This window comes from Dendropsophus ebraccatus, chromosome 6 (genome assembly GCF_027789765.1).
Source record: "Dendropsophus ebraccatus isolate aDenEbr1 chromosome 6, aDenEbr1.pat, whole genome shotgun sequence".
In the NCBI taxonomy this organism is placed as follows: Eukaryota; Metazoa; Chordata; class Amphibia; order Anura; family Hylidae; genus Dendropsophus; species Dendropsophus ebraccatus.
In genome coordinates, this window is record NC_091459.1 from 58,382,067 (window position 1) to 58,614,755 (window position 232,689).

The 232,689-nt window shown below is 44.0% G+C and overlaps 1 protein-coding gene across 3 annotated transcripts; it reads right to left on the reverse strand.

Moving 5' to 3' along the window:
• Positions 1-35,375: 35,375 nt before the first annotated feature.
• Positions 35,376-165,715, reverse strand: PHACTR2 (phosphatase and actin regulator 2). 3 transcript variants are annotated; one of them, XM_069973764.1, is made up of 14 exons: positions 165,645-165,715; positions 66,785-66,952; positions 66,402-66,482; positions 65,576-65,725; positions 58,994-59,203; positions 58,622-58,819; positions 55,666-56,152; positions 54,084-54,277; positions 51,664-51,820; positions 49,988-50,043; positions 42,265-42,326; positions 40,190-40,327; positions 37,033-37,109; positions 35,376-36,878 (listed from the first exon to the last, which is right to left on the reverse strand). In XM_069973764.1, exons 1-14 carry the CDS (start codon positions 165,655-165,657, stop codon positions 36,863-36,865), a joined length of 2,007 nt encoding a protein of 668 aa, XP_069829865.1. In that variant the 5' UTR covers positions 165,658-165,715; the 3' UTR covers positions 35,376-36,862. The 3 variants fall into 3 exon arrangements, with proteins under 3 accessions (XP_069829865.1, XP_069829864.1, XP_069829866.1); XM_069973763.1 differs by lacking the exon at positions 165,645-165,715 and adding an exon at positions 97,520-97,779; XM_069973765.1 differs by lacking the exons at positions 58,994-59,203; positions 165,645-165,715 and adding an exon at positions 97,520-97,779.
• Positions 165,716-232,689: the final 66,974 nt, after the last annotated feature.

A 232,689-nucleotide genomic window follows, 5' to 3' on the forward strand; every position in this document is an offset into this window, starting at 1 on the left:
GGCTGAGGGATCAGGGGAGATGCTGGGGGGCAGGGGAGAGTCTGGGGGGGCAGGGGAGAGTCTGGGGGGGGGCAGGGGAGAGTCTGGGGGGGGGAGGGGAGAGGCTGGGGGGGGGGCAGGGGAGAGGCTGGGGGGGGGCAGGGGAGAGGCTGAGGGGAGGCTGGGGGGGGCAGGGGAGAGGCTGGGGGGGGGCAGGGGAGAGGCTGGGGGGGGGCAGGGGAGAGGCTGGGGGGGGGCAGGGGAGAGGCTGGGGGGGGGCAGGGGAGAGGCTGAGGGGAGGCTGGGGGGGGGCAGGGGAGAGGCTGGGGGGGCAGGGGAGAGGCTGCCCCCCAGCAGGGGAGCAGCTGAGGATGCAGGGGGGCCGGGGCGGGCAGAGGGGAGAGGCTGGGGGTGACGGGGCGGGCAGCCGGGAGAAGGATGGGCAGGCAGGCTGGTTCCCTCCCCCCATGCAGCGCCGGGGTCCGGGGCAGGTGTTGAGCTTCCGGCACACACAGTGTGACAGAGGCCGGAAGCTCCCAGCTGCAGCCCCGCGTTCCCAGATCTTCTCTCCTGCTCGGCGATGACGTCACATCACGTGAGCGCCGCCGAGCAGGAGACAAGATCCGGGACCGCGGGGCTGCAGCTGGGAGCTTCCGGCCTCTGTCACACTGTGTGTGCCGGAAGCTCAACACCTGCCCCGGACCCCGGCGCTGCATGGGGGGAGGGAACCAGCCTGCCTGCCCATCCTTCTCCCGGCCGCTCCGTCACCCCCCCTCCCCCCCCCCCCCTCCCGGCGCGGACTAGGCACCCGTGGGCCGGTGCCTACGGACTAGGCACCGGACCACGGGTGCCTAGTGGCAAATACGGCCCTGGATGTGTATATACAGTATGTACTGTATTCAGTAGAGCTGTATATACAGAAGAGATGTGTATATAATATGTATGCAGCAGAGCTGTATATACAGAAGAGATGTGTATATAATCTGTATGCAGCAGAGCTGTATATACAGAAGAGATGTGTATATAATCTGTATGCAGCAGAGCTGTATATACAGAAGAGATGTGTATATAATCTGTATGCAGCAGGGCTGTATATACAGAGGAGATGTGTATATAATCTGTATGCAGCAGAGCTGTATATACAGAAGAGATGTGTATATAATATATATGCAGCAGAACTGTATATACAGAAGAGATGTGTATATAATCTGTATGCAGCAGAGCTGTATATACAGAAGAGATGTCTATATAATATATATGCAGCAGAACTGTATATACAGAAGAGATGTGTATATAATCTGTATGCAGCAGAGCTGTATATACAGAAGAGATGTGTATATAATATGTATGCAGCAGAGCTGTGTATACAGAAGAGATGTGTAAAATATATATGCAGCAGAGTTGTATATACAGAAGAGATGTGTAATATATATGTAGCAGAGCTATATATATATATATATATATATATATATATATATATATATATATATATATATAGAAGATACTGTATGTGTATATAATATGTATGCCGCAGAGTTTGATGGAAAAACCAGCCATTACTACTGCCTTTACCGACCTGATTGATCCTGCCTGCTAAACAGTGACTTCTTTGACTTAAAGCATATTGAAAGAAAATTAGCAGGCCCTTGAAGTAAGTGAGGCATCCAACATTGCCATTCGATTCAATTTAATTAAAAAAAAAAAAAAAAAAGGAGTAAATGACAGATTGAATTGTATTCGAGTTAATTTGAAATCGAAGATTAAAAAAAACAGCCAATAAAAGGGCCTTTACCGAGCTGCTGGTTTCTGCCTTTGAAACAGCTACAAAATGAAAGGAAGACAGAGGACATCCCCAGCAATTTTTTTATCCACAGATTAATGGTTTGAAATGGTCAACATAAGGATCTTACTAAAATAGCAAGATTCTGATTGAAATTTGAAATGCCAAGTTTTTGCCCTAACAAGGGCTTTTGGGGGTTTCTCCTGCCTAAAATCACTTAATAACTAACTCACTCTGCTACACTGTCTCCCTCTCTGGGTACAAGTAGCATCTGATAACGAATCTCAAATCCACTATTCTATGCATGGCATTGAGATGAGCCCTCTAACAATTAGCTTAGGTCCCTTGAGGTGAGCCCTCAGAAAAATTGTATAGATGGCCTTTGAAATGACCCCTCTAAAAAATTCTATGGAGGCCCTTAAAAGAGCCCCTGAAAAAATTAGGTGCATAGCCCTCTTAAAAATTATATGGAGACCCTTGAAAGAGCCTCCGAAAAAATTATGAGCATAGCCCTTCAGGTGAGCCTTAAAGCGTAACTGTCATTTCAGGGTCATTTTTTTGAAAACCTTAAATATCAACAGTTCAAGTGATTTTAAGAAACTCTGTAATAGGTTTTATAAACCAAAAGAGTTTCCTTCTGGACTGAAAAAGCTATCTCCCAGCCTCCCCCCTCACATCAAATGAAGCAGGATTTCTGTCTCCATTATGTGGCTATGGAGAGGGGAGGGGCTGTTAGGAGTGACTGAGTACGGAGGATTTCTGCAAAGCACAACACCCTGCAATCTTCTCTCAGTAAGTTCATAGATAAGCACTGACCTTTCTGACCCCAGAATCCTGCGGTTTAGGTGCCCAGAGAGTCTACAAACAGCTGACCTTCATGTCACCTCTTCCTGCTCCCTCAGCCCCTCCCCCCTTCATAGGCTTACAATGGAGAGAGCAGAACCCGTCTTCACTGGCTTCTCTGTAATGAAGACGTGTTTGCCTGATAATGCACAGATAAGAAGTCAGGGGGGGAGGCTGGGAGATTGCTTCTTGAGTACAGAAGGAGGCTTTTTTGGCTGATGAAACCTATTACAGAGTTTCTTAAAATCGCTTATACTACTGATTTCTGCAATAAAAAAAAATATGACAGTTACGCTTTAACCCCTAGACGACCCAGGGCGTATAGTTACGCCATGGAAGTCTGTCCCCAGACGACTTAGGGCGTAACTGTACGCCCTGGGTGTTTCTCCCGCTATGAAGCGTGCTCCGGAGCGGAGCGCGCTTCACAGCAGGTGGGGGCCGGCTGCAATCAGCAGCCGGGACCTCACCGGCAATGACACGCTGCAGCGATCGCGCTGCCGCGTGTCATTAACTCCTTAAACGCCGCGATCGCGATTTAAGTGTAAGTGACAGGGGGAGTCCCCTGTCACTTACCGATCGGGACCCCCGCAGTGTGATTGCGGGGGTCCCGATCGCTGTATCGGTCCGCCGGAGGTCTCTCACCTGCCTCCATGCGGTCCGATCGGCGATCTGCTACACTAAGCCTGCACAGGCAGGCTCAATGAGCAGATCGTCGATAACACTGATCAATGCTATGCCTATGCCATAGCATTCATCAGTGTAGAAATCAAACTAATCTATGTAAAAGTCCCCCAAAGGGACTTCAAATGTGTAAAAAAAAAAAAGTTAAAAACACTAACACACTACCCCAAAACCCCTCCCCCAATAAAAGTTGAAATCACCCCCCTTTCCCATTATATAAATAAAACATATAAAAATAAATAAACAAATAAACATATAATATACCGTAGCATGCGTAATTGTCCGATCTATTAAAATATAACAAGCGTCATTGCGAACGGTAAACGGCGTACACGAAAAGATGGAAAAAAGTGCGCAGATTACTGATTTTATGTTACATTATATATAAAAAAAAATTAATAAAAAGTGATCAGAACGTCCGATCTTCACAAATATGGTATTAATAAAAACTAGAGATCATGGCGGAAAAAATGACACCCCATACAGCCCCGTAGGTGAAAAAATAAAACCGTTATAAGCGTCACAATAGTCCCATTTTATTTATAATTAATTGCCAAAAAAAAGGATTTCATTAAAAAAAAATATATAACATTAGAGAATCTGCGTAAACCTGCATATGGTTGTGTTCGGCCTGACCTATAGAATAATTGTATCATGTCGCTGTTACCATATAGTGCATTACGTAGACACAGGAACCCCCCAAACGTTACCATATTGCATTCTTTTTTGCGATTTCACCAATTTATATCTTCATAAATAATATATTTGGAATTCCATCATACATGTTATGGTAAAATGAATGACGCCATTACACAGTACAACTATTCCTGTAACAAATAAGTCCTTACATGGCCTTGTAGATAAAAAACTGAAAGTGCTAGAGCTCTTAGAAGGGGAGGAGGGAAAAACGGAAACACTAAGATCAAAATTTGCGCGGTCCACTGGGTCATTTTGGGCCGTGTCCTCAAAGGGTTAATGCTGCTCTTTCCCACTCAGCCCAGTGCTTGGCTTCCAAGTGACACCGTATGCCTGAGGTCGTTATGTTGCTTTTCTCGGAGCCCCTACTACTTTGAGTGGCAGAGTGTGCAAACTGCGCCTAAAAATGGCTTTTGTGGGTCTTTCCTGCCTAATATGACCTATAACCTGACTGTCCCTGCTACACACTGTCTCCCTGTCTAGCTCCAAGTCTCATATCTGTAAAGGTTACATGGTTTAGCCAGCCAATGAATGCAGATGCTTTTTTTCCACTGCCTGTGTGCTCCCAGTGCCTGTACCACACCCCCTGCATAGTTATTGGTTAAAAAAAAAAACACAAATGAAGGTGGGAGGCGATTCAAATTTTTACTGCGATTTTGGTTGAATAGTCAATCGAAATCGAGTATATCGAATACCTATTTGATCATCTCTAGTCTTCGGGTTGTTAAGGAGTAGGTAGTCGATCGAATAGTACACTATTCAAAATACTCCTATTTCGATTGAGTATTAATTATAATAATAATAATAATAATAAATTTATTTGTATAGCGCCAACAGATTCCGCAGCGCTTTTTTTCTATGCATACAGTACAGAGGTACATAATACACAGTTAAATTGGAATAAATAAGAACATAAATAAAAACAAAAATACAAAGTATAAACGAGACCTGCTCGTTGGAGCTTACAGACTATAAATTTTCAATCAAAATTGCAGTAAAAATTTGATTCCCCTCCCAACTTCCCTGGTGTTTTTTCTTTACCAATAACTATGTAGGGGGGGGGGGGCAGGCACTAGGAGCACGCAGGCAGTAAAAAAAAAAAGCATCTGCATTCACTGGCTGGCTAAACTATGTGAACTTAACAGTTATAGAATAGTGTTTTTGAGATTTGGATTCAGATGAGACTTGGAGCTAGACAGAGAGAGAGAGAGAGAGTGTAGCAGGGACAGTATGGTATTAGGTCATATTATGCAGAAAAGACCCACAAAAGCCCTTTTTAGGGCTAAAATTATAGAAAAAAACATATTAACTCAAAGATACACAGCTATTAAACCGGCTAGCAGCACAAGCACTTAGGTGTGTTCAGACAGAGGCAGCTGGAGTGCAGTGTAAGGATTCCTCACTGAGAAATAGGCTGCAGTGTATCTGTATAGGGTATATGGCTGTATACTCCTTGTGTGCCAACTTAAAAACTCTTAGCGTGTTGCTACTGTTCTGGGTGCTGTGCGCCACATTAAAAAGTCAAGCGCCTGTTGCCTGCTTTAGGGCATTCTTGCATTATATTTGTCAGGGTATACGGCTGTATACTCCTTGTGTGCAAACTTAAAAAATCTAAGCATGGTGCCACTGTACTGTAACAATGCGTAAGGCTAGTGTGAGGGGACGGGGGCATAGAAATGCCAGTGGGGGCACAAGGCACGGGAGTGGAGATGCAATGTGTGCTGCTGAGGGACAGCCAGTATTACATTCATTCAGCATTCCTGGGTTTATTGGACAATTAAGCAGGGGCCAGGGTACACCGCTGCTGAGGCCCGAGCAGCGTGAATAGGTGGTAAAGTTGATAGTGGATAATGCTTCCACTCACTTGTCCAGCACCCAATCATCTACCCAGTCCACTCCTTCCTCTTAACCTGCCCAATCTCACAAACTAAGTCATGACACCCTTGCCGCCATGATTAAGATTGCGGTTCGCAATTGAAACGCGTTGGAATCTTCTTTGGAGGGGGTTGCCGCAGTGTGTGTACGGTGCTGGGGTGAAAATAAAAGCTCCATTCATGTATTCCTGGCCGGGAGCTGGACTCATCTTTTCCAGTTTACCCTTGCCCACTCCCAGGAGCTCTTTTCGGGTACTTTTCCCGAATTGGACTCCATTAAATTACTTGAACAATCCCAGGAGCTACTTAAGGATTTTCTGTGTAGTGTTGCCCAAACACTGGAGCATCCGCCATCTCCTGATGACTTTGGTGTTGTGTACCGGCAACCTGCACATCAAATCGTCATTGATGATGATGAGACACAGTCGCCATCGGGGGATGCTGTTGGTATGGTGGGCAGGAGGAGGAGCAGAGTGTGGAAGAGGAGGTGCAGGGAAAGCAGCGGAGATGAGGAGTGCTGTGCAGCTCCGCAAAAGACAGCTAAAGGCAGAGTACGATCCACTAAGAGGAAGCAGGGCAGAGGCAGCAGGGCTTCAGCTGTTTTCCGTAGCATCCATTTGCGAAAAACTCCCCCATCGAGGACACCTTCTTTGGTGTGGAGATTTTTTGATGTGTGCGTGGATGATAAACTCAGCGCAGTTTGCACACTCTGACATTCAAAGCTGAGTAGGGGCTCCGAAAAGAGCAATATAACGACCTCAGGTATGCGGCGTCACTTGGAAGCCAAGCACTGGGCTGAGTGGGAAAGAGCAGCATTGAGGCTCACCTGAAGGGCTATGCTCATAATTTTTTGGGGGGCTCTCTTAGGGGCCTCCATATAATTTTTAAGAGGACTATGCACCGAATTTTTTTAGCGGCTCTTTCAAGGGCCTCCATATAATTTATAAGAGGGCTATGCTCATAATTTTTTCAGGGGCTCTTTCAAGGGCCTCAATAGAATTTTTTCGGAGGCTCTTTCAAGGGCTTCCATAGAATTTTTTAGAGGGCTCATTTCAAGGGCCATCCATACAATTTTTCTGAGGGCTCACCTCAAGGGCCATGCATAGAATAGTGGATTTGAGAATTTTTATCAGATGCTACTTGTAGCTAGAGAAGGAGACAGTGTGTAGCCGAGTGAGTTAGTTATTAAGTGATTTTAGGCAGGAGAGACCCCCAAAAGCCCTTGTTAGGGCAAAAACTTAGTAAGATTCTTGTGTTGTCCATTTCAAACTATTTTATCTGTGGATCAAAACTTGCTGGGGGTGTCCTCTACCTTCCTTTCATTTTGTAGCTGTTTCAAAGGCAGAAGCCAGCAGCTCGGAAAAAGGGTACTTTATCGTCAGTTTTTTTTTTAAATTAACTCGAATTCAATTCAATCTTTTACCTTTTTTTTTTTTTTTATAAAATCAAATCGAATGGCAATGTTGGGGGCCTCAGCACAAAATCAATTTTTGAAGGACTTACTTTAAGGGCCTGCTAATTTTCTTTCAATATGTTTTGGTAAAAGAAGTCACTGCTTAGCAGGCAGGATCAATCAGGTCGGTAGAGGCAGTAGTAATGTGTGGTTTTTCCATAATATTTGATTTAAATTTGCCTTCTTTTAGATACTCTTTAAAGAATTTAAAGTGTGAACATTCAAAGTACAGGGTCTCTTAAGAAGACTGTATTGTTATCAGTTCTTCTGTAACTCTGGATTTTTGGAGGGCTCCCCTCCCCCTGACGGGCCTCAGTTTAAGTTTTCACGTGGTTCCTATGAGAACCACACCACTTTATATGTAGAACATGTCTGACCACATCATTCACACACAATGACAGTTAGGGTAGGGTACTGTTTGATTTCCCCTTTGCGTATGCCATCTGTAGTTGTCATAGGCATAGTGCATGAAAATGTTTCTTTTGCTTAAAATTTGGCTTTCTGTCCATGATAATGTGGAGGAAAGAAGGTTTCCTGGTGTTTTTTCAACTTTACATAAAGGTTATATTGTGTTTGGAATTTATTGTTGAGAGAATTTTTCTCTCATAGACTTCAATGGGATTCGATATTCAATCGAATAGTCAAGAAACGGGGTCTACTCGATACTTGATTATTCGAATATTTCACTACTCACTCATCTCTATTAGGGAGGTTACGCTGTTTGGAAATAACAGCTGATCACCCATGCATCTGTGAAAGACTAAATTTGTATCGAAAGAATATCCTTAGGCGCCGTGCACACAGAGCAATAGCATCGGAATGCCGCCAGCCTTCCTGTCATAATGACACTCTATGGGAGGCTCGCACGCTGCATCTCTCTGTGGTGAAGAATAAACATGTTCATTCTATAGCGCGGAGAGAGGAGCCACGCACGCCTCCCATAGAGTGTCATTATGACACAGAGGCTGGAGGCATTCTGCGGCAGACAATTCCGACACCCTTGTTCTGTGTGCACTGGGCCTTTCTCTAATAGTACCACCTATCATTGACTTTTTGAACAAAAACATTTTATTTAGTAAACAGCAGCAAACAGCAACATAGGGAAAGCAGGCTTACCTGAACATTTCTCTATGCTAATTTGTTGCAATTAGTGGCGGTCTGAGAACCGAGATCCCAAGTGATCCCTTTGTGACACTATAAACCTATGAACCTATCACCTCCACAATGTTATCTAATCTATCGCTATCATGTTATACAGCAGGAACAGCTGAGCAGATAGATATATATTTGTGGGAAAAGATTTTGTATAACTTATAATTTATTGATTGAAACCCCTGATCATTCTGTGTAATGCTATGTTTACACGAGGCGATTATTGGCCCGATCGTACGATTAACTATTTTTAAGTAACGATTTTTTTTATAACGATCAGCGTTTAGACGGTACGATATATCGTACGGAAAAATCGTTTTGCAATCGTACGCCCCCCCCCGCTCAACCGCAGCCCCCTGCGCCGCCCTGATCGCCCCCCGCCGCCGCTCCGATCGCCCCCCCATCCCCCGCCGCGGCCAAGAACATACGTTACCTGCTCCGCGCAGCAGGTCTTCGGACATCCCCGGCTCCCCTCTTCAGCGCACTGATTGGCTGAAGAGATGAGCCGGGAATTTCAAACGGCTCCTCTTCAGCCAATCAGTGCTCCTCTTCAGCACTGATTGGCTGAAGGGGAGCCTTTTAAAATTCCCGGCTCCCCTCTTTAGCCAATCAATGCACGGCAGCACTGATTGGCTGAAGGGGAGCCGTTTGAAATTCCCGGCTTCCCTCTTCAGCCAATCAGTGCTGCCGTGCATTGATTGGCTGAAGAGGGGACCCGGGAATTTCAAACGGTTCCACTTAAGCCAATCAGTGCTGCCTTGCATTGATTGGCTGAAGAGATGAGCCGGGAATTTCAAACGGCTCCCCTTCAGCCAATCAGTGCTGCCTTGCATTGATTGGCTGAAGAGATGAGTCGGGAATTTCAAATGGCTCCCCTTCAGCCAATCAGTGCTGAAGAGAAGCACTGAGTGACTGAAGAGGAGCCGTCTGAAATTCCTGGCTCATCTCTTCAGCCAATCAGTGCGCTGAAGAGGGGAGCCGGGGATGTCCGAAGCAGGTATGGAGATGTCCGAAGCGTGGAGCAGGTAACATATGTTCTTGGCCGCGGCGGTGGGGGCGATCGGAGCGGCGGGGGGGGGGATCGGGGGGGTGGGGGTGACGATCGGCGCGGCGGTGGATGGGGGTGGCGATCGGAGCGGCGGCGGGGGTGGCGATTGGAGCGGTGGCGCGGGTGGCGATCGGAGCGGTGGCGGGGGAGGCGATCGGGGCGGCGGGGATGTCGACACGGAACAATCGGTGAATTTTTTGCGATCGGCGAACGACCATTTATGAACCTGTTAAAAGATCAAAATGACCGATTTTTCGATCGTTCGCCGCGTTTACACGTACGATTATCGTTCGAATTTGATCGTTATTTTTTTTCATTTTATGTGATCAGCCTGGGACTTTAAAAAAAATTGTCCACTATTTTACCAGAGCCGGTCCTGCTGTACTGCGCTTGCTGAACTACCTACGAATAAAATTTTGTTCGTATGTAGTTGATTTAATCTTTTGAGCTGACCTCAAAATCATTGTTATTTGTTCTCAAGTCCTTCAGTGTAAACATCGTTCACAGAATATAGATACAAACACAGCTACGATCATTCACAGTATATATATTTATATATATATATATATATATATATATACACACAAATGCTATTACGCTCATATTTACAATTTAATTACGGTCATATTGGCGACTTTTCGTAGCGATTTATCTTCTCATCGTTTAAAAGCAAAAAAATCATTGCTTTTCATTCACAAACAAATTATTACTTCAAAAACGTCAAATAATTGGATGAATTATCACTCCATGTAAAAGGACCATAAAGGACTTGGCGATTAATCATATTAATTAGATTAACATGCCCTTAATTTGAAAATTTATGTGATTTAAAAAAAAAAAAAAAAAAGTGGAGCTCAGGGCCCAGACAGTACGGTTATCAGCAGCCTCCAGCTTGAATATGGAGTCTGACCAGTCCCGGAGCTGCAGCTGCTTCTCCGGCAGGTCAGAGCGCCACCTGCTGGATCCAGCGCTGACACGTTTGAACACTTTAGACCCCCGCCACTACACACAAGAGATTCTGCAGGAGCAGCAGCAGCCGGTCACTGAAGAGCGCCCTGGGGTCAAAGGAAGATTGGCAGGACAGACATAGGGGGAGATTTATCAAACAGGTGTAAAGCAGATTTGTCTTAGTTGCCCCTAGCAACCAATCACATTACACTTTTTATTCCTCACAGACTCTTTAAAAAATGAAAGGTGGAATCTGATTGGTTGGTAGGGGCAGCTAAGACAATTCCACTTTGCACCTGTTTGATAAATCTCTCCCATAGAGCGCTATCACTGGAGAACAGAGCCCCACCACACCTAACAAGTAACTACAACTACTACTCCAAGAACAAGAAAATTGTACAACAGCACAAACCCAATATGGTAGAAGTGGGTGCCCGTCTCTCCACCCTGGCCCAGGGTGGTGAAAAATCCAGCAATGAAGTAGGAGACAGCACGTCCAAGGATAAAGTTGAAAAAACGTGTTTAATGACACACCAGTGCGCGACGTTTCGGCTGATTAAGCCTTTCTCAAGCAGTGATACAATACAATGCAAGCTAGGTAGTATTTATACACAAGTGAGGTGAATGACAATCAAGTAATCAGTGTCTAATAATCATAGCAAATGTACAAATTTAATACAATCGTGAATATATAATTCATAAAAACACACTCCACTGAGCAAAGTGAACATACATATATGTGAAACATAAAGTTGATCATGGCACAACTAAGGATCAACCGGTGTACCATATACACACAGTGTTAATTGGCACAAAAAACCACAAGTGTACAGAGTACCTCAAATAATTAATAAACAAAAAGGAGGAGCAAATAACCATCAACATACCAGGTAGCGGGGTTCCGGACCAGAGCGCCGAATGAGGAAGTCGCCCCGACATGGCGTCACAGCAGCGCGACTCGAGCCGAATCACGTGACCAAGCCTGCATCACGTGACCCAGGTGACGGGTCAGCGAAAAACATCACGTGACCTGAGCCTACATCACATGATCGGAATCGCCATACCCGCGAGTGCGCATGCGTGTGAGCCCGTCAGAGCCAGATCCACATCCTGCAGCATTATAGCCCAAAATAGCCATATTGGAAATGGGCAAAAAAACGCCCAAAAAGGGAAAATGTACATGAAATGATCAAGAAAATAAAAACTAAAAAATAAAATATAAAACTGGACTGGAGCTATCAAAGTCAAATAAGATAAAATAAATAATCTAATGACTAAGGAAGGGAAAAGATATGAATCAAAATGATCAAACTTATAAATAATAAATAATAAATAAATTATAGGGTAATACCCTGGGCTGGGATGGGCTGGAGGAGACTATGCATGGGTCATATATATGTGATGACCGTGGGCTATATCTAGGGGGTATATAAGGACCCGAGTCCAACACCCAGTACTAGGACAGACCAATCTGTCATAGACAATATGGTCGCCCCTAACTGGGGTACCCAACCCCAAACGCCCAAAACAGTGCTATCCAGGGAGGGTAAAATGGTCTCCAGGATCCACCCCTCAGTCCACGTGGTTTGTCAACACTAACCCGCTCCCCCTCTAAAGTGACCCTTATCCCTGGCAATCAAAAAACAAATACATAAATAGTGAAGAATTTTATTAATCAAGATAAAATGTTGATCAATTCATGTAGTAGTCCCCAGTCTAGTGTACAAAAAAGTGTAAATAAACCACACTAGTTAAATAAATGGCAAAAAAGACAAAAAGTAAATAAGTAAATAAATAATGCCCGACATTAAAAATCCCGGCATGTGATGTTTTCATCCTCCAAGGAAAGACTGCTGGATCTGAAAAAGGCAAAACAGACGTTTTAGATTATCAGAAAAAAATTTTTTACATAGTAAATAAAAAATATAAAATTATATCCAATAATGTCAGAAATGTAATAAATAAAACGATCAAATATATACAAGCTGTGTATTGTATCATCCTCTTACAGAGTGTCCGAGGTGGGGGATATCAGGGGTAGGAAGAGCAAAGAGAAGGGGGGGGGGGGGGGGGGGTGGGGGAAAGGAGGGGGAAGAAGGGAAAAGGGGAACAAAGAAAAAAGGAAAAGAGGAAAAGAAAAGAAAGACGGGTCAGGTGCCCCTAGATGGACCAATTTTAAAGTCAATGTTCAGGCCATGTGGAACCAGCGTGTTCAATTTATAAATCCATTCCAGCTCACAACGTTTGAGTCTAGCGATACGGTCACCCCCTCTCCTGTGTCTGGGTATCATATCAATTACCGTAAACCTCAGGTCACTGACTGAATGATGTTTGTCCGAGAAATGTTTTGGCACAGGGAGCTCACATTTGCCTGTCCTTATAGTTGATTTGTGCTGATTAATGCGTAGTCGACATTGACCAGTAGTTTCCCCAACATAGAGGAGCTTGCAAGGACATTGTAATACATAGACCACAAAATCAGACCGACATGTTAAATGTTTCCTGATTCTGTAGCTCTGCCCTGTCCCTGGATGTACAAACTCCTCACCTTTTACCATCTGGTTGCAATTTCCGCAGCTCAGGCAAGGGAAACTGCCGGTACGTATATTTCTTTGGGAATATACGTACCGGCAGTTTCCCTTGCCTGAGCTGCGGAAATTGCAACCAGATGGTAAAAGGTGAGGAGTTTGTACATCCAGGGACAGGGCAGAGCTACAGAATCAGGAAACATTTAACATGTCGGTCTGATTTTGTGGTCTATGTATTACAATGTCCTTGCAAGCTCCTCTATGTTGGGGAAACTACTGGTCAATGTCGACTACGCATTAATCAGCACAAATCAACTATAAGGACAGGCAAATGTGAGCTCCCTGTGCCAAAACATTTCTCGGACAAACATCATTCAGTCAGTGACCTGAGGTTTACGGTAATTGATATGATACCCAGACACAGGAGAGGGGGTGACCGTATCGCTAGACTCAAACGTTGTGAGCTGGAATGGATTTATAAATTGAACACGCTGGTTCCACATGGCCTGAACATTGACTTTAAAATTGGTCCATCTAGGGGCACCTGACCCGTCTTTCTTTTCTTTTCCTCTTTTCCTTTTTTCTTTGTTCCCCTTTTCCCTTCTTCCCCCTCCTTTCCCCCCCCCCCCCCCCCCCCCCCCCCCCCCCCCCCCCCCCCCTTCTCTTTGCTCTTCCTACCCCTGATATCCCCCACCTCGGACACTCTGTAAGAGGATGATACAATACACAGCTTGTATATATTTGATCGTTTTATTTATTACATTTCTGACATTATTGGATATAATTTTATATTTTTATTTACTATGTAAAAAATTTTTTTCTGATAATCTAAAACGTCTGTTTTGCCTTTTTCAGATCCAGCAGTCTTTCCTTGGAGGATGAAAACATCACATGCCGGGATTTTTAATGTCGGGCATTATTTATTTACTTATTTACTTTTTGTCTTTTTTGCCATTTATTTAACTAGTGTGGTTTATTTACACTTTTTTGTACACTAGACTGGGGACTACTACATGAATTGATCAACATTTTATCTTGATTAATAAAATTCTTCACTATTTATGTATTTGTTTTTTGATTGCCAGGGATAAGGGTCACTTTAGAGGGGGAGCGGGTTAGTGTTGACAAACCACGTGGACTGAGGGGTGGATCCTGGAGACCATTTTACCCTCCCTGGATAGCACTGTTTTGGGCGTTTGGGGTTGGGTACCCCAGTTAGGGGCGACCATATTGTCTATGACAGATTGGTCTGTCCTAGTACTGGGTGTTGGACTCGGGTCCTTATATACCCCCTAGATATAGCCCACGGTCATCACATATATATGACCCATGCATAGTCTCCTCCAGCCCATCCCAGCCCAGGGTATTACCCTATAATTTATTTATTATTTATTATTTATAAGTTTGATCATTTTGATTCATATCTTTTCCCTTCCTTAGTCATTAGATTATTTATTTTATCTTATTTGACTTTGATAGCTCCAGTCCAGTTTTATATTTTATTTTTTAGTTTTTATTTTCTTGATCATTTCATGTACATTTTCCCTTTTTGGGCGTTTTTTTGCCCATTTCCAATATGGCTATTTTGGGCTATAATGCTGCAGGATGTGGATCTGGCTCTGACGGGCTCACACGCATGCGCACTCGCGGGTATGGCGATTCCGATCATGTGATGTAGGCTCAGGTCACGTGATGTTTTTCGCTGACCCGTCACCTGGGTCACGTGATGCAGGCTTGGTCACGTGATTCGGCTCGAGTCGCGCTGCTGTGACGCCATGTCGGGGCGACTTCCTCATTCGGCGCTCTGGTCCGGAACCCCGCTACCTGGTATGTTGATGGTTATTTGCTCCTCCTTTTTGTTTATTAATTATTTGAGGTACTCTGTACACTTGTGGTTTTTTGTGCCAATTAACACTGTGTGTATATGGTACACCGGTTGATCCTTAGTTGTGCCATGATCAACTTTATGTTTCACATATATGTATGTTCACTTTGCTCAGTGGAGTGTGTTTTTATGAATTATATATTCACGATTGTATTAAATTTGTACATTTGCTATGATTATTAGACACTGATTACTTGATTGTCATTCACCTCACTTGTGTATAAATACTACCTAGCTTGCATTGTATTGTATCACTGCTTGAGAAAGGCTTAATCAGCCGAAACGTCGCGCACTGGTGTGTCATTAAACACGTTTTTTCAACTTTATCCTTGGACGTGCTGTCTCCTACTTCACAACTACTACTCCCATACAGCAATCATCTCCTGCCTTGTTCACCATTTTCTATACTGTACTGCTACTACTACTCTCACTACTGTTGTTACTGCTCTTGGCAGCTCCCCTGCAACAAGAAATGCAGCATTGTGTCCCCACATATTACAAACAAGCACAGTCTGCATCCCCAATACGCAGCAGGACTATATGATCATTAAAGGGAACCAATCACCTCAAAAACACATATATAGCTTTTTAAATGTGCTGTTAGAGCACACAGCACACTTTCCATACATGTTTCTATATACTCCCTGCCTCCCGGTGTAATCCATAAAGTAACTTTATAAAACTGGTGCCCGGTATGCAAATTACATCAGGTAGTCACCGGTGCGGTGTTCGGCTAGATGGTAGTCATGGTCAGTCCGGGTCCCCTGGGTGTTCTTCGGCGGTAGTCACACCCCTCTGGGCGTGATTCAAATCACCCAGTAGCTCTGACATCACTCGGGAGCGCGCCGTGCACGACGTTGGGGCGCCTACGTTCTTACCCAGCTGCGCATGCGCAGTACAGCCGCTCCCATTCTGGCTGTACTGCGCCTGTGCAGAATAGCCTCGAACTCCGGCTCACACTGAGTTCGAGGCTATTCTGCACAGGCGCAGTACAGCCTGAATGGAAGCGGCTGTACTGTGCATGCGCGGCGGCGTAAAAACGTAGGTGCGCAGACGTCGTGCACGGCGCGCTCCCGAGTGACGTTGGAGCTACTGGGTGATTTGAATCACGCCCAGAGGGGTCTGATTACTGACGAAGAACGACAAGGGGACCCGGACTGACCATGATTACCATCTAGCCGAACACCGCCCAGGTGACTACCTGATGTAATTTGCATACCGGGCGCCAATTTTATAAAGTTACTTTATGGATTACACGGGGGAGGCAGGGAGTATATAGAAACATGTATGGAAAGTGTGCTGTGTGCTCTAAGAGTACATTTAAAAAGCTATATATGCGTTTTTTAAGGTGATTGGTTCCCTTTAATGCTTTCTCATGTACATCCTCTAATGTACATAATGCTCCACAGGAATTTACATTCGGGAAACAAAACAAAAATTGCAGACTAAAATGAATTTACATAGACACACTATAAGGGTACAAACACACACACCGTATATGCAGCGTATTTACTGCTGCGATACGCAGCAGATACGCAAAAGATTAGATCTAAATAACTGAACACCGCATCAAATCTGCTGCAGATCTGCTGCGTATACGGTGTGTGTGTGTTTGTACCCTAAAAAGAAGTCTCAACACCCCTGGATCATAGGACCAGATCATAGAATGGCAGACCTAAAGGTTGTGGTACTCAAAGGTTTCTTCTAGAATTCTTCTAGAGAGAGGAAAGTATGGGAATTCAAATTGCTAAAAACATTCCCGACATTCCGGGTGTATTCACACGTACAGAATCCACAGCAGATTTGATGCCGTGTATTAAATCTGCTGCAGATCTGCATCATCAAAAGCAGAGCAGCAGCAAATCCCTATAGAAAACCTTTCTTGCTCAATACAGTTTCAGAGCAAATGTCAGCAAAGAGTATGTCAGGGGGAAAAAAACAACATTTCCTACAGGACATACAGCAGCTAAAAGGTATTGGAAGACTTGAGATTATATAATAGAATTTTTGCTGATAACCACTTTAACACATGGACTAAACTTAGCACCTGGATTTAGGACATGCTCTACATGCATGCTCTCCACAGATAAAACCAAGAGAACCAAGATTTCTAAATAACCTTTACTTTACAATAGGTCCTTTTTATTGCACTGGCTTATGTGAAGTATCGACCCCTAACCCCACTTATTCTTTTTTTTTTTTTCTAATTTTTTTTTTCCTGTTTGTGAATTGAGAGGAATGAGTTAATCCATCCAAAGTTTGAAGGAAGAAAAATAAATTCTTTTTCATGAACTCTTTTCTCACGAACTGAATCCTGTTCAAGGACATACAGTTGGTCCACCGTCTGTTCCCAGCAGATAATAAATGTTATTCTAGAATTCACATGCAGATAACAAATGTTTTTGTATTAGCATCCTTATGTATGTATCAACATCCTTATGTAAACAATTTTAATTGAACATTTAATCTTATTGTATCAAAATATATCCGTAGTTACGTGCATAGTGTATGACTTTGCATTTTACATTCATATCCATTGGTTTTTTTCTGTATAAATAAAGGTGGGTTCTCAGAGATGGGAACAAACACACCAGACTTGTTTGCAAGATACGTAGTCTGTGTCCTCATTCTAAGTGCATGGTGTGGGAGAGGGGATCCGGACCCATTCTCCAACTCAATTAGGAAACAGCCAACAACAGTAGGCCTTCTTTGGGAAGGCACCTCGACATTATTGGCGCCCGATAGCAGGGACACGCCCATTACATCGGGAGATCGGATGACCTACACTGCTGTACCAGGAGAGAGAGGGGTGAACAGGGAGACCACAAAACCTGGCCAGGTAAGAGTAAAAAATTTGTTTGCTCTTTTCTGTGCTCTCCTCCTTCACATCTTTCTTACCTACCTCTGCAGAGTAAGTTATCAAAAGTGAACTCACGATAGGCGTGTCAATTTGAACTTTGTTCTCCTCTTGTTGGCTGTTCTATGTTTGTTTGTCCTAACCTGTGAGGGATAGTATATAGTAGGCGAAGAATTGCTCATTCAGGCTAAAACTGTTACCCAGAGCCCGGCCGTGGTTGTCACAGGTCCTCATAGACACGGAGCGTTGTGCGGTGGGAACAGTGCCAGTGCTAAAACCACTTTGGAATGAGCCTAGTAGCCTAACTATACAAGGACGCTGGACAGTAGTCTGGTTGTTTCCAAGGGAAAGATCTGTAATATGCTAACTACTGTCCTCTGTATACTTGGGGTAACTTGTTTTGCAATCTACATAGCAGCAAGAGTGTATTTCAACATAAGAGAAGGAAGCCCTGAACCGTGGAATATTCTAAGTCCCAGCTTTTGGTAGTGATCCGTGGTCATAAGTGTACAGGACACAAGAAAGAAAATCATCAGTTGATCATTCTGGGTGCCTCCTGTTATACGATCACAAAGTAATATAAAATGGGACAAACAGAATCAAAAGGGGTTTCTGCAACCCACATAGTGACCTGCCGATATGGCAAAGAACAAGCAAAAAGGGCAAAAGCAATGTTGAAATATTTTAACATCCAACACGATGCTGTTTTTAACCCCAATACTTGGACTAAAGTCCAAGAAACAAGGGGAGGATTAATAATTGATAATGGATGGGAAATCACAGTTACCCATATGAAAGATCTATCTCAACAGGCAAAAGACCAACAATGGTGGCGTATAGACCCTTTGTTCTGCAGGAATCTTCCCCTTGGTCAGCTGTTGAAGTAGTTACTTTGATTTAAAGTGCCCCTGACCTGATTGTAAGACCAATGCCTTTTTGAAGTGGGCAGCCTAAATTCAAATAGTGTATAGTGCCATGTAAGTGTCTAAGTACAATGCCACGTACTCAGACAAGGAGAACAGTCCAGCTCATTGCTAGATACAGTACTGAGAGAGCTGAAAAGGGGTTAATGAAGGCTGCGTAGTGAAGCAGCATACAATTATTTGGCACATAATGTGTGTTATTTGTTATGTTTTGTACAAGGCCATCAACCAGCTCTGAGGGCTGCAGATCACATGCAAGCAGCATTAGGAAAAAAAAAAAAGAATCAGAGCTGTTAGTGTAATGTAATGTACGCTCCTACATTATATACTATATTTCAGCCAGTTTTACTAAGCTGGTGTTCCCCTTTAGAAGTATGTTACATGTTACAAAATGTTGATCATTTTCTGTTGTCCCGACCGTGGAACATTTGCTTATTTGTGTACGCCATTTTTCTGTAATCAGCCCTCAAAGATGGCGACTGAAAGCCAACCACTCCCCATATCATCCACGTCTGTATTATAATTGTGACGTCTCAAAACCATGCCCTAAGCCAACACCCCTATATCCGGTTAGCTAGTCCGGTGGCCATTTTAACTCCTGGCATTTCTGTCCTCCGCCCATACTGCTTAGTGTCACTGAGGGGGCAGGCACAGGACTCTCCGATAGAGTCTAACAACTATTTTGCACATTTATTAAGAAATGTTATTACCTGAGGGTGAGGAAAGTTAGACAAAGGTTTGTTGAAAGGAAAAGTATAGAGACTGTTTGAAGAAGTCCGGTTTAGTAGACCTATAAGATTGTTATACGGAAGTGTCAGTAAGAGGAGTCAGAGGGAAAAAGCACGTTTATTAGGAATGTCAAGAGAAAGTGATAATTGGTAAAGATCAAACGCAGACGTTTGTGCACTTATTGGGAAGAAGTAGTTTACTACTGTAATATATATATATATGTGTATATATGTGTACACAACTATCCTAATAAGTTCTACGCAAATAATTTTTTTATTCTACTAAGTTATAAGTATGTGTGTCACTGTCCAAGGTTACAGTCTGGTCTATAGGAGCACATCTGATATCTTCTGTAACGTCAAGGATGTTTAGGAAAAAAACTTCCAAGAAGTTTTAACTCTTGTATCTATGATTTTACTGCTCACTGCTCAAGGTTAGAAGTGAGGTACAGAGCGTTCTGCTTACTGATAAGAGACGCTTACTAGAGGAATGGATTCATTTCAGCTAATGATGGTACAAATTAAGCTGAAGGTTCTGACAAAAAGAATTATTCTATATACCGTATGTTTTACATTTCATCTTTAAGGTGTGTTTTATTTAATTTTTTTATCAAAAGAAGGTTAATATGGGACGAGTGTACAATGTTTAATTATTTTTATTTGTTATTTTTAGGGGTAACAGTTTTGTGATGATTATAGCAAACTAGCTCATGACTTTATATATTGTCTTATCCCTATAAAGCCACAGCCATATCCATGGCTCCAGTCTGCACTCCTTATGCCCCCCCAATATATATATATATATATATATATATATATATATATATATATATATATATATATCTTGTGCTAAGTGCATTGAATCCAGCATCTCTGTTGACTCTTGATGTAGATTCAAATGGGGGAGGGGATAGAGGTGAATGGAAATGGGAGCAGCCCATTCCGATGGAGTAGCCAATTTTAATGTTTTAAAAAAAAAAATTTTTTTAAACCCTGTACAATCTTTATATTTTTGAATAAGGATGTTTTTATTACTTATTGTGTTTGATATTTTAAATTGGGAAAGATGAAGATGTAATTGAAAGCCCAAATATTAATGAAAGTTTAAAAGTTTTCATTGTAGATTATCCCAGACTTTTCAAAGATGGATGACACAAGACGCAAGGATATATGGTGACCGCCATGCAGCGTGACGTTCCACTGCAGAAACCGCTCCTGCCATAAGCTGGAGGTGAGGACAATCACTGAGACATGTAGGATGGTTGGAGGTAACTGTGCAGATGTCTATATGAAGCCCACCATTATGGGTTAATTGGCAAATTAGAGATTTGTTTGGTCCCTGGGCTTACCAAAAAAACTTGTACGAAAAAAAAAACTGTTCAAAGAAGAAGAAAAGCTGCCATAGAGCGGCTGACGCAACGTTCACGCAGACAAACCCTGAAGCCAAAAGGGTGATGGATGATGGATGAAGCTGGTGATACTGTGGTTTCTGTGCTCTTCCCAAGGTAACAGCGTACAAAGCGTACAAGGGAATGAAGAGATGTTTCCAGTCTCTTCCTGAGGTAACCGTACATAGTGTACAGGTGGAGGGGAGATGTGGATCTGTTTGTTTTTAAGTCTTTTCCAGAGACAATCAGCAACAAGCTGTGAGACCAGCGGATGGAGAAGAGGTACAGGGTAAAGATGGCATCCAATAACTATTTGCCGACAGCCTTGTATCCCACTGTAAGTTATCTGACAAAACCAGCAGAAGGAAGCCATGTGTAATGTGATGTAGTATCCTCACATTGGGCGGCCCAGGGGTCAACAAATATAGCAGAGAGGGTTGTGTACGGCTGTATTATCTACACCTGTCATAACCTACTGTAAGTAACACCGTAAAGTGCCTGTCTGCATAGTCTGTCATCTTCCTGCCTGTTTCAGGGAATGTAAGTGGACGTCATCCACCTGCCACAGGTGGCCTATATAGGTATGTCCTTGTCTGTACTGGTGTCTTCTTTACAGGTCAGCCAAAGCTATGGGAGACAACAAAGCCAATGTCTGAGGTTATACTAGTGGCCTTAAAAGAAGCGATATAACTGAGGCCAAGAGTCCAAGTGTCTGTAAAGAGGCCTGTCAGTCAAAAGATGGGTTTAAGGATAAAGGATCCATACCAATGCTACTATTACAAAAAGGATCATAGGATATATATTATTCTCATAAAAAGGCTTTGAAACCTTAGGTGATGTATGGTTTACACTTTGCTTTTATTTCTATTGTGGTTATTTTATGTGTAATATGTGATGATCTCAGTGAAGACAAGAGATAATTCAGTAGGATCCAAATATTATATCGGTAATAATCGCCCAGTCACTTCATATTATTGGTGTATGTATTATACTATATGATTATGTACAGGAAGGGATGTGACCATGTGACCAGTCATTAGACCTGTGTGATCTAATCATAAAGATGTTTTCTAGGTACAAATTGAAGTAAAAAGACTAAAAAGAAGTGGAAATTTTGAGAATCCCTTACTGAAGATTGTGAATTCACTAATTGGTTATTATAAGTGAATCTAATGGTTACATAGTAGGTCACATTGTGGAGATTTTATTGCATTTACCTGTTATGCTGTTTTTGGTTTATGTATCAATCAACTTTTCATTTTGCTTTTGCCATGAGATAAGATTTGCTCACATCAAAACTTTTTATTTTCAAAAACTTTTTTAAAGTTAGTTGTTGTGATTTTCCAAACCCCACATGATGCCGAAGTGGTAGAGTCCTTGTGATAGAGTCACGTCTGTTATATACAGTAATAAGACAATAAGGTTTGGTTATTTTGGATATTAAAAAAAAAAAAAAAAAATCCAGAGAGGTATTTGTCATATATACATATATTAGTTTGGGTCTTTCAGTTATTGCAAATCAACCTACCTCATCTGCTGTAAGTTTGTTCCGCCATCTATAACTTTCAATAAAATGTATGATACTATTATTTCTGTATCCTATGGTGATGCAAACTTGGGACAAATTAGTTGAAGCCACAGACTATTTAGATGATCAGATATTTGACATACTGGATATACTTAACACCTCAGTAGCAGTGCAGAGGCAACTTATGGTAGTTACTAACCAGCACACTGTGGTGCTTGATTTTCTGACTGCTGCTCAAGGGGGGATGTGTCAGGTAGTTGGCCCTACATGTTGTCATTATGTAAATGATCAAGGAATAGTGCAAATCACAGCAGGACTGGATAAAATTGCACAACTAAGGAAAAAACATGATGAGATGATTTCGGCAGACCAGGATAAACGGTGGTCAGGGGCATTAGCTAGCTTAAATCCTGCAAATTGGTTCAATGGTATGGGAGGATGGTTCATGGGAATACTACAAACAGTTTTTCAGATCATGTTGTTTCTTTTATTGGTCTATTGTGTAATCAAAGGATTATGCTGTTGTTGTCAACAAGTTACAAAGACTAAATCTTATACTCTATAAGTAATGATGTTTGTTTCTTTTCCTTCTAGATTGGCGTAATGATGAGAAAATCTCTTGGAGGAGGATATGCCCATGTGGCTCTAGGTGATGGTGTTGGACCCAGAAGCATCCGCACCCTGACAACCCGCAGCGGTCAGAGAGTGTTTAGGGTACATATTGGGATTTAATCCTGTCCAGGACCCAGATTTCTTCATCATCGCCAAAAAGGGGGGACTGAGAGGAATGAGTTAATCCATCCAAAGTTTGAAGGAAGAAAAATAAATTCTTTTCTCATGAACTCTTTTCTCACGAACTGAATCCTGTTCAAGGACATACAGTTGGTCCACCGTCTGTTCCCAGCAGATAATAAATGTTATTCTAGAATTCACATGCAGATAAGAAATGTTTTTGTATTAGCATCCTTATGTATGTATCAACATCCTTATGTAAACAATTTTAATTGAACATTTAATCTTATTGTATCAAAATATATCCGTAGTTACGTGCATAGTGTATGACTTTGCATTTTACATTCATATCCATTGGTTTTTTTCTGTATAAATAAAGGTGGGTTCTCAGAGATGGGAACAAACACACCAGACTTGTTTGCAAGATACGTAGTCTGTGTCCTCATTCTAAGTGCATGGTGTGGGAGAGGGATCCGGACCCATTCTCCAACTCAATTAGGAAACAGCCAACAACAGTAGGCCTTCTTTGGGAAGGCACCTCGACAGAATGTTGTGCTAGTATTTACCACCACATATGGTTAAAACCAACATTCTGTGCTGAAAATTACCCCTGATTTTACACATCAGACAGTTAGTTCTTATTTGCTATAACATTTTGTAGACACATACTTAACTTGTTTTGGGGATGATTATCAAAGCTGTTGCTTAATAGCTTTCTGTTTGCATAACTTTAGGCATTTTAATAGCTGGTTACTGCCCTTGTTAACCTAAAAGTGAACTTTTCAAACTATTTTTATTACCTGAACACATTAATGGAATGTAATAAATCCTTACTAGTAACTATATTGACTTTATCCAGTCCCGTTGCATTCCTTTTATAATTTTCTTAGCAGCTGCTATCCAGTCAGGAACTGGTGGTCTAATCTGGCCATGCTTTTAAACTTATAAACAATTTCTGTCTAAAAAAAAAAAAAAGGACAAAGTAAATAGAAAGTAAGCTGATTATTTAAAATGCTTAGGGTGTTCTTCTAGTTTCTGCCCACTCCCTGCAGCTGCCACTGGAACTTCTGAGGCCCCCTTCACACGTCCGGATAAACCATCCGGATTTCCGGACCCATAGACTTTAATTAGTCACAGACACCCTTCCGGATCTTTCCGGAAGGGTGTACGTTCCGGGAAATAGATCCGGATAAAATAGGACATGTCCTATTTTTATCCGGAACTCCGGCCTAGACGCCCCCATAGAAGTGTATGGGAGCGCCGGAATCACCGGATTCCGGATGATTGAGAACCCACCAGCCCCCGCAACCACTGGCACCCCTGCCCCCCCCCCCCCCCCCCCCCCCCCGGACCGGACATCAGCTGCCCGCCGCCCAGACAACCCCCCCCCGGACCGGACATCAGCCGATCAAACCCCCCCGCCCCCGGAACTCACCACTCATCTCTGCCCCCCGGACCGGACAGCAGCCGCCCGATCACCCAACTTGCCACTCTTCTCTGCACCCCCGCCAGCCCAGGACTCACCACCAGCTGCCGCCGCCGACAGGTGAGATCAAACATCCTGCCCCCCCCCCCCCAAAACTGAAACTCCCATCACGCAGGCCATGATGGGAGTTGTAGTTCTGGAGCCTGTGGCTACCAAGGTTGCAGAAGTACAACTCCAATCATTCCTTGCTGACAGGTCATGATGGGAGTTGTACTTCTGCAGCCTGTGGCCATCCAGGTTGCTGAAGTACAACTCCCATCATGCCCTACTGACAGGTCATGATGGGAGTTGTAGTTCTGCAGCCTGTGGCCATCCAGGTACACTAGGGGCTGTGTGGGTACCTGTGATTTATGTTGGCATACTAGACCAAAAAAATGTTTTCTCATCAGGAAATTCTTTTTGGATCCTACTTGGAATGATGAAACACCCACATGACTACCTTCCTGGAATTTGCATACGGCGGGGACAAGATCAAAGTATGATTTTGGGGTGTTTTGGGCAGGGGCAGCTGCTATGGATACATGTGTGGAAAGTGTTTTAGAGGAGGTATAAGCACATATTATTGCCTTCATATAGATTTTTTTGATGATTGTTCCCTTTAAAAAAAAAAAACGCATAGGGGCCCCCCTATTTTCTTAAGTAGCAATGTTTAAAAAACAGCCTAGTCATAGCCTAGTCAGGGTGGAAAGGGCCATTTTTTTGGCCCTCCTCAGCCTAAAACCAGCGTGCCACTGCCCAGTCCAGGAGCGCCGATTTTGACACTCCGGGACTATTGGTACCCAGCTCTTCTCAGTACCCCTGGTGAGGTGGGTACTGAAGTAATGGGGAGGTGGTAAGCCATTTTATACCGGCTAACACTGGGCCCCCGACTAAGTAGTGGAAGCTGTAATCAGTGGATCAAGACATCTGATAGGCGGCTGATAAGCCTGTAATTAAGAAAAAAATAAATAACACAATAAAGGAAAGTATTTTTTTTAAATAGAATAACACCCCTTGTTGACCATTTTATTATTATTATAAAAAAAAAAAAAAACAACGCTGGTCATTGACATAGTCCACCAAATCCGATGCAATCTGTATACCAATTTTTGTAAAACAAAAAAAGGGGGAAAAAACCCCACAAATAACTCCCCTCAGGGAGTTATTTGAGGGTGTATGCTATCCTCACTTAAAGAAGACCTGTCACCCCCCGTGCCGGGGTGACAGGCTCCCGACCCCCCGTTACAGCCCCCTATACTCACCTTATCGCGCCAGGTCCCGCTTCCTGATCCGATCGGGTCACGGAGATATCAGCTCCCAAAGCCCGGCGCGCGCGCTGACAGGAGAGTCCGACGCTTATAGAGAATGAATGGGGAGTCCGATGCTCCGTCATTCTCTATGGGCATCGGACTCTCCTGTCGGGAGCTTCGGGAGCTGATATCTCCGTGACCTGACCGGATCAGGAGGCAGGACCCGGCGGGATCAGGTGAGTATAGGGGGCTGTAACGGGGGGTCGGGAGCCTGTCACCCCGGCACGGGGGGTGACAGGTCCTCTTTAACACCATGGGGGCCTCATTGATCTTACACTGTACCCATTCCAGAAAAGAAGGGGATTAAGTGCCCCCCCTTTCATGATGGGTTGGGTGCAGTGCTAGGGGGATAATGGGGGCCCCATTTATACTTACAACAGACGTCTTCATTTTTCACCAGAGCTAAAAGTGTGCCGGGCTCTGACTCTTCAAATATCAAGACAGCAAATCAGCAGCTGCAGCCAGGGCATCACTGCATCCGCAGAATGACTGAGGTGACAAGACATAAGTGTCATCTCAGCCAATCAGTGACTGAAGCAGTGTCCCAGCTCAGCCGCTGATTGCAAGAAAGGGGGGGGGGGGGGGTAAATTAACTATCCACTGCAGCACCTTCTCTCGGGATAGCACACACTCTGGCCCACAGGGGGTTAATTTAACCCCCTGAAGACCAGACTGTGGGTCATCAAGAAATAATGCTCCTGGTCTTGGGGCAAGTATTAGATAAATGGCCCTTCTCACCCTGGTGTTACTAGACTGCAGCTGTTTTTTTATCTGGTTGGTTATGAAAAATACAAATTATTTATTAAAAAAGTGTGTAGGGCCCTCTTTCTTTGGTCAATTTGATGTCATTATTTAAAACGCTAAGTAGCAAAAACCTAACACTTTCCATCATTCCGAGAGCGCTATTCCTTGGTGCACCATGGTGGTGGCAGCAATATCCATTAAGGACACCGTTTTCGTTTTTCAAATGGTAATTTGCTTCACTGAAGCAGAATTAGATCATAAAGGATGATTTTTTTTTCTAGGCAACTAATATAATTATACAGTATGCTTATAAAATATGGGAGTGATATAAAAATTGTACCATGTGTGCTGCAGTTACCCTCTCTACTCTGTACTGGAGCTATCCTTACTGCACTATTTACCGCTCTTACTTGGCAAGCTGTGAGGACAAATGACCTCATTTCCTGTACATGCCCAAAGAGTTGAACTGAAGATAAGGTGAGCAGAGGAATGGGGCTCATTGCTGCCAAAGCAAGAGATAAAAAAAAAAAATTAAAGGAGTTATCCAGAGAGCAGAAAAGGTCCCACATCCTATGCTCTCTAGCGCTCCACCTCCCTCTGCCTGTCTGTGCTGAAAACTTCTCTGATGAGAAGTGGGAAGTAACATGTTGTAGGTGAATCTACACCTGCACACAATGTCAACTAGCTGCCCGATGTCCTGAAACATTGGTAACATCTGGCAGATATTGGTCATTTCTCGCAACATGCCTCCGTGCAGACAGGCTGAGAGAGGAAGTAGAGCACCAGAAAGCAGAAGAGGTACAGCCTTTCCTGCTCTCCGCATATCCCCATTAACTGTCAGTTTAGATTTGAATACCTCTTTAGGCCGGGTTCACTACATAAAAAACACGGCCATATTTCATAACAGTCGTATTTGTGCAAACAACGGCCGTTATTTGCAAAATAACGGCAGTTGTTTGCGCAAATACGAGCGTGGTTATGAAATACGGCCGTGTTTTTTTACGTAGTGTGAACAGAGCCTTAAGAGCCAAAAAAAGACATCAATGTTGTATGACATATAGGACACCATGACACATCCATCTGTAACAAACTCAATCAGAACAAGTCTTTTTTAAAAGTTTTTTTTTTTTTATTGAGGTAACAATTGTATTTCATTATATAATAAGATCTACACATTGTTCTAAGGCACTTGAAAATGTGCACATCATTAAACTCTACAATATAATAAGACTGGATACTGAACTGAATCTTGATTGTTATGAAGTATATAACACAAAATAAACGTTGAATAATAATACATGATATAAAAAAGATAATACATTGTTGTTTCAGATTACACCAGTGGAAAATATATATTATAATACATATATGCAAGTTGTGTTACAGTACAGATAAAGAACAAGGAATATCTTTTGCTATTTAACCAGTGTACATTTCCAGTTATTTACAATGACAGAAAATACTATGTGCATCCTACATACAGCAATGGGTCACTAGTCACTAGAAATCAAAATATATCTTCATCCACATATTACAGCTGCCACGTCCACAAATAAACCACAATTTATACCCCTGTATATAATTATTAAGGCAAATATTGCAATGTCATTAATGAAACATCAGATGGACGTATCCAATGTGGTCATTTTTTTTATAGCTTTTACATATACATATATATATATATATATATATATATATATATATATATTTAGTCCATGCTTTACAACTCATTATTACCAGCTATGCAAAAATATAGAAATGGTCTACAAAGCAACAAAAAGCCTGACCGGATAGCTGAGCAGTATTTACTAGGTACAATGCATAAGATCAATACAGCGTAAACTTATCTGCACTATAGCCTCCTGCCTCCACCTGTATGAGACAACACATGCTTGTGAAGAAGCAATAGGAAGCCAAGTAAAACTGCTGAATTACTGTAAACCTTACAGGGCAAAGAACCAGGCACAGAAAATATTAGAGGTTGTCTAGCCTTAAGGCCCTATTACACGGCCCGACATTTAGGGTAAATTCACACGGGCGGATTAGTCGGGAGTCTTACGCACGAAATCCGCAGCTAATGCGCAATACACATATTATTCTTCTTATTATTAATACGTGTATTGCAGATTTCGTGCGTAAGACTCCCGGCGGATCCGCCCGTGTGAATTTACCCTAAGGAGCAAGCAAGTGCTGACCTGTCAGGACAGCACTTGCTTGCTCCTTGTTTCCCGCTCGCTGCATGTGCTTGTACGAGCACAGACATTTAGTGGGGAGCTGCATGAGGGGCTGCCCAGACAATCCTTAGGTAATCCGGGTGGCCCATAGAAGATAGTGGTTACCGTTGTAGTTTTAATAGAACATGTTTTAAGACAACAATCAGCCGACATTGTGCATTGTTGGTTTTTAACATGACCTATTATACCAAACGATTATCGGCTGCAAATTGGCCAAGTACGGCTGATAATTGGTGTAATAAAGCCCTTATGCAAGTCTAAAGATTTTTCAATACAATGTTTTTTAATTCTTTCCTATAATGTGAAGCTCTGTACAGGATCGTATACAATCTTCCAAGGAAGCACTAGTGTTTACATTCAGTTTGTTACAATGTTTCCAACCATCAGGCGTGTGGGCAGCAAATATCTCTACCACTGGTTTCCTGGCTACTTAGTGCACAGATGATTGTCTTGAAATAGGTTTTAGACATATTGTGGAATATTTGCACACAATGGACTTGTTGCGCAAATTTATTTTCATATGACTAGACAACCCCCTTACTCAAGGCTAGCCAAATACAATCCCAAAAGACATACAAGAGGCAACTATTTATTAATCAGTGGACATTACTGTCATTCCTTTTTATAATAAGTATATCAAGACAAGAGATGGGCTTAACTGCATTTGATTAGCAGTGTCTGAATGCAAGTTGGACGCAGCAGTAGGAAGTCCTAGTGGATACAGCTGTACCCATGTTTTCTAGCCAGCCTTAGGGTGGCATCCAACTTATTCAGCCACTGGAAATTAAATGCTGCATGATCGGACGAAGCATGCTCCAGTTACGCCCATCAAGATCCCTTGAGCAACAGACAATCTCATATCTGTCTAGTGAAAGTGTTCACAGAACAAACTCATCTTAAAGTGGCATAATGATCATCTAAAATAAGGCATTAGAGATGAGCAAACTCGAGCGTGGGGCATTGATTACCGGTGGCTGAAGAAGTTGGATGCAGCCCTAGGGAGTCCTGCTGGAATCAGCCTATGGCTGTATCCATGTTTTCCAGGCAGCCTTAGGACCACATCTAACTTCTGCAGCCACCGGTAATCAAATGCTGCACGCTCAGGTTTGCTCTTCTCTATAAGGCACCAATTCTGGATTCACAAGGGAAAGGAAAATGACTGTGTGTGCCATGCAGGTCAGATTGTTGCGATAATAACAATGGCATTGTTGCTTCTTTATAGCAATTATAACGTCCATTACTTCAGTCTTATCACATCCACATAAATAAAAGCTTTGGCAGCAGGACTAGAGTCTTTGAATGCCTTTATAAGATAAGTGCAGAGCATTAAACGCATTCCCTCACATAGAGGCTGCCCATAACTCTCATTTGTTGAAGGTAGTTCGGGACTGGATGTTTCCAGCATTTGCATTGTTTGTCTATGTCATGTTTATTTTTTTCAGATCATGTAACCCAGGCTACTTGCATAAAAATGTCATGTTTGACCGTAGGAATATATTGAAATAGAAATGTTTTTTACTTAAAGGGGTTGTCCAGGAAAATTTCATACTTAGTTTTGTATACTTACCTGCCCTGCTCCCCCGCTGCCAGTTCCCCGGCCACCTGCTTTGTGATGCTGTCAGCATTTTGAAAACATCCAATAATGTGCCACTCCCACTCACGCTCAGCATAGACTTCATGCTGACCAACCATTTTCTTTGGGAACAGGACGTCATCGGATGTTATGAAAACAATCACAGCGAAGCAGAACAGACGGCACGAGAACAGGACAAGTATACAATACTGACATATACTTCGTAGCAGGGCTATGAATTTTTCCCGGACAAGCCCATTAATAGGGTTTTATTGAAACACTTGAAGTTTGTGTAGGGGCACATCTTTAAAAAGAATGCCATTAATAAGATGGGTACAGAGTATGTAGAAAGAGTGTCTCTACCTGTAAGAGCCACATGTCTATGTATTACATATAGCCGACCAATTTTAATGGGCATTATATATATATATATCTTGCTTCATATCCCCTGCAATTAGAGATGAGCGAATATCGAGCATGCTCGAGTCCACCCAAACCCGATCGTTTGGCATTTGATTAGCTGGGGCTGTTGAAGTTGGATAAAGCCCTAAGGTTGTCTGGAAAACATGGATACAGCCAATGACTATATCCATGTTTTTCAGATAGCCTTAGGGTTTAATCCAACTTCAGCAGCCACCGCTAATCAAATGACGAACGATCGGGTTCGGACGAACTAGAGCATGCTTGATATTCGCTCATTTCTACCTGCAATGCAAAGGCCAATACATGTCGATGCCACTTTGAAAGGATCTTGCATCTCTGGATAGGTGCACTTTTAAGGGAACTAAACAGAACTGTTCAACAAGGCATGTAACAAATAAAAACAGGCACAGAAACCATGGTTTTCTAGAAGGTCATATTAAAAGGATGTCCCCATCTTAGCCATTCTTTTCTAGCTTATGCCATAAATACCTGTTAGATGCATTCCAAAATGGTGTCAAGGATTTTTGAAGGAATCTACAAAAAAGTTTCTAAAGGAATATGATCAAAGCTTAAAGTGGTTTCAGGATTAGAAAAAGTATGGTTACTTTCTTTCCAAAACAGCCCCACCATTGTCCCGAGGCTGTGTGCAGTATTACAATTCAGCTCCATTCACTTCAGTGACACTGAGCTGCAAAGCACCACACCCAAACTGCGAACAGGACAGATGTTATTTCTGGAGGAAAGCAGCCATGTTTTTCTAAGCCTGGATAACCCCTTTAAAATGAGAATATCTCTTTAAAATGAATCTGTCAGGTCCGTACCAGGTACAGAGCTGCAGACACAGGCATTGTGGGGAGATAAAACACAGCTGTGCCACAGCTATCTGCTGCTCTACCTGGTAGAGACCTGACAGATTCCTTTTAATTACATAAGTCAAACTTAAAACATGCCAAAATGCAATATACACACTAAAGCTTCATACTGCCCTCAGATTTGTACAGGCCTCGATTCATATAATACATTTTACCACTGACTAATAACTTCACAAAATTTCCTTAAAATACAAAGCGGCCACCAAATCATTTACAAGCAAGCTGTCAAGTTTGGACAAAGAATGTTTAGAAGGAAACTAATGGCAGGTTAGAGGAATGTAACCTGCTGGTATGTTCCTATAGGATCGGTGAGGCCTGTAGCCTCACCCCCCAGTGCACTAAACTGACTAATTAACATTTGAATAAAATGCAGTATTTTAGGGAAACGGTGCGGAGGATGAAGGTAAAAAAAACTACCTTATTCCTCAGCATCCCCTGCCCTATGGGAATGTATCGACAGGTTATATTCTTCTAATTGCTGTTACTTTCCCTTTAAATACTGTGCCTCTTAAAAAGGTTCAAAAGCCGACAGCCACATATGAGGGCGCTCTCTGATCTATAACCTCAGCATGCTTGTGAGTATAATATAAAGGCTAGTAACAGGGGTTGTTTTCTTTAAGCTCCTACACACCTAGAAAGAAACGGGTCATGTCATTCATTGGTCTGCATCAGTAAAAGTTCAATATAAATACATCCATTGAAGCAGCCAGGTTTGGCCGAAATTTACAGACAAAAAGAAACATCTTTACATGATTTTTACAACATTCCAAGTCTTTGAGCATCGCAGTTTACTATACAGGCGGGATTTATCATGTATTTATAAATATATAGGCATTAACACCCGCTATGTAGGTAAGATGTTCCCAAAACATCCAAAAAATAGTTATACATACAACATGGATACATAAACATATGTGGGCGGACTGTCTATTAACACTGAATTTATGAAGGAAACTAGACTGAAGACAAACACACTAAATATGTACTAGAAGCCGTGATTTGTCAGTAAACGGGTCATTAGGCTGATATTTACAATGACAACAGTATAACGTGTCCTGGCACACTAAACCGCTACTCTCCTCAACAACATCCAAAATGTTCAGAACGGTCTTTTCTTGGCTTCAATATTGTGCTTCCCTACTGAATTGGCACTGTGAGTTATATGTGTACTGGGTCGGCATCATACAGTACATGGGAAGAAAGTGAAGCGGGAAGGGTGGATGATATCTCATTGAAAATTAAAGGTATGTACAATGTATGTCCACTCTGAAGCTCACAGTACACATAACAACGCTGACAGATGAAGAAGTCTGGCAAACAGCTTTTTAAGTTGTCATCCCCATAAACATGCATGCTTGGCAGAGCCTCAAGTGGGGAGGGCAAATAGGAAACTAAGAGACCCCTATGGCAGCGGAGGATTTTCTAAGAGAACACATAATCAGGAATGTTAGAATCACACACACTCTATCATTCTTTCTCCAGGCATCTGGAGGACCCAATTAACGGGTTGGGCCGTCTTTGATCTAACGGCCAGCTTTAGGTGTAGAAAACAATATATGGACTCCATTCTACCCAGGAAGTGTTTGCAAGCTTAATTAACAGACAAATTTACTTCTGTATAAGTATACAAGTCCCACTACTTAAATGAAATGAGACAATATCATCTGCAGAGGAGAGGAGAAAAACAGCAGAAGCATCTCTAAGCAATATGTAGCCTGAATAGATTTCCAGAACTCCCTAGGGCTGCATCCAACTTCTTAGCCACAGCTAATCAAATGTCACACACTCAGATTCAGACAAACCTGAGTAAGTTTATTAAAGGAATAAAAAAAATAAAATGGCCAACCCCTTTAAAGGTCAACCCACTTTATAGTAAGACTGTTCAGTGTACAGTATTAGTAAGTGTACTTACTGACAGCAGCTCAGACTCCAGGCTGTGCTGTCCTGGTCTGTGGTGAGTCTGTCCATAAGATGGCCAACATGGAGGAGCATGTGACCATGCCCCACCCCCAGTGTCCTTCATAGCCATACACAGGCTCAGTGGTGGGCACTGGGGGGCGGGGGAAGGTAACATGCTCCTCCATGCCGTCCATCTTTTGAACAGACTCACTACAGAGCAAGGCAGTACAGCGTGGAGGAGGAGAGTCTGATTTTAGCTATATGAGGTACACATGGAGCTGCTCTCAGTAAGTGCTATGAGTAGTCACTAATACTGTACACTGAACAATTTTACTATGAAGTGGCCAACCCCTTCAAGGATTTTAGCCATTACAGTTACTATAAAACAGGGGCTCAACAATTCCTCAGCCAACGTCAAATCAATCCAAGCTGCAACGAAGATGAAGCTCAGAGAAAAAAAAACAAAAAACAACACTTTAAATGACATCAGAATTCTTGCAAATGTTGAGAAAGGTTTATTCAATAAGAATCCCTCTCCCATTGACATAAAGTGCACTTTGCTAATAATCAATGAAAAGACTGACACTATAGACATCTGTGACTAGATACAACAGACATGTAACATTACTTCGCTGTTCATCATTCTCATACTTAGAATATCTCTGGCGTGTTGATCCTTGAAGGAGAGAACATTAACTAAAGGCTCTATTACACAGGCCTTTTTACACAGAGCGACGGCCAGCAGACCATCAATATTGGCATTGTTTTTTTCGTGTTGAAACACAAAGATCAGCAGACATAGTGCCTTTTAATACCTATTATACCAAGAGATTATTGTCCTCAACAGGCGATATTCGGACAAATACGGACAATAATAGCTTGGTGTAATAGGGCCTTAGGTGAGGCTGAGGTCAGGACATTACGACTTTGTGTAATGCAGTACTAGGGGAAGTAGGATGTGCTGAAAGTGTACACGGACTACTAAGAAGAGAAATGGTCTGCCATTTCATATACCTATAGTATCCAGTGCAATGATACATGCATATATTCTGTTTTCCAATATTATTAAATGGGCACTGTCATTAAAGGGGTATTCCCATCACCAAAACTTTTGGATTGTATGACACAGCCCCACTGTGTCCTGTCCTCGCTCTCCTGACCACCACCCCCCCCCATGCCAAACCAGGAAGTGAGAGCTGAATAGGGGGTGATGGCACAACTACTTTAAGAAAAACTTTTGACAAGTCACTGGGACATATGGAATCAAGGAAGTTCAACAACATCAAAAGTAGTGCAAAATAGTGCAAGTAGTGCAAAAAGATCTACTGTATTCTCAAGTAGGGTTGAAATGTTGCTTACGTGTACTAGGAAATGCGATAAAGCTTTAAAGGGGTAGTGCGGCGCTAAAATATTATTCACAGAATAACACACATTACAAAGTTATACAACTTTGTAATGTATGTTATGTCTGTGAATCGCCCCCTTCCAGTGTCCCACCACCCCCGCCCGTGTACCCGGAAGTGTTGATGCATTATACATTACCTGATCCGTGTCACACATGTCCTCCATCTTGTGCCAAACGTCATCTTCGGCCGGCCGAATCGCTGCCGCCGTCCCCCCTCTGCCGCGTCATAACTGTGCTCAGCCGCGATTGGCTGAGCACAGTTATGCTCAGCCAATCGCGGCTGAGCAGCTGATGACGCGGCAGGTAATGTATAATGAACCAACACTTCCGGGTACACGGGCGGGGGTGGTGGGACATGGGAAGGGGGCGATTCACAGACATAACATACATTACAAAGTTGTATAACTTTGTAATGTGTGTTATTCTGTGAATAATTTTTTAGCGCCGCACTACCCCTTTAAAGATTTTTGCACTACTTTGGATTGTGTTGAATATCCTTGATTCTATGCATTAAGACGCCTCTATTCGGGACTGTTGGTGTGTCAGCGTGCAGCCACCATTCCACTTTGCCAACTGGACTTAGCAGCTCCATTAAAACTTTATGGGGTTGTTGGATGGAGATGACTGACAGTAGGGAAGTGAAGCACGCTACTGCACGCTTCTTGGTTCATATTTCTGATGGAGTTTCTCAGCAGTGAGTCTCCAACTGATCTAAACTTTTTATACGCCCCTTCGACATGACAAAAGTTTTTCAAGTGCCATCTATTAATGTAAACATGGTATATGCCGGACTGTAGCGTACTATTAAATACACACAAACATACATTAAACAGTAGTTCTGTTCTTTACAGCCTTGTATCCCTCAGCTTACCTGATAGGAACAAAGATGCATTAATGAGTGACAATAACCCATCAAGTTAGTGTTAAGCGCCTGCGGCTGGATTGTCAACTTTTCTCCTGTTTCACATTTAAAACATTGCATCATATCCATTAACTAAATTATATACAAGAAGGTTTGTTGGGTTGGAAAAATCCTATTTCTTCATTGCAATCACAGAGGAATGTGTGCCAGCTTCGGTAACCTTTACTTCCTGTTTGATTTGTAGCAAATAATAATCAGGACGGAACCCTTTTAACTTTGGTCAGGCTTCCTCCTTTAAAAAAAAAAAAAATAACCAGTTCTTTAAGAAACGGATACAGCTATAGCCAAGGTGGCCTCACAGATAAATGCTCTGACCGGAGAATCAAAGGAATGAAATATTCTCTGAAGCGGCTTTAACTTTGGAGCTGAGAAGTTTGCAGAGAGGAGACAATTCACATCATGCACGAGTGTAAGCCAACATGGAGATACAGAACCCCAGCGGTTAGCTTGTCAATGCTGCCCAAGTTTAAAATGAACCTGTCACTAGGTTTATTCTGTCTTAAATGACGGCAGCATAAACTAGTGCCAAAATGCTGAACAGATCGGTGTATTACTTGTATTATTCTGTTCAGCCGTTCACCTAATATGCAGGAGAATAGGATTCTTGCCGCGCCCCTCCCCCTGCTGATTGACAGTTGACTGCCTATACACAGCATGGATAGATAAGTGATAAATCATTATGTTCAGCTTCTCTGTCACTAGTTTATGCTACTCTTAGATAGGACAGCATAAACCTGCTGACAGATTCTCTTTAAGGCATTGTTCTCTTGTCTATAAATAATTTATAATACTTGATTGTCTGGCCACATATTGAAAGCTGCAATTAAGTCTAATAAGGAATATCAACCAGACAAAGAAGAGCAGAAAAGTAAAGACCAACACGTTTTCAGTGTAGCCACTTCATGTTGTAGGATATTAAGTCAGACTCCGCACGGCGCTCTTCAGGTAGATATCTCCTGTGTGAGCTGGATTATGAAACGTTCTTCATTCTTTTATGGACGGTGAAATCTAAAAAAACAAAAAAGAAACACCCTATTGTTACTTATATGTGAAAATACTGCATACAGCATATACTGCTGGTGTTTTAGGATTATTTACCAAAATGTACAGAAATACTATCTGGGGTAATATACGAGGAGTTAAAAGAAAAAAAAAAAAAAACCTTGTAAACTGTCGACTTTCTTCGTGCACCTCCATTTCTGTACTCTTAAACTCATTTAATTCCTTCCGAATGGCAGCCTGAGAAAAGCAGAAAGTGGGCATGTAAGAAAATAACAGTCATCTGGCTAGAGATTGGCATAAATTACACTACATTGTTACATTAAATTACACTACATTGTTATTTCTAAAAAAAGGAGAAAATAATCAAGTCGTCCAGTACTTATCAGCTGCTGTATGTCCTGCAGGAAGTGACATATTCTTTCCAGTCTGACACAGTGCTCTCTGCTGTGCTGTCACTTCTGTCTATTTCACAAACTGTCCAGTGCAGGACAGATTTTCTATGGGGATTTGCTCCTGCTCTGGACAGTTCCTGATGTGGACAAAGGTGGCAGAAGAGAGCTCTGTGTCAGACAGGAAAGAATACACCACTTGCTGGACATACAACAGCTGATACGTAGTGGAAGACTAGATATTTTTGAAAAGAAGTAAATTACAAATCTATATAACACTTTAACACCAGCTGATTTAAAAATCCTTTTCCTAGAAATACCCCTTTCAGCATTAGGTCAGCATTAAGTTATACAGAAGGAGGCAAAGCAGATTATAAATGCTGCTAAAACTTTAAAAGAGGAAGAAATGGCAAAATTTGTTACTGCAGGGAATAAAACCTTCAGATATATAAGTGACAGAAAGAAGAAGAATAGCTGCAGCATTACTAAGATAGGTATTAAGAAAATATGTTTATTGATGGATATAAGGCAGTCACAGACAATTTGAATAGCAACTTCTGCTCAGTATTTTTAAAAGGAGGCCTTCACAATCACAGTTTGGTGGACACTGCATTGGTTCCAGTTGTATGGGTTCAGCTCCAGTGTTTTCAGAGGCTGAACTTGCCCACTTAAAGATGAATAGGGTGATGGGTCCAGATGATGTCCACCCCAGGGTTCTTAAAGAACTTGAATATGTGATTGCAGATCTGTATAACCAATTCCTCCTAAAAGGAGATGTTCCTGATGATTGGAGAATGGTTAATGTTATACCCATCCACAAGAAGGGTAGTAAAGAAGATCCCAGAATCTACAGGCCATTTATCTTAACATCTGTAGTAGTAAAAATTATGGAAACAATTCTACAATTCCCCATAAAGAGCTGATAGAGAGGTTAGAGAAAATTGGACTCAATTCCTGGATAGTTCAGTGGGTTTGTGGTTGGCTGAAGGATAGATTGGTTGCTGTTAATGGTGTGTATTCTGAGCAGAGACTGGTGACAAGTTGTGTGCCACAAGGGTCTGTTCTATGTCCTTTTATTTTTTTTAATATGTTTGTAAGTGACATAGGAGAAGGTTTGGTAGGTGAGATTTGTCTGTTTGCTGATGACACATAAGTAAGCAATATGGTTGATATTCCTGGAGGTGTCAGTAATATGAAAAATGATTTATCTTTGCTAGATAAGTGGTCCAAACAATGGAAAATGCAGTTCAATGTTTCCAAATTTAAACGAATGCACTTGGGGAGAAGGAATCCTCTATCCGAGCATCACATCGGCAGTACTGTGTTGGCAAAGACTTCAGAAGAGAAGAATTTAGGGGTAGTGATTTCTGACAGCCTTAAAATGAGTAACCAGTGCAACCAGGCGGTATGCTGGGGTGTATTAGCTAGAGGTATAACCAGTAGGAAGAAGGAGATTGTGATCCCGCTGTATAGAGCTCTAGTGAGTGACATCACATCTGGAATATTGTGGCCAGTTCTGGAGACCTCAGCTAAAAAAAGGGTATTGATAAAATAGAACGGGTCCAACGACGGGCTACAAAAATGGTGGAGGGTGTGAGGCATAAAACATATCAGGACAGAACTAAGGATTTAAATCTGTATAATCAGGAGGAAGGAAGGGAAAGGGGGAACAGGGTCAAAACCTTTAAGTATGTTAAAGGACTAAATAAGGTTCAGGAGGGAAGTGTTTTTAGTAAAAAAAAACTGAACCCAAGAACAAGAGGACACAGTTAGAGGTTAGTTGGGGAAAAGATCCGAAGCAAAGTAAGAAAATATTAGAAGTAGATGCTTGGAACACACTTTCAGCAGATGTGGTAGGTAAATTTAAACATGTCTGGGATAAACATATATCTATCATAACATAGTAAGAAGGGAAATACTAAAAGGGCAGACTAGATGGACCAAGTGGTCTTTTTTTTTCTGCCGACAATCCTCTAGGTTTCTGTCATTTTATGATGATTCATTCCCTTCATTTGAATCATACTCTGTTACAGTGTAATTGGGGCGCTGTAATCTTTAAAGGACAAGTGCCATGAAAAACTTTTTCCTAGTAATTGAAGCACATTACAAAGTTATATAACTCTGTAATATGCTTCAATCACCTATCTACCTCCCTTCCCTGTATTTTCCCCCCTCAAGCCCCCACCAGGAAGTGTAGGAAACTCATTCTTACCTAAGTACTGTTTGTCACCACTTTCATCTCTCAGCTCCTTCTTGTGACGATGAGTCATCAGCAGGAGGGCTGCTCTAGCTCCTGTTACACCAGCCTCCCCCTCCCCTGCCTTGTCAGGTGACTCAGCTTGCTCAGCTCTGATTGGCTGAACAACTGCAAGCCATCTGAGTCATGTCACTTGCTTATCTTCTCTAAGTGACATGACTCCTTCACTCACTGAGTCCACTCGGCAGCAGGAGGGGGGGTCCTGTAGCTGCCTATTTGCTTGGACTCAGTCGGAGAGAAGATAAGCAAGTGACATGACTCAGATGGCTTGCAGTTGTTCAGCCAATCGGAGCTGAGCAAGCTGAGTCACCTGACAAGGCACACGTCTGCAAAAAACTGTCCGTGCACAAACAGTATTCTGTGGACCGAAAGTTGGAGTTCCCAATCACATGAATAATTATGTTACCGGGAGCTCTGAAACCACTTAAATAATCGCACTACTGTACTATGCGCTACTTCCCTTCTATCCACCTTATTCCCCTCCTTGGTTGAACTTGATGGATATGTGCCTTATTTAATTGTAGTATTTAGCTGTGTGACTATTAATCCCAATTGTTGTTTCCTGTTGGGTTCCCTATATTTTCAAATCTACACACTACAATACATATGAAAACATGTGGACACAAACTGACACCATACAGTATAACTGTACACAAATTGTCTGTCCTTGCCTTGTCAGCAGGTGTTAACCTTGCCCAGGGTTTATCAGCACGGCGGTCATAGTCCAGAGAGTCAGTCACCTCTACATATTCGTTGAAGCGCAAGATCCGTCTGGCCTGCAGTTCAGCCACCGAAGGCCTGAGGCTTAGCTGTAAATAAAAAGCAGAGAAAGAAAAAATAAAAAAGTGATTACAACAAGGGGCATTAAATGCTATGTACAGGTAGTAACTGACAGACACTGTCTAGATATAAGTCTAAGGAGGAGGGAGGGAGAGAGAGAGAGAGAGAGAGAGACACACACACACACACACACACACACACAACTAAGACAGCTTGCACTGCAGAAAGCTGCTGAAAAATGCCATATGCAGGACTTAAAATGGCCAGATATAGTACTGCTCATGTACACACAAGACAGCTTATCCTGAAGAGTCACCTGAAACAAAAAGGTAGGCTTTATCCAAGTTCATATCCTATATTAAGAAAATGAGGACACTGTTCTTATATAATAGGGGCACTGGGAAAGTTGTAAAATTGATTCTTTCCTATTAAACCATGACCCAAATATACAGCTAGCTTATTTCCTAAAACGACTGTCCTACATAGAGTAAGGCTTCAATGCGAGACACTATATAAAGCAAAATGGAATAAATAGGGAGAGACAACGACATGGCACAGGTGCAAGTTAAAGGTTTTCTTTAAAGAAGTCCGGCAAAATTAATAATTACTGTTCGGACTAACAGTGGTGGGAACATAATAAAGAACCTATACAAACTGGTCCCTGTGCAGTGCTGCATCACCATGCTTCCAGACCCCGCCAGATATAATTTTTTCTCCTTTTCTTGGTGTGTTACGGCGGTAAAGGTTGGGAGATAGCCCACTCAGTCAGTCAATGACTGCAGCGATATCCCGCCCCAGTAACTGCATGAGTTGTGATGTAACAAGGGGGGAGATGGAGAATCCTGGTGGGAATCAGAGAGCGGGATAAGGAGCTGTGAGGGCAAGAGCCTGGTAAGCATAATTTCTTTATTATGTTCCCCTCACTCCTGCATTACTGAATATTTTTTATTTCCCCAGACTTCTCCTTTACCCCCTGAGTAACATGGCTTAGCTTAAGGTTGTCCGGTCATTACTGAAAATTAAACATGCTGCGGAGGCTGTAGGGAATATAACAGCATAGCCACTTCTATAAACTTCCATTGACATCCCTTGAGACCAGGAAACAACAGCTCAGCCCACAAAGATCTACGATGTCTATGGCAATCACTTAGTTCTTGTGCGCACAGCGGCAGTTTTGAAGAAAAAAAACGGCAAACGCTGGGCGGCCTGGAAGTTGGCAGTTGGGGACGGGTATACACGTTTTTTACGTTCCCTAAAGCCACAGCAGAATCTTTAATTTGCCGTAATGACCGGACAATTCCCTTAATGATGCAACAAATGTATTTGTTTGTTTCAAATCTCCATAGAAAACCTCTCCTGCTCTGGACAGTTCCTGACATGGACAGAAGAGGCAGCAGAGACACTGTCAGACTGAAAAGAATACACCACTTCCTGCAGGACATGCAGCAGCTGATAAGTACAGAAAGACTGAGGATTATTAAACAGAAATAAATCAGCCGTAAGGGCCCTCCATATGATCATTAGATCATCAGTTTGGGCCGACCAATGAAGTCAGACGCTCCTGTTACCCACAGCGATGAGCAGCAGACTGTTGCTGACATGATTAGGATTTTTCAGCATGTTGAAATACCACGATCAGCCAACATTGTGCATGTCATCTGATTGTTGCCTTTCAACCTGCGCTATTACATGAAACGATTATCAGCCTGAACAGTTGGCAATCAGCCAAGTAAGGCCAATAATCATTTAATGTAAAAGGGCCTTAAGCTATTCATTATAATCATTTGATTATATCTACATAAGAAATCCTGCATGTAGGGACTACAATGACAATGCATTTATCTATCCAAATCTCTGAAGAACAAGAACACATTGTACTAACAACCAGAAAACTACTGATTCCTAGCTGATGCAACACTACTAGCAGCATAGCACCACGTGTTCTAGATCAGCTAAGAATGTATACCTTTCGTGTCAGCCTTCGCTTCAGTTCTCTTTTTGCTTCCTGTTCTTCTTCTTCATTCTTTTCTAAGGTACAAACATATAACAATATATAAGTAATATAAAATGCATAAACATACAGGTAGAATACAGTATAAAAACAGGTAAATAAGAATATATTGATAATGGGTATACATTGCAAATAATATTATGTTGAATATCGTAAGCAATATATACAACCTATATATACTCAGATTGGCAGCCCTCGCATTTACACTTAGGGCCCTATTCCACAGTAACGATAATCGGCCGGATCGGCCAATTATCATTTGGTGAAATAGAGAGAACGATCAGCCGATGATCGTGTCATCGGCTGATCGTTCATTTAGGGCCAGACCTAAAATCATCGTTCCCCCACCGCGCATCGCTACGGTTGAATAGCGGTGCGCGGTGGGCGACCGAAGATTTGACAGGCTGCAGCATCATACATTACCTGTCAGGTCTTCATCCCCGGGTCCTACGCGCTCTATCTTCAGAATGGCTGGTCAGCTGATGGAGCGCTCAGCCAATCACAGGCCGGGACCGCCGCAGCCTGTGATTGGCTGAGTTTGGCCGGTCAGCTGACCGGCCATTCTGCAGATAGAGCGCGCAGGACCCGGGGATGAAGACAGCGGCGAGAAGACCTGACAGGTAATGTATGATGCTGCAAGGACATCGGTAACAATGTCCCTGCAGCCCTCGCTCAACGATCATCGGGCCGTGGAATAGGCCCAGTAAACGAGCGGCGATCTAGCAGATCGCCGCTCGTTTACATCGTTGATCGGGCCCTCCTCGGCCCGTGGAATAGGACCCTTACACACTGCTGTAATCTATTAGCATTTCTTGGCATGCCTCTTATATGAACAGAATCATATTATTAACGTGTATGGTTTTCTTAAAGCATAGAATATTATCAGCAAAAAAAACACCCCTGGTCCATCTAGTCATCCCCCTTATCTTAGGACAGATATATGTTTATCCCAGGCAGGTTTATATTCATTTTTATGTAGATTTACCTATCACATCTGCTGAAAGTTTGTTCAAAGGATCTACTACTCTTTCAGTAAAGTAATATGTCTTCTTTTTGTTGTGTTCAGATTTTAATTAAAAAAACTTCCCTCCTGGACCTTATTTAGTCATTTAACATATGAGATGTTTTCTTTCCTACAGACTATAGATATTTAGATCCTTAACCAGTTACCAGTAAGCCAGTAAACCAGTAAGGTCCCGGGGCTCTATAAAGTGAGCTCACTTCATAGAAGGTAAGGAGGCAGGCAGCAGCAATTGCGGCATTTAACTGTCAGTGAAAGGAGCTACAGGGGTCCTGATCGTTTTACCTGACTGCAGAGGAGTAACACTTACCTCCGGGCATTAACCTCAGTGATCTTCTCATAGAGTCTGCCAGTGGCAGACTCTATGAGAAGATCTCAGATAACACTGATGAATGCTATACAATGGATGGCATAGCATTGACCAGTGTATGTATTCTAGTGATTGCATGTAATAGTCCCCTATGAGAACATAAAAAGTGCTAAAAAGAAAAAAGTTTTTAAAAATATGACAAAAGTTTAAAATCACCCCTTTCCCATTTTATATATAAAACACACAAAATCTAACCAATCTAATAAAACATAACAATATTGTTCCTGCAAGGTGAACAATGAAAGTGAAAAGAGGAAAAAAGGGCCAGAATTACAAAATTTGTTTTGTTACATTATATAATGAGAAAAAAAGAAAATAAAGAGCGATCAAAACATTATGGGGGAGATTTATCAAACATGGTGTAAAGTGAAACTGTCTCAGTTGTCCCTGGCAACCAATCAGATTTCACCTTTCATTTTTTAAAGAGTTTTTGAGGAATCAAAAGTGGAATCTGATTGGTTGCTAGGGGCAACTGAGCCAGTTTCACTTTACACCTTGTTTGGATAAACCTCCCCACTTATCTGCACAAATTTTCCTCCTCGCCTTCTAAGACCCATAACGTTTTAATTTTTCCACCTACAGGGCCATGTAAGGGCTTGTTTTTTTCAGCAACAGGTATACTTTGTAATGGCATCTTTCAATCTGCCATGAAATGAAGGACGGAACCCCCCAAATATCATTTGTGGATTGAATTTGGGTCAAAAAACTCGATTTCGCAAATTTTGGGGGGCTTCCATGTTTACGTAATGCACTTTAACCCCTTCTGGAGCGGGCTTATTTTCGTTTTTTCCTCCTTGTGCTTAAAAGGCCATAGCAGTTGCATTTTTACACCTACGGACCCACATGAGCCCTTATTTTTTGCGTCACTAATTGTACTTTGCAATGACATGCTGAATTTTTGCATAAAATATGCTGCGAAACCAGAAAAAAAATTATATGCGCTGTGAAATTGAAAAAAAAAATACGCAATTCTTTTACTTTGAGAGGGCCTTCGTTTTTACGCCGTGTGTCCTATGGAAAAACTGACATGTTATATATGTTCCTCAATTCAGTACGAATAAAACGATATGCAACTTGCAAATATTTTATATTAATTGATGGCTCGTAAAAAAAATAAAACCTTTTACAGAAAATAAACGTTCCTTAAAATCCCTCTATTCCCATGCTTATAGTGCTTTTATCCTTTGGTCTGTGGGGCTGTGTGAGGTGTAATTTTTTGCGGCATGATGTGTTCTTTCTATCGCTACCTTTATTGCGCATTTGCGACTTTTTGATCGCTTTTTATTACAATTTTTCTGGATTTGATGCACCAAAAAATGCGCAATTTTGCACTTTGGAATCAGGAATTAAATAAATTAATATTTCGGACGATTGCACAGACTGCAATACCAAACATGTTTGTTTATTTATTTTTATTTATAAAATGGAAAAAGCGGGTGATTCAAACTTTTATCAGGGGAGGGGGGGTTTTATTAATAAAAACACTTTATTTTGTTTTCACATACAGTAATTAGAAGCCCTCTGGGGGACTTCTATATACACAGCACTGATCTCCATTGAGATCAATGCTGTGTATATAACAGAGCACCGATCCATGAGATCGGTGCTCTATTATAATAGTCTGCAGCAGACCATCTACATAGATTGCCGAGCCGGGATCCACATCATTCCGACGCCGAGCCCCGGCCGGCTAATTAACAACGGATCACCCCTCCGCGATCGCATCGCGGAGGGGGGATCCCCCACTAGACACCAGGGACAGGGGGCACAGATACTATACAAATTCAGCTGTCACCTTTGACAGCTGCATTTGAATAGTTAATTAGTCGGCCGCGGCGGCTAATACCCACGGTCCCTGGCTGCACATAGCAACCGGGGACCATAGGCTGCAGAAAGGGCTCACGCCGGGAGCCCTCTCTGATCTCCCTTAATGGCCGCATGACGGGTATACCAGTCATGCGTCGTTAAGGGGTTAAGGTAAAAGTGACTTTTTTTTATTCTATTGGTCAGTCTGAACAGAGCGATATGCATGTTTACTAGGTTTTCTAATGTTTTACTATTTTTATTAGCAGTAAAACTTTTTTTTTGCAAATAGGTATCTTTAAAATTTTTCAAATATTTAAAATTGTGACTTATAGCGCTTTTATTTTTTTACCTACGGGGTCATATGGGGCATCATTTTTTGCACCATGATCTCTAGTTTTTATTAGTAGCATTTTTTTCTAGTTCAAATGTATTGATTGTTTTTTATTAATTTTTTTATGCATAAAATGTAATTTTGAAAAAGCAAACTCAGCTTTTTTTTACCGCTTTTTGTTCACGCCGTTCACGGTGTGGGAGCAATATTGTTTCATTTTAATAGATCGGACGATTACGCATGCTACGGTATATATAACCCCGTATGGGGAACGGACACAATTATGAAGTTAGGAATATGGAATCTTTGGATAATTATGATTGTTGGATTAACCCCGCCCATGCCCTCATGTGATTGGCTATGATTTTATTAACTGTGTATGGTCATTGGTGGTTCTATGTATAAATATGTATTGTGCACCATATTGTGATATCCTTGAGAAAGGCTCAGGAGTGTTAGAGCTGAAACGTCGGTATTTTTATATGCAATGGCTTAAAATAAAGTAAAAATATTTTTTCACCGGATGGATGCTGTCTCCACACCACTTTTTTCTTGCTACGGTATATTATATGTCAATTAATTTTATTATTTAATGTGTTTTATGTATAAAATGGGATGGGGGTGATTTTCACTTTTAGTGGGGGACATTTTTTAAAATTTTTGTTGATTTTTTTTTACACTTTGGTGAGGGCCTGGCTGCAGATAGCAGCTGGTATTCACCGACTATGGAGCGAGCTCAGCTCCTGAGCCCGCTCCATAGCCTGGGACCCCGGCAGGGCGTACATTTACGCCATTCAGCATTAAGACCCAGGCAGAGGGGGAGTACGCCCACGGTTGTTAAGGATGCCTTTACACAGAGAGATTTATCTGATAGATTTTTGAAGCCAAAGCCAGGAAATCTGTCAGATAAACCTAAGGAGTTAATGGGGTTATCCAGCATAAGTAAACCATGGCCACTTTCTTCCAGAGACAGCACCACTCTTGTCTCCAGTTCAGGTGCGGTTTGTAATCAAGCTTTATTCACTTCAATGTAACTGAGCTGCAAAACCTGCACCCAAACTGGAGAAAAAATTGAGGCTGTCTCTGAAAGTGGCCATGGTTTTCTAATGCTGAATAACCCTTTTTCCTGATCAATATTCACAATATACTTTAATTTTTGATACCTTTGATTGCTCCCCAAAAGAAAAAGTCTATTGGGGTACAGTCTTGTGGTTGGGGTGGCCATTCAATTAGGCCCCATCTGCTTATTTTTAGGTAGATTTTTTTAAACAGTTTAGAAAAAAAATTATTTTGATACGTCAGAGAGAGAGAGGAGTGTTCAAACCACGACTGATCAGAAGAACAAGCTGGGAGAAATACACGTGCAGCGCAATTACTCCTGGCTCCGGGTCACATGGCCAGAAAGACTTCTAATGTGAGTCTATGGCAGTGATGGCGAAACTTTTAAAGACAAGAGTGTTCATTGCAACCCAAACCCCACTCATTTATCGCCAAGCGATAACACAGCAATTTACCCTAATACTGTACAGAGCAGGTACTCTGTCATTATGTTGGGGTCCGAGCTTGGTACACAGCAGAGCTCTATGCTGTGTACAGCACAGTCCCAGGAGTTAAGTGGTGATGTTAGGCCACATTCACACGTTCCGTACGGAACAATGATAAGTAATGCCTGTAACAGACTTCTCCCCCTGCCAGGGCAGCATCAGTGTTAAGATGCTGGGAGCGGGGGAACTGTACCGATATGCGCGCGCACTGTAATGACAGCACTGCGCGGCTGATTCATTACAGTCTGGCGCATATTTGTACAGTTCCCCCGCTCCCAGCATCTTATCACAGATGCTGCCCGGGTGGAGGGGGAGTCCGTTACAGGCATTCCACGTCCGCGTGGAACACGGAACGTGTAAATACGGCCTCAGGCAGTGTTAAGTGGACCTGATACTGTTCGGGTTCAGCAATGATTGGTCGGCATTTTGTTCCCTGCGTCTGCAGAAGTTGAATGCTGCCCTAGGAAGTCCTGGAAAATATGAATACAGACATAGGCCATAGACTGTATCCATGTATTCCCTGAGAGCCCTAGTGCTGCATCCAACTTCTGCAGCTGACAGGAATCAAATGTGAACGTTTATTGCCGAACCCGAACAGTTTGATAGGTCCACTCAACACTACTCACCACTTACCTCCTTTCCTTAGTTAGGGCCGGTTCATAATAAGTCAAACAGGCGGAAATTCCGAGCGGAACCCCACGGCGGACTCAGAATCCTGCCTGCCTCAGTGTCTCAATGTATGTGTTGTGTTGACATGTCAATTCTTTGAACAGAGAGCGTCAGAGAACAGAGGCGTGCAACACATTACACAGAGGCACTAGGGAAGACGGGACTCCGAGAGGAGTCCATGGCGGGGGTTCTGCTCAGAATTTCCGCCTGTTTTACTCATTGTGAACAGACCCTAACTAAGGAGGACAGCATGAATATCTACACTCCCGCAAGAGCAGCCAGATGACCTCCTCCTTCCCTCAGTCTAGGTCATAGACACAGAGCAGGGTAAGGGGCACCCATGCCACTGATCAGTCTCGGACTGAACACTTACATCCCTGCCCTAAAAAAACTTTTGATACGTCTCTGACATATCAAAAGTTTTAATAACGGGTACTCTTTAATGAATGTTTATAGCACTGTGTAGATTCATGAAGACTTCAGGCTGATGTAGAGGCAAATGTCCTAGCAACTAACAAACCGACTACTTTGAATACAGAGCTATGTAACATTATTTTGGTTGCAGGAGAGTGATGCTTTCTATGGAGAAACAGGTTTCGGAGTGAACCATTGTGATATTGTTCCCTTAGTTGTTTGTACAGCTGTTTGAAAGACTCTTTCCTGGAAGACGTTTCCTGACATTGAAAACTGGATTAGAAGACTTCTAGAGCTGCCAAATGTTATCATACAATGTTTACTAACATATTCTTAAAGGGAACCCTTCCTCTATGTTATGCTGACCTCGCTGAAGGCAATATAAAACTCATCTTAAGGGCAGCATAACATAAATGAAAGGTTCCCTTTTAAGCAAGGACGGGGAATCTTCGGCCCTCCAGCTGTTGTAAAACTACAATTCCTATCTTGCCTGGACAGCCAAAGCTTTCACTTTGGGTGTCCAGGCATGATGGGATTTGTTGTTTTTCAACAGCTGGAGGGCCGAAGGTTCCCCGTCCTTGCTTTAAAGATATGTTGATCACTGATTTATCCAAGAATCGTATCCAAGTATTCATTCCTAGAACAAGAAGTTAATATTCTGTACAAGTTTACCGCTGGTCTAACCTAGCCAATGTGTGCTAAAAGGTAGAGTTAGTGAAGCATAAAAATATCATTAAAAACCCTTCCAGTCAAGAGAAAGGTCCACCCGGTGGGGGGGGATCGAGCGGACTCTGTGCCGCAATGTCGGGTGACAGGTGTTCCCTTTAAGCAGCATTGTCTTGTGCCAATCCCAACAAAAGGAAGTGGTGCGCAAGTTGGTAGGGGAGGCAAGTACAGTTTTTTTGTTTTTGTTACTTCTATCAGGCAATTAGGGCATATATAGGGGAAAAAAAACACACTTCGTCAGGCAAGCACCTTTAAGAATGATATAATAAAAAAATAGAACCGCAGAAAAAAATTTCCAAAGGTATGTAAGTCATTAAAGTGAATGTACCAGCGTATTTATGATAAAAGGTATTCAATACAACCTCTCGCCACCCCACAGCGATTCTAACAGTTCCCTTGATTTTTTATTCTGCTGCCCGAATCCCAAGAAATCTACTGGTTTGTTATTAATATGCAATTTAGCTTATCGTAATCTCTTCCTCCTCCCCTTCATCGTCTTGAGCTCTGTGCGTCACAGAGGGGAAGAGATAATGGTGAGCTGGCTCCGTAGGGCCTGCCTTCAGGGCACCAGAAAAGCTAGTTTGCATATTAACAAAACAGCTGATTTCTCAGAAACCAGACAGCACAATGAAAAGTAATGGGCATCATTAGAATCAGAGCAGACGCACAGAGCAAGGCATACTGAGTTACTTTTTTTTTTTCTTTAACATATGCTGGTACATTCGCTTTAATATTTGTAAACAGAAAGTATACAATATACAGGCAATATATAGAGCAGTAATAGGAAATTTACTGACGTTTTAAGATGTTTCTTTGCTCCAGTTCTTCACTAGTCGGCCGCTGACTTAATCTCCTAAAAAATTAAATAGAAGTGAATAATCGATTACTTAAAGTGTCGCTGTATCTCAGTAGATAAGATAGGATTATATAGGATAGATAAGATTGCTGCTCTCAAATGACCTGGGAAACACAGGACTTCCTGTGTTCTGACTTTTTTTCCTTCAAAGAGTCTAAAAGAGTCAGAACACAGGAAGTGCCATGTTATCCACAATAACTTAAAAAAATAAAAATAAATAAATGTAAATAGCAAATTTACTTTACATCTACCATTGATTTAGGTTTTTACAATTATACAAAAGTGTGATTTTTACTGTTGTAAAGATACATACCATGAACATAAGATGCACTGTTTTACCTAGATTTTATTTATTGCCTACAGACTGATACGAAAACATGTTTTTTTTAATCATTGGTTTCCATTTTTGAGTACATTTTTTTTGTTCATTATTATGAAGCAGCCAGATTGGCTGACTGAGCTTCTGCCCAGCTCAGTATTTAAAGATGCACTTATGTGTCACCGAGACATAAAAAAAAGCAAAAAAATTTCAGCACCTCTTTGCCTCTGTTCACACTGCAGGTTGTATGCTGCATGTGGCTCAAGTACAGACAAAAGAAACAAAAGAAAGAGCAACAGCAACCCACAGGTGCAAGTGCTTAACGCATATACTCCCCCTGGTATACACACAAAAGCAAGTACAAAAGACACCGGCACTCTGGTCACATCTGTGGTGCGGTGCACGTAGCAATAATGTTGCAGGAATGAAGAAGTCCCGGCACTCGCAACTGCAATTTCATAAGTGATAGATCTTTATTTGCGTGAGAGCTGCACGCGTTCCGACCGCACTGGTCTTTATCAACAGCATGCTGTTGATAAAGACCAGTGCGGTCGGAACGCGTGCAGCTCTCACGCAAATAAAGATATATTACTTATAAATTTGCAGTTGCGAATGCCAAGACTTCATCATTCCTTCCTCGTACACACAATAAAAGCATGCTCTGTAGATATTAAAGGGAACCTGTCACCCCCAGTGCCGGGGTGACAGGCTCCTGACCCCCGCTACAGCCCCCTATACTCACCTCATCCCGCCGGGTCCTGCTTCTGAATCCGGTCGGGTCACGGAGATCTCAGCCGCTGCAGCCCGGCACGCGCAGTGAGAGTCCAGGGCTCCGTCATTCTCTATGAGCGTTGGACTCATCTCTCAGCACGCGCGCCGGGCTGCAGCGGCTGATATCTCCGTGACCCGACCGGATTCAGAAGCGGGACCTGGCGGGATCAGGTGAGTATAGGGGGCTGTAGCGGGGGGTTGGGAGCCTGTCACGCCGGAAAACTATTTGATCAAACAGAGTGTCCTAATCTAGTATTCTCACACTAGCAATAGCCTCTCCTGGGCTAAATAAGCCTACAACTGGGCAGATAGGAACCAAATTATCTCTTTATAGCACCCAAAGGACATTTGATGAAATAGTTTGCTGATCCTGATTCTGATTAAATAGTTTGCTGATCCTGATTTTTTAATAACTATAGAGCAGGTTTTTATTGTGTGTACGCTGGGGGAAGTACATGTGAATACAGGTTTGTTCAATAATCTTCTAGTAACTTCCTATCATGTTTAGGAGAGTGGTGAATACATACCTTACTAGTTTGGTTCCAATCTGCTGCCAGAGCTCCTGACGTTCTTCTTCAGAATTTCGTGGTAAAATGTTTTTGTCTTCCAAATCCTTCTTAGACGGCCTATTGCCCAGTTTTATAGCAAGTGTATCTCGTCTACGGATTTTACTTGCCAAGGCACCTGACAGGCAAAGATACATAAGATAATATAAGTTTTATTATTGTGCTTGTACGATATTACATGCTTATAAAGACAGATCACTGTAGAGCTACTGTATAATACAGTAATTACAGAAAACTAAGCCAACTTTTTTTTGGGTTAGCTTTGGAGAAAAACTGCAAAATTTTGATAAATAATTTTTAAATTCTTAACAGTCCAACAGTTCTACTAGTGAAGACCCTATTACACGTGCCAAAATCGGGTAAATATAGGGACAGTAATAGGCAGAGGTTTGCTCACTCATCAGCTGATCGCTCACTTTCATAATGTCCAAAAATAATCCGATATTCCTCCGCAGATCAATCTGTGTAACAAGACAGGGGGTTTGCTGTTGATTCCTGCCCACCCTGGCCACACAATTATCAAGACATGTAATAAACCTCTGAAAGTGAGCAGTAGATCAGCGCTTGTTTACACGGCGGGTCGGGCTGTCTAATACAGTCTTAACCCCTTAAGGACCGGGCCAATTGTCACTGTTGCGTTTACGTTTTTTTCTCCTGGCCTTCTAAGACCCATAACTTTTTCATTTTTCCACCTACAGGGCCATGTTAGGGCTTGTTTTTTCAGGAGTAGATGTACTTTGTAATGGCAACTTTCAATCAGCCATAAAATGAATGACGGAACCCCCAAAATATCATTTATTTACTTTCTATGTGTTTTATGTATGAAATGGGAAGGGGGTGATTTACACTTTTATTGGGGGAGGGGCTTTGGCGCATTTTATAAAACATTTTTTGATTTATTTTTTTACAATTTTATAGTCCCCTTAGGGAACTATCACTTACCTTCATTACATTGCAGACAGTGATCCCTGCTATGCAATAGCATAGCAGGGATCAGTGTTATCTGTGATCTTCTGATTCAGCCTGCCTGTGGCAGGCTGAATCAGATGACCGATCTGAGGACTGCACGAAGGAAGGTAAGAGACCTCCGGCAGTCAGGAACTGAGGGTGAGAGCCTGACTGCAGATAGCAGCCGGTCCTCACCCACTATGTGAGCCCGCTCTATAGCCCGGGACCGCGCCAGGGCGTACATTTACGTCCTCCTGCCTTAAGGCCCAGGCAGCGGGGGCGTAAATGTACGCCCGCGGTCCTTAAGGGGTTAAAGAAGCATTCTGCTTTTTTATTTATTTTTTTTTCTCCCCTGGCAGCAGGCTGGCACGTATACTTACCACTGATAATCATGATTGTGTCCCACATCACGGCTTCATTCCGGTCCTACGGCACAGTTCAAATCCTGCGGGCTCCCACATGACCTCTTCATCTATTAGCCCACAGGCTACGGAGGCCGGAAGTCAGGGTCTCCAATGTATCTCTATGAGAGAGCCCTCATAGAGATGTATTGAAGACCCGGACTTTCGGCCTTCAAAAGCTGCAGGGAAAGAAGAGGGTCAGAAGAATCATGAAGTCACCGCCAGCAGGATCTGAACAGCATTGTAGGAACAAAACTAAGTTGTGCTATGGGACACCGATCATTCATAGCAAGTAGCCTGCAGCAGGGAGAGTTTTTAAACGCCTCTTTAAGGGTATAATCAGAGAAAATATTTATGCAGCAGATTTAGTAAGTCGAATTAATGTATTTAAATCAGAAAATCAGCAACAAATCTGCACATACCAGACATGCAGCAGATTTTACTCTTTGTAGATAACTGGGAAAATCTCTAAGAATTCTGCAGCGTTTCAGGTCTGTGTGCCTTTAAGCTGGACTCACACTGCCAATCAGGGCTCTGTTCCAAGCCTCCATTGGCACATCAGTCACATCTGACAGCAAGAATGGCACTGCATGAGGCGAAATTCTTGCTGTCAAAAGAATGGAAACTATGATGGGACCCCAATGGACCCCATTACAGTTTGTACAATGGATCACACAATATCAAGACAACCTTGGTGGAAGGTACATTACATAATATATAGTACAGAACTGTACAGCTACAGCTTTAGAAATGTATCCACAGAATGAAAAAGGATCAGCCCTACCAACTCTCACGCTAAGGGTGGGGGACTATGGGATGACGTGACAGAGAGGAAGCGCACAGGTGTATGTTACCCATTTGTCAGTCCACATCCCGTTACCAGTGATGGAATACATTTTTTCTGTGAATTGCATCTTGTTGGAGAGTGCCACATTTATTCTATTTTGGAGATCTCTAGAAATGTATTTTTATGAAAAACCCCTTTAAGTATACAAAGCAAAAAAATTACAAAAATGTGTGGCCACTTCTCACTTTCTGTGCCATCATCATCATCATCGTCGTCATCATCCGTGTAAAGTATCGGCCCATCTGAGTCAGAGTCACTGGTCTGGCTTTCTTTTCCTTCACTTTCTCCGTCAGGATTCACAGACGTGTCAGAAGGCTCATCTGTCGTCTCTTGACTTCTGAGACTTGCAAGGTCTTCTTGACTTTCCGCAGATAGTTCGCTAAAATGGACATTACACAAACGCTTCTATTAACATTGGTGATAATGGCATTTGTAACTCTTTTATATAACGAAGCATTATATAGATGAAAGAGCAGTACAATAAACAAACTTTAAAGCCAATGTATCACTATAACTACTCAATTAAGATTTCCCCATCACCTAATCAGCACTGCCGCACACATTGTAATGGTGCTGCTTGTTCCTCCCATTGCTGCCCCTTTCCTAAGATTTTCTCCAGTTTACGTATGTATACAAGTGTGCTAGTTTGGTGCACTAGAAGTGGGCCCAGCGCCCCCCAGTGCACCAATATCACCACCTCTCAATAAAGCGCCTCCTTGAGAATCAAATCTGTCCCCGGCCTGAGGCACCACTGAGGAGAGGAGATATAAATACAACCAACTTTTTCACACTGGTTTTATGGTAAAATTGGCTGTGACCTTCAGGTCAATGGGGCATTAAAGTAGAAGTCTGGCCAAACTGAACACTCTCCGCTTTCTGACCCCTGCTGGCTTCCTGGATCTTCTGCTCCTGCAACATTACGACCCTTCTCCTTGAATGCCCACCTCAGCAAGTCAGTGACTGGGGCGGCACACCACTGCAGTCACTGACTGGATGAGCTCCAGGTTGTGACGTACCAGGAAGCCAGGAGAAAGTGGAGCCTGGCGGTTGTCAGGGTGCATCTGACATGGCACTTCGGGGGCACAGGGATAAACAAGCATACATTGTTTATTATTTTCCTGCACCCCCTGGCTTTTGGAGAGTTTTCAGCTTGGCCAGACTTCTCCTTTAAAGGTTTTTTTTCACACTAAACAAAGTTAGGAAAATTATGCAAATAGAATAAAAGGCATGAAAATGTCCTGTTTTTTTGTGTCCCCCCCCCCCCCCATCCCACATCCTGTTTACTTCTCGAATTGTAGTCAGACTGTTGCTATGTGGCACTGCAAATGCTTTCCCACAATCCCCCTTGCTTACAATGGAGACAAACTGTCAAGTGGGACAAGACTAGGAGGCGGTATGTGTGCCTCTCCTTAGTGGTTGCCCTAAGACAATTGTAACCAAGGGCAACAGCTTATTACAATCAACAGGCAGATGGGGCATTAGTAAGTATATATCACATAAACGGTACACTTTCAGAAATGCTTATACGTTATAATCATGGCTGATTTCACATAATTCAGCAGTTTAGAGCCTATTATCATAATAGGAATACCCCCTTTAAAGAGGTTTTAAGATACAGTTATAACAGTTTTATAACAACTGTGCTGAAATCAACTCAAAAACCAAGACATTACACTATGCATCTTTGTTGACCTGGCAGCGATCATTGACATTTTCCTCTTCACGGCACAAGATAAAAATATAAAATATATGTCCTGAGTGTTTTACCTTTGTGTATTTTCCTTCTTATCATGCGTTGCCTCCTCGATCGCTGAGACTAATACACTCTTGTCATTTTCCTGAACATCCTCATTATCGGCAGCAGTGTAATCGGACTGCTTCACCTCCTGGGTTGGAACGGCTGTGTTAGACATTGGCTTCATCTGAAGGTCCACCGCCAGGGAAGTGTCCTGTGGGCTGGACTGCGGATCGCTGAGGGAAGGAACTTTGAGGATGGTCTCAGAGTCCACAAGGTGTTTTGGTTGCTCTGTCCTATCCACTTTCTTTTGGCCTGAACTACTAGTTGAATGAGATAACACTGGTTGGTGTGTGCCATCCACAGATAACATCTTGCCAGGCAGTTTTTTGGCACGTGGGGTGCTTAGTGTGCCTGCTTTACTGGATATCTGCTCCTTTAAGGTTTTGGATCGAGATGACGATGTCAGTGTGGAAGAAGGTGTCTTAGTTGCAGCAAGTTTTTTATTGGAAGAAGCAGCTGAAGGAAAAAAAGGTTAATGAAAAGCTGTTCATGTATATGTATGTCAAATAAGGGGAGGCATCACAAAGGTAAAATCAGATGTGTACCACACATATATGTAAAGGAGAACATGTGCTGTTTTTAGTATAGAAGCTTACATCATTGTACCATTTTTTTCCCCTACACATCTGATCACTTCCTGGTTTCTCTCTGATCCATGACCCTGTGGTTGCCACGCCATAGAGCAGCGCTTCTCAAACTTTCTCTACTGGAGCCTCACCCAACAGACCAAAACAATGCCTGGGCCTCACCAGACTTACCAAGAGGGTGCCTGGGCCTCACCATCTGTGGTGAAAGTCCATTTAAATGCTAAAAATAATGCTAGGGCTAGCTTATACCTATCTCCCAAGCTCTATATAATAATAAACTAGTACAAAATATATTAATAATGTTGCTAAAATGGAAAAAAAAAATTCAAACATCAAGAGGACTGTGCAGATCATAGTTACTGTGTGAAAACTGGCTCCTCAGCTGGGCCTCACCAGCAACTAGGGGGCGCCTCACTGGTGGGGCCCGTCTCACAGTTTGAGAAGCACTGCGATAGAGAATGACTGGTGGGAGGTAACCAAGGGCTTAAAAAAAAAAGGTTTTAACCAAAGGTTATCAAAGCAGCACATGGGGGGATTTGTGAGTCTGTATCGCCTAAATGATACATTTTAAGAAATGCTTGTACTTTTGACAAATATATATACACAGTGGTACCTTGGTTTAAGAGTAACTTGATTGAGAGCGTTTTGCAAGAAGAGCTCACAGTTTTTCAAAAGTGAGTGGGGGAGCGGCAGGGTCTGCATAGCAGGGTCTACAGCACTGTACTCTGACCCAGGAAGTCTCCCTCACCTTCAAAGCAGATCCACGGGCTGGGGCTTACATCAGGGGACAGGACTGTGTGGGGGGGGGGGGTAATCTCTTCATAGCTGTAACCCCTCTCTCCCCGGACAGAGAGTGCTGCATGTATGTGCCCACATCTGCCCTGCTCATTCCTTCCTGCTCCCTGCAGTCTCTGACAGCCCTTGTGTTTCCTATCCTCTCCATTCCTGCTATATTGTGCCTGCACTTACACTCAGCCACTCACACTGCTGTATAGAAAAGTTTGTGACTGTCCTCCTGTGATTCTCACTTCCTGATTGGTCCATGCTGAACACACATCTCTTTCCCACTGCAGTCATGTGACCACACAGAGCTCTGACCACACAGAGCTCTGACAGCCTGTTGTACTACGCTCCTGCATTATGGGGATCTGCAGTTCCATCCTGTATCTACAAACTGCTGCTGTGCTTTCAGGTTTATGCACTTACTATACATTATACTCCACATGCTGATTGCTATGCTGTACAGTAACTTAGAATATGACATATTCAGCTGTTTCTAAATGTTTGTTTCTCTTGTTTTACATTTTATTCAGAATTAAAAAAAATCATATTTTTGAAATGTGGAACCAATTCTCTGCTTTTCATTGATTTCTTAAGGGAAAATTTGCTTTGGTTTAAGAGTGATTTGGATTACAAGCACAAACCCAGAACAAATTATGCTCGAAATCCAAGGCACCACTGAAAATAAATAAATATATGTATATATATATACAATATGCACGTCACACCATTTTTCCTTACAATGAAATGTATCAGGAAGAGGGGGGGGGGGGGGGGGAAGAGAACCTACATAGCAGCCAGATGACAACCAGACTACCCTCATAGCACTTCTTCTATGACAATGAGAAGAGTAACATGACAGAGATCCACAGAGGGCACGTGACAGTGACCTCATCAATAACAGCCACAACCTCTGTACCACATAACAGAAACAGCAAGCAAGTCACCAGGTCATGTGCACATAAAGTTACATACAAGATTTGTCTACAGGTTAGGCAAATATAGTATAAGCCAAAGAGCCATAATTGAAGAACCCTTCGGTTGCTATTGCAGGAAATCAATAGGATTATGCTGAATTAAATTTTTGTTCAGCCGTTCTCCTGATATGCAAGAGAATGGGCTTTGCAACACACCACTCCCACTGCCCTTCGGCTGCTGATTAACATCTGTCTGCCTATACACAGCATGGATAGACTACTGCCAATCAGTGGCTGGTAGGCAGAGTGTGCTGGTGCTCATGAATATCCAAAGTTACTGAGCACATGCGCATAATGGAAAGTACTAGTGTGCCCATGCTCAGAGAGTCCTTGTTATTCAGGAGGATATCTCTGAATCAGCAGCACAGAACAATGTAAGTGATATATCATTCTGTTCAGCTTCCCTGTGACTAGTTTATGCGACCATTAGATAGAGCAACATACTGAAAGAGTCTGTTTAAATACAGTAAATCACAATTATTAAAGCATCAAGTAATCATAGGCAAAAACTTTGATCATAATCTTCCCTCGGGCCCACCTGTAGCACCCCAGTAATCAATATCTATGGTCTTTCCACTCACCGCTCTCCTGTGTGCCGCCTCTACTTGTTGTTTTCAGTGCAGGAGCGGACAGCTGCTTTGAAATGCTTTTGCCTGTTTTTTTGATGGCAGACTCATCTTTTTTATGGCTTGGCCCGGCAGAAGCAGCAAAACTTTTTGAAGGCGTGGCTGTTCTTTTTGGTTTAGTCTCAGGCACTCCCAATGTCTTCTCAATGCTCTCTAGAAAAGTGGGAGTTGCTTAGTGATGATAACATTAAATTCAAAGCACTTACAGAAAAAAAAACAAAAAAAACCCCACAGGTTGCAAATAGGACAATGGGAACACATGCCAAGGGATCCAGGACTGCACGGTACAATCATGCAAATGTACCCAGCAACTCTACCCACACTTACCAGTGCTGCGGGAGGCTGCTTGGTTTGTCAGCTTTGGAAGAGTAGCTGGTGGCACCTTACTAGTGCCGCCTGCGGTCTGTTTTGTAGCCACCTCACCTTTCTTATGATTGCTGGCAGTGGCTACATTTTTGTGAGGGACATTATGTTTTTTAGGTTTGGGAGGAGGTGGAGCAGGAGGTGGTGGCAATTCTGGGCACACACGACCCCTTTCTACAAAGAAGAAAAGTTGACAAAAAGTCCCACCATGAAGAATGTCTTACACTGAAAACATGTGCAAACAAACAGTTAAAGGGAACCTGGAAATATACTAAAATAAAAAGTCTTCCATCTTACTATAACATGATGAAATGTTTTGTTTTTTTTTGTTTTTTTTTAGTTGTTGGAATCACACACCGTGGCCATAAAAAAAACAGTCTGCCACAATTCACCGTGCTTTTGAGGCAACAGTAAAAGAATTTCAGAACCACATGCATCCCCAAAACAGAAAACATTTATGGTACATTATGCACTGTATTACGGCAAGATTTGCATCCCGTTCAACCCATGGCAGGCTTCATGTTGGAAATACACATAAGGGCCTTTTACACAGGCAGATTAATGGCTAGGATAATTGCTAGAAACATTCTTTCAGCTGATAATCGGCCCGTGTAAAAGTGACAGCTATGAGCTGAGGACTGGGAAAATGCCAGATCCTCGGTTGATTGGGTCTTCAGAACATGCTTCAAAATTTATTGTTATCGTCCGCACATCTTCATGGGTAAACAGGATTATGTATGCCCAATATAAGCAGTGAATACTTACTATCCGCATCTGGCTTTACCGCCTCTCCCATCTTGCTCTCTGGCCTCTCTCTGACAAGCAGTGCAGATGGTAAGTATAAACTGCTAGTGATTTCTTATTCATAAGCAGCGATGTCAAAGAGGTGTGGCCTAGGGAGTCCGAGCCTGTCTTCACCAGTGTTCGGGTTCCGTCATTTGTGCGAAACAAGCGCTGTAAGAGTGACTAAAACCGGAGCCCATACCTGTCACAGCGATTGCTCCGCACAAATGACAGTTCCCAAACGCTGGTGAAGACAGCGCAGGCGCACTGCTATGGTAGCCTAGAACAAGAAGCCTCGCTGCGTCACTGAACCTGAGACGCTTCAGATTGCCCCAGTGAATGAGCAGTATTGTAACCAGGGATGAACAGGAGAAGTCCAGCTCAGGGGGGGCGGAACTAAAGACAAGGGGAGGCGGGAGGAAGAAGGAGAGGTGTTGCAGGCCTAGGGCACGGATGCCATTGGCTACACATCATTGTCACCACTGCTGCTGAAGAATAAAAAATCTTTTTAACCCCAACCACGGCACCAGGCAGATTTTGCCTGGTGTGAGAAAGAAGGATTTACTGTCAGCAGATTAACGGTACTAACGGTATGTTGTGACTGCATCATGTAGATTTCCTAGACCTCTACTTTTTTTTTTTTTTTTTTGAGTGGGACCCAAAAGTGTACTTTTGAATTGCAAACAAACACTGTATACGTCCAGAAAAGCGGACAGAATCTATTCATGATATCACTACATTTTGCCTGTTTAAAGTGACACTGTCACCTCCTGCAAGTGGGCGGGGCCTCGCTGCATTACCGACACTTAGCCCTGCCCACTGTGCCACCGTTAAGTGGCGCTATTGCCGCAAGCCCCCGCCTACTTAACGCAGTCTGCAGTTGAAAAAAGATCCCTTTTTACTTGAACAAGCACCATGACGTATGATAAATTTACCCTTTACACCTGTGTAGAGATGTCAGAATGCACAAAGGGGGTGACAGTGCCTTTTAAGTCAGTGGGCCGGTCAGCAACACATCAGGCTATGGGTCCTTTTACATTTAGAAGTAAATTTGAGAGACATCTCCTAACCCAACATCGTCCCTTACAAATGCCTATTAGGCTGAATGGAGATGAATTTCCAAAGACACCAAAATCTTGGGGAAAGTTTTAGAGGCAGTTAGAGCTGCGAGCCATATTAATGCCCATGTTTTTGTAATGGGATATTCAACACAGGTGTGACCTTCAGGTGTCCACATACTTTGGCAATAAAAATGTGTATAAAGTATGAATTCAGACCAAATCACAGAATTCATCTGCTACGGTCGTATTTATTCCCTAGAAATGCCATCAATGTTGGAAGTTTCTCTTCTACAAATTATACAGTGCTGGCCAAAGGTATTGGCACCCCTGCAATTCTGTCAGATAATACCCAATTTCTTCCAGAAAATGATTGCAATCACAAATGCTTTGGTAATAATATCTTCATTTACTTTGCTTGCAATGGAAAAAAACACAAAAGTGAATGAAAAAAAAAGTCAAATCATTGATCATTTTACACAAAACTCCACAAATGGGCCGGACAAAAGTATTGGCTCCCTCAGCCTAATACTTGGTAGCACAACCTTTAGACAAAATAACTGCGAACAACCACTTCCGGTAACCATCAATGAGTTTCTCACAATGCTCTGCTGGAATTTTAGACAATTCTTCTTTGGCAAATTGCTCCAGGTCCCTGAGATTTGAAGGGTGCTTCTCCAAACTGCCATTTTGAGATCTCTCCACAGGTGTTCTATGGGATTCAGGTCTGGACTCATTGCTGGCCACCTTAGAAGTCTCCAGTGCTTTCTCTCAAACCATTTTCTAGTGCTTTTTGAAGTGTGCTTTGGGTCATTGTCCTGCTGGAAGACCCATGACCTCTGAAGGAGACCCAGCTTTCTCACACTGGGCCCTACATTATGCTGCAAAATTTGTTGGTAGTCATCAGACTTCATAATGCCATGCACACGGTCAAGTAGTCCAGTGCCAAAGGCAGCAAAGCAACACCAAAACATCAGGGGACCTCCGCCATGTTTGACTGTAGGGACCATGTTCTTTCCTTTGAAGGCCTCTTTTTTTCCCCTGTAAACTCTATGTTGATACCTTTTTCCAAAAAGCTCTACTTTTGTCTCATATGACCAGAGAACATTCTTCCCAAAAAGTTTTTTTTTCAGGTAAGTTTTGGCAAACTCCAGCCTGGCTTTTTTATGTCTCTGGCTCAGAAGTGGGGTCTTCCTGGGTCTCCTACCATAGAGTCCCTTTTCATTCAGACGCTGATGGATAGTACAAATTGACACTGTTGTACCCGCGGACTGCAGGGCAGCTGGAACTTATTTGGATGTTAGTTGAGGTTCTTTAGCCATCATCCGCACAATCTTTTTTTGAAATCTCTCGTCACTTTTTCTTTTCCGTCCACATCTAGGGAGGTTAGCCACAGTGCCATGGGCTTTACACTTCTTGATGATACTGCGCACGGTAGACACAGGAACATTCATGTCTTTGGAGATGGACTTGTAGCCTTGAGATTGCTCATGCTTCCTCACAATTTGGCTTCTCAAGTTCTCAGACAGTTCTTTGGTCTTCTTTCTTTTCTCCATGCTCAGTGTGGTACACACAAGGACACAGGACAGAGGTTGAGTCAACTTTAATCCATTTCAACTTGCGGCAAGTGTGATTTAGTTATTGCCACCATGTGTTATGTGCCACAGGTAAGTAACAGGTGCTGTTAATTACACAAATTAGAGAAGCATCACATGATTTTTCTAAGGGTGCCAATACTTTTGTCCACCCCCTTTTTATGTTTGGTGTGGTATTATATCCAATTTGGCTTTCGGACAATTATTTTTGCGGTTTCCATTGAAGACAAATTAAATGAAGAAATTAATACCAAAGCATTTGTGATTGCTGTCATGTTCTGGAAGAAATTGGGTATTATCTGACAGAATTGAAGGGGTGCCAATACTTTTGGCCAGCACTGTATAAAGCTGAAGTTTGCAATCACTCTGCATTTCCTTACAAAGCACAGCAGCTGCTAAAGAAGAGGAAACAGATACTTGTGTGTCTCCGCTGCACTCGCAATAATGGAAAAGCATGAATCTCACTAATGTAGGTAAAAGGGCTCTAAATGGTGGATAGTACACCAGAAGATGGGCGGTAAAAGGGCCGTCTGCACTTATAGCAAGCTGCCTATAAATTATTCAAAAGAAGCTCCAAGCAGTTTGGATCACTCGCTAGTTTCTGTATATTTATTAAATTGGTCTTCTAAATATAGTACCTAGTAACACTGAATACACTGAGTACAGCAGTGTCAGTTAGGTCAGTTATGGGCAGAAGTAAAAACAGTCTAAGGGTAAATTCACACGGGCCGATCCGCCAGGAGTCTCACGCACGAAATCCGCAGCTAATCCGCAATACACGTATTAATAATAATAAGAATATTACGTGTATTGCGCATTAGCTGCGGATTTCGTGCGTGAGACTCCCGGCGGATACGCCCATGTGAATTTACCCTAAAGGGAAAAAAAATGTTTTTCAAATCAACGGGTACTATAAAGTTATAGAGATTTGTAATTTACTTCTATTTAAAAATCTCAAGTCTTCCAGTACTGATCAGCTGCTGTATGACACAGTGCTCCCTCCTGCCAATTCTGTCCATGACAGGAACCGTCCAGACCAGTAAAAAAGATCACCTTAGAAATCCTCTCCTGCTCTGGACAGTTCCTGACATAGACAGAGGTGGCAGCAGGGAGCACTGTGTCATACTGGAAAGAATACACCATTTCCTGCAGGACATACAGCAACAGCAAATTAATGGAATATTATTATAGGATTTTTTAATACAAGTAAATTACAAATCTATATAACTTTCTAGTACCAGTTGATTTGAAAATAAATAAATAAATGCTGTAGTTCCACTTTAACTTTCCCCGCCCTTCCCTGTAAGCTGGCCCTTTTTTGAAACTGGCCTGAAAAACCCTTTAATATATGTGAGATGAGATACAGAAACAACTGTGTTGACTCATGACTGTAAACCAGCAGGCATCTCTGTGCTCCAGGATCAGTCAGTGGTCTCTGCAGTGTTACTGATCAATGTGAACTGTAAGTCACCTTTTAATAGAGCAGAAATATCTAGTTAAAGCCTGACCTTCTGCGTGTTCTTACGGCCTCCTCCTCACCAGCTGTCAGTGATTTAGCTGCACCATTAATCATACAAATAACAGACAAACCTGCTATTCTCACCAGAATGTATTCTACACAGCAATTAGACACATGGAAAATAGCAAGCTGTGGGGAAAAGGTGCTGAAGATGGCGAGAAGAAGGGACAGATGACAAAAAAATGCCGGTTTGTGGTATAAGGCCTGGAGGGCAGCTGACCATCGGCACCACTTATGGTCCTTTTAAACAGAACGATTATTGTTCAAATTTGCACGATAACGATAACGCATTTGAGCGATAATCGTTCCGTGTAAACATAGCGAACGATCAAGCGACGAGAGAGAAATCGTTCATTTCGATCTTTCAACAAGTTCCCAAATCGTCATTGTCAAAAAAAATTTGCAGATCGTTCCGTGTAAACAGTCTTTCACCGATGTAACCTATGTGTGAGATAGGCTTAAACGATCGCAAAACGATTTTTCCGTACAATATATTGTTTCGTCTAAACACTGATCGTTATGAAAAACGCATCAATCGTTCGGAATCGTTAATCATGCAATCAGGCGAATTATCGCTCTGTGTAAAAGTACCATTAGTCTCCATCGTGAGTGATTTCTGGTGCATGTGGTGGGGTTTCCAACAAGCAATTATGGGTTATCAATATTAGCATTTATTCTGGTCCTTAATAAAAATTAAAGAGGTTGCTGCGGATTTGTGGAACATAACAAACGTGTATACTTACCCATCCCCCTACACTGCCACTGACTTCCAGGCTGTGCAGTGTCTATCACCAATACGCCAGTGTTGACGTGCCATGCTGGAAATGACAGCTCAGCAAAGACAGCACAGATAATTTTTGTCCGTACAGCATATCAAAGTATGGAAGAAGACAGCAGCTATGATGTATATGCCGTGCAATCATTTCTTGACCATGTGGCATATCAGCTGATGCTTTGAAGAGGAGGTGTTTCCATGTGATCTGGAAACCGGCAACAGAAGCAGAGGCAGGACAGGAAATCATACATATTTGTTATGTTCCACACAGCCCCAGCAACATCTTTAATTTTCAGTTACGTTGCCTTCACACACACCAGATTCGCAATGGATTTCACGCTGCGGAATCGAGTGTCAGTGCAACCCTCCGGCGGCCGGAGCATACATCACCTCCTCCCCACTCCAGGGGTTCTCGGCAGGACGTCCTGATCAGCCAATCAGTGGCTGCAGCAGGGCAGCGCCCTGATCGGCTGAGCCGGACAAGCAGACGCTGGGAACCCCCGAAGCAAGCCTGAGCAGGGAGGGGGGGGGGGGGGTTAACTTACATACACGCAGCAGGATGTCCCCATAGAAAACCTCTCCTGCTCTGGACAGTTCCTGCAAATATTGCCCCTGCTAGGATCAGGAACCTAGTGCAGCTACCACTGAGCCAGTATACATGCTCTAGGCACCACTGATATTTATTTCTTCTTCTATCAAAGACAAAGAAGCCTGGTAAGAGCACAGTTACAGTACACAGTGTTTGAGTATGAGAGGAATCATCATCTTCATCTTCCATTCCTACAATGCATAGATCACAAGCGTTTGTGCCCTTACCCTTTTTATCATCCTTCTTCTCTTCTACCGCGGTTGATTTTGATGCTATTGCTCCATTTCCAGTTAAGGGTTTCTGTTCTTTTGGCGTCTCTTCACTTATTGGCACGGTATGACCATTGGACGTTCCCATATTTAATGGAATTTCACAATCTACAAACGGACATGTAAATGTACAGATGAACCAATGTCTACGTTATACAGCCTGTACACTATGATTACCAGTCTGAGCTGTGAAACCAGGATTCAATAAAGCATACCTGTTGCAAAATTTTGTTTTGCAATATACCAACATTTACCAATTATATTATTAGCTGTGCAGCTTACCAGGAGACAATGTTTTTTGTTTTGCAACAATTCAATAAGTATAATGTCACCGTGTGGTTGCATAGGATTTGGTGCGGTGTGACGGAAGAGCTGACCATACAATGTGAGAACTCCCAGGATTCTCTGCTACTGAATGTGGATGTGAAGCAGCTGTATTCATGCGCAGTGAAGGGAGACACCTAGTGGCCATACTGTATGTATAACGTTTACTTAAACATAAAAAATGTAAAAAGAAAAAAATAAAAAATAAATAAATAATAGAGTATATTGCAAAACTGCTTATGATCACAGCCCCAGTTTATTTCTTTGAAAAAATTAAATTTGGGACAGTGCCTCAGAAGGAAATCGTATATAATCTGTCCAATATCCAAACAATTCTTGGTTCTATTACATTTATAAAGGGTAACAGAACAGCAGCAAGGAAATCAGAATGCTGCCCTCCGGGAGAATACAAAGTGACATACCAGTGTAAAATATACTGTATATTGGTCACAAGTCTTACCATGGTCTGGTACTTCCTTGAGAACTCCTCTTCTTATAAGTTCTTCTCGGCTCTGTCTCATGGAGATTTTACGTTCTAATACTAACAAAAAAAAAAAAAAAAAAAAAAAAGGAAACTACATGATGTTCTATATAGAAGAAATGCAACATGGCAATTCTGTAAATAGCTTAACAGGCTGAATCACAGTATGGACACACGACTACTGATACTGGCATGGATTTTACATAACATAGATGTCTGTAAAGACTATAGAGGACATTTATCAATGGTTTCTGTGTAGGTGTTGGTGAAAAACATTGTATACAAGTGCTATTTACTAGCAGGTAGTGTGAAACTTACATACTGGATATAGATGGGTCTGCATATTGTCAAGTAACCCGTACCTGCTGAGGTCTCCCGGAATTTTTCACTCGCCTTCTTCTTTCTCCATTTCCAAGGCTTGAATATTTTTCCTATAGATGAAAGCCTTCCTTTCCTCTTCAGAGGAGGCGATTGGTTGCCTGTGTTTGGAACATCAAAGTTTCCAATCGATGCTTTGTCCAAACCATCAGCTGAAAAGGGGGTAAAAAGTTAAAAGTTACATTTTATCCAGATTTAAAGGGTATCTGTCAAAGTCAGATCCATCAGTAAATAGTCAAAAAGGAGAAATAGCTGAGCAGATTGATCAGTGACTGGCAGCTTTTCCTGTAGAATTACGCACACAGCGATAGCTGCCAATCACTGACTAGGACTGCTTAAAGGGGAACTTTTTATTTTTCAAACTAACTGGTACCATAAAGTTATATAGATTTGTAAATTACTTTTTACTATTTTAAAATTTCCAGTCAGACACAGTGCTCTCTGCTGCCCCCTCTGTCCATGTCAGGAACTATCCAGAGTAGGAGAGGTTTTCTATGGGGATTTGTTACTGATCTGGAGTTCTTGGCATGGACAGGGGTGTCAGCAGAGAGCACTGTGTCAGACTGTATACACACCATTTCCTGCAGGACATACAGCAGCTGATAAGTAATGCAATACTTGCAATACTTTAAAAAGAAGTAAATTACAAATCTATATAACTTTCTGGTACCAGTTGATCTGAACAAAAATTAATAAAAATTGCCAGAGTACCCCTTTAATAGAGTCCTATTCCCAGAATGAGTGGAGATTTAAATGAAAAAAAAAATTATAAGAAATTATACTAAATCTTTTGCAGCAACATTATAGAGTAAATCCTCTCTGATAAAATCAATCCCTCATGCAGACCCGATTTTGGGTAGAGATTCCTCAAAGCCCTATGCGGGAGGGGGGGGGGGTGAAGGGGGACACATCCTTGACATTCCTTCCCCATCCATAAAGTCCAGTCCATGTCTCTGTACCAGCTTGGAGGAGCTTGGGGGGGGGGGGGGGGTAGGATGTGCATTTTTTTTTTTGACGCACAATAAAGTACTGTTGACACTACTTTTTTGACCGTTAAAAAAAACGGATCCATTAAACGGATGCTGAAAACGCAGTGTGAACCTAGCCTAATGAGGGTTAAGTAACCTTGCCTGAGCCTATGTCATGTCCTTTGGGAAGACCACCCCCCCTTTAGAAGACAACTGTTCAAATGAGTTTTGTGTGATCTTCTCAAACAGGTTTTATTGTATATTAATCTGCTTAGCTCTTCCTGCTCGATGCACACAGATTACAAGGCATTTCCAAAGTGACAGGTTCTCTTTAAAAAACCAAGCACAGATACTTTCTGCAAAAACAAGGATCTGGATCACTAACAACGGCCTAAAGAAATAACTGCAACAACAAGGACAACTCTTTAGTTCTTGTCTGACAAGATGTTATCAGCCGCACATCTCCCTATGTAAACAGGAAATATACGGCCAATAACAATAAATGTCAATGGCTTGGAAGCTACAGACTGATTTTGCTGTGCTGATCGCTCACTTGCACCCATACATGGTCCCATATTGGGCCGAGTGAAAAAAAAACAACTTAAAGCGTCCCTGTCATTATAACTTTCAAAATCTAATCGGCAGTAGATGTGATATAAAGCAAGTTTGCAATTTACATTCATTATTTAATTTTGTTACAGTAGTTATCATGGAAAAACCAGCACTTCCTGTGTTTAGTCTATTTTGTTTGTTTGGTTTTTCACAGGAAGTCCAGTGTTTCCCAGGTCATCTGCACTTCATATGTTTAGTCAATTTTTTCAGCCAGCACAAGACTAAAAAGCTTCAGGAGACTGGACCTGGATACAAGTAAGTATAGCTGTCTTCAGGAGACTGGACCTCGATACAAGTAAGTATAGATTTGTTATAAAACAGTCTTCAGGGGACTGGACCTGGACACCCGTATTTCTTCGGTGACTGTCTTTGAACAGCAAATAATGGCCATATATTATAACCAATCAGTTTAAATCTTCATGGTACTGTACTGACAGCTATGTGACTGTATAGTATAGTATAGTATAATGAAGATATAAAGTTTGGAGGATGTATTATTATGATTCCAGGAGGTCAGTGAATCCAGACTGGATGGATACCTGGCCTTGGTTTTCCCTTGTCATGTTCTTAGACTCGTTAACTGAGTTGGACACTGACTGAAAGGGCCACTTTATATGGTGGTTTTGGTGGTCTCCTAGAAGCTCTGCAAGGGCCTTCCCTGGAGGAATATCTGGCTAGTCCTGTATTTCGAGACTCTTAAACTCTTAAGGATCCAAAGATTATTTTTGCATAACAGCCCCAAAGAAGCCAGTTTGTGACTATGTTTGGGTCATTTACTAAGCATAAAGCAGTTTTGGCTCCGACTGAAAAGAGCAATAAACAAAACTTGTAGCTGACAATGTTGGGCTAGGTTCACTCCAGCATTTTACCCTTTGACACAATTCCGTTTCTCTTTTCCATTTTGATAAGAGAAACTGAACCAAGCGGATGCGTCATACCCCCCATTTATTTCAAAGGGTTTTTACTGGGCTCCATTTACATCAAATCCGTCAGTGTTCCCTCTTTTATGACGGACATAGTATTTCCTTCACAAATTATCCAGCATCAGTTTTTTTGTCACTGAGCATGTGCAGAAGAGATGAGAAAACAGGAAGGAATATAAACCAATATGCAAAAGGAAGGGAAAAAGTCTGTATTTTAAAACCAAAATGCAAACGGACCATTAAAATAAAACAGTTAATCTTGCAATCAGTTTGCATCACTTTGTGCTTATCTGTTCATTTGATATGGACATATCGGTTAATGAATGAGACAAACGCAGATGTGAACCTAGCCTTAGGGCTTATTCGCACATGCCCTGCAGTGGAGTCTTTTCCCGCCCTGCAATATCATGCCAGGAGCAAGGAACGTGTTTAATGAAGCACTTGGAAGTTTTCCATCTGAATCTGCTACTCTGCATTCCCAGAATGGACCAGAAAAGTCCCTGAAATGAGCAATAAGTTTACATCAGTGACGTAATACAAGGGGCAGCTGCATAAACAATTCTCTAAAACTCAAGATCATATAGAGACCAAACTAAAATCACAATGAAAGGTTCCCTAGTAACGTTTCCCCAGGGGCGACTGATAAAGAGTAAAAACAAAAGCAGAAGTGGTCACTAAGCTTAGATAGACAAAAGAGTACGTTCATAAAATAATCTGTAACGCAAAAGAACACTTGATCATGCGCTCAGGGTGGTGTCACATGGCCCGATGAGCAGGATGAGCGATTGCTGATCTGCTAGGTCGGCACTCTATTATCGTACAGCAAAGGTTATATATATATATATATATATAGATTAGGGATGAGCGAATTTACAGTAGTAGCGAAGCGCTCCATTAGGCTTGGCTGTTGTCTTATCAGCTCATCCCCAATATACTGTATATTGGTAGTGATGTCCGTGCAGCTATTACTTTGGAGGATGTAAAATAATAAAGATATATACTCACCTCTCTACACTCCTACGATGTCCTTCTGCCTTGGAGGATCACCACAGCCGCTGCTGACACTTCTGATCCTGTCTCTAAAGTGACAGGCTGCTCAGCCAATCACTGGAACAGCTTGTCCCTGTAGAGACGGATTCAGAAGTGCCGAGGGCAGCTACGGTGAACAGGCAGGACGACACAGGGGGAGTGTGGAGAGGTGAGTATAGGTCTTTATTTATTTATTTTTTTTACCCTCACATCATTGGCCGCACTACACTTTAAACTGATCGGCTGAAACCACCGGTTGATTTGGCTGCCAATATAAGCTGTATATAGCTGTCTAGAACAGCCAACAGATGATGATGCTGGTGGTGATAGGGGTCGTCCATAATGTAAAATCTCAGAAAAGATGGAAAATGTGGAGAGAGATAGCTGACAGCCGAATGATCGTTCAGCTGTCAGTTATTGAAGGTGAATGTGGGCCCTTACACATAGGCTATGCATTGCCGGTGGCCGATGATTTTCAAACTTGCTGAAAAGCAACGGTCAGTCGATCTGCCTGATTGGGCCCTAAGTTGCTCACCATAGTCATGCAAGTGACCAAGAGAATAATCCTCTCTCAAGTCAACACCAACACTAATAAGATGCCGGCTGCTGGTGGCCCCTCCATCCTGATTACTGGATACAATAACATGTTGGAACGGTGAAACGTAGTGTGAACCTTAAAATAAACCTTACTACACAAGGAATAAGGTCAATTTTGTGCAGTGCACTGTTCCCATTCATAGGCACATTTATCCCCCCTCGTGATTCCCCACAACTGCAGAAGTTGGATGCCGCCCTAGGGCTACCAGGAAAACATGGATACAACCATAGGTCATAGGCTGTATTCATGTTTTCCAGGACTCCCTATAATGGCATCAAACATCTGCAGCTGCGGTGAATCAAATGCCAAGTGCTGCCGAACCCGAACAGCTTGACAGGTCCACTCAACACTAGTAGCCAGTGTATTTGCACTTCTATCACTCAGATAATGAACTCAGTTCTGTGTCATGTAAATGTGTTCAGTACACTTGGTATTAAAGAGAATATACTTGGCGCAGCAGGAGAAATCTGTGTAATATTCAGACAGGGGGGGCCTCCTGGTTTTCACTATGGGGCATTATAAATAACGCGTCTTATCAGGGGGTTCAATGATATCAGCAAAGTCTTTCTTTCTAATTTGATCCCCATGACAGACCACTGAAGAAAAACCTTTACTATAATAACTACAAAGCAACTATCTCCGCCATAAAAAATGCTGAAACTGCTGGTAAAAAAAGGGGACTCCCCAGATGGTAAGCACTCCTGATCCTCATTTCCAGGAGATCACTGGGGTCTCAATGCAGTATGTAAGCCCATGTCCAATGTCTGTGTGGCAGCACCAGATGTATAGAAGAGGACCAATATGTTTCCATTGTGTCTGCCAATATCTTGTCTGAACGTTATAAATAAATATCCTGTACAGTCTGTAACACTCTTTTTCCATCAATGAGTTACTGTAATGTGACGTGTTTCTTTAACTGCAGCTGGCTTCCTGTGTGTTTTCTTCTTTTTCACTCGACAGCTTCTGGTGCTTCCCAAGTTCTCCACGCTCTGTCACACCACAGAATCTACTCAACATGGCCCAGATGACATTTATGCAGACACATTGTGCAGTCTCCAGTGTTTATTGTGCACCAATAAAATGCTGCTTCAGGGCTGACCCTCCCTGCGCCGCTGCTTCAGGGCTGACCCTCCCTGCGCCGCTGCTTCAGGGCTGACCCTCCCTGCGCCGCTGCTTCAGGGCTGACCCTCCCTGCGCCGCTGCTTCAGGGCTGACCCTCCCTGCGCCGCTGCTTCAGGGCTGACCCTCCCTGCGCCGCTGCTTCAGGGCTGACCCTCCCTGCGCCGCCGCTTCAGGGCTGACCCTCCCTGCGCGGCCACTTCAGGGCTGACCCTCCCTGCATTCCCCATAGCAGAGAGAGGGCTAAGGTGCCACACTTCATATGGGCATATCTTTTTCCTCATTTGAATGTAACCTGTGGGGTGGGGGGAGTGAAAGTTAAATCAACTGGTGTCTGAAAGTTATACAGATATGTAATTTATTGTATTTACAAATTTCTAGTCTTTCAGTACTAATCAGCTGCCGTATGTCCTACAGAGCATGATCACAGTTGTCAGGCATAGGGTAGTAACTGGAGAGGTAGCTTTTTTTTCCGTCAGCCACCTATACCATACTGGGTGTGGTACATTATAGAGCCATTGTACACTGGAGCCAGCAATTATAATCTATTTCTATCCTCACTGATAGTAAAGTCCTGGCTGCATCTTACATCAGCAGAAGCTATTTATAAGCCTATACCAACAGCAGCCTGCAGAGTTCTTGGCCTTCCCTTCTACTCCAGACAACTTGGTTTTATTTCTCTGCTGGAAAATTTAATAACTGATTTACTCTTACTCCTAAATGCTTAGCTAAACGCCTAATCGGTCAATAACCACAGCATATAATGCCAATAACCGCCAGCACGTTACACTACCTCTACGTGTAAACATGGCCTATCATAGATTGTCTGATTGTAATTTTCAGTATAAGGGTGTCTTCACACGTACAGTATCGCAGCGGATTTCATGCTGCAAATTCCGCAGTGATGCTGTGTACTGTTCCCCCCTGATGCGATTAATACATTAACCATCCGTGTTCCGACCTACTTCTACAGCTCCCTGACGCCCTGCCGCAGCCACTGATCACAGCACATTTTGCTGCGGAACTCGCAGCGTAAAATCTGCTGTGACACTGTATGCGGCAAAAGTGATTGGCACCTCTGTGCCTGGCATATCCTGGGGAAAAGGCACAGATTGAGCCCAAAGCAGTAGTAAATCCCTATAGAAAACCTCTCCTTCTTTCTACAGTTCCTGTCATGGACAGAGGTGGCAGCAGAGAGCACTGAATGTCAGAATGGAGAGAAGACACCACTTCCTGTAAAACATACAGCAACGGATAGGTACTGGAACACTTGAGATTTTTAGATAAAAATAAATTACAAATCTATATAAATTTCTGACACCAGATGATTTGAAAGAAAAAAATCTCATCAGACAAGTTTCTGACCCTAATTTTGCACCTTATTCCACAAGTGTAAAGTACAAATAGTGTATTTTATAAACATAGCAAGAAAAAAAAAAAAACAAAGTCACTACTGCCCCTGGTGGCTCCAGCACTAGTCATGTATTAGCAGCCAAGAATTGTCAGGCTCATTTTAGTACATAAGCATAGACTACATAGAGCACTTCATATTATACAACACTCCTGCGCTCTTTTCCAGCGTATTGATATGTATTTCATTTACAATGATATTCTGTCCAGTATGTTGTATACAGCCTGCACTACAATGTGGAAATAACACTGCTCATGTGTGATCTTCCCAAATCCCCTGAGTCGCTCCAGGAATGCTGGAATCTCTGAGCAAACTCCTTCTGCAGGTTGTTCTGCTTCTAGATAGTCCTATAAATTCCTCCATCTATCATGAGGAAACGTATAGCTGCATTGCTCACATTCCTCTCGGTTAAAGGCTACTATTTCTTTGCTTCTATTGCATAACACGTAGATTACTGTTCTTACTTTGATGAAAAATCACACATCTTATGTTCTTAAAAGTAATGAGAGGTCAAGAAAAATAAATACAGTGATCCCTCAACTTACAGTGGCCTCAAGATACAATATTTTCAACATACAATGTTACTTTCTGGTCCATCGTAACTTGAGACCAGACTCAACATACAATGCTACAGTCAGGATCTGTGTAACATGTAAAAAAAAACTAGGTGATCGACCAATGAAAGTGGCCATTTCATTGGTAAAATCCCAGTATTAGTGAAGTGCATGCACTGGTTGGCTGTCTGGTATCTCCTCTCTATAGTACAATGTGATACCATGGCTTCACTTTATGGCTTCATTTCATTTTTCTGAGACCCTGTGTGACCTGTACAGGACCTGAAAATGCTCCAGTCCTCTACATAGAAAGACAATTAGAGTCTCTTGTAGCTCTTTCTGACTGCTGTATGTAAGGAATTGCTGTATCTAATTACCGCTTTTCCATAGAGTTCTGGTCTCAACATAAAATGGGTTCAACATACAATGGCCGTCCTGGAACCAATTAATAATGGAACTAATTATTCGTATTTTGAGGGACCACTGTAGCATTAAAAGGGGTAAAAAATAAAAATAAAAATCATACTCTCCTTACTATACTTCTTGGTACCTCTGGACATGGACTGGAGACTGACTACTGGAGCCAATGTCCAATTACAGCCAGTGACTGGCTGCATCAATCATCAGACAGGTATTCAAGAGTTGTTTTTGTTGTTTTTTCCAAATCAAAACGGTGTCAGAGAGTTATACAGATTTGTAAATTAACAAACTCAAGTTTTTCAGTAAATATCAGCTGCTGTTTGTCCTGCAGGAAATGGTGTATTCTTTCCAGTCTGACACAGTGCTCTCTGCGGCCATCTCTCTGTCCACAGTTCCTGTCAGAGCAGTAGCAAATTCCCATAAAAAAGGTCTACTGCTCTGGAAAGCTCCTGTCATGGACAGAGGCGGCAGCAGAGAGCACTGTGGCAGCAGAGAGCACCACTTCCTGCAGGACACCAACTGATAAGTGCTGGATATTTTATGCTGTGTTCAGTCATTAAGTCACAATGATATCAAAATCAAATCTTCTGCGGATCCTGTACGTGTGAACGCATCCTTAATAAGTATGAAAAAGTATCAACACGTAGGAGGCATGCCTATAACCCGCAGGAAGAGGGAGATTGTGATCCCCCTGTATAGAGCTCTAGTGACATCACATCTGGAAGACTATGTCCAGTTCTGGAGACCTCACCTACAAAAAGGACATTTATAAAATAGAAAAGGTCTAAAGACGGTACAAAAATGGTGGGGGGTGACATGCACAAAACATATAAGGAGAGACTTAAGGATCTAAATCTTTATCATCTGGAGGAAAGACAATATGGGGGGGACACGATCGAAACCTTTAAATATATGAGGTCTATGGGCAGGGCCGTATTAACAGCTGCTGCTGCCCTAGGCACCAAAACACCCCATCTTCACTCACCAATTGGCATCATGATTTTCTAGTTTCTAAACATCATATTGATATCTGATCAGTCTTAGGCCGCGTTTCCACATTAAGGGTGCTAACACACACACCGTATCGCAGTGAATTTTCTGCTGCGATACACAGCAGATTTGAAGTAAATAACCGAACACAGCATCAAATCTGCAACATCAAATCTGCTGCATATCTGCTGCGCATCGGTCGTGTGTTAGCACCCTTACTGTATGTCATCCCCAGGCAGTCGAATCCAGACCCTCATGCGGTAACCAATAGCCTTATGGCCAATAATCCTGGTAATAGGACATGACTACTGGGGAAGAAATGGGAGCCTGGTTTAAGCCACATGCATTTCTCTACATGTAGAACTAACCAGCAACACACATCCCCATACCCCCAAAAAGACACCAGATTTACTTGCAAGTCTGAGCGGTAGCAGGGGTGCTGCCCCCCTGCTCTAGGCACCGGACCACGGGTGCCTAGTGGTAAATACAGCCCTGTCTATGGGGCGATTTTGACAGCAACAGTGGTAAAAACTATGTTGAAAATACAGAAACCCCACCATCCTAATGTGGTCACCCAACTTTCCAACAACCTGATACTCAGTATGATGGAGGTCACCCTGCTTTCCTTGCACCTTGTACTCAGTATGATTGGGGCCACACAAATTTTTTTAGCATTTTGTAGTCAGTATAATAGAGGTCACCCATCTTTCCCAGATCTTGTACTCCGTATGATGGGGGTCGCCCAGCTTTCCCAGCATCTTGTACTCAGTATGATGGGGGTCACACAACTTTTTTTAGCATTTTGTAGTCAGTATAATAGAGGTCACCCAGCTTTCCCAGATCTTGTACTCAGTATGATGGGGGTCACACAACTTTTTAGCATTTTGTAGTCAGTATAATGGAGGTAACCAAGATTTCCCAGCATCTTGTACTCAGTGTAAGAGATCACCCTGCTTTTCCAGCATCTTGTTCTCATGTGTAAGGCCCATACAATATAGGGAAAATTTTGAAATAAAACCAAGACCAATGACAAGCCACCCCCCTACACACCCATTATATGCCATGCTCCATAAAAGACCTCACCCCTCGTTGCCAAAGCCTAAGTGTCCCTGGGAAAAAAATCAAATGTTGGCAACGAGGAGCACGGGGAGAAAAGAGAGCCACAGAACTCCTGCTGGCTGGCCTGCTGTGAAAGTGTGATCTAACCCCTGCTGTCCTCTTGCCTGCAGCCTGAGAAAGTCTGCTGCGTGGAGTGCCCAGGGCCCGAAAATTTGGTAGAAGCTTAAAAACAAACAAATTAAAACACCTGTTTTGTGGAAGGGCCAAGTGACATTAGGTTATGGTGGCCATCAGATCTTATGATGTACGAGTGCCTTTACACACCCCGGATCCCCAGTGGATTGGCAGCGAAATCTGCTGCAGATCCAGTGTCAGTGCATCCCTATGAAAATAAATATTCGCAACGGGATTAACATCCCGCTCCGAGTACGTAAGTTAACCCCCAGGCGGCCGGAGCATACATCACCTCCTCTTGACTCCGGCTTGCTTTGGGGGTTCTCGGCAGGACGTCTCGCTCAGCCAATCAGTGGCTGCAGCAGTGCAGCACACTGATTGGCTGAGCAGGACGAGCATACGCCAGGAACCCCCGAAGCAAGCCTGAGCGGGGAGGAGGTGATGTATGCTCCGGCCGCCTGGGGGCTAACTTACATACTCGCAGCGGGATGTCGATCCTGTTGCAAGTATATATTCTCATAGGGATGAACTGACACTGGATCCACAGTGGCTTTTGCTGTGAATCCGCAGGGGATCCAGTGTGTGTGAAGGCACCCTAAAGGGAATCAATCAGCAATATGCTTCCCACTACACTAAAGATCTACTGATCATCTCCCCGAGCATACCAGCCGCGTCTGTGGCGTTAGCTTTGTTTTTGTAAATCCTAGTAAATATGGACAACTAGGTGTCATCAAATTAGAGGTGTGTCTCTCAGCCAATGAAAGTTGACAGTGTCAATGTAGGCCCACACTTCTGAATGGTAATACTCAGTTGGCTATTTAGAGAAAAAGAGAATGTTCCAGAATTGAAATACACTGATTAACTAAGGCAACAGATCCTCTATAAGAGGAGGATCAGGACAAAACATGCAAGTGTTGAGTGTAACAGGTGTAAAAATTCACATGATTCCATAACTACAGACACCAACCAGCCGTGTAATATACTGTATTGTATGGTCCTTTTCTGGTTTAAAATTTCAGATTAGCAGTGCTTGATGGTTTTCCCTCTGATGTCTGCCCTTCATATTCCTCTGCCTTCAGTATATTATGCCGATCTACGGATACTCTAATAGACGACCCTACAGCTATAGCCAGGGGTAATATGATCACAGGACATCAGCATGTTATTACAAGACGCTGCTCTGAGATGATGATGGATGTCTACACCCAGACTACAGACATATACAGAACAATGCAGCAGCAATGGGACACAGACGCCCATCTAACTATCAGCTAGAATGAGTACTGAGTAGTAATAAAAGTATTGTTATCTAATGCATTCAGCAAAATAAAAACCTCAATGTTGCTACATAAGAGAGATGGAAATGACCGGACGTGTATAGGAATCCCAGGCATGTGTAAGGTGCTGACAGGTAAGAATGCAGAACAACAACGATGATATCACACAGGAATTCGCACAAACAATGGACAAATAACATGGACTACACTCTTTTATGGGGCTTTATTTCTCCCATTCACCATTATCTCACTCCAGATAACATTGTTTTGTGGTGTAAAGGTTTATTCCCCATCTATTCTCTATGGTAATATAGCCTGTGATGGCATTTGTTATCTGTTCTTCCTACCGGAAGAACAGGTAAAAGACAATGACATAACAGGTGTATGGATGTATATGTTAGTCCACCTATAAATGCACTTTCCTTTTTAGCCTTTTGAAGGGTTTTCCTAGGATTGAATAAGAAAACAGAACCATTTTAAGTATTCCTTAAACTACATTCACACAATCCAACTAAAGCCTGGCATGGATGGTCAGTACTGTGCACCAGAAGTATAACTGGAGCCCATTATGTGCATGCTATATTCCTGCCGGGCCATAATTCATGACCGGGCCATAATATACAGGATTAGAATATCAGCTTTTTTCCCTCTGTCATTTTTAGTTTGTCCTTATACAGAACATTTGGTACACTTTTTTTCCAGGATACAATTTTCATGAGAATAGGAGCCCAAAGCTTTACAGCAGGAGGAGGATGAACACAGAAAATACTAAAAAATTAAAATTAATTCCTCCACCAATCCTTACTATACAGTATAAGGCCGTGTTTCCACACACTAAAACTGGCTCAAAAACATCTGAAAATCATACGCTTTTTTCTCCTGAACATAACCATTTTTCTTTAGGTACAAAATGAGCCTTAGGCTATGTTCACACACAGTATTTTTGTTCAGTACTGTATTTTTCAACCAAAACCAGGAATTGTTTGAAAACACAGAAAGACTATGGGGGAGTTATCAAACATGGTGTAAAGTGAAACTATCTCAGTTGCCCCTAGCAACTAATCAGATTCCATCTTTCATTCCTCACAGACTCTTTGGAAAATGAAAGGTGGAATCTGATTGGTTGCTAGGGGCAACTGAGCCAGTTTCACTTTACACCATGTTTGATAAATCTCCCCCTATGTTCACACACTGTTGAAATTTAATGGATGGCCACAATTTAATTACAAATAATTACCATTATCAATTGCGGGTTTATTTGCCGTTAAATGATGTGATTACTAAATGACTAAATTCCAACAGTGAGCAAACATAGCCTTTCTGTGTTTTCAATCCACTCCTGGTTTTAGTTGAAAAATACTGACCAAAATACTGAGCAAAAATACTGTGTGGGAACATAGTCTACCGGAGTTTTCCATGCAAGCATAACTTTTCATAATTTTGTGCCCATGGTGAGACTAACAATTCACTCCACACTTATTATCTATTCAGTCTCCTTCCCCCAGTTCTGCTGAAGACACAAAAAGCTGTGTGTGAGCAGTTCTGTCCACATCCCCCCTATACTTCCAAGATGGCTAATGTAAACAAGTCCATGACTGGCTTTATCTGCAACTTTGTAGCTTCTTAGCAATGTTGGGAGGGTTAATCTGAGGTCAAGTTGCTGATGAACTCACTGTGATTAATCCTCCCAGCATTACAAAGTTGCAGATAGGGACTTGTTTACATCAGCCATCTCAGAAGGGAGGGAGAAGGAGGGGGAGACGGAGAGAAAAGCTCAAACACAAACTTTTGTGTCTTCAGCAGAAAGCAGCAGCTCAAGGAGGCTGAATAGATAACATGTATGAATTTAATTCTTATTCTCACCATAGGCAGCAACATATGAAAAGTTATTTTTGAGCGAAACACCTATTTAAAATAAATGTTTGACCATAGCCATGGGGTCCTATTACACTAAAAGATCATCAACCCTCCGTAGCCGCAAACAAGCAAGATTGGCGCTCGTTTGCAGTGCCTTTATGCGGCAAGATTGAGCCACAAGGCAGCCTGCCTGAACGATCCTTGTATCATTCTAGTGGCCATGGAACCTACGTATATAAATATGTTTATATCCGTGCTGTCAGCTTTCAGATCACACAGCAGTACATACTTACCTAGTGCGCTGCTGTACAATCCAGCATTGGAAGCATCTGGCCACCGCCCGCCTTTTCTGGATGTCAATGATTCTGAAGGAGGTAAGGGGCTGAAACAGTGCCAGATCACACAGCAGCACACTAAGTATGTATGTTCTGCTGTGTGATCTGGAAACTGACAGCACGTACGTATGTATATCCAATATGTACAGTATAGCAAATATACATATTCATGCTGTCAGTTTCCCTTTACTATCGGCCGAACATCCCCTATTTACATAGAGAGATATGCGACCGATAACAATAAGTTCCTTAAAAGACACGATCAGCCGAGCATCAGGCATTTTTCAGTCCTAGGCTGATCACGGCCACTTTTACACACATCGGTTATCAGCCAAAGGAGCGTTTCTAGGAACTATCCTGGCCGATAATCGCCCCGTAAAAAAGGCACTTATACAGTAATCTATAAGAAGTACCACTCATTCTGGAAACCCCTGGTAGTCTATGGTCACAGGCATCATCAATGTGATCCTCTCACATTCTCACATCTGACTATGACATCATAGAAGATTATGTACACTGGCTTGAGGTTTTGTATCTGGTGCTATGGTCCTCACGTGCAGAAGTGAATTAAACAAAAGCTTCTTACTAGGCACATTCACATGATTCTCACATGCAGGCGGCCCTGTATATCTGCTGCTATATAGCACCTTCAGCAAATTCCTGGAGACATTACTAATCCCCCCGTGTTTACTCCCCTCTCAGCTAATGGTTTGCTCTTTGCTGCTTTCAGAACAGTTGTTCTGACTACCTGATTCGAGCACTGTATATGTGCATTATTGACACTTCGCCCTCATCTCCCTAGATATGACAGCCCCTTCCTCTATTCTCCCGGGACGTGACAGCCCCTTCCTCTATTCTCCCCGGACGTGACAGCCCCTTCCTCTATTCTCCCCGGACGTGACAGCCCCTTCCTCTATTCTCCCCGCATGTGACAGCCCCTTCCTCTATTCTCCCCGCATGTGACAGCCCCTTCCTCTATTCTCCCCGCATGTGACAGCCCCTTCCTCTATTCTCCCCGCATGTGACAGCCCCTTCCTCTATTCTCCCCGCATGTGACAGCCCCTTCCTCTATTCTCCCCGCATGTGACAGCCCCTTCCTCTATTCTCCCCGCATGTGACAGCCCCTTCCTCTATTCTCCCCGCATGTGACAGCCCCTTCCTCTATTCTCCCCGCATGTGACAGCCCCTTCCTCTATTCTCCCCGCATGTGACAGCCCCTTCCTCTATTCTCCCCGCATGTGACAGTACTTTACCCTCTTCTCGCTGGATGTGACAGCCCCTTCCTCTTCTCCCCTCATATAACAGCACTTTACCTTATTCTCCCTGGATGTGACACATTGGTTTGCAGGCCGCTATCTAACCTTGGGTGTGGAAGTTGCCTGTTCCTAAGGGACCTTATTAGAGCAATAATCTGCTATATCAGGCCGATTTTGCAGATTATCGCTCTGTGTAATAAAGACAACAATCAGCTGAGGAAACTATCATCGGCTGATCATTGTCTTTTAAACATGTTTAAAAATCATTGTCCACCAATTGCACATTGCTAGGTCTAATATCGATGTGCAGACGACAGCTGAGGAATGTGTAAATTAAAATAAAAAAGGTATTACTTACCTGTCCACGCTCCCTGGTGCCCTTTTAGCTTCTCCTTGATCACTGCAGCCGCCACTGGCACATTAGAAGCCAATTAATGGCTGCGGGTCGGTCCTTACTAGGCCAGTGGTTGGCTGAGCGGCCTGTCACTTCAAACACTGCTTCAGATGTGCCAGCAGCAGCTGGGGAAAGAAGCTCAGGAAGTGTGGAGAGGTAAAGTATAAACATTATTTACTATATACAGCAAAGGCTGCATGGACATCGCTAATAATATATATACAGCCTCTGCTGCGCAATCATCGAGCCATCTAACAGGCTCTTTAAGCTAACGCTGATCTCCCAGACCTGCATCTACAGGTCTTTTCACACAAAAACGCTCATCTTGCTTACTTTTTGTACATTGTTATGGGGGCAGCCATATTGCCTGAGCTGTTTTGGACGGCATTTGGTGACATGCTTTACGGAAGACTCAAAGGCATAGACGACAATAAAGAGGACCGATCCCCTTGAGATAAATGTGAGGCATTACTGAGCGTGTTCTGTGACCTGTGAACAGGTCACTCCACATGGAACTGGTATTGTCTCCTCTATCTACTGCTGACACATGAAGCTGTAATGCTGTACAGATAACTTTACTGCAGCCTCCTCTTATCACTACAGACACAACATGAAGTCTCGGCTTAAGGCCCTATTAAACGGAACGATTAGCGTTTAGAAATTCGCTAAAATGATCGAAATGAACGATTATCTGTCCATGTAATAACACCCAGCGATGAAAGGACGAATGAAAAATCGTTCATTTTGGTCTTTTAACATGTTGAAAAATTATCGTTGGTAGTTCGCCGATCGTTCGCACATTTGTTCGTGTAATAAGTTGTTTGCCGATTAAACATGTTGTGTGGGTTGTCCTGAGGAACAGTTAGCGACCATAACGATGTAAAAGCGATAGTTCATAACAGTAATCAGTGAATGTAATAACCTCAGAATCGTTCACAAAAAAAAATAAAAAATCACTAGTCATTGCTAGCCAACGATCGTTATAGCGAATATTTGAACAACAATCGCTATGTGTAATACGGCCTTAAGGTTTAGCCCCAGTGGTGACAATGAAAACTGCAAGATTTCAGGATTATTTTATAGTCTAGATACAAAAATGGAAAATTAGAAAAAACATTTTCAAAAATTCTTTTAAAAATCTGTTAACGATAAAAACTTGATTTAAAACTATAGGTTATTTTCTAATGATGCTGTTCCTTTAAAGCAGCAGAAAAATCCTTTCTTGAATGTTTGTAACTTTTGGCTGGACACAATCCACACCACAAAGGTTCTGTGCTTATCAATGTCATTCCAAGAGGACTTCCTTCACCCCTCCCTGCTGGACCACTGGGAACAGCACAGTGTGAGAGGCAGGAAGCGCTAAGTATTAAGTCAATGCCCAGCCCTGGGTACACGCAGCCAACATAGTGTTCCAAGAGGAAAAACAATGGAAAAAGTCCTAGAAAACAGTGCTCGACTGCAGAAAACTCTATCACACTCTGTATATATATATATATATATATATATATATATATATATATATATATTATATTCCACACAACCATTACAGACAGCAAACATGAAGGTTTGTGCAATGTAAAGCTATGTTCCTCACGCCCATATGATACAATATCCTCTTCACACAAAAACTTATTGGTGATGAAATATTCCGCAGATGCCAACAAAACTCATTTGTTAAGCAGAAAAATTGCCTGAGCATTATGTCCATGCTGAAAACATTACTGACATCCAAATAATCTTCTGACACGTTAAACAAACATGTTAAAAGTTTAGAATGCCCCAGGACTCAATTCTAAGACCCCCTCCGCTTAGTGTGACTCATCATAGGAGACAGGCTCTACTAAAGGTGGGGAGTTAAACTTGCTGTGCTCACTTAAAGGAAACCAATCACTATGAAAATTATTTCTAACCCATCAGCAACATTCAAAGATTCACTATAACTTGTAATTTATCGATTGAAATCTCTGATGTTTCTATGAAGTCCAGTCAATTGAGTGACACCGCCCACTGGACTCCTTAACACAGATTGATCAGAGAGTTTAATTAACATGTTACATGTTACGGGAAAAGATTCTGTATAAGGCTGCGTTCACACTACGTATATTTCAGTCAGTTTATGTATATTTCAGTCAGTATTGCAACCAAAACCAGGAGTTGATTAAAAACACAGAAAGGCTCTGTTCACATAATGTTGAAATTGAGTGGATGGCCGCCATTTAATGGCAAATATTTGCTGTTATTTTAGAACAACGGCTGTTATATTGAAATAATTGCAGTTATTTACTGTTATATGGCGGCCATCCACTCAATTTCAACTATGTGTGAACAGATCCTTTCTGTGTTTTTAATCCACTCCTGGTTTTGGTTGCAATACTGACTGAAATATACGTAGTGTGAACACAGCTTTAGGCTGGGTTCACACTACGTATATTTTGAGGCTGTATTTTTGAGGCTGTATAGCAACCAAAACAAGGAGTGGATTGAAAACACAGAAAGGCTCTGTCCACACAATGTTGTAATTGAGTGGATGGCCGCCATTTAATGGCAAATATGTGCTGTTATTTTAAAATAATGTATTGAAATAATGGAAGTTATTTACCGTTATATGGCAGCCATCCACTCAATTACAACATTATGTGAACAGAGCCTTTCTGTGTTTTCAATCCACTCCTGGTTTTGGTTGCTATGAGGACCTGACTTGAGGACCAAATACAGCCTCAAATATACATAGTGTGAACCCAGCCTAAAGATATATATTAATCTGCTCAATTCTTCCTGCTCTATAACGTGATGCTGATAGATTAGATAGCATTATATTGGTGACAGGTTCTCTTTAACCTGGATATTTCTAATCAGATTTAAACTTTTAACCAATTCATGTAAATGACAGTAACACTTTAACTTCCAAAGTTTCTGTCCCACGTGATCTCCAGCTGCAGCATAGACAGAGCATAGAACTAATAGGAACTATGTCTGGACTGCGTCCCACCACACTGGTGCTGAGAATCGCACAGAACAGACACTTATTATACTGCTGATAAATCAAGTAATAGAGACCATGGCCATGGTTGCTAACTCATTTTAATCTCTTACTGACAGCCGATATGTGGGGCTCCACTGCCTTTTATTAAAAAAAAAAAAACACAACTTATAGACATCTCTATAATCATGTTGGATTATGTTTAGTTTTTTGTTTTTTTTTATTATCACATAATGAGTGGCTAAGGGTAGCTTCACACGGGCGGGCTCGCAGCGAGATTCTCGCTGCGCGCCCGGCAGGTCCTGGCAGTTCCCATAAACTACATACTTGCTGCGGACCGCAGCGAGTATGTAATTGTACCGCGCTTAACTCCTTCTACTCCCGCCCGGCTCCCCCGCTGTAAGCAGCATACATTACCTGTCCTTGCTGCTCGGGTCCGGCGTCCTGCTCTCCCGTCCGGCCAATTAGTGTGTTGCCCAGCCGCAGCCACTGATTGGCCGGGCGGGAGAGCAGGACGCCGGACCCGTGCAGCAAGGAGAGGTAATGTATGCTGCTTACAGCGGGGGAGCCGGGCGGGAGTAGAAGGAGTTAAGCGCGGTACAATTACATACTCGCTGCGGTCCGCAGCAAGTATGTAGTTTATGGAAACTGACAGGACCTGCCGGGCTCGCAGCGAGAATCTCGCTGCGAGCCCGCCCGTGTGAAGCTACCCTTAACAAACAAAAAAAACAACCCAGTGATGCACAGCTATATGACGTGTTCACTGTGTTGTCCTCAGTGCTGAACACAAAGCAATTTTCTGTGTTCAGAACTTTTTAACCACAAGTGATATTGCAAATCTGATTTTGAAATTGATTTCTGAAACATTTCTATTCATATATTTACACACACACACACACACACACACACACAAATATATATATATTATATATATATATATATATATATATATATATATATATATATATATATATATATATATAATCTTATAGATGTATAACACATGGTTTTGCAGTGACACATGGTTTGCCTTCTGCTGAAACACAGACAGTTTTGTCTGGTACCCATTATCATGTACATTAATATCCTGTCTGTATGTAAAATCGAGCTTTGAAAATGACATGAAAGCAGTACCATGCAAATAGAATTCTTGGATTTATCATTGCCACAAAACCGCCTTTAAATGAAAATTCAAAGGGGTGTTCAGATGTGTCCATTGTTAGGATAATCCTATTTCTCCCTTATTATACCAAGTTACCAGATAAATCAGAGGTACTCCAACCATGCGGTCACTTCTAGCTGTATTAGGAGCAAACTCAAATTGCAAATAGTTTTTCCCCTGCTCTGGACAGTTCCTGACATGGACAGAGGCGGCAGCAGAGAGCACTGTGCCAGTGTTACAGTAAATTAAAAAAGTCAATTACAAATCTGTATAACTTTCTGACACCACTCCTTTCAGTAACTGCAGGAAGCCTGCACATATGTGATGCTGACTGTGATTCAACTCTATGGGGGAAATTTATTAAGGGCTTTGCACATATTTTTAGGTGAATAATTGAATTTTTCACCCATATTTGGCCTAAGTTCTACTTATGAACCAGTATTCGATGGGCAAATATTTTTTAAATGCAACTTTTTTTTTTTTAATCTGACTGTTTTAAGTATTCACCAAAAACTTCACATAATCCAGGATTTGAGCCAAATTCCTCATTTGCGACTTTTTAAAAACTGGTGCAGGCTTACGTCTGGTCAGTACCACATGAATTTGTTTGAGATTTTTTTGGCAGCATTTACTATAGACTTTTCCATAAATAACACACAATATATTGCAATAAAACACACACCAACCCACGTTAGAACAGTAACACACATTATACTCCTTATACATGCATAACGGCTTTACAGACCCTACTCCAAATATGGCCTCCAGTCGCTGGGTATCCAAGATACGGACTGTAAGTAATTAGTCCTTCCTTAAGTTTTCCAGTTCTGTTTTCTCATTCATCACGTCGCACTCACTTCACATGCCATTATTTATAGATACCAAGAAAACGTAATGTGAAAAGCCCAGGACTGACCGAGCAGAATTACTACATGGATCTTCATTCGTTTGAAATTACCATAAGCATAGAAATCTGTCTATAACCTCCATACATCTCCTGTCTGTGGAGGATGATTTAAAGGGGTTATGCAAAATTAAAAAAAAAAAACACCACATCTATGTTTTTACAAAAATAGTGCCAAACTTGTCCTCAGGTTCTGTGTGGCACTACAATTCAGGAGAATTGATTTCAAGTAACAACTTACACTGACTGGCTGAACGGCCAGTCAATCAGCGAGATTGTGGCGTGGACAGCCGAGAGCTGGCAGTCCCACAGCCGCTCCCCGTGTGCATGGGGAGAGGCAAATTGTTACTTGAAATCAATTGAAATTTGCTCATCCCTATTATACAGATTTGTAAATGACTACTATTTAAAAATCTCCAGTCTTCCAGTACTTATCAGCTGCTGTATGTCCTACAGAAAGTGGTGTATTCTTTCCATTCTGACACAGTGCTCTCTGTTGCCACCTCTGTCCATGTCAGGAACTGTCTGGAACAGCAAAGATTTCTATGGCGATTTACTGCTGCTCTGGACAGTTCCTGACAGAGGTGGCAGCAGAGAGTACTGTGTCAGACTGGAAAATAATAATAAAATCTCTAGAGTGCCCCTTTAACAATGCACAAAAATAGATGGGAAGTAAAAAGTGTGACTCTTTGCCCACCCTGATAGGGGCAGCACTACAGTTCCCTAATGGAAAACAATCTGGAGATGGGTCCCTCTGCTTGTGGATGTGTCTGGAGATGGGTCCCTCATCCACAAACAAATAAGCAAGTGCACTCAGCTGGAGATGGCAATCTGCAGGAAAACTGGGAGGATTTAACAGAAGGTTCGGTGCCACTATTATCACACAACAAACACCGGCCATCGCTAGCACAAACTGAGGCATATATATATATATTACATACACACATTATATATATATATATATATATATATATATATATATATATATATATATATATATACACACACTGCTGGGCAGGAAGAGCGTGGGTACTCATCATCATTCCAAATCAGTGTCAAGACCTATTAATGTTTTCAGTAAGACTTTGTAAAATAAAAAATTGGGACAAAAACCCAACTACTCTGTGCTGTGTCTTGTATACCCTTTGCATGGTCACTTACAGGTGGGTCAGGTCACATGACTGTGACAATGTCTATAATACTGGGGCCGCAGCTGAACAAAACACATTTACAAGTTAATTTAGCTAGCAGAAATTGTGCTCTGTGCGGTTCACGAGCTCGCCAATATTATTGGGCATCTAATGCTCCTGTGATTTTATAGTGAGGCATTAAAGGAGTTTTACAGGATTTAAAAAAAAAAAAAAAAAAAAAAAAACACACATTACCACCCCTGTCCTCAGGTTGTGTGCGTGCTATATTACAATTCAGCACTATTCACTTTACTAGAATTAGGCCATGTTTACACAACATAAGTTCAGTATTAATCACGGCCATTGTTGCCAATTTTCAACAACGGCCATGATTAATACTGAACTTACATTGTGGTGGAGCTAGAGGGAATTCTAGCGACCACGGAAAAAAAACTGACATGTCAGTTTTCTGCAGCCTCTATTCATTGAATAGCGTCCGGAGAGAACCTGTTAATTCACACAATGGAGCGTGCGTTTGTGTGCAGCGTTGAATTCATTAGAAGTGAAGATCATCCGGTACCCGCTGAGATGATCTTCAGTAACACCAGCTGTTCTGTGATCCGGCCGGGGCACAGAACGGCCTGTGTTATACTAAGTGGGAACATGACCTTAAGCTGCAAAACCAACACCCAAACTGAGGACAAGAAGGCCCATAGAAAATAGTGGCGGTCTGCTGCTGCCACTCCTATTACATGGAGGGACGGCAGCAGATTGTTGCTATTTAGATAGTTTGTCGTTCAACATTCTCGTTGCCTTTTATTACACAAATCGTTTATAGAGCATGGGGGCCAACGGGGAGACGCGGGAGGGGGGGGGGGTGAGCTAAAGATTGGCTGGGGAGCCCATAGGACATAGAGGTATGTGGAGCGACGGCAGCAGATAGTTACTCTCCATGTCGTTTGTCTTTCAACATGTTAATAGACAATGAAAGAGAACAATCAGCCGACATCGTTCATGTCAAAATACGTCTGATAATCGCTTTGTGTAACAGGACCTTTAAGGAACATTATAGGCTGACAGTCCAGGTCCAAAGCTGAACAGGGGAGCCCTGTCTCCCATCTCTGTACCCTGTCTGCTGTTTGCTCACATTATTATAAACCTGTCCGGTTAATGTGTGCACTTTAGAATAACTGCAAAACTGAGCACCAATAGTGAACAACTATCACCTATTAACCACAACAGGATAAGAACGGCCAGTGGAGGAAACAGGAACTCAATCATTTTATTGACCCTGCATGTTACTTCTGGGACATGTAGAGCTGAATGATAGCAATGTGACAAGGTTAAAGGGGTACTCCGGCAAACAAGTTGCTTGTACGTAAGGCTTTCCCATTGCTGAACAAAGGAGAACACTGAAACAGCAATGTGTGATTTCTCTCTACATAGTAAGTGTTCTGTTTTGTCACCATAACGGAAAAGATAATGTTGTCCTTAGAGAATGATGACACATCTATTCTTATCTGCCCATGACCCAATCAGCTCTTGTATTTAAAGGGATTCCCCAGTGATCTTTTTTCCCCTTTAAATAAACTGGTGTCAGAAATAAATAAAAAAAAATATGTATAACTTTCTGAAGTCAGTTGGTTTAAAAGAAAAAAAAAAGAAAAAAATCACCGGGGAATCCTTTTAAAGGGATCTGTCAGCTACAATTCATGTTCCAAACTGATGACACTGTTAGATAGTTGTTGTGTCAAGGAGACACATGTAACCTTTCATATATCCCGCTGTGCTTCCAAAACATAGAAAACTGATTTTATTCTATAGTACAAGTCAAAGAGAGTCAAAGAGGATTTCCTTAGGGCCCACTTACATAGAAAGATTATCTAACAGATCATCAGCCAAAGATTTGAAGCCAAAGCCAGAAACAGACTATAAACAGAAATCAGGTCATAAAGGAAAGCCTGAGATTTCTCTTCTTTTCAAATCCATTCCTGGCTTTGGCTTCAAATGTTTGGCAGATAATCTGTCAAATAATCTTTCTGTGTAAATGGACCCTAAGCTTCTGATGTGCAGCAGGCTATAACACCTTCTTACTACCCCTTTCCATACCAGACCCAGCTTTGGCTCAGCTTCCAGGTGTCAATCAAGCAGGGGGTGATGAGGCATTCAAGCTTGCAGCTATTCAGGAACATGGGAAAGCCTTTTTAACTCTTTGGACCAGAGAAAACAAGCATTTCTCTACATTCTGGAAACACAGACAGATATACAAAAGGTACCATGTGTCTCCTTGTCCTAACAACATCTAACAGTGTCAGCAGTTTGGAATGCGAGTTACAGCTGACAGATTCCCTTTAAATACAGGAGCTGGTGAGGGTCATAGGCATATAAGAACAGACGTGTCATCATTCTCTAAGGACAACATTATCTTTTCCGTTATGGTGACAAAACACTTACTTAGTAGAGAGAAATCCAGGATTGATGTTTCAGTATTCGCCTTTGCTCACCAATAGGAAAGCCCAATCTGCACATACAAACCCCCAATATACCTAATGGGAGCAAACAACACACAGTCACCATCGTAGGTATGCTGCGGTATGACCAGGGCTCTGACTCCTTCATAAATCCTTCCTTTATAATTATTAGAGTTGAGCGACCCTCCCTAGAGCTGCATCCAACTTCTTTAGCCACCGGTATTCAAATGCCACACGCTTAACTCTAATAATTTCATAAGAAATATACTGTAGTCACATCAGCTTCTCATCGCCATCATGTACTCTGGCAGTATGTCCATCTATTCTATCTCTAGATTCCATATTACATGGCACAATGTGCGCAGATCTGTCAGATTAGCGCTCGCTTCCTCCTCGTTTCTCTCGCTGTCTGTGCTATTACATGCACAGACAGCGAGTGGAGAGGAGCGAGAGGGGCTGTACGGACAAACCTTCATCACCCAGATGTCCGATTGAATTCAGCGTCATGTTAAAAGACCAGTGTCTTTTAACATGCGCTATTACACCGAACGATTATCGGTCTGAATGGCCAGTAATCGACCAAGTATGGCCGATGATTGTTTGGTGTAATAGGGCCTTAGGTCCTTAAAGGGGTTATCCAGTGCTACAAAAACATGGCCACTTTCTTTCAGACACAACACGACTCTTGTCTCCAGGTCAGGTGTGGTTTACAATTACGCTCCATTCACTTTAATGGAACTGAGCAGCAAAACCCCACCTAAGCTGGAGACAAGAGTGGGGATGTCTCTGGAAGAAAGTGGCCATGTTTGTGTAGCACTGGATAACCCCTTTAATCTGATATATAATATAATTAAACTGGTAATAGGCTCAGCTCACACTCTCTGAGCAGCTCGCTGTGATACTTTAACACATTACGAGCATCAATAGACAATTAATAGTAGTGTAAGACGCTACTGTATACTGTCACCTCAGCCGACCTCTATGTGTAGACATTAAAAACAAGGCACTACTGACAGCTAAACACAGTACAGAAGTCCTATAGGCTCAAGAGGGGCAGGAAATCATAGAGACACCCCATTCTGTATGGAGAGGGAACGCAGCCCATCATCCACTATCGCCCACTGTATCCAGTATAATCTATGCATCACATCATCTATTACATACCTGAGTTATTGGAATGAAATGTACAGGGTGCCAGTCATTCACTAACTGAGCCAGAAGCTACAAGGGGTTTCCTCAGCCCCTGCTCTGCAGTGAGGAGTGTGAAGTGGAGGTTGGACAGGGATCCTTATGCTGTATTCTAATGGTGCTTTTAGACGGAACGATTATCGTTCGAATTTGCACGATAACGATCGGATTCGAACGATAATCGTACGTGTAAACACTGCGAACGATCAAGCGACGAGCGATAAATCGTTCATTTTGATCTTTTAACATGTTCTAAAATTGTGGCTCGTTGTTCGCAAAAAATTCGCAGATCGTTCCGTCTAAACAGTCATTCACCGATTTACCCTATGTGTGAGATAGGCTTAAGCGATCGCAAAACGATTTTTCCGTACGATGTATCGTTTCGTCTAAATGCTGATCGTTATAAAAAACCCATTGTTCATTCAAAATCGTTAATCGTGCGATCGGGCGAATTATCGCTCTGTCTAAAAGTAGTAAAGTCTAGGGGACAAGGCATGTAATGCTATATTAATCAGCCTATTCATTATCTCTCTTGCATCCCTTGCTATAAGCATTTAAAGGGGTTATCCAGCGCTACAAAAACATGGCCACTTTTCCCCCTACTGTTGTCTCCAGTTCAGGTGCAGTTTGCAATTAAGCTCCATTTACTTTAATGGAACTGAGTTTCAAAACCCCACCCAAACTGGAGACAACAGTAGGGGGAAAGTGGCCATGTTTTTGTAGCGCTGGATAACCCCTTTAAGTAGTCCTCTCCATTATATATTGGAGCTAAGCAGTCCCCCTTGATGCATGAGGACTTGTCCACATGTTGTAAGAGACCGGCTGTTCCGTGACCCGGCCGGGTCACGGAATGGCCGGTCTCTGAAAAGATCATCTTTATGGCCACAGTTCTGTGCGCGCCCGCATCAGAACTCCCCACAGCACACTATGGAGCGAGTGGCCGCAGCCGCTCGCTCCACAGTGTGCACTGACATGGTTTTCTACGGCCTCTATTCAATGAATAGCGGCCGCAGAAAACTGACATGAGCATATGCTCCGGCCGGGATCCCATAGAAGGAAAGGTAGCGTATATTTTCCTAATAATCACGGCCGTTGTGCAACGGCGTGATTTTACAAAAATATACGTTAGTCTGCAGGTGATTCCATAGTGTGAACAGAGACTTAAACCATTTCCTCCCCTTGTCTTATATGGCCCCCCATGTGAGCAGGGCTAACTTCCCTACTGCACCTCCACATATGATCCAAATTTACACAGGGAAGTGTGAATAAGCCCACTTTTCATAGGGTCACAAGAGCTTTTCCCTGTGCTACAGTCATAAGTGGTGAATCAGGTCTGTAGTGATTGCAAGAAAGGATTAATTTATTCTTGTTCTTTAGGCTTCTGCACTCATTCATTAAAATCCAGTCTAGCTTCCAGTACCAGATATAGCACAGGAGAGTGCTGTAACCTGCACAGTCATGGTATACAGGGGTGTATCTTGGGTATATGGGTTCATTATAAATCTTCAGGATTTGTCTTTTTGTTAGGCACATGCTTGGCGACTTTATGAACAAGCCCCTTTAAGAGTCTAACAACACATGAAAGGCTTCTCAGCACGTTTCTTCTTCATGCCAGGCGGCCACTTCCTTCCTTTTATTCAGAAAAAAAAGTTAAACTACATTGTCCTGCAACTATAAGAAGCAGAGAGCGATCCCAGAAACATATCTGTTCCCTATCGATATCATGATCTGCACTGGACAGGAAACCTAGATGGAGATCAGCGACTGCGCTGATGTCCTGCTCACAGGAACGGAAACCCTGGACCTGACTATGCAACATGACGGCAAAAAGGGAGTGCATGAGAATGTATGTGCACCGGCCCAGCCCTCTGCGGGTGATTAAAACACTGGACCGCATATATATATATCTGTATCCGCATATGGAATTTTTAACACTTTACTTTCCATTGGAATATACTCCAATCTACATCACATAACTACAAGGCACAAGCAATAACCAGACACGTCCACCTACATGACACAATGTATTTCTTCCTGTGGGAAATCAGTGCCCCCATATTTATTCTTCAACAATTGGCGACCATCATAAAACCACCCATAGAACAGATAAGCTCTCTATGGCAAACAGAATACAATGTATAACCTTCAAGTCAAGGGGTAATTCGCAGCTTCTCCGCCCATTTACAGTTTCTTGCACAAAAAGTTTAGACACTCGGGGGGACATTTATCAAACTGGTGTAAAGTGGAATTGTCTTAGTTGCCCCTAGCAACCAACCAGATTACACTTTTTTATTCCTCACAGATTTTTTGAAAAATGAAAAGGTGGAATCTGATTGGTTGCTAGGGGCAACTAAGACAATTCCACTTTACCCCAGTTTGATAAATCTCCCCCTCTGAGCCTTAAAGGCAAAGCGATTCTCAAACTTTCAGCCATTTCTCTAGTTCTTGGAAAGGTTTATTGAGTCCATTGTAATATTATAATGGGAACAAGATCTGCACCTTTTCTGTGTGTTGGAAACCACTTCTGTTATGGCTAAAAGTACGAACAAAGTACTACATGTGAACCCTGCCATAACTAAATGGTGCAATATCAAGACGGGCCAAAAACTGTGCTTCTGGAGTGGACAATGTCTATGTAAGTCAGCATATAAAATATAGGAATACACAGTACAGCACTGTGTACAAGCACATTAAAGGGGTTATCCAGCACTAGAAAAACATGGCCACTTTCTTCCAGAGACAGCACCACTCTTGTCTCCAGTTTGGGTACAGGTTCCATTGAAGAGAATGGAGTTTAATTGCAAATAACACCCAAACTGGAGACAAGAGTGGTGCTGTCTCTGGAAGAAAGTGGGCATGCCTTTCTAACACTGGATAACCCCTTTAAAAGCTGTAGGGGAGTCACCAACTGCATCACTTCAGGGAACTCCAGTACTATATATTAGTCAGGTGACCTGATCTGCACGCTATTCTACATATCCATTATACTTCCAGGAGACAAAGATGGTGGCTGAGCTACATCTCTGAATCATAAATGGTAAAAGTGATACTCAAAACCAAAAGCCTCTATGAGCCATGTGATCAACCCCAGCCAACCAGTTTACCGAGCTATGGCTTTATAGTAGATGGAAAACTTTCTGGGATTGCCTAATAGGTTAAAAAAAAATCTCTAATGTTTTCATACAATGAAGAGCCCAAACACCACCCAGCTCTTCTATGGCAGTTATGATGTTCGGCACTAGCATATGCGTTTTTTTTTTTTTAACATGCATCAATTGAAATCCATGAATCACAAGATCGAGGAAAAGCAGAATTTAAATAAATAATTGGCATTAAAATACACTTGTATGTCACAATAACTATCGTAGAAAAACATCAGGAAACACTGACACTCTCCTAAGTATACACAGTATATACAGACCCTGCCGTGGCAATTTATCAATACATATAGGCGCTAAACCATTGTCTGTGTAATACAAAATCTGCTGAAGAGCTCAGGCCTGGCATCCTGTCCATGTGCCCTCTGTGGTGCGTTAAAGGAGAAGTCTGCAAATTTTTTATTAAAGTATTGTATTGCCACCCAAAAGTTATACAAATCACCAATATACACTTATTATGGGAAATGCTGCATCAAGGCTTCACTTCATGGATAAAATGGTGATGTCACGATCCAACTCCCAGAGCTGTATGGGCTGTGGCTGCTGGAGAGGATGATGGCAGAGGGATGCTCAGTGTCCCTCCAGTGCCCTGTGTCCCTCAGTGTCCCCCTGCCATCATCCTCTCCAGCAGCCACAGCCTGCACAGCCCTGGGAGTCAGGTCGTGACATCACCATTTTATCCAGGAAGTGAAGCCTTGATGCAGTAAGTGCAGGGAAAAAAGCACTTTACATAACTTTTAGGGGGCAATAATAATAATAATAATAATAATAATAATTAATAAAAATTTTAGCCAGACTTCTCCTTTAATAAAGATGCTGCTATCTACCACATTTATTTCTAATGACATGAAGACCAATGGAGCGGGCACCAAGTTCCCAGAAATTGACAAACTGTGTAAAGTGCTGCGGAATCAGTTGGCGCTATACAAATCAAAGCAGCATTATTATTATATTAGTACCAATGATTGTGCCGCAGGGCATCTCTGACATATCTCTGACCCGCTGTGATACTTGTGTCACAGTCTCTTATTAGGTATATGCCACATTTCTAAAGCCTGGGTCAAATCTCACACTAACAGTACATAAGAAGCAATGTCTTTATACACCAGCCTGGTCCTAATATAGAACAGCAGGTATATGCCCCTCCTGTGCTTACTGACACCAGGCTGATCCCTACACAGTACAGCGGGTGTATGCCCCTCTATAACTATACAGTACAGCGGGTATACGCCCCTCAATGAGTATACAGTATAGCGGGTGTACGCCCCTCTATGAGTATACAGTACAGCCAGTAGTGGATTAAAATAGGGGCGTTTTGGGCGGCAGCCCGGGGCCCTGAGCTCCTGGGGGGCCCATGACCACCCAAAAAGACTTATACTTTCAGTGGTGTACTGTCTCCTGGCTACACTTCCGCCATGATTTGCAAAAATCACTGTTTTTTAATGGCAATTTTGCACAAATCAGGACATCATGACATTATCTATACTGTACTATAAACACCAGGCTAGTGCTGCCATAGTTACAGTGGGGTGGGGGGGCCCAGTCTTGGTGAACAGCCCAGGGCCTATGGTAAAGTTAATCCGCCCCTGAGTACAGTGGGTTTATGCCCCTCTATGAGTATACAGTACAGCGGGTGTATGCCCCTCTATATGTATACAGTACAGCGGGTGTACGCCCCTCTGTGAGTATACAGTACAGCGGGTGTATGCCCCTCTGTGAGTATACAGTACAGCGGGTGTATGCCCCTCTGTGAGTATACACTGCAGCGGGTGTATGCCCCTCTATATGTATACAGTACAGCGGGTGTATGCCCCTCTATGAGTATACAGTACAGCGGGTGTATGCCCCTCTATGAGTATACAGTACAGCGGGTGTACGCCCCTCTATGAGTATACAGTACAGCGGGTGTACGCCCCTCTATGAATATACAGTACAGCGGGTGTACGCCCCTCTATGAGTATACAGTACAGCGGGTGTACACCCCTCAATGAGCATACAGTACAGCAGGTGTACACCCCTCAATGAGTATACAGTACAGCAGGTGTATGCCCCTCTATATGTATACAGTACAGCGGGTGTATGCCCCTCTATAAGTATACAGTACAGCGGGTGTATGCCCCTCTATGAGTATACAGTACAGCGGGTGTATGCCCCTCTATGAGTATACAGTACAGCGGGTGTATACCCCTCTATAAGTATACAGTACAGCGGGTGTATGCCCCTCTATAAGTATACAGTACAGCGGGTGTATGCCCCTCTATAAGTATACAGTACAGCGGGTGTATGCCCCTCTATGAGTATACAGTACAGCGGGTGTATGCCCCTCTATGAGTATACAGTACAGCGGGTGTATGCTCCTCTATAAGTATACAGTACAGCGGGTGTATGCCCCTCTATGAGTATACAGTACAGCGGGTGTATGCCCCTCTGTACAGCGGGTGTATGCCCCTCTATGAGTATACAGTACAGTGGGTGTATGCCCCTCTATGAGTATACAGTACAGCGGGTGTATGCCCCTCTATAAGTATACAGTACAGCGGGTGTATGCCCCTCTATGAGTATACAGTACAGCGGGTGTATGCCCCTCTATAAGTATACAGTACAGCCGGTGTATGCTCCTCCGCTGACAGCAGGTACAGATCGCCCGGTGATGCCCGGCTGGCTCCGCTCATTCATACTGGCAGAGAAGTTGTAGCAGAGCCCAGCACCGTGCTGCCAGCTCCGGGCACAGCACACACACTACTACTCACCGCTGCCCGTCTGCTGGGACAGAGTAGATACGGAGGTCTGGCCCATGGCTTCCCCGCCCAGAGGGGCCCTTTGTCCGGTCTCAGGCGGCTCTCAGGCTCCGGTGTCCGTGCATTCCCAGCAGCAGTAATCCCGGGGTAACATGTCCTGTGGCGGCCGTGGTGCCCCCGCTCAGTGCCCGGCTGCTGCAGCACCAGTGTGGATGCCTGTCATTCCTGGGGCAGATTAGTGCGGGTCAGAGGTCACAGGCAGCAGCAGCGGCGGCGTCTGTAGTAGCCCCCTCCCCTCCTCCTCTCCTCCTCCTCCTCCCTGCTCTCCGCCGTGTGTCCTATTAGCACCGCCGGGCGGCTCTCCTCTCTCTCCTCCGTCTCCTCGGTCTCTTTTCGCTTGGCTTTTTGTCTTCCATCCCTCCTTCCCTCCCTCCTTCCCTCCCTCCTCTCTCCCCGCCGCCTCCTCCCCTCATTTTACCCTCCTCTCATCTCCGCAGACATGTAGCAGGGCTCAGGGGTCACTGCTGTGTGGCGAGGTGACTGTGTGGCCACTGGTATATGCTATGTGGCTACTAGTTACACTTCTGGTGCCTCAGATGGCAGCAGCGCCCTTCCTGCCAGCAGGGGCATCCATATACAATGTATCACTGTGTGATGAGGGTGAGATTGTGCCATGCTTAGGGCCCTATTCCACCGGACGATTATCGTTCAGATTATCGTTAAATCGTTCGAATCTAAACGATAATTGTTCGGTTAAAATGCAGTTAACGACCGAACGAGAAATCGTTGATCGCTTTATAAGACCTGGACCTATTTTTATCGTTGCTCGTTCGCATTGAATAAGACGTCGTTCGGTCGTTCGCAGTAGATACAAACGCAATAGCGAAGAAAAAAAGTCCCATAGACTCCATTCTATGCTCAGGCGGATTCCGCCATCCGTCCCAAGAATTGACATGTCAATTGTTTGAGTGAAGAGCAATGGAAACATAGGCGTTCGAGGCCCTCCCATTGACACACTGAGGCAGATGGAATTCCACTCTCCGCTGCTTGAATTTTTCTCAAATTCCGGACCTGTTCTGCCTGAGCTGAATAGGCAAGGAATTTCAAGCAGAAAACTTTCCTCTTCAATTCCTGGCCTATTACTCAGTGTACCCTAATGCTCTATATTCTCACACCGTTCTATCATAACCAGCATCTTCTGTGGGATCAGATTAGAGCCTTCATTCCCCAAGCGCATTAATGTGCCTTGGGCAGCCATGACCCTATCACCAGTTCATGTTGTCCTTCCTCTCATCACTTTCCTTAAAGTTTACCTTTCATTTGTAAAAACTTTTGACATGTCATGGAGACATGTCAAAAGTTTTGATCGGTCCGGGTCTGAGTGTTCACACCTGTACTGATTGGGAGAACGAGTGTAAGAAAAATAAAAAGAGTTGGGCTCATAATGTAAAGACCCTATTACACGGTGACGAAAGAGAGCAAGCGACTGCCGCTTTTGCTCCTTATTCCCCGCTCGCTGCCTGCGCTATTAGACGTGTCGGCAACAAGCGGGTAAGAGCCAGGGGGCTGCGGGGAGCTGTAATAGGGCCTAAAAGTCACACGGTCGCCGGCTTTTTGCCTTCTGACTTCTCTACACAGGTGTAAAAGGTAAATTTAGCAGTTTTCATACCATATTTTATATCATACGTTATGCTGCTTGTTCAAGTAAAAAGTGATATTTTATCAACTGCAGATTGTGCTAAGTGGGCGGTGCCTCGTGGCATTAGCGCCACTTAGCCCCGCCCACAGCGCCACCGTTGGCCCTTCCGTGACGTCATCGGCACATAGGCCCCATCCCCTCGATACCCATTGGTGGGCCGACCTAGAGGGGGACGGGCCTAGACCTTTAGGCCAGCCTGTTCCAATGGTCAGCGAGTTGGTGGGGCTTATGTGCCTATGGCATCATGGAGAGGCGGGGCTAACGGTGGCGCTCTGGGCAGGGCTAAGTGGCGCAAATGCCACTAAGCCCCCCCCCCACTTAGCACAATCTGCAGTTGATAAAAGATGACTTTTTACTTGAACAAGCAGCATGACGTATGATATAAAATATGGTATGAAAACCGCTAAATTTACCCATTACACCTATGTAGAGAAGTCAGAATGCAAAAAAGGGGTGACAGTGTCACTTTAAGTCTATAGAGCCTGACTTTTTTTCTTAAACAGAAGTGGGGAGAGGATATGCTGCAGTGCGATCGGTACAGGCTGAACACTCACGAATGACAGGTACACTTTTACACAAATCTAGGCAATAATCTTCTGTTGTAAACCTTGGAACGATCAAACAAAAATTTGTTTTTTTTTTTGTGTCGATAGCATCTTTTGAGCCAACCTGAAAATCATTGTTAAATCCAGTCCATTCTTCAAGACTGATCGTTGGCATAGACTTCCCCTTTCCATAATGGTTAGATGTCATTTACTTAAAATTATGGCAATTTCTAGATTACTATATAATCTCTGCCTACACTACTGAAATATATGGACATTAACACGAATGTACCATCAGGTTACCCCTGGTTCCCGTGTACAGCGCCTCGTTCTATACATAGGCACCGGCCGGCCCACCCGCCCCCAGTGGGAGGAAACCCACATATGCCGACACCAGCAGAAGTAGTTCCTCAGGTGAAGCAATATATGTCCTTAGATCAATTCAAGGTAACACGTTCAAAGGAAAAGTTCACAAAATGGTTCTTTAAAAAGTGGAAAACATTCCTCTTTGGTGAGGAGATTATAAAGGTTATGCTTCCCTTTAAGGACACAGTATGGTATCTAAGGGTACTATTACACGGAACGATAATTGGCCCGATTGGCTGATCGTTGATATAGGTTAGAACCTATTTTTGTCAGGCGCCGACCGCGCACCGCTGCGAGTAATAGCGGTGCACGGGCGGCGACTAACGATATACATAACCCATCCACGTTCCAGGGCTGCTCCTGCCGTCCGCTTCTCCCGGGCTCCCGCGCGCTCTAGATTCACAGCGGCCTGTCAGTTGATAGGCCGCTCAGCCAATCACAGGCCGCGGCGGTCCCGGCCTGTTATTGGCTGAGCGGCCTATCAGCTGACAGGCCGCTGTGAATCTAGAGCGCGCGGGACCCGGGGAGAAGCGGACGGCAGGTATTATCGGGCCCTGCTCGATGCCGCTGGTACACTAGGGAAACTTAAAAATCATGAATAAGATAGGGATATATGTCTATGCAAGGGACCATAAGCCAGGAGGAGAGAATCTTAACCTGATTATGTGAAGAAAGCCGTGGGTATTTGGTGGGGAGGGTGAAGGTGATGTTTCACTTGGATTGCATATGTTAACCGTTTTTTATAATATCAAAAGGATTGTGCGATCCAGGTTTTTTTCTGTATCACAACAGAAAAAGTTTGTTCATGGTATGCCACTGCAAACAACAGCCCCACCATCTCTGAGACCAGGTCTGAACCAGCCAGCTAGCCATCATAATTTGTCCCTGGCAAAGGTCATTCAGATCCTAATGTATGTCCATTTCTGTAGCTTCTGACAATTATTCACTTTACTTAAAGGGATTGTCCCACCATTTAGACGTATCCCTTAGGGGATGCCTTTATGAAGTGAATACATACATACATATACATAGACAGATACACATGCATATATACACACATAAATACATAGGTAGATGTTAACAAGGCCAATGACATGGAGCTCCTCATCCCCAGTACTTAGCAGCACTTTCTTCTCTTGCTTCTTATCCTCCTGTTCTTTTACCAACAGCTCCAAACAAAGAGGCTTCTGTAAGCAGACAAGTGTTAAAAGCAAGGACAGAAGGGCTCTCCTGCCAAGATCAGCTTGTTGATATGCTAATATTTTTTGACACGTTGAAACCTTTGTGTTGTTCTCACATGAACACATTAAATAATTGGGGTTTTTTTGGGTTTTTTTTTACTAACAAGTGAATAGTTAAGAATCTTTGGTGCTGCATTAATAGCCAGTAAACATTTACAGAGATCAGCTCTAGTAGACTAGAAACTGTATCTTCTATTGTCCTCAATTCTTATATATCACAGCTTGGTCTTAAAGGAAAACTCGGGTGAAATGTAAAAATCCAGGGACGGCAGGGGGGTGGTAGCATAATAGAGAAGTTATACTTACCTGTTCCGGTGCCATTGTAGTGCAGCGGTGCCGCTCACAGACCTGTGTCGGCCTTAAGCAGCACCCCTCAGCAACGTCACAACCCGGCTCAGAAATGCCAGCTTGGCTAGTCAGTGACTTAAACAGGACACCTCTGCAGTCACTTACTGGCTGAGCGGGGAGTACCTGCCTTATTGTGATGACACCGGAACTGAGAGAATCAGGAGAGCAAAGGCTGGGAGTGAGCTGGTGACACTGTGCTGTGGGGGCAGCGGACAGGTACATATGCGGTGTCCCACCACGGGTGTTTCTTGTGCCACACCTGTCGCAAAAGCCGTTTTACTCAAAGCTAAGTGGTGATGAAGGTAGTCAATTATTTCACCACTAGATGTCAGTGTTTTGTATGTAAAGTTTTATCTATCGCACAGCTGTAGTAAACAAAGGGCTATTGTTCTACGTATATTATGTATTTTATTGTCCAGTAGAGATACTCTTCTTATCTAACCTATCATTTCCTTCTCTTCTTGCACACATTCCTCTCCAGCACTCACAGGGTCCCTTACACACCCCTGTAGGAAGTAGTCACTTGGTGAGAGGAAGTGTAGCTTCAGTCTTACACAGATTCTCGTGGGAGGAAGACACACAGTAGATTTCCCTGCTGTAGTTAAGCCGAGGCCTGGCTCTGCCAGGACCCCTGTCCGAGACGGTCCAGTTGTGTTCAGCAAGTTAAAGGACAACTCCCACGAAAAAGTTTTTTGGCTTATTTAACACACATTACAAAGTTATATAACTTTGTAATGTGGTTAACTAACCGGTCTGACCCCTTCCCCCAGTGGCGTCACTAGCTACATCCCAGCATGTCACAGGTCAAGTAGTAGAGTACCATACATATAACTTCTCGTTCATGTTACCACCCCTGTCCTCTCTCGATTTTTAGATTTTTCCAGAGTTCTCCTTTAAAGAAAATGCATGTAAGAGGGTAAGTAACTGGTGATATAAAACAAAGGATGGTTATTAAAGGGGTATTCCCATCTGACAGTTATCCCCTTTCCACAGGATGGATGACGATCCACAGGATAGGGGATAACTACCTGATCACTCGTAGAGATGAGCGAACCGGTTCGCCCGGTATGGGATCCGGTTCGGATTTTCCCAAAAATCCGAGTCCAATCGGATTCGGATTTTTGGAAATCCGCTCCGATTTTTTTTTTCTTGCTTTATAAAATGGCAGCCGCCATTCTAGAAAGCAGGAAGTGTTCCGGGTGGGAAAAGCGATTTCCCATGATGCCCGGAACACATCCAATCAGCAGGGATCTTGTACTAGCCCACCCCCTGTGTGACGTCGGTATTGCTTTAAAAGGAGCGGTGACATGACCGCGCCACGCAGTGTGTAGAGGGAGAGAGAGAAGAAGCAAGCTGCTGTTGTTGTGGTGTACCACAGACTACTGAGAAGATATTATGGGAAAGGAAAGATTAGGAAAGCTGAGAGGAGAAACATCTAGTGATTGAGAGAGAAATAAAGAGAGGGCGAAAGATAGATAGATTAGGCATTGGACAGAAAAGGGTGCACGGTGCAAAGTCCTATACTTTTGATAGTGTGTATATCACATCTGTCTTTATCCTGAGAGACTAAAATACCTGGTTCAGGTGTATAGCATTGTATCTTTAAAAAAAAGTGCTCTCTCTCTCTCTCTCTCTCTATATATATATATATATATATATATATATATATATACCCAATTTCCATACTTGGACCCTTCTGATTGAAAGTGTGTATATCACATCCCTCTTATCCTGAGAGACTAAAATACCTGGTTCAGGTGTATAGTAGTGTATCTTTAACCCCTTACGTACGCCCCCAAAACCCGTGCCTTAACGCAAACGGGCGTACATTTACGCCCGCGGTTTCCCCGATCGCTGCGTGTACACACGCATCGATCGGGGAAGATGGCCTGCTATAATGTATAGCAGGCCATCCCTGCTTGTCGGCACGGGGGGTGATTAACCCCTCCCGTGCTGACGATCGCCGCTATTGGCTGATCAATTCAGATCAGCATATGGCGGCGATCTGCAGCTTTCCGGGTCATCGGTGACCCGATGGCCCGGATAGCAATGGCGGTCGGTGCTGTCCGAGGACGACACCGACCGCCATTAGTGTTAAAAGTAACGGTGGCCACAGTGCCACGTCCCGATCGCCGGCGATAAAAGTACCCCATGAAAGGGTTAAATACCTGCTGTGGACACCTCAGCTAGGTAGCTGAGGTGTCCAGAGCAGGTATTGACCCATACTCACCGGATCCAGCGTCCCGATCGCGTCTTCCGGGTTCCGAACGCGTCTTCCGGGTTCCGAACGCGTCCTCGTCTTCGTCGGCGTCTTCGCCTTTTTCCGGCAGTCCCCATCGGTAATCATCGGCTCCAGCGTCGTCAAACTTCGGCTTTTTCCGGAATTGGCGTTCTACTGCCCCCTAGCGGCTGATAAGTGTATATAATACACATATCAGTAGCTATAGGGTTGAAGAAAGATTTTTTTTTTTTTTTTCTATTTTCCGCACCCTATCGCCGCTGAGTGCTGATCAGCATCGCACGTAAGTGCGCCGCTGATCAGCAACTCCTCCTTTTTGGCGTAGAGTGTTTTTTTCCTATATCCTACAGCCACGGTCTGCTTATACGTGCTGCACATAAGTGCGGCATTTATCAGCAACTCCTTTCTTGGCGTAGTTTTTTTTTTTATACTTAATGTTAAAAAAGCATGTAAAAAACACCATTACACTACACGGAATAAAGTTTTACACTACACCACTACATACCCCATATACCAATAACCGTATAAAGATGGCCCCCAGGGTGTTTTCGGTGTCGGACGCATACGCTATTATTGCCTCCGACACCGAAACAGCCAGTGAGGATGAATGGGGGGTCCTTCGTTCCTCCATTCATCCTCATCCTCATCATCCAATGACGTAGCGTACGCTGCCCCCCAGACACGTCTTTTCCGCCAGTACCGTCCCAATAAGAGATCACGGTATGGCGTGAAATTCTACAAACTCTGTGAGAGTACCTCAGGGTACACTTACAGATTTAGGGTACGTGCACACTGTGGAATGGCGAAGGATAACCCTTTGTGCATTCCGCAGCTGGCACCCGCCGGCGGACTAATGCGGGCGTGTGTCTCCACCCGTGTCATAGACTCCAATCTATGCATGGGCGGATTCCATCTTCCATCCAAAGAATGAACACATTTGACGGAGAGCGGAATCCGCCCGTGCATAGAATGGAGTCTATGACACGGACGGAGACGCGCGCCCGCATCAGTCTGCCGGTGGGTGCCAGCTGCGGAATGCACAAAGGGTTATCCTTCGCCATTCCGCAGTGTGCACGTGCACTTAGAGTGTATGAAGGAAGGGACACCCGAATCCAGCCCCCAGATGCCCCCCCCCCCCATCCTCGGAGTTAGTAGGGAGATCATTCGGGAACTGATCTTCCCACTGCTGGATAAAGGTTACCACCTGTACGGGGATAACTTTTATACCAGCACCCCCTCTTCCGGTCCCTCGCTGCCCTGTAGCTTGCGGCACGATCCGAACATATCAGAAGTAATAATAGCGCCCTAATATTTAGCAGCCATGGAGCGGACCCAGCGCTTCTGGATATGAAGGACCCCGTATCGCACCAGGACAATATTTTCAAGGTGACGTCCCCCCACACTGGAAAACAGGAGACCCCAGAAGAATTGCAGATTGTGGCGTAACAGGGGGATCAGGAAGGACGCCATTTTCCAGTGTGTCTGTCCTGATCACCCCGGCCTCTGCATACTGGATCGCTTCAAGGCGTACCACACGTCATTGGGGTTCTACATTATCTAAATTCTGTCCCTTATTCCTATTTCAGGGGTCACGTTGATCCAGGGATTATTCTGATCACCATTATGGAGTCAGGAAGGAATTTTTCCCCTGTGATAAGGCTACTGTCGTCTGCCTTACGAGGGTTTTTTGCCTTCCTCTGGATCAACACAGGTTGAATTTGATGGACACCTGTCCTTTCCAACCTTATAAACTAATAATTGGTCTAATACCCCCAAATAAATTAGAATGGTCCCTTTTCCCCAGCTAAATAGGTATGGCCGCCATTCCCATTAGAGGATGCCATGATGCAATTACAAAGCCTCTGTGCGGCCAGGACAGTAGAAACCCCCGACAAGTGATCCCATTCTGGAAACTACACCCCATAAGGAATCTAACAAGGGGGGCAGCGGGGATATGGCCCCCTGGTGGCGGCCACATTTGGGACGTGAAAATGAAAAAAATTGTATTTTTTATTTTCACGGCACATGTTCTACATATGTGCCTGTTACCAGTGGGGTCCATATGCTCACTGCACCCCTTGTTAGATTCCTTATGGGGTGTAGTTTCCAGAATGGGGTCACTTGTGGGGGGTTTCTACTGTCCTGGCAGCACAGGAGCTTTGTAATTGCGACATGGCCTCCATCCTCCATTCCAGCCTCTAAATGGCGCTCTGTCCCTTTGGTGGCTTGCCCTGTGCCAATATGGCACATTATGTCCACATGTGGGGTATTTTCGTACTCAGGGGAAATTACCCTACACGCTTTGCGTTTATTTTCTTTTTTAACCCCTTGTGGAAATGGAAAAAAATCAAGGCTAGACCAACATTTGGTGTAATTTGTTTTAAATTTTTACTCTAAATCATTAATCTTGTCTTGATTTTTTCATTTTCACAAGGGGCTAAAAAATAAAAAAAACACAAAATTTGTAGAGCAATTTCCCCTGAGTACGGAAATACCCCACATGTGGACATAAAGCGCCATGTGGGTGCAGGGTAAGCCTCCAAAGGGAAGGAGCGCCATTTGGTTTTTTGAGGCTGGATTTGGCTGGAATGAATTTCGAGGGGCCATGTTGCATTTAAAAGGCCCCTGTGTTGCCAAGACAGTTGAAACCCCCCACAAGTGACCCCATTATGGAAACTACACCCCTCAAGGAATGTAACAAGGGGTGTAGTGAGCATATGGACCCCACTGGTGACGGGCACAAATGTGGAACAATGTGGCGTGAAAATGAAATATTACATTTTTTACACTATAATGTTGGTCTAGCCTTGAATTTATCATTTTCACAAGGGGTTAAAAGAGAAAAAAACACACAAAATGTTTAGAGCAATTTCCCCCGAGTCCGTAAATACCCCACATGTGGACATAAAGCGCCATGTGGGTGCAGGGCAAGCCTCTCAAGGGAAGGAGCGCCATTTGGATTTTGGAGGTTGGATTTGGCTAGAATGGATGATAAATGCCATGTCGCATTTACAGAGCCCTTGTGCTGCCAGGACAGTGGAAACCCAACACCTTAAGGAATCTAACAAGGGGTGCAATGAGGATATGGACCCCTTGATGATGGGCACATTTGTGCCGTGAAAGTGAAAAAATGAAATTTTTCACTTTCACGTCACATTGTTCCACATTTGTGCCCGTCACCAGTGGGGTCCATATGCTCACTGCACCCCTTGTTAGATTCCTTGAGGGGTGTAGTTTCCAGAATGGGGTCACTTGTGGGGGGTTTCCAGTGTTTTGGCAGCACGAGGGCTCTGTAAATGCGACGTGGCCCTTGAAATCCATTCCAGTGAAATCCAGCTTCCAAAAGCCAATTGGCGCTCCTTCCCTTTGGAGGCTCGTCCTGCGCCCGCTTGGCACTTTATGTCCACATGTGGGGTATTTCCTTACTCGGGAGAAACTGCACTACATGTTTTGTGTTTTTTTTTCCTTTTATCCCTTTGTGAAAATGAAAAATTGAAGTCTAGAACAATGTTTTAGTGTAAAAAATACTTTTGTCTTTTTTCACGCCATATTGTTGGGAAAATCTGTGAAGCACCTGTGGGGTCCAGATGCTCACCGCACCCCTAGTTACATTCCTTGAGGGGTGTAGTTTTCTGAATGGTGTCCCTTTAGTGGTGTTTTTTAGGTTTTGCCACCCCAGAGCCTCTGCCAACCTGAAGTGGTACAGTCAGAAATGACCAAATATAACGGAGCCATTGAAATGCACTAGGCGCTCCCTTATATCTGAGGCTTGTGGTTGCGTCAAATAGCGCAATAGGGTCACATATGGCGTATTTCTATAAACTGCAGAAACGGGGCAATAAATATTGGGGTGCATTTCTCTGGTAATAAGTTTATAATTATGAAAAATATTGGATTACAATAAAATCTCTGCACAGAAAATTAAAATTTTCAAATTTCTTACACACTTGGCTTTTATTTCTGTGACTCCCCTAAAGGGTTAAAAAACTTTCTGGATCTGCTTTTGCAGAGTTTGGGGGGTGCAGTTTCTGAAATGGGGTGCTTTGAGGGGCTTTCTAACATACAGGCCCCTCAAATACACTTTAAACCTGAACAGGTCCCTAAAAATATCTGATTTTGAAATTTTACTGAAAATTTGGAAATTTGCTGCTAATGTTTTACGCTTACTATTGTCTAAAAAAAATGAAATATAGTTTAATAAATGCTGCCAACATAAAGTAGACATGTTGCTAATGCTATTTAATATATAATTTATGTGGCATAACCATTTTCTGTATAAGCAGAAAAGGTTTAAAGTTGGAAAAATGCATTTTTTTTACAATTTTTCACGTTATTTTGGTTTTTTTCATAAAGATTCGTTATAAGTATCGACTCCAATTTACAAGAAATGTGAAGTACAATATGTCACGAGAAAACAATCTCAGAATCAGCCAGATAGGTAAAAGCATCCCGAAGTTATTAATGACACAGGTCATATTCATAAAATTTGCTTCGGTCCTTAAGGCCATTTTAGGCCCGGTCCTTAAGGGGTTAAAAAAGTGCTATATACCTAATTTCTATACTTGGACCCTTCTGATTGAAAGTGTGTATATCACATCTGTCTTTTTCTGAGAGACTAAAATACCTGGTTCAGGTGTATAGCATTGTATCTTAAAAAAAGAGCTATATATGTAGACAATTTCTATAGTTGTCCTATATATTACAAGTCCTATATATTACAGAAAATACTATTCTCATCTACAAAGTGTAGAAATCATAATTTGAATATAAAGTCATGGCACAGCGGCAGCAGGAAACCTCAAAAAGCATTTCAGGCAGAGGGCAGGGCAGAGAGTCTGGCTCAAGGGGCATAAGAGGAAGTAGCGCAGGAAGAGGGTCCAGTGGCAGGCCTGAGCTTCCTTCGTCACACCAGGGTCGTGTCCACACGTCTAATTCCACAGTCCTGGAGCCAGGTATCTGTGGGTACCTCGGACACGACCCTGACATGGCACAGGAACGCAGCAATTCCCCCACCTCCTCCATCTGACATCCTCTGCAACATCCCGCTAACTTTTGACTCGCTGCCTGCAAGGGAACTGTTGGCGTCTATGAGCCGCAAACTGCTCTTTGATGACGATGAGCACGTGGAGGAAGAGACAGGGGACAATCAAGTGCAGGGCATGTTGGCTACTGCTGGGCCTTAACTGGCATCTAGGTTGACTACTGCTGTGCCTTCCCTTGCCTCAATGTTGGCTACTGCTGGGCCTTAACTGGCACCTAGGTTGACTACTGCTGTGCCTGCCCTTGCCTCAATGTTGGCTACTGATGGGCCTTAACTGGCATCTAGGTTGATTACTGCTGTGCCTGCCCTTGCCTCAATGGGGGCTACTGCTGGGCCTTAACTGACATCTAGGTTGGCTACTGGTGTGCCTGCCCTTGCCTCTATGTTGGCTACTGCTGGGCCTTGACTGGCATCTAGGTTGACTACTGCTGGGCCTGCCCTTGCCTCAATGTTGGCTACTGCTGGGCCTTAACTGGCATCTAGATTGACTACTGATTTACCTGCCCTTGCCTCAATGTTGGCTACTGCTGGGCCATAACTGGCATCTAGGCTGACTACTGGTGTGCCTGCCCTTGCCTCTATGTTGGCTACTGCTGATCCTGCCTGGCCTCCATGTTGGCTACTGCTGCTCCTGCCTTGCCTCCATGTTGGCTACTGCTGATCCTGCCTGGCCTCCATGTTGGCTACTGCTGCTCCTGCCTGGCTTCCATGTTGGCTACTGCTGATCCTGCCTGCCCTCCATGTTGACTACTGTTGCTCCTGCCTGGCCTCCATGTTGGCTACTGCTGATCCTGCCTGCCCTCCATGTTGACTACTGTTGCTCCTGCCTGGCCTCCATGTTGGCTACTGCTGCTCCTGTCTGGTCTCCATGTTGGCTACTGCTGCTCCTGTCTGGTCTCCATGTTGGCTACTGCTGATCCTGCCTGGCCTCCATGTTGGCTACTGCTGCTCCTGCCTGGCCTCCATGTTGACTACTGCTGCTCCTGTACTGGCCTCAAATGACTATTGCTGGACCTCCACTGGCCTCCAATGACTACTGCGGCTCCTTCACTGCATTTGTGACCTTTTTCCTGCATAGACCCTGTAATGGTAAATTTCCTGCATAGACCCTGTAATGGTGAATATTGAAGTCTAGAAAAAAAAATTGACTTTCAGATATCGAAAAGATAATGATGTTACTGACATGTAGAGCCCTAAATTCAACCAAATACACTACCCCCGTATCATAAAGATGCTTTAAACTATGAAATCCAAAGAAATCCGAAATTCAGGCGGACCGAACTTCCCGAAAAAATCCAAAAGTCCGGTCGGACCGAACTTTTGAAAAGTTCGCTCATCTCTAATCAATTGTGGACTGACAGCTGAGACCCCCCCCCCACTTGGATTTTCAGAACCCGAGTCCCCATTAGAATGAAGCAGCGGGTTGCACATTTACACAACCGTGTCACTCATTCCTAAATCACTTTATTTACCAACAATGACTAATTTCCTCAGAAAAAAAGCCCCAAAGTCTTTAGATGTCTCTCTACAATCTGCTGTTGAATTCCCATTGTTAGGGAAATTCTGTCTTTATTACTGAAGCTTAATCCTTTCCCGCAGCAAAAGGTATCAGTGCTGTATTAAGTACAGTGGTGCCTTGGTTTACGAGCATAATTCCTTCTATGACCGTGCTTGTAATCCAAATCCACTCTTAAACCAAAGATGATAATAATATAATAATATTCCTATAAGAAATTATTAAAATGCAGACAATTGGTTCCACACCCCAAAAATAATGATTTTATATTCTTAATGACATGTAAAACAATTCAATATTTAGAAACAGCTGGATAAGTCACATTATAAGATATACTGTACAGTATAGCAATCAGCATGTGGATCGTAATGTATAACAAGGGCATAAACCTGAAAAACAGCCACAGTTTGTAGATACAGGATGGAACTGCAGATCTCCATAATGCAGTAGCATAGTACAACAGGCTAGAATAGAGAAGCAGTGCTGCTGTCAGAGGTCTGTGTGGCCTACTAAATGATGTTCTACAAAATAAGAAAAGTGTCATACAGTGACTCACAGGTGACGTCTTCTTTGATCTGAGGCGGCACTTTCCCTTTTCCCCTCCATCCGGCCCAAACCTCCATGATGATTTCTTCCAGATACGTTTCATCTTTTCAGAACCTGCGAGACAAACAATTTAGGCTCCGCACATTTCTAGCAACTTCCTTTCCTTTCTCCCTCCTGTAGGCTCCCATAGTAACTGCGCTGTGTGGGATGCCCCCTGTATGTAGGATCCCCTGCTGTGCCCCCTGTATGTAGGATCCCCTGCTGTGCCCCCTGTATGTAGGATTCCCTGCTGTGCCCCCATGAGCTAATCATGCCCCCAGAGGTGCCCCCATGAGCTAATAATGTCCCCAGAGATGCCCCCATGAGCTAATAATGCCCCCAGAGGTGCCCCCCATGAGCTAATAATGCCCCAGAGGTGCCCCCATGAGCTAATAATGCCCCCAGAGGTGCCCCCATAGACTAATAATGCCCCCAGAGGTGCCCCCATATACTAATAATGCCCCCAGTGGTGGCCCTCATGAACTAATAATGCCCCCAGAGGTGCCCCCATATACTAATAATGCCCCCAGAGGTGCCCCCCATGAGCTAATAATGCCCCAGAGGTGCCCCCATGAGCTAATAATGCCCCCAGAGTTGCCCCCATGAACTAATAATGCCCCCAGAGGTGCCCCTAAAAAAACAAACATCATACCTAATTCGCGCTGTGGCTGCAGGCAGCAGCTCTTCCTCCTCTTCTGGCTCCATCTTGCGAGCCGCAGGGACGGGACTTCCGGCAGGCGTGATGACGTCACATGATCACGCCTGCCGGAGAGGTCACGTCCCGGCCTCCCATAGGCTGCTGGTATGAAGTGCCGGCAGCCTATGGGAGTGAATACAGGAGGAGGACGCTGACAGGTCCTGCTCCTGGTATTCTGATCGCTTTAGTGTTCCGCCCGCTCACTGTGCTCACTGTGCGGGCGGAACATCAAAGCGATCTGTGCATCCCGAGAAGCTGCGCGGCTGCAGCTTCTCGGGATGCTCAGAGACAAGTGGCAAGGGGGGCCGTGCGGGCCCCCCTAGCGTAGGGGCCCGGTCGCCATGGCAACCGCTGCGACCCCTATAGCTACGCCACTGCACTGTATACTGCAGTGATCTCAATGAGTTTAACTGAGCAATACATAAAATGGTGACTGACATGAGGTGAAGTATCATCTCTCCTCTCAATATTAGAGACAGCAGCAGCACTGCCCTAACACTGTACCTGTATCTTTACAGTACAATAATAAAAATATAGGGGGAGATTTATCAAAGCCTGTGCAAAGGAACAGGGAAGAAGTTGCCCATAGTTACCAATCAGACTCCCCATAGTTCCTTTATTTATATAGCTCACACCTATTCTGCAGTGCTGTACAGAGATTGTAGTCACTCATCTTGGTCTCTGTCTCCAGTGGAGCTCACAATGTTTTAGGGTACAAACACACACACCGTATACGCAGCAAATATGCAGCAGATCTGCAGCAGATTTGATGGTGCAGATTTGATGCTGTGTTCAGTTATTTAGATCTAATCTGCTGTGTATTTGTTGCGTATTTGCTGCGTATACGGTGTGTGTGTGTGTGTGTGTTTATACCCTTAGAGAGTGTGGGCTCAGATGTTAGCTCCTCCTTCATGGGTGGGGCCAAAGAAATGTAGATGCATAACCCCACCTACCTGATGACTCACTGTTCCCTCACTGGCAGTAACAGAAAGGGAACGTGACATCACAGGAAGTGAGGAAAACACAGGTGGTCATGTGACTGAGGACACAGTAAGCACTATAAATAAAAAATAGAAGTGTATGTAGAATATACAACACCCACAGTAGTCAATGCAATGCTAGTTTATTGATAAATCCCTGACAATCCCTTTAAATGTGGTCCTGATTTACTATTAGTTGAATTTTTTTCCACACTTCCCCTGCCCGACATTGCTTTTCACAACTGATTCATCAATCTGGCGCACAATTCTGGCATACAGGTAATTTTGGCATTGATGAATAATCTGCATCCATTAATAACTTATTGGCTACATTGCTCAGAACAAACCATTATTCTACCATTTCAAGTTTTTATCAAAATAAAAACTAATTTTATTTATATATATATATATATATATATATATATATATATATATATATATATACACACATATATATATATACACAGTGTTGCCTTGGTTTACGAGCATAATTCATTCCGGGACATTGCTTTTAATCCAAATCCACTCTTTTCCATAAGAAATCATAGCAATGCAGACAATTGGTTCCACATCCCCAAAATAATGATTTATTATGAAACAAACATTCAGAAACAGCAGAATATGTGATATTATAAGTTACTGTACAGTAATGGAGAGGATGGGAAACACAAGGGCTCACAGAGACAGCAGGGAGCATAAAGGAATGAGCAGGGCAAATGTGGGCACAGTATAGCAGCGCTCTCTTTCAGGGGAGAGAAGGGTTACCGCTATGGAGAGATTACCTCCACAGTCCTGTCCCCTGATGTAAGCCCCAGCCTGAAGTGGATCTGCTATGATTTGGAAGGTGAGGGAGACTTCCTGGGTTAGAGTAAGGGGCTGTAGACCACGCTATGCAGACTATGCCCCTCCCCCACTCGCGCTCCCACCCAGTACAGGGAGCTATTAAACCAAAGCAAAGCTCTTAAACCAAGTCACAATTTTGAAAAACTGTGAGCTCTTAAACCAAAACACTCTTAAACCAAGTTACTCTTAAACCAAGGTACCACTGTGTGTGTGTGTGTGTATATATATATATATATATATATATATATATTAACATAATTTTTTTTTTTAAATGCAGAGATCTCACAAATATAATAGACTACGGAAAGAGAAGAGCCATTTAAAATACTAAAAATGATAAGGCCAACGCTCTCAGGACACGGACATTTCCATAATTCATAAAGTACTATAAGGGTAGCTTCACATGTACCGGATTTGCAGCAGATTTCAAGCTGCGCGTTTGCAGCGAAATCCAATGCGAATCATGGTAGTGTGGAGTTCTATGGGATTACATATCCGCAGCGGAATTTTCATGTGGATATGTAACCCGGCCCCCTTAACCCCCTGCAGCATACATTACCTGCTCGGCACCGCGGCTACATGTGAGGCTCCCGACTCCCGTCGGTCCCCATCAGCCAATCAGTGCTGCCGTGCTGATGGGGACCGAGGGGAGCTGGGAGCCTCACATGTAGCCGCAGCGTCGAACAGGTAGTGTATGCTCCGGGCTGGGGGCTGCGAGGGGTTAAAGGGGCCAGGTTACATATATTTTACATATATATGTATATATTACATATATGTAACCCCATAGAACTTCATACTACCAGGATTCAAAGCAAATTTCGCTGCAAACTCGTAGCGTGAAATTTGCTGTGAATCCGGTACGTGTGAAGCTACCCTAAATCTGAATATTTCTACCAGCTCTGCTTTTGTGAAAATTCTCATGATAAAAACTGTTTTGGGGTGAAAAAATGTGCGGGGAAATGAGGAAGCCCCTTTATCAGGTTTTCCATGCAGAGTGGTGGCTAAATTTTTTGTCAATCTGGCGCAATTCTGGTACAAGCTGTAGCACAGTCGCATGGCATCGCATTTAGGTAACAACTCTGAAACAGCTGTCCGCAGATGTGAAGTCTTTCCTTATTGACAAATTGTTTAACTTGGCATAGATCCCTAGAGCCTTTGACTTTTCATGCTTTAGAATGGCAAAAAAACATCTATAGGCACTAAATAAAATTTCTTAATTTCTTCACAGAAAACAATGCGTACGTGCATGTCAAGCTATAGAGAACACAAGTTCATTTTTATTATTAATTTATAGAGCGCCCTTAATTCCAGAGTGCTATACAATAGATAGGGGTAACAAGCAGGAACAAAAAAGATCAAAAACACATTACATGAAGGCAAATGGCAGACTGGTACATGGAGAAGAGGACTCTGCCCGCGAGGGCTTACAATCTATAAGGTACAGGGAGAGAGACTGGAGGTAAAGTGCAGCCAGTCAAGTGTGTTGCAGAATTATAGGTTGTAGCCTAGTTTGAATAGATGGGTTTTCAGGTTCCTTTTGAAGGACTTGATGGTGGATGAGAGCCGGATGTGTCGGGGTAGTGAGCGCCAGAGTATGGGGGAGGTTCGGGCAAAGTCTAGGTGGTGGTTGTGTGAGGTATGACCAAGAGGGGAGCATAAAAGGAAGTCACTGGAGGTTCGAGGGTTGCGTGAGGGACGGTAGAGGGATATCAGGTCAGAGATGTACAGAGGGAACAGGTTGTGGATGGCCTTGTACATCATGGTAAACAATTTAGAGTGAATACGTTGGGCAATGGGGAGCCATTGAAGGCATTGGCAGAGGGAAGAGGCAAAGGTGGCGCAAGGAGAAAGGTGGATTAGTCAGGCAGCAGAGTTAAGGATAGACTGGAGGGGAGCAAGGGAGTTAGATGGAAGGCCAGAGAGGAGGATGTTACAGTAGTCCAAGCGGGAAATAATGAGAGCATGTACCAGCAGTTTTGTGGAATCAGGGGTGAGAAAAGAGCGGATTCTGGAAATGTTTTTTTGGTCAGAGTCTGAATGTGTGGTTTAAAAGATTCAGATTCAAAGGTCACCACAAGGCAGCGGACTTGGGGGACAGAGTGCAGCAATTAATAGTGATTGATAGATTAGACGACAGGGTGGAGCGAGATGGGGGAAAGACGATTAGTTCTGTTTTGTCTATGTTGAGCTTCAGAAAGCGGGAGGAGAAGATGGAAGATATGGCCGATAGACACTCTGGAATCCTGGATAGCAAAGAGGTGACATCCGGACCAGAGAGGCAGATCCGAGTGTCATCGGTGTAGAGGTGGCACCTGAAGCCGTTGGATTCTATGATGTGTCCAAGGCCAGAAGTATAGATGGAGAAGAGAAGAGGCCCGAGTACAGAGCCTTGGGGGACACCAACTGTGAGCAGACGAGTAGAGGAGGTGGTGTGAGAGTGGGAGACACTAAAGGTGCGGTTGGAGAGGTAAGAGGAGATCCAGGAGAGGGCTGAGCAAGTGACACAAAGGGATGAAAGAATTTGTAGGAGGAGAGAATGGTCAACTGTGTCGAAGGCAGAAGATAGGTCAAGGAGAAACAGACTAGTATTGACATGAGGCTTTGGCAGTTAGCAGGTCGTTGGCCACTTTGGTGAGGGCAGTTTCTGTGGAGTGGTGGGAGCGGAAGCCAGTTTGCTGGGACTCAAAAAGAGAGTTGGATAAAAAGTGGGAGGAAACTTCATAGTAGACATGTTGTTCAAGGAGTTTTGAGGCAAAGGGGAGAAGCGAGATGGGGCGGTAGCTGGATAGGGAGATAGGGTCAAGGGATGGCTTTTTAAGGATGGGTGTGATGGTTGCATATTTATATGGAGATGGGAAGATGCCAGAAATCAGTGATAGATTAAAGAGATGGGTTAGTGCGGGGACAAGTGCTGAATTGGGAATAAGGTGGAATGGGATTGGTTCACAGGTAGTGAGGTGTGATGTAGAGAGTAGTTTGGAGAGATGTTCTTCAGTGATGGTGGAGAGGTGCGTTAGTGGGGAAGAGCACTGGACAGGCATGATGGGGGGTTGAGGGGACTGTAAGGTGAATCTTACTCTGATGGCAAAATGAGGCACTTTTCTCTGGGCACATAATGAGGCACAATCTTGTTTACTAAATTTGCTAATTATTGAGTCGTATACTAACCGACTGCTATGTAATAATACATGTCCCCCTTGGCATTGACTAACAGCTGCACGCTAGGAATCCAGCAGCCAAACCTGAGGGCTGCCTCAGTATAGGAGGTTGTGTGACAGCCTCAACATGGGGGGGGGGGGGAGATTGGGTGACAGCCTCAACACGGAGGGGGGGGGGGGGGGGGGTGGTTGGGTGACAGCCTCAATACGAGAGTGTAACGGCCCATTACATTTTTTATATTAATGTGACTCTAAGCGAAAGGACCAACACTGCAGTTATTACCAACATATCCCAGTAAGCTGCATGTTGTAGAAGTGTATCGCAGACTTGCCTTTTGCATCTCATATCTAGAAGGGGTTAAAGTGATAATCAGACTTGCTTCTGGTATTAATGTCCCAAAGCAATATGTACTGGGAGCATAGGGTATATAAAATATTCATGCATCAGGTTTCATTAGAAACTTCTCGGTAAGGATAGAGTAAAGAAGGACTGACATACTTTCCAGCATTAGTCCCTTCAGGGTGCATCAATAAGTGCAGACTATACACTTACACATGCCAGCTATTGATTTTCTACCTTTGCTATAATTCATTTCAAAATTTTTACAAGTTTGTTGTGAAAAGGAAAAGATAATATTCCCTGAGAAAATCAGACAGCACCGCTCTGCCCCTATGCCGGTCATATGCTTATGCAGTGCCCTCCGTCAGAGCCTTCACAAACATTGTGTCATAGAGGGAATGGTTATTTAGAGGATCATGGCATACCCTCCCGATTTGGGGTATTCACAGCCTAAATAAACCCAAAAATATACAATTTTATCCAAGCAAATGCCATTTTCCCACTGAAGTAACTCAATGAAAGACCTAAGGTCGGAAAACGGCCATGTAGTGCTCAAAGTATGAAAAAAAAGCAGTGTGTTAACATAGCCTATGGTTGTATTCTCAGATATTAGTTTTCCACTTTTTTTGCAAGAATTTTTCAAAACCTCTGTCTGTGGCTGTGAGGCTGCTGATGTGCAAAAATTATAGCGGAAAAAACTTAGCATGTGTGAATACAACCTAAGGGAAGGCAATGTAAAGGCCCTATTCCACCAACAGATCTGACGACAGATTATCTGCCGAAGATTTGAAGCCAAACCCAGGAACAGACTATAAACAGAGAACAGGTCATAAAGGAAAGACTGGATTTCTCCTCTTTTCAAATCCACTCCTGGGTTTGGCTTCAAATCTTTGGCAGATAATCTGTCGTCAGATCTGTTGGTGGAATAGGGCCTTAATGTACAGCATTCTAGTGTAGGTAGAGAAGCTGATTTCAGAGTAAGATATCTGTTGTACATCCGTTTGCCTGTATACATCTTTAAATACAATATTACAGTAATATGGACCCCACAGGTGGTGCACATTCTTTCTCATTACTAGACGGCAAACCCCCTATATATTATAAGGAGAACATGTAGACTCCTGGACTGGCAGTAACAGGCACCATTCTTCAGCCACCTGTAATACATTTATACACTATCACCATTCATGTGAGTTTTGCAGGTTTTGGCTTCAGATACAAGATAAATCACATCATCCCACATGCATGCATGTAAGAAGTCCATCCCTGGCTGAATACTCTTTTCAGTTACATTCATGAATGTGACTCACATGCTCCTGAATGATAATCAATAGTACAGTAATACAAGTTTTTACCAGGGTTTTAAAGTTTTTAGGTCTAGAGAGGGTTAACCCCAAAGCTCACGGCATAGACCAGCACCAGACACTACTGAGAAGAGAGTCTCTGTGGATTGCGAGTCTAGAAGCCACGGGCCCACTTGGCCTGAACGAGAGAAACGATCTGACAGTATTTTTGTAACGTTTTATTGCTTAGATAATCTTTTTAATACCACTGATCACGTGTGTTACCTGTGTCTATTTTACACTCCCCTTTGTTACACGGCGCATGCTCCTGGCTAGACGACAGGCCCGAGAGGCCAGAAACGGCCGTCGCCATTTGAGACACGCCACGCACCCTCCTCCTCCCCGCCTGCACATTTTATGTGAAATAAAGATACAAGCCTGACTTACAGTTACCGGTGAGTGCTGAATACATTTTCTTCCTTGTTGGACAGTAATACAAGTACTTTAATGCATTATTATTATTATTATTATTATTATTATTATTATTATTATTATTATCATCTACAGGTACACTAACAGCTTTGCCATTTTAACAATTTAAAGAGGTTTCTATGGGGATTTGCTGCTGCTCTGGACAGTTCCTGACATGGACAGAGGTTGCAGCAGAGAGCACTGTCTCAGACTGGAAAAAATACACCATTTCCTGGAGGACATACAGCAGCTAATAAGTACTGGAAGACAAAAAAATTTTTAATAGAATTAAATTACATATCTCTATAACTTTATGACACCAGTTGATTTGAAAGAAAAAAATAGCCGGAGTACCCCTTTAACAGGACTAAATAAGGGTCCATTTACTCAGAAAGATTATCTGACAGATTATCTGCCAAAGATTTGAGGCCAAAACCAAGAATAGATTTAAAAAGAGGAGAAATCTCAGGCTTTCCTTTATGACCTGATCTCTGTTTATAGTCTGTTTCTGGCTTTGGCTTTCAAATCTTTGGCAGATAATCTGTTAGATAATCTTTCTGTGTAAATGGAACCTAATGCTGGATTTACACGGAGCGATTATCGGGCGAATTTTCGCAATAACGATCGAATTCGAACGATAATCGTACGTGTAAACGCAGCGAACGATCGAAAAATCGTTCATTTTGATCTTTTAACAGGTTCATAAATCGCCGTTTGCCGATCGCAAAAAAATTCACAGATCGTTCCGTGTAAACAGTCGTCGCGCGATAGTCCGGCCGCCCGGCCCCCTGCTCGCAGCCCCCTGCACCGGCTCGATCGCCACCCCCGCCGCTCTGATCGACACCCCCGGCGCCCCGATCGCCTCCCCCGCCGCCACTCTGATCGCCACCCCCACCCGCCGCCGCTTCGATCGCCACCCCCGCCGCCGCCTCTCCGATCGCCCCCCACCGCCGCGGCAAAGAACATACGTTACCTGCTCCGCGCAGTAGTTCTTCGGACATCCCCGGCTCCCCTCTTCAGCGCACTGATTGGCTAAAGAGATGAGCCGGGAATTTCAAACGGCTCCTCTTTAGCCAATCAGTGCTCCTCTTCAGCACTGATTGGCTGAAGGGGAGCCATTTGAAATTCCTGGCTCATCTCTTCAGCCAATCAATGCAAGGCAGCACTGATTGGCTGAAGGGGAGCCGTTTGAAATTCCCGGCTCATCTCTTCAGCCAATCAATGCAAGGCTGCACTGATTGGCTGAAGGGGAGCCGTTTGAAATTCCCGGCTCATCTCTTCAGCCAATCAATGCAAGGCAGCACTGATTGGCTGAAGGGGAGTCGTTTGAAATTCCCGGCTCATCTCTTCAGCCAATCAATGCAAGGCAGCACTGATTGGCTGAAGGGGAGTCGTTTAAAATTCCCGGTTCCCCTCTTCAGCCAATCAATGCACGGCAGGACTGAATGGCTGAAGAGGGGAGCCGGGAATTTCAAACGGCTCCCCTTCAGCCAATCAGTGCTGCCGTGCATTGATTGGCTGAAGAGGGGAGCCGGGAATTTCAAACGGCTCCCCTTCAGCCAATCAGTGCTGGCGTGCATTGATTGGCTGAAGAGGGGAGCCGGGAATTTCAAACGGCTCCCCTTCAGCCAATCAGTGCTGAAGAGGAGCACTGATTGGCTGAAGAGGAGCCGTTTGAAATTCCCGGCTCATCTCTTCAGCCAATCAATGCAAGGCAGCACTGATTGACTGAAGGGGAGTCGCTGAAGAGGGGAGCCGGGGATGTCCGAAGACCTGCTGCGCTGAGCAGGTAACGTATGTTCTTGGCCGCGTCGGTGGGGGCGATCGGAGTGGCGGTGGGGGGGCGATCGGAGCGGCGGGGGTGGCGATCAGAGCGACGGCGGGGGTGGCGATCCGGGCGGCGCAGGGGGCTGCGGGCGTACGATCGCAAAACGATTTTTCCGTACGATATATCGTACCCTCTAAACGCTGATCGTTATAAAAAAAAATCGTTACTTCGAAATCGTTAATCGTACAATCGGGCCAATAATCGCCTCGTGTAAACTTAGCATAAGTATACAAAGCATTTCATAGAGACATAGGGCTCTAGAGTGCACAGCCCAATGTGATATATATTCCTGAATTCACAACAATAAAAAATCTCCTGTTGTTTAGTGTTCTGTTGTAATATGAAAGGAACAGCTGTAACAGGGACACATTCACAGAAAGAGGATGTGGATTCACATAGTTTCAACCAGTCAGCATAAGTTTAATATGTCAAATATTTGTGTTGCCAAATGTGGAAATGTCTTAAGCAGGTGTTATCCAGGATTAGGAAAACACTACTTTCATGCAAAAACAGCGCCACCCCTGTCCCCAGGCTGTATGTGGTGTTAAATATGAGCTCCATTCACTTCAATAGAACAGAGTTACAAAACCCAAACCAGACACGAGCAATGCTGTTTCTGGCAGAAAGAGGACATGTTTTCATAAGCCGGGATGACCCTTTAACAGATATACAAACAGGAACAGTTACCCCTCTACCATAATCATGCTGTTTTATGTCCACTATCTCTGGTCTACAATTATGCAGGTAAGTAAAGATGCAAAACAATACCCAGCAACTCACCGGGCTCAAATAATGAATCCAGCAGAAGAAGTATTTGCAGCAAACTGCCTTAACCCCTTTGCATAGACAATACGTTCATATACACTCCTGCTGCCAATGCAGCACCTTGCAGGGGGGCAGCACCAGGGAGAGGGGGAAGAAAACTTTTTTTGTTTTTGTTTTAATTTTTTTAGTCTCCCACCTCCCATTCAGACATGCCAGTAAATATGGTGTCTTTTTTTTTTTGGGGGGGGGGGAGATGGAATTGGAATAGGTCCGGAGCTATTACCGTGATTCAGAAAACCAACAACCACCCCACCCCCCGCAGGTGCAACCTACATATGTTATAATACAGCTTGTACAATGTATCCAAAAAATTACATATTTACTGTCACAGTTAACAAATGACATCTGTGACATCATGAAAATTATTGGCCTCTTTTGTGTACTGGCACATGGTGCAACTACTACCTCCACATGGGAAAAAGCCAGTTTGAAATAACCATGTTTTATCTGTATTAAAGGGGTTATCCAGTGTGGGGGCACTTTTTGGGGGGGACCCCTCGGATCCCGCCTCCTTCACTGAGTGGCTGAGCGGCCCTGAGACGTAGCGTCTCGGGCGGCATCAGACACCAGGAAGCGACCGGGAACCGGGGACCAGAGCGCCGCGATGAGTGACCCGCCCCTGGAACCGGGGAGGTGAGTGGACGTCTTTTATTTCAGCCACCTCCTCCCCGGTCACCCCTAGAAAGTGCCCCCATGCTGGAGCACCCCTTTAACCTTTTTGGGGACCGTGGGTGACACTAGGTTCCCTACTGTCAATCCTCGTTTTGCTACTACATTAACCTCCTCTTTAATGACGCAAGTAAATTTTTCATCCTGTTGTAAAAATATTATTTTTATAAAAAATCTGTTGAATGGAGCTGAATCGACAACTATAGGCAGTTGAGAATACCATCTTTGATTAATCATTTTGATCCTTCTGTTTAGATGTAAACAAAAGGGATGCTTTTCTCCCACCCTTTTTAATTTATATTTGGCATTGTGGGAGGATTAATTCATTTTCTCTGAAGCCAATACATACAAAAATGACATTGTCTGGTACGGCTGGTACGTTGATGACCTCTTGATTATTTGGGGTCGCAATGTATCGACTGTAACAAATTTCCGGGAATACATCAATAATAATAACCTCAATCTCAGATTTACAAGCAGCCGGTCCAAGAATGAGGTGGAGTTTCTGGGCTTCAAATTGAGGGGAGAAACACACACAGGTAAAATTGTAACGTCCCTTTATAGAAAGTCCATAGCACAATATATTGAACGCCACTGGCTGTCATCCAAAACAAACGATCCTAGCGACATCTAAGGGTGAATATCTCTGCTTCAAAATAGCCTGTTCAGATTTCTCAGATACATCAGTAAGCAGTGGGGTCGGTGTTAGTTTCTGGTAGTGAAAGAAGGAATAAAAGATTGATACTTTATGTACAGAGATGATAGCCAATTATGACTATAACATCAACTAAAGAGAATTGCACAAGCACAGTAGAAATCCTGGCTGACTCACGCAGACATATATGGGGGTCTGTGCTGCATTCCATACTGTGGAGGATAATAGTAATAGGTCAGATAAACACATTTTAAATGTGAAGAAAACACATAAGAACCCGGCTTAGAACAGATTGCATTACATTTCTTTTAAAGCAGATGGTCCTTTGGTTCAGGTGCCAATTTACAGCACATTTAAGCCCACATTCTGTTCCTTCCTTAATGATATCTTGCTCCCAGAACATGACTACAGTGTCTACCTAATGGCTTATTTGTGCCCGAGAGGAAAGGGATTACCTAATGTCTTTTTAGGCAATGCTTTTAAAGAGCCACTGTCATAATAATAGAAGACAATGGTTTTTGCCCTTTCTTTTGAAAGGGCAGCACTTTAGGACATAGCCCGGTCAGTCAGTCCTCCAGATGCTATTATGTATGACAGAGGCACTTCAAGTTAGTTTATAAGACACATACAAAATGGGTAAAGATAGTTCATTATTTGTCCTTGCTGAAATCATAGAAATTAAGTGTCTTGTGATGTGTGGTACATTAGCAGCAGATATTTTTAAAGGGGAATTTCAGAGATCCCAATCAAAAAATAAAATATACTTCACATAGATAAGCCAAGGCAATAAAGAGGACTTGTTGTAAATTAAAGCTTATGTAGAAGTCCAACACCTAAAAGAAGAAACAGGGGTATGCGATCTAAGGAAGCACTCCAGAGAGAAAATGATACAATGATACAAAAGAATTTTATTGAAAATACCTAGAAAATTTAGCACATACTGACACAAAGGTTGGCAGAGGAACAAAAAGATCCCTACACATTAAAAACAATTAAAATTCCCAAAGGAAAAAACACACATGGTAGGACCCACACAGTATAAGGGCCCCCCAGGGTGAAACCACGGTCCTACAGTGTAGCTCAACTGACCCTCATAAATCAAACACAATTCATATACCACCTATTGATGTGAAAGTATTTGCATAAAGAAGTTATAAATCAGTGTATATAACTGTGTGCGTGTCAAATAATTGGTGATCAAAGAAAAAAAAAAAATGGTAAACAAAAATAAGTGGTACAAATAATAAACAATATCAAATCAGCCTATGGAATGAGAATGATTGCTCATTCCATAGGCTGATTTGATATTGTTTATTATTTGTACCATACTCAATGATTTCTTTAGAGCTTCTATTATTATACAGTTGTTGCCGTTCTATTGATTGAGAGATATGATTACCTGATGACGTCTGCCCACTTGATGCGGCTTCCGGCTGCGCTCTGTGCCAATACATTTTGCGCAGGCGCAGTGTGAGTACCGAGATGCCCATATGACGTGGCTTCCGGCGGCGCCTTGCACTCATACATTCCTGCGCATGCGCTCATACATTCCAGCTGCGCTCTGTGCCAATACACTTTGCGCAGGCGCAGTGTGAGTACCGAGATGCCCATATGACGTGGCTTCCGGCGGCGCCTTGCACTCATACATTCCTGCGCATGCGCTCATACATTCCAGCTGCGCTCTGTGCCAATACACTTTGCGCAGGCGCAGTGTGAGTACCGAGATGCCCATATGACGTGGCTTCCGGCGGCGCCTTGCACTCATACATTCCTGCGCATGCGCTCATACATTCCGGCTGCGCTCTGTGCCAATACACGTTGCGCAGGCGCAGTGTGAGTACCGAGATGCCCATATGACGTGGCTTCCGGCGGCGCCTTGCACTCATACATTCCTGCGCATGCGCAGCTGATGCATCGGGACGCCGCATGCGCCATTTTGCCATGGTTACACATACCCTGAGAGATGTATTACTAGAGACAGGTGAGTGCTCTGATAGACTACTAGCCACAGGTGCCTCCTGATATTAGTACATGTATAAATAGGATCCCTACACAGTACATCCTTCTCCCTGACGAAGTTCTGTGGGAACGTAACGCGTAGGGGCATCATGGGTAGCCACGGGTCGCTCCTTTCCCTCTTCATTTGGTGATGTTCTTTGGATGGTTTTTCATCTCCTTTTGACACTTATTTTTGTTTACCATATTTTTTTCTTTGATCACCAATTATTTGACACGCACACAGTTATATACACTGATTTATAACTTCTTTATGCAAATACTTTCACATCAATAGGTGGTATATGAATTGTGTTTGATTTATGAGGGTCAGTTGAGCTACACTGTAGGACCGTGGTTTCACCCTGGGGGGCCCTTATACTGTGTGGGTCCTACCATGTGTGTTTTTTCCTTTGGGAATTTTTATTGTTTTTAATGTGTAGGGATCTTTTTGTTCCTCTGCCAACCTTTGTGTCAGTATGTGCTAAATTTTCTAGGTATTTTCAATAAAATTCTTTTGTATCATTGTATCATTTTCTCTCTGGAGTGCTTCCTTAGATCGCATACCCCTGTTTCTTCTTTTAGGTGTTGTGTATCCTTATTGGTATGTGAGGTAGCACCCGTGTGTTTATTATATTTGGGTAGTGCCCCAATTTTGGTCATAATTATGTAGAAGTCCAAGATTCTTGGTCAGTACAGTCCTATCTGTGGAGTCTGTCCATGTAGTGGGTCATAAATCCAGGTGCCAGGTTTAGTCCATGTGTTAATGACTGGAAAGTTTTTATCAATTTGAATTCCCACACTTTCCTCTCTCTGTCACTCTGGAAGTGACCTTTGAGGACCATAACCTTTCAATCTGTTATTCTATGGTCCAGTCCCCAAAAATGTTGGCCTACAGGGGAGTTGAGACTTCTTTTTATTGTATGTCTATGTAAGTTCATTCTAGTTTTTAATTTCTGTTTTGTTCCCCCAATGTAAATCCCTGTGGGGCATCTTGTACTTTGATCACAAGTATTTACCACAATACGGATTTTTCTGGCTAACACGGTACTATACTATTTTTTTTCTTCTCAAGACTATACAAATTTATCTCCCTTAATTTTCCTCATAACCAAGATGCTCCATTCCCCTTATTAGATTAGTTGCTGTCTTTGTACCTATCCAGCTCTAGGACGATAACGCGATAATATTATATCCCTAACCGGAGAGTCCAGGCCAGTTGCATACATGACAATATCCTGCTGGCCTTAGAAGCAGCTGATTGACATAATACTGTTACACACCATGCCTTTGAATGTTGCACTGCCACAATCTGTACCCTCTTAATAGAACACTACCATATACTGTACTTTCTAAATATAACACTGTTATATACTGTGCCCCTGAATAAAACCCTGCAAGATACTGTACCATCTAAATATAACCTTGCCACACATTATACCCTCTGAATATTACTGTCCACACTGTACCCTGTAAATAAAATATCGCCACACACTGTACCCTTTTGATATAATACTGCCACATAATGTACCTCAAAATATTACTGTCACACACTGCGTCATCTGAATATAATACTGCCACATACTCTACCCTCTGAATATATTACTGCCACACACTGTACCCTATGAATATGATACTGCCACACACAGAACCCTATGAATATGATACTGCCACATACTGTACCACCTGAATATGATACTGTTACACACCGTACCCTCTGGATATTTAATACTGCCACACATTGTGTCCTCTGAACGGAACCCACGCCAGACACTGTACCCCCTGAGAACAACTGCCACACACTGCACCATCTGAAGAAAATAGTGGCACATATCTCTTACCATGCTTCCCCAAAAATCCTTACAATACACCATACGCTTGAATGTCAATGCACACGGTGCCCCTGAAATCCACTATAGCGGAGCAGTACAAAGTTCAAAGGTAGCAGGCTGATAAGCCGACTGCTGAGCTAAAGAAGTGCTCCACTTTAAGGCTGGGTTCACACTACGTTTATTTCAGTCAGTATTGTGGTCCTCATATTGCAACCAAAACCAGGAGTGGATTAAAAACACAGAAAGGATCTGTTCACACAATGTTGAAATTAAGCTGTTATATTGAAATAATGGCCGTTATTTACTGTTATATGGCGGCCATCCACTCAATTTCAACATTGTGTGGACAGAGCCTTTCTGTGTTTTTAATCCACTCCTGGTTTTGGTTGCTATGAGGACCACAATACTGACTGAAATATACGTAGTGTGAACCCAGCCTAAGGCTGGGTTCACACTACGTATATTTCAGTCAGTATTGCAACCAAAACCAGGAGTGGATTAAAAACACAGAAAGGATCTGTTCACACAATGTTGAAATTGAGTGGATGGCCGCCATTTAATGGCAAATATTTGCTGTTATTTTAGAACAACGGCTGTTATATTGAAATAATGGCCGTTATTTACTGTTATATGGTGGCCATGCACTCAATTTCAACATTGTGTGAACAGATCCTTTCTGTGTTTTTAATCCACTCCTGGTTTTGGTTGCAATACTGACTGAAATATATGTAGTGTGAACCCAGCCTCATACTGTAAATTCGCGCATCTCAACTTTTCATATGTCAGAGAAACAAAAGTTTCGATCGGTCAGAGTGTAAGAGTGGTGTCCCACCACGGGTGTTACTAGTTTATACACCCTTCGCAAAAGCGTCTAAGTAAAAGTGGTAATGAAGTAGTACCTAGGTTTTGCCACTAAATGTCGCTAGTATGTATCTAAGTATTGCACACCTGTGGTACTCAAGGGGTTATTGTTGTTTGTGATTTGTGCACCAATGAGAGTTCTTTCCTCCTCTCCACCATCTCTATTCTCCTTCTTTTAAACTCTCTTCTCCACCACTCACAGCAGGTATTACATACCCTGTAGGAAGTGGTCACATGGGGAGAGGAGGTGTAGTCCCACACTAAGTCAGTCTGGTTCCTGTATAGAGAGGACACAAGCCAGAATGGTCCATACAGAAGTCAAGTTTGGCCCTGGCTTATGCTAGGACCCCTGTTAGAGGACGAGTCCGGTGTAGCCTAGTCTGGAGTGTGGTAGTGGACAGACACACATGGGAGGCAGGGACACTCTTTTCTTGAAAGCAGCACTTCTACTCACTATGCAGTGCTAAACGCTCACAGAGAGGACAAAGTCAGGGATCATCCCAACCCACGCTGTGAACATATCTAAAAGTGCAGGACAGTATCCTGAAGCAAGAGGAACTGATCTGGATAGAGAAAAGTTGCTATAAGCCTACGAACTCTATCTTGCAGCGTGGGTGTAACCAGAAAATTCTGACCACTCTACTCAACCAAGGTAAAAAGGTCTGAGGCTTGTGTCACTCTCATAGGATGGGTCACCCGACACTGGGGGGCAATAGGTGGTGCAAAGACAAGAGGTAAAAACACGGGCATAAGTACTCTCTCTACTCTTAAAGGGGTTGTCCAGCGAAAAAATGTTTTCTTTCAAATCAGCTGGTATCAGAAAGTTAAATAGATTTGTAATTTACTTCTATTTAAAAATCTCAAGTCTTCCCATACTTATAAGCTACTATATATCCTGCAGGAAGTGTTGTTTGTTTACATTCAGAAACAGTGCTCTCTACTGACATCTCTGGCGGAGTCAGGAACTGTCCTGAGCAGGAGAGGTTTTCTATGGGGACTTGCTGCTGCGCTGGACAGTTCCTGACTCCGCCAGAGATGTCAGTAGAGAGCACTGTTTCTGAATGTAAACAAACAACACTTCCTGCAGGATATATAGTAGCTTATAAGTATGGAAAGACTTGAGATTTTTAAATAGAAGTAAATTACAAATCTATTTAACTTTCTGAAACCAGTTGATTTGAAAGAAAAAAAAATTTCACTGGACAACCCCTTTAAGTATCCTACTTAATCTACTTCTAAAGTTCCAGCAGAGCACATTGCTACTTGGGTTGGGACCAGGGGCGGATTAACTTTACCATAGGCCATAGTACGGGATAGATAATGTCATCATGCCCTGATTTGTGCAAAATCGAAGTAAAAAAGCAGTTATTGTTTGCAAATTAGGGTAGAATTGTAGCCAGGGACATTACACCACTGAAAGGACAAGCCTGTTTGGGTGGCCATGGGCCCCGGGCTACCGCCCGAAACGGACCTATTGTAGTCCGCTACTGGTTGGGACTCTCCTGACATCCTCCTCTCTACTTCTCTGAACTTACTCTACTTCTCAGCACACAACCAAGCCAGCACGGCTATACTACTTCTCAAGCTCTCAGCACAAGTCTTGTCAGTCAAGTCCAAAGTATATTGTTTACTGTATACTACTGTATCAAGCATTCCTAAAGTATCTCTTACAACTTTGCGGGAACCCCATACAGATGTGGGCAGGAACCCTGTGATGGCCCTAAGGGATATGATGAAAAGGGAAATGAGTGGAGAAGAAATGGATTGAAACTGGGAGATGGCTCATATGCTTTTCCTTAGATTTGTATGATACGTACAGTAAGCTTTTTATTTGATATAACCTTTGTAATATGCTTGATACTGTCATACTACCGTTTCATTTTCCACTGTACGTGCGGTTTTTAATAATAAAAAAAATCTGATTTAAAAAAAAAGTATTCCTAAAGTAAAGAAGAGTTTATTTATGGTAACAGGACTCAGTGATTATTACTTAAACACCGACACAGTAATTGCACCTTCCTTGGGTCATCTCCCCTTTCTGTGGGTGGCGGTACCAATAGTCCGGGTGGGTCACAACTCCACTCTGGACCACTGTGATAAGTGCCCAAGCGACCCCCTCACAGCCCGGCAGGTCACTGTCCTCAGGGGAAAGGGTAATAGCCACCCTCCCTAAACTAAAAGCAGGTATGCCTTCATACCTGTGTGCCCAACTGGCACTGGCCTCCTGACCCCACTGGCAGCCATGAACTGGGCACTGGGAGCTGGGGAGCCCTCGATCTGAGACAGATATGGGGATATGCTATGGTACTGCATGGATCAGTTCAATTGGTGCAATTTTTCAAAATGGTGGTTAAATTTTCCCCTCTTTGGTCCTCAGTCTGTCACTCTGCCCCCTTCGACTGTCCAGTCTGTAATTTTGCTCCATTTGTCCCTAGTGAGTAATTCTTCTCTCCAGTCAGTCGTCAGTTCTTCTTTGGGCCCCTGTCTGTTATTATTGGTCCCTGTGTGGCATCAAATACATAAATGTATTACCTGCAGTAATGTGATTACAGTTGTAGAAACATTTTCCTGGAATGTTTTCATTTAATAATTCACACATATTTGCATGTGATTTCTATTGCTGTTTGTCAAGTTTTTATGTTGTTTTCCACTGTTTTTACTTGGTTATTTTTCCAACTGTAAACTGATGTGGAATATGTAATATGTTGGCACCATACAAGTGAAGATTATTGTTATTTTACTACTTTTACTACAGTATTTCTGGACTAGTATGAAGTAGGTAAAGCAATAAACATAAAAAACCTAGATGATAGGAGGTCAGGAATGTGAAGAACTATTGCAGCTCTGGCACCCTCTTGTGGACAATGCTTGCTTATATTCTAATTATTCATTTATCCATTTTCATTATATAAATAGCATTCAAAATATAAACATGAGTTGGTGAATAGAGAAGGTTTATGTCTTCTTAGATTATTTATATTTATTAAATTGATATGTAACTTATATTGCTGTAATAGTTAGTTGTTTTTTTTTTTCATTTCTCAGAAACAGTGAAACTTTTGTCCAATATTTGTGCCTGCTATTACAACTTAGCAACACTCACCAGATTGTGGGGGTGGGGAGGTTACATTTGGCGCACATATCATCCATGAATCACAAAATTGCACGCAAATACCTGAGTTTGTGCAAGGGCATGGTGTTGCACAAAGGAGGAGGCCATGCTGAATTTACTATAATTTGTGCTTGTTCTGTCTTGATTTTTCTGATGTCATACAACTCCCTTCGGACAATGGAATGATTTGTAATGGCTCACTGAACTACTCTTGAAATTCAGCACTGGTGTAGCAGAGTAGAGTCCGCTATTCCTTGCCATGGAATCCAGTAACAAACGTATGCTTTTACTATGGGGACCTAATTGTACCAGATGCTACTGCATGGAATCCCTCACAGACACCCAGTAAACATATAACTCATCAGCTTTTCAGTAGTAACAGAAAAAGATAGGATTACCAGAATTAGTTTTGTACAGAACTGACATGCTGTACTAGTCTGTAGTATAATCAGCATTTAGGTCAGAAGAGCAGACCTGGCAACATGCAAATAGAGAAGTTAACCCCTCAAGGACAGAGCTAATTTCGATTTTTGCGTTTTAGTTTTTTCCTCCTTGTGCTTAAAAGGCCATAGCACTTGCATTTTTCCACCTAGAAACCCACATGAGCCCTTATTTTTTGCGTCACTAATTGTACTTTTCATTGACAGGCTGAATTTTTGCATAAAGTACACTGCGAAACCAGAAAAAAATTCAAAGTGTGGTGAAATTGAAAAAAAAAAAAGCATTTTGTTTATTTGGGGGAAATGTGTTTTTACGCCATTCGCCCTGGGGTAAAACTGACTTGTTATATATGTTCCTCAAGTCGTTACGATTAAAACGATATGTAACATGTATAACTTATATTGTATCTGATGGCCTGTAAAAAATTTAAACCATTGTCAACAAATATACGTCACTTAAAATCGCTCCATTCCCAGGCTTATAGCGCTTTTATCCTTTGGTCTATGGGGCTGTGTGAGGTGTCATTTTTTGCGCCATGATGTGTTCTTTCTATCGGTACCTTGATTGCGCATATATGACTTTTTGATCGCTTTTTATTACAATTTTTCTGGATTTGATGCGACCAAAAATGCGCAATTTTGCACTTTGGGATTTTTTTGCGCTGATGCCGTTTACCGTGCGAGATCATGAATGTGATTAATTAATAGTTTGGGCGATTACGCACGCGGCGATAGCAAACATGTTTGTTTATTTATAACCTGGGAAAAGGAGGGTGATTCAGACTTTTATTAGGGGAGGGGGCTTTTTACTATTAACAACAGTTTTTTTTTTACTTTAAGGGTATAAACCCACACACCGTATATGCAGCGTATTTACTGCTGCGATACGCAGCAAACTCGCAGCAAACTCGCAGCAAAATCGCAGCAGATTAGATCTAAATAACTGAACACAGCATCAAATCTGTACCAACAAATCTGCTGCGTATTTGTTGCATATCTGCTGCATATACGGTGTGTGGGTTTATACCCTAACACTTATACTAGAAGCCCCCTAGGGGACTTCTAGTATAAGTGCTTTGATCTCTCATAGAGATCTCTGCAGCATAGATATGCTGCAGAGATCCATGAGACAGGCACTCGTTCACTTCCGGCTGCTGCAGCCGGAAGTCAACGAGTGCCGAGACGGGGACGGCGCCATCTTGGAGCGGTCCCCGGTCGGCTTCAGAAACGGAGATTGCTCCTCCGGGATAACATCCCGGGGGAGCGATCTCCGCCACTAGACACCAGGGAACGGCTGAATGCGGTAATCGGATGCAGCTGTCATGTTTGACAGCTGCATCTGATTACTGTATTAGTGGGCACGGCGATCGGACCGTGCCCGCTAATACCTACGGTCCCGGGCTACAAGCGACACCCGGGACCGCCGCGGTTCAGAGCGGGGTCGCCGCGCGGCCCCGCTCTGAACGTCCTTACCGGCATCAGGGCGTAAATTTACGCCGATGTCGTTAAGGGGTTAAAGATTATCCTTCAATAGAAACATCTTAATTGCAGAAACCATGCAGACATTGCATTTATCTGATGAAGAATTCATAACATGTTGTTACCATGTGCATGGTTTCTCTAATTGGGAAGTTTCCATTGAATGTAATCTTTCCCTCTGTTTTGGCTCTGTATGAGCCATAATACACAGATGCCATAAAAGCCTAAATGTTACAGATGCCACTGTCAGGCATTCATCAGCCTCTGTTTGCAGTATCTATCCGGAGTTTTTCCTAGCATGTGATTGTGATGTTAAAGGGGTTGTCCGGCGATAAAAAATTATTCACAGAATAACACACATTACAAAGTTATACAACTTTGTAATGTATGTTATGTCTGTGAATGGCCCCCTTCCCCGTGTTTCCCCCCACCCACGCTAGACCCGGAAGTGTGGTGCATTATACTCACCGCATCTCGTGTCGTCCACGGTCTCCGATCGTCAGCAGTGACGTCTTCTTCGGGAGGCCAGCGGATCTTCCCGAGTGCCGGCCGCCCTCTGCAGCGTCATCCGAAGCTCAGCCGCGATTGGCTGAGCATAACTGTGCTCAGCCAATCGCGGCTGAGCGGCTGATGACGCGGCCACGTCATCAGCTGCTCAGCCGCGATTGGCTGAGCACAGTTATGCTCAGCCAATCGCGGCTGAGCTTCGGATGACGCTGCAGAGGGCGGCCGGCACTCGGGAAGATCCGCTGGCCTCCCGAAGAAGACGTCACTGCTGAGGATCGGAGACCGTGGTCGGCACGTGACAGGTAATGTATAGCGCACCACACTTCCGGGTACACGGGTGGGGGTGGTGGGACACGGGGAAGGGGGCCATTCACAGACATAACATACATTACAAAGTTGTATAACTTTGTAATGTGTGTTATTCTGTGAATAATTTTTTATCGCCGGACAACCCCTTTAACAGGGCCTCTTACCCATTAGGCCATGGGTCTTGGCTGTCCAGGCATGATGGGAAATGTAGTTTTGCAACAGCTGGAGGACCGAAGTTTGGAGATCCATATTTAAGAGGGAAAGAGGCTAACCCAAATATAAACTCTGCAGTTTGATGAATACATTTGTCTAGCAGCTAAAAGGATTATATCCCGCACTAGCAGTAAGTTAGTCTATTACCATTTGTGCAGTAGGCTGCATTTATTTCACTTTTTAGTCTTATTATTTCATACTTAAAGGGGAACGCCAGTGATTTTTTTTCTTTCTTTCAAATCAACTGGTTTCAGAAAGTTACATAGATTTGTAATTTACTTTACAAATCTCCAGTCCTCCAATACTTAGCTGTTCTATGTCCTGCAGTAAATGGCGTATTCTTTCAAGTCTGACACAGTGCTCTCTGCTGCCACTTGTGTCCATGTCAGGAACTGTCCAGATCAGTAGCAAATCTCCACAGAAAACCTCTCCTGCAGTTATATACTCATTTTCCGGAGGGAGGGTAAAAGTTTTCCAGTATCTGGCTAACACTATTTTTGCGTGTATAAATAGTAGACAAGCTAATGGTCTGATTGTGGGAGGAATAGAGTGGGTATCCAAGAAAAGAAGGATCATGTGGGGCCCCAGGGGCAGCTGCACCTGTAGGACTCTATTAATGATTGTGATACATGAGTCCCAATACGGTTTCACTATAGGGCACTGCCAAAGTAGATGGAAGAGCGTGCCGCGGTCGCCACAATTCCTCCAGCATTTGTCTGATGTTCCACTTTGAAAAGGTTTTAGCATATGGCGCTGGCTCCACACAACCTTTTCTACGCAAATGGGGTTTATGGATGGAATCACCATACTATACACACACACAATGAGCAGCTCACATATGGGCTTTGAGGACATTTACATTATATTATAATATATTATTTTTTTCTCTTCACCTTGTATATCATCTTGACTGTAAAACCTGTATACTTTATACTAATTTTCTCAGGAGGTGCTACACCTAATGTAATTCTACCATGCTGAATGTATGCTACCATAATTTTATACCTATAAAATATACCTAATGTTATTACTGTTGTTTCTATATTCTTTGTTAACTCATATGTTAGCTTGTTGTACAAACATGTTTACTGTTGGCACTAAATTCAGTGCTTATAGATTTTCTCTTTTGTAATATGTTCTTAAAAAATCTAATAAAAAACATTGAACCAGAAAACCTCTCCTGCTCTGGACAGTTCCTGACATGGACAGATGTGGCGGCAGAGAGCACTGTGTCAGACTGGAAAGACTACACCACTTCCTGCAGGACATACAGCAGCTTATACGTACTGAAAGAATGGAGATTATTAAATAGAAGTAAATTGCAAATCTATATAACATTCCAACACTAGTTAATTTGAAAGAAAAAAATGGCTGGAGTACTCCTTTAATGAATTCCCCCAAGGTGCAATGGCTGCCGAAGTGTCAAGAATGTCTTCGAGATCTCAGGTCTGACTGATGAAAAATTGTCAATTAAAAGGAAACTTGAAGTTCTGTGAGCTCCCCAGTGACTTCCAATATGTCTATAATTTACAGTAGGTGGTACATTATCTCAAATGTGTTGCCCTAAAGCAAACACATTGTGACAAAATAACACTTTTAGATAAATGGTATATTCTGTAGTATTCAGTGCATTATGTGCTATTCAGGTTTGCATTATGATTGCAGATTGCTCTGGAAATGACTAACCCGGCATTCAATCTATGGCCATGACAAACTGCTCTTTTTAAAAGGTCATCAGTCATACTTCTGCTAAGTGGACAGCAGCAATGCAAGAACATTACATATGAGGGATGAATGTAGCACAGGCATGGACATACATTAGGACATTCCTATTCTATTTATAATACCTATTAGCTATAGGAAATAGGGCTATTTATTCTAATTACTGCCTGTACCATTCAGTAAAAATCTGCCAGCTGAGTGCTCAGAGAGTATTTTACTGGGCCTTCAATTTGAAGGGAAACTAAGTGTCAAAGCAGCACCATTCTGCTGTATACAGGATGATAGAATACGGAATGTTAAAGGGTTATTCCGAAGGGAAAATGTTTATAAATCAACTGATGTCGGAAAGTTTTACAGATTTGTAAATTACTTCTGTCCATGTCAGGAACTGTCCAGAGAAGTAACAGATCCCCATAAAATACCTTTCCTGCTCTGAACAGTTCCTGACATGGACAGAGGTGGCAGCAGAGAGCACTGTGTCAGACTAGATAGAATACACCACTTCCTGCAGGATATGCAGCCGCTGTTAAGTACTGGAAGACTGGAGAGATGGAAATAGAAGTAAATTTCATATATGTATAACTTTCTGACACAAGTTCTTTAAAAAAAAAAAAAAAAAAAAATTGTCACTGGAGTACTCCTTTAACCGCACAAGAGCTTTTTAATCATGTCAGATTTAAAATGCCCATATACATTAAAAACATTGTTATGGGCACAACCCACAACAGACAATCTAATGTGTATGGGGTGGCAGATGCTCTCCGGTGGCTTACATTGGAAACATTGATCAGACAGGCCTGATTTTTCCCATCTGATTTTATTGTTTTCCCAATGCAGCTACTCATCTCTCCCTCCTCCACGTACTGAAAAAAAATCTCTCTTAATGTTATGTCTATGGAGAGCATTGGCTATTATTGTCTTATATTAATGGGGTCATTTCACAACACCCTTTTTTTTAACTGTTATGATTTCTCAGAAAGGCAGGTTAGTAAAGTAGGAAAGATAAGGCTCTTCTATGAAGGCATGAATGTGGTCTAAAGTTATGATCATCTTTTACCCTATGTCTGACATTTCTTTGAAGAGGATGTGCCACCAGGTACATCCTCTTTAATCTGAACAACACCGTCACAGGGAAGCCGGTGCCGCATTACTTTTTTTGGACTGCGGCCCAGTTCCCGTGCACGGCGCCGTTCTATGTACCAGAACCGGCCGGTGCTCAAGCACAGGAGGTAGGCCGGCCCGCCCCCAGTGGGAGGGAATTCCCTCCCCTGTATGACGCGGCTCCATTAGAATGAATAGAGCCACGTCATAGAGGGGAGGGAATTCCCTCCCACTGGGGGCGGCTCGGCCGGCCTCCAGTGCTTGAGCACGGGCCGGTTCCGGTGCATAGAACGGCGCCATGCACGGGAACCGGGCTGCGGTTCAAAAAACGGACTGCAGCACCGGCTTCCCCGTGATGGCACTGTTCGATCCGTCGGTTCAGATTAAAGAGGATGTACCTGGTAGTTTAAAGTGTACATTTTGTGTGTGGGGAGGGGGATTTAAGAAATCAACAGGGGTTGTGATTGCAAGCAGTTTTGCAATATATATCAGGGTTTTTTTCTGTGTTTAAATCAATGTTATACATATGGCTAAACTGTGGACCATGCTTCCTCCATGCTGATATTTGGTCCTTTCTCTGTTAAAAAAAAAAAAAGAGACCATACCCAGGAAGTCCCAGTCCTTTGCGCACTCATACAATGAACGACACCTGTTTATCATGCAGGTTGTATTTTAACTGCTACTGAATGTGGGCTCCCAGCAGCTGTACATGTGTGCAGTGAAGGGAGACACCTAATGGCCATATGAATAACTTTGATTTAAATACAGAAAAAAATAAAGGGAACCTGTCACCCCGGGCAGCCCCCCTGGACCCACCCCACCCCACCCCGGGACAGGGCCCCGCATACATACCCACTCCCAGTGCCGCTGTGGCGCATCTGCGAGCTCAATATGCAAATGAGCATAGAGGAATCTGATGGTCAAAAGAAATCACTGGAGCAGTGGCCATCGGACTCTTCACAGCTTCTTTGCATATTAAGCGAGCAGATGAGCTGCGACCAGATCTCTGCGATGGGACCAGCATCGGGAAGCAGGAATAGAAGTTATTTACAAATTTGTATAACTTTCTGACATCAGTTGATTTAAAAACAATTTTTCATTAAAGTACCCCTTTAAGCGTGCCCTACATTTCCTTACACATTTATATGCCATTTCATAAATATGCAATTTATCTGAATTTTTTTTTTGTATTTACACCAGAAAAGTTTAGGGGCTCAACAAATCTGCCATCCATACATATAAATGATTGTTTCCTGTGTATCTTACACCAATGTACTTGTCAAAGAAGGTTAAATGATAAACAGGCTATTTGAGGAAAAAGCAAAAGCTTCCTGCACTTGTTTGCATAATTCAGTGCAGAATATAGACTCATCAAGTGTCACTTTCTCCTTGAAAACACACAGGTGAACCACAAAAGAAATCACCTGACAATGCTCACAATAGAACTGTACTGCTAGGAAAACATCGGTATTGTTCTCATTTTTGGCATGTAACTACATGCAGCTCAGGGAAACAAATAGCAAATGAGATGTAGGAAGCAGAACGACCCCGCGATGGCAAATTATGCGTCATTCATTTGGAGCTGCAAGGGAGAAAAACATTGTGGTGCGCTCAAGATAATTATCCAACAATTGTTTAAAGACCACAAAAAAGTGACAACCACACAGCAAAGAAAGATCAGAACACACTGGCTTAACTATAGACCCCGCAGCCTATTGCTGTGCTTTATTCAGAAGACGCTGTTCCTCCTATACAGCATGTTCTGTGACGAGTACCAACTATATTCTACAGGTATACAGGACCCCCCACAACTATACACTACAGGTATATGGGACCCACCCCAACTATACACTACAGGTATACAGGACTCCCCCCCCAAACTATGCACTACAGGTATTACAGGACCCCCCAACTATACACTACAGGTATACAGAACTCCCCCCCAAGTGTACACTACAGGAATATAGGACAGACACACACACATACACACACTACAGGTATACAGGACCCCCCAACTATACACTACAAGTATACAAGACCCCCCCCCAACTTTACAGTACAGGTTTACAGGACCCCCCTTCCCAACTTTACAATACAGTTATACAGACCCCTCCCCAACTAAACACCCCCCAAGTCTACAGTACAGGTATACAGGATCCCCCGAACTGTACACTACAGGTATACAGACCCCCCCAACTATACACTACAGGTAAAAAGGACACCTCTTTCCCAAAACTATATATAGGACCCCCCAACTATACCCAACTGAGACAATACCTTTTTAACGATTATAGTTTTCTCTTAAACTATCATTTACAATGACAATAAACAAGGCCCAAGGCCAATCACTACAGGTGGTGGCATAAATCTGGATTCTGCATGTTTTTCATAAAGACAATTGTATGTTGCCTGCTCCAGAGTTGAATCATTTAAAAATCTTTATGTCTGTGCACCTGGCAATTAAATTGCCAATGTTGTTTATAACATACGACAATTCTCCTCCTCTCCGAGTATGGGTGAGCTAGGCGCAGGTTGAATGAGTTAATTAAAAAATCTTACCATAAGGTAAAATAAAATAATAGCATTTATACACACACACACTAATGGCAGTTGGGAAGGTATTATTAACACACTGACACTTTATACTCAGCAGCACTTTAGTACTGTATACAGTGGTGGGCCTATCGCTTGCGCAGCCGGTTCCACTGCACAGGGGCCCTGGGCAGCTGGGGGCCCCTCAGGCTCAGGCTCCAGTAAGCTGCAGTTCTGTAGCTGAGGTGTTAGCAGAGCAACAGGAACTTCCGGTTAAGCCCCAGCTACTCTGATAACTTTCTCCCGCCTTGCACACACATCCAGCAGCACCGGAGTCACAGCGTCTCCTCCTCCGACCCAGCCGTATGGAAAAGAGCATCTGTGTAACGAGCTGAAGGGTAGAGGGGGAAGCCGAGGGGGGGGGGGGGGGGGAACCAGGGCCAATGGTTCCCAGTGCCTGGTCCACCATAAATGACGTTTCTCCTTAAGAAATCCCCCCTCCCGCCTCTGTTCTCTCCCCTCTCGCTCTGACAGACCTTCTGCTTCCTGGGTTTTTAAGCACATGTGGGGACAGGATGGTAAGGGAGGACGGGGATGTCTGCAAATACAGTGCAGCTCCCTGCTCGCCATATATCTCCCCCTAACCTATATAACTTCTCCCTGCTCCCCATATACCTCCCCCTAACCTATATACCTGCTCCCTGCCTGCCATATACCCCCCTAACCTATATACCTGCTCCCTGCCTGCCATATACCTCTCCTTAACCTATATACCTGCTCCCTGCCTGCCATATACCTCTCCCTAACCTATATACCTGCTCACTGCCTGCCATATACCCCCCTAACCTATATACCTGCTCCCTGCCTGCCATATACCTCTCCTTAACCTATATACCTGCTCCCTGCCTGCCATATACCTCTCCCTAACCTATATACCTGCTCACTGCCTGCTATATACCCCCCCTAACCTATATACCTGCTCCCTACCTGCCATATACCCCCCTAACCTATATACCTGCTCCCTGCCTGCCATATACCTCTCCCTAACCTATATACCTGCTCCCTGCCTGCCATATACCCCCCCTAACCTATATACCTGCTCCCTGCCTTCCATATACCTCCCCCTAACCTATATACCTGCTCCCTGCCTGCCATATACCCCCCTAACCTATATACCTGCTCCCTGCCTGCCATATACCTCTCCTTAACCTATATACCTGCTCCCTGCCTGCCATATACCTCTCCCTAACCTATATACCTGCTCACTGCCTGCTATATACCCCCCCTAACCTATATACCTGCTCCCTACCTGCCATATACCCCCCTAACCTATATACCTGCTCCCTGCCTGCCATATACCTCTCCTTAACCTATATACCTGCTCCCTGCCTGCCATATACCTCTCCCTAACCTATATACCTGCTCCCTGCCTGCCATATACCCCCCCTAACCTATATACCTGCTCCCTGCCTTCCATATATCTCCCCCTAACCTATATACCTGCTCCCTGCCTGCCATATACCTCCCCCAAACCCATATACCTCCACCTAACCTATATAGCTGCTCCCTGCCTGCCCACTACATCACCCTCACCTATATACCTGCTCCCTGTCTGCCCAATACATGTCCCTCACCTATATACCTCCTCCCTGCCTGCCATATACCTCCCCCTAACCTATATACCTGCTCCCTGCCTGCCATATACCTCCCCCTAACCTATATACCAGCTTCCTGCCTGCCATATACCTCCCCCTAACCTATATACCAGCTTCCTGCCTGCCATATACCTCCCCCTAACCTATATACCTGCTCCCTGCCTGCCATATACCTCCCCTAACCTATATACCTGCTCCCTGCCTGCCATATACCTCCCCCTAACCTATATACCTGCTCCCTGCCTGCCATATACCTCTCCCTAACCTATATACCTGCTCCCTACCTGCCATATACCTCCCCCTAACCTATATACCTGCCCCCTGCCTGCCATATACCTCTCCCTAACCTATATACCTGCTCCCTGCCTGCCATATACCTCCCCCTAACCTATATACCTGCTCCCTGCCTGCCATATACCTCCCCCAAACCTATATACCTCCTCCCTGCTCCCTGCCTGCCATATACCTCCCCCTAACCTATAAACCTGCTCCCTGCCTGCCATTTACCTCCCCCTAAGCTATATACCTTCTCCCTGCCTGCCATATACCTCCACCTAACCTATATACCTGCTCCCTGCCTGCCCACTACATCACCTTCACCTATATACCTGCTCCCTGTCTGCCCAATACATCTCCCTCACCTATATACCTCTTCCCTGCTCCCTGTCTGCCATATACCTCCCCCTAACCTATATACCTGCTCCCTGCCTGCCATATACCTCCCCTTAACCTATATACCTGCTCCCTGCCTGCTATATACCTCCCCCTAACCTATATACCTGCTCCCTGCTCGCCATATACCCCCCTAACCTATATACCTGCTCCCTGCCTGCCATATACCTCTCCCTAACCTATGTACCTGCTCCCTGCCTGCCATATACCCCCTAACCTATATACCTGCTCCCTGCCTGCCATATACCTCTCCCTAACCTATATACCTGCTCCCTGCCTGCCATATACATCCCCCTAACCTATATACCTGCTCCCTGCCTGCCATATACCTCCCCCTAACCTTTATACCTGCTCCCTGTCTGCCATATACCTCCCCCTAACCTATATACCTGCTCCCTGCTTGCCCAATACATCCCCCCACTGGCGGAACTACCGCCGTAGCAGCCATAGCGGCTGCTACGGGGCCCCGCCGCATCAGGGGGCCCGTGACGCGGGTCCCATGCTATTCCTGACTCGGCGACTCCTTTCCCCAACCATAGGGAAAAGGAGTCACTGGGCCAGGAGGAGCACGGGACCGACCGACAGCGCTCCTGTCAGTCCCCCGTCTGATGCGCGGCTGCCGGGGGTGTCGCGTCCTATCCCCGGCAGTGCGCGTATCATAGAGCTCTCTGTGTGCCGGAAGTCGCGGCCGCAGCACAAGCCCACAGAGAGCTCTATGATACGCGCTCTGTCGGGGATAGGACGCGACACCCCCGGCAGCCGCGCATCAGACGGGGGACTGACAGGAAAAAGGCTCGACGGAGGAGCGCGTTGTAAGGTGAGTTTTTTGTTTTTTTTTAAACCTGCTTTTCGGGGGGGGGGGGGGGGGGGGGAGAGAAGAGGGCATCTATAAGGGGGATGGGGAGAAGAGGGCATCTATAAGGGGGATGGGGAGAACAGGGCATCTATAAGGGGGATGGGGAGAAGGGGGGAGAGGGGGACATCTATAAGGAAGGGGGGGGAGAGGAGGGCATCTATAAGGAAGGGGGGGATAGGAGGGCATCTATAAGGAAGGGGGGGATAGGAGGGCATCTATAAGGAAGGGGGGGGAGAAGAGGGCATCTATAAGGAAGGGGGGGGAGGGCATCCATAAGGAGGGGGGGATAGGAGGGCATCTATAAGGAAGGGGAGGATAGGAGGGCATCTATAAGGAAGGGGGGAAGAGGGAGACATCTATAAGGGAGGGGGGAGAAGGGGACATCTATAAGGGAGGGGGGGGAGAGGAGGGCATCTATAAGGAAGGGGGGGGACAGGGGACATCTATAAGGAAGGGGGGAGAGGGGGACATCTATAAGGGAAGGAGAAGGGGGCATCTATAAGGGAGGGGGGAGAGGAGGGCATCTATAAGGGAGGGGGAGAGAGGGCCATCTATAAGGAAGGCCATCTATAAGTTTGCTATGGGGCCCAGCCATTTCTAGTTACGCCCCTGCATCCCCCTCACCTACATACCTGCTCCCTGCCTGCCATATATCTCCCCCTAACCTACAGTATATACCTGCTCCCTGCCTGCCATATACCTCCCCCTAACCTATATACCTGCTCCCTGCCTGCCCAATACATCACCCTCACCTATATACCTGCTCCCTGCCTGCCCACTACATCACCCTCACCTATATACCGGCTCCCTGCCTGCCCACTACATCACCCTCACCTATATACCGGCTCCCTGCCTGCCCAATACATCTCCCTCACCTATATACCTACTCCCTGCCTGCCCAATACATCTCCCTCACTTATATACCTGCTCCCTGCCTGCCCAATACATCTCCCTCACCTATATACCGGCTCCCTGCCTGCCCAATACATCTCCCTCACCTATATACCTACTCCCTGCCTGCCCAATACATCTCCCTCACTTATATACCTGCTCCCTGCCTGCCCAATACATCTCCCTCACCTATATACCTGCTCCCTGCCAGCCCAATACATCTCCCTCACCCAGTGGCGGTCTTTGGCACCAAGCACCCCAAGCGATCGCTTGGGGCCCCCAACATCCAAGGGGGCCCCCAGGCCCCCCTCTTGTGCTCAAGACGGCTGGACAGGGCCGCTGCCCCGCTCGCTGCTGCCATCTGAACTGTAACTATGAGCAGTCGTAATGAGCGCTCATAGTTACATGCAGCAGCACTGACAGGGCAGGAGCCATTGGCCCCCTTCCTGTCAGTCACTCTTGTGGCTGCAGAAAGTGTTTTCCCTGCGGTCACAAGTGGCTGCTTTGTCCTTGTGGTGCTGGCGCTCCAGTGACATCACTGGAGCATTGGCGCCAGGACAAGGGGGTGTGGCCTCTTGTGATCGCAGGAAAAACCCTTCTTGTGGCCACAAGAGTGAAGAGAAGAGGAGACGCCCGGACCCAGGTGAGTATAAGTGTTTGTTTTATTGTGTTATATACTATATGGGAGGGGGAGCGCACAGGGGGGGGGGGGGCTATATATAACTGGGGGAGCACACAGGGGGGCTATAGACTACTGGGGCTTCACAGAGGGGTCTATATACTACTGGGGGCAGCACATAGGGGGTCTATATACTACTTGGGGCAGCAGAATGGGGTCTATATACAACTTGGAGAGCACACATGAGGTCTATATCCAAGTGGGGGAGCACACAGGGGGCTATATACTACTGGGGGAGCACACAGGGGGTCTATATACTACTGGTGGAGCACACAGGGATCTATATACTACTGGTGGGGCACAAAGGGGGTCTATATACTACTGGGGGAACATACAGGGGGTCTATATACTACTGGTGAGGCACACAGGTGGTCTATATACTGCTGGGGGCAGCACACAGGGGGTCTATATATAACTGGGGGAGCACACAGGGGTCTGTATACTACTGGGGGAACCACACAGAGGGTTTACATACAACTGGAGGAGCACACAGGGGTCTATATCCAAGTGGGGGAGCACACAGGAGGTCTATATCCAAGTGGGGAAGCACACAGGGGGGCTAAATACCCCTGAGGAAGCACACAGGGGGTATATACAACTGGGGGCAGCACACAGGGGGTCTATATACAACTGGGGCAGCACACAGGAGGTCTATATACTTCTGGGGGAGCACACAGGGGGGCTATATATAACTGGGGGAACACACAAGGGGTATATACTACGGGGGCAGGACACAAGGGGTATATACTACTGGGGGCAGCACATGTCTATTGTTGTGGAGCGCGTGTTGAGGGGGGGGGGCAGACATAACTTCGCTTGGGGCCCCAGAAATGCCAAGACCGCCCCTGCCCTCACCTATATACCTGCTCCCAGCCTGCCCAATACATCACCCTCACCTATATACCTGCTCCCTGCCTGCTTAATACATCTCCCTCACCTATATACCTGCTCCCTATCTACCCAATACATCTCCCTCACCTATATACCTGCTCCCTGCCAGCCCAATACATCTCCCTAATCTATATACCGGTTTCCTGCCTGCCCAATACATCTCCCTCACCTATATACCTCCCTGCCTACAGAATACATCTCCTCACCTATATACCTGCTCCCTGCCTGCCCAATACATCACCCTCACCTATATACCTGCTCTCTGCCTGCCCAATACATCACCCTCACCTATATACCTGCTCCCTGCCTGCCCAATACATCTCGCTCACCTACAGTATATACCTGCTCCCTGCCCACAGTCCCAGATACCCGGGCGAACATATTCATCTGTGTATGCACCTTTAAATCAGGTTATTAGGGGCCCAAGCACATTTTTTGCACAGGGGCCCTCTGCAGTCTAGGTCCGCCCCTAACTGTATATATATAACATTATGTACCATCATATTTATGCACCCATGATCTAATGATAGATGATTCTTACTTCTGAAATGTGTTATCATTATTCGGTGCAGGGGCAAATTAAATGTACCCTGGGCCCTGCCTGTACACCCAGGCCCTACCTCTCATGGGCACTACCTGTCTCATAATAACAGGATTACGCAGGGTGTCATCCTCTCTGTTTCTCCCTTTCTCTTCTAGTACAGGTACATTTCCATCATATTTGATTTTATTATACTTCAATGCTAAAATCTTTCTGTTACAGTCACATTGCTATAAAAGCAATAAGGCTGTATAGAAGAATAAATAATAATATTCAGCATATTGTAGGCAAACCTTTAGGATATAAACCCACACACCGTATATGCAGCGTATTTACTGCTGCGAACGCAGCAAATACGCAGCAAATACGCAGCAGATTAGATCTAAATAACTAAACACAGCATCAAATCTTCACCATCAAATCTGCTGCATATTTGCTGCGTATTTGCTGCGTATACGGTGTGTGGGTTTGTACCCTTAGTCAGCGTACCAAAGCTATAGGCTGACATACTAAATTGCGTAATTTATCTTGGCCAGTTGAGTCGGAGTTTAGCTTTTTATGTCAGGGCATTTTTATAACAAAAGGCCAAGTTGTTTAACCCCTTCAAGACAGAGCACATTGATGCACGGATGTCCGAGTCAAACTTATACAATGTTCCTCCTCGCCTTCTAAGAGCCATATCTCTTTTATTTTTCCACCACAGGGCTGGTCGAGGTGTTGTTGTTTTTTTGTGCCATGGTTTTTATTAATATCATATTAGTGTAGCAGAAAAATTTTGATCGCTTTTTTCTGATATATAATTTATTAAAATCAGCAATCTTGGTATGTGTGTGTTTTGGGTTTTTTTCCCACTGTTCACCGTGCAGTAACAATAATGTTATATTTTAATAGATCGGACAATTCCGCAGGCTACAATATGTAATATGTTTATTTATTTATTTTTATAATAGGCAAGGGGGTATTTTAAACTTTTATTGGGAGGGAGGTTTATAAGGGATTTTTTTTAATACTTTAACCCCTTAACGACATCGGGCGTATATTTACGCCCTGATGCCGGTAAGGACGTTCAGAGCGGGGCCGCGCGGCGACCCCGCTCTGAACCGCGGCGGTCCCGGGTGCCGCATGTAGCCCGGGACCGTAGGTATTAGCGGGCACGGTCCGATCGCCGTGCCTGCTAATACAGTAATCAGATGCAGCTGTCAAACATGACAGCTGCATCCGATTACCGGATTCAGCTGTTCCCTGGTGTCTAGTGGCGGAGATCGCTCCCCCGGGATGTTATCCCGGAGGAGCGATCTCCGTTTCTGAAGCCGGCCGGGGACCGCTCCAAGATTGCGCCGTCCCCGACTCGGCACTCGTTTACTTCCGGCTGCAGCAGCCGGAAGTAAACGAGTGCCTATCTCATGGATCTCTGCAGCATATCTATGCTGCAGAGATCTCTATGAGGGATCAAAGCACTTATACTAGAAGTCCCCTAGGGGGGCTTCTAGTATAAGTGTTAAAGTAAAAAAAAAACTGTTGTTAATAGTAAAAAGCCCCCTCCCCTAATAAAAGTCTGAATCACCCCCCTTTTCCCAGGTTATAAATAAAAGTAAATAAATAAATAAACAAACATGTTTGCTATCACTGCGTGCATAATCGCACAAACTATTAATTAATCACATTCCTGATCTCGCACGGTAAATGGCGTCAGCGCAAAAAAAAAACAAAGTGCAAAATTGCGCATTTTTGGTCGCATCAAATCCAGAAAAATTGTAATAAAAAGCGATCAAAAAGTCATATATGCGCAATCAAGGTACTGATAGAAAGATCACATCATGGCGCAAAAAATGACACCTCACACAGCCCCATAGACCAAAGGATAAAAACGCTATAAGCCTGGGAATGGAGCGATTTTAAGTGACGTATATTTGTTGACAATGGCTTAAATTTTTTACAAGCCATCAGATACAATATAAGTTATACATGTTACATATCGTTTTAATCGTAACGACTTGAGGAACATATATAACAAGTCAGTTTTACCCCAGGGCGAATGGCGTAAAAACACATTTCCCCCAAATAAACAAAATGCTTTTTTTTTTTCAATTTCACCACACTTTGAATTTTTTTCTGGTTTCGCAGTGTACTTTATGCAAAAATTCAGCCTGTCATTGCAAAGTACAATTAGTGACGCAAAAAATAAGGGCTCATGTGGGTTTCTAGGTGGAAAAATGCAACTGCTATGGCCTTTTAAGCACAAGGAGGAAAAAACTAAAACACAAAAATCGAAATTGGCTCTGTCCTTAAGGGGTTAAAAACTTTTTTATTACACTTTTTTTTTTACTGTAAGGGTGCCTTCACACGTACTGGATCCGCAGCAGGTTTTAAGCTGCGGGTTTGCAGCGAAATCCGCTGCAGCGGTCCCGCAAACATCAGTAAGCCCCTCAGTCAGGAACGTACATGTACATTCCTATTGCACGGGGTATGTGCAGTAGGAACGTATATATACGTCTTACTGACAGGAAGTGGTTAATAATGAAATGTCTATAAAACAAGCAGTTCTAACCCTCTCAGGTGAGCATGACACTATTCTGGTGCCAGTTACATCTGATTCACATAGTGATGTTGATAGCTACTGAGTAAGTCCCCTATTCACACCTCCATGGTTGTTTTTTAGGTCCGGAAACACTGAACAGGAGGCTTCAGGAAACCATCAGAGTTTCCTAATCAGAAAAACAGAGGAAGAAAAAAAAATTTCACCTGCTGCAATCTGCAGTAGTGACCACCTCCAGCTTCTCACTCTGTTTTCGGCTTTGCAAGCGCACGAGTGAAGACACTTGTGCACCCCAACGCTATGGTGGGAGAAGAATGATTGACAGGGTTGGGAGCCTTTCATTTATAACATTAATCCAGGGATCTATTCGGAGTCAAGAAGGAATTTGTCTCCCTGTGATGGGGCCTCTGCCTCATGAGAGTTTCTGCCTTTCTCTGGATCAACACAGTAGATTTTTTTTTGTTTAACTTGATGGACTCTTGTCTTTTTTCAACCTTAAAGGGAACCTGTCACCCGGCATTCTGACGCCGAGGCTAGCCGACCCCTCCGGTGCAGCCCCGGATACTTACCCTTTGCTGCAAGTCCCGCTCTTGGACCCGGTCCCCGGTCCCCGCTGTATGCTAATTACATGAGATAAGTCCGATACCCATAGAGAATGACTCAAACTGTCATTCTCTATGGGCATCGGGCTCATCTCTGAAGCGCGCGCGCATGGCTGCCGACGGCGATATCTCTGGTAAGTATCCAGGGCTCCATCGGGGGGTTGTGCGGGCACGGCGTCCGAATGACAGGTGACAGGTTCCCTTTAACTATGTTACTATGCGCTCCTAATTAGGAGTGTGTACGGTTAAAAGGGCAGTGTCAGAACCCAGCAGTACTTGCCCGGGTGCTGGTGCCAGCCCAGGCTGCCAAGCAAAGCATATGGATTCTATAAGGCATCCGTGTTGGAGTTCCGGACAATTATAGGACATGCCCTATAATTTTCTGAAGAGTGTCTGTGCTCAATAAAACCCTATGGGTCAGGAAATCTTATTTTCCTGAAGTGTAAACGGGGCCTTGTACAACAATGTATGATTACTGTGCTGCAGGGGACGGACACAGAATGCACAGGCTCCTGCGCAAAAAAATGTGCCTGTGCCATAAACAACACCCCCCACACCCATAATAATAATGTCCCCGGTTGTATACAGCCCCCCCCCACCTACTCTAATCATACCCCCTGTTTTGTACAGCCCCCCACCCATAGTTATAATGGCCTATGTTGTGTACAGCCCCCCACCCATAGTTATAATGGCCTCTGTTGTGTACAGCCCCCCACCCAGAGTAAAAATGCCCCTGGCTGTATAAAGCCCAAACCCATAGTAATGATTTATTAATTTACAGTAGGATTGAAGCGAAGTGATCCCAGCATTTCCCAGCAGTCGTGGAGGAGCGGCACGGAGCAGAGAAGACTTCAAAGCCCGCAGTCTGATGAGCAGAATGCAGATAGGAAAAAAGGGTTTTGCTTTGTACCTGCTGTAAATTCACTTATCTAGTAATGATGAACCCCGTTGTCTTCCAACATAAAAAAACAAAACACATCATACTCAACTATTCCAGACATGGAGCAGGTCTTCTCCATCTTCTGGCTCCAGTCTGTGAGCCATGGGAACGGATCCTCCAGCAGGCGAGATGGCGTAATATAATTGCGCCGGCTGGAGATATCACGTCTCGGCCTCTCATAGGCTGTGGGCACAAAGTGGTCTATGACACTGAATAGAACAGCAGGATGCCGAGAGGTCCTTCTGCTCTATTCTGTTCCTTATGTTTAGCCCGCTCAATCTGCACTACAGCATACCTCCCAACTTTGACTGCAAAGAGGGACATAGACACGCCCCAACAAAACAAAAAACACACCCCCTAACCACACCCGTGCCCCCAAGACACGCCCCCTAACCCTGCCCAAACAATCCAACAATCCATGGTAGCACAACACGGATTTTCTTATGCCACCGCTGCTACTGGATAAAATCCACTGTACAAGGATCAATATCCCCTAATCTAGTCATATAGAGGTAGAGCCAGCCCTACATAGGATCTATACACCATATACATTACAGTGCAGTTATATACAGTGACTCAAAGGGGACGTCTTCTCTGATCAGAGTTGTTCCCCTTTCATTTTCTTCTTTTCTTCTTTCTTTTTCTGCCCTGGGCCATCATAACAACTTCTTTGAGCCACGAATCCACAGAATCTGCCAGACAAACATATTAGACTTCTCACTCTGGCACCATCCTCATCTCTTTCCAAACTGAACATCTGTATTAGCTCCTTTACACCCTCATTTAGTGGGTAGGCTGACTCTATGTGATCCCCCTTATAGTATATGCCACCTCTGTGTTATCCCACTTATAGATGCTCCCCCACGTGTTGTCCATCGCCCTTATAGATGTCCCCCTTATACATGCCCCCCCTTATAGATTTCTTCCCTATACATGTCCCCCTTATAGATTGCCCCCTAATACATATCCCCCTTATAGATGCCCCCTTGTACATGTCCCCTTTATAGATTGCCCCCTAATACATGTCCCCCTTATAGATTGTCCCCTTGTACATGTCCCCTTATACAGTAGATTGCCCCCTAATACATTTTCTCCTTATAGACTGCCCCCTAATACATGTCCCCCTTATAGATTTCCCTCCTTATAGATTATCCCCTAATATATAGCCCCCTTATACATGGCCCTCTAATACATGGCCCCCTAATGTTGTTCCCAGACAAAAAGAAAAAAACACAACTCACCTAACACCTCGCCCCCCCCGCTGCAGCTGTCTTCTTCTCTTCCCCTTTCAGCCTGGCCCCCGGCTGATGCGCGCTCTCAGGGGGTGTCTCGGCGATTACCCAGCAGAGCACGCACCAGTGACCTCAATGTGCACCGGGGCTGGTACTTCCGGTACAGGGAGCATCTTTAACAAGTACTCCCTCTACCGGAAGTACAGGCCTGCGGCGCATACTGAGGTCACTGGTGCATGCTCTGCTGGGTAATCCCAGGGACACCCCAGAGACCGCGCATCAGGCAAGGGCCAGGCCGACACTGCCCCTAGCACCACAGGCGTACTGTGCTATCAAATTATAAGATAGTACGCCTATGGGGTGGGAAGCAGTGCGGTGGGGAGCGGGACACATGGAGGCCGTCCCGCGATGGCAGAACAGTACATTCTCTCCCTCTCCAGGCCCCTGTGCACATGTGGTTTGTCCACCACTGCTGTGCTCCACGGACATGCTCAATATGCATGACAATCACCAGAGGCCAAATATATAAGTATATAGCCTGACTGTAAACTAGAGGAGCACTCAAACAGAAGGGTTTTTAATTTTAAACTTTGATAAAAATGCTAAAAATTTTCGTGAACTTGAGGATTCTGTTGTTGATCAATGGATAATCTGCAAGAGAATTCACAAAACACTTGTTTGTGTCGTCTCTAGCAAATCGGAGCGACATTCAGCGACATTCTGATCTGTTTCTATATGTAATACAGTATTACTGCAGTGTGTAGAGGAGAATGGAGTCAAAAGGAGTGATAAATATTAAGTAACTTCTGACTTTAAAAACTACAGAGGCACATCCTATAAAGGCTACATCCTACAGAGTCCATTTTTTTTCTTATGAAGAACTGCAGGGTGGCAGAAATAACTGCATACAGATAGTGCTGCAATGGCAGAATATGTAGGTAATTCCATGACATGCACATTTTAGGCAAAGTCATTATAGCTTATATATAAATAAAAGCTTAAATCACGAATGACATGTCTACAGTCAACAGAGAGAACATTACTTTTTACAGTATAGCTAGTAAAGAACATCTCTATCTCTGAAGGTCTCTAGAATGGCCTTGACATGCCATGTGACCTTTAATTAATATTTCAGTGGTCTTCCTGGAAAAGCTTTTGAAGGAACACATAATACTGCCATTACTAAGGGGCTCTCAAGTTGGAAGGCCAGACTATTGACATCTGACATAAAGCACATTGTGAGCACCATCATAAAGACATGAGGGGTCTGTGCTGGATGGAACAAGATACTCTGCCATTAATTTCAGGATCTCAAGAATTTGACTTATCAACACATTACAATAGTCTTTTTGGAAAAAGCTGATTACTTTTTATCCTTAGCAATAGGTACTGTACTTTTACTGGGCAACTACTAACACTGTGAAAGCTTATTTGGTGGACTTCTTGACCACTGATTTATTTGTACATTTTATAGAGAATAATTAGATTTTGACGTATGGAGCATTTACAGGGTCCATTATGTTCAAAGTTAAATGGTCATTGTTCTTTCAGCAAATGTTGCATATATCAATATAAGGAAATATAAGGGAATATAGGAAATGTTGCAATGTATGTCATCAGAGCAAAAGTGCCTCTTTCTTCCTTAATTAGATTCTTTTCCCGCCCCCTACCTTAGCATTCGCTTTGTAAAAGAGCTCAAATCCATCCCTAGAGGCAAGACATACCAGCAGCTCACAGAGGGATCAGTTATAAGGTTATATGCAGCCTAGAAGTCTTGGGAGTGGGCTTGATTTACAGCTTGCTAATCTTAGTACTGCTCTATAATGTTCTCCATACTGCAGCTGCTTCTGAGAATGTGTGATCCAGATATAGGGAAGAAGTATCGCCTGTTCTGTTTGTGCAAGATATCATTATAACAGATTCCACCCACTATATCAGGGACAATTGCATATTACAGATAAAGCCTGCAGAAGTGAAATCTGGTACAAAAATGGCATATACTAGCTGTATGTATATGGGCCCGTTCACACTGAGCAAAAGTGCCAGAATTCATAACTTTAACATCTGGTACCTAGTGATCAACTTCTATGTAGGAAAGTACCATGTGGTCACTGTTAGGGTGGATTCACAGATGCCATAATGTTGATGACCCAGGTGAGTGTCCTCCCTATAATCTGTCAATCATGTAGTGAGTGCACCAACATCATGCCTCTGTGACACTGTGAACAGATGACAAGTAATACATCAATACATTGATACTGTGTCTGTATTGCTATTTATGTGAGTTGGTGGTTTTATTAGAGATATTAAAGTGTCAGTTTCGCTAAAGCCACATCTTTTTTTAGCACATAAGGTACGTTCTCACTGAGTAAAACAGGTGGAAATTCCGAGGGGAACCCCCGCTCGGAATCCGGCCTGTCTCAGTTTCTAAATCTGGCAAGAAAAGCTGAAAGGAACCCCTTCCCCTACGCACAACACGGAGCACAGCATATAGGAGGGTCTTATCAACCGCCTACCCTGCCTACCCTATCGCAGGTCTTTCCAGCAGGTTATCTAAGCACAACAGGCAGCAGGTCATAGATGAAGGATGCGACCTGCTCCTCTGAGACACCATCCCAGGGTGGGGTAGGGAAGGAAAAGATTATATTGTATATTATAGTTATTGTAGTTAGCCCCCCAATAGTTTTTAATCCTCTCATTAGTGCCCAATATGATAGCTAACTCCTTCCTGTACTGCCTCATATAGTAGTTACTCCCCCAATAGTGCCCCATATAGTTGTAAGGCCCCCCCATAGTGTCTCATATGGTAGCAATCCCCGCCATAGCACTCCATACGGTAGCCAATCCCCCCAATAGGGCCCCAGATAGTATCCAATCCCCCCAATAGTGCCCCATATAGTATGCAATCCGCCCATATAGTGCCCATATAATAGCCAATCCCCCCAATAGTGCCCTATATAGTATCCAGTCCCCCCAATAGTGCCCCATATAGTATCCAATCCCCTCCAATAGTGTCCCATATAGTATGCAATCCGCCCCTATTAGGGCACATATAGTATCCAACCCCCCCAATAGTGCCCTATATAGTATCCAGTCCCCCCAAAAGTGCCCCATATAGTATCCAATCCCCTCCAATAGTGCCCCATATAGTATGCAATCCGCCCATATAGTGCCCATATAGTATCCAATCCCCCCAATAGTTCCCATATAGTATGCAATCCGCCAATATAGTGCCCATATAGTATCCAATCCCCCAATATAGTGCCCTATATAGTATCCAATCCCCCCAATAGTGCCCCATATAGTATCCAATCCCCTCCAATAGTGCCCCATATAGTATGCAATCTGCCCATATAGTGCCCATATAGTATCCAATCCCCCCAATAGTTCCCATATAGTATGCAATACGCCCATATAGTGCCCATATAGTATCCAATCCCCCCAATATAGTGCCCTATATAGTATCCAATCCCCCCAATAGTGCCCCATATAGTATCCAGTCCCCCCAATAGTGCCCCATATAGTATCCAATCCCCCCAATAGTGCCCATATAGTATGCAATCCGCCCATATAGTGCCCTATATAGTATCCAATCCCCCCAATAGTGCCCCATATAGTATCCAATCCCCTCCAATAGTGCCCCATATAATATGCAATCCGCCCATATAGTATCCAATCCCCTCCAATAGTAACCCATATAGTATGCAATCCGCCTATATAGTATGCAACCCCCCCAATAGTGCCCCATATAGTATCCAATGCCCCAAGTAGTGCCCTATATAGTACCCCAGTAGTGTCACATATAGCATTAAATCCCCCCAATAGGTCCCCATATAGTATCCAATTCCCCCACCAGTGACACCCGCCCATCTCCCGATCCCCCGCACTTCCCCCAGCAGAAAAAGAAAATAAAAAACAGTAACTCACCTGTCCCTGGTCCCAGCAGCTCCTCTCCCATCATCCTCCGGTGCGGGCAGCGGGAGACAGAGACACAGCCTCTGCCGGAAGTGTCCTGCAGCCACTTTCATGAATTATAGAGGCTGCAGGGGCACCCAGCACAGTCAGTGTCTCTGTCTCCCGCTGCCCGCACCGGAGGATGATGGGAGTGCGCGCTCTGCCGGGCCGTCTGCTGCAACACAGCTTTTTTTTTTAAAAACAATAATCTTGAATCCACTCCCCTTGCACCCAGTTAAGGAGGCATCATCATGTAGTCATGCTGCCTCCACCCTCTTTCCCCATTGATTTAATCACTCTCAGGTGTTCTCTCTAAACTGACCTTGCTTGTTTAAGGCCATGTTCACACAACAATTTTCGACGCCCGTTATTTTGCCAAATAACAGTATTATATAACATACTTTGGGGTCTTTACAATAACATTATTTAGGTTTAGGCTGAATGATGGCCACTTTCAACACTCTTTTGTGTGTGGTCCATTAAATTTTGTTGTTGAAAGGAGGTTCATCAGTTTGACAGCCCCTGTGATCAATATACATTGTGTGAACTAACAGCCGTTGTTTCTATAGACTTCAATGGAAATCATTGGAGACTGAAAATAACGGCCATTATTTTAAGTATCAAAAAAAAAAAAAAAATGTGTGTGAACATGGTCTAAATCTAGTTTTCTTAATGACAGAACCCCTTTAAGAAAGCATTTATCTATAGCTAATACAAATTGAAAAATAACCCCTCCACAGTACTAGTTACTGTGCATGGTCATGAACATTTTCTCGGGCCCGAGTCAGACACCAGGAAGCGCCGCAATACGGGACCTGCCGCTGGAACCAGGGAGGTGAGTGGACGTCGTTTCCCTCAGCCACCTCCTACCCGGTGTCAGGAAGAAAATGCCCCCCCCCGCCGGAGTACCCCTTTAATCTATCATTAAAGTGATACTGTCACCCCTTTTCCATATCAGGAGTTCTCAGCACCATTCTTAAGGGTAGCTTCACACGTGCCGGATTCACAGCGGATTTCACGCTGCGAGTTTGCAGCGAAGCCTGGTACTATGATCTTCGATGGGGTTACTTACCCGCAGAGGAACTTTCATGCATGCTCCTGCCGAAATCACTGATTGGCTCAGCGGGACCTACTGGAGCCTCAGAAGCAGCCAGAGCGCGAACCAGGTAATGTAAGCTACGGGTGGTTAAAAGGGGCCAGTGTTACATACTCGCAGCGGAATTAAAATTCTGCTGCGGGTATGTAACCCCATTGAAGATCACAGTACCAGGATTCACAGTGGATTTTGCTGCAAATATGCAGCAGTCCGTTACTTGTGAAGCTACCTTAAAGAGGACCAATCACCTAAATTTAACTGTCCCTGTTGTAAAAGTTCCTCTCTCCCTAAGTCTATCTCTGAAGATACAGACTGCCTTTGCAGTCTGTATCTTTCTAATTTACCTAATCCATCCTAGCGGCGCAGTAAGGCCGGGTGCGGCCATCTTGATTATGTCCCTTGGGTTCCAATGATGCGTTCCACCGTCGGACCGCAAGTGACGTCGTCAACATGGCGCCCGGCTTTACAGCACCGCTACAGAGGACTAGGTAAAGTATAAGATATCTTCATAAAGTCTATTCCTGAAAAAGCAGTCTGTATCTTATACTTTACCCAGTCCTCTGTAGCGGTGCAGTAAAGCCGGGCGCCATCTTGATGGCGTCACTTGCGGTCCGACGGTGGAACGCACCATTGGAACGCAAGGGACATAATCAAGATGGCCGCGCTCGGCCTTACTGCGCCGCTAGGATGGATTAGGTAAAATATAAGATACAGACTGCAAAGGCAGTCTGTATCTTCAGAGATAAACTAAACTGTCAGTTAGGACATTTATACACAGTGATCTCGCACTGTATAGCGCGGGATCACTGTGTATTTACAGAGTGGCGGGCAAAGGCTCATGGGAGCCCTTCCCGCCGCTCGGCATGCCGGGAGTTTCCTGTCGCGCGCCGGCTCTTTTGAAAAGAGCCGGCGCGCGACAGTGAACGGAAATGCAAATATATTAAAAACCCGGCAAAAAAATTTATTAATTATATTTACAAAAATTTATTAAAAATTAAATCTCATTAAATGGAGCAATAAAAAAAAACATTTGCCCGTGATTGGTTCTCTTTAAGCTTATATTGTGGACATTTAATATCTTACCACATAAAGGACTTCTTTGTGGTCTCACCCCTCAAAAAGGCATGTTATTGTTATTGGTGGACATTGCTATAGGAGCAGGGCTTAATGGCCGTGGAACCGCATATCTCTTCCCACATCGGCATCATAGCCGGGGGCAACAAATAACAAATAAGTCCATTATAAGGTAAGATTTGAAATGTCCACAATATAAGCTTAAAGAGGACCTGTCACCCCCGGTGCTGAGGTGACAGGCTCTCGACCCCCTGCTAGAGCCTCTCATACTTACTTGATCGAGCGCGCGCGTCGCTGAGATGAGTCCGTCGCTCATAGAGAATGAATGGTTCTGGACTCCTTATATGGAAAGGGAGTGACAAGTGTAACTGTTGTGTCCCCCCCCCCCCCCCCACACACACACACAGGAAACTCTTTTGCTTAATAAAACATATTATAGAGTTTGTACTATTAATACTTATTTATTTCTGAAAAATTGAAATGACAGTTACGCTTTAAAGTCAAGACCATACAACATCGTTTGATGACCATTTGTTTGGAGACAGCGATCATTTCTCGTCCAAATAAAAGTCGTTGTTTTGATATAACAGGCAATATTTGGAACCAAATTGATGGCCATCCAAAAGCAGTCAGAAAAAGATCTTATGCGATCATGGCCTCAATCTGTTTTTGCCATGTGAACATCTTAATCTATATTCACAGACACCCTGAAAATGACAGCCATTTTTGTTGCATGGCCGTCAATAAAAGGCTGTTATTTAAAGTCATCATTATTCATATAATGGCCATTATTATAAAATAACAGCAGTTATTTGCCGGTAAATGACAAATGTCCAACAAAAACAGAAGTCTTTTTGAAAGTGTGTGAACATAGCCTTATGCTGTCATTCAGTAGCAACTAACAACTAAAAAGGACTGCTGTATCCTTAATCTAAAGCCTCATGCACATGGTAAAGCCTGATTCTGTGCACTGTAGGTGTAGCAATTAGTGCTGTATCATGGCTCCATCCAACTTATGACTCACACAACAATTTTTGAGGCAAAAATACAGCCGTAATTTGATAATTATGGTAATAAATAATGATCATGCTCTTTATTTATGACCTTAAGTATCAAAATACGGCTGTATTTTCGTCTTGTGTGAACATGGACTATGAGGTCTTATCCATGCAGCTCAGGTAGTTATTTAGTTATTGTAGTATCTATGAACAACAGAATGAAATTACCTTAACATTTTGAATGTACCAAATTCAAGATTCCATTCTGCATTCAGGCCAAGATTTTTTAGCATGATCCTGTTTCAGCCCAATCCTAAAAAATGGTCCAAAGAAAATCAGAATTCTGATTTTACTATACAGAAGGAAAATATTATCTACGGTTATATAAATTTTATATTAATTATGCAGAATTCTTATCCTATAGGAGAAAATATGGTGGACCACAGTGGAGCAGTACATTATTTATAAAAGGGTATAAAGCAAAAAGCTGTTTTGTTTTTTTGTCCTTTAGATCAGATTTATCAAAATGTATCAAATTTATCAAAGCAGGCTTTTAGATATTCTATAAAAGGCAACGCCAATGATGATATAGGGCTCTAATGTATCACTAGCACTGTGCAGGATATTGGAGTGCATTATTCAGAAAAGTATCTAACGCTCTTGTCAGAATGAAGTCCGACTCCTCTACCTCTGCCAGGAGGAGGTGTATGCAGACACAGAATAAACGGGTGATTAGGCAGTACATGGTCACGGCAAATCGGCCAGAGTGGGAGCTGCTCTTTGCAGCAGCTGTTCTTTGTGACTCAAAAATACAGGACACAAGTGGGAGACCTTTACCGTGTTCATTAGTAATGTTGAGTGCGCCTGTCAAAATGTACGGCTTAGGAAACATTATATGAACCCGAATTCTTGGCGCTTGATTGCCCGCGGCGCCCTATGGAGTCTTGAAAAACATGGATATAGTCATTAGCTGAATCCATGTTTTCCTATTATCCTAGGGCAGCATCCAGCCTCTGCAGCCATGGGCAATCAAGTGCCAAGAATGTGTGTTTGGATAACATTGCTGAACCTGACAGATCCCCTTAACACTAGTCATAAGATGTATTAGAATAGATACCTCTAACTATAGTATGCATCTGTATTTTGTGTTCATAATAAGGTGAACAGTTCTATGCACACATTGCTAAAGCTTTGGCTGTCCAGGCATGATGAGTATTGTCGTTTTGCAACAGCTGGAGGCCTGAAGGTTCCCCATCCCTGGTCTAAAGCCTTCACTTTACTGCTAGGACCAACATTGCAGAAGGTGACCTCATCGGATAATGAACACTTGTCACATACAGACAGCAATGAAGCTGTAAGAGCTTTAATATTGTTTTGAGCAGCTTAGCCATCCTGGGTTGTTGGTGGGTGTTTGGACTATTGAGCAATATAAAGTAATTCAATTATAAGTGTGTTCCAGGAAATGACAGGTTCTCACAACTCTCATCATTGTGCACCATTAGCACTTCAATAGACGGATGCAGAAAGATGCTTCCTGGCAATGTTTATTATGCTTCACACTAAAAATCTCCAGCTTTCGCAACCATTCCTTCCATCTGGTGCCTCTCAAGCAGGTGTCTGAATCATTGCTGAACATAAAGGATATTAACTCCTTCCTGAAGTAACGCAGCAGCAGATGTAACAGCAGACTGGGTCGTGTCCCTGCAAGACTGCAGATATTTGTATGGCAAACTCAAGTTGCTGTACAAACTAAATGTATAATGACCTAAGACCACATTCACATATTCCAAAGATGCGCTCCGTGCATGGACCAGACCGCGGAGATCCCGGCATCATCCTCCCAGCAACAGCTCCAAAACAATCAAATCTCTGTGCTCCTGTACCGACACGTTGTGCCACTAAATTGTTAAAAAAACTCGAATAAGAAAAGTGCTACGCAGGTATGACATTTAACATCTGGACACTGCATTTCTTTTTCAAAAAAATGTGTGGCAAATATAGCATTTATATTGTCTTTTTTTTAATAAGCCCCTACCAGTGTGAATCCTCCTTCAGTCACGCCTACATAAGGACCGACCTCCTTATGCATAATTAAATATGCATAGGTAGGCGTGACCGACTAAGGAAAGAAGACCGGCGCCGGAAAGATGAGGTATGCAGCTACAGGGAGCTTTATAGTTTTTTTGATGCAGCTTTTGAAGCCAAAACCAGGACTTTAAAGTGGATGATGGCCTGATGCCTGATGCCTGATTTCCACTGTTAATCCATAAGTTCTGGCCTCCATGGCTACAAACATGCCATGAGACCGTAGTGAGACCCATTCTGGATCAAAATGGGGGTCACATGCACTACATTCTCATGGCATGTTCGTAGCCATGGAGGCCCAAACGTCTAGATATAGGGCCCGTGCACACAGAGCAAAAAAGGTGGCGCGGGCTCCGCTTGAAACTTCCACCTCTTTTGCTCTATGTTCATCGGCCCATCATGACAGGTACAGGAGAAGTCTCAATTCCATGTCTTTAAGTTATGATCTGTTCCTGGTATTGGCTTCAAATACATCATCACAAAACCTGAACATGAGAGTGATTAGCACTGTAGCCTTGCAGCGCTGGGGTCCTGGGTTCAAATTTCACCAAGTACAACATCTGCAAAGAGTTTGTATGTTCTCTCCGTGTTTGCGTGGGTTTCCTCCGCGTACTCCGGTTTCCTCCCACACCCAAAACATACAGATAGGTGAATTTAGATTGTGAGCCCTAATGGGGACAGGGAGCAATAATTGGGAATACTATGTAAAGTGCTGCGGAATCTGTGTGCGCTATACAAATAAAAGCATTATTATTATTATTATCCATAAATTTGCTACTTGTGTGACTAGGGATGGTCCGAACCCTCCGAGGGTTCAGATACCCACTGTCTGCCCGCTCCGTGGAGCGGGTGGATACAGCGGGAGGACCGCCTGGAAAACTGGGATACAGCCTATGGCTATGGCTGTATCCCAGTTTTCCAGGCGGTCCTCCCGCTGGATCCGCCCGCTGCACAGAGAGGGCAGACAGCGGGAATCATTACCGAGAGTTTGGGTTCATACGAACCTGAACCAAACTCGGTTCGGAAGATGCCTATCTGTGACAATGGAATCACACATGCAGTTTTTGATAACTTTTGATGCGTCAAAGCCATAAGTGGGTTTAGCAGTAAATAGAGTGCATCCTTTATATTTTCCATTCCTTTTAAATTTACTCCTGGTTTTGACTCAAAGCTTTGTGCCTAAAACTACCACTAAAACAAAATGTGTGTTTCCAGCTATAGCTACGAAAAAATCCTGAAGCTACAACAGGGCTAATTCTAGCTTCTCTGCTGACTGAGGTGAAAACTGAAATAGGGCCGTAAGCAGTGATAGTTCCATGTCCTGTGCCCCAAGTAGGGAAAGCCCCCTTTCTGTGCCCCTCTTGGACCCCAGCCAAATATCATTTTCTCCCAGCTTCCCGGTATGGTACAACTTGGGGGAAAGTACCCACTCAACCAATCAGGGCCTGCAGTGGTGTTACGCCCCAGTCACTGTGACATTCATCAGCCATGTTGTAATGTTGCAGGAGGGAGAGCAGAAGGATGTTGGCAGGGGTGCGGCACTGCAGGGGCACAGGGTAAGTATACATTCTCTATTATGTTCCGCCCACCCCCTGCCCACACTGTATTATTTTTTTCACCAGACTTCTCCTTTAAGTAAAAAATATAAACAAGCTACCTCCAGTCACTCCCATGCTACTATGCCCCACTGGATGTTGCCTAGTGCAAACTGCTCGCCAGGCACTAACTGCACCAGATGACTTCTAGATCACTGGCCTAATGCAACCTGTGGTCTAGAAGTGCAAGATACAGAGCTAAGAGCTGATCGCTCACTGCTCCGTTTCGTATCTCCGTTTTTGAGGCAGCTACTGCAACCAAAGCCAGAAGCGCATCCAAAAGTAGGGATAAGTATAAAGAGAAGACATTGCCTCTCTTTTGTATCCACTCCTGTGTTGGCTCAAAGATGATGGCACTAAAAACTGCAGCAAGAGCTTTAAATTTCCCTTAGTGCTGCACAGTAGTTAGTAGGTGGATCTTGTAAGTGAAATGGCTGATAAAGATGGCTGCCCGAATGGACAAAGCATTGTAATACACCAACCAGATTTTAAGGAATGAACCAAAAGTACAACATGTCAACCCATATTATAGAGAGACTGAACCAAAGTCAGAGTATAACTGTATATAGGTCAGAGTATGCCAATTCAGTAAGATCTGCTCACATTTCCCAAAGGTGTAACAAAATGACCCATAAAACTCATCTCTTCCCTGTCACTTGTTACTAACATTTTCTTATGAGTTTCTTAGGACACAATGTATTTACAAAAGTTGGCATTTATAATAGAAAAAAAGACAATGAAATAGGCACATACAGCTGCTGCTGTTATATTGTGATTTGTTTCATTACATTAAACTTTTGGGTTGTTTAAAGGGGCTAACCAGAGTGCTAGAACGGTTCTACCTCTTCTGCTCTCCAGTGCTCCACTTCCTCCCTTTGCCGTCTGTGCTGATACTTCTATAGATGAGAGGGAGGCGGGAGCATTTGTTGGAAGTGATCTATAGCTGCCTGATGTTACCAATGTTGTGGCGACATCGGGCAGTCATTGGACATTGTGTACAGGAGTGTTTTTCCCCACACATAATACAATGCCCACAGCGTCCGCAACATGCTGCTGCCCCCTCTAATCTGCGGAAGTTATTAGCATGGGCGTGCAGAGGGATGAGGTGGAGTGCCAGAGTGTAGAAGAGGTAGGACCTTTCCTGCTCTTCAGATAACCCCTTTAACTATTTATGGCAAACCAATGCATTATCTATAAATCCAGCAAATACACTGTGGCATGTTATAATGACGGATACAATTTAAAGCTTATTATGGACCTTAGATTGCTGTTGGCTAACGGCTGTTTCTATGATTCCCCCATAAAGAACACATTCACATCACAGTTGTGCCATCCATGGCATGTATAAGTTTGAAAACTTTCAAAATGGGATATCAGCAAATACCCCATTGACTTCATTTAGCTATTGACTGTATTATGGTTATTTTTTATTCAAAAGCCTGGCGTGCCACACTTTTGATTCTGAGTACAAACATGTAAACATGCAGGAAATTATCCAAATATAGCCAGTAGCTGGCTATATCCAGGTCATTTAACCCTTTAAGGACATGGCCCATTTTCGTTTTTACGTTTTCGGTTTTTCCTCCTTGTGTTTAAAAGGTCATAGCACTTGCATTTTTCCACCTAGAAACCCACATGACCCCTTATTTTTTGCGTCACTAATTGTACTTTGCAATTACAGGCTGAATTTTTGCATAAAGTACACTGCGAAACCAGAAAAAAATTCGAAGTGTGGTGAAATTGAAAAAAAAAACGCATTTCTTTTATTTGGGGGAAATGTGTTTTTACGCCATTCGCCCTGGGGTAAAACTGACTTGTTATGCATGTTCCTCAAGTCGTTACGATTAAAACGATATATAACATGTATAACTTATATTGTATCTGATGGCCTGTAAAAAATTCAAACCGTTGTTAACCAATATACGTTCCTTAAAATTGCTCCATTCCCAGGCTTATAGCGCTTTTATCCTTTGGTCTATGGGGCTGTGCGAGGTGTCATTTTTTGCGCCATGATGTGATCTTTCTATCGGTACCTTGATTGCCCATATACGTCTTTTTGATCGCTTTTTATTACATTTTTTCTGGATTTGATGCGACCAAAAATGCGCAATTTTGCACTTTGGGATTTTTTTGCGCTGACGCCGTTTACCGTACGAGATCAGGAATGTGATTAATTAATAGTTCGGGCGATTACGCACGCGGCGATAGCAAACATGTTTATTTATTTATTTATTTGTTTACTTTTATTTAAAACCTGGGAAAAGGGGGGTGATTCAGACTTTTATTAGGGGAGGGGGCTTTTTACTATTAACAACACTTTTTTTTTTTTTTTACACATATACTAGAAGCCCCCATGGGGGACTTCTAGTATATACACTGTGATCTCTCATTGAGATCTCTGCAGCATAGATATGCTGCAGAGATCCATGAGATCGGCACTCGTTTGCTTTCGGCTGCTGCAGCCGAAAACGAACGAGTGCCGAGCCGAGGACGGCGCCATCTTGGACGCGTCCCCGGCCGGCATCAGTAACGGAGATAGCTCCTCCGGGACAAGGTCCCGGAGGAGCGATCTCCCCCACTAGACACCAGGGAAACGTTGCCTCCGGTAATCGGAGGCAGCTGTCAACTTTGACAGCTGCCTCCGATTAGCTAATTAGCGGGCACGGCGATCAGACCGTGCCCGCTAATAGCAGCGGTCCCGGGCTACACGCGGCACCCGGGATCGCGGCACTTCAAAGCGGGGCCGCCGCGCGGCCCCGCTTTGAAGTGCAAGTGAGGACATAGGACGTACCGGTACGTCCTATGTCCTTAAGAGGTTAAGTTAATGGGGCCTTGTATGCCTGTCCTTGTATCCTGTTTTGACAGGTTACCTAAGTATATACGCCACAGATGACACACTCATAGTGTGAATTTACCCAAACAAGTACAGTATACTGTTAGGCTGCCCCAAAACAACTCCCTATTGTTTATGGTCAGCTCTATTGCTGCACTACTAATGTATCTAATAATATATTCTGACAATTCTGATTGTCATCATGGCCGAAAGTTAGTTTGCAAGAATATTTTCAAACCCAGGGTGAATAGAGAGAGGCAAAAAGCTAACGAGTCATGGTATATTAAAGCAGTTCATCTAAAGAGAAGGCACAAAATAATTTATTATTATCTGAATAAATGGCTGAATAAAAATAGAAGGTCAGGATCAAGGAATGAAACCTCAAGATACCGGTTTAAAGACAGGTCATGCCCAAATAATTCCATTATCACAGAATATAGCCAGAAAGATGACATTGCAGAATGCAATGAGAACATCCCTATTGGGAGCGAGATATATAAAGCACTGCAAGCAGCAGCATCTTTCCCAACATCTCTGCATCTTCCCATTAATCCATGTATGGTTACAATACCAGACAAAGGGAAACATAAAAATATATGTCCTCTTACTGGCAAGAACAAAGTACGTAACTGCAAATGTCATGACTTCCCACGTAACGCCTTCTACAAGAACAAACAGCATGCACTCATTATAGCAGGGAACATAGAGCAGGATTACTGGCGAGAAGGCAAACTGACAAATGCACATGGCTCCATCCACACACATCCCAATATGCGCACATAGGAAAGACTGCAGCATCTGTGTCCTGTACCACATCAGTTCTATAGAGGTTTATAGACAGAAGTGGCATTGGTGTTATTCATGTCAGATCCAATCTTTACCCTATGAATGCCAGCACCACAAGACAAGTGAGAATTCTTCTCTCCATTGTTATATATCATTTCCGTTATTCCTCCTATATCAAGCATTATTATACCAAAAATGTATTATACTTCACCCCTTCTCATGTCTGTGCAGCATGTTTCTAGCTGTCCACCCAATAACACATCTGTGACAAGCAGGAAAGGCTTTAGTCCCATCAGTCAGTTTATTAACATCTTCCTTGCTGACACAATGCAGCTGGCGTGAGGTTACTGCCTCCACTCAGCTTACTATCTTCCACTATTGTTCCCATGACAGTAAAACGCATTACTCCCAATAATTTGCAAGTTACAGGAGAGAACAATGGATATACTGTCAAGCTAACTTGTACTTGACAATGATACATTTGAGCAAAATATATCTATTTTTCATTGATATAGGCTAAAACTGATCAATGATGCAAGAACATGAACATTACATGCAATTCCAAGGTTTCTGTTTTAAACAGATACATTTAGTAATTCAATGGTGAACTATCTAGTGGTATATCCTACATGATGTAGATCAGCTCATTGCTCTTCTAACAATTACATGGTTTGTTATACAAATAAATCACATTTCGGTTAGAATTTGATAGTTTAAGAATCATCTGCTCACACATACATGGTGCATTGCACTATTATTCATCATGCACAGACAGAATTCTGTACTTACCAGCATCATCCATTTATTTATCTTCAAGTATATTGGTGTTGATGACTGCGTCCCTGTGATTGCTCGCCTCTCCTCAATAGTTCTCTCTGCCCTTTTCTGCCCTTCCTTTCTGACAGTCAATCTTTGCAGTGCATACAATTCTTGCTTTAACAGCAGCAGACACAACACCAGGAAATTCAGATCTCCAAGGATGACAAAACAGCCATTAGCTCCATTATAGGCTGACTAAGACAGTCTGAGCTTATTGAGGAGGCACTTGAAGCCCCATAGATTCAATTCTATTCTAAGCAAGTAAAGTAGGGGAGGGGGAGCTGAAGGAGTCAGCCTCCCAGTCCTCACTATTAGCAGAAATCAATTCTAAACATAGGTATCTGAGAAATAAAACCTGAGCATTTAATGGCTTCAGGATAAAAAAAGGAAAAGCCATCAATCTAGGAGCAGAAAAATAAAAAGATAAAAAGGTGATAAAAAAAGGTTTCTGTTTTTATTCCTTGTGTCACATTTCACAATTGCTTTAGCAACATAAATAGACAGTAGACAATTTTCCGCTCCCAAACCCACACAGTCCCCAGCCGCTGATGTCAGCACCAAGGAGAGTATCGGGCCCCATGTTCCTAGGAGGGCCGCCAGGTGTTGCATCTGGCCCTTTACTACACAGTTAGTGCCTACAGTTACATGATGCTCAAAAACTCCAGCTATGCAGCAGGAGTGTAGCTTTAAATTAATAAATAATTAAATAATAATTATTATTATTTCAAAGGCTGATGTCTACATAAGGGTGGCGGGCTAACTACAGTGGGAGACATGCTAACTACCAGGGTGAGGAGATGGATCTACTAGGGTTGGAGTGGGAGTGCTGGCTAACTGCCAGAGGGATTATTTACAGGAGGTGACTAATTTGGGGAATACAGTCTACTGGGGGGGGGGGGGGGACTACGAGGGGGGTTACCAGGCCAGGGGGTGCCTACTCGTTGAAAGGGAGGGTACCAGGGTGATGCCCACATGAGGAATACTTCATACTAGGGGGATTACCTACAGGGAGATGCTTATATAGGGGATACTACATACTGGGGTGGGATTACCTACAAGACATGCCTGCCTACCCGGGTGACTACCTACTGGGAGGGAAGTATCTGCATGGGGAGGGGTTACTGCCTACTGGGGGGCAACCAGCACAGAGAGGCCTAACTACTATACAGATACACAGAGGGGCCCAACTACTATATGAAAACAGAGGGACCTAGCTAAAAACATAGAGGCAAAGAGGGGCCAAAGTACTATATGTGGATACAAAGAGGCCTAATACAATGTAGGGACACAGAGGGGTCTAACCACAATATGGGTGCACAGGAAGCCTAACTAATATATTGTCAGGGCAGGCTAGAACAGACAGGACAGAGACAGTGGGCCCTGAATCTGAACCCACCACTGACCCTGCCTAATTGCCTCGGTCGACCCTAAACGGTCGCGGACAACCACAAAGGCGTTCCCTACACTGCGTAAGTGAAACACAGAACAGCACGGACAGACAAAACACAATAAAGAATCGTAAAACAAGCCGGGTCAAACCACACAGGCAACGCAGTACAAAGTCGGTAACACAAGGGATCGTCGGAGGTCAGGCGGAGATCAGAACACGAGTAGTCAGGCAGAAGGAATTAGGATGGGATACGCGGGAAAAGGACAGGGGGAGCTGGGATCAGGTAAACTAATAGCCAGCGACTTGCAACTGGCATTTACAACACTTTATACTGGATCAGGAGCCCGGACCAGAGACTGATTAGTCCGGCCTCCTGAATCCAGCCACATAGCAGCTGGTGCACTGCAGGCTGAGTGGCAGAGAGATCCGTCACTCAGCCTGAGTACAACAGCACTCAGCTGCTCGGCCGGGTGACGCTTACTAACGCAAGACCCGCGGCTCCCTTGGTTACTAGGGACGCCGTCGGGTCTCCGTGACGTCACCCGGCCCGGCCGAGGAGGGCAGCGCTGCCCTCCAGCCGGGCCAGACGACGCTGGAGCGCGATCAGGTAAGTTGCTGACATTACCCCCCCCTTCAGGAGGGGCCTCCGGACCTCTACCTAAGGGACCAGGCTTCGATGGATTGTGCAAATGAAACTGTCTAACCAGACGTGGCGCATGCATATCCCTACTTGCTACCCAAGTGCGCTCTTCTGGACCAAATCCTCTCCAATGAACTAAATATTGCAAGGAATTTTGAACTCGGCGAGAATCCAGAATTCTCTCCACCTCATACTCTAGTTCACCCTGAATAACCAACGGAGCGGGAGGAGAAGATGGTAACACGGGATTAACATATTTTTTCAACAGAGATTTATGGAAAACATCGTGAATTCTTAGACTCTTAGGCAAAAGTAATTTAAGTGATACCGGATTTATGATCTCTACTATAGCATAAGGACCAATGTATTTTGGAGAAAGTTTACCAGATGGTGTCCTTAATCTCAAGTTTCTAGTAGAGAGCCATACCTTGTCACCTAACCTGTACTCAGGGCCAGATATGCGTCTTTTATTTGATTGTTTTTTACAATTTTCTTGGGCTTTAACCAGGTTCTGAAGAGCCTGGGCCCAAACTGTGCACAGTTTTCTGTAGATTCTTTCGGCGGATGGATTAATGGACTCGGACGCATGTACAGAAGAACATCGAGGATTAAACCCAAAATTACAAAAGAACGGCGACATTTTGAGAGACTGACTTTCACGATTATTTAGGGCAAACTCAGCCAATGGTAAGTATTCTCTCCATTTCTCCTGTGAACCTGCAACAAAACATCTTAAGAATTGCTCCAGTGACTGATTAACCCTTTCCGTCTTTCCATTGGACTGCGGATGAAACGCTGAAGAAAATGACAAGGATATACCCAGGCGACCACAAAACTCTCTCCAGAATTTAGATACGAACTGTACTCCTCTGTCAGAAACAATATTCTCTGGTACCCTATGCAAACGTAAGATATGACTGATAAAAAGAGAGGCTAAGGTACGAGCATTAGGAAGCTTGCTGAGAGGAATTAAATGGCACATCTTAGAGAACCTATCAACCACCACCCAAATCACCGTTTTACCCTTAGAGTCAGTAAGTCAGTTATGAAATCCATGGAGATGTGGGTCCAAGGTCTAGCAGGTAGAGGCAGGGGTTGAAGAAGTCCCTCTGGTAACCTGCGAGGAACCTTGGACCTGGCGCAAATCTCACAAGCCTCTACAAACAGTTTAGTATCTCTAGCCCAAGATGACCACCAATAATGGCGAGACAGTAAATATTTGGTACCAGCAATACCTGGATGACCTGCCAGTACTGAACAATGAGTTTCTTCCAGCACTTTCAACCGAAGATTTGGGGGAACGAATAATTTGTTCTCCGGGGTGTTCCTAGGCGCCATAGACTGAGACTAAGCCACTTGAGCAGCCAGATCGGGCTGCAGTATAGCCACCACCACCCCAGGAGATAAAATAGTTTCAGATTCCTTTACGGGGACCTCGTTAATGTTGAAACTACGAGACAAAGCATCTGCCCTTACATTTTTGGAACCTGGCCTGAAGGTGATTTCAAAATTAAACCGTGTGAAAAACAATGCCCATCTGGCCTGCCGTGGAGTAAGACGCTTGGCTTTATCTAAATAAACAAGGTTTTTATGATCGGTTAAAACCTTAATTTTGTGTTTAGCCCCCTCTAAAAAATGTCTCCATTCGTCAAATGCCCACTTAATGGCCAGGAGTTCTCTATTGCCTATATCATAATTGCTTTCGGTTTTGGTGAATTTTCTAGAGAAGTAGGCTATGGGTCTGAGATTAGTTAGTGTCTCTGGGCCTTGTGAAAGGACAGCCCCTACTCCCACCTCTGAGGCATCCACCTCGACAATAAAAGGCTGTTCAAAGTCAGGTTGAATCAACACCGGGGCTACCGAAAAACATGTTTTAAGTTTGTCGAAGGCCAGAATGGCATCAGGAGTCCAGTTATCCATATCAGCTCCCTTTCTGGTAAGATCAGTTAAGGGCTTAGCAATCACTGAGAACCCCTTAATAAATTTTCTGTAGTAATTAGCAAATCCCAGGAATCTTTGAAGAGCCTTAAGATTCCTTGGGCGCTCCCACTTTTCAATGGCTGCCACTTTAAGGGGATCCATACCAAAAGAAATAGGGGTGATCTTATATCCCTGAAAGGAGACCTCCTGAACTCCAAACTGGCACTTCGACAACTTGGCAAATAACTGATTTTGTCTAAGGAGTTCCATAACCCTGCGGACATGATCAACATGTGAAGACCAATCTGGAGAGAAAATCAAGATATCGTCCAAGTATACCACTAAAAAACGACCCAGGTACTCGCGAAACACATCGTTAACAAAGCGTTGGAAAACTGCAGGCGCATTACACAACCCGAAGGGCATGACCAGGTATTCAAAGTGTCCTTCGGGGGTATTGAATGCAGTCTTCCACTCATCACCCTCCTTTATTCGAATCAAATTATAGGCCCCTCGGAGGTCAATCTTGGAAAACCACCGGGCCCGGGAGCGGGTGTTGATTTTTAATGGTGATTTTATTTAGTTCCCGATAATCAATACAAGGGCGTAATCCACCATCCTTTTTACCTACAAAGAAAAATCCTGCCCCAAGGGGAGAACAGGAGGGACGGATGTGACCCTTATGTAAGCTTTCTTTAACATAATCCCGCATAGTCTCTCATGGTCTAGACAAATTAAAGATTCGTCCTTTCGGGTATTTAGAATCGGGAACCAAATCAATAGCACAATCGTATGGACGATGAGGGGGTAACTCGTCCACCGATTTTTCGTCAAAAACATCAAGAAAATCAGACAGAAACTCGGGGATCTCCCCTTCTAATTAAGAACATTCTGTTAAATTCAAGGAAATACAATGAGCAGCACACCCTGGCCCCCATTGAACAAGTTCTCTGTTTGCCCAATCAAATACAGGATTATGCTGGGTCAACCAGGGCAAACCTAAAATAACATCAGAAGACAAATTGTCCATAACCAAAAAATCAAGACACTCCGAATGAATCGACCCCACTTTTACTTCAAGAGGAGGAGTAATATATTTTATTCTACCTTGAGCCAATGGGGTAAAGTCTGCCCCCGTAATACTCAGCGGGCATTTAAGCTGAAGCGGACATACCCCCAGACTGGACCAAAACCCGGAATTAATAAAATTAGCCGATGCCCCTGAATCAACATGGGCAACCCCCGAAATACATCTCTCACCCAAACATAGAGAGATGGGGACCATTAACTTATTCTTATCGAGTGGTACCTGTGCGCCTGAGTGACCCCCTCGATAGTCACTCAGGCGCTGGAGTTTTCCGGCGATGTTCCAGGCCTGGAGGTACATTCCCGAACACGGTGTCCAGCTTTGCCACAGTACAGACAAAGATTATGTTGCATACGATGGGCTCGTCTAGTTCTCGCATCGGTGGCACCGATCTGCATGGGTTCCTCCGGTGATGGTAACAGGGAAGGAGGAGGTTTAGAAGGAGACAGAAGAGAGGTAGGGGTTTTACAGAGTTCAGAGGTTCCTTTCTCCCTACGTCTGTCCCGCATACGACGATCCACCCTAATGGCTAACGTCATGGTTTCTTCTAACGTTTCAGGGGGAGGATAAGCTACCAACAAGTCCTTTAACTGATCAGATAGACCCACCCGAAACTGATAGTCAGGTAAGTTGCTGACATATATTTATTCATGTATATTAGGACCTAACTACTATATAGAGGCACAAAGGAGGGCTAAATATCATATGGGGTATTGAGAGGTCTCACTAATATATGGATGCACAGAGGGAGCTAATTACTATATGGGGGCCTTGTTACAGAGGTGGGGATGGTGCAGAATGTTTACATACAGATAATCTGCAGTTTATACCAGTGGGTGCAAAGTGGAGTACTGTACACCTCTATATAGTAGCCATACAGTCACAAAACACCACAATACAAAGGAACACTTATTATATACATACCAACACTACACAAAAGTCACCACATATTGCCGGCACATAGCAACTAAATATTACCACTAGAGATGAGCGAACCTCGAGCATGCTGGAGTCCATCCGAACCCGAACTTTCGGCATTTGATTAGCAGTGGCTGCTGAACTTGGATGAAGCCCTAAGGCTATGTGGAAATCATCGATATAGTCATTGGCTGTATCCATGTTTTCCAGACAACCTTAGAGCTTTATCCAAGTTCAACAGCCCCAGCTAATCAAATACCGAACGTTTGGGTTCGGATCGACTCGAACCAGAACCCAGTTCTTTCATCTCTAATTACCACCATATTCTTACTAAATGAAATCCATTATAATAAGGACTAATTTTACCAATAACTACACTATAAAAGGGACAAATAATACAGCCAGGATACCATCACCTGGATGTGCCCCAGGGGAAGTTTGGCCATCACTTAACACTTGTGCAGACATTCCCTCACCTTTGTACTGGCCCAAGGGATCATGGGACTTTGCCCTGCCCAACCTATTGCAGACGTGTGTCCTTGAAAGTCCGAGCTCTTCAAGTCAATGCAAAATCATAGATGTTTGTTATAAGAAAGCTTGACTTTGTTTCATGTTGTCTGTGAATTTGGCACCATGAAAATGATAACTGATTTTCCTTAATAGAAACATAAAAGTAGGAGACATACACACACACACCTGTACAGCAAGTGGGAGACACACACACACCTGTACAGCAAGTGGGAGACACACACACACCTGTACAGCAAGTAGGAGACACACACACACACACCTGTACAGCAAGTGGGAGACACACACACACACACCTGTACAGCAAGTAGGAGACACACACACCTGTATAGCAAGAGGGAGACGCATACACACACATACCTGTACAGCAAGTAGGAGACACACACACACACACATCTGTACAGCAAGTGGGAGACACACACACACACACCTGTACAGCAAGTGGGAGACACACACACACACACACACCTGTACAGCAAGTAGGAGACACACACACACCTGTATAGCAAGTGGGAGACGCATGCACACACATACCTGTACAGCAAGTAGGAGACACACACACACCTGTACAGCAAGTGGGAGACGCACGCACGCACACACACACACACACACACACACCTGTACAGCAAGTAGGAGACACACAGACACACACCTGTACAGCAAGTAGGAGACACACACACCTGTACAGCAAGTGAGAGACACACACACACATACACACCTGTACAGCAAGTGGAAGAGATATATGCACACCATTTTACAGCAAATGAGAGAGACATACACCTGTACAGCAAGTGGGACAGACACACACACACACACACACGCCTGTACAGCAAATGGGAGACACACACACACACACACCTGTACTGCAAGTGGAAGATATACATGCATACCCCTGCAAATGGGAGACACACACACCTATACAGCAAATGGAAGAGACACACCCACATCTGTACAGCAGTTGGGAGACACACACACCAGTACAGCAAGTGGGGCACACACACCTGTACAGCAAGTGGGAGAGACAGACACACCTGTACAGCAAAGTGTACAATGTTTAATAGTAATGGTTAGTGTCTAGAACCATCATATAAGGAGGACTGCACATGTGCTGGTCTAAAAATACCAACCCTGTAAGTGCTGGGAATCTTGGTTACTTAGCAACCTTAATGTTATGTGAAAGAGAACTAATGGCACCAACTATAAAAGCAAAGCACAATTAGTGTATTGGTTTCAATATTAAATCAGTAACATTTAAGGTAAAGAAATAATGTCTAAACATGTGTTAATAATAAGTGCAAGGGTAAATAGCAGGTAGAGATGAGCAAATTGACCATCTATATGAAGCAAGGTGCTTCGTTTGATTGGCAATCGACTTATCGGCTGCCTGCCTTTAAACACTGTTCCACTCCTGGATGTCGGCAAAAGCAGGATCCAGTCCTGGGAAACTGGAAGAAGTTTCCAGGACTGGATTCAGCTTTTCCAGACACCCGGGGTGAAGCAGCAGGGAGCGGAATAGAGTTAAAAGGCAGGCATCTGATAAGCTGCTTGCCGATCAAACGGAGCACCTTGCTTCATTTAGACAGGCTCTCTAATCTCTAATAGCGTTTTTTGGTCCCTGATAGAGCAATGCAATTCCCATTTAGGGTGGACTCACACGCCAATTCACACATAGCGGAATTGGCCTGCCGATAGAATGATGTCTATGGAGCCGGCGGATATGTGCTCGGCCATGAGTGCGTGCTAGCGGCGGAATCTGCCGGAATTTATCCGTGTGGATTTCATAGTCTGAACCCACCCTAACTTTTACCATGTAGTCTTTAACCCCTTAAGGTCAAAGCCTATTTTCGTTTTTGCGCTTTTGCTTATTCCATTTTAAGTTTAAAAGTCCATAGCGCTTGCATTTTTTCACCTAGAGACGTATATGAGCGCTTATTTTTTGCGAAACCAATTGTACTTTGCAATGACAGGCATTATTTTTCCATAACATATGCTGCGAAACCGGAAAAAAATCATTTGCGCTGTCAAATTGAAAAAAAAACGAATTTGTTTTGATTTCGAGGAGTTTTGCATTTACGCCGTCCGTCCTATGGTAAAACTGACTTGTTATGCATGTTCCTCAAGTCGTTACGATTACTATGATATATAACATGTATAACTTATATTGTATCGGATGGCCTGTAAAAAATTCAAACCATTGTTAACAAATATACGTTCCTTAAAATCGCTCTATTCCCAGGCTTATAGCGCTTTTATCCTTTGGTCTATGGGGCTGTGTGAGGTGTCAGTTTTTGCGCCATGATGTGTTCTTTCTATCGGTACCTTGATTGCGCATATACGACTTTTTGATAGTTTTTTATTACATTTTTTCTGGATTTGATGCGACCAAAAATGCGCAATTTTGCACTTTGGAATTTTTTTGCGCTAACGCCGTTTACCGTGCGAGATCAGGAATGTGATTAATTAATAGTTCGGGCGATTACGCGCGTGGCGATACTAAATATGTTTATTTATTTATTTATTAATTTATATTTATAAAATGGGAAAAGGGGGGTGATTTGGACTTTTATTAGGGGAGGGGATTTTTTATTAATAAAAACACTTTTTTACTTTTTTTTTTACTGTAACTAGAAGCCCCCCTGGGGGACTTGTATATAGACAGCACTGATCTCTCATAGAGATCAATGCTGTGTATATACACAGCAAAGATCAATTAGATCGGTCATAGATTACTATGGCCTGCTGCAGGCCATAGCAATCTATTGCCGAGCCGGGATCAGCGTCATTCCGACGCTGAGGCCCGGCACGGGCAGAAGAACGGATCTCCCCCCCCCCCGCGATCGCATCGCGGGGGGGAGATCCGTCCCACTAGACACCAGGGACGTGAGGTCTGAAGCCTCTAAGTGCAGCTGTCAGGTTTGACAGCTGCACTTAGAGGCTTAATTAGTGCCGCGTCCCGTTGCCGCGCCGGCTAATAGAGGCACTGCCCGGCTGCACGTGTCAGCCGGGATCAGCGCCGTTCAGAGCGGGGTCCCGGCGGGACCCCGCTCTGAACACCCCGAGCGGCACCATGACGGATCAGATACGTCATGGGTCGCTAAGGGGTTAAAGAGGATGTACCATCAGGTACATCCTCTTTAATCTGACCCGTGGATCGAACTGAGCCACCACGGGGAAGCCGGTGCGCGGTCTGTTTTTGGAACCGCGGCCCGATTCCTGTGCATGGCGCCATTCTATCCACGGTCCTGGGCCGGTGCTGAAGCACAGGAGGCCCCCCCCTCTATGTCATAGAAAACGGACCGCTTCGGCCCCGTTCGATCCATGATAGACCTCATCACACCAATCTGATTTCAAGTCTGTTGATAAGCTAAAAAGAGTTCATGTGCGAAGCAGTTCTTTTGACTTCTTCCTCCTTTTGTACTTTACTATGAGTCCATTAAAAGGGGTACACTGCAATATTTATATACAGTATATTATATATACATATAAGTGTATATAAGTAACTTGGATTGAGAGCGTTTTGCAAGAAGAGCTCACAGTTTTACAAAATTGTAACCTGGTTTCAGAGCATTGCTTTGGTTTAAGAGCTCCCTGTACTGGTTCGGAGGGGGAGTGGGGAAGGGGCATGGTCTGTATAGCGGGGTCTACAGCACTGTACTCTGACCCAGGACATCTCCCTCACCCTAGCAGATTCACTTCAGGCTGGGGCTTGCATCAGGAGACCAGACATGTGGAGGTAATCTCTTTATAGCTGTAACCCCTCTCTCCCCCGACAGAGCGCACTAAATTTATGTTCCCACATATGCCCTGCTCATTCCTTCATGCTCCTTGCAGTCTCTGTCAGCCCTTGTGTTTTCCATCCTCTCCATTCGTGCTGTAATGTGCCTGCACCCACACTAAGCTCTACACACTGCTGTATAGAAAAGTTTCTTTTACTGTCCTTCTGCACAGCTCTGTGATTCTCACTTCCTGATTGGTCCATGCTTAACACACCCCTTCCGCATTGCTGTTATGTGACCACACAGACCTCTGACAGCAGTCCTGCTTCTCTATTTTAGCCTGTTGTACAACCTTATTGCTTTATGGGGATCTGCAGTTCCATCCTGTATCTACAAACTGCTGCTGTTTTACTTATAACTTATAAATATGACATATTCTGCTGTTTTCTAAATGTTTGTTTCATTTATTTTACATGTTAGTCAGAATTAAAAATCATTATTTTTAGGGTTTGGAACCAATTGTCTGCATTTTAATAATTTCTTATGGGAAAATTTGCTTTGGTTTAAGAGTGATTTGGATTACAAGCACAGTCCCCAGAACAAATTATGCTCATCATTCAAGGCACCACTGTATAAATATTTATTTGGGTGCGTTCTATGGGTGCATTATCTGTTTTTTTCTGGCGTTTCTGAATTTATGTGTGAATGATCTTTTTAGTGGTTTAAAGAGGATGTACTATCAGGTACATACTATTTAATATGACCCACAGATAGAAAAGCTCCTGGCTTCCCTGTGCCGTGGTCGGTTTTTTTAACCGCGGCCTGGTTCCCGTGTACGTGTCGCGTGTCTCGTGTTCTATCCACAGGTACCGGGCAGGGGCTGAAGCACAGGAAGCAGGCCAGGCCGCCGCCAGTGGGAGAGAATTCTCTCCCCTCTATGATGTGGCTCCATTAGAATCAATGGAGCCACTTCATAGAGGGGCGGGGGATTCCGCCCACTGGGGGCGGGCCGTTCCGCCTCCTGTGTTCCAGCCCCGGTCCGGTACCTATGGATAGAACGTGGTTACACGGGAACCAGGCCTCGGTTCAAAAAATGGACCATGGCACTTGCTTCCCCGTGACAACACCATGTAAGGTAAGGTAAGTGTACATCCCAGACAGTATAGTAAAAAGTATGGTTCAGGGAAGAAAAAGAGTGCTGCACCTCACACCTATGGCTGATACTAATACCTTTTGGCTGCATAAAAAACATCAGAATTCTGTATGTGAATTGATCAAGCCACACTGCCCCATGTACCGCGTGCACGTATCTGATACACATGGGTCCCTACACTAAGTCCAAACTGTGCCAGTCAGCGACCACCACCCCTGCAGGCATGCACAGTCAACCCCCATGCCACAGGACCAGACCCAAAAATGCCACACCAAAACCCAGCTAGCACCACCGGCGGAGGAAGCTGCCCCCAAACAGCACAAGTCTGGATAAGGTATTGCACTGACCATAGCTATCAAAGATAGAATGGGACCTGCGCGGTGGTACACGGGGCAATATGGCTTGATCAATTCATATACAGACACTCTGGTGTTGCTTTTTAATATAGGCCGAGCGGCATTAGTATCAGCCATAGATGGGATGTGCAGCCGTTCCATTCTCTCCAGTTCGTGTTTCACAGTTCTCCCTCTCTGAACAGCTAGCACTCCTTTATAAGACCCACATGACAAAAGTTAGCAGGATATGCCTGTGCTCACATGTCCGGACCTTATGTCTTCCCCATTCTGTGAGAGCAGCAATGGTAAGTGTAATACCATATCCATACTTGTGTCGTTTGGGGGCAGCCTTCCCCGCCGGTGGTGCTGGCCGGGTTTTGGTGGGGCTTTTTGGGTCTGGTCCTGTGACATTGGGGTTGCAGGGCCATTCCATGGCCTCCCTTCCCTGCACGTGCACACTTTGCGGGGTTAGCGGTCGCTGACAGACACAGTGTGGAGTTAGCGTAGGGACCCGTGTGGACCAGAGGACCTGTGCGGTGGTACACGGGGCAATATGGCTTGATCAATTCATATACAGACACTCTGGTGTTATTTTTTAATATAGGCCGAGCGGCATTAGTATCAGCCATAGATGGGATGTGCAGCCGTTCCATTCTCTCCAGTTCGTGTTTTATAGTAAAAAGTATGTTCACTCTCAGCTCATGACCAAAGTTCCCTCTAAGGGCGGGTTCACACTACGGAATTCTCGCGGACAATGTCCGCGGAATTCCATCAGCTGTCCACCCGCACGGGCACATGCTTTTCCGCCGCTCCATAGACACCATTCTATGGGCCGGCGTATTCCACGATCCGCTAAAAGAAGTGACATGACACTTCTTTCAGCGTATAGCGGAATACGCCGGCCCATAGAATGGTGTCTATGGGGCCGGCGGAAAGGCGCCCAGATGTGCGGGTGGACAGCTGACGGAATTCCGCGGACATTGTCCGCGAGAATTCCATAGTGTGAACCCGCCCTAAGCTTGAGCCACAGCTGAGCGGAATGGCAAGAGAGTTGAACAATGGTCAGACAAAGTTGGGCAAATCAAAAACTTGACACAGAAACATCGGTACCATAGAGCACCATATACATTACAGTGCAGTTATATCAAATGACTCATGGGGGACATCTTCTCAGATCAGAGTTCTTCCCTTTTCATCTTCCTCTCCATCTGCCTAGGGCCATTATGAGGAAGCTCAGTGTGCACTGGGGCCGCTACTTCCGGTACAGGGTGTGTCTCTAACACGCACTCCCTGTGCCGGAAGTCCCGGCCGACGCACACTGAGCTACCTGATGTGTGCGCCAGCTGGGACACCCCCAGGGAGAAGAGCAGTAGCTGGGGGCCGGTTTGCCTCTGGTGACTGCAAACAGAATACTGTTTGCGGTCACAAGAGGGATTGAGAGATCTCGGGCTGAGCGGGTGGCTGGAGGCAGTGAGCGGGGCCTCCCTGTCAGCTGAGCTGCCGCTCGGAACACAGCTTGAAGGGTACGTTGCTCATGACCAAGATGGCCCAGTGTTAGACAATGAGATTAGCTCAGTCACAGACAGCGGTGAGAAAAATGATCAAGTGTGTGCTTCCTTCTCCACTTGTGTTCATATCCCAGAGGTCCCATAGTTCCAGGCCAGCACTAGATAAAAGAGAATGACTACACTCTGCTTCTGTACATAAAGATTAAGTCAACTTTCTATTTTGGAAAATAAGTAAATAAATAAATGTAACATTACTATTGTCAAATAAGTCAGTGATGGTAAGATGAGTAAGATGAATTTGTGCTGATGACAAGCTTAGCTTTCCTGTATTGACAAAATCTGCTTCATCTGTTTTAACAGACAAACATTAATGTATATTAGTTAGAACCTGCTTGCAGCTGCACTATTATTTAATATATAACAATTGCTACACTTTTTGTTTCTTCTATTGTTACAGGTTTCCCATGTGAGGACCTGCTGGACAGTCCTCTGACTGTAACATTCCATATTCTGCCACTGTTCAAACAATACAAGTAGAAATTTGCTTTCATTGTATTTCTTGAATTCGTCATCATGCAGAGAAGAAGAAACACTAATTTTCCAATACATAAACTCCGCAGGACATTCCCTAGTTTCAGCACTGAAGCACTGATCTAAAAAGTGGGCGTTCACATGGAGACAGAGCTGTCAGGAGAGAAGAGCCTGAATCTTTCTGGGCTTTTGTAGCTCAGGGGATCTCTTAATTTGAAGCTGGAGCAATAGATAAAAGTTTTCCTTCCGATTCAGGGTCCAATTGTACACCACCTTTACTTTACTCAGTAAAAATTTCTGATGGGTCCGCTTTAAAGTATGATTTTGGTTATAGAAACTCTTCTTTTCAGGATTTAGACATACAAAATAAACTATGAGAGATTTAGATTTACTCGTAAATCTATCTATTTTAGTAAATAAAAGACATATCAACCATACAACTATGTGCATTTTTACTTAAATAAGGTATATTAACAAGGAAAGAGGAGGGGGGGGGGGTTGGGGGGGGGGGGAACCCTGCACCTTGTTAATTTCATGTTATCTGCTTATCAATGTAATGTAAAACCATACTCAATATACAATGCCACAGACAATCCAGATATGCTACATAGCAGATAAAAAAATCCTTCCACAAGAGCGAATTATCACTGGAGTGTTATACCAGCTTCTCTACAAAATGTTGTCCAAGGAGGTCCAAAGACTGCATTCAATATGAGAGGGCACCGCTACTAAAAAGGTATGGTGGGGACAGATGCATCAATTATGTTACTTCTCTGTATATTTATTTATTGTTTATTTTACACCTACATGAAATGATGTATATATCGCTCAGCTCCTATTTCTGTATATAAGGGGAGAAAATGTAATATTTGGCAAAGAAAGAATTATCATAAATTTTAAGGGTTTTCCTACTGCTCTGGACAGTTCCTGACACGGACAGATGTGGCAGCAGTGAGAAGACTAGAAGGAATACATCACTTCCTGCAGAACATACAGCAGCTGATAAGTACTGGAAAACTGGAGATTTTTAAATAGAGGTAAATTACAAATCTATATAAACTTTCTGACACCAGTTAATTTGAAAGATTTTTTTTTTCTTGCTGGAGTTCCCCTTTAATTCAATGTAATTACTTGCCCATCACTTCACAATAAATCTTATTTACCACAGGCTTTAAAAACTTCCAGTTAAGCAGAGGAGTCAGAGTAAAGAGCATACAATTATAGGTTATCCTGAAGTGTATGCTATACAGAGGTAAATGCTAGGAGCCTGGTATTTGTATAGTGGGAGTCTTAGCGCTCAGCGGGAACTCCATAACTAAGTGTTTTGTAACCATTTATCACAATGTTAAAGGAGCACAGACAATTGCTAGCACTTGGTAGTTTAGTGCACACTGTTCAGATCTATGTATAGACAATGGCGATGTGTGACTCACAAGAAAATAATATATATTCTGCTTTACATAAGACACTGTTAGCAGCTGGTGTTTCAGACACATAGAAATGGTTATTCTCTATATAACTGGTGACTATTGCCTGATGCACAGCACATTCAGAATACTAGCTACGTCTCCAGGACCAATAGACCACTATTCTAGTGATGATGAGTTCACAACAAACATCCCAGAAAGCCACAAAGAAATGGAAGACGCAAAATAGACTAGTCTCCATGTGGAAGGAGAGTAGAATAGTAATCACACAAGTCATCGGGTTATTAAGCATCCCTTCTATATTTCTTCATCTGTCTTACATTTAAGATGGATTGATTTTCTGGAGGCATAATATGCCATTATGCGTAACCCTTCTGCCTTGCTCAACTTGTTATCCGACCTCCCGCCTGACCATTTGACTATCCAATTGTTTGCTTACTTTGTACTGCGTAGCCTGTTTGGTTTTGACTTGGCTTTTCTGACTACCCTTTATTGTGTTTGTCCATCTGTATTGTTCTGTGTTTCACGTACTCGGTATAGGGAACATCTTTGTGGTTGTCCGCGGCTGCCTAGGGCCGATTGAGGCAAGTAGGTAGGGACAGTTGGCGGGTTCAGACCTAGGGCTCACTGTCGTGTTTTGTCTCTACCTGTCTCGTCCTGACAGCCTTTCTGTGTTTTCAATCCACTGCTGGTTTTGGTTGCAATATGAGGACCACAATACTGACTGAAATATACTGTGTGTGAACATAGCCATAAGGTGTTAGTGTAGGATGTTTTGGAATGACTGTTTTTAAAATGGGGTCATTTAAAAGAATGGATCCGTTTTTTTGTAAATAGTTTTTGTTATCACTGGTGCTCTAGGCTTATATTCAGTTGTAAAACAAAATCGTTTTTTGTTTGTTGGATTTTTTAATACAATTTAAGGTACTTTTATTTTGTTATGTATTTCTTCTTGTGTAGTGTATTTACTCCTATTATACGCTCCTTTTATAATATGTCTATAAACATAAACCTGTTAGATAATATTTTAGATTGTTGGGTATAATTTGTTTCTAAGCTACAATTTTTTTCTAATACGTTGGTATTGTCCGGACGACACATTTTAAGCCAATTCAGTATATGGCAACTATTGTATTGTAAGAAACTGTTGACATCCACACTTTTAAAATGTGTTTTTGGAATAATAGAGTGTTCATCTGATTTGCATATACAATATAATAGAATTGTTGTACAATACAATAGAATTAACCCCATAATTAAGAGTGGATTGCAGCCTCCATAGGTTCTTGTTCAGACCATGAACAAACATAACCGCATCCTCTTCAGACCCTGTCCAAATAAAGAACATGTGGTCGATATAACAATGATAATAGGGAACAAATTCATTGCATTATGGACTGTGCGATGATGCACTCTTCAAATCACCACATAAAAAGATTGTCAAAACTAGGGGCAATGAATTTGTTCCCTACTAGCGTTGTTACATCTACAACATGTTCTTTATTTGGACAGGGTCTGAAGAGGATGCGGTTATCTTTGCTGTGGATTTTCAGTAGCCCTCAGTGCGGGCAGTGAGGGCTACCAAAAATCCACAGCCACTAATGCCCTCCTCCACTACAAGAGCTTTCACCCAGAACAAAAAAGCATATGGTCAATACAAACACCTTCATAGAATTAATAGCAAGCGCTCCACGTATATAGACAGCAAGCTAATGACCTAACCAAAAGGTGATAGGACAGGCATTTTCCTGATAGAATTCTTCGTGATGCTATGAATAGAGTTGAATCCACTGAAGTACAAACTAGTGATAAATCTGTGATTCAGACCACTAGGTTCACCTTTGGATTCAGGCATTCAGTAATGAATGACAGAATTAGAGCTGAGATAATAAAACACTGGTATTTAATAGAGGCGGACCCCGATCTTCAGGATGTTGCTAGTGATAAACCCCTTTTCTTTTACAAAAAGGTCAGAACATTAGGTAACGTTCTTTCTAATAGCATGGTTTGATCGTTACCCTCTTCTAGTTGGTTAAATAAAGCCATTCCGCAAGGAAATCATAAATGCAGTTATTGCAATTTTTGCATGTACGATATGTGTTCCAAGTTCATTTCGTTGGGGAATGTTGAGCATAGGATCAAACAGTTTATAATATGTAAGACTAAATATGTTGTGTATACAGTTTGTTGCCCTTGTGGCTTTTATTACATTGAAAAGACCATTGCACACTTATATGTGCGCTTTAGGGAGCATTTTAAATCCATAGATTTGGGACATGGCTGCCCTAGGCTTATTGACCATGTACATGAAGTGCATAATGGTGACCCATGTATCCTTTGTTTTGCTACCAAAAAGAGCAGAGACCGCCATTAGTGGAATGCTCCTGCCTTCTACCATATCTGCCATGTAACTTGTTTTCTGAAAATAAAGACTGAATTTTTGGTGAGTGCCGCTGACTATCTTCTGCTATCTGTATGGACTGTTATGCAACGCCTTTCAGCAGAGCACCCGAAGGTCCAAGTTACATGCTCCTAGCGAGTTACACAAGAGCTTGTTGCTTTCATTTCATTCCCCAGTAGGGGCGTTGCCGAATTTGTGTGTAATACTGTGCATTTACATAAAAGAAGCAAATAATAGGAGTAAATGCACAATACAAGAAGAAATTCTTAATAAAATGAAAGCTGTATAAAAAAAATCCAACAAACAAAAAAATTAGGATTTTGTTTTATAACTGAATATAACTGGAGCACCAGTAATAAAAAAAATATATATATATTTACAAAAAAAACTGGCACATTCTTTTAAATGACCCCATTTTAAAAACAGTCATTGCAAAAAATTCTAACAAAAAAAATGCATAATTAATTGGCACCTAGTCATTTGAAAAATAAGAGTAGTAGTAATAATAATAATGATGACAATAGGGCTATAACTGACATGACATCGGGTACTAGACGCTATGGTGGTAGTAGATGTTTATGTTGTGAATGAATTCACACTACTCCCCAACCTACCTTTTGTTCCTGTGTTACTGATATAGGGTTACATGTTGATGCACATGATTTCATGATGTTTTACAATTTTTTAACATTTATATGTGCTATTGTCATTTTATCTATGTATGACACTTGAGAAGGAGGTCGGATCGACTTTAAAACGCATTGTGTCCGAAAAATAAACAAGTATTTATTATACATTGCTTTTATCTGGACTAGAGATGAGCGAATTTGCCGAAGTTCGGGTTCGTATGAACCTGAACTATTGGCTTCTGATTCCCGCTGTCTGCAGCCTCCGTGAACAGGGTGGATACAGCCTTACGGACCGCCTGGAAAACTGAGATACAGACTTTGGCATAGGCTGTATCCCAGTTTTCCAGGCGGTACTTAGGCTGTAGACTTAAGCTCCACACCTATAAAGAAACAACTGAACCTCCATAACTTATTACCATACAAAGAATACTTTATTACATAAAAAAACATACATAGAGAATCGTACTATACAGTGAACTGCGACTGAGAAAATACATTAAAAACCAACAAATAAAACATACAAATGAGGGGTGCTACTGTCAGGCAATGTGTGGAGAGATGGTCAGGGATAAAATACAATTCATAGGTATACTACCATAAACCCACCCTAAACCAACTCCATCATAAAAATAATCATACAAAATGTATTATCTTACCCAAATGGAGGTGATGTACCAGCCGGACAGTTGCCCCCACCCCAACGCACGTTTCGGTGAACAACCTTTATCAAGGGGTACTGAATAGTTGGAAGGCCCTGATATAAATACCCATACGCCGAACACGGCGTCCAATCCGCTAAAACCCCCGGCAGGTGGAATTAATAATTGCACATACCGCGTCCATGTCGAGCACGGGTCAATACAGACGTCACTCGCCACTTCATAAGCGTGGTCATGTGATCATTGCATCAGCGCGGCGCCAATACGTCATAGACGTGCGCTGATGCAGAACGTCTATGCGCTGAGAGAGTCCGAGTCACGTGACAAGGACTCTCTCAGCGCATAGACGTATCTGCATCAGCGCACGTCTATGACGTATTGGCGCCGCGCTGATGCAATGATCACATGACCACGCTTATGAAGTGGCGAGTGACGTCTGTATTGACCCGTGCTCGACATGGACGCGGTATGTGCAATTATTAATTCCACCTGCCGGGGGTTTTAGCGGATTGGACGCCGTGTTCGGCGTATGGGTATTTATATCAGGGCCTTCCAACTATTCAGTACCCCTTGATAAAGGTTGTTCACCGAAACGTGCGTTGGGGTGGGGGCAACTGTCCGGCTGGTACATCACCTCCATTTGGGTAAGATAATACATTTTGTATGATTATTTTTATGATGGAGTTGGTTTAGGGTGGGTTTATGGTAGTATACCTATGAATTGTATTTTATCCCTGACCATCTCTCCACACATTGCCTGACAGTAGCACCCCTCATTTGTATGTTTTATTTGTTGGTTTTTAATGTATTTTCTCAGTCGCAGTTCACTGTATAGTACGATTCTCTATGTATGTTTTTTTATGTAATAAAGTATTCTTTGTATGGTAATAAGTTATGGAGGTTCAGTTGTTTCTTTATAGGTGTGGTGCTTGTAACTAGAACCCAGTGAGATTAGACCAATACTATATCCCCTTCTCAGGATAATAACACATATAGGTTGTAGTGTAGGGGAGATCTGCTATATCTCTGTTTGTATGTATGTAGACTTAAGCTGCAGACAGCGGGAATCAGAAGCCGATAGTTCAGGTTCATACAAACCCGAACTTCAGCAAATTCGCTCATCTCTAATCTGGACCTGCTCTTAATACCAGTACTGGTGTGAAGGAAAAGTTGTCTGCCCTTAGTGCAAGAGCCCTATAGCAGTGGCGTTGTCTACCTTTATGGTAGCTACACCACTGCATTGTGGTTCTCCAATAAATTTTCACATACCACATACAGTCACCACCTTAAGACCCAGCATATGTTACCATATAAATATCTCACAATTACTGTTCTCCATCACCCACAGAAAAAAAGAGAGAAATTCACTTTGCTTCTGTGCTGGATGAATGTGACTTGTACCTGCTGTTAGCTCTAATTTAGTAGTTTGTAAGGAGTAAAACATGACAGCATGACATAAAACAGCTTTATGCTATGTGACTTATGTTCATTTCATACAGTGCTATTTCTACTAGCTATATCAAAAGCAAAGAAAATAACTATTTAACATTGCAACCCACACATTAAATCTACGCTCCTCACTTATTACGATTGGAAAGATCTGTACAATATATGTAGGCTGAAACAGATTCATGTATTTATGTTTAGGTCACCCACTATTCCTCAGAAATCAGATCATTTATGAAGCTGCCTACAATGTTCTGCGGATATTGCACCTTCATCTGAATTATAAGTAGGAGTTATCTGTGATTAGGGACGGGTGACTTTGGCCTAAAATTAAAATAATTTTTTAACCCCTTCAAGACCAAGCCCATTGATGGACGGATGTCCAGGTCAAATTAATGGAATGTTCCTCCCCGCCTTCTAAGAGCCATAGCGCTTTTAATTTTTCACCTACAGGGCTGGTTGGGGTGACATTTTTTGCGCCATGATCTCTAGTTTTTATTAATATCATATTGGTTTAACAGAAAAATTTTGATCGCTTTTTAATAATTTTTTCGGATATATAATTTTAAAAAATTAGCAATCCTTGTGGTTTTTTTTTCCCGTTTACGTCGTTCACCATGCGGAAACAATAATGTTATATTTTAATAGATCAGACAACTCCACACGCTGCGATATATAATATGTTTATTTATATATTTTACATATTTTTATTTTTATAATGGGCAAGGAGGTATAATAAACTTTTATTGGGAAGGGGGTTTATAAGGGTCTTTTTATATATTTTTTGAAACTTTTTTTTTTTTTTTACATTTTTTTTTAACACTTCTTTTCATTGTAAATCATGCAATCTAATGCTTGAGAGCAGACTCTATACATGAAACGCCGATCAGACAGGACGGAGGTAAGTGACTTACCCCCGCCCGTCGGTACAATCGATCGGGACCCCCGCACCAGATCACTCAGGGACAGGAGCTTGTCCTGTCACTGAGTACCTCAAACGCCGCGATCGCAGCGGTCCTGCACACATCTAATCCCTCTCAAATCAGGAACGTATATATAAAAATTCCTACTGCACGGGGTATGTGCAGTAGGAACGTATATCTACATATTGCTGATGTGAAGGGGTTAAACCTAACAGCAATTCTTGATTTTATTTTAATAAAGAAGTTAAAAGATTTGCAACATTTTTTTTTTACATTTTTTTAAAAAAAAAACAACAATCATAAACATAGTTTTTACACTTACCATCCCTCCTGAGTCTGTCTCCCTTTCAATTTCCTGCTGTTTGCAGGTCCCTGAACCTCCAGTTTGCATCTTCATTTTTTCTTCACTTTCCCATGATGCACTTTGTCTTCAGCTTTTCGCTGGAGCACCCCTTTAAGAATGTATAGTTATTCAGACTGATGAACAGAACTGTAATGGACAATTCTGATCATCAGTATACTGTATAGTACCAGGATGGTCCCGCATGCATCCAACTTATATTACCTGTTCACAGAATAAGCAAGGTTTCTGAGTAGAGATGAGTAAACCGAAATTTGCATAAGGTTTGGTTTGGTGCCAAACCAAACTTTTTGCAAAGCTCTGAACATGTTTGAAAAGATGGCGGCCGAAATAAGAGTGACAGCCCGCTTAGCCAATCAGTGTCTGACTGAGACAGGACAGTGCCGTGGTCAGTGATTGGCTGAGCAGGCTGTCCCTTCAGAGAGCTTAACAAAAATTAAACAGACAAGTTTTATGTGCTGCATCCAAGCTTGTGGATGGTGCACAGAACTGCACATAGAGTATCAGTTTAAAGGGGAACTCCGGATAAGAAAAACTTGTTTTCTATTAAAAGTACATTAAAAGTTTTTTTATATATATATATATATATATATATATATATATATATATATATATATATATGTGTGTGTGTCTATACAATGTATTACCGTATCTGTACGGTTCTGCCGTGAAAAAAAATGGCCTCTGTGCAAATCCACATTGTCTCCTGCTCCTTCTGCTATCCCCCCTTAGGAGACAAATCTTCCATGCCTCTGTCTCACATTGTGTGTGTTTGCTGAGATCAGGCTGATGATGCAGACAGGGGGCAGGGTGTGATGTCCCAGGAGGCTTGGCTGGATCACCCAATCCCCTGAGTGATTCACTATTTCTGACCGGCCAGAAGCAGGTGTTGCACTGATTTCTCTAATTAGGGCTATGTTCACACATGTTGGAGTGTTATTGCAGTACTGCAGCGTATTCACAAAAATGAGGCAGTAACACAAGTAAATGATGCTTAACGACAGAGAGGATCAGAGCCTAATTGTGGGGCTCAACTTCAAAGATAACAGATGCTTGATCATAATATGTGCATGGAAATGAAAAGAAAAAAAAAATTCAAAATGTTCTTTACTTTATTCCAATATCAGCGTTACAGGTAGAGAATACAGGGTGCTGTGCGGTGTTACAGGTAGAGAATTCAGCGTGCTGTGTGGTGTTACAGGTAGAGAATACAGCGTGCTGTGTGGTGTTACAGGTAGAGAATACAGTGTGCTGTGTGGTGTTACAGGTAGAGAATACAGCATGCTGTGTGGTGTTACAGGCAGAGAATACAGCATGCTGTGTGGTGTTACAGGTAGAGAATACAGTGTGCTGTGTGGTGTTACAGGTAGAGAATACAGAGTGCTGTGTGGTGTTACAGGTAGAGAATACAGCGTGCTGTAACACAATGAAACTGCAATGTGTGAACACAGCCTAGATGTTCTGCAACAGCTTTGGGCAGGGAACAGGCAGGGTGGAGGGCTGTGATGAACAGCTGAGGGAAAGCATTGCATTCTGGAACCTGTAGTACTGTGTACAACTGATAAACCAAGAAGTGCAGAAACACAAAACAGAACAAAACCCCCCAAAACAAATGGATTTTTGGTAGTTTCAAAACTGGAATAGATAGGTAAGTAATGCTTTATGCTTCTGCAGAAGTTTCATTTTTTTTTTACCTCTGCCTGGAGTTCCCCTTTAACTCTGTTTCCACATCCTTTACACTTACAGCCTTCAATAACCTTCATGCATTGTTTCCTATATTCTATTCTATTACTCTCTATATATACCCTGACTAAGGATGTTCGACACCCATCTACACTCAACTCACTCCCTAAATACCTTTAGGGTATGTTCACACACACCGTATTTTTGCTCAGTATTTTTCAACCCAAACCAGGAGTGGAGTAAAAACACAGAAAGGCTATGTTCACACACTTGAAATTGAGTGTATGGCTGCCATTTAATGGCATTGCCATTATTTTAAAACAACGGTGGTTGTTTTGAAATAATGGTCGTTATTTGCAATTAAATGGCAGCCATCCACTCAATTTCAAGTGTCCTATAGATCCTTACACGCGCCAGGGAGCTGTGTGTGCTGAGACTGTTACTTCCGGGTTAGGGAGTGCTCCCTGACCCGGAAGTAACTTCCCTGGCGCACACAGCTCCCTGGCTCGTGTTCTGCCCGGGAATCCCAGGGACACCCCCAGGGAGCTGAGCATCACCAGGGGCCCGTCCAACATCACAGAAGAATACATGAGAAGCAAGCTTCCACGGGGGAGCGAGGTGTTAGGTGAGTTGTTGTTTTTTTTCCTTTGTTTTTATCTGCTTTGCGATTGGCAAATATAAGAGGACAACACAGGGGAAATGTATAAAGGGGGCATGTATAGGGGACAAAACAGTGGGGGCATCTACAGGGGGGATTGTATAAGAGGACAACACAGGGGGCATGTATAAGGGGGCATTTACATGGGGGGCAACATAATGGGGACAACACAGGAGCAATCTATAAGGGGGGACAACACAGGGGGCCATCTACAAGGGGGGCAACACAGGGGGCCATCTATAAGGGAGGGGGAGCAACATAAGTGGGCCATCTACAAGGGGGGGGCAACATAAGGGGGGCATCTCTAAGGGGGACAACACAGGGGAGCATCTATATGGGAGGAGGGGCAACATGAGGGGCTATCCATATTGGGTAGCAACATAAGGGGGCCATCTCTAAGGGGAACAACACAGGGGGGCATCTAAAAGGGAGGGGGGGGCAACATGAGAGGGCCATCTATAATGGATAGCAACATAAGGGGGTCATCTATAAGGGGGGCATCTATAAGGGGGACAACACAGGGGGGCATCTAAAAGGGGAGCAGAGGAGGACAACTCAGGGGGCATCTGTAAGGAGGACTACACAGAGGGGGCCATCTATAAGAGGGAATACACAGAAATGGGCAATCTGTAAGGAACACTACAGAGAGAGGGCAGAATCTATAAGGGGGACTACATGGGGGGGGGGCAAAGAGATGCACATGGGACCATCTATATGGAAGACTAAGCAAGGAGCCAGCTACACAGAGGGGGGCATATACTATAAGGGGGGATCACATAGAGTCACCTACCTACTGAAAGAGGTTGTAAAGGGGCCAATACAGATGTGCAGTTTGTAGAGAGATGAGGATGGTGCCAGAGTGTGGAGCCTAATATGTCTGTCTGGCAGATTCTGTGGATTCGTGGCTCGGAGAAGTTCTCATAACGGCCCAGGACAGATGGAGAAGAAGATGAAAAGGAAACAACTCTGATCAGAGAAGACATCCCCTGTGAGTCACTGGATATAACTGCATTGTAATGTATATGGTGTATAGACCCTGTGTGGAGCTGGGGCTACCTCTATGTAACTGTATGAGGTGATAGTAATCTGTGTACAGTGGATTTTATTCAGTAGCAGCGGTGGAGTTAGTCAGTATGTGGTGGTGTTAGTCAGTAGCAGCAGTGGGGTTAGTCAGTATGTGGTGGTTGTTGATTTGTTACTTGTTATTCGTTACTGTGTTTTATTGGTTTTAGTATACTGGAGTAGGTCAGTAACAATATGGTGGTGATGGGTGTGGTGGTAATATTTCCCCTTGTATACTGGTATTATTGGTAATATTGGTCTCAGGAGACAGGATTTAGTCAGTAACACTGTGGCGGTAATATGGATGGTGATAATATTTCCTATATACTGGTATTATTGGTAATATCGGTCTCTATCTATCTCCTATCTGTCTTTCTATCTATCTATTGCATCGCTTGGTCGAGGAAGGGGGGACCCAAGTTGAACTCTTGCACCAGGGCCCAAGGGACATTAGCTACGCCCCTGTCTCTATATAGTGTATTTTATTCCGTAACAGTATAGTGGTGCTTTCTAGAGCACCTGAGTAAGTCACTCTCTCAGGTTTACAAGTGGGAGATGTAGTACTGTGTTTTACCCACTAGGTGTCACCACTGTTTAGCTACACCTGGTGCACAGCTGAATTTACAAGGGCTAATGTTATATATTATCTGTTGACCAATTAAAGGTGCTTGTCTTATTCTGCCCTATCCTGTCTTTCCTCTCACACGCACTCAGCCCCACCACTCACAGGACGGTTTAGTTACAGCCCCTGTAGGAGGAGTTAACTTGGTGGAGGAAGTGAGTTCAGTCTTTACTTAGTTTTCAGAGTGAGAGGACACAAAACCAATTCATTTCTGCAGAAGTTAATCCAGGGCCTGGCTGAGAGTTAGTAGTTGTGTTAGTAGATGTGTGACGGACTAGCTTCTTACAAAGTCTTCCTACTAGAAACTAAATAAGTATGCAGTGTTGAGCTCCACTTAGTGGAGAGAAGCCACCTAGGATAACCCTTGTCCATGCCAGGAACCTATCTAAACAGTGCAGGGCAGTCTCCTGAAACAAGGGAACTGACCCCAGTAGGACAAAGCTAACAGGGAAGAGGTCTACATATCCTCCTGCGCAGCGCAGGACTACTGGGAAGTCTCGGCAACCTACTACACCCAGATAACCGATGACTGGGGCTCGTATTACCCACCTAGGATGGGTATCTCGCAACTAGGGGGCATAAGGCGGTTCAAAGCCGCAACTGGCATCCGCGAGTACAAGTATCTTCTTATGTCTACCTCTACACTTGTTCCGGCAAAGCACATTCACTACATTGGGCAGGGCATCTCTGGCAACTTCTCTTCTTCTCGCTCTACAAGGCACCTTTTACGTCTACAAGCACTGGTTACCTCTGTGTTAGTACTAAAGTCGTGTGTCAAGATTTGCACTATTGTATCACATGTATCACATGCACTGTTGAATCTGAACCTTCCTTCAGTAAAGTGTTCTATTTAGGACTCTGTGCATACTTCTACTAAATTTCCTACTGTCATTATATAATATAATTGTAGTGTGAACTTTTTACATTTTCTATACATTTCAATCACATGCCAAATATCCTTAACTCTTTGTGAGTAGTTTATATTGCACTCCAGAAATGACTAATAAACAACCAAAACTTTAATTTTTGAAGAATATAGGTATAAAAATCCAGGTTAAGGCCCTCTTCACACAATGTATTTTTTCAATAAATACTGGCTGTAGTTGCAGATTGCAACACCGGCCGCTATTTATTAAAAGTCTGAAATAACATTGTTTTCTATGAAACAATGGCCGCAGTGTATACACTCTGTATACACTACGGCTCCTGTTCTGTGTGGCCGTGCAGAAAACTGTCACATTTATTTTTTATTCTGTGAATGGTGGCTGTACAAAATGAGCAGTGCACTCAATGTAAGTATGGCTCACAGCCATACTTTACATTGTTTGCTATGGTTAATTGGAGAGCAGGCACACCCAAATGTGCCCAAATTCCAATTAACATGAACTGATGTTCATCAGACCAGTACTTCCGTACTGGCCAGGGTGAACATCACAGACAGTGGCCGTTTTGTGACACTGCCATGCCACAGAACGACCGCTGTCTTACAGAGTGTGCCTTGATGCAACTTTGCATGAACATCAAACAGATTATAGTTAAAAATTGCAAAAAGTGATTGGAAACAACGATCCAGGCACTGGTAAAATTCTGGCTTGTGGAGTCAATAAAAGTCAGTGTAAGGTGTAGAAAAGGGATTACATAAACTGTTGCCATAAACTCACTCCTCTACTGGGGAAAAAAAAAAATCACAATCAAAGGGCAAGTATATTCTCTAATTTGGAAGTGTCATCCAAGAGCTAAAAAATTAAATGCTAGCTCGTCTTTCTCACCAAGTCCCCCTGAGTATTTTGTCTTCTGTCTTTCTAGCTGCTGCCATTCCTGAGTTACAAGTTTTTCTAAAAGCCAATCTATATCCAAGATGGTGCCGGCTAGGAAACTACATTTCCCATCATTCATCTTTCATGACTGGTCCGTTTGCGTACTCGCCCCTCTTACCTTTCTTTCCTGCCCACTGCTGTTATCACTTTTGCACAACAAACACAGGACTGTTTTTTTTTTTCCACAGATTTTGCATCACATCACCCAAGTATGTATTCCATACTAGCTGATGATGTAGCAGAGTTTACACTCGCATGGTGTAGCTATGTGGTGCATAACGGGCATCTGTTTGCTGGGGGTGTAGTGTAGGTTTAGATCTCTGCTTGCTGACTGTGAATGAAAACATTCCATCCAAACTCTAAGAACAGCCATAACACATACAATATACAGAGCTGTGACACAAAGACGGGTACATATGCCTGCATTCACTGACAGCAAGCAGGGATAGAACTATAACTTTTCATATTACAGAAACCTAGGCCTAGGAACATACGTAAGTGTATGGAAGCAGCACTTTCAATAGTGAACAGGTGCATGGATATGATGCAGATGATATCACCTGGGGGGCTGGGTTACCAAGTCAATAGACAGCTAACCCGACCCCCAGAGAGGGGAACACATGTCCTGTCTCTTCAAAGGGAGGGGGGGAAGAGGGAGCACTATGAAGTCAGAGTGGACACAGAGGAGATGAATTTAGACATCCAGGGTGGGTAAATATGAGGGGAAAGTGGGTGAAAAAACGGGGAAAGGGTGCAAGATAGGTGTATATACATGTATATTATGCATCGGGTGGTATTGGGAAGGGGAATAGTTTGGAATATTATTTTTGTTACCCGGATAACTCCTTTAAGGGGGGCGGGGACGGATAACATGGGCAGGAGTGAATATTACCCCTCCCAATGGGTGATCTGAAACAGAAGGAGGAATAGAGACTCTATATACTGTATATAATACTCCCCCTGTCAGCATACCCCTTTAAGGCAATATTCACACAATGATTTCAAACGACCATTTGATACTTGACATATTTGATACTTAAAATAACCACCATTGTTTAACATATTTTTGCCGCCGTCATTGCAATGACGGCTGTTGGTACATTATTTAAGTTTAGGTTCAATTATGGCTATTTTCAACACCTTTTTGGGTGTGGATAATTTTAGAGGTCCACTGAATATTGTTGAAAAGTCAGTGTGTGAACAACTTAAATTAACAGCTGCCAATACATGTCCTAAACATTAATTTGACGGCTGCTGCAAACAACAGCCGTTATTCTATGGATTGTGTGAGCCGACAGACGTTTTTTCCATAGTTTTTATGGGAATCATTAAAGGCTGAAAACAAGATCTGTTATCTTGAGTATCAAATAATGGACATAATTTTAACCCCTAGATGACCAAGGACGTACAGGTATGCCCATACTTTCTATGCAGCTATGAAGGGAGCTCAGAAGCTGAGCTCGCTTCAAAGCAAGTAAGGGGCGGCTGCTATTAACAGCCAGACCCTCGCCCTTAATGACAGGCTGCAGCAATCGCGTCGTTTAAGTGTAAGTAACAGGAGCAGCACCTTTCACTTACTGATCAGGACTCCAGCATTGATTATGGGGGTCCTGATCACTGCTTACCTCTGTGCGGTCCGATCGGCGTTCTGCTTGTAGAGTCTGCCACAGGTAGGCTCTATGTACAAAACACTGATAACACTAATCAATGCTATGCTATAGCATAGCATTAACCAGTTTATGAAATCCAATTTTTTGCAATCCTGATTTTCTGTTACTGTATATTTTTTTTAAAAATGAATAAAAAAAAGATTAGAATGTCCACTCTACACAAATATGATGCTAATAAAAACTAGTGATTATGTCACAAAAATTGACATCCCATATAGCCCCATAGGTGAAAAGTAAAACCGTTATAAGAGTCACAATAGGGCCATTTTAATAATAACTTGCAAAAAAAAAAACAGTAGTTACTCACCTGGTAATGATGTTTCCTCGAGTACATGACAGGACCACGGAGAGAGGGACCCCGCCCCCAGGGACAGGAAACCTGAAGTATAAAAGGATTAGGCCCTCCTCTCAACCTCAGTGTGTCTTCCAGAGACCGGAGAGAGCCATGATTAGTATCAGGATTGCTTAATTTTTGAGTTGATTGGTTCTCTTTTAGATCCATCACCTATACAAATATCTACATACTTCTTTTTTTTTTCTGCACACCCAAGTGAAGCAAACAGTGAAAAGAACCAATAGGGTGGGATGTAATGGTGCTGTCATGTACTCGAGAAAACATAATTACCCGGTGAGTAACTAATGTTTTCCCCCTCGACATGACAGCACCATGGAGAGAATACCAGAGATGAAAGAAAATTAGGGAGGGACTATAACTTGTAAAACTTTACACCCAAAAGCCACACTGAACGTCTTACATCTATACAATGGAACTCACAGTCTTTTTCATTGGCTGGTTTATCACAAAAAGAGGGCAGCACTATCTATTGAGAGCGATGGGAATCTGAGACAACTTTTGGTAATAAAGCAGGGTCTGTTCTGAACACAATTCTATCCGATAGTATTTTAGTATAGGGCTCACAACAGGAATTCTCCAACTCTTCTGGCTGAAGTTACTGAAGTTAGAGCCATTTTAAGAGTAAGATTCTTTAGAGATATTTCAGACAAGGGTTCAAAGGGGGCATCTGTCAAACTCTTTAAGACTAGACTCAGATCCCAGGAGGGTACTGAAGAAGACATTCTTGGTGAAAGTCTAGCTGCTGCTTTAAAAAGATCGAACCACCCATGAGTAGTTACTTGCTGGTTGTATAATGCTCCCAATGCAGATGCCTATACTTTTAAAGTGGCCAGCTTAAGCCCCCTTCTCTAAGCCCTTCTGGAGGAAGTCTAATACCTGTGCAATATTTGTTCTATGAAGATCTACCTTCTCTCCCCCTAAGAACTAAAAAAAGGCCCTCCAAATCCTGAAATAAATTCTGGAGGTCACAGGCTTTCAGCTTTTTTGTAAAGTAGAGATGACCGCGTCAGAGAGGCCATGACTTTTAAGGATTACCTTTCAAAAGCCAGGCCGTCAGGTGCAGCTGTTTTGCTTCTTGATAAAAGATTGGTCCCTGAGAATCCGGCTGGTCCGGTAGGACCCTGGGGTCTTGAGTACTCCCAGATCCTTAAAGGGTAAAGAGCCTTCGTGGTAAATTTTCGTAATAGAAACATCGATCTTGGGGGGCCTATCCCAGGATGGATTTTCAGATTCCTCGGGTGGTCAAGTGGGGTATGAACCCTTTTTCCCAGCTTACTCCATTCTTTTAGGATAAGAGCTGACACGTCCTTATGCACAGGTAAACCTTTTTCTTTTTAACTTCCAAACCTCCAAACATCATGTCCTGTATGGACTAGGGCTTCTCAATATTCATGGTGGAGGGGACTTCCTTTACCAGGGTACTACTACACAAGAGAAGGTATGCCAATAACAACAGTGGCACTTCCAAAAGGAAAATATGTGTATGTATAAATAAGTAAGTCACTTAAGGTGAAAATAAATATGCTTTATTGGTACAAAAGAGCAAGTGAGACACACCGAATAAAAACAATTAAAATACACACAGCAGAACCAAACACTGTGCCGTGTACAGTAGGCACGGCACAAGGACAAGCCGACATATGTGTGGGGGATCCTCACTGGTAAATAATTATGAAGTGAGATAGACACAAGTGCAAGGATGACGCATGATAAACAACAAATCGGCAAAGGCCAAAATAAAGAATGGTATCACCATATAAGCGAATCCATGTCGGCGTCCACAGAACCCCACGCGTTCCGTCCCAAACGGGACTTTCTCATTGGTACCCTTGAGAAAGTCCCGTTTGGGACGGAACGCGTGGGGTTCTGTGGACGCCGACATGGATTCTCTTATATGGTGATACCATTCTTTATTTTGGCCTTTGCCTATTTGTTGTTTATCATGCGTCATCCTTGCACTTGTGTCTATCTCACTTCATAATTATTTACCAGTGAGGATCCCCCACACATATGTCGGCTTTGTCCTTGTGCCGTGCCTACTGTACACGGCACAGTGTTTGGTTCTGCTGTGTGTATTTTAATTGTTTTTATTCGGTGTGTCTCACTTGCTCTTTTGTACCAATAAAGCATATTTATTTTCACCTTAAGTGACTTACTTATTTATACATACACATATTTTCCTTTTGGAAGTGCCACTGTTGTTATTGGCATACCTTCTCTTGTGTAGTAGTATATTGTGTCTTCTATGCCAATCGGGTTTGAGCACTCCAGGATTTATTGCTCTGGTATATTATTGTTACTTTTTATGGTAGTGCCTTGTCTGTATTTGTAGTTCTTTACCAGGGTACACACATCTTCTAAAGAAAATATGGCTTTTCCCCCTGCGTCAGTGTCAGATCTGCATTCCTTATGACGGGAGGACTTAGACTTCCTGGAAGAATCCTAATACATGCAATGACAAGAAAATAAATAAACTATTAGGCTTAAGGCCAATACCTTATCTGTCATCTTACGACCCCAACCAAGGAAGAAGAGATTCAGTACCGGGGAAGAGGCAGGAACTCCAGAGGAATCATTTCTTGCCTCGCAGCTGCAACTCATGGCTGACTACAGCTGTGAGTATGCCGGCCGACTGCACCACCGTGCACTCCACGCTGCCTCCTAGCTTTATCCGGCATCTGACGTCACTTCCTGTGCGCCATGGGACTTCCCCCTGCCACGTCACTGCGCAGCGCCAAACCGGAAGTCACTGCGCGCCAAACCTAAAGTAGGCCGCACTTGTGGAATGCACGCTCCGGACAGACGGGTCACACTGCCGCGGCCCGCTGCTGCCTCCGAATACCCCATGACTGCCCCAAGCAGACCCCGAGGGTTCCGGTCTGCCGATTTGAAAAATACGGCTGGTGTGGTGAGTTGGTCTTACAGCGCTACACCAGCACTTTTAAGACATTTTCCCTCAGCTATTCTAACCAGGAAATCCCCAGCAAGCGGGGAAGCCCTGGCTTCCTTTATCCTTTGGGAGACCCACACAGAGCCTCCATACTCCAAGCTTCCCGCAGGGACAGGAAACCACATTGAGGTTGAGAGTAGGGCCTAATCCTTTTCTACTTCAGGTTTCCTGTCCCTGGGGACGAGGTCCCTCTCTCCGTGGTGCTGTCATGTCGAGGGGGAAAAAAGCTTTCTGTAAAAAAATAAATAAATAAAAAAAAGCTTTGTAAACATTTATATTGTTTTGTTCGGAGTAACGTATACAGTAAAGAAATAATGTTTTGCTGTAAAGTGCATTACATAGACATGGGAATCCCTCAAAACTTACAAAATTTTATTTTTTTCCAGTTCCCCCCATAAATAATATTTTTGGGGTTCCATCATAAATTTTATGATAAATTGAAGGACAGCATTACAAAGTACACATGTTCTTGAAAAAAAAACAAGCCCTTACATTGCCCTATAAATAGAAAAATGAAAGCGCTATAGCTCTTAGACAGCAAGGAGGATAAAACTAAAATGTAAAAATGAAAATTGGTCATTTATGCCATTTTGGGCTGCGCTATGAAAGGGTTAATAAAAAAAAAAAGTGTATGAACATGGCCCAAGCGTCTATTTACATGTCAGTATATTTTTCACTGCATATTTTTTGCAGATCTGCAAAACGAAAAAGTGTAGTTAATAATAAACTAGTCCCTATTTGCAGATTGCAGATCTGTATTTTTTTGCAGATCACATAGGGTTTTATTGGTGTGTCCGTGGAGGTATTTTAATCCGAACAAGGGCCTGTCCTTTTTTGGGGGGGGCACGGATCACAGCTCTGTACACATCTACGGATGTGTGAATAGGGCTATTGAAATACACTGACCCTATTTTCTGTCCATAATTGCCGATCCACGATCGCGGACATGTGAATAGGGCTTAAGACTGACATATGAAACACTGCTTTTACAAAATTCCCCACTTAGGCTGCATTCACACATTAATTGCTTTTCAAGGTCTGAGGATGAAGTCTGCTAGCTACCTCAATGATCCTTGCAAAACCGTCCGTAGTTGCATCCTTTTGTGTGTTTTTCACTGATGTGCATCACCCCACTATGTGTGGTGATGTGAGCCTGTGTGCTGATCTGAGGAAGGTTGACTGTGCCACTAAGCTAAATGTGACAGACCCCCAAACCCCGGCAGTGCATTCCCGCAGCTGACTGAGAACCCTCCGACCCCCCTGGACAGCTAAATGTGACATTCAAAGACCCCAAACCCTGGCAACCATCCGGCCACTGAATCCGTGACTGAAGCAGGGTAAGGGTGCTCTATGAAGCTCATATAGCGTTGCTCCACCGAGCATTACTTTTACCAATATCCACCTCTGTTCTCTAAATATATGATTTTTTAAGACCATTCACTTGAAAAGGATGCTGTAGTACATTTGCATATATTGCTGGTGCAGAATAGCTATCAAATATGAACATTAATTACACAATGTAATATGTATCTCAAGAAATATGGTTATACATATATATATATATATGTTTACCTGACCCAGTAACTCTAACTCTGAGCAATCGGACTTGAAGAAACGGCATGGTGTCACTTTTGGATCTGGCTCTGGTAAAGAGGTCCTGGAAAGAAGAGCCACGACGAAGAACTGGAGACGACATTTCTGGTCTCAGCTGTAGCTTAGCTGGTACCTCCTCAGCTTGTTTTATTGCCGCTTTCCAAGTTGTGTCTGGCTCTTTGTATTCCATAGTAATAGCAAAGTTTGTCACTAATTGAACAAAAGAAGACAATTGCTTTACTAAGCTTAAGTCTACTCAGAGAGAAAGTAAAAACAAAACCTTCAAACTACTGAGGTACAGGAAGCAACCACATCACATCCTGAACATTGCTTTTTGCTTCTTTTTTTTATTGATGACACAAAACACAAATGGCCTTATCCATCATATGCCAGAAAAACATCTACCATACAATGAATGGAGATTTTTGGCAGTTTCTAATAGTAATGTTTTCTAGTAAGTTATCCAATTCTGTATAAGGGTTTTAAAGGCAATCTGTCAGCATCTGGGCCCTACCCGAGATGCTGATAGTGTGCTGTAGTCTGCAGTCCTAGTTAGCATCTTACCTTTTGGTAATTTGTTCGTGGAGTGGATTATGCACAATTTTGGGTCTCCTAGTCCTTTGTTGACAGATACTGACATGAGAGAGGACGCTTTTCGGCCTATGGCCTTCATCAGCTGTACTTGCTTGAATCACTTTAATAAAAGAAGCATAACCTACTCTGTGAGTGCCGGGAATTATCTACTAAGCTACAGCACATCAGGCAGGGCCCAAATGCTAAAAGATTCCCTTACACAAAGTTGCCTAGAAGAAGTAGCCATTCTTTAGTCATTAAATTTATCATTCATGTGACCCTGCAGCCAATCACTGGCAGTGTACATGCAAACTTTACTGCAACGCCCAGTGATTGGCTGCAGCATTTTGTGAATGATGCATGGGACACCCTTACCGCAGACCCAGCAAGGACCCCTAGAGTGGTGGGGGATAGATCATGCGAGTTACTATCTTATATCAATTTTTACTCTTTTATTAAAATCTCAAATAAGAAACAATCTTTTTTTACCCCATATCGGAGATGCATAACTATCTGTAGGCTGTGAGGCATTCTGAAATATGACAGGTGGTGTCGAGCTACACTGAATAACAAAAAGAGAAAAATAGCTTCTTCAAGATATGACCCAGTTAGGTCCCCTTCACACGTCAGGAAAATCTGACCAGATTTTCCTGATAGGATAGTATTGTGCACAGACACCCTTCAGTAACTTTCCAAAAGGGTATCAGTTCTGGCAAAATAGGTCAGGAAATTATAGGACCCGTCCTTTTCCAGCTGGTAAAATAAAAAGCATCCAGATGGTTTCCTAAACATAATGATTATCAGGGGTATGTCCCTTGGGCCCTGGTGCATGAGGTCAACTTGCCCCCCCCCCCCCCCTTGCTTAACCAAGCGATGCTATTGGTGTAAAAAAATAAATGAATAAATATATATCCCTATTCTCCCTATTGCTTCATGTCTCACCTCACATGTAATGTTCCCGTCTACAGAGCAGTGCTGCCCTAAGCTATGCTATGCCCTATTTACCTTAAGATATTGCCCCTGTGCTGTGCTCCCAAAGTAATATTGCCCCCTGTGCTGTGTTCTCATAGTAATAATGCTCCCCTGCATTGCCCCAACACAATAAAACAACATTATACTCACCCAATCTGGGCAGGGAGCTGGTTTACTCTCTTCTGGTTTTAAACCTGAGCTGTGGGGACGGATCCTCCAGCAGGCACAATTACGTCACATCACATGAGAGATAACAGGAAGTCTAGTACTACTAAATTTAGCAAAAAAATTGGGACAAATGAGTTCTACTCTAGGTCCTACTTTATCTAATCAGTGCGGGTAATCTTACAATGGAAATAGATGACTAGTTTTTTCATTAAAGTTCAAGGGGTATTCCGCTCAAACATAACTTCATATGTTGCTGCCTATGGTGAAAGTAACAATTCATTCCATACTTGTTATTATCTATTAAGTCTCATTCCCCCAGTTCTAAGTTGCTGCTTTTTGCTGGGACACAAAAATCTTTGAGTGAGCTTGTGAGCTTTTTTCTCCATTTCCCTTCTAAGATGGCTGATGTAAACATCTGCAGCCACACCCCACCTGCAACTTTTCAATGCAGGGAGGAATAATCATAGTGAGTTCATTAGCAACTTGACATCAGATTAACCCTCCCAACAATACAAAAAATCTATAAAGTTGCAGATACAGCCTGCCAGGGAAAGCAGCAGCTCAGATCTGGGGGAAGGAGACTGAATAGATAATAAAACGTATGGAATGAATTGTTAGTCACCATGGGCAGCAACATATGAAAAGTTATGTTTGAGCGGAATACCCCTTTAACCCCTTCCCTCTGCAGCCTGTTTTGGTCTTCATGCCCAGGGCCTAATCTTCAAATCTGACCTGTCTCTCTTTATGTAGTGATAAGTCTGTGATGCTTTTAATTATTGCGGTTATTATGATTTTCTGATTATTGCAAATTCTGATTTTATTATAGACCAGTTCAGTTCTGAAGTGGATTTGTGGGGCCTGTATGTTAGTTACCCCCATAAATCTCTCCACTGTAAAAACCACACCCCTCAAAGTATTCAAAGTAACTTTTCATAATTCTTCCCCTTCTCCTTCTTCAGCAGAGCCAACACCCGCACTACGTAGCAGAGGTGAGGCAGCCGTGTAGCAAGTCGCTCTTAACCCCTTAAGGACAGAGACAATTTGCATTTTTGCACTTCATTTTTTTCCTCCTTGTGCTTAACCTCTTAACGACGCATGACGGGTTTACCCGTCATGCGGCCGTTAAGTGTAAACAGAGAGGGCTCCCGACGTGAGCCCTCTCTGCAGCCCGTGGTCCCCGGTTGCTATGTGCAGCCAGGGACCGCGGGTATTAGCCAGCGCGGCCGATCGCCGCGGCCGGCTAATTAACTATTTAAATGCAGCTGTCAAAGCTGACTGCTGCATTTGAATAGCAGCTGTGCCCCCTGTCCCTGGTGTCTAGTGGGGGATCTCCCCCCCGCGATGCGATCGCGAAGGGGAGATCACTTGTACTGAGCCGGCCGGGGCTTAGCGTCGCTCTGACGCTGTTCCCGACTCAGCAATCTATTCACATGGTCTGCAGCAGACCATTATAATAGAGCACCGATCTGATGGATCATTGCTCTATTATATACACAGGATTGATCTCAATGGGAGATCAGTTCTGTGTATATAGAAGTCCCCCAGGTGGCTTCATATTACTGTAAGTGAAATTAAAAAAAAGTTTTTTTAATAATAAAATATCCCCTCCCCTAATAAAAGTTTGAATCACCCCCCTTTTCCCTTTTTACAAATAAAAATAAATAAATAAACATGTTTGCTATCGCCGCGTGTGTTTAATCGCCCGAACTATTAATTAATCACTTTCCTGATCTCGCACGGTAAACGGCGTAAGCGCCAAAAAATCCCAAAGTGCAAAATTGCGCATTTTTGGTCGCATCAAATCCAGAAAAATTGTAATAAAAAGTGATCAAAAAGTCGCATATGCGCAGTCAAGGTACCGATAGAAAGTAAACATCATGGCGCACTTAGGTGTATCTCTGTATACTGGCATTTGGAAAAATAAAGAACTTCTCTGCTTTAAGTGCTGGATTGCCGACTTCTCTTTTGAACCGCAAAAAAAGACACCTCACACAGCTCCATAGACCAAAGGATAAAAGTGCTATAAGTATGGGAATGGAGCGATTTTAAGGAACATATATTTCCCATCAGATAATATAAAAGTTATGCATGTTACATATTGTTGTAATCGTAACAACATATATAACAAGTACGTTTTTCCATAGGACACACGGCGTAAAAATGAAGCCCCCCCAAAGAAAAATAATTTGCCTTTTTTTTCAATTTCACTGCGCATATAATTTTTTTCTGGTCTCGCAGCATAGTTTATGGAAAAATTCAGCCTGTCATTGCGAAGTACAATTAGTGACGCAAAAAATAAGGGCTCATGTGGGTCTGTAGGTGTAAAAATGCAAGTGCTATGGCCTTTTATACACAAGGAGGAAAAAACGAAAACGCAAAAACAAAAAGTTAGCCCGGTCCTTAAGGGGTTAAAAGGCTATAGCACTTGCATTTTTTCACCTAGAAACCCACTAATTGTACTCACCTAGAAACCACTAATTGTACAAGTGTAAAAAAGTGGTGAAATTGTAAAAAAAACCCGCATTTCTTTTATTTGGGGGGTATTTGTTTTTACGCTGTTCGCCCTGGGGAAAAACTGACTTGTTATACATGTTCCTCAACGATATGTAACATGTATAACTTTAATTTTATCTGATGGCTTGTAAAAAATTCAAACCATTGATAACAAATGTATGTTCCTTAAAGGAGAAGTTCGGCCAAAAGTATTTTTTAATATATTATAACATAAGGAAAGTTAGACAAATTTCTAATATACACTAATTATGGAAAATGCACACATACTGCTATTTTATTCAGTTTAGTAGTTCGGGCAGACTTCAATTTCTCTAAAAAAAACGTGACATCACGAACAGGAGCAGGGCTGGGTGTAATTCCTATGAAGCATCCAGCAGGGGGTGCAGTATATGGAGAAACTACATTGTAAAACTAACTAGGGGATTTCCTATGGGGAGAGCTGCATGACACTTATTACAGGGTAAAGAAATTGCGGTCATCAGGTGGCAATAAGCCTCTATTATATGGTTAGTGAGCCAAGATTGTCACAGGCCAAACATACAATAAGGAGCAGGGTGAGGCTGCAGGATAACATGTATCCTCATGAAGATCGCACATAGATGGGGCCGCAGCCACTACACGGATCAGCCAGGAAGTCATCCTGATCCCGCTGTGAATGGCCTCCCCGGGCTGCAGCAAAGGAACGCACACACACCCTGGGACCGGCACTCATTCCAGCTATTACACTATCCCCGCTCATCATTACCAATGCAGAATGCACCCCGCAGTTAGGAGCGGCCGGTACTGATCAGTGCGGGAGGGGGGGATCTCATCCGTGCCACCACATTCCGGGAATCCAGTCACTATGGGTGCTTCATCATCCTCCTGCTCCCCTCTGAGCCGCCAGACTCACCTCCGTCAGATTCAGATGACCGCTCGAACCTCATCAACAGGAGCATCTCCTACTGTGTGCAGCGTGTCTCCCTCCCCTCTGTCTCTCTTTTGCAGCAGTGAATGACTATGTGTGGGGGGAGAGAGACAGCGGGGCCCTGCTCCGGTTCATGACGTCACTTTTTTTTAGAGAAATTGAAGTCTGCCTGAACTACTAAATTGTGGAAAATAGCAGTATATATGCATTTCCCATAGTAAGTGTATATTAGAAATTTGTCTTTCCTTTTCCTTTTGTAATAAATATTAAAAAAATACTTTTGGTCAAACTTCTCCTTTAAAATCGCTCTATTCCCAGGCTTATAGCGCTTTTAGCCTTTGGTCTATGGGGCTGGCTGTGTCATTTTTTTACACCAAGATGTGTTCTTTCTATCTATACCTTGCGCATTATGCGCATATGCAACTTATTGATTTTTTTTTGCTTACGCCGTTTACCGTGCGAGATCACGGGAGTTATTTATTTTTATTTATAACATGGGAAAAGGGGGGTGATTCACACTTTTATTAGGCGAGGGGGCTTTTTATTAATAATAACACTTTTTTTTTTAACACATATACTAGAAGCCGCCCTGGGGGACTTCTAGTATATGCACACCGATCTCTCATTGAGATATATGCTGTATACAGCATAGATCAACGAGATAGGCACTGGATAGCTTTCGGTTGCTGCAGCCGGAAGCAATCGAGTGCCTAGCCCGGATCAGCGCCATTACGGCGCAGACCCCCCGGCGGCAGAGGATGTGTGGCTCACTCCTCAGGGACAACGTCCCGGGGGGCGATCCACCCCACTAGACACCAGGGACGCAGACAGCCTGCATTTTAAATGCAGCTGTCAACTTCTGACAGCTGCATTTAAAATGCTGATTAGCGGGCACGACGATCGGACCTTGCCCGCTAATAGCTGCGGTCCCGGGCTACATGCTGCACCCGGGACCACGGCGGTTCAGAGCAGGGTCGCCGCGCGGCCCCCCTCTGAAGTCCCCGAGGCGACCACAGGGCATAAATATACGCCCTGTGTCATTAAGGGGTTAAAGGGACGGTACCCAAGTGGCTCTTAAAGGGGCGGTACCCAAGTCTCTCTTAGGGTCTGTTCACACGTACAGACTCGCTGCGTATTTATCGCTGTGAGTTTCTCGCAAATAAATTCACAGCAATACTGATTGCTATCAAGTCAATGTATGTGTATTCTCGCTGCGCGTTTGGTGCGATTTTTACATGCGAGTTTTGATTTTCACATGATTTTCACAGGCAAGTTCAACATCACAAAAAACGCAGCTACTTTCATGTGAGTTTGATTCAAGTTCTGTGCGAGTTTTACACGAGTCTGTACGTGTGAACAGACCCTTAAAGGGGCAGTACCCAAGTCGCTCTTAAAGGGACGATAACTAAGTCGCTGATATCAAGGGTTAAAGTTTCTCTTAAAGGGAAGTCACTGTTAAAAGGGCGCTCTTTTCAAGCACTATGTATTTCTCAGGAAATGCAAATCTAGTTTCATTTATTTATGTAACTTATTTATATATTAATGTATGTGTGTATGTGTGTTTTTTCACTTTAACTTTTGCAGGCACATCTAGAATATGTCGCGGATAAAGACAACGTGAGACAGCTGCTCCAAATTTCAAGATTCTTATTATTCAAACAAGATTGCAAAAAGTGACATACAGACATGCACTTCCTGAAATGTAATGGTGCGTTTACACGAAGCGATAATTGGCCTGATCGTACGATTAACGATGTCGGAGTAACAATTTTTTTTTCATAACGATCAGCGTTTATACGGTACGATATATCGTACGGGTTGTTCGTTTTGCGATCGTTTTGCGATCCTTAAGCCTATCTCACACATTGGTGAAATCGGCGAACGACTGTTCACACGGAACGATCTGTGAATTTTTTGCGAACGAGGAACGACGATTTGATAACATGTTGAAAGATCAAAATGAACGATTTCTCGTTCGTCGTTTGATCGTTCGGTGCGTTTACTCACAAACTCGCAAATTCACACGATAATCGTTACGTGTAAACGCACCTTAAGTCAGTGCCCTACAATCAGATAACAACACTGGGTTTTATGTTTCAAATGTCGATGTGATGTGTTTGCCGCCAATCCTGGAGCTTGAATAATGGGTATCGAGTACATTTTCTTATCTTCCACCATATTGAGATGTACGTGCACAGTTCTTGGGCTTGGCTTCACAGGGTGGCTGACATAGCATATGTTTGCAAAAACACTTATTTTAGGTGTAAGCACAAAATATCCCAATACATAATCAGAAATACATTGTTTCATTCTACTCTAAGCATCAAATTGATAGTAAACAGGGCAAGATAGCTGGATTTCTTTATTTCTTTAACAAATACATTACAGCACATGATGTGTGCTGTAATGTAGTATAGAGTGAATGAGCTGTCAGTACACTGATAGCTCATTCAAACGATCAGGTCTTAAACAGCCCCCTGGAGCCGCGGTGGGTTGGAGGAAGCGGATCTCCCTCCGGATTAGCCAAACACGCTGTGGTTCCATGGACCGCGGTGCCTATGGGGTTAACTGCCGGGGGGGGGGGGGGGGAGTGTGGTTCCCCTCCGGTCAGGGGCAGCAGGAGGGGGCTGTGTGAGACAGCCGCCTCCTGCTACTCGATCGCCGCTAGGGACACCTGGGGGAGACAGGGAAAGCATGACGTTCCTGGAACGTCATGTTGCAGGAACTACCTGCTTTACGTGACGTTCTGGGAACGTCATTTTACTGCAAGGGGTTAAAAGACCCTCACCATTGTCATGCATTGATAGAATTCTAATTATAAATGGATTAAAATTACAGATGCCCCCATAAATACACACTCAGCAAGAGTTCTACACAGGTAGAGGCATGAAAGTGGCTGCCAGACTTTTTTAGAAGCACCTCCTAATAACAAATGAAGCAGTAATATTAAAATCCAACATCCCAAGCTGTTCTCTCTACCAACATCTGTCTCAGAGAAAAGTTAAAGATTTTATCATATCCCGAAATCAGTAGGTTCTAGTAGGGCCGGCCCTAGGTTTAAGCAGGCCCCTGGGCGACAGAGCCTTAGTGCTCCCTTTTTCAGAACAACATGGAACATTTTCTTCAATAGGAGTAATTCACTTATCTTTTTCTTTTCGCTCAGGCCTTGGCCATAACTCTCTGCAGAATCTAACATAGAAACATGTTAGGTTCCTGTATAGTAGTTAGATGCCTTCTGTGCACCCATATAATTGTTAGGAACACACTGTGCCTCCATATAACAGTTACGTGTCCTCTATGACACTATATATTGGTTAGGTCTATTGTGTGCCACAAATATAGTAGTTAGGTCCCCTATGTGCATCCATATAGTATTTAGGCCACTCTGTGCAAATAGGACCCGGGTAGATAGTATCCGACTCGTAGCTCTCCTCCAGTAGGTGTATGCATTCCCCCTCATAGTTAGCTTTTCCATGAAAGTGTATTCCCCATGTAGGACATCCACTGCAGGTAGCCCCAGGGCCCGCATTCAGGCCTGTATTTAGAGTTCATGCTGCCGTTTGCATGCGGCACTTTGCATGCTGAGCCCCCCCCCACCCCCACCGTAGTGTCCCAGCACCCCACCCCCCACTCGGCACTGGCAGGTTACATGCATGGTGTATACCCTTCCACAGCTGGCAGGCCGGCACCCCAGCACCCAGTACTACTGAGCAGCAACCCCCGGCTTTCAGTAGTGCTGGGTGCTGGGGTGCCGCTCTGCTTGATGCCCGCCCTTCTCATCAAACAGACGTTTTGGAAGAAGAAAGGAGGCCGGGGACGTCTTAGTTCAGGGACGGCTTCTGTCCAGTGTCGGACTGGGGTACCTGGGGCCAGGGCCGCCGATAGGGCAGTGCAAGTGGTACTGCCATATGGGGCCCGGACCCTAAGAGACATGGGGGGGGGGGGGCCCGCCGGCCGCCGCCCCCCATCCGCTACGCTAGGGGGGCCCGCACGGCCCCCCTTGCCACCTGTTTTTGAGCATCTCGAGAAGCTGCGGCCGCGCAGCTTCTCAGGATGCACTGATCGCTTTGATGTTCCGCCCAACATTAAAGCGATCAGAATACAGGAGCAGGACCTGTCAGCGTCCTCCTCCTGTATTCCCTCCCATAGGCTGCCGGCACTTCATACCAGCAGCCTATGGGAGGCCGGGACGTGACCTCTCCGGCAGGCGTGATGATGTGACGTCATCACGCCTGCCGGAAGTCCCATCCCTGCGGCTCGCAAGATGGAGCACGAAGAGGAGGAAGAGCTGCTGCCTGCAGCCACAGCGCGGATTAGGTTAGTAGGATGTTTGTTTTTTTAGGGGCACCTCTGGGGGCATTATTAGTATATGGGGGCACCTCTGGGGGCATTATTAGTATCTGGGGGCACCTCTGGGGGCATTATTAGCTCATGGGGGCACCTCTGGGGGCATTATTAGTATATGGGGGCACCTCTGGGGGCATTATTAGTGTATGGGGGCACCTCTGGGGGCATTATTAGTATATGGGGGTACCTCTGGGGGCATTATTAGTATATGGGGGCACCTCTGGGGGCATTATTAGTGTATGGGGGCACCTCTGGGGGCATTATTAGTATATGGGGGCACCTCTGGGGGCATTATTAGTGTATGGGGGCACCTCTGGGGGCATTATTAGTATATGGGGGCACCTCTGGGGGCATTATTAGTGTATGGGGGCACCTCTGGGGGCATTATTAGTTCATGGGGGCACCTCTGGGGGCATTATTAGTTCATGGGAGCATCTCTGGGGGCATTATTAGTATATGGGGGCACCTCTGGGGGCATTATTAGTTCATGGGGGCACCTCTGGAGGCATTATTAACTCATGGGGGCATCTCTGGGGGCATTATTAGTGTATGGGGGTACCTCTGGGGGCATTATTAGTTCATGGGGGCCACCTCTGGGGGCATTATTAGTTCATGGGGCACCTCTGGGGGCATTATTAGCTCATGGGGGTACCTCTGGGGGCATTATTAGTTCATGGGGGCCACCTCTAGGGGCATTATTAGCTCATTGGGGCACAGCAGGGGATCCTACATACAGGGGGCATTCCACATTCCTACTCGCTTTACTGCACATAACACCAAACAGCGCAGTTACTATGGGAGCCTACAGGGGGGGAGAAAGGAAAGGAAGCTGCTAGAAATGTGCGGAGCCTAAATTGTTTGTCTCGCAGGTTCTGAAAAGATTAAACATATCTGGAAGGAATCATCATGGAGGTCTGGGCCGGATGGAGAGGAAAAGGGAAAGTGACGCCTCAGATCAAAGAAGACGTCACCTGTGAGTCCCTGTATGACACTTTTCTTATTTTGTAGAACATCATTTAGTAGGGGTGCCCCGAGGTGACATCTACTACATTATCTGTACTCAGAGGGATATCACTGTTATCTGTGGTGTTACATAGGACTGCAGGTGACATCTACATTATCTGTACTCAGAGACATCACTGTGTTATCTGTGCTGTTACATAGGACTGCAGGTGACATCTACTACATTATCTGTACTCAGAGATATCACTGTGTTATCTGTTGTGTTACATAGGACTGCAGGTGAATACTACATTATCTGTACTCAGAGATATCACTGTGTTATCTGTGCTGTTACATAGGACTGCAGGTGACTACTACATTATCTGTACTCAGAGGGATATCACTGTGTTATCTGTGCTGTTACATAGGACTGCAGGTGAAATCTACTACACTATCTGTACTCAGAGATACCAATGTGTTATGTGGTGTTACATAGGACTGCAGGTGATATCAGGTGATTTCTCCAGGTTGCAGAAGTTCAAACTTCATCTTGCCCTGGTGTGCTGGTGTCTGTATACATGTGTGCTGGTGTCTGTGTGTGAGATCAATTCTAGAGAACTGGCTCATATATCCCATTTTCCCCAGTGGCTTAAAATGTAACCTCTGTTATACAGTTATAAATTGTAGAACCTAAATGTGAACAAGGTGCAATTCAAATAGACACTTACTTGTATAGCTGTCTCTTGTGCTCTGTATGCTGTGCATTATATTCACCCTTGCAACGTACAATTTATAGCGTGTCTACAAGCCCAGCGGGGCTCATTATGATGGAGACTAAAACTTACACAAGAGTGGGGTAGGGGTTCCCCTGTATTCAGAATGCTGTTGATTGCTAGGCAATGCCCCGTCTGGGATTATTGAATTTCGAGGGTCTATGCAGAGCAGGATAAAGACACCTCTGCTGCACAAACAGGATCTCCTAGAAAGCGTTCTCACCGCCATGTATTTGCTATCACTGTCTTGGGTGAGCTAAACTAGTCTGCCTGGGGGGGGGGGGTGATTTGTATATGCTCACTAACATGGAACAGCCTCATTATATTAGCCTTATCAACATATTCTATGTTAGTGAGCATACCGGGGGGGGGGGGGGGGGGATATTGGTGAACATATACAAATCAAACAGCCCCCCAGACCCTCGAAATTCAATAACCCCAAACGGGGCATTGCCTAGTACTCAACAGCATTCTGAATACAGGGGAACCCCTACCCCACTCTTGTATAAGTTTTAGTCTCCATCATAATGAGCCCCGCTGGGCTTGTAGACACGCTATTAATTGTACGTTGCAAGGGTGAATAAAATGCACTGCATACAGAGCACAAGAGACAGCTATACAAGTAAGTGTGTATGGTGACATTTAAATTGCACCTTGTTCACATTTAGTTTCTATAATTTTATAACTGTATAACAGAGGTTACATTTTAAGCCACTGGGGAAAATGGGGTATATGAGCCAGTTCTCTAGAATTGATCTGAACCAAATTATACCTCCCAGCAAGGCGTGGGTCGAACACACAATTTTTTTTTTTATAAATGTGGGGGGCCCAGACACTTTGGTTGTATGGGGCCCCGAAATTCCTGATGGCGGCCCTGCCTGGGGCCCACCAGAGGAAATGATCCTTGGGACCCACCAATATAGAACCAGTGAGACACAACATACTGACCCGTCCTTTCCTGGATTCATCTGTATCTGTGACAAATCCCTCCATTTATACGGCTCTCAGGGTATGCTGGGAGTTTTAGTCTCTGAGAGGACAACCCTATAATAAATCACTGTGTTCAGAGTCTCCTGGTGGCTGCAATCTGTGGGTGACAACCATCAGCCCTGAAGGTCCAGCAATTCATCTGTCTACAGCCCAGGGCAGCCAGCAAAATATTTTTTTTTTATAAAAAAAAAAAATATATTTTTTACCCCCCACCGCCCTAGGCACCGGACCGCGGGTGCCTAGTCCGGAGGGTGGGTGGGGGGGTTCGGGTGCTGGGGCGCAGCTTCGGGTCCGGGGGTGCAGCTGCTTCTGGCACAAACTGTCTCTCAACAGCTGCAGGCACTACGACTCCCAGCATTTACGGACAGTCTGCAGCCCTCAGCATATGCTGGGAGTTGTAGTACAATGTACAATCGCAAACCATACACTGACCCATTTAGACCCCAATGGTACACAGGCTCTGCAAACTATAGAAGTGATTACAGTGCAGATACTTATGACTCACAGGTGACCTCTTTGTGAATTGCCTTCGCTCACTTTTTGATTTCTTCTCCATCTGGCGAAGCCATCATGAAGACTTCTCCGACCACAACCCGTCTGCAGGCGGGCAGCTAGGGGTGACTGGGGAAGGGAGGCAGCTGGGGGTGGCAGGGACAGGGAGAGAAGCTGGGGGGGCAGGGGAAACAGCTGGGGGTGACTGGGGAAGGGAGGCAGCTGGGGTTGTCAGAGGGAGCAGCTGGGGTGACAGGGGGAGCAGGAACAGCTGGGGTGACAGGGGGAGGGGGAAAAGTTGGGGGATGGGGAGAAGCTGGGGGACAGGGGGAGCAGATGGGGCGACAGGGGGAGCAGCTCGGGTGACAGGGGCTGGGGGGAAGCTGGAGGTGGCAGGGGCAGCAGCTAGGGGGCAGGAGGAGAAGATGGGGGGCAGCTGAGGTGACAGGCAGGGGGAGCAGATGGGGGAGCAGATGGGGGGTAGATGGGGAGCAGATAAGAGAAGCAGGAGCAGCTGAGGGGCAGATGGGGGAGCAGATGGGGGAAAAGCTGGGGGGAGCAGATAAGAGAAGCAGAAGCAGCTGGTAAGGTAGAGAGGGAGCGGTCAGGGAAACACACAGGCGGCAGCATCTGTGGGGCAGGGGAACACACGGGCGGCAGGGTGAAAGGCAGGCTGGGCAGATGGGGGAGCAGATAGGGGTAAAGCTGGGGGGAGCAGATAAGAGAAGCAGAAGCAGCTGGGGGGGTAGAGAGGGAGCGGTCAGGGAAACACACAGGCAGCAGCATCCGTGGGGCAGGGGAACACACGGGCAGCAGGGTGAAAGGCAGGCTGGGCAGGTCCCCCCAATGCCGGGCCGGCGTGAGCTTCTGGCACAGACAGCCTGTCACGCAGGCCGGAAGCTCACAGCCGCAGCCCTCCAGTGCCCGAACTCCTCTGCTTGTAACGTCATTGTGCTGACGCCGAGCAGAAGGCACTGCGGGGCTGCAGCTTCTGGCCTGCGTGACAGGCTGTCTGTGGCGGAAGCTCACACCGGCACTTGAAGCTGCACACCGGCACCCAATCCCCCCCCCTCCATCTGGACACGGACGTCCGCAGCTGCAGAGGGGATTAAGAATTTTTTTTTATTATTTAAAAAAATGCGTCCTGCGGGTGCCGCCCCCGGCACCAGACCATGAATGCCTAGTGACAAATACGGCCATGCCCGCACTACATAGTATACAGGGCCGGAACCCTGTGTGGTGGATGAACCTAGTCATTCACTAGAATTAGAGCTGAGCAGCATATACTCTTCGCCACCACAACACAGTGAGCGTACCTGAAACACCCATGACTTGTTTTTTAACGTGCTTTTGCAAAGTACAGACTTTTTTCATCTGAATGCAGCAGTCAAGGCAATCATATTAATGCTTTGGAGTTGGCTGCTAAAACCCCCTTGACCTATCTGTCCTAGTTTACTGTTCTATCTACTTTCTAACCAGGAAGCTCACAGCCACCTAGTTTTTATGACTGAACTGTATGTGTGAATGACATTTCCTCCTAAAAGGTCATGCTAGACAGCTTGATGTCAAATCATTTTAAGTTTTTATGGTTAATCTTCACTTGAGGTATAAGGCGTGCAGGAGAGAGAGAATATCTGTAACGCTGATGGTTGGCGCCTACTGGCATGCAGTGTGTTAAGGCACTCACCATCTACAGGACACATTCTCTGATCCATCTCCCCACTGTCTACCGCAGCCTTTCTCCATGGCTGCAGTTCCTGGTCTGTCCCCTAGGGACCATGTGCATGCACTGGCTGCAACTTTCATTGCCGTGCGTGCCGCTCTAAGAACTGTATTACATGGTCAGTATAGTAAAGGCGCGCAGATATAAATATATATGTCATAAAAATGAAAATCTGTCCATCTGTCCTCTATAGACTTCCAAATGCCTGAACCATTTGACCCCAAATTTGGCTCACAGATACATTGGGTTCCTGGGAAGGTTAAAGCAAAGGTCCCGTCCTTGCCAGATGTACAGCAGGGGAGGGGGAAGAGCACCCCACAGAGATGAATAGGAGAATCTGCACACTGCCCACACAGGTGATATAATTAGCGCTGCAGCTCCCCAGTAGTAATGGCAATTTGATTGGTTGCTAGGGCCACCTGCCTCACAAGAGAACCACAGAAATATATGGTAGACCCCCTACTCCAACTATACAGTACAGGTATACAGGACACTACAGGCAGGGCTGTGGAGTCGGTAAGCCGCAGCTCCGACTCCGACTCCTGAATTTTATCAGGACCGACTCCCGACTCAGACTCCTGCTCCTTCATAAATGGACGATCATATACTAAAGGAGTTATTTATCACACTGGCTCAGCAGCTTCTCCCTAACGTCCTACATGATCCTGAGGCGACTTCTGAGTGAATAAAGCAATACTTTATATAAAGCAGCTTCTCCTGTGTGTGCAGTGGATGCAGCCAGTCTCCAGCCTCCATATCCTGAACTACTCACAACTAGACTAGATGGAGCAGGTGGTCTTTTCCTGCTGACAGTCTTCTATGTTTCTAACTAAATATTCACTATACTTAAAGAAACACTGCTAACAATGCCAGATACCTGTAATATAGAGGTCAGCCATAGTGATATACAGGGGGTCACACATAGTGATATAGAGGGGTCACACATAGTGATATAGAGAGGGGTCACACATAGTGATATAGAGAGGGGTCACACAGTGATATATAAGGTCACTGTGGGGGAACGCAATAGCGCACACACACACACAAACACACACACACACACACACACACACCCTGCTGCAGCCATAGCATACACACACATTCACACAGCCTGCCGCAGCCAAAGCACACACACACAGCTTGCTGCAGCCATAGCGCACTACACACACAAACACACACTCGGCTTGCTGCGGCCATAGCGCACACCACACAGCCTGCTGCAGCCATAGAACACTAAAGGAAAAAACACACCATCTTCTCTCAGAGAGAAAACACCACACTGAGGACAGAGGTTACTGCTACACTACTTATGTCTTCTCCTCCTCCTCTATATAACACAGGATATCTTCTTATTACACTGCTGCTCATATACAGTCATCCAGCATCCAGGAAGAGAACAGCACAGATCTCCCCCCACACAATGGACTCTTCCAGCTCAGAAACAAATTGCCAAATAGTGACCGACAACTTTTCCATGACCACCCTTATGTAATAGGGCCAGTGTCCTAGTACTGATATATTCCCTGACCACCCTTATGTAAAAAGGGCCAGTGTCCTATTACAATGTTGCTCATAATATATATTCATGAGCAAAACTTGTAAAATTCATATCAAAATTAAATTCTACATTTTTTAAAGATTTTTTTTAAAGCTGGAGTCGGAGTCCGCACATTTTTTTCCAACTCCAACTCAGACTCAGACTCCAGCCAAAACTAGCTCTGACTCTGACTCCAGCCAAAACTAGCTCTGACTCCACGACTCCAACTCCACAGCCCTGACTACAGGTACAGTATACAGTACCACAAACTATACACTACAGGTATAAAGGACCTCCACCAACTTTATACTACAGGTATCAGGGCCGGACTGGGACTTAAAATCAGCCCTGGCACTCAAACCTCAGCAGCCCACATAATATATGCTCCCCAATATATTATAGACAGCAGTGTGCTATACAGGCTGTAGCGAATTCTGCTCATTACTCACTACTTCATTAAATACATGAACCCTACCATCAACACATAAAAAACAACATAATCTGCTGTGGATTTGATGTTGCATATTTATGTGTTTCAGATGCACCAAATCCACAATAAGAGTGGTCCATACCACGTACAGTGTTGTAGATCCCGGCATACAGGTGCGAGGGAGATATAAGTGACAGGACCTTTAGTCCTACATAAACTTTTATAATCATTACCAGCTGAAGTGTGAGAGGTAGAGCAGAGCCCCAGCTGCACCTCCTGCCCCGGCCTGCTCTGACTGATTTACACTTTAGCTGGTAATAAAAAGGAGTAATTATAGTGCAGTTACATCCAGTGACTCACAGAAGGTGTCTTCTGTGCATGAATAGCAAGTGACGTTTTTGCTGAAGTTGTTCTCTTTTTCTTGGTTGGCTATCATGAAGACTTCTCCAGCCATGACACCTCCCTGCAAGATCTACCAGACAAACAATTTAGGATCCTTGCTCCAGCATCATCTTCAAGTGTATTGCTTTAGGCTACGTTCACACTGATCAAAAGGGGCGGATTACGCGAGGAAATATTTCCGCCTGAAATCAACTGACGCTGAATTACGAGCAGAATATAAGCAGAATCCCTGCGTATTCAGCTAGGAAAGTGTTCAGCTCGTAATCAGCTCTTGACAAATTCAGCGCTGAATCCGCATGCATTCAGCGCTGAAATTCAGCGAGTATTTGGCGAGTAAACTAGACTATACCAGAACATATACTAGAATCCTCCCCCCCTTTTTTCCCCATTTCCGCGCTGATTCAGCGCGTAATTTCCGCTTGTATTACGCTTGTATTCCGCGCCGAATACGCGCGTATTCCGCGCTGAAACAGAAAATTAGAGCCCCATTGGTTTGTATAGGCTTCCGCTAGCGGAAGAATGAACATGTTCTTTCTTCTGGCGGAAAGCGGATTAGTTCAGTGCGGAAATTCCACTCTGTGAACCGCAGAGCAGAATTCCATTCAACACAATGGAAATTAGCTCTGCACCTATTTTAACAGCTGAAATTTCAGCGCTGATTCAGCGCAGAAATTCAGCTGCTTTTGCTCTGTGTGAACGAGCCCAACACAGTAACCTTTCTCCCTCTGTGCCCCCTTATAAGCAGTCTGTGCTACTAAATAGTAGTCCAGCCCTTCTGCACCTCTATATAGTATTATAGTATCAGGTCCCCTCTGTATTTCTTACCCGCATCCACACACCACATATGCTATACATACATCACAAACACTCAACACACACTGTGCACACATACATACATACTGTGCATACATACATACATAAAGACAAACACACACACACTGTGCATGCATACATACATACACACACACACTGTGCACACATACATACTGTGCATGCACACAAATATACATACAGACACACTGTGCATACATACATATATGCATAGACGCACACTGTGCACACATACATACGGTGCATGCATACATACATACATACTGTGCATACATACATGTACACATTTATACACACTGTGCATACATACATATATATATATATACATAACTACATACATACACACTGTGCATACATACATGTATACATACAGACACACATTGTGCATACATACATACATAATAAACACACACTGTGCGTGCATACATATGTACACATGTAGCCGCCATTAAACAGATTGTGCTGATGCTACAGTTTGTGTATGGTCACATGTCGGCACAATTTGTCTACCACAGGCAGTATACACTTTGTGTCGCGCTGTGTACTGCAGATTCCCTTGGGCTGGGCGCACTACAACCAACCCCTGGCATCCCTCTCACAAAGTAGACTATAAACTAGGACAGCATCTCCTCCATGCAAAACATGTGTTTTCATATTCTACCACATTGCATATACAAAATATATATAATACTGTAAGAATAAAAAGACACAATTTTTGCATGAAGTAGATGTGGTCCTTTGTATTTTGTTTAATACATGCACATATGAACACAATCTGTACAAATATACATTATAAAGCCATGTTCCCACTGCATAGGTTATGTAACAATCATGGCTGTTGTAACAACGGCCATGATTACTATGGAACTTATGTAATGGTACTTTCTAAGGAATCTTGACTGGAGTGTATACACATAGTATACACTCCGGCAGGGATCCCTAGCGGCGCCGCATGAAACTGACATGTCAGTTTTCTGGGGCCACAGAAAACCGAGTCAGTTCACACAATGGCGCGTGCGACTCTGGACGCACGCTCCATTGTGAGCAGCAGGGAATTCGGCTGCAGACACACACTGATGCGCCTGCATCCGAATTCAGCGGCAGTGAAGATTATCCGTCTGGTACTGCAGTACCGACTGGAATGATCTTCTCTAACACCGTCCACAGAACGGCCGGTATGTTACGCCATGTGAACATGGCCTCTATATGCATGCCTACTGCACATTCATACATGCATTTATCATAAGCATACTACAGAGGAATGCATACACTATATACACACACACATATATATATACTGTAAATGCATATATCATATATAAATACACACTATACATACATATAGAAATCCTTTACACACACAATACACATACTGTACACACTACTATATAGATACACAGTTTCACTTTGCACTCACAGTATAAGACAAGAAACAATCACTTACTGTTCATAGACAAGCTCCTTCCATCCCAGCTGCTGACAGCTCCTCCTCCCTCACAGCCAGCATGGTGCTCCCCTGCCCCTCTGACAGCAGAGCAGGAAGGAGATGATGACGTCACTGAGTGGGGGGAGGGAAAGTTGGTTGCGTCCTTACACAGGGGGGAGGGCAGGCTTTGGCTGTAGCTTGGTGAGAAAAGGTCTTTAAGAGTCCTTATTTCTTCTCACCAAGCAGTGCTGTTTGTTCATAGCAGCAAGGGCCCCCTCTGTGTGACTCCTCAGTCGGCAGCAGCCACTCTATGCTGCAGGGGGCAGCAGCTCCTTCTCCCCTGTCCTCCATTAATCAGCTCCCCTGCGGCAGGAAATGACGTCAGCCGACGGTAGCAGACGTGCCTGTGCGGCACCTCTGCTACACATAGAGAAATAACTAAGAGGCAGAGCGGCCCTTGAGTGTTCTGGAGGGGAGGGGGAGGGAGAATATGCCGGCTCAGCCCCATTAGCAGAGGCCGAGGGAACAGCGCGGTGGCCGGCAGCGCCGTTCTCTCAACCACTGCAGGGGCCGATATTAGTTTGCAGGGGGACCAGCAGCCCCTCTGATTGGTAATCCTGGCAGCCCAGCGGGCATTCGCCCGCTCCGCCAGATTACCAGTCCGGGCCTGACAGGTATGCAAGACCCCCGAACTATACAATACAGGTATACAAGACCTCAACCAACTATACACTACAGGTATACAGGACCTCCGCCAACTATACAATACAGGTGTACAGGACCCCCAAACTATACAGTACAGGTATACAGGACCCCCCCCAACTCTACACTACAGATATACAGGACCCCCCAACAATACACTATAGGTATGCAGCATCTCCACCAACTATACACTACAGGTATACAGCACCTTCAGCAACTATACATTACAGGTATATAGGACCCCCCAAACTATACAGTGCAGGTATACAGGTCCCCCCAACTCTACACTACAGGTATACAGAACCCTCACCAACTATATACTACAGATATACAGGATCCCCAAACTATAAACTACAGGTATAAAGGACCCCTCAAACTATACACTACAGGTATACAGGACCCCCCAAAAATGTGTTTGGGCCCCCATAACCCCTTCATTTCTCCACCTTTCTGCCTTAAAGGCGCATACATATGTACGCCCGGGTAACTGGTACATGTGTCATGGTTTCTCAGAAGGGCCCTACAGCACAGATGCCAGGGCCCACTAAAGGACTGTACTGCAGTCTGTGCAGGCGCTAGTGTGGGACTGGGGTACCTGTGGCCAACCAATAGAACTGATCATGTGGTGGGGGGGGGGGGACTCAAATAAAGAACCCATAAGAAGAGACATGGTGACCTTGTCCCATCCTGTACTGATATATCTGTGACAACTCCCAGAATAACAATAACTACAACTCGCAGAATGTCTTACACTTATGAAGCTCTCAGAGAATGCTGGGAGTTGTAGTTTCTGAGGGGCAACCCCTGTAGATGTCTACTCATTTGTACTTCAAATCCCAGCATATCCTAAGGGATGCAGACTGCAGTAAATTCTGGGAGTTGTAGTGTTTGCAACTGTTGTACTTGGAGGGTCCTGGGTGCATTGTATACTGGATGCTGTGTGGGAGATGGGAATATATACACGTAGCTCAAAGTGTGACCCCAGAACAGCATTAATAGGGGATAGAACACATGGGCCCTTAATCACTGTTGGGGCACAGGTGGGATACATGTACTGTATGTGGCTGCACAGGGGGGATACATGTACTGTATGTGGCTGCACAGGTGGGATACATGTACTGTATGCGGCTGAACAGGTGAAATACATGTACTGTATGCGGCTGAACAGGTGAAATACATGTACTTTATGTGGCTGCACAGATGGGAGACATGTACTGTATGTGGCTGCATAGGTGGGATACATGTACTGTATGTGGCTGCTTAGGGGGAGACATGTACTGTATGTGGCTGCATAGGTGGGATACATGTACTGTATGTGGCTGCTTAGGGGGGAGATGAAAGAGAAAAACAACCATGCTGCAGGGGGTAGGGGGGCACAGTTATTGGCAAAAAAGGCATAAACTTACAATCAAACATCAGCATCAGAGGGTGGGGGGCTTTGTGCTTTCTCTTACACAGTCCACCCTCTATCCTACAACTTCCAGCAGCCTGACAGACACACTGACAATCACTCACTGTCAGAGCTGCTGCGGTTGCTCCTCTTCACAGCTCTGTCCCTGGCAGCCATAACCCTGCAGGATCCCTCCAGCCAGGGGCGTAGCTAATGTCCCTTGGGCCCTGGTGCAAGAGTTCAACTTGGGCCCCCCCTTCCTTGACCAAGCTATGCGATAGATAGATAGATAGATAGATAGATAGATAGATAGATAGATAGATAGATAGATAGATAGATCAAGACCGATATTACCAATAATACCAGTATATAGGAAGGAAATATCACCATACATATAACCGCCATACTGTTACTGACCAAATCCTGTATACTGAGACCAACATTACCAAGGGGCAAATATTACAACCACACCACAACCACTACCATCACCACCATATTGTTACTAACCAAATCCAGTATACTAAATCCAATAAAACACAGTACTGGATTACAAGTAGCAAATATTACCACCACATACTAACTAACACCACCACATACTGACTAACCCCACCGCTGCTACTAACACCACCACATAATGACTAACACCACCGCTGCTACTACCACCACATAATGACTAACACCACCGCTGCTACTAACACTACCACATACTGACTAACACCACCACATACTGACTAATACCACCACATACTACCACCACCGCTGCTACTGACTAATACCACCACATACTGACCAATACCACCGCTGCAACTGAATAACACCCACTGTACACAGATCACTATCACCTCATCCAGTAGAGGCAGACCCAGCTCTACACAGGTTGTATATACCATAAACATTACAGTAATGTTACATCAGGTGACTCCCAGGGGACATCTTCTCTGATCGGAGTTCTTCCCTTTTCATCTTCTTCTCCATCTGTCTTAGGCCGTTATGAGAACTTTTCCGAGCCACGGATCCACAGAATCTGCCAAACATATTAGGCTCCTCACTCTGGCACCATCCTCATCTCTATACAAACTGCACATCTGTATTGGCCCCTTTACACCCTCAGTTAGTGGGTAGGCTGACTCTATGTGACCCCCCTATAGTATATGCCCCCCTCTGTGTAGAGATGGCCCCTTGTTCAGTCTTCCATATAGATAGCCCCATGTGCATCTCCTTGAGAGCCCCTCTCAGTGTAGTCCCCCTCTAGTAGGTGCTCCCGTGTTGTCCCCCTTATAGATGGTTTCCTCTGTGTATCCCATATAGTATATAGCCCCCCTCTGTGTAGCCCCCCTTTCAGATTACCCTTGTGTAGTGTCCCTTACAGACTGCCCATCTCTGTGTATTCCCTGTTATAGATGGCCCCCTCTGTGTAGTCCCCCTTACAGATGCCCTCCTGTGTTGTCCCCCTCTGCCCCTCTTTTAGATGCCCCCTGAATTGTCCCTCTTATAGATGACCCCCTTATGTTGCCTCCCATTATAGGCTGCACCCTTATGTTGCCACCCCATAGATGGCCCCCTGTATTGTACCACTTATTAGATGCCTCCCCTCCGCCCTTGTAGGTGGCCCCCTGTGTTGTACCTCTTATGTTGCTCCCCATGTTTCCCCCTTATAGATGGCCCCTCTGTGTTGTCCCCCTTATCTTTTCCCCCATATAGATGCCTCCTTTATGTTGCCCCCCCTTGTAGATGCCCCCAGTGTTGTCTCCTTATACATTCCCCCCTATGTTGCCCCCATGTAGATGCCCCCACTGTATTGTCTTCTTATACATTCCCCCCTATGTTGCCCCCATGTAGATGCCCCCACTGTATTGTCTTCTTATACATTCCCCCCGATGTTGCCCCCCCATGTATATGCCCCCACTGTGTTGTCTTCTTATACATTCCCCCCTATGTTGCCCCCCCATGTAGATGCCCCCACTGTGTAGTCTTCTTATACATTCCCCCCTATGTTGCCCCCCATGTAGATGCCCCCACTATGTTCCCCCCCATGTATATGCCCCCACTGTGTTGTCTTCTTATACACACCCCCCACCCCATGTTGCCCACCCTTGTAAATGGCCCCCGTGTTGTCCTCTTATCTTGTCCCCCTTTTAAAGCAGATAAAAACAAAGGGGGGGGGGGGGACAACAACAACTCACCTTTAACCTCGCTCCCCCGTCGCAGCTCACTTCTCATCTGCAGTGTTCGGCGGCCCCCGGCTGACGCTGGCTCCCTCCTTGCATCCCCTGTGCCAGCTGCTCCGCTCTCCCGGACCCCCGGCCGATGCTCCGCTCCCTGGTGGTGTCCCTGGGATTCCCCTTTATAACTGGGCAGCGCCGGGTACATTTTCTAGTATATATGCTTGTCCATGCAGCCCTTGTCTTGAAAAGTAAATTAAAGGGGTATTTCCCCCTTAGAGCTAAAAATATGAAATGCTCCCAAATATAGCTGGTCTTACTCACCAAGTCCTACTGAGTGTTTTTAGCTGTCTGCCGTCTTTCTAGCTGCCGCTGTTCCCGAGTTAAAGTTTTTCTATAAGCTGATCTATATCCGAGATGGCGCCGGCCAGGAGACTACCTTTCCCAGCCTTCATCTCCCTGATTTCAGCTTGCTGGGACCTGTAGTTCTACAGAAGCTCTGTGACCTGATATATTGTGATATGGACAGATAGCAGCTTGCTGGGACCTGTAGTTCTACACAATATATTAGATCACAGAGCTTCTGTAGAACTACAGGTCCCAGCAAGCTGCTATCTGTCCACATCACAATATATATTAGGTCACAGAGCTTCTGATGTGGAGGGATAGCAGCTGGCTGGGACCTGTAGTTTTACACAATATATCAGGTTACAGAGCTTCCGTAGGGAGAGAAGTGGTGTCGGCGGAGTAACAGCTGTCATCCCTCTCTTCAGGGGGAGACTGTCACCCCTCTCTTCAGTGGGCAGGGTTATAATTGCTAACCCTGCCCATTGAAGAGACGAAGGACACGGGGGGCCAGGAGCAGGGAGAAGTGTCAGAGTGGACTAAGTTTTAATGATTTTATGCCTCCAGAGGGCGTGATTGAGTGCACCTAGAAAACACCAAAATGCATAAGAAATATATTAGTATAGTATATTGGAACAATGCAAAGCTATGGGTGGGAGATTTATAAACCCCTTCCCTCCCGGGTTAATTTTTGTTTTTACCTCCTCGTGTTTAAAAGACCACTAACTATACTTTGCAATGACGGACTTAATTTTTGCATAAAATATGCTGTGAAACCAGAAAAATTATTATATGTGCGGTAAAATTAAATCACAATATTTTTTGATTGGGGAGGTAGGGGGGTTGTGTTTGCCCAATGGTACGACTTGTGATCTATGTTTATCAAGTCAGTACGATGAAAATGATGCAACTTGCATCACCTATTTTATTTGACAGCTTTTAAAAAATTAAAACCATATATATATATATATATATATATATATATATATATATATATATATATATATGTTCCTTAAAATTGCTCTATTACCATCATTATAATGTCTTTAGCCTTTGGTCTATGGGGCTGTGTGAGGCGCCATGATCTGTACTTTTGGTACTTTGCTTGCGTATATGCGACTTTTTATCACAACTTTTCTGGATATGATGCGACCAAAAATGTGCAAATGTGCAAATGTACAATTACGACATTTACCGTGCGAGATCAGGAATTTTTTTTGCACACACACATTAATTAGAAGTCCCCTGGGGGACTTACATATACACAGCACTGATCTCCCATTGAGATCAATGCTGTGTATATAATAGAGCACTGATCCATTGAATCCAGCCACTAGACACCAGGGAGAGGAGCTATGGAAGACTTTAAAATGCAGCTGTCATGTTTGACAGCTGCATTTAACTGTCCTAATTAGCGGGTGAGGCGATTGGCAGCACCAGCAATTAGCCATGGTCCCGGGCTGCAGAAGACGGCCTGGATAATGGCGGCTCAGAGTGGGGTCGCGACACAGCCCTTCTCTGAACCTCCCCTCCCGCAGTAGGATGTACTGTTATGTCCTTCTGCGTTAAGGGGTTAAAGCAAAAATGATTTTGAGGGAATACCCCTTTAATAAAATATGTACATACCTCTCCACGTCTTCCGATGCCTACCTTACTTTTCTCCGCAGCCACAGGGAGAACTGCAGAGCCAGTCTCTGAAGGGACAGGCCACTAAGCCAACTGCTGGCCATGGAACTATCATGGCCAGTGATTGGCTGAGTGGTCTTTCACTTCAGAGACTGGCAGTTCCCCAACAGGCCAGGGAGACAACGGGAAGTGTGGAGAGGTATATTTATGTTTTATTATTTTCTTTACAGATTCATCAGCTGTCGGCCGCGCATTGCTATTACACGTAGCAATGCGCAACTGTTCCATCGCACCTGCCTGGTCAGCCATCATATCTATCTGTAGGTGACACAGTGGGTCCACACCTGTGGGATTGTTCCAATATCTGTACATTTAGCACATAGTATGTGGTACACTCGGTCAGGGAAGGGAGGGAGAAAACACACATACAGTGGACCCTGCACTTGTCCCTGCCTACTTGCCACAATCAGCCCTAGGCAGCTCTGGACAGTTGGGTGACAGTCCCTTACTTAAAGGGGTACTCCGGGCCGAGGGTATTTTTGAGGATTGCCGGGAAGGGGGTGGAAATTGAAGCCGGAGGTCACTTACCTGTTCCAGCGCCGGTCCCCCGATTGCACCACCCGGTACTCCCATCCCACGGCCGCTTCCTGGTCAGAGCTGCAGCATGAGACGTGATGTCTCAAGGCAGATCTGCCAATCAGCGGCGGTAGCGGAGTCCCGCCTCAGCCGCTGAATGGCAGAGCTGCCTTGAGACGTCACGGCTTCAATTTCCAACCCCTCCCCTCAAAAATACCCCCCGGCCCGGAGTACCCCTTTAAGGTATGTGATAACACAGAAAGCAAACAGAACAAACAAGTAGGGATGGTCAAACAGGACAAAGTCACAACAAGCAGGCAGCAAAAGTACAGAAACGTAATCCAACAAGAGGACTCAATTCACAGACAAATGATCCGGGCAGGCGGGCTGGGTACCTATACTAAATAGCCAGCAAGGTATAGGCAGACACTGGGACCTTAGGGCTTATTCATGAGTCCCATAAATTACAGGCCCTTCGGACAGGGAAGCCCCGTAATGGAATGTTTTGCCACCCGGCATGATGCATCAATATCATGCCAGGAGTGGGGAGACTGAATTTATGGGACATGTGAATAAGCCTTTTTTATAGGAGACCAGGAACCCGCTCCAGAAGGCAATTGGACCACACATGGAACAGAAACAGTAAGGTGAGTGGAAAAACCAGCTGTCAATCACTGAAGCAAAACAAAGTAAACCGTGAAGTGGCCAGATAGAACACAGCAGGAGAGAAAACGGGTAGAGCAGAAAAAAAAAATTAACAAGGCAGAAGGAGTATGACAGTGTTCAGACAGAGCTTAGAAAAATGCAAATAACACACAGAATAAACACAAATTTATGGCCCTTATGTACCTTACAAACTGAGGGCCGCGACAAAGTCTCAAGGTATAGTCTTTTTTTTTATAAATTGTTTATTTTCAAGAGCTTTTTCATTTTTAACAGTATAAGAAAAAAAATAGGCAGAATATGTCAAACATTCAGTAGAAACAGTCATAACAATGGGCCACATGGCCGAGCAGAGAAGTATGTAAAAGAACATTTAGGGCCAGCCCTCCAACACGGACAGGGAACAGCCGACCCACTTACATCAATCAAACAATCTAATCAAGCAAGCTATTAAACTGAACTGCAATATAGGGCTAACTATAGCCAAATAACTGGGGGGAGACAAGACAAGGACAAGACAGAGACATCACAAGAGACAAAGCGGGGAGGCAGGGAAAAGGGAAAACAACCTAATCATAAAGGCAGAGTACTCTCACAGATTCACGTTCGGTGCAACAGATCATAATAAACATCCCATAGTGTCCATATTTCCTCGCATTTCTCTATACGGTGTTCTTGTGCTGCAGTCATAAATTCTAGTCGTCTCACTTCCTGAATGCGATTGACTAATTCAAGTGCTGATGGGATTAAAGTTTGCTTCCAGTATTTAGCAAGGAGACACTTGGCTGCGGTTAACACGTGGAGGAGTAGTCTGGCTGAAGACTTCGACAGGATTTTAGGTGGAAGATTCAGAATATATGTCATCGGGTCCAAAGGCACTACTGTTCCCAACACTACCGCCAACAGGCCCTGTATTCCCCTCCAATATGGTCGAAGCTTAGGACAGTCCCAAAAAATGTGTTGGAGGGTCCCCACCCCTGTCGAGCATCTCCAACAAACCGATGGAGCGTCCGGGTAGAGGCGATGGAGAAGGTCAGGGGTGTGGTACCAAAAGAATAATATTTTGTACTGGTTTTCTTTAAAAGAAACACACGCAGATGATTTGGCCGCCTGTGACCAAATCCGCTGCCATATCGGTTGTGGGAGCTTCCTCCCCAAATAAGCCTCCCATTTTGCCATATAGGCATGTGAGACATCTTGGCCTTCAGGAGGCGAATTGAGCATAGAGTAAATAGTAGAGATTAGACCCCTGGCGGAAGGACGAAATTTACAAAGCCTCTCAAAAGGCGTGGGTTTGGGGAAGGGGGCATAATCCGTCATTACTGCTGCTGCGTAAGAGAGTGCTTCATGATATACTGCTGCAGACCGTGGAAGACTTTTTCTCTCCCTCAACAGTGGAAAGGGGATGACCCGTCTAGAAAACGGGTCCACTATGTCAGCAAAGTGAAAAAGGCCTGCTTCCTGCCATGGAGCAATGGACTCGTAGGAACAACCGTCAGATAACAAGCTAGTATAGATAATAGGAGCAAGTGGGGAGGGAGTGGAGCGTAAAGGGAAGCGTGAACACGCTTTGGACCAGACCTCAATTGTGTGTTTCATAGGACCTAAAAGGGAAGGACGTCCCACGGAAGCAGGGGGTGACCATAATAATTCGCATGGGTGGGTGGGGGCCAGCCAGATCTTCTCTAGTTCCATCCACTTTGTATATACCGGTCTGGCTGTCCAGCTCGGTATGATCCTCAGATGGGCAGCCAGATAATAGTTATACATATCTGGCATCGCCAGTCCTCCCGTCGACCTCCCCGACTGCAATACAGACTGGGAGATTCTGTGCCGACCCCCACTCCACACAAACCTAAGTAACGCTCTCTGGAACTTCCGAAGGGCCGAGCGGGGAATAGTGACGGGGAGAGTCTCCACCAGATAAAGAAAACGGGGAAGGACATTCATCTTAATAGTATTAATTTTCCCTATGAGGGAGAGGGGAAGTTTGGCCCACTTGTTAAGGTCAGTCCCTACCGCTTGAAACAGAGGGGGAAAATTAGAAGCATAAGAGTTCCTGATAATGAGGGGTAATACGCGTCCCAAGGTAGCGGATTGAAGAGTCAACCCATTTATATGGGAATGTAGATTTAAGAGAGGCGACTACCGCTTCAGGTAGATGCACAGGTAGAGCCTCCGTCTTATGGGAGTTTATTTTGTAGCCAGAGTGGCTTCCATAGGTCCCTAGCAGGGAATGCAGGTTAGGCAAAGAGACTACTGGGTTATGGAGCGTCATCAATATGTCGTCCGCAAAGAGGGATAGTTTGAATTCTCTCCCCCTAACCTGAATTCCCTGCACATCAGGGGACAGTCGTATTTGGGCCGCCAGCGGCTCGATACTGAGCACAAATAGTAGGGGGGAGAGGGGGCACCCCTGTCTCGTCCCATTCCGAATCAGGACCGGGTCAGAGGACGCATGTGGCATCTTCCCCCGGCAGTGGGGCCCAGATAGAGCACTCGCACTGCACGAAGGAATGCCCCTGAGAGCCCGAAGGCCTGTAATGTAGCGAAAAGAAAGTCCCAGTTTAGCCTATCGAAGGCTTTTTCTGCGTCAAGACTAAGACGAAGCCCTTGTGAGCCGGTCCTGCTCAGAACATCTACCAGGTCAATAGTTCGTCTGGTATTGTCCCCTGCCTGACGATTGAGTACGAATCCAACCTGATCCTTGTGGATCAGGTCCGGCAGGATACCACCCAGCCGCAGAGCCAATATTTTTGTAAATATTTTTAAATCTGCGTTAAGCAGCGATATGGGTCTGTAACTGGCTGGATCCGTCGGGTCCTTGTCAGCCTTAGGAATGACAGTAATAAAGGAATTTAGCATTGTGGAAGGAATAGGTCGACCTTCCATGAAGGCGTTGAATAGAGTCAGCAAGTGAGGGATCAAAATAGCGGAGAAGCACTTGTAATAAACATACGGAAGGCCATCCGGGCCTGGGGACTTCCCATTTGGGAGACCCTTGAGGACCTCTGTCAGTTCCTCTTCCGTGATTTGCCCATTAAGTAACATCAGGTCATCCGCTGTCACCTTGGGCAAATGGCATTTCTCCAGATACTCCCCCAAGAGCTGAGTCCGCGTGGGTATATCTGTAGGAAGTGTAGTGGGAAGAGAGTAGAGGGTAGAGTAGTATGCGGAGAATACAGAAGCAATCCCTTCGGGATCGTAATGTAGGGTCCCGGCACCATCCTTTAAGGCATATGGTGTGGTCCTTAAGGACTCATCTCTAAGCTGAGAAGCTAAAAGCGAGTGGGTTTTGTTGGCCTTATCATAATACTTATGTCTAGTGAAGGACAGTAGTTTCTCTACATGGGCTAGGGTAAGGTCTTTTAGCTTATTTCGCAATACTACTATTTCCCGAAGTATAGATAAGGAGGGTTTATGAGCCAGAAGTGATTCCTTGGCCTGTAATTGTTGTTTATACAAACTGGCTAGATGTGAGGCCGATTTCTTAAGATGAGAGGAGAGAGCAATACAATGGCCCCGGAAAACCGCTTTATGGGCTTCCCATAGAGTGGAGGATTCGGAGACACTACCCTCATTGTCCTGGAAGTAATCACGAAGAGCCTGTGCCAATTTATCCTTATTTACAGTGTTCTTCAACAGTGACTCATTGAGTCGCCAGTGACAAACCCTACTGGTCCGCACGGATAGTGTTAAGTCTATAGTAACAGGCGCGTGGTCCGACCAGGTGATGGGGTGGATCTCGGAATACTTCAATGCCCTCAAACATAATATATTCCCCAAGAAAAGGTCTATCCGAGTGTGTGTAGAGTGCGGATGTGAGAAAAAAGTGTACGTTTTTTCCATGGGGTGACTCACTCTCCAGAGATCAAACAACTGTTGGGCTCGCATCATCTTACGGAAAGCTGCTGATAAGTGAACGGTGTGTTTAGGTGGGGTGTGATGTGTCACAGCATATCTATCCCACGTTTCCGAGGGGGGGGTATTAAAATCCCCACCCAGCAGCAGCAATGACGGTGGCAACCTAGCCAGCTTAGCATAAATTCGCTCCATGAATCGTGTTTGTCCTTCGTTGGGGGCATATATATTACACAAAGTGATCAGATTGCCCTCCAATTGTCCTCTAACTATAGCATACCTCCCTTGGGGGTCTAGATCCGAGTCTATTACCTGGAATGGGATCGTGTTGCGTATCATGATAGCTACCCCCGCTGTTTTTTTGTCATTAGTGGCTGAGTATACATTTGAAAATTGGTAATGTGCAAATTTAAATGTCGAGGATTTATCATGGTGCGTCTCCTGAACAACGGCAATATCTACCTGCAAGCCCTTCAGCTCTCTAAGGAGTAGCCGCCTTTTTACATTAGAGTTGAGACCCTTCACATTTAATGTCAGAAGACGCACCATGATAAGGGAAAGAATAGTTCCATTAAAACAGGAATGTACCTAGGGCCCCCAAGAGGAGCCAGGTGAGTGTTCAGGACGAGGTCTATGTCCCATGTGGTGACCCCAGAAGTACACTTTAGTCGCTGTACCCAGCCATCAGCCAGACCACTTCAGTCCACAGGAATGCATGTCGCACTTAGTAATAGTACCTGAAAGACAAAGGGAGAAACATGAGGAAGGGGGAGGGGTATCCACAGACAATACATGAAACACACAAAAAAATGAACAATCCTATGGCAGGTGGGCCACCAGTGCTCCACCCACATCCACTGAGATAAATAAACAGTGTCAGAGTAGAAAGAAAAATAGCTACACCACCCTCTGGTCACATCAACCAGGGTGAGCGGAAAGTTGCTCAGTGGAATATAGGGGGAAAAGACCAGATAAAGGGAGATGGCTCCGAAGCACAGAGGGAGAAGTGTAAGAAAAAACAATGCAGTCATAGGACCGACTGCGTTAGGGAACAGAGCGAAGCTAAACATAGTTAAAGAATCAGCTATGCTCCACAGCTACTGGAGAAGAGATAAGAAAATGTATGATAGCGGTTAGTAGATAATCATAGTAAAACTAAGGCCGGGGAAAACATAGGGTGTGATGCCAACAGAGCTCAATTATATACTCATAGCTTTAGAGACAGTAACGGTTTGAACATTCACGATCTGCGAGACTGTCGTGGAAGCAGTCCCTCCTTGGAAGCCGGGTCTGGGGCAGTACGCTTCCGATGTGGAGTAACCGGAGTCCATACCGGTGGGGGAGGGGGAGGTGGAGGCAATAACTCCCAATTTTGGATGCTGGGAAGAGGAATGTCTAGCGTGGCGCAGAAATTCTCAAGGTCTCCAGCCACCCGCAGCGTAGCCGATCTGCCGTCTCTCCGTGCAGTCAGACTAAAGGGGAATCCCCAACGGTAGGAGATCTCAGAGTCCCGCAGTACTTGAAGAAGAGGGCGTAGACGTCTCCGTTTCTGGACAGTGACCCAAGAAAGGTCAGGGAGAAGTTGCAAAGTAACACCATCGTAAACAATATCTCGCAGATCTCTGGCCCGGAACATTATGGCTTCTTTCAGAGTATAATCGGTTATACAGCAGATGACATCTCTTGGTAGTGGTGAGGCGTCTTTGGGCCTAAGGGCCCGATGCACCCTGTCCATCTTCACTCTGTGCTCACGTGGTGCTTTCAGTATTTGGTTAAATAGGTCTTCCAGTGTAGGTCGAAGTTCTGAGTCACGAATCTGTTCCGGGAGGCCCCTCACTCGGATATTATGTCTCCGCCCCCTATTGTCTATGTCTTCTAAATGTCTCTGATATTCACATAAAGCAGTGTGCTGCTCAGATACTGTGGATTGGAGGTCTTTAATGTAGGCCCGTGTGTCGTCATGGTCCCCCTCCAGGGTGTCTATACGATGGCCCAAAGTTAATAAATCTTGGCGGACCACAGTAATCTCAGCTCTTAGAGTTTCCTTCACTTCAGTAATAAGACCTTTAAAGTCCTCCTTAGTGGGTATATTTCTCAAATACTGGGACCAGTGGGTATCAGCTAGCAAAGGGTTATCCTCCCTGTCGGAGGTAGTGGATTGAGAGGACCACCATTCCGGTTTATCGGCATTATGGCGCGGAGGTGTGTTGCCAGCCGTCTTCGGCAGCCTCTGCTGGGATGAATTGTGTCCCGGGGCTGGTATGAGGACTTCCGCAGTCACGCTCGTGTGTGTGTTAACCCTTTGCGGTTTAGGTAAGGGGATCGGGTCCTGCAAGGCTCCCCCCGAGGGTACCTGAATGTGGAGGTCCGGGGAAGAGCAGGCCTCAGCGTCGGCGGTCAGCTGGTCCGCAGACAGGACAGAGTTGTGACGCACCTCAGGTCTGAAAGGAGCAGCCGTAGGGCTGAGCGAGTTGCCCCGGAGAACGGCTGGTGTCTCCTTCGCCCACGCTGGGGTTCGTCTGGATGACGGTGAGTCACTGGGAGCCTCCATAATCTGCAGCGACGCCAGTGTGGCTGGGGAGCCCGGATCAGAGGCCCTGCGCGTCCGCTGTTCATGTCCGGGCGCCATCTTGGATTCGAGTCCCTGTGGCGTACTTGCCAGGTAAGCGTCCAGGGTACCC

Excerpts from the sequence above, each read along its gene's own strand:
- PHACTR2 (XM_069973763.1), bottom strand. The coding sequence starts at position 97,565 with ATGGGCCAGACCTCCGTATCTACTCTGTCCCAGCAGACGGGCAGCG. Across the intron at positions 51,821-54,083 it reads TGATGATGATGGCACAGAAA|GTGCCTTGGCAAGTAAAATC; the intron begins GTGAGAAGTGGC and ends TTTGCCTGTCAG. Across the intron at positions 40,328-42,264 it reads AGCGAAGGCTGACACGAAAG|CTAAGCCTCAGGCCTTCGGT; the intron begins GTATACATTCTT and ends TTTTATTTACAG.